Genomic DNA, 273,388 nt, shown 5'->3' with positions numbered 1-273,388 from the left:
GCTCCACTTCCTACCTGCCCCTACCGGGCGCCGGAGGCAGCGGCCGCCCCAGAAGGCCGCAGGGCCTGGGCTCGGGGCCCGGGGCCCGGCGCCCTGGGCGCGCGGCGCCGGCGCTCCGCACGCGGGCCGGGGCGCGGGCGGCATGGGCGGCGCGGCGGGCCGGCGGCGGCGGCGGCGGCGGCGGCCCGGGAGCGCGGAGGTGGCGCCGCGAGGGGGAGGGGCGCGGCGGCGGAGGAGGAGGAGCCCGGGCCGCCGCAGCCGCTGACAGCCGCCGGAGTAAACAAGCCGCGCCGCCGCGGCCCGGCCGCTGCCCCCGCCCGAGCCGGAGCCCGAGCCCAGGCCGAGCCCTGCCCTGGTCGCCGGCCGGGCCGAGGCCGCCCGCCGCGCCTCCCCGCCTCCGCGCGGTGACGCTGCTGCTGGGCGCGGGGACGGCGCCGAGCCCAGGCCCCCGCCGCCGGGCTCTCCGCTCGGCCGAGGGGCGCCCGAGCCGCCGCGGCGCTCGCCTGGAAAAGTTACCCGCCCGGGCTCCCTCGGGTAAGCAGGAGGGCGCCGGGCCCGGGGAGGCGGCGCGCCGGGGCGGCCGGGGCGGCTGGGGCGGCTGGGGCCCGGAGGGAGCTGGCCGGCCTGGGCCGCTGTGCGCGCGGAGCGGGCTCCGCGGCCCCGGCCAGGGAGGGTCGGGGCCGCCCTGACCCGGGCCCCCAGGCCCCGGCCGCCCGCCCGGCTTTCGGAACTGGCTCGGGGGCCGGCCCGAGGGTGGAGCCGCGGGGAGCAGGAAGGGCGCCGCGCAGCCCACCTGAGCGCGCCGGGCCCGGCTCGGCCCCCGGCCCCCTGCCCGTGCCGGTACTTTTCCGCTTGGGGCCGGGGCGAGCTCTCTGACCTCAGGAAGCGTCTGCGGGGGCCCCCGCTGGGGGCGGGATGGGGAGAGAATTCCAGAGGCGCCGGGTGCTCCCGCCTCCCCGCCGGCCGCCGGGGGCCGCCGCCGGCTCGCCCACTCCGCGGCCCGGGAGGGGAGGAACGAACAGCCGGGGCCGCGGGGACCGTTCCCGGCCCGGCCCCGCCGCCGCCCGCGCACCTGGGCGACGGAGACTCAGGTGCGGGTTCCGCGGGCTCCGGGAGGCCGGCTCAGGTAGGTTCCGGGGCTCCCTCCCGCCGAGGCCTGGCCCAGGCCCCTGCTGCCCCCGTGGGGTGGCTGGACTGCGGGGCCGTCCGCTTGCCAGACAGGTCCGACAGCGGTCACTGGTCAGTACCTGCTGTCCCCGAGCCCCTGGGGGTGCAGACCCTCGGCCGCGGGAGGGTGTTGGGATTCTGTGTTTGATTTGGGAAGTGTGAGGAGAACCCAGGTGCTGTGGCCTAGTGAGGGCTGGGCAGCTGCGGGCCAGGTGTGGACAACAGCATAGGAGGGTAGCCAAAGCTGGCCCCGGCTCAGAGCAGAGCAGAGCAGCCCATATTGGACTGTTGCCTATATTGGGCTTCCACATAAAATTCGATTTTCTAAAATGGATTATATGGCTTTTAAAAAAAAAAAAAAAAGTTTGTAAACCTCGGATCTAGCAGTTTTTACCACCAAGGAAACTGAGGCCCACCAAGGAAACGGAGAGAGAAAGTGACTTGCTTGAGATCACACAGCAAATGAGTCGTTGAGCAGGGACTGGAAACCAGAATTTCAAGAGAGCCTTTCAAGTTGCCTGTAACAGGCCCTGGCTTGGGGTCTCTGCTGGAAAAGAGAGACTGGTTCGGGTTTCCCAGACAGCCCCTGTCCACACCAGAGCCTCAGTGCCTGAGCACCAGCAACCCTGCCTGGGGGGTAGGCTCAGTTTGATGCTTCAGACTGGCTGTCTGTGTCAGAGGTTCCTGGGACCAGAGAAAGGGCTTTGCCTGAGACCACAGCCAGAAAGAGCACTCCCATCTCTGCCTGTGGCCACAGCCCAGAGCCGAGTCCCATGTGAGAGGGCATCACGGGAGGCTAGAAATACAGCAAGCCTCTGGGTTGAAGCTGAACTGGGACTCATAGGGTGAGTCAGAGTCTGGGATGGGGGTGGGGAGAAGCCCATTCATTCATTGTTCTCAGCGCCTGCTGTTTGGGGAGGGGGGATCTTCCCCTCATCCAGGATGCTGAGCTAGGGCTGTCTAGGGGCTTGGGGGCTCCACGGGGAGCTATAACCATCCACCCCATGGCGAGGGATGCTGTGCAGAGGGAGGCAGGCCCTTTCCTGGGAGATTGTTTGGTTGTGCCTGAAGCCTGCTTTCTTTTTGGGTGCTGCAGGGTAATTAAATAGTTGGTTAATCACCTCTAACGTCAGCCAGCTGCAGCCCCATTCACCGTGTGCTGGAAGCTGGGTCTTGGTTTGGGGGCTTCAGCAGGGCTCACGGCACTGTGGCCGGGGGCAGCTCCACTTGCCATCTGGACCCAAGAGGCAGCTCTTGCAACGGCAAGAAGGGGGAAAAGAGGCCTTGTTTCTATCTGGCTCTGCCCCCCGCCCCCCCCCCATCCTCTGTTAAACGAGGGGCTTGGGATCCCTTCACATGCTGGGGCCTATGTTAGGCCACCCCACCATTGCTAAGACTGGCTTTGTGGAACTTGGAACTCCAAGGCATCGTGGGTCTGTGGCTTCCAGGCCTGTCCTGGAGCCCCATGGACTCTGCCCGGGTTGAGGAGGGGCTGCGTTGTGAGTGCCCCCTGCCATCAGCTGTCAGGTTATTTTTGTGTAAACTGAAAATACCCTGGGAATTGTGTGTTGAGTCCCTCCCAGCCTGCAGGGTGGGACTGCAGGGGGACCAGCCAGGGAGGCCAGTTGTGGCTGAGGGTAGCCAGCCCCTGGAGAACTGAGGCTTCCCGGTGGTGAGGGTGGTGAGCGAGCCTGCCCCGCTCCCCACGGCCTGGGGGAGCTGTGGGGAGCTTCCCTTTTGACGCCTGGCAAGAGTGGCCTCCTTTGGGGCTGGGAGTGGTGGGGGCATCCGGGACCCTGTGGGCAGGCTCTCTGCTCTCTGAGCTTGGCGCTGAGACAGGATACCCCCAGCAGCCCTGCTGGGGCCTCCCCCAGCTTCTCCCCACCCCGGGGGCTTGGCTTCTGGCTAGTCAGGGGCCCTATGTGGGGACAGTTATGTGGCCCCGGGCAGAGAGGTCCCGCTGTCTGTTTGCTGAAGGAGGAAAAACAACACGCAGACTATTGATTCAGCCTCACCTTGGCGCTCCTGGCTCAGCAGCCAGTGTTTGCCCTGGCTGCCTGGGCTCGGATTACGCAAGGCTGGTGGGCGTGGAGTTCGAGGGGGCTGCTGGGGGGCCTCTGCGCCCAGGCCTGGGCAGGGCTGGGCGGCCCCAGCGTTCCCCAGGAAACAGCCTGAAAGGAGTCTGGGTCCCCGGTTTTGCTGATGGCCACCAGTCTGGAGTCTGTCCGTGGAGGGAGGTGAAGCCCCTGGGATCCCCTGTGCTCAGCCCCCAAAGCCCCATCCCTCCTATGGTCGCCCACTGTTTCTTCCCAGGGGCTGTGGGGCTTTGCAGGTAATTCTTTGTGGCTGGGTCTGCTTTGCTGAACCAAGAAACCCTGGTGAGCCGGGTAGACACCCCCCCCCCCATTCAAAAAGTTTGAAAAGCCAACATTTTATTTCTTTGTACAATGTACCTAGGTAATTTGGAAAATCTACAACGATACAAAGAAGAGAATAACAATTACTTGTAACCGTCACCATCTTGAGAGAATCATTGTTAACGTTTTTGCATGCAGCCCTTCCAGATTTTGTTTTGTGGTTCTATATAAATATACACGTATAAATAGTTATTTAAAAACAAAATGGGGTCATGTGTGCGTACTGCTTCATAACCCATCCTTTTCGCTTTGATTGTGGTGAACATTTATTCAGTTGTTGTTTCTGATTCTGAGTGACTCAAGCTTGATGCACTTCATCCCACTTCCATGTTCTTGTGTGGAGAGAGGCTGAGGAGGTGTGTGTGTGTGTGTGTGTGTGTGTGTGTGTGTGTGTGTGTGTATGGGGGGCCCGTCTGGCTGGCTGGCTCACCGACCTTGGGGGACTGGATTTTCACCCCTCTCCCCTGGGCCCCTTTTCAAGCCTAGATTGTGCCATGGGGTGGGAAGGCAGCTTTAGCACATGGCTGGGGAGGCACTGACGGTCTTCCCCTCTTCCTCCCTTGTCCCCCCTCAGGGCCGGCAGCCCTCCTCCCCTGCCCACAGCCCTGCCCTGCTCGGCCCCATGCCCCCGCCAGTCAGCCCCGGGCCACAGGCAGCAAGCAGGCACGCGGGAGCCGAGGCCCTGTGACCAGGCCAAGGAGACGGGGGCTCCGGGGTCCCGGCCACCTGTCCCCCCCATGGAGCTGAGGCCCTGGTTGCTATGGGTGGTAGCAGCAGCGGGAGCCTTGGTCCTGCTGGCGGCCGATGCCTGCGGCCAGAAGGTCTACACCAACACCTGGGCTGTGCACATTCCCGGAGGCTCAGCCGTGGCTGACAGCCTGGCACGAAAGCATGGCTTCCTCAACTTGGGCCAGGTAGGCGCCCTCACTGCCCGCTGGCCTGGGCATACGACACTGCCGGGGGTGGGGTCAGTGAGGGCAGGGGTTCAGGCACCGGGACCAGGAACTGTGGGGCTTACCTGGGTAGCAGGCGTGTTCTGGGTGGCGAGGGGGATGGGAGCGGTGGCTCGTCCTGCCCTTGGGCTTCCGACATAGGTTGTTTGGAGAGCCGGGGTATCCCAGGGAGATAGAAGAGTCCTTCTCTGTTCCTTGTACCTCCTTGCCGGGTCCTGGGCAGGCAGCAGATGCCCTACCAGCCCCTGCCGCCGTGAGCCTCCCGTGAGCAGCCGGTCGTCCACCCCCATCCGCTCCCTCCCCGGGGGACTGACAGATGGAAAGCCCAGCTCAGTCTCCCTGCTCTGTTGCAGATCTTCGGCGACTATTACCACTTCTGGCATCGAGCGGTGACAAAGCGGTCCCTGTCGCCTCACCGCCTGCGGCACAGCCGGCTGCAGAGGGAGCCTCAAGTGAGTGCGGCCCCAGCCCTGCTTGCCTGCCACCCTTCCCTTCCTGCTCTCTGGAGCCGCTCCAGTCCTCCGCCCACACCATCCCTCCCTCCCTCCCTCCCTCCCTCACAGGTACAGTGGCTGGAGCAGCAGGTGGCAAAGCGAAGGACCAAACGGGATGTGTACCAGGAGCCCACGGACCCCAAGTTTCCCCAGCAGTGGTACCTGGTACATTGCCTCCTCGGGGCCTGGGTCCTCCTCTCCCCACTGCATCCATCCAGCCCCCGAAGGGTCTCCTGGGAGGGCAAGGCTGACTTTGAAGCCTCCCCTCATTCTTCCTCCTCCTCTCTACGGAGCACTGTCTCCCTAGCGCTTCCTGCTGAGCCTGGAGGTTGCCCTTCCAGAGTTTTTTACGCTCCCATGGAGCCCAGACAGCCAGTGGCAGTGTTTCAGGAGCAGGGGGCGGGTGGAGAAAGAGGTTTTGGGGGTGGTGAAGGGATTCTTCGGGGTACCCCTAAGCTCACACGGCCAGCCGCGTCTTCTAAGTGCCGGGGTGACGGGGGTGGGTGTCCCTGCAGTCTGGCGTCACCCAGCGGGACCTGAACGTGAAGGAGGCCTGGGCTCAGGGCTACACGGGGCACGGCATTGTGGTCTCCATCCTGGACGATGGCATCGAGAAGAACCACCCAGACTTGGCAGGCAATTATGTGAGGAGGTGGGGGGGAGGCAGTGACCCCTGTTGAGGGATGTCTCGGGGCTGTCCCGCTGTGCCAGTGCGGTCAGACCGTTCCTGACGACGGCCATGTCGTCTCCAGGATCCCGGGGCCAGCTTTGATGTCAATGACCAGGACCCTGACCCCCAGCCTCGGTACACACAGATGAATGACAACCGGTAAGAAACGGCAGGTCCCTGGCCTCCGCCTCAGTTCTCCTCTCTGGCAATGAGGAGGCAGGGCCGGGCCTGGGTTAAGACACCCCCTCCGAAGAGGCTGAAGTTTCTGTTTCGCTCAAAGCCGAGGTAGCCACAGAGTGGAGAATGTGGGAGGGGACCGTGCACACAGGCAGGACGGCGCTCTTGGCCGGAGGGGTGGGCCGACCCGTCCCGTTCCTGAGGCCTCACCTGCTCTGTTGACCGCTGACATCCTGCTCTTGGCCCCTGACAGGCACGGCACACGGTGTGCGGGCGAGGTAGCCGCGGTAGCCAACAACGGCGTCTGTGGCGTAGGCGTGGCCTACAACGCCCGCATTGGAGGTGGGTGTGGGCCTTGGCCACCCTGTCCTTTGGGAGGGCCCTTCGGGTGGGACTTTCTCCACCCACTTCCCATCTGACCAGTGCCCGTTGCCTTCCGCCTGTGGATCCTTTCGGCCACGTGGCTGTTCCTTAGAGGGTTCTCGACAGCTCAGAGAGCCGAGCCGTGGGACAGGATGAATGTTTCTCGGCCGGGGCCTCCCTAAATCCTCTCCACCCCCTCTGAGTCCTTACATGGCAGGCCTTGGTCACCACACTCCTCCGGGAACCCAGAGGCTCGTTTTAAGCCAGGGTGTGTGGTCGAGGGCAGGGTGCACTCTTTTTGTTTTTTTCCCTTCCGGGTCTCGTCTAGGAGAGGCAGAGAGGCAGGTCAGGGGGTTAGGGGCTTGGGGTTTCCCAGCACCAGCCTCTGCCCTCCCCCTGCCCGTCCTGTGGGTACAGGGCTGGGGGTGCTCCAGGGGGTGCCCCTGGCAGCTAGACCCACGCAGCATCCCTCTCCCCACCCCCCTCTGCGGCCAGGGGTGCGCATGCTGGATGGCGAGGTGACGGACGCGGTGGAGGCGCGTTCGCTGGGCCTGAACCCCAACCACATCCACATCTACAGTGCCAGCTGGGGCCCCGAGGACGATGGCAAAACCGTGGATGGGCCTGCCCGCCTGGCTGAGGAGGCCTTCTTCCGGGGGGTCAGCCAGGTGAGGTGGGGAGGCCAGGCCCAGCCTCTCGGGGGCAAGCCGGGCGCTGTCTTTTCCATAGCTTTCTCCCTGTGTTTTTTGGTTCCCGTTTGTTTATTCTTGTGTCAAATTGTCATTTTTTAAAAAGTGCTTTTTAACGTTCATTTATTTTTGAGAAAGAGAGGGAGAAAATGCATGAGCAGGGGAGGGGCAGAGAGAGGGGGCGGGAAGACACAGAATCCGAAGCAGGATCCAGGCTCTGAGCAGTCAGCACAGAGCCCTATGTGGGGCTCAAACCCATGAAACATGAGATCATGACCTGAGCTGAAGATGGACGGTTAACTGACTGAGCCACCCAGGCACCCCCAATTTTAATCTTACACAAAGCGTATTTATTACAACGGTGAAGGACTAGAAGGGCAGAAAAGGGGAAAATGAGCAAAGATGACCCATCGCTCCAGCCTCTGGAATCACCGCTCCGGGCACTTTGAGTCGTAACCTGGGTCTGTTTTTCTGCACACAGGCGACATACTTGTATACGTATCTGATCCGCCAGGGATCTCCCAGGCTGCGGGACGGTGTCGGGCGTGTGCAGAGACAGGCCCTTGAGAATGAAGCCCCAGCCTCCCCAGTCTCTGGCAGCACCTTCCCACCAGGCCTCCCTCCCCCAGGGCCTGTCTCCGAGTGACCCTGGCCCGCTCTGTTCACAGGGCCGCGGGGGTCTGGGCTCCATCTTTGTCTGGGCCTCAGGGAACGGGGGCCGGGAGCATGACAGCTGCAACTGTGACGGCTACACCAACAGCATCTACACGCTGTCCATCAGCAGCGCCACGCAGCTCGGCAACGTGCCCTGGTATAGCGAGGCCTGCTCGTCCACGCTGGCCACCACCTACAGCAGCGGCAACCAGAACGAGAAGCAGATCGTGAGTCTCGCCCTGGGTGGGGACCCTGGGAAAATGCGTGCCTGCTCTGCCCCGGGGCCCGCTTTCCAGAACTTGTGCGGCCGGGTGATTGTGGCGGGGGTATCATGGAACGGGAGCTGGCGGGCTCTCTGAGACTGGGCCATGGGGCTGTCTGAAGCCCCTGAGAAGTGTAGCCTCTCCCCAAAGGTATGCGTTGCTCTTACTGGTCCCCAACCTCCAGCTCCACCCCTTGTTCCTTGGGAAAACGAGGCCCAGAAAGGGCCGGGCATTGGCCTGTTCACAGCAAGTTAGCAAGGCAGCAGCTGGGACCGTGTGTTAGTTCCCAGGGCCTGTGGGCAGAGGGAGGGCAGGCAGATGGCCCCTCTTAGTCCCTCCACCCATCACATTGTCCTCCTGGTAGGTGACCACGGACTTGCGGCAAAAGTGCACGGAGTCTCACACGGGCACCTCGGCCTCTGCCCCCTTGGCAGCCGGCATCATCGCCCTCACCCTGGAAGCCAAGTAAGTGGGTCGGGCCGAGGAGCAACCCTGTCCCCACCAGCGCCCCCTGCAGGGCAGCCCTTGGTCTGCAACTTCTCTCTGAAGAGGCTGAGCCCTGGCCTGTCCCTCCCGCCTTTGCAGTAAGAACCTCACCTGGCGGGACATGCAGCACCTGGTGGTACAGACCTCGAAGCCAGCCCACCTCAATGCTAACGATTGGGCCACCAACGGCGTGGGCCGGAAAGGTGAGGACAGGGTGGCCCAGTGCTCCAGACTGGGGGAAGGTCGGGGGAGCGCCGCCTCCCAGCTGACCCCACCTTCCCTGCCCTGCAGTGAGCCATTCGTACGGCTACGGGCTGCTGGACGCAGGTGCCATGGTGACCCTGGCCCAGAACTGGACGACCGTGGCCCCCCAGAGGAAGTGCATCATCGACATCCTCACTGAACCCAAGTGAGGGTTGGATCCTGGCTGGGAGGGGTGGGTGGGGCCCAGGGGTCACAGGGGGTGCAGACCCTCCCTGCTCTCTGCACAGGGACATCGGGAAGCGGCTGGAGGTGCGGAAGATGGTGACCGCCTGCCTGGGGGAGCCTAGCCATATCACGCGGCTGGAGCACGCACAGGCCCGCCTCACCCTGTCCTACAATCGCCGCGGCGACCTGGCCATCCACCTGGTCAGCCCCATGGGCACCCGCTCCACCCTGCTGGCTGCCAGGTGCTTGCTCCCTCCCCTGCCCAGCTTGTCCTTTCTCTCACACTCACATGCGTTCCTTCACGCGTTCACACCCTTCCTGACTTGTCACACAGTCTTAGTGGCCACCACGTTCTCAGTGGGGGCGCTGTTGGCATTTTAGGAGGCCCGGTTTTGTCCTATGGGGCTGTCCCCACATTGCAGGAATCCCTGGCTTCTACTCATTCCATGCCGGGAGTGTGCCTTCCCACTTGTAGCAAGCACCCTTGCACGTTTCCAGAATCTTCTGGTGGAGGGCATCTGGCCCACTGAGAAACAGCCCCTACGGCCCCTACAGGCATTTCCAGCCCCGTGGGGTCCGCGTGTCGTGTACGGGCCATGTGTTGTGAGTTTGGCGCCCCCTGGCTGGGTCTCCCCGGGGCCTCTGAGACAGCCGTGGGCACCCTTCTCCCCCAGGCCACACGACTACTCCGCAGATGGGTTTAATGACTGGGCCTTCATGACAACCCACTCCTGGGATGAGGACCCCTCTGGCGAGTGGGTCCTGGAGATTGAAAACACTAGCGAAGCCAACAACTACGGTATTGGGGATATTGGAGGGCTCAGGGGAGGGGGGCGAGGAGGAGAGCTGGTGGGCTCTGGGATTCCAGGTGCCGTGCTGGTGCCCCCTAACTCTTGCCTCCCCGCCAACCCTGGACTAGGGACACTGACCAAGTTCACCCTCGTGCTATACGGCACGGCCCCTGAGGGGCTGCACGCACCTCCCGAAAGCAGCGGCTGCAAGACCCTCACGTCCAGCCAGGCCTGTGTGGGTCAGTAGTGGATGCCGTCGGGGTTTGGGGGCCTGGGGCTTGGGGGGGGCAGAGGGTACCTGTCCTGAAGCCCAGCGCTAGGAGGAAAGGGGGTTTGGAGATACCCGGGTATGAGTATGGTTCCAGGGCTGGAAGCTCCCGGGGGCCCACGGTGACTGCTCGGGGCAGCCGTGTCTGCTTAGCTGACGCCCCCCTTCCGCCCCCTGCCGGCAGTGTGTGAGGAAGGCTTCTCCCTGCACCAGAAGAGCTGTGTCCAGCACTGCCCGCCAGGCTTCACCCCCCAAGTCCTCGATACACACTATAGCACCGAGAACGACGTGGAGATCATCCGGGCCAGCGTCTGTGCCCCCTGCCACGCCTCGTGTGCCACCTGCCAGGGGCTGGCCCCCACGGACTGCCTCAGCTGCCCCAGCCACGCCTCCCTGGACCCCGTGGAGCAGACCTGCTCCCGGCAGAGCCAGAGCAGCCGCGAGTCACCGGAGCAGCAGCCGCCCCGGCCACCCCCGGAGGTGGAGGCCGAGCCCCTAGCCAGGGCAGAGCTGCTGCCCTCACACCTGCCCGAGGTGGTGGCCGGCCTCAGCTGCGCCTTCATCGTGCTGGTCTTCGTCACCGTCTTCCTGGTCCTGCAGCTGCGCTCGGGCTTCAGCTTCCGGGGGGTGAAGGTGTACACCATGGACCGTGGCCTCATCTCCTACAAGGGGCTGCCCCCCGAAGCCTGGCAGGAAGAGGGCCCGTCGGACTCGGAAGAGGACGAGGGTCGGGGCGAGAGGACCGCCTTTATCAAAGACCAGAGCGCCCTTTGACGAGCGCCCACTGCCTGCCCCTTCAAGCCCATCCCCTCCTTGGGCACTTTTTAATTCACCAAAGTATTTTTTTATCGTGGGACTGGGTTTGGACCCCAGCTGGGAGGCAGGAGGGGCAGAGACTGCTTCCCGCCCTACCTTCGGGCCACCTGGCTGCCTGAGGTGGGGCCCCAGGACCAGCTGGGAGGCAGGGGAGGGCCTCACCCCACCTCCAGCACCTCTTCCGTGCGGAGGAAGAGTGGAACGTTTAGGGCAGCTTTCCAAGGTCCAGGCCCCAGTCGGAGTCCCTGCGGAGCGAAGCGGGTCAGCCCGTTCGGGCTTCCTGACCCGGGCTGCAGCTCTCATCCCTTCCCTGTTCCTCTAAAGCAATAATGGTCCCCATCCAGGCAGCAGGGAGGCTGGCCTAGGGGGTATTTGAAGGAGAAGGCCACCTCTCCAAGGGCTTTTGTATCCCCGACCCTGTCCCCCACGTCTGGTGAGCCTCTTGAGGAAGCGGTGATCAAAGGAAGGGACCAAGGAAGGCAGGTGCTTCCAGGGCGAGCATGCGTGCACGAGAGGTTGTGTCCCTGTACCCACCTCCACCACAGCTGGCTGCCCACCGAGCGTGGCTGGCCCGACCAGGCCCCCGAGCCAGCATCCTGACCACCCTACCTTCTCGGGGCCCCCTCCCCTCCCGCCAGGGCCCAAGTCCCTGTTTTCTGAGCCCGGGGGGCTGCCTGGGCTGTTGGCACTCACAGTCCCGGAGCCCCTGGGTGGGTGGTGGTGGGGGGACGGTGGCCCAGCCGGCCTCTCCCGCCTCCCACCCAATGCTGCTTTCCCCTGTGGGGATCTCAGGGGCTGTTTGAGGATATATTTTCACTTTGTGATTATTTCACTTTAGATGCTGATTTTTTTTTTTTTTTTTTTTTTTTGTATTTTTAACGGGGGTAGCAGCTGGACCACCCACCTTCCCACACCCACTGTCCACTCTGCTGTTCCCCCGGCTACCCTGGCCCCAAGGTGTGGGGGGCTGCAGCATGTTGCTGAGGAGTGAGGAGTAGTCAAGCCCCCAAGTTCTGAAGAGGCAGGTGGACAAGCCAGGTGGGCCCTAGGAAAGGGGGTCATGGTGGGAGGAGCAGGCTGTCATCCGTGTTTCAGGTGGGGCTCATTGTGCCAAGGGCTCATGGGTCACTGGTTCTCCAAGTGCCAGGGGTGGGCAGGCGGTGGCACTGAGCCCCCTCCAACACTGTGCCCTTGTGGAGAAAGCACTGACCTGTTCTGCCCCCTTAAGTCCCCCTCTTCTGACGTGCCTTTTGCACCCCTCCCATTAGGACAATCAGTCCCCTCCCATCTGGGAGCCCCCTTTTCTTTCTCTCCCCCAGCCTTTCCTGGCACCCACCCACCTGCCCAGGGGTGTCCCCTCGTCTCTCATCCCCCCACCCTTGTGGCCAGCCTGGCTAATTTTGTAAGATACTGGGTTGGTGCCCAGTGATTTTTTTTTTCTTGTAATTTAAACAGGCCCAGCGTTGTTGGTTCTATTTAATGGACACGAGATAATGTTAGAGGTTTTAAAGTGATTAAACGTGCAGACTATGCAAACCAGGCCCGGTCTCCAGCGTGGTGATGTTGTTCTTCCTAGGATCCTGAGACTGCATCTGGGATGGGGACGGAGAGTGGGGCCAGTTAGATGTCCCACGGGCCTCCTAGCTCTAGGGCCCCTTTTGGGCAGCAGTGGGCTGTGGAAGGAGGCAGCAGCTGGAGACCAGCCCCAGGGCATGGGGGGAGTGAGCCCTAAGAGGAAGACAAGCCAGCCCTTCCAGCCCCTGGGGGCCTGGTCTCCAGCAGGGAGGAGAGTTAATTCCCGTGTGGCCCCCTTGCTCAGGTTCTCACTTAGCTGTAGGGCGGAGGTCTCCGGTGGGGCCTGACTGAACCCAGATAGATTGCTTCTGCTGGCCCCTGTCGGGCTCAGGAAGCTCCATACCTGTCCACTCTCCAGCTCCAGTGGAGAAACCCCTGGCAACCTCCCCACCGCCCCCCCCCCCCCCACCCCCGCCAGGTTCCCCTCGGGACAAGACCCCTGCCCCCCTCTCTGGGCTAGGGGAGTGGTTTCACCAGGACCTGTGCACCGAAAAGGAGGCCTCTCCTCGGGGATATTTACTTGGAAATTTTATTCAAATGGAGGCTGGCGCCTGAACTCTCCTTGGGGAATCCGATGGGGTGGGGAGGCCCGGCCCAGGCCTCCCCCCTTCCCCTCTGGGCCGCCCTGGCCGCGCGCCAGGCCCCCACCGCGCACCGGCCGCTTCCCCGGGCTCCCGGGCGCTGCCCAGGCCCCGAGGGCGCCGGCAGGAGGCTCTCCGCGGCCATTCTTCCCCGGCCCCCTCCTCCCTTCCGTTTCCGCGGCCGCAGTGGCGCGCTGGGCAGGGGGGCCGGCAGGCGTCGGGGGCGCCGGCCCTCCCGCCCGCCCCTTCCCCTCGCGGGCCCGCCCCGGCCGGCCGACTGAAACCGCGGCAGGAGGAAGCCGAATCAGGAACTGGCCAGGGTCGCCCGGGCCCGGAGTCGTCCCCCTGAGGCGTCCTCGGCAGCCCCGGAGCAGCCGCCCGCGCGGTAACTCCTGCCCTGAGGCTCGGGGGGTGTTGGGCGGGTGCCGACGCGGGCGCGCGGTGGGGTGGTGGGGCAGGGCCCAGCCAGGGGTTCGGGACGGGGGACGCCGGACCGGGTGGGACCTGGCGGAGGGGCAGGGGTACCGGCAGGGCTCAGACCGTGGCTGCCTGAAGCTCCTCCACCCCCACCCCTGATGCCCCCCTCCCCCAGCTCACCGAGCCCCTGGGAAGGGCGCCGGGTAGAAGGGCCTGGGGAGGGAGGGGACCCCTGGCGCCAGGCCTTGGCCCGAGACACAGGAAGCAATGAGGGCCGGTCTCAGGCCAAGTTGCCATTTTGTACCTATGGCTGCATTTCAGCCGGAGAGCACCCCACCTCCTGTGTGTCTGCAGCTCCTCTTCCCCCAGCGGCCCCCAGCCCCTCCGCCCCACCCCTCCATCTCCAGCGGCTGCCTTACCCCGTGGTGGGCCCTCTCCTCTCTCTGTCCCCAGGACGGCACTATGGGCTTCTCTTCCGAGCTGTGCAGCCCCCAAGGCCATGGGGCAGTACAGCAGATGCAGGAGGCTGAGCTGCGGTTGCTGGAGGGCATGAGAAAGTGGATGGCCCAGCGGGTCAAGAGTGACAGGGAATATGCAGGGCTGCTGCACCACATGTCGCTGCAGGACGGCGGAGGCCGGGGCACGGGCCCCTATAGCCCCATCAGCCAGGTGGGGTTCCGTGGGACCCTAGTTCTCCTCACCCCCTTCCTGCCTTCGACGGAGAAATCCCCACGGGTGTCCCTTATGTCTGCCTGCCACCTTCCTTTCCCCGAGCCCACTGGGGAGGGTTGGAGAATCGGGCAGGCCCAGGCTTGGGAGCCATTGTCCCCTTGCTCCCTGTCTCGCCCATCCCGTGTCCTAGTCCTGGGCCGAGATCACCAGCCAGACGGAGGGCCTGAGCCGGCTGCTGAGGCAGCACGCGGAGGATCTGAACTCGGGGCCCCTGAGTAAGCTGGGCCTGCTGATCCGGGAGCGGCAGCAGCTGCGCAAGACCTACAGCGAGCAGTGGCAGCAGCTCCAGCAGGAGCTCACCAAGGTGCGTGCGTGGCCCTGAGTGTGCACCGCCCAGAGTTTGAGGCCACAAGGGCCGGTTTTGCACACAGGACGCCCTGGATTCACTGGGGAAGTGGAAGTCCCTGACCACAGGCCTACCCCAGCTTCCGTCCCTCCTCCCTGCATTTGGGCTGGCCTGCAGCAAGGCCTCTCTGTGCATTTTCTGTTACCTGACCACATGCCCGAGCAAAGGGCCGGGAGTAAGGGTGGGCCGTCCAGCCACCACCTCCCAGGCACACGGGATCTGTGACCCACCTCTTGCCCTGCGCCGGCTGGCTCTGGGGTCTGAGAGACAGCAAGGGGAATCAGGGCTAAACTGTCTGCCCTTGGCCTAGGTGGGCTCCTCCCAAGGCACCAGAGACACCACAGGGAGCAGGGTGGCCCCCTGACACAGCGGTTAAAGACCAGGGCCGCAGAGTCGGCCTGTCAGCATTTGAACCCTGGTCTGGAGGCTCCTGGTCTGGAGGCTGTGTGATTGCAGCTATTTGTGTGGGTGCTTCAGCCTCCTGATTCAGTGTGCTGGTCAGCACTGCGGTGCCACACCCCTTCCACCTGCGCCAAACCCAGCCTTACCGTGGACCCACAGCGGCCCCTGGTGGCCAGTGTCCACCTACCGTCTCCCCAGAAGCACACTGAATTCAGTAGTCGGCACATTTGCGTAGGTACTTTTACTGGAACACAGCCGTGCCCGATTGTTTGTTTTCACATTACCTATGGCTGTTACAGGGCTCTAGTGGCAGAGCTGAGTGATTTCAACAGAGACTGCTTAAAGAAAAAGGTTCATCTGGTCTTGACCTTAAGCTGTTACAGGCGGGGAAACTAAGGTTTAGAGGAAAGGGATAGAACTTACCCAGAGGATCCCAGTGCGTACATAGGGGAGCTGGGGATAAGAACTTTGGTCTTGGCCATCCGTTGTTCCTGCCACCAGGAACGTGATTTATTGGACTCGGTGCAAAATGAAAATGAAACGCGGGGCTTCTTGTGGAAAAATTAGTAAGAATTTCGAGATAGCATCAACAGAGCATCAGACCCAGCACAGGGCCCTTCTGAGGGTGGAGTTCTGTGCCGTGACTCCTCAGGCCACACGTGCCCACAGCCGGGTCCTGCCTGCCCCCAGACACCCCTCTAGGTCAAGGAGGGACAGGTGGAATCTGCCAGGCCCACCTCTCTGCCTCCCCTAGGGGCCTGTCCTTAACCCAGGTGCTCTCATCCTAATGTCAGCGGCAGAGGCTGGGCTCCAGAAGCTTCCCGGCCCCTCCCAGAGGAAGGACTTGGATGTGCTTCCTGCCTAGACTGCAGGGCCCGTACGGGGCTTCACCTCCAGCAGGAATCTCCTGTGCCCTGGGGACCTGCCACCCCACACTGGCCTCTCCTCTCTCCCCAGACCCACAACCAGGACATCGAGAAGCTGAAGAGCCAGTACCGAGCCCTGGCACGGGACAGCGCCCAGGCCCGGCGCAAGTACCAGGAGGCCAGCAAAGGTGCGCGGCTTCCCTTCCCGGAAGAGAGGGATCCCCGAGCCAGCCATGACCTATCCACAGGTGCCCAGGGAGTGGGGAGTCCCCAGGCCTCTGGGCCGTCACCCACAATCCCTCTCCTCACCCGGCAGACAAAGACCGCGACAAGGCCAAGGACAAGTACGTGCGCAGCCTGTGGAAGCTCTTTGCTCACCACAACCGCTACGTGCTGGGCGTGCGGGCCGCGCAGCTGCACCACCACCACCACCACCAGCTCATGCTCCCCGGCCTGCTTCAGTCGCTACAGGACCTGCACCAGGAGATGGCATGCATCCTGTAAGCCCACACCCCAGCCCGCCCGCCCCCTTCACAGCCCGAAAGCCCTGCCGCCAGGCCCGGAGGCAGGGTCCAGAAACGCGTCCGGTGACAGTGGCCGCGTCACCACGGGAGAGTGGGCCCTGGGCTGAGGTTTGGAGCCCGTCAGCTCGTATCCGGATGCCGTTATTCCAGGATCCCTTATTGCAAGGTTTGGTTAAATTTATGGAGCCCTGCTCTGGGCTCTGGGGTACAGCAGAGACCAACAGAGACCAAAAACGTCTGTCCTCTGGGATCATTCATGTTACTGGAGAGAGAAAAGAAAGTCACTACAATGGATAGTGTGTGGAGGCAATAAGTGCTATGGAGAAAAATAAAACAAGGAGAGGAACTTGGGGGGCTGGGAGGACGGACAGCTTTCAATAGAGTGCTTTGGAAAAGCCTCCGGTACTGGAGTGAACCAGGGGGATGTTTGGAGGAAGACCATTCCAGAAAGAGGGAAGAGCAGGTGCATAGGCCCTGAGGTGGGAGAGTTCCTGGAATCCAGGAACAGCAAGGAAGCCAGCGCATCCTAGGCAGAGTGAGGGGAGGGCAGAGCCGGACACCAGCCCGGATGGGTCCAGGGGTTGGGAGGCTACTGGGTGACACGGGGTCCAGCAGACCGTTTTGAGCACTTTGGCTCTGCTGTCTTAAGGATAGGCTTTGGGGCGCCTGAACAGGGCCAGGGCGATGAGACGGAGGCTGCTGTGGTCATGCAGACCACGGACTGTGGCCGCTGGGCCAGGGCAGTAGTGATGGAAGGGAGAAGCCCTAAGTTCCCGGGTGCACCCTGAAGGTGGACTGGAAGTGAGGTGTGAGTCGAGGGTGACTGCAGGATGACTCTTGGAAGATGGAGTTTCCGCCACCTTACGTGGACAGGGAGGGGAGAAACGGGTTCAGGAGATAAGAATAGGAGTTCGTGTTTCAACTCACGGAGTTTGGGTGTCTAAGAGATGTCGAACGAGACGTTCGAGCAGGTGGATGGCTGCGTGCGGCTAGAGCCCTGGGGAGGTCCTGGAACTAGACACGGAGATGTCGGGTCAGCGGCACGTCAACGGCCTGTGCATGTGCCGGAGCCCCAGAGCCGCAGCTGTTGGGCTGGCTGCCCAGGACAGACATGATTGTGCTCGCATTCACTGAGCGCTTCGGTATACCGCCCTCTGTGCACACGTGCTCTCGTTGGGTCACAACGCCCAGCGTCCCCAGTGTCCACATCGGGAGGCGAAGATAAGAGAGACGTTGAGTAATTTGTGTGTGGTCATTTGGCTGGTAAACGATGGAGGGAGGGGTCAACCCCAGGGCTGACTACTCTAAACCCAGTGTGGCAGGTGAGCTTTCCGGCCTCACCCAGCCTGAGGCCGCACTGACCAGCGCTCCTGTTTGGGGACAGGAAGGAAATCCTGCAGGAGTACCTGGAGATCAGCAGCCTGGTGCAGGACGAGGTGGTGACCATTCACCTGGAGATGGCTGCAGCTGTCGCCCGCATCCAGCCCGAGGCCGAGTACCAAGGCTTCCTGCGACAGTATGGGTAAGCCCCTCCTTCCTTCCGCCGGGCACCAGGGCCGCTGGCCCGTTCACTGACGGGGCACTGTCCCCCTGAAGGTCCACACCTGACGTCCCACCCTGCGTCACCTTTGATGAGTCACTTCTCGAGGAGGGAGAACCGCTGGAGCCCGGGGAGCTGCAGCTGAACGAGCTGACCGTGGAGAGCGTGCAGCACACGTGCGTGGTGGCCCGGCACCGGGCTGGGCTGGCCGGGGTGGCCAGGGGCGGACGCCGTCTCTGCGGAGCCGCAGCCAGCCTTGCTTGGCTCTGCGGGGATGCCTTCGTGGGGCACGGGGCACGGCTCTCACACGGCCCTTCCTCCGGGCACAGGCTGACCTCGGTGACGGATGAGCTGACCGTGGCCACCCAGACGGTGCTCAGCCGGCAGGAAGCGGTCGCTCAGCTGCAGCGCGAGCTCCAGAACGAGGAGCAGAACACCCACCCCCGGGAGCGGTGAGTGGGTTCGCCCACGCAGCCTCCCCACCCCCGCCTCCACCCCGCTGTCCTTGGGCTAGAGGCTGAGCCCCGCCCCCTCTCTCCCGCCTCCCACCTGGCCCCGCCCACAGGGTGCAGCTGCTGGCCAAGAAGCAGGTGTTGCAAGAGGCGCTGCAGGCGCTGCAGGTGGCGTTGTGCAGCCAGGCCAAGCTGCAGGCCCAGCGGGAGCTGCTGCAGGCCAAGCTGGAGCAGCTGGGCCCTGGCGAGCCCCCGCCCGTCCTGCTCCTGCAGGATGACCGCCACTCCACGTCGTCCTCGGTGAGCCGCCCGCCGCCATCCGCCGCCGCCAGCCACGCCTGCCCGCCCGGGGCGCGCTCCTCATGTTTGCCCTCCCCCTCCCCAAGCCCGGCCACCCGCTGACGTCTGTCCCTGGCCCCAGGAGCAGGAGCGAGAAGGGGGAAGGACACCCACCTTGGAGATCCTTAAGAGCCACATCTCAGGAATCTTCCGCCCCAAGTTCTCGGTGAGTGGAGCCTCTGCCAGTCTCCACGGGGTGGGCCGGGCGGGGCCAGGGGTCTCAGGCATGTACTTCCTAAGCCTCTTCCACCAGGGTGTTTGGGGTTAGTCGCTGGGTTGCCCTAGACAGGAGGCTCTGCCCAGAGGAGGCTGCTTTTTTTTTTTTTTTTTTTTTAACGTTATTTGTTTTTGAGAGAAAGAGAGCGTGAGGGGGAGAGGGACAGAGAGAGAGGGAGACACAGAATCGGAAGCAGCTCCGGGCTCGGAGCCGTCAGCACAGAGCCGGCCGCGGGGCTTGAACCCACAAATGGCGAGATCATGACCTGAACTAAAGTCGGATGCTCAACCGACTGAGCCACCCAGGCGCCCCAAGAGCAGGCTGCTTTTATCGGGGAGTCCCTGTCTTCCCCGAGAATCTGGGCTGCATACGTCCCCAGATCTTGCCGGCCTGCACCTCCTTCTCCTCCACCCCCCTGTGTGCTTCAGCCTTGTCTCTCCCCCCCCCCCCGCCCCCCTCCGGCTCTCCCTGCACTGGGACAAGTTGAGCAGCTGGGGCCTGGAGGAAAAGGCAGAAGCCTGCTTTGAGATCAGCCAGCGTGGGCGTCCCCTCCCGGCTCTGCCTCCAAAGTCATTTGCTTGCTTCGGGGGCTCTAATGCCAACAGGTGGTTCATGAGGATGAGGGGCATATACGAGAGAGAGACCCCCCCAACCCCCGGCTGACCCGTCTGTCCTGGCGGCCTCCCCTGACAATCTGGCTGAGTGACCCTTCCTCGTTCCTCCCCTGCCAGCTCCCTCCACCCCTGCAGCTTGTACCAGAGGTGCAGAAGCCCTTGCACGAGCAGCTGTGGTACCACGGGGCCCTCCCACGGGCAGAGGTGGCTGAGCTGTTGACACACTCTGGGGACTTTCTGGTGCGCGAGAGCCAGGGCAAGCAGGAATATGTGTTGTCGGTGCTGTGGGACGGCCAGCCCCGCCACTTCATCATCCAGTCCGCTGACGTGAGTGGGGCCTGGACTCCAGCCTTCCCTGCCTCGCTACCCCTCTCCGCCGCCCCCCCTCCCCCCCCCCCCACGCCGACCGCACCCAGTCCCTGCGAGAAGCCAGATACATAAATCCTCTAAGGAGGGGCTGCGGGCCTGTGGCGCAGCATCAGAGAGCACCTTTTCTGGCGGCCCTGCCTCCCGTCCCTCCCTCTTCTCCCAGGGCTCAGGCCCCCTCAGCAGTGGGGGCTGTTGACCCTGCCGCCCCCTCCCCCCCCGCCCCACAGAACCTCTACCGACTGGAAGGAGACGGCTTTGTGAGCATCCCCTTGCTCGTCGACCACCTCCTGCGCTCCCAGCAACCCCTCACCAAGAAGAGCGGGATTGTCCTCAACAGGGCTGTGCCCAAGGTGAGCCCGTGCCACCAGCGTCAGAGCACGAAGGGCTCCCCGGGGTCCTGTCTGCAGACACGGTGCCAAGTGATTCCGCACTCGCCAGGGGGCCAGCCGCCCTCTAGGCTTGGAATCTCAAGGCCCCTTCCGTTCCATGGGGGACACACACAGCTGACGTTCCCCTAGTCAGGGCACCCGCCTCATCTCCCGAGTCATCTGAGTGTGATCCTAATACCACCCAGCCCCCATTTTTCAGACCAACAAACTGAGGTGCCAAGAAATGAAAGACATTGTGTTGGTAGGGGATGATGTCCGGTCCCTTGCAGGGCCCAGCACGCATTCCCCTCACTGACTTCGCCCCCCCCCAACTCCTCCCTCCCCCAGGACAAGTGGGTGCTAAACCATGAGGACCTGGTGTTGGGTGAGCAGATCGGGCGGGTGAGTTGAGTGTTCTACCAGCTTCCTGTTGTCTGGTGTCTCCCTCCTCTAGCATCGCTTTCTCCTGGACCTCGGGCCAGGTCAGCCCTAAACCCTGGCCTCAGAGAACCTTTCTGTCTTCCTGCCTCAGTCTGAGTGCCAGCTTGGACCCCTGATTCTCCACCTGGCCATCGCCACACACCATCCCACAGGAAACAGAGGGAAAAGTACCTACCCTGGAAACTTCCCTGGGGGGTTGGGGGGGGTTCCTTCCACCAGAACCCTCCAACCCTCAACCCCTCCCACCACCCCCAGGCCCTTGTCTCTTCAGCTCAGGCTCTTATGTGCATGGGGAGACATACTTTGTTCATGGGGCTGTAAAATACACGCTAAGGAAAAAAGTCACTTTCTTAAAACTCAGAATGTTTTTTCAACCCAAGCGGGAAGTGATTTTTGGGTTTTCTGGGTCACTGCTAGGTGAATGTGGCAAGTCAGAGCTAACCTTCTCTGCCTGTCCCCTGTGTGCCATCTGGGTTCCCCACCCAGGCGGAGAACTCCTAGAGAGCGCGACTGAGCGGTCTTGAGCATGGGGACAGCGAGTGCAGGGTGGGTGGGGACGAGGTGAGGACAGGTCCCTGGGAGTGAGGAAGAGGAAGACTGATGGTCCAGGGAAGACTGATAGGAACTCGAGACCGTTTCAGGGGAACTTTGGCGAAGTGTTCAGTGGACGCCTGAGGGCCGACAACACTCTGGTGGCCGTGAAATCTTGTCGCGAGACACTCCCACCTGACATCAAGGCCAAGTTTCTTCAGGAAGCAAAGTAGGTGGTAAAAGAACGATCCCATAATTCCGCACGCAGTGGGTTCGTCTGGGCATGGCACGGGGTAAACTTGGACTTCGATGGGAGTGTTTAATCCTCACGCCCCCATGCAGATGGGAACCCCCCCCCCCCCCCCCCCCCCCCCGCCACACACACACACACAGTGTCCGTGACCACCCGAGGTCACATCTCCAGGTCTGCTGGCCTCAGCGGCCAAGCTCTCCAAATCCACTGCCCTCTCCCGCCCTCCCTCAGTCTCCCTGGGGCTCGGGGGCTCCCGCGGTCGGGGAAGTGAACGTGCCAGCCCCCGAGGCGGGCTCCTAAGCGGCAGTGCCCCCCAGGATCCTGAAGCAGTACAGCCACCCCAACATCGTGCGTCTCATCGGCGTCTGCACCCAGAAGCAGCCCATCTACATCGTCATGGAGCTCGTGCAGGGTGAGCCGAGGAAACTGGGGTGGACGCGCAAGGAGGGGGGCTGCCGGAGGCTCACCCACGCTTCCCCTGCCCACCGCCAGGGGGCGACTTCCTGACCTTCCTGAGGACGGAGGGAGCCCGCCTGCGGATGAAGACGCTGCTGCAGATGGTGGGCGACGCGGCCGCGGGCATGGAGTACCTGGAGAGCAAGTGCTGCATCCACAGGTGGGTGAGGGGCGCCCCCCGCCGCCCCCCCCCGCCCCCCCCCCACCCCCCGCCTGGCGCAGGCCGCACTGTCACCCTGCCGCTCCCCTCACGGCAGGCCCCTGCCCCGGGCGTGGAGTCGGCTCGTCCTCCTGGAGCAGGAGCCGCGGGGCGAGGAGCAGCTTGGTTCACGGCTGTGCCTAGAGCGGGGCCGGGCACGGGGGCAGGTGCCGCCGGGGCCCCGGCTCAGTGGCCCTGCCCTGCCTCGCCCAGGGACCTAGCTGCTCGGAACTGCCTGGTGACGGAGAAGAACGTCCTGAAGATCAGTGACTTCGGGATGTCTCGGGAGGAAGCCGATGGGATCTACGCGGCCTCAGGGGGCCTCAGACAAGTTCCGGTGAAGTGGACGGCACCCGAAGCTCTTAACTACGGTATCTGGGCCTTACTCCCTCCGGCCGGGGGCAGGGGGCCAGGCTGGAGGGGGCCTCACTCTGGCGAGCAGACGTGGCCGGCCCACCCACGCCTCGCCTCCCCACAGGCCGCTACTCCTCTGAGAGCGACGTGTGGAGCTTCGGCATCTTGCTGTGGGAGACCTTCAGCCTGGGCGCCTCCCCCTACCCCAACCTCAGCAATCAGCAGACCCGCGAGTTTGTGGAAAAGGGTAAGAAGTCCCTGCGGGATGGCAGCTCCGGAGCCACGCCCTCTTCTCCGGGCCGCGGCTGGGTTCCTCCAGGTCCCCGGGCCACCCACTGGGGCAGAGCGAGAATCACCCTGTGGCTGCCACGTGTGTGCGGGACCAGCACTGTCTAATTTACTCTTCATAACATGGGCGGGAGGGCTTAATGTGTCCCTCTTACAGACAAAAACACAGGCTTGCGGGGGCGCCTGGGTGGCTCAGTCAGTTAAGCACCTCTCAGTTTCGGCCCAGGTCATGATGTCATGGTTTCTTGGGTTCCAGCCCCGCGTTGGCTCTGCACTGACAGTGTGGAGCCTGCTGGGGATGCTGTCTCCCTTTCTCTCTCCCCCTTCCCCACTCGCACGGTCTGTCTCTCAAAATAAATGAATAAAACTTAAAAAATAAATAAATAAGTAAAAAGAAAAAAAAAGAAAACTGGCTTACAGAGGTCACACAACTGGCACACAGTGGGACTGAGGTTAGACCCTCTGTCCTTGGAGCCTTTGAAGAGTGGAAACTCAAGAACAGTGCATCTTTTTTTTTTTTTTATGTTTTTAATTTATTTTTGAGAGAGAGAGCATGAGTGGGGGAGGGACAGCGAGAGAGGGGGACAGAGGATCAGAACTGGGTTCTGCGCTCACAGCAGTGAGCCCCATGCGGGGCTCGAACTCACGAATCGTGAGATCATGATCCGAGCCAACTGAGCCTCCCAGGTGCCTCGAGAACCGTGCGTCTTAGGCCACTCCCATTGCTCAAGGTGTGTCCCCGGGGGCTGCTGGGGTCCTCACGCCTGTTCCTCGCACTCCGTGTGCTGTGCCTGTCCCCCAGGTGGCCGCCTGCCCTGCCCCGAGCTGTGCCCCGACGCTGTGTTCAGGCTCATGGAGCAGTGCTGGGCCTACGAGCCCGGGCAGCGGCCCAGCTTCAGCGCCATCTACCAGGAGCTGCAGAGCATCCGAAAGCGGCATCGGTGAGGCCGGCCCTGCTTCTCAAGCCGGCGGCCTCGACAGGCAAGATCGTACCTCCTCCCCAGTCCAGCCCACACTGCCGGATGGCTCTCGCAGTCCTGGACCGAGCCACTGGCGTCCATGCTGCGGGCATGCATGTAGTTCGCTGGGCTGTGCAGTCCCGCTCCTGCCTGGGGCTCCCTCTCCAGATGGAAATAATAAAACCACTTGTGCCCATTGAATGCTCTCGGCATTTGCGCTCCTCTGGAGGGCAGGTCTTAGGAGTAGCTGGCCTCTGCTGTGGCCGTGGGGAAGGCGGAGGACCGGCAGGGTTGACAAGGCAGAACTGACGTGGTCTGGTCGCCGCTGGATGTGAGACACGGGGAACGGGGAGAGAGATCAGGTGATGCACAGGCTTCTGGCACAGGGCAGCGTCTTGCCTGAAACAGAGTCACAGACAGAGGAGCAGAGCTGTGGAAAGAATGGGTAGTTTGGAGACGTTGCATTTGCGGGGCCTGTGGGGATGATGAAGTTTGGGGGTGATGGGGTTCATGGGGTCCGGAGCCGACGGCCAACAAGGAACTCCTGAAGATGTCTTTGGTGCAAATAGGTGATTTTATTAAAGCACAGGGACAGGACCCGTGAGCAGGAAGAGCTGCACTGGCTGGGAGGGGGTCAGGGATAGAGTAAGTCTAAGGAATTTTGGAAGCAGGTTTCCAGGGCCTTGAGGGGCTAGCTGTTGCTCGGGAAACGCCATTTATTATCATTTAATAAAACCTGAGTCCTGAGACCCTTCAGATGTATATTGGGGGCCTTAAGCTTGGAGTAGGATTGCCAACATATATCCTGGGGCGGTTGAGATAAAGGAAGTAGACTTAACAGGATCCTTGACTGAGGTTGAATGTTAAACTCACATTCTCTTTTGCCCCCAGCAAAGTGTCATCATGGAGACAGCTGAGCTTCTAGAGGGAGGTCACTCTGCCGGTTTCAAGGACTTGTCAATGGGCTGTAGGCAGTAAGGGAATTTCGTTTTTCATTTGCCTTAGTTTCCCACATCACCATGGCAAGCACTTGAGCCCCTTTCCTTTGGTCTTCGGTAGCTGGGAGTGTTTGAGGAATATCACCTACTCCACCCTCTACCTGGCGGGGGACGAGTGCCAGCCCGTATTTTGCCCTCAGCTTGCCTCATGCTCCCTCCTCAGGGATGTGGGTGTGACATAGAAGTCTAGAAGCCCAGATGGCAGCAGAGGCTGGCAACTGACGTTTGAAAGTCATCAGCTGATGTTAGGAAGGAGCTGACACTGTGATGCGTGCAGGGGAGTCAGGCAAAGTGAATTTCCCTGAAAGGAGACTGGGGTGACTGAAGAGAAAGAAAATGCTTCCCAGGGAGTTCATCTACTAAGACGACTCTACTGAGCGACGAGGTAGCAGAGCGGGAGCCCTCACCTCCTCCTCTAATGCTAGAAAGTCCCCCGTGAAATCTATAAAATCATCTGAAACTTCGTGAGCCCCGCGTCGGGCTCTGTGCTGACAGCTCGGAGCCTGGAGCCTGCTTCACATTCTGTGTCTCCCTCTCTCTCTGCCCCTCTCCTGCTCACACTCGGTCTCTGTCTCTCTCAAAAATAAACATTAAAAGAATTTTTTTTAATAATAATTAAAAAAAAAAAAAAGACAAAAAAGTACAAACTGAAAAACAGTAACCAGGAAAGATCTCTAGCACCAAAGAACAAAGCAACAAGAACTTTGAGGTAAAACGGCCAACCCTCCAGAAAGTGAGAAAGGCGTTGACCTCGGTTTTCAAAGGTGAGAAAAGCACGGTAACTTGTGTAAACCAGAGGAAGATCAAGGGAGGATGTGATTACGAAAAATACTAAGAAGTCAAACTCTATCCATGGGAAGCGGTAGAAAGCAGAACCGAGGCATTTCTGCTCCTGGGTAGGATGTGGTAGGTCTCCGCAGGCCGCTGTTCCCGTTGCAACAGCTAGAAGGAAGTGAGATGAGAATCATCACCTGTGGGAGACCGAGGCGTGGTGGAGGGAGTAAGAACCACATGAGCAAAATATCAAGGACGAAAGAGCCCCTCCAAGGGGAACTGATGATGGCGGTCGCTTTCTTCTCCGAGGGCCTCGTTGATGTGGGGCCTCTCTGAGGATCAGCATTGCCCTGAACAGGGAGACTCTACTGGGGAAAGAGGAATGAACCATTTCTGGTACTTGTAAGGACTGTGCCCTGGGTTGGGCGCTGGAAGAGCCTGGAATGCAAAGTCGGTTTTCCCCCACGGAACGTTTGCTGAGGTCTGGAGCACTTCGGGCAGCTGAGAGGGGCCTGGGGGGCTGGAAAGGCAGGCCCCACGGTCTCGCGGTGCTTAGAGGGAGGGGGGGGGCTGAAATATTAACCGCCTCCCCGCTCAAGACTGGCCAGATTGTGAGCCTGGGTGGTTTGGAAGGCTGAAGAGCTAACCTCAAAATCTCTGAAGAGAATTCAAGGGACTAGAGAGATACAGGCTGGCCAGGCTTTCAACGCCAGATCCAAGAGGACAACTCCTAAGGGACAGGGACAGCCCAGAGGAGGATTGAGTTTTACCAGAACTGTAGCTGTGCCCTAACTCTGCTCAATGCTTGATTCCATCAAGGGGACTGACTCCCCTGGGGTGGGGGAAAGAAATAACATAGTCTGAAGTCCCTACCTGTTTTTTATTTTTTTAAGGGTATGTATTTTTTATTTTATTTTTAAAAATTTGTTTAACATACATTTATTTATTTATTTATTTATTTTATTTTTTTATGTTTATTTATTTTTGAGACAGAGAGAGACAGAGCATGAACGGGGGCGGGTCAGAGAGAGAGGGAGACACAGAATCTGAAACAGGCTCCAGGCTCTGAGCTGTCAGCACAGAGCCCGACGCGGGGCTCGAACTCACAGACCATGAGATCATGACCTGAGCCGAAGTCGGACGCTTAACCGACCAAGCCACCCAGGCGCCCCTGTATTTTTCATTTTAATTCCAGTATAGGGGCACCTGGGTGGCTCAGTTGCTTGGGTATCTGATTTCGGCTCAGGTCATGATCTCATGGTTCGTGAGTTTGAGCCCCGCGTCGGGCTCTGTGCTGACAGCTTGGAGCCTGGAACCTGCTTCGGATTCTATGTCTCCCTCTTTCTCTGCCCCACCCCTGCTTGTGCTCTCTCTCTCTCTCTCAAAAATGAATAAACATTAAAAAAAATTAATTCCAGTATAGTTAACATGCAGCATTAAAGTAGTTTCAGGTGTACAATATAGTGATTCAACAATTCTATATATTACTCAGTGTTCATCAGTCTACCCTTCTTTTATACCCAACATGTAACGTACAATCAAAAAGTATGAAACATGCAAAAAAGGGGGTAGAAAATGGGACCAATAAACAGGAGAAAAAGTAAACAGTAGAAGCAGACCCACAGATGATACAGATACTGGATTTGGCAGATGAGAATTTAAAAACAACTATGATTAATATGTTAATTGGATAAAGAGGCAAATAGCCACAAATAGAAACAATTTTAGCAGGGTTGAATCTATTTAAGAGGGGCGCCCGGCTGGCTCAGTCAGTTAAGTGTCTGAATTCGGCTTAGGTCACGATCTCACAGTTTGTGAGTTTGAGCCCCAGATCAGACTCTGTACTGACAGCTCACAGCCTGGAGCCTGCTTCAGATTCTGTGTTTCCCTTTCTCTGCCCCTGCCCCACTCGTGCTCTGTGTCTCTGTCTCTCTCTCTCTCTCTCTCTCTCTCTCAACATAAACTTAAAAAAAAAAAAAAGAATTGAAGAACGGCGCCTTGGTGGCTCAGTCAGTTAAGCATGTGACTCTTGATCTCAGTTCAGGTTTGATCTCAGGGTCATGATTTCAAGCCCCAGCATTGGCCTCCATGCTTGGTGTGGAGGTGTGGAGCCTACTTTAAAAAAAAGAAAAGAATTGGGGTGCCTGGGTGGCTCGGGGTGCCTGGGTGGCTCGGTCAGTTAAGCATCTGACTCTTGGTTTTGGCTCAGGTCATCATGTCACAGTTCAGATTCTCTCTGCTTGGGATTCTCTCTCTCCCTCTCTGCCCCTCCCCTGCTCGCTCTCTGCCTCTCTCTCTCTCTCTCTCTCTCTCTCTCTCTCTTTCTGTTTCTTTCAAAATAAATAAACTCTAAAAAAAATTTTTTTAATTAAAAAAAAAGAACTCAAGGAGCAGGTAGAACCAAATACTGTCATCTCTGAGATTACATGCTCCTCGGATGGGTTTCATAGAGACTCGTAGGACTGCAGGATAAAATCACAACCATAGGGATTGGACACACCAGAAGACAGAATTCATGAACTCAAAGATAGATTAATAGAAGGTGTCTAAACTGAGATATATAAAGGAAAAAAGAATGGAGAAAACAGGCTAAGAAACATGAGATTCCAGTATATGAGTGATGGAAGTTACAGAAGGAGAGAGCGGTTAGGACCAGAATAAACTGGAAATGACCCAAATGTGTCTCTAGCAATAAAAGCAGACCACTGATGCATGTACCAACATTGATAAATCTCAAAGACCTGTTGAGTAAAGAAGGCAGATGTGAAAGGGTGCATTCTTAGGATTCCACTTTATCAAGTCCAAGAAGAGGCAAAACTAAGCTGGAGAGCAGTCAGACTCAAGCTCATGTCTGAGGGGTACTGACAAAAAGGGGCGGGAGTGTAGGGGAACAGCCCCACCCTGGTAGCCTTTACAACTTTACACATCTCCATGTAAGTTTTGTAGGTGAAACTTGAGGAGTCTGACTTGAGTCAAACTTGAGCCCGATTCCTCCTGGAGCAAGGGGACGGAAGCAGCCGGGCGAGGAACCTCCCCAGCTCCCGTGTGGGGGGCTACCATGAGGCTATTCCCTTTCCCATCTTTCTAGTTTCAGTCGAGTACAGGGCTTGCCACCGGGCCCCCTCCTCCCGTAGAGTGTAGGCCGCACAACTGCTTGGCTGGAGAAGCACCTGGATGGCTCGGTCGGTTAAGCAGTTAAGCGTCCGACTTAGGCTCAGGTCGTGATCTCACGGCTCGTGAGTTCGAGCCCCATGTCGGGCTCTGTGCTGACAGCTCGGAGGCTGGGGCCTGCTTTGGATTCTGTGTCTCCCACCGCCCCCCCATCCCTCCCCCACTCACGCCCTGTCTTTCTCTCTCTCTCAAAAATAAATAAACATTTAAAAAAAGTATTTAAAAACAACTGTTTGGCTGTAGTTTAGAGTTGGCTCCTTAGCCCAGAGTGACCTACCACCATACTGCGTGTCCCGGTGCCGTTCTGTGGAACTAGGGATATGAGAAGCTGGCACCACGCTGGTCTTTCTTTTATCGTGTGAGTAAAAAGCTGTCTGGATCCCTTGGAGCTTGTCATTTCCTTACTGTGTGAGTCTATGGAAGTGTGGGGGTCTTTGAGCCACGTGGCTGCAGTCGTGGCCCTTGTGGCCCTGCACTTACAGACTGCATGACCACTTGACCAATTTGGCACTTAATGTGGGGCTGATAAGGTCACAGTCTCTCTTTAGAGAAGAGACAGGCCTCCGTGGACTGTCAGGTCAAGTATGGGAGAAGAATTATGGTGGACCTAGGGTCCACTTCGTGCTGAGGTGTTTGGTGACACCAGAGACAAGTGGTCTTTGACCATCATCCCCGATCCCAGATAAGCTCCATTGGTGTTTAGAGTTTGAAACCAAAGAGAAAGTTCTTTGCAGAGCTGAAGAAAGCACACGGTGGTTCTTGCTCCCCCTCTTACTGTGACTACAGATGGAACACTACCGGGAATCAAGGGCAGTCACTCAGAAATGCGCCGAGATCCACTCTTACAATGAATGAGAAAGGAGGGAAATCAGAGATTTGGGCGAAGTCCAGGGAAACCATAGAAGCATGACTCATCTGACTAGCAAATGAGGGTGCTATAAGTTCCACAGGCTTATAAGGAACGGAAGTCATTTGGGTGCTTAACAACTGACCCCATGCTCCAAGCCACCCTGGCCACAACCGTTGAGGCCAAAGCTATGGATGTGGAGAAGGAAAATATAAAGATAAGTCAGGGCTTGCTGCAATGGGCCTTTACAGCTACGACAAAATGGTGGCCTATCCAAAATGAATTCCTGTCATCGGATAAGCACCCTCAGACAGTGTCAGGAGAGGCTATCCCTTCCTTTTAGTCCACTGTACCCTTGGCCTGGATTCATAATGGAGATTGTGAATGGTCAGATAACAAAAAAGTCACCCAAAGTCAGACTGAACGTTTGCGTGACTCCCACCAGGCTACAGGAGAAATGGGGTCTTCTCTCTCTGGAGATGTCTCCAGGAAACTAGTCGGCTACTGTGCAACCATTTTTCTAGAATGGAAGCCTTGGCAAAAGCCAAGAGGATGCACCTTAGGCCAAGGTAGGAGAAGGAAAGACCAGGCCATTTGGACCTGGTTATTGTGCCAGGAGGTCCCTGAAGAGGAAGGTGATAATCTTCCTGTGACAAAAAATTCTCTCTCATGATTAGGCTCTGGGATGGCCATGGGACTTAAAGATTTGGGCCAGCTTTTTTCACTGAGCCAGCTTTGGTGTTTCCTGTAGGCAGACAGGAGGAATACCAAGAAAGCCTCGACCTCCCCACTGAGGTTTTGGCTATTTGGACTAGTTTGACCCAACACTTTCAGCACTATCCCTGACCCCCATCACAGACAAACTGGACTAGGTTGGGGGCCAAGGTCCTTTCATCCGCAGGGGAGACCAGAGGCCCTATGCAGGTCAAGGTGAATTGGAGAACTGATAGCAACTAAAATCCCCAAAGCTGCCTGGCCCTCCTGGACACTGTGGCCCGGCCATTGTGATATCAGGACATTCCTGCAGGCATGGCTGAAAAGCTTACCTTCACTAGGTTTGGAAACAGCTCTACAGTTGGACGGTGGGTTGACATCGTTTTGGAGTCGGCCCTTTTGAGCCAACACACACCCAAGTGGTTGTAACTAACACTGTTGAATGTATCATGGGGGTAGAGGTTTCGGGTATGTGTGTTACTTCTCTTGATTGTAAGATATGGTCCAGGTGGGAAATGTCACACTTAGGATGGTGGTAATAGGGCAGGGACAAGTGGTCACCTCTTCTAATGTGGCCAAGTGGTTACCATGAAGCAGAGCAGAATAGGGGGATGAGGAGGGGCACTAGTAGATTTAAGGATGCTCAAGGAAATGATATCTCCTTCTAACAGCCCTACGTGGCCACTAAAAAGGGCCACTTGCTGTGGTGACTCACAGATTATTACATGTCATGGAGCTCACTGCACAGATTGAAGACCCCTGTCATGGGGTGGTGGACGTTGCTTGTTAATGCCTTTTTAGCATTCCATTACATCCGGAGGATGAAAATCATCTTGCCTTCATTGGCTGGGGTTACAGTACGCCCTAACAGCGATGCCACAGGACTACCTGAGTGCCCCTGTGGTTCACCACCAGTCCCAACTCCTGTCGGGACAGCGTTATGGCCACAGGTTGCGTGGAACGTGTGTCCCCTGTTCACAACACGTGGAAATCATAATGGTTATGTTATGTGTCAACTTGGCCCAGCCATGGTGCCCAAATACATGGTCAAACATTATTCTGGATGTTTCTATGAAGGCTTTTTTGTTTGCGGTTAACATTTAAATGGATGGACTCTGAGTAAAAGCAAATTTCCCTCCATAATGTGGGTAGACGTCATCCAATCAGCCGGAAGAGAACAAAAGACTGACCTCCCCCACGCAAGAGAGAATTCTGTAGCAGATGGCCTTTGGACTTGAACCACAACTTTGGCTCTTCCCTGGGTCTCCAGCCTGCTGGTCTACCTTTGAGATTTTTTTTTTTTTTTTTTTTTTGGACCTGCCAGCTTCCATTATCACGTGAGTTTATTTCTTTAAATAAATAAACAAACAAACAAATACACACACATCCATACATCCTGTTGGTTCTTCTTTGGAGAATCTTGACTAACTCAGGCTATCTACGGGAAAGGACCCTTTGATCATGAACAGCAGTGGAACCCACAAGCTGTTTAGAACTGTACCACCCAGGTAAGAACTATAGTCAACTGGATCCATTATCACACAGGACATGGCAGGCCATCTGTGACCCACGGCCTGGCTTATATGCCTGGACTAATATGCCTGGACTGCTAGCTACCCAGGAGAGTGACAGAACTCTGGGGCATGTATTCTGGGGCACCAAACCTGCCTGGTCATGACAGATAGACTAGATGGGTCTCCTACTTTCTGCTCAGTGGTATTGTTGGGCATTGACTGCCATAGGCAGCTTTTCCCCGGTGGGGCACAGCAATTCCCGTCTGCCCGCTAGGTGTGGGCCATACTGTTTAAGGACTCCTAAATGGGCTGTGTTGTATATTTGGGTTCTCCAAACACATCCAATTAGACAATGGTGCTGCCTTTATAGCCAAGAGCGCTCAGCGGCAGGTAACTGCCTGAGGCATTTGACAACATTCCATGCCCTGTATCACCAACAGGTGGCAGGTGCCAATGAAAGATGGAATGTACTCTTCAAGGAGAAACTGAAAAAGATAAGTGCACAACCAAAGCTCAGCTCCCGCTGGAGCACACCCTTGAGACAAGGCAGTGTGGAATCTAAATGTGACAATTCCAGGAAAGGGTTGTTCTCATTCAAATAGTGTTTATAAGCTTGAGAGGGAGAAAAGAGGTCTCAACTGGTTATAAGAGACCATATTTAGTTCCGCCGTATTCTTTCTTTTTCCCTCTCATGCCTACCTCCAGGAAACCAGACTACTGGAATCTACACTTGCGAAAAGAGCTGGGGGTGGGAGATTCTAACCAGACGACGCTTCTCCTACTGCTGTGGTTACGCCTGCGGACATTAGGCCTATACTTACCTACCAAACACTAACCAGTAGTATAAGTGGTGATGGACAATTCTATTACCCTGGGCTTCGTGCTGGCCAGTCAAGGCAACATATTCATGGTTGCCAATACCTCTTGCTGCACTTGGATTAAGGAATGAGGGAAGGTGACGTGGGGGCCCACGGGTGGCTCAGTTGGTTTAACAATTCGGCTCTTGATTTCGGCCCAGGTCGTGATCTCATGGTTCGTGGATTCAAGCCCTGCGTTAGGCTCTGGATCCACGGTGTGGAGTCTGCTTGGGATTCTCTCCCTCTCTCTCTGCCCCTCCACCCCTCAAAAATTAAATAAATTAATTTTTTAAAAAGTGGACTGATCTACTTCTCAACTTAGAAACAGAGTGGTTCTAAGGTTGATCCCCAGGGGCATCTGGGACATGGTGGTTTGGCTCCGAGTAGGGAGTCTGGCTGTGGTCTATCCCCCAAGTGAGCCTGACCATCCTACTGGGAGGCAAAGCTGGGTCGTGCTCATCGAATGTTATCAAATAGAAAGGACTTGGTCCAAACTCCCGTCAGTACAGTTAGCTCTCTGTGGAGTGGCTGTGCTCCTGAAAATAATTCTTAACTGGACACATGAAAGGCTGGGGTGGCAGGAAGCCTTGTGGTAGGGAACAGCTCTGACACAGTGTCCCAATGACTGCATAGCTCCCTATAGGCCACGAAAGTCAGGCTTGACCACAGTCCCACCCAAGTTGTGGCAGAATGCATTTGGAGTCCTCCTGCAACATGCAGCCTTCGATTCCCCCTGCAGCACGAGGACATAAGCAGCCTGGTGAGGAGCCACCCCGCCTTGTGGGGACACTGCCACAAGGCCATCTCTCGTCCCTCCTCCTAGGTGCATCCTTCAATTGGTCCCTCCCTCCATTAGGGGGCAGCTGCAGGCCACGAAAGTGTCTGCTTGGCTCCTTAGCCACAGAGAGTCCTACCACCACATGGCCTATCATCTGGTCCCTCCAGTTCCCTTTGTCCTCTGACCTGGGAAAGTGACACCATGTTGGTCTTGCTTTTGCTGCCTGTATGAGTAAAAAGCTGGGTTTGCATCCATTGGGGCTTGTGGTCTCCTTACTGGCTGAGTCTACGGAAATGTGGCAGGCCAACCTAGTGGCTTCAGTAGTAACTCTTGTGCCCCTGTTATAACGCCACCATGCTGTGCTTAGGGACTGCTTAACCTCTTGACAGAGGGGAACATTTTGGGGATGATGGGAATTTTTTTTTAATGTTTATTTTTGAGAGAGAGACAGAGACAGAGGACGAGTGGGTGAAGGGCAGAGAGAGAGAGAGACCCAGAATCTGAAACAGGCTCCAGGCTCTGAGCTGTCAGCACAGAGCCTGACCTGGGGTTCAGACCCAGAACAGCAAGATCATGACCTAGGCCAAAGTTGGATGCTTAACCGACTGAGCCACCCAGGCACCCCAGGGAATGTTTTGTCTTGATCTGGGTAGTGATTATACTAGTGTATACAATTATCAAAACTCATCCAGCTGTAGACTGAAGACTTGTGCCAGAAACTGTAAATTATACATCAATTTAAAAAAACTAAAAAAAAAAAATCATTAGAGAACAAACGAACTCTTGAAAGTTATGATTGCCAAAATGAAAAATTCAGTAGTAGGGTTGGGAGAGAAATTTCCCAGAACACAGGGCAAATCACAGAGACACAGGGAATGATGAACCTAGCCTAAGTCTAACACCTGAGAACCAGGGATTCCGGTTCCTAAATAAATCTAGAAATATGTCTGTGGTAATAAAAGAGACAGGAGTGAAAACAATGAGATGACAATGTAAATCTGGCTAATCAAACAAAAAATTGTGTAAGCAATATTCACCAGTTTGTAATTGACAGCACAATCCTTTGGGGGAGCAATAGAATGCCAAGTATCATCAGTCACATGGGTCTTTACCTTTTGCCCAGGAAACCTCACTGCTGGGACTCTGTCCTAAGACAGTTAACATAAAAAGAGAGATGTGGAATTCATGGAGCTATTCACTGCGGTAGGGGTTTTGATGCTGCAAAAGTATGAACCACCCAGACGCCAGGTGAAAGGAGAAACACCACGAAAATGATGTCTTTCTCAAGGGGTGGCAAGTACGCATAGGCATCGTGATCGCACCCACGGGCGGCAGCACCCCTTGGCCTGAGAAGCGTAACTGCATCGGATTAAGGGGACGTGGAGCAGAACAGGCGAGTCCGGAGACCGGGCTTCACCGCTCGGCGGATGAAATGGAGGAAGAATGTTTCTACTACTGCTTGGCAATGCGCTCACGCTAGTGAGATCGGGAAAAATGAAGTTACGCGCCCCTCGCGAAGGTGTCGCAGCGAGCCGAGGCCGGGCCCGGGCTGCGGCTGCGCACTGCGGCTCCGCTGCCGGCGCCCGGGGCCGGAAGCGGGGACAGCGCTGGAGGGGCCGGCCGGCGGGCGGGGCCGGCGCGGAGGAGGCGGGGCGGGGTCGGCGCAGCTGTCCCCGCCCCGCGCGCTAGTCGGCGGGAGGCGAGGGGGGCCGGCGCGGGGCGGGCGCAGCAGAGCGCGCGGGCGGCCCCGGCCCCGCGGGAGCGCGGCTAGGGCGCGCGGAGCCGGCGGCGACGGCTGGGCGGACGCCCGCCTTCGCCTGCGTCGCTGCCTCCGCGCGGGCCGCCGCCCCCGGGGATGTGAGGGGCGCAGCTCGGCCGGCGGGGCTCGGAGGCCGGCTGCGGACGGTAACGCGCCGGGCGGACCCGTGGTGGTGGAGGGGTTTCCGTCTGACCCCGGGCCGCGGCCGGGGTGGGAGGCAGGAGCGCGAGCGGCGCTTGGGCTCGGAGGCGGCCCGGGCTCCCGCACCCGGCCGTTGTCGTTGCGGTCCCCGGGGTTGGGAGGGTCGGAGGGAGGGCCGGGAGGGGGCTGGGCCGGCGGGACCCGGCGGCAGGTGCCTACCCACCCTGTGACCCAACTCCCTCCCCGCAGCTCCACCCACTCTGGCCTAGACCCAGCCTCCAAGGGCTAAAAATATTGCCCGGAGGCTCCTGTGCGGAATCAGATCGCGCTAAGTAGGGCAAACGGCGCAGAGGCGACAGAGCTCCTCGGTCCCGGGGCCGGAGCAAGTCTCCGGGGCGGCGGTTCCGCCCACGCTCGGCTCAGCACCTAGCGGCCTCCCTCCACCCAGCAGGCAAGTAGGCTTCCGCGGGCGGTGGTAGCGGGCACTGGTCTTCCGAAGTTGACCCACAGCGGGGCAGCTGTGCCCAGCCTCCCCATAGCCAGGGGACATTCGGCACCAATCACTGCTGGCTTCCCAGGGGGTGCCCCGAGTGCTGTATAAGCAAAGGCCGAAAGTTACCCACTGCAGGAATCAGAACCGGCCGGGAGAATATGCAGGGCCCTCTTTATGTTAGAAATACAAGCCACTGCTGCTGCCTTTTAAGCTCATTATGTTTTTCTTAATGAGAGAGGTGCTGTGCCAGGCACTCTTTCTGGTAAGTATCAGTCTGACCCAAGAGAGCAGGGAGAAAGGCTTCCCTGTCCGTTTCTTTAACTGGATGCCAGTTTCTTCCTCGGAAACCAGAAGCACGTGGCCAAGGAACCTGGACACTCACCTCCTTTGATTGGCTGTATCTTTCTTGTAGGCAAGCGATGCAGAAAGCTGGTTAGAATCAGGAGGTTGTGAGGTGAACTCTGGAGGCAGAGCTGGGAAGTTTGTTATCCGGTCGTGTTTTTTATGGCATTAGCCTGGGAGACAGCATCCTCTGTACCCTAGGGGCAGAGCTCCCACCAGGACCAGGCAGGACCAGCTTTACGTACTTGTGCTTTCTGTGTCTCAGCCAAGAGAGTACGATCCCAGTTGGGTCAGGATCCACGGCCGGTGTTGGGATTTGGGGCTTAGAAACTTGCTTTTTCTTTGGAGTCAGGCAAATAGGTGTTCCTTGAGAGTAACACTCAGGCACTCACTGGGGCATTTGGTGGAAAGACCAACAAAGAGATTTTGTCTGCTGGAGCTGCATATGGTGTGCCTCCTGCCAGGTGTGTGTGGAGGCCAGTATGAAGCTGAAGAAGCAGGTGACAGTGTGTGGGGCCGCTATCTTCTGTGTGGCCGTCTTCTCGCTCTACCTCATGTTGGACCGAGTGCAGCATGATCCCACCCGTCACCAGAATGGTGGGAACTTCCCCCGGGTGAGTCATGCCTGGTTGCTAATCTCTTCGTGTACCAGTCTCTGAGCTCAGGCTGAGAGTCCGTGTCAGCCCAGGACAGGAGGGTTTCTTCCCAAAAGGCAGATTTTCCAGAAGCCCAGAGATCAAAAACAGTGATGGCAGAAAGAAAGAAGGAAGGGAAAAGGCGAACTGCCGGCTTGTCCTCCCGAATTCTTGGCAGACATTGCTAATGGATTGCAGCATTCGTTCCCACTGAGCCCGGATGCAATCCTTGTCAGCACAGCGCTCCTGACAGGCCACACTGGTTGTTGAGAAGAGGCACGCAAGATGAAATCTTTGCCATCCACGAGCCAGGGAGTGGGGGCACTCCCAACCCAAGCGGATTGCAGTTCTCTGTAGTGATTTGCACATCTTTCCTCACCGGACCAGAGCCATCCAGCCCCATAGGCTCGTGGTTCCGCCTTCAGTTGGGGAGGGAAGGACCACAGGCCCTGGGTGGTGGGCCCCATGCAGAGATCCTTCCTGTGGCACAAGGAGCCGTGGGTGATTGCTTTCTGGTCTTCCGGCAGAGCCAAATTTCTGTGCTGCAGAACCGCATTGAGCAGCTGGAACAGCTGTTGGAGGAGAACCATGAGATCATCAGCCACATCAAGGACTCTGTGCTGGAGCTGACGGCCAATGCGGAGGGCCCGCCCGCCATGGTGCCCTACTACACGGCCAACGGCTCCTGGGTGGTGCCGCCAGAGCCCCGGCCCAGCTTCTTCTCTGTCTCCCCCCAAGACTGCCAGTTTGCTCTGGGGGGCCGGGGCCAGAAGCCAGAGCTGCAGGTAGGGGTCAGAGCCGGCAGGGACCTCTGGTGGCTGTGGATAGGCACTGAGCTACTCTCTGGCCTGGCAGATGCTGACCATATCGGAGGAGTTGCCGTTTGACAACGTGGATGGCGGCGTGTGGAAGCAAGGCTTCGACATCTCCTACAGCCCGCACGACTGGGACGCCGAAGACTTGCAGGTGTTCGTGGTGCCACACTCTCACAATGACCCAGGTGAGGACCCAGCAGGGCCCCGGGGGCCGGGCTGTGCAGAGAGCTTTGTGATGGCAGAGGTAAGGGAGGGGCAGAAGATGCTGGCATCCTCAGGGTATCCTGTGCTGGTGCCCTAGGCTGGATCAAGACCTTTGACAAGTACTACACTGAGCAGACCCAGCACATCCTCAACAGCATGGTGTCCAAGCTGCAGGAGGACCCCCGGCGGCGCTTCCTCTGGGCGGAAGTCTCCTTCTTTGCCAAGTGGTGGGACAACATCAACGCGCAAAAGAAAGCAGCCGTGCGAAGGCCAGTGCCCGCCGGGGAGGCATGGGAAGGCTGGCCTCTGGGCCCTGGACTGGGTGCCAGAGCAGCTGGGTGCCACACTGTGGGTGGCAGGGGGAGGCAAGGGGAAGCAGGGCAGAGGGGAGAGGGCATGGTGGAGGGGCCGAGAATGAGAAGGCAGGGACTGGTGTGATGGCCACCGGGTCACCGGTGTCGGGAGAAATCAGAGTTAGGTGCAGTTGTATGCACAAGCCAAGAGGGAGCGTGGGGCCTGGTCCGGAGAGAGGCAGGGCCGGGACGGCATGGAGGCTGTATGGAGGGAAAGGAGAGTGCCTGTTTGTTCTGTTGGTCCCGGGTGTGGGTGAGCGGGCTCAGTAAGGCCTGTGCGCACAGGTCCCCGCATCTTCTGGTTGGCGGGACTGGGCAGAGCATCCCTGCCCCACGCTGAGTGTGAGTCCTTCACTCCAGGCTGGTGGGAAACGGGCAGCTGGAGATTGTGACAGGAGGCTGGGTGATGCCGGACGAGGCCAACTCCCATTACTTTGCCCTGATTGACCAGCTCATTGAAGGACACCAATGGCTGGAGAAAAACCTCGGTGAGTCTGGGCTCAGGAAGGAGAGTCTGCCCCTGTAGCTGGACCAGGGAACAGCAGGGGCTGGGCACAGGGATCGGCAGGGGGGTGGTTCCTCTCTAGGCCGATTCCACCAGGCATGGGGTCAGTATGATGGCAGAAAAGGAGCTGGGTCCCCAGGACCTGAACCCCTCAGGACCTCTGGCTTCCGTGCCCTCTCAGGAGCAACCCCACGCTCTGGCTGGGCCGTGGACCCCTTTGGACACAGCCCCACCATTCCTTACCTGCTGCGCCGTGCCAACCTGACCAGCATGCTGATTCAGAGAGTGCACTACGCCATCAAGAAGCACTTTGCTTCCACCCACAGTCTGGAGTTCATGTGGAGACAGAACTGGGGTAAGACCAGGTAGGGTGGAGGGTCACAGGAGTAGTGCTCACTGCGGAAGGGAAGGGCAGGGTATGAGGGTAAGACCCACGTCCTTCAGAGCAGACCAGCAAGCACTTGCACAGACCGCCGGAAGTAGTGTCCTCCTTCCGGTTACATTGGGGATCAATCACATTGACCCCTGGCCTCTACAGAGCCCCCCGTCTATACTGAGGGTCTGTCCCAGGAACTGTGGGCTCCAGATCCCTCCCTGTGCCCCTTGGCCTGCCCGTCCTCTGCAGCCTTAAGTCTGGTCCAGGCCTCACCTTCTGTCAGAGCTGCACGTGGCTGGAGCAGATCCCCAGTCTCCTGGCATCTCCGTGACCCGCTCCGGAGGCTGCCTGCTGGTGGCCGACTGCCCGGTGTGTCTTCTACAGACTCGGACTCCAGCACAGACCTCTTCTGCCACATGATGCCCTTCTACAGCTACGATGTGCCCCATACCTGTGGCCCGGATCCCAAGATCTGCTGCCAGTTTGATTTCAAACGCTTGCCTGGTGGGCGCATAAACTGCCCCTGGAAGGTGCCGCCCCGGGCGATCACAGAGGCAAACGTGGCTGAGAGGTATTTGCTCCCGGCCTAGGCTGGGCCATTTTCACTCCACAGGGGAGCCAGGAGACCTGGCCTTGGTGTGGGCTCTGCTGCACGGGGGTGCTTCTGGTTGTACGTCTGTAAAATGGCAGGCGGGGGCGGTGGGGCTCAGGTGGTGAGTTCAGGTCCACAGCCGCTAAGGTGGTGGCTCCGTCACTGAGCCTCCCTGGACAGCTGGAGCAGCTCTAAGGAACCACCTTTTCCAGAATGGTTTTATTTCCCCAAATGAGTGTGTTTCCCAGTGTCCTAACAAGCTGCCAGAGCCGGTTGACCGACTCAGAAGTGAATAATTCTTAAAAAAGGTAAAGTTTCTTGTACCATGTGGTCTAATATGCCTTCGTTTACTGCAGGCATCTTGCCTTAGCTTGATTAGGCCAGGATCCCCCAGTGCTTGTGGACCATTCACAACATGTTCAGTCCTGCCCAACAGCCCCCAGCATCAGAGAAAAGCACACCTGTCCCCCTGGGGGGTTGTTAGGGACCCCTAAAGATGTCTCTGTGGCTGAAGTCCGCCCCTGCCTCTGCCCACCTTGGAAAGAACAGATTACCAGTGACCTGAACCGTGGGTTAGCTGGAACCCACTAGCCTTGAGAATATAACAAGTTGAGCTGGTTTTCATGAGGCAATACTCTGATTTCCATGATGTCCACGAGGTGAAGCATGTGACCAAAAGGGAAAGAAAGTGGTCTTTTGTTTCTGAAAGCCAGAAATCTAAATGCAGATTCCAAGCAAGAATCCAGGACTATTAAGGGGTGATTTTTCTTAAAGCAGCGGCTGTGATCAGATGCCAGCCCAGCTTTGCAGAGAGCAAGTCATGAGAGTAACTTCGTTTTCTCCTTTGAAAGGCTTACAAGGCTGATAAATTTGAGGGAAGTGGTATTCTAGGAGTCCTCTCTTGAGAACAAAGTAGGAGAGTACAAGCTGGATCAGCACAGTTAAGTAGCTTAGTGGCAGGCTGACCTACAATACCTATAACATGCCAACGACTGGGTTGGTCTAAATGGAGAAAAAGCTTTAATGATATGCTACAAGGTTTTGGTTTCCTATTGATTTTACCGGTAACTTCGATGAAAAAGAAAGTGACAAACGTGTGTATATAGTTCCTACTGTGTACCAGAAGCTAGTCTGAATTTTATTTATTTATGTTTATTTATTTATTTATTTATTTATTTATTTATTTTTGAGAGCAAGAGAGAGCACAAGTGGGGGCGGTGCATAGAGAGAGGGAGACACAGAATCCGAAACAGACTTCAGGCTCTGAGCTGTCAGCACAGAACCCGACTTAGGGCTCAAACTCACAGACCGTGAGATCATGACCTGCGCCAAAGTTGGATGCTTACCCCACTGAGCCACTCAGGCGCCCCTACCAGGTGCTGTTCTAAGTATGTGGCAAATAGTAATTTATTTAGTTCATTTTAACTTTCATAACATTATGATGGTAGGTACTGATGCTATTCTCATCTTATAAAAAACCGAGGCCTAGCAAGGTTAAGTAGCTTAACCAGGGTCACTCAGCCAGTACATGTAGAGCCGGTATAGTATGGTTCTGATTTTAGGTCTTCAGAGCTGTGCTCACTTGTGGGCAAAGTGAAGCTGGGGTGTCAGAATGAGGACCCCCCCCCGAAAGGATCAGGATCCCAAAAGATCTCAGTAGGTTGTGTGCGACGTGGGTCGAATCCAACCAGACAGGATTTATCGGATGTAAATGTAAAGTTCCATCCTTAGTCTCAGGAAAGAGAACAGGAAAGTGTCGGGATGGGGAGAAAGGCCCTTGCTGAACCTCGTGTGTGGGAAACCCGCCCGGTGGCCGAGGTCGGCACTGGTGTGACCCTGGGGCTGCCGGAGACGCCCCTGTACACGCACGCGGCACACCGGGCTGGCCGAGGTGTGTGTCCCGCCTTCTGGTTGCCGGTCGGCCCACCCCGGAGTCCCGCATCAGCGCCAGGCCCCTCACCCTGAGGGACGTGGGCAGAAGGGTGGCTGCAGAACCGCTGGTGATGCAGGGGTGGGGGGGAGGGGGAGGGGGTGCCGGGCTTGTAGAGCCTGAAGGGAGGCACAGGGGAATGCGGCACGTCTGTGGTGTGTGTGAAGGACCCCGGGGCAGGGGCGTGCTGCTGTGCACGGTGTCGGCCTGGAGTCCGGGAACTGCAGCTGAGCATAGGAAGACCCGGGCCGCCCCGCTCCCTTCCTCTGCGCCGAGCCTCTGTGTCGGGCCCGCCCCCTTCCGCCCACAGGGCAGCGCTGCTCCTGGACCAGTACCGGAAGAAGTCCCGCCTGTTCCGAAGCAACGTCCTCCTGGTGCCGCTGGGGGATGACTTTCGATATGACAAGCCCCAGGAGTGGGACGCCCAGTTCTTCAACTACCAGCGGCTCTTTGACTTTCTCAACAGCAAACCTGACCTCCATGTGCAGGTCGGGGGGGGGGGGGGGGGGGGCGGGAGGGGGGACGCTGAGCTGGGGCGGGGGGAGGCCCATGGTGCTGCAGCCTGGCCCTTTCCGAAGGCACCGCGCTCCCCGTTCCCGACTCTTGGGCAGGGTCTCCCTTTGGTGTGAGAATTCCTTGCCGGCTCCCGGGCTTGGCGTGCGGTGGGAAAGGGTGGGATGTAGCGATCCCAGGTGGGGTGCGTAAGCAGAATCCTTGCCCCTGGCACTGGGCTGCAGCACGGTGGCGGGGGAGGGGGTTGACAGGTCCCAGAAGACTCCGGAACTGATGGAAGCGGGTTTTTGGGGTTCCCCACAGGCCCAGTTTGGCACCCTCTCTGACTATTTTGACGCTCTGTACAAGAGGACAGGGGTAGAGCCGGGGGCACGGCCCCCAGGGTTTCCCGTGCTGAGCGGGGATTTCTTCTCCTATGCCGACCGAGAGGACCATTACTGGACGGGCTATTACACTTCCCGGCCCTTCTACAAGAGCTTGGACCGGGTCCTGGAAGCCCACCTGCGGTGAGACTCCCGCCTTCCGCCTTCCTGGCTGGAAGGAGTAGAATCGGCTGTGGGATTTAAGGAAGGGCTGGATTGGCTCAGAAGGCCCTGGAAAGGCTTGGAGACCAAGGCAGGCAGAGATGTGGTGGAGAGAAGGGAGTGGGGCTTGCTGAGCGAGGGCGGGCCTGGGAGTTGTGTGGGCAGGAGGCTGACCTCTGTCTCTGGGCAGGGGCGCGGAGATCCTGTACAGCCTGGCTGTAGCTCACGCGCGCCGCTCTGGACTGGCTAGCCAGTACCCGCTCTCCAACTTCGCCCTTCTGACGGAAGCTCGGCGCACCCTGGGGCTCTTCCAGCACCACGATGCCATCACCGGCACTGCAAAGGAGGCGGTCGTGGCAGACTATGGCGTCAGGTGGGGGCCCTCTCCCGCTCCCCGTCGGCTCCACACCCTTGCCCGCTGTCCCAAAGAAAGGCCGTGCTGGCGGTCAGGGGGCAGGCCTGCCGGTGAGGTGCACAGTCTGTGGCCATCTTCTCCATGGTCCCTCTCCCACCCCCTGTCCCCCGCAGGCTCCTGCGCTCCCTCGTCAGCCTGAAGCAGGTCATCATCAACGCGGCACACTATCTGGTGCTGGGGGACAAGGAGGCTTACCACTTTGACCCTGAGGCTCCCTTCCTCCAAATGGTGAGCCCCCTCCTCCATCTGCTCCGGGCGCCCTCGGGTGTGTGCGGTCCCATCCGAGAGCAGTGGTGTGAGGGTGTCGCTCTTCTTTTCCTTCCCTGCCCTGGGGTGAAGGATCTGTGCCCAGGGAAGCTGGTGGTCCACATCCGGGACAGGTAGGGGAGGAGGCAAGACTCCGAGCCAGGCCAAGGCCCGTGACGGTTCTTCCCTTGCCACTCCCTTAACTCCAGGATGACACCCGCTTAAATCACGATGCCCTGCCGGAGCGCACAGTAATCCAACTGGATTCCTCGCCCAGGTGAGCCAGACCGGGCCAGGCACAGAGGCGAAGCCAGTCTGGCTCCCGACACCATCTCATCCCCTCACCTGCCCAGATACTCTTGGCCTCTGTTTCTGCCTCCGTCGCCCAGGAAAAGCCTGCCTGGGTGAGCCTGCCTCTACCTGCAGGTACGTGGTGCTGTTCAACCCGCTGGAACAGGAGCGGTTCAGTGTGGTGTCCCTGCTGGTCAGCTCGCCCCGGGTGCGTGTCCTTTCTGAGGAGGGTCAGCCCCTGGCCGTGCAGATCAGCGCACACTGGAGCTCTGCCACTGACGTGGTCCCTGACGTCTACCAGGTAAGGTGGGGGCCCGGGAGGTGGGCCCCAGCCCTCCGTGCTCATCCTCGGCCTCTCCCCGGGGCCTCCCTCTGCCTTGTGACACCCACCTCCCGCCCTCCTGCTTGCGCCCCAGGTTGGGGACAGCCGTCTTGGGGAGAGGGGTTGCCCAGAGGACAAGCACTGTTGGCATTTGGGTCTGTCCTCGAAAGGCAGGTGAAGTTTGATAAACTATGATAATAGCGAGGATGGGGGCCGGGGTGTCGTGTTATTTCTTCATTCATCAAGTGTTTATGGAAAGTTAATGTGCGATTGCCATTTCATAGTTTCTCAAATAGCATTTGAGACTCCTAAGAGTCTGATCCGAAGCAAGTAATGTCACTTCCACCTTCAGAGGAGGGGACAGAGGCCCCAGCAGGTACAGGGATCTGCTCAGACTTTATCAGTTAGTAAGAAAGCCCCAGGACTAGAATCCCGGGCCTGCATCCAGAACTGGTGCCCGTGCTGTGGGCCGCGCTTCCTCACCCTTCCTGTGCCAGCAGGTGTCTGTGCCCATCCGCCTGCCAGCCCTTGGCCTCGGCGTGCTGCAGCTGCAGCTGGGCCTGGACGGGCACCGCACCCTGCCCTCCTCTGTGCGCATCTACCTGCACGGCCGGCAGCTGTCCGTCAGCAGACAGGACGCCTTCCCTCTACGCGTCATTGACTCTGGCACCGGTGACTTCGCCCTCAGCAACCGCTACATGCAGGTCTGGTTCTCAGGCCTTACCGGGCTCCTCAAGGTAAAGGGCCAGGGCGGGGAGCCGAGGAGGGTGTGCGTGGCGGTGGGGCGGTGCTGAGCCAACACCCGACTGACGGCGGGCCTCGGAGTGGGCCGTCTTGGCTCCGGGCTGACGGCACGGGGAAGCTGGGCTGGCTCCTTGGGGAAGTTCGTCCGTGCCCTCCCAGGGGGCAGGCCTGACATGCTGGTGTGGGGCCAGGGGTCAGGGCTGTGTTTCTTGGCAGAGCATCCGAAGGGTGGACGAGGAGCAGGAGCGGCGGGTGGACGTGGAGTTCCTCGTCTATGGCACCCGCACGTCCAAAGACAAGAGCGGAGCCTACCTCTTCCTGCCTGACGGGGAGGCCCAGGTACCCTAAACACTCAAAACCCCCACAGGCCTCGGGAGGCCCCGCCAGCGGAGGGCACGAGGAGCCACGTGACCCGAGGCGGTGAGGCGGAGGGGCACGGGCCTTCCTCCAGGACGGTGCCTGCTGCCAGGGCCCTCGCGGGGGCCGCCTCCGGGAGGTGGGGTGGCCGAGGAACGGCCACGGGGGCTTGGGCCGGCCCAGCCAGGGGTCTCTGGCGGAGGCCTGCCGGCAGAAGTACTTCCGCCGAGGTCGGGCCGGTGCCCCCAGGCTTTGCCTTCCGTGCTGCGGCTTCAGCTGCCGCCTGCTCTTTCCCCAGCCCTACGTCCCCAGGGACCCCCCCGTGCTGCGTGTCACCGAAGGCCCTTTCTTCTCAGAGGTGGTTGCGTACTACGAGCACGTTCACCAGGTGGTCCGGCTCTATAACCTGCCAGGTGAGCCCTGCCGCTCGGAAGGTCCGAGGGGAGGCGGGGGCTGCAGGGGTGTGCGCTGCTCTTCCTTCTGCTCACGGCTCACGCGTCTGTTCCCAACAGAGGTATCGTTTGCAATGGGGTCACGGTAATTCTCTGAGAGAGAAGGTCCTCCAGAAATGCGGGGCGTCGCCGGGGGTCTGGGCACGGCCTCTCCCTGCCCAGTCTCTCCGGCCTCTCCATGCTCGCCCTTTGTCTTTGTGCCCAGGGGTGGAGGGGCTGTCTCTGGACATGTCGTCCCTGGTGGACATCCGGGACTACGTCAACAAGGAGCTGGCCCTGCGCATCCACACAGACATTGACAGCCAGGGTGCCTTCTTCACGGACCTCAATGGCTTTCAGGTGATTTTCAGGGCCCCAGAGAGTGCACGCAGCAGGCACTGGGAGCGGTCTGCCCTGAGGGAGGAGGAGGAATCAGAGACGAGAGTGATCAGGGACTCCTTCAGACTGGGGACCCGTTGGTCCCACATGGTGCCCGGATGGCCGTGACCTGCTGGCCTTCCCCTCCCAGGTGCAGCCCCGGCGCTATCTGAAGAAGCTACCCCTGCAGGCCAACTTCTATCCCATGCCGGTCATGGCCTACATCCAGGACGCCCAGAACCGCCTCACCCTGCACACTGCGCAGGCCCTGGGTGTCTCCAGCCTGCACGATGGTGAGCGGGGCAGGAGCTGGTGCACAGAGTGATGGGCGGGGTGGAAGCCCATCTGTGCCCCCGGCCTCTCCCCTCAGCGGTCCCCACCCCATACCCAGTCCACATCACCTCCATGCCTGTAGAACCATTAACAGCAAGCCGTTAACTCCCGCCAGTCACACACGGGCATGGCAGGAGGGCAGGCCACTGCCATCACCCTCGCCCCTAGCGGAGGCAGCCTTGGAGGTGACACGGGGGGGAGGGGGCTGGGTGCCCCATTGGAACCCTTTAAGAAGCATCATGGTATTGAACAGTTACTCTCCTGGTCAGGGACGGGAGTAGGGACAGTTGAAAAAGTGCATATGATGTTATAACAGCAAAGAAGAAAAACATACGCTGTTTTTAAAAGAGAGAATGGCATTTTTAAGAATTCAAACAAGGGCATGAGGAGTGCTGGCCTGGGGCTGGGCACGCCGGGCCAGCTGAGGTGGCTCCTACGTCCTCCGAGTAAAGTGAACACTTTGCTCTTGGTGGCCTCTGAGGCCTTCAGATGGTTCATGTTAGGGACAGAGCCTTTATGCAGGGCTGAGCCGAGAGGCTTCGCCCGGGGGTTGGTGGCTGGGGCAGTGGAGGCCTGACCCCCTGCTGCAGGAGTGTGGCTCTGATCGCCCCGCTGTCAGGCTCTGCCACGGTTCTGTCTTCGCTGTCGACTGCTAGCTGAACCCCATGGGATTCTCTCTGCCTTTCTGGAAAATAGCGTGCTGAGAGATTATTGTTACATATGCACGGGTCCGTTTTAGGACTTTCGGATATCTTTCCAAAAAAGGATTGCTCAAGATACAAATACGTAGGAACTACAGAAGTCAGAATGTCAGGCTGGGGAGATGGTCAGGGCCATCCGAGTGGACACTCTCAAGAGATTCTTAGAAAAACAGGTGCTGGGAAAAATCCTCACCCCAACATATGTCTGCTTTGCGGCCAGCCCTTCCCCAAGCGTATTTTACGAAGAAAGCACAGGCGGTCATCTGCCATCCCTTTTCCCCAGGGTGACCACAAACGACACCTGATTGGAGCTTCTGTCTGATTTGCCATCTGCCTGTTCTCTCCGCACTCTCCTTGTGACGGACGAGGCGGCAGAGCTGGAGTCTTTCCCAGCCTAGGAGGAGGGTGGGAGGGCGCGGGTTCTAGTCCCAGCAAGCTCTGCCCCAGCTGCCTGGACCGGGGCCGCTGCAGCAAGCGCTGCTGGCTGGCAATGGCAGTTTTGTGTTCGCTGGTTTACTCTGTTCAAGTGGCCAGTGCAGCTAGCGATCGCCTCCCGAGCTCCCAGGTCTGTTCCCCCTCCTCGGGCACAGAGCGTGGGCGGTAAACTGCCAGGGCCTGCTTGCTCCCTCCGGCCTCTTTTGTTTCCTCTTCTGTGATACCGGCCCTTCGCTCGGTCCCCTTCCAGCTCCAGGCCCCCACTCCTCCTCTCCTGAGTGACTCCGCTTGAGGCTGTAGCTCCCCGGGCTTTTCCCTCGGGGCCTGTGGTTGGGATTCTTCCAAAGCCCAGTATCTGCTTGGGGCTCACGGTGAACTTCCCCAGGCCAGCTGGAGGTGATCCTGGACCGTCGGCTGATGCAGGACGACAACCGGGGTCTGGGCCAAGGGCTCAAGGACAACAAAAGAACCTGCAACCATTTCCGCCTGCTGTTGGAACGGCGAACCCTGGGCAGTGAGGTAAATTCTGGACCTCCCTCCCGGGGAGCCAGGTCAGGCTGGTCCCTTGGGCGGCAGAGCTAGAGGCGGGCGAGGGGTAGCGAGAGTAGTGCTTCTCCTGGGGTGCGGGGGGTCAGTCTGACGCTCTGCTTCTCCATCTCCGGCAGCCTGGCACCTCCCTTCTCCCACAGCGTCCTGTCGCCCATGCCCCCGAGCCATCTCCCGCCTTCCTCTGTGCCCCCTCCCCGCCGCCATGTTCTCTAACCCTCTCTGCTCCAGCCCCGTTCATCTCATGGCTTTCTTTGCCCCCACCAGCCTGGCTTTTTCTCCAAACTGGCAGCCATGTTTAGGGGCTTGATCTTTCACAGCAGCAGGAGCGATAACCGAGAGGTAAGGGCCAGCCACGGGGGGTCGGACTAGTACTGGCCAGCGGTAGCTGGACGCGGAGCCTGCGGAGGATGGAGCCTGCCACCCAGCCTCCCTGTCTGTGGCTCAGTCCTCACCCACCAAGGAGCTACTGATCACCCGCTGTGCTTTAGGGCCCGAGAGGGACGCAGACTCTGACACTGACCCTGCTCTCCAGGACTTCCCTCGGGAGTAGGGGTGGGGGGTAGGCAGAAGTAGCTTGGCTGGTACTAGTGGGAGAACGTTGTGAGCCAAGGGGATCGAGGACAGGTTCTGGGGGACATGTTGACCGGGCACAGCTGTGATGGATGGGGGTCTGATGTGAACACAAGGACTGGGGCGCCTGGATGGCTCAGTCGGTTGGGCTTCCGACTTTGGCTCAGGTCATGATCTCACGGTCTGTGAGTTTGAGCCCCGCGTCGGGCTCTGTGCTGACAGCTCGGAGCCCGGAGCCTGCTTCGGTTCTGTGTCTCCCTTTCTCTTTGTCCCTCCCCCACTCACGCTCTGTTTGTCTTTGAAAAATGAATAAACCTTTAAAAATTTTTTTTTAAAAAAAGCACAAACTAAGGCAGAGGGAGACCACGTAAACAGGGAAGAGCAGTGAGTTCACTCAGCTAGACCACAGCCGCTAGTCCAGCGTGGTAGCTTCTAGCCACATGTGGTTATTTAAGTTAATTAAAATTAAATATAGGGGCACCTGGGTAGCTCAGTGGGTGAAGGATCCTACGTGATTTCAGCTCAGGTCATGATCTCAAAATTGTTGAGTCTGAGCCCTGTGTTGGGCCCCACTCTGACAGCATGGAGCCTGCTTGGGATTCTCTCTCCGCCCCCCTCAGCTCCTCCACCGCTCACATTCTGTCTCCTTCTCAAAATAAATAGACTTAAAAGAACTAAATATAATAAGTTCAGTTCTTCAGTCATACTGGCCACATTTAAGTGCCCAGTGGCCACAAGTGGCTAGCAGCTACTCTATTAGTGCAGGTATAGCTTATTTCTATCTTTGCACAAAGTTCTAGTGGCCGTTGCTGGGCTAGCATGGGGTCAGGGTTCGGTTGGGGCAGACTAGTGGGCCCAGAACGGCTGGCTGTGGGGCCTGGACTTTATGTTGGAGGCCAGTGCAGGATCTGAGCACGGAGGGACGCTGTCGGACTCTGCCCTGAGCTTGTCCATCTAACAGTAGGAATAGGGCGGATCTCTGGGGAGCCTGGAGGCAGGTGATACTTTACAGGCTGTTCAAGCGGGAAATGTTGGTGGCTTGAACTGAGCCGCGGGAGGGAAAGGTTGGGGGTGGGTGTGAGGATACTGCCGAGATGGGGAGAGATTCTGGGCGATTGGAAGGAAGGTGGCACTAGGGACAGAAGTCCAGAGGACAGAAAAGTGGCCGCCTTGGGGGAAGTGCAGCTTAGGCCTGTGAGTGTGGCATACAGGGCAGTCACCCAAGCGGCCGCCCCCGGTCGGAACAGCTTGGGGAGCACTGGGCCCGAGGATCGGGGCTGGCACTATGGGTGTGGGGCTGGACCCGGAACCGCAGGATCACTCAGGGTACTTGCTCCGTCCGTTATGGGCACACATCTGCCTGTCACCCGTTCTCCCGCACTGAGGATCTGCGATGGGAGATGGATGGCGCTCACAGGGCGTGTGCTCATGTTAGTGTGAAAGCAGAAACCCCCGAGGTAGAGGAGACGTGTCCCTTGTAGGTTGTGGGAGATGGGGAGTGACCACACGTGGAGGGTGCTGGTGCCTTCCAGACGCTTCAGGGAAAGCTCTCTGCCCCTTCGCCCACATCTCGGCCGACCTTGCAGGTCCAGGATGGCCGCACTACCAGCTACCCATCCCTCCTCAGCCACCTGACCTCCACGTACCTGAATACCCCGGTGCTTGCCCTGCCCGTAGCCAAGAGGCAGCTCCCGGGCCCCGGTCTGCGCTCATTTCATCCCCTGGCCTCCTCCCTGCCCTGCGATTTCCACCTGCTTAACCTGCGGACGCTGCAGGCCGAGGTGAGTACCCCGCCCCGCTCTGTACCTCCAGGACCGGATTGCGGCCTTTCCTCACCCACACTCCTCCTGGTCCTGGTCCCGGTGCTGCCTCGAGGGCAGTGCTGTTGCACCCGCGAGCGCTGAGCAGCACCCGCCCCCACCACCCTTTATGTGTCCGTCACCCAGGACGATGCCCTGCCCTCGGCAGAAACCGCACTCATCTTACACCGCAAGGGTTTCGACTGCGGCCTTGAGGCCAAGAACTTGGGCTTCAACTGCACCACGAGCCAAGGCAAGGTGAGAGGGGCCTGGTACAAGTAGGAACACGGTGCACCGGGGCACAGCAGGCATGGGGCTTGGGAGACTGCGGTGAGGTGGGCAGCGGAGAGAAAAGGGAGCAGCCGTTGATGAGTGATTTCAAAGCAACTGAGGCCTGGCTAGGGCACGTTCTGTACAAGGCATGTGCTCCGTGAGTAGGGGCCACGGCCAGATGCAGTGGAAAACATCAGATATAAAAATCCAGGGGCGCCTGGGTGGCTCAGTCGGTTGAGCATCCGACTTCGGCTCAGGTCACGATCTCGCAGTTCGTGAGTTCGAGCCCCACGTCGGGCTCTGTGCTGACAGCTCAGAGCCTGGAGCCTGTTTCGGATTCTGTGTCTCCCTTTCTCTCTGAACCTCCCCCGTTCATGCTCTCTGTCTCTCTCTGTCTCAAAAATCAATAAAGGTTAAAAAAGTAAAAAAAAAAAAAAAAATCCAAAGCCGTGATGCTGCGACTCTGAAAGCTCTGGTCATGGTTCAGGCAGGCGCTGACAGGTGCCCCGTGTGCCACAGCCCATGCTGGGCACTGGCGATTCCGGAGTGGACCTAACACAGTCCCTGTCTTCAAGGAGTTCGCTGCTCAGTGCAGTGGTTCCTACCCTGAGGTCTGTGGATGGGCTTTGGGGTTGAGCAGAGCCAGCCCCTGGCCCGAACACAAGCTCTCGTGCACAGCTGGGCACCATGTTGCCCAGAGGGGCCAGAGCCTCTGTGAGGTTCTTAAAGAGGCAGCAAGTCATACAGAGAAAAGAGCTGTGTCATATAACGTGTGAACACCCAGCACAGCCCTGTGCCATCTTTTCTCTCCACAGGTGGCCCTGGGGAGCCTTTTCCACGGCCTGGATGTGGGTTTCCTGCAGCCAACCTCCTTGACGTTACTGTACCCTCTGGCCTCCCCCTCCAACAGCACTGACATCTATTTGGAGCCCATGGAGATTGCCACCTTCCGCCTCCGCTTGGGCTAGCACTTCCCGTGGCCTGAAGAGAAAGTTCATCCACAGAGACTGCCTCTTACATAAGGTCGTGTTGGACAAGCCAGATGGGTATCCTGTCCCGGTCTACCTCTCAGAACTGTGGCAGACTGGGCCCTGCCCTCATTTTCTGTTTCTCGTTGCTTCTGTGTTCGGTGGCAACCCCAAACCCGGTGTTGGGTAGACAGGGCAGATGGTAGTGAGATCTTGGCCAGAGGGTCCTTGGTCAGAGTGGGCGGTGCCAGCCTCTGCTTTGGGTTGTGAGCGGCACCCATTGGGCACAGGCTCAAGCACCCACCTTTCTCCCAAAATGGGATGGAGGAGAAGCAGGGTCAGGAAAGATAGGGGAGGCTGAGTGGGTAGGAGCCCAGCGCCAGGGTCACTGGAGGTGGGAGCTGGTTCTGGGTGGGGGGGTCCTCTGGTTACATAGGGACTGGATGTCCTGATGTGAGCGGGAACTGAGTGATGGCTGGGAGGAGGGGGTGGGGACCCAGAGTTAGCAGAGTGGAGGAAGAGGAATCTCCACTTTCTGTGATGACTCCACTGGGAGGACGCCACACCTCGGCTAGCGGCTGTGGTGCGGCAGGAAGAGACCATGCGTCCCTAGAGACCATGTCATGGCTAGAGGTCATAGCACACTTCAGGTACCAAAACCCCCATCTGGCCCCGGGCGCCTGGTCCGTGTGTTGATGTATGAGATGGTGGCAGGGACGTGGGGGCGTCTTCCGTCCTCGCTGACGCCTCTTCTGTTCCTGTACTCTGTACACCACTGTCCTCGAGCCCCTTCCCACCCTGGGGGCATCTGGTCTGGCGTACTTCCTTTCCCTGGAAGGAAAATGAAGCCTCCAGTCCACCTCCCCTCCCCATGAGCGTGAGCAGTTTGAGAAGGCTTTCTGCTCCGTCCCTACGGTCAGGCCATGGAGCTTCAGCTGTGGTACATGCTTCTACAGAGGGATTTGGATCCTGGCACAGGGACTAGGGTTATGTAGAGTGAATTAGGAGGCAGTATGTCTGTTCAGCAGCCTTCATTCAGCTTCGATTAATAGAGCAAAGGTTTTGACGGTCTCTATAGATGCCGAAGCAATATTTGGTAAAGTTTAAAATCTATCCCTTGTTAAAAATCTTAGTAACTTAAGACTGCAAAGCAACTCCTAATCTAGATTAAAAATCTCTATCAGAAACCAGCAGTTAATGACATTCGAAAGAGTCAGACACCACAGGCATTCCGATAAAAGAAATTAGCCAAGGACATACTATTATTTAGCAGGTTCCTGGCACCATAATCCCCACAGTAGAGCAGGCGAAGGAGAGGAAGTTACTACCGTCATTATTTGGAGACAACAGAATGGCAACCTATAAAATCTACGAGAATCAGCTGGAGACCTAAGACCATTCTGTAAGTGGACGTAAGTGATAGACATCATGCTCCTGTAAGGATTTCGGCTCTCTCCAAATCAGCCCATACATTCAGTGTGTTCCAGTGTGATTGAATACTTTTGGAATTTTGATGAGTTCTAAAGTTCATTTGGAAGAGTAAATACATGAGAGTACTAACAAATTCTGAATGGTGGTGAGTTGGGGGGGGGGTGCGCCGAGGGGAGGAAAGGGCACATGTCCCGTGGCATTGCCCCAGGGACTCTCAGGCAACCACACATGGTCCGTGTGACCCGGTGTGGGATCGGAAAGACAGACTGATGGAACCAAAGTCAGAGTCCAGAAGCAGACCCAGGTAGATGGGAATTTAGTGGGATAAAAGGATTATCTGAAGTGGGAAAAAGATGGATTGCTCTAAATAGTACTTGAAGTCACTGGCTATCAAAGTAAGAGATCTGTAGCTCACAGTTTCCACCGATATTAGTCCCAGAGAAAGGAACAAAAAAATTAAACTACAAAATTACTGAAGAAAATACAGGGTATTATTATACCTCTGGGGTGGAGAGCTGTTCTAAACATAACACAAAACCTGCAAGATGTAATAAGGGAAAAGATTAAACAGATTTTATTACCAAAAAATATTGAAAGTTTTATGTATGACGGAAAACATCAAGGTTAAAATACAAATGACAACCTGGGAGAAGATGTTTGCAACACCTCAAAAACCGGTGAGTTAATCATTTTGGGTGAAAGCTTGCTTTGGGGTCCTCAGAGAAGGTCCCCTGGGCCTGCTGGGCCCCTACCTGAATATCAAGAGTCCTTCCAGATCATCCAGGGCTGTTGGCAGCTTCAGGCCAGGGCACACAGAATCCTTTCTGTATCACTATGGAAGAAATAAGATTATTGATGTGAGGTGCTCAGCAGAGTGTCTGATGCATAGAGGAGCTCAATAAATGGGAGCTATGATCTTACTAGTAAAGGATGCTAAACAGTTATAGCAGGTGTCAATTACTCGTATAAGATGGCTTATAATCACATGATAAGGGAGACTGTGTGCCTCCTAGGAAATGAGCAAAATAAAGGCTGTTTATCTTTGGATATCTTAGATGTACCATGAAATCATTTATCTGCCAGGAACAATGTTTAATGCTACACACTGGCCTTTTAAAACGACCTAGCGTTCAAGGTATGGTCCGGGATCACCAGAAGTACTTGTTTCAAGTCCGGCTTTTTGGCCTCTCCTCACTAGGGCTGCTCCTTCAGCCTGGACGTAGGACTGAGGGCCTGTGGAGCAGAGACTAAGACTCGCTAAGACAGATCTGTAACAGGAACAAGAAACAAACGTTCCTGTAGAACGTCGAAGAACGTAGAAGGAAAAAGCCGATTCCTGGGCACAATCTACTGAAGTAATTTCTGGGATGGCAGTCAAAGGATCTACTTTTTTAACAAGCTTCCAGGTGATTCTTTTGCACACATAATTTAGAAATGGGCCTGTGATTTTAAGGCACGCAGCCACCCTTTACCACCACGTGCTGGCACTGAGGCCTCAGTTCTGAGGGTTGTAATCATCATTAGAATCCGGATGTGACACAGAAGCAACTCAACCACCGGAAATAGCATTCTGTTCCTCCCGGGAACCCTCCATGCACTTAGAACTTAAAATACAAAGTTCTAGCCCATTTCCACGAAGAGAGGACTGTATGCCCAGTTGGAACCATGGAAGGGAGACTGGAACTAAGAACCCAGTCCTCCCATGCAGGTTGAGGCAGGCGCAGGTGGTGCTCTGATTCAGCTTGCCTAGGAGGTGGGCACAGAGAGAGAAACCTGTAGAAAGAGCGACCTCTCTAACCTCCGAGTTCACCTGCCTACCCCACGGTCACCGAGGTCAGCTAACTGCACTCATGTGCTCGCAGAGGGGGGAAATCCCAGTCTGGGTAGCAGGACGGAAGCTTACCATCCAAAATAGAGCACCCTGAAAAACATGTTTGTTTTTCACTGGCAAAAATACGTACAAATAACAAATACCTCAAGGGCGAGAACAGGCAATGGAGGAGGAGACCAGATCCTTCAAACCAATTTTACATAAAGTCCGCGGGAAATAATTCAGATCTTAACAGTTACCCGGCCCAAGTGCGTCTGCGAAGAGTCTCTGTCCATTATGGGGCCTGACCTTGCACCTTCCTAACTGAGAGTAAACCTGATCTGAAAGTCCACTCTGGGCACAGGAAACGCTAGGGGTTGGAGATGAAGGCTTCCCAGCGTTTGGAATGTGACAGAGTTGAAGATTGAAAACACAGCACCGAGTATGGAAGCCTCGAGAAGCTCTCTCAGTGGAGGAGGAAACAGTGACAGTCCCTGTCAGCCTGCCTGGGGACTTGCACTCAAACCGGAGGAGTGAGTGCACCTACATCTGCCTCCTCAACTCCTAGTGCCTACGAATGGCAAGTGAGATATTTACAATGCCAAAGCATAGAGTAAAATGAGAGGAACTCTCCTTTGACCAAGAATGGAGAGAACAGCTACAGGCCTGAGCAGACGGGAAGCTCGCAGCTCGAGACAAAGCCCAGCAAAGGGCAGCAGCACTGGCGCAGACAGGGCACCAAGACTAACCCAGGAAGGCCAGAACCAGGCTGAGCAAAGAGCAGAGGAAAGCAAAGCAGAGGCTGCCAGCGAAACATGACAAAATAGAAGCGACCCCAAACAATGCTTTATGGAAATAGTCTACGTATGGGATAAACACTGGATTCTGTGCAAGTGGTATGGAGACTTTTGTGGATTTGGAAAACAGAACTAAGGAATCTACTTGACCACACCACAGAGATAAAAGGAAAACCTAAAAGAGAGGTTAAGAAAGATGGCAGATAGGGGCGCCTGGGTGGCTCAGTTGGTAAGCGTCTGACTTCAGCTCAGGTCATGATCTCACGGTTCGTGAGTTTGAGCCCCGCATCAGGCTCTGTGCTGCCAGCTCAGAGCCTGGAGCCTGCTTCAGATCCTCTGTCTCCCTCTCTCTGTGCCTCCCCCATTCTCTCTCTCTCTCAAAAACAAATTAAAAAAAAAAAAGAGAAATATGGCAGATAGATTTAGAAGCATTACCATAATGTTTAGTAGCTCTTTTAGGAGAGACTAGTGAATAGGGAAGAGGAAGCCTTCAAAAGGAAAGTGGAGGCACTCTTCAGAAACGAAGAAAGACAGGTGTGCATCCTTGTGGTGAAAGTACTCCCCAAGTTCCAAGAAAGGTACATTAAAAAAAAAAAATCCTCACCTACGTATATTGCAAATAAATCCCTAAAAATCAACCAGATTTTTAGGAAAGAAACTCCATAAGGAAAGACTATCAGATGACAGCAGACAGTTAGCAACAGTGAACAGGGTACCTGAAGACCAGGAAATAGTACATTCACACTTAGAGAACATAACCACTAACTCTGGATTTGGTATTAGCTACACTGTCATTCAGAGTGAGGGGGAAATGACATTTCAGACATCCAAAGGCTGAGAGTTTACAGTGTGCAAAACTTCAGTGGAAGAAAAAAGGTGTACTTGGGGAGAAAAAAATCCAGGGTGCATCAACCAAGGTGGGGTATACCTAATAAGCACTGGCTATAAATTATAATATAGCTTAAAAAGAACCAGAATGAGAATTCTAGATAGCAATAATGTTAAGTGTTATTCCAGGGGTCCTTGTTCAGAAGAAATATAAGCACACCTCAAGATTCACACGCACAAAGGAATTTTTGAGGATGAGGATGTTCACTGGAGCATTACATGGTGTAGTGAAAAGCTGAAAACAAAACTTAATTGTCTATCAGAAAGGGGAATGCATAAATAGAATACTGTCCATTCATATGGCGAAATTCTATAAAGTAGTTCAAAGGAATGAGCTAAACACTTATGAGCATCAACATGATACATCTCATGAGCACTGCTAAAGGAAAAGAAAGTTACAGGGGTGCCTGGCTGGCTTAGTTGGCAGAGCATGCGACTCTGGGTCTCGGGATTGTGAGTTCGAGCCCAGCGCTGGGTACAGGGATTGCTTAAAAAAAAAAAAAAAGGTTTACAGAGTGATATATACTTAAGATAAAATACTCCGAGTACTGTAAGGACAGTCTTTTCAACAAATGGTGTTGGAAAAATTGGATAGCCACATACCAAAGAATGAAGTTGGAAGCTTATCTTACACCATATACAAAAATTAAAATGGATCAAAGGCCCAAATGTAACAGCTAAAACTATAAAACTCTTAGAAGAAAATAGGAGGAAATCTTGAGGAATCTGGCAGTGATTTCTTAGGACACCAAAAGCACAGGCAATAATCCTTCCGGAAAAGATTCACACCACTCTAGATGCCATTAAGAACATGCAAGGTTCACGGGAAGAAAGCAAAATATCAACATTAACAGGATTCCAACTGGGAAATACTGATGCCAAACTCTTGGATGACTTTGAGAGGGTCAAGACTTCCGTGGAGGAAGTCACTGCAGACGCGGTGGAAACAACAGCAAAAGAACTAGGATCAGAAGTGGAGCCTGAAGATGGGCCTGAGTCGTCACTGCAATCTCAGGATCAAACGTGACTGGGCGAGGAGGAGTTGTTTCCTGTGGATAAGCAAAGAAAGTGGTTTCTTGAGATGGAATTTACTAGTGCGATGCCGTGACGACTGTTGAAATGACAACAAAGGATTGGCAATATTACTTAAATCTGGGTTGACTCCCATTTTAAAAGTACTAGTGTGGGTAAAATGCTATCACACAGCATTGTCCTCTACAGAGAAATCATTAGCAGGGTCAGTCAGTGCGGCAAACTTCACTGTCTTATTTTAAGAAACTGCCGCAGCCACCCCACCTTCAGCAACCAACACCCTGGTCAGCAGCCATCAAGACAGATACTTCACCAGCAAAAAGATTATGACTCACTGAGGGCTCAGATGATGGTTAGCATTTTTTTTTGGCAATAAAGTATTTTAAAATTAAGGTACATATACTATTTTCTTAGAGACCTAATGCTGTTGCACACTTAATATGCTGCAGTATAATGTAAACCTAACTTGTATATGCACTGGGAAACCAGAAAGTACATTTGACTCGCTTTATTGTGATATTCTCTTTATTGTCGTGGTCTGCAACAGAACCCACGATGTCTTCAAGGTATGCCCGTAATCTCAAATGGCTCAGGGGAAAAAGTTCCTTATTCTGTACTTCGAACTTTGAAGTTTCTGGTTGTTTAAAAATACATATTTAACAGATTAAAAAAACAGATACCTACTACATCGGCTCAAATCAAACATCTAGGGAGGCCTTGGACTCATCATCCATCCAGCCCCACTAGCCACTTCAGACCTGATCTTTACCATGTCCAGTAGTTGGAGCTGATCTCAGTGTGGTCACTTTTGTCTGGTTAAAAAGTCCGGGGGCAGAGACGGGGGGGGGGGGGGGGGGGGGGGGGGGGGGGCGGGCAGGGCCCAGTAGGGGGCGTCTGGCTGGCTCAGTCAGCAGAGCAAGACTCTTGATTTTGGCATGGTGAGTTCCAGCCCCATGTTGGGTGTAGGGATTACTTAAAAATAAATAAGTAAATAAACTTAAAAAAAAAATTTAAAGTCCCAGTAGTGTGGCAAAAAGAGAGGGGATTGTGGTCTTCTGTTACTGTCTCTCTATTTGATCGTTCACAAGTCTTCTCACCTCCCTGAGCCTTGCACTTTGTCTCTGTGAAAGGAGAACAGTATCCCTACCCTTCACTGTCTCATGTGGTTATTATAAAGAACAGATGAAGTAACACAAGTTAAAAGGTGTTTTTGTAAAACAGCAAGCACCTTGTGACAATTTACCCCTGCATTCAGTAGGGTGATTTTTATTGTCCTGAAGCCTTAATTTTAGGTCACTTAAAAACTGTAGATTTATTACATATGTGTGTGTGTATATGTGTGTGTGTGTGTGTGTGTGTGTGTGTGTATAAAGTTTAAGGGAATAAAATTTTTAAAAATCCTGTAATCCTACCCCCCCAAACTAATTTATTAAAAAACTAAAACCAAAATTCTCCAAAACATACCACACCCCAGTCTGCCTTAAGAGGATTACATTGAACTCTGCTGATCTGTTTACTTGGGATGGTCCTGAAACTCGATTCCTTTATACTTTTTAAAAAAATGTTTATTAAAAAAAATTTTTTTTAAACATTTATTTTTGAGACAGAGAGAGACAGAGCATGAACGGGGGAGGGGCAGAGAGAGAGGGAGACACAGAATGGGAAGCAGGCTTCAGGCTCTGAGCCATCAACCCAGAGCCGGACGCGGGGCTCGAACTCACTGACCGCGAGATCGTGACCTGAGCTGAAGTCGGACGCTCAACCGACTGAGCCACCCAGGCGCCCCTAAAAAAATTTTTTTAATATTTATTTTTGAGAGAGACAGAGTGAGAGCAGGGGAGGGGCAGAGAGAGGGAGACACAGAATCCGAGTCAGGCTCCAGGCTCTGAGCTGTCGAACTCGGGGCTCGAACTCAAAAACCGTGAGATCATGACCTGAGCGGAAGTGGGAAGCTCAACTGACTGCGCCACCAGGCGCCCCAATAAACTCCTTTCCTTTTAAAGGCCACCTTGTTGCCCTTCACCATTGTCCCCCCCACAGACACTGCGATGGGCGTTCGTTGGGTACGTAACCATCGTGGTCTAGCACGAAATGGCCTTTGACCTAACAACGATTTCCTCACCTCCCAGGCGTACCCTTTCCGAGGGGCCAATAAGCCCCAGCTGCTCAGCAGTGACCAAAAACCCTTCACCGGAAGACCTCTGCCCGCGGCGCCATGAAGCGGCCCGCCCCCTATCCTAAACTCCGCCCACCCCAGGGCTCCCGGGCTGGGCCGCCCCGACCACTTCCGGAGGTGCCCGGAAGTCCATGTCACTTAGCAACCCAAGGCACTGGCAGAAGGCTAGCGCTGAGACCTGGGATGGGCTGCGGTCTGGGACCCGCAGTCCCCCACCGGTCCTGTCATATCGCTTCTGGGGTCTCTCCAGGGCTCAGCAAGAGCAGCCAGTAAGCAGGTGGCATTCCTTTCCAAAACGTCAGTCATCCCGTCCCGTTTTCTTAAGGAGGACGACGACTACCATTTTTTGAGCGCCTATGTGTCAGGCTCCATCTGAGACGTCACATAATCTAACCCTAATAATGACACAGCCTGTCTCACTGTTAAGGAAACCAGGCTCAGAGGGGTTGAGGCGCTCAACCTGAGGAACCTTTCCCCGGGGGACACACAATTGGAACCCTGCCATGCTGAATCCCGCATCCCAGTTCCCCATTCAGGAGGTTGGGGAAGGAGCAGCAAGAACTTAAAACTTTACCCAAAATGTTTTATTTTCCATAATGACTTATGCGTGTTTATATAAGCCCAAGTCCCGGGGGGGGGGGGGGAAGGGGGCAGGGTTTTGGCCCATGCAAAATAGCAAAGAGACCCAAGGAGAAGGGGCAGTAAATGCGTTAGAAATGGATGAGCTGCATCTGATTTCCTCAATCCAGGGCTCAGCTTAGTTGGCAGGAAACATTGAGAGATATCTGGGCTGAATAAATCAGGGAGTGAGATCCAGAGGCACCAAAAGGTTGGAATATGATTCCTTTCTGGCCGGAGGAGGCTGAAGTCTGGGCCACCTGGTAGCTGCAAGCACTGCTCAGAGTGTCAGCCCCCGCTCCTTAAACAACTGCTTTAGAGCCTCTTCCAGCTGTCGGTTTGTTCCCTGAAGCCCCTTCACCACTTGCGCTGCCCACTCGAAGTATTCCTGGACTCGATGTTCAGACCATCCTGCATGAGAACGGACAGAAAACTGCTCATAGGACATCCAGGACAGTATTGGATTTTGCCCACTTCCTGGAGGGCATGGTGCACGGCCATGAGATGAGTGCCTGATGGGATCTGTCCAGAGCACTTGCCCTGGGCCCAGTTACTGTTATTTCTACTGTGTGAAAGGAGACCAGAGTGGTCTAGTATTAGCTTGGGGAGTCAACAAGAAAGCCCAGGCTCTTTTCTTTCCATGGGAACTGACCAACCTGTGCCTGGGGAAGGTGGGCGTCCCTCCCTTTCCCCTCAGGGCAGGTGGGGGGAGCGTACCCTCTGGGGTGCAGCGATTCAGGTCCCTCAGATTGTACAGCTTGTCTGCCAGCTTCACCAGTTTAGCCCCGGGACTGCTGTGGGGAGCCTGCTCCACCTGCAGCCGCTTCCTCTCCAGCTTGGGCAGAGTCTTGTCATCTGTTACCTCCTCCACCAGGCGCCGCACTTGTGCCCCGAAGTGCAGCTCCACCTCATCCAGGGTGGTGTCTGTGTCCTCCACTGTGTCATGGAGCAGCGCTGCCTGGGGACAGGCTTCCACTTAGCCCTGCGGCTCCAGCCAAGGGGTGCTCAGGGCTGAATGGGGCCCCTGATCCCCACCCTAGCTCCTAGTGGAGGAACGACGAGAGTTACCTGTAACACCACAATGTCAGTGACTCCCGCCTCATGGGTCAGGATCCGAGCCACACCTGACGGGGCAAAGCAGGAAGTCAGAACCGAGGGAGTCCCAGGCTGCGTGTTGTGGATTCTGTAGAGCCAGATGTGGCTTCTCACTAGCCAGATGACCTTGGGCAAGTCCTTTACTCTCTTTGGGTGTCAACTGTGCAGAGGAACGGTGATGCCTACCGCTCCGGGTTGTTGTGAGGCTTAAACACGAAAGGTGCCTGGCACAAAGCCTGGTACAGAGCAGGTGCTCAATGAGGTGTAGGCCCTCCGCGTTCCCGTCCCGGTCCCCACCCCCTAGACGCCGCTGCGGCTGCTCCCGAGGCGGTGCGCCCACCGATAGGGTGGTTGATGTAGGGTGTCCCTTCGGGGTCCTTCCGCCGCTGCAGTCGGTGCTTGCGAGCTGCGAAGTCGGCAGCCTCCACTAGCTGCGTGGCCTCGGAGCCCATCGCCGGGGTGGGGCAGGCGACTGAGGTCCCCAGAGCCCCTGGAGCCCGGGACGGAGCGTTCACAGCGCCCCCTGGCGCCTCGGAGGCCGGGGGGGGGGCGGTTCTGGCTCACTGGTTCTCTGCAGCTGATAACCCTGGCGGAGAGAGTAAGGGAGTTTGGGAGCTGCCCTCAGCATCGCAGCCCCTGGCGCAGGCGCTCTCCGGAAGGTGCAGGAAGAACATGGCGGGGCTCCCTGGGAGGCCACAGTCTCGGGGGAGGAGGAAGACAAACAAGAAATAAGACAGTGTCCTCACAGTGTGCCACATCCAGGGCTGGAAGACATAGGGGGCTATGGTACCTTGGAGGAAGGGCGTTCACCTAGCCTCTGGGGTCAAAGACAGCCTCTCCCAGGAGGATCCTCTCCTCCCATGAAAAGACAACCTTCAATCTGTCAATGCTCTGAAAATTCTCAAAGTGGTCCCAAAGTGGTTTTCCCTGCAGGGACGGGACTGGTTGCTATGGGCATGGGAGCCTCACCTTTGGGCCCGATCTTCTGGAAATTGGAGCCTACACTAGAAGCCTGCGCAGTAGACTCACAGGCGGCAGTGATGTTTCTGCAGGAACTGTCTTCTTTGTTCTCAGGTGCCTGGACAAAATGTTTGCATTTCTTTCTTGTGCCATAAGTGTTCCTGCTTCAGTCCCCAGGCACCTGCTGTGGGCCCCTCGGGTGATAACTGTTGTCTTGCTGTTCTGGGAGCGTGGCATTGTCAGGCCTCAGTAGGCCCTAGGATAACACTTAACACTGCTGGCTGGTGGCCATCAGCCTCCTAGAGAAATCCCCTGTCACAGCAGATGGTATCTATGAGGTTTAAGGGGCAAGAGAGACCCGGAGACCCTGGAAGAGCTTCTCCTGTGCACTGGGACTGGCTAGTTGTGAGGTACAGTTCTCCAATCAGACTGGTAGCTTTTGTGCCTTTGGCTGGTAGCTGGGGCAGATGAGGGCTCAAGGGAAAAGTTAATGGAAGGACTTGCCCTTGTTTTTCAGCTAGTCTTGGTGGTTGTCATGATGCAGAAGTTAGGGAGGAAAGCTCCAGAGCTGTCACTGAGGTCCCTGGGGCCTGAAATGGAACGATCAGAATTCCCAAGGCTTCCACAACAGCCTGGGAGGTGAGAGTGCGTAGACAGAAACGCTTGTCTGTTCGTCAGGCTCATGGCTCAGCTTCTCTCTCATGTTTGCTTCTGCCTTCTGGTCTTCTGAGGCTTTCCCCCTTCAGCCCAGAAAACCTTAGGCAGCTTGGAGACACAGTCCCCATGTTTTCCATCAGAAGATAGAAACTCAGTCCCTTTCATCTCTCTCTAGAGGTTGGTGACAGAGAAGCTTCAGGTTTGTATTAATGGTGCCCAGGGGCCTTGTGGTTTTGATTTTTATTTCCTTACTGTCTGCAGCCATGGCTTAGAAAGAGAGATGTCGGGGTTCCCACCGCCAGGACCGAGGTGGAGGTGACCGCGCATGGGCTTTCAGAGGAGGCTGGGCCTTTTGCTCACAGCCCTCAGCGCGGGGCTACTGTTGCTTTTCAGCTGGGTGACGCTTGCTCAGCCCATCTCTCTTTCAGGTACAGCGCTCTCCTCTCCCCTCTGCGCGTGCCCCTCTTCAGATCCCCTATCATTTCAGCAGGGGACGGGCTGCTCTGGGGAGCTTGCGGGGAGAAAGGAATCTGCGCTTTTGAGAACGGTCCTTTTCACTCTCCAGGGGGGTCGAAGTGGGGTGTGGGCAGACCATTCTTGCCCGTCTCCAGCCCCCTTGCTCCTCCCTTCAGCACTGGCCCACCGCCCCCACTTGTGCCAGACTAGCTGGGATGCTGATGGCCGCCACTACCCCGGTTTTTTCTGTCCTCGGCTGTCGGATACCCCGGAGGAAGCTTACTGCTGTCACCTGCAGGCTGCAGGGGGCTCCTGCTGCACCCGGGCTGAATTTGAGGCCTTGTACCAGGTCAACCTGTCCGCCCTTCCGCCCCCACCCCTCCTCAGGTGAGAACACCAGCCCCAGAGCCACTGGGATCCAGACAGGGTGTTCCAGCATCCGGGGCTCTGTTTTTAAATTCTGGGGCGGAAGGCTTAGTACAGACTAGTGGAGGGGCCGCCTTCGAACAGAAAATCGCGTGAATGCATGATTACAAACAGTTTTGTGGAGGAAGTTCAGGAGGCTGTGTAAGCGGGTAACAGGGAGCCACTGCATGCATAGAGGGGCTGGGGCGGGGTGGGACAGGTGTCTAGACTAAGAGGATTTTGTAGTCCGAGGATTACACCCGTTATGGGTGGGGTTTTCAATCCTGAATCCGTCCATGAATGGTTTCACGGCACCTGCGAGCCCTCTGAATTTCTAGTTAGGAATTCTATATTTATCTGGGGAGAGGGGTGTCCCGAGCTTTCTCCGGACTCTAAGGGGCTCAGTAACCCAAAGGCTGCAGCAGTGAGCGCGCGGCTGGGGCCAGCACCTTGATACTCTCGCCTCTCCCACAGGGGCCGGGGTCCGCTCCTAGCGCTGGGCCTCTATACCCTGCTGCTCGTGGCCCTGATGACCGCCGACCTCGTGCACTTCTGCCGCAGTCGGGCAGGGGGTCGGCGCCCAGGCAGCCTCGGGCCTCCCTCTGGGTCCTCTGCCGCGCGCCCCCTGCGGATCTCGGCTGGAACACACTAGGCGCGCCCACGGCTACTCTGCGCCGCGGACCCGAGCCCCGCCCCCTCGCCCGGCGCGCTCTCGCGTTGGCCCCGCCCCTTCCCTGCACCCGCTCTGACGCAGGACCGGGGCGGGGCGGCCGACTTCAGATTCCGGAGCCTGATCCCACCCCGCCCCAGAGACTGCGCTTGCGCGCGCCTTGGACTCTGGCTCCGCGATGACTGTGAGTGGTCCAGGCTCCCCCGAGCCCCGGCCGGCTGCCCCCGGGGTGCGTACCCGTCCCGCCCGCGCCATGGCTACTTCCCACCTGTTCTGACCGTTCCCGACCCTCCTTCTCCCCAAGTCTTGGCCCTCCATGGGATTTGCCCCTGACCCCCAGTCTCCTCTCTCCCAGCTAGCTCCCCGGCCCTGGCTGGAGCCCACCCCCAGTGTTTCCACCCATTCCCTCCACAGGCCAGCTCAGTGGAGCAGCTGCGGAAGGAGGGCAACGAGTTGTTCAAATGCGGGGACTACGAGGGCGCCCTGACGGCCTACACTCAGGCCCTGGGTCTGGGTGCGACGCCTCAGGACCAGGCGATCCTGCACCGAAACCGGGCCGCCTGCCACCTGAAGCTGGTGAGGGAGCCCACTGCCCTTCCTCTGCCCTGCCACGGCCCGGTTTCCCCGTCTCGCTGCTGCTTGGGCCCCGGTTGGGCATTCACCTTCCCAGGCCACCTACACTGGTCTGATGTCTCTTGGGCCTCCGGGTGGTGGTGAATCGAGTGGCTCTAGGGAACTACCCTGCTGCCCCGCTAGTGCTGGGAAAGGGAGATGACCAGCCTCTCAAGCCCCTGAACCTCTTCTTGCAGGAAGATTACGACAAAGCCGAAACCGAAGCATCCAAAGGTAGGGGACTGTGGGCGGTGGTGTGGAGCTGTGGGGCTTCTCCTGGGGGGCAGGGATTCTGGGACCACTGCATGTTCACATTCTCCTTTTCCTTTGGCCCCTGAAACACCTCTGCTTTCTTTCTTTCCCACTTCCTTGGGCATTTCCTTTTCTGCAGCTACCCTCACCTTTTCTGAGGCTGGATTACTGAGTCCCACATCTGTCCCCCCACCTTCCTCTGGCCCTCGAGATCTTTCCCCTACCGCTCTTGCCTGGAGATTGGTGGCCTCATGGGTGCTGACGGAGCTCCCGTTTGTACTCAGCCATTGAAAAGGACGGAGGGGATGTCAAAGCACTTTACCGGCGCAGCCAAGCCCTAGAGAAGTTGGGCCGTCTTGACCAGGCTGTCCTTGACCTGCAGAGATGTGTGAGCCTGGAGCCCAAGAACAAAGTTTTCCAGGAGGCCCTGAGAAACATCGGGGGCCAGATTCAGGAGAAGGTATGTAAATGACATGGGGTGGAGGAGAGAGAGGTGGTAGAGGGACATTGGCCAATGGATCTGGGCAAAGGGTGTAAACACAGAGAGGAGATACTGATGGCAGATGAGCTTATGGAATGAGGCTCAGTCTTGCTAGTATTTAGGGAAAAGCAAACAAATAACAGCAACGTGCCGTTTTTTGGTTGTCTCTTTGGCAAGCTTTTTCTTCCTAATGTTTATATATTTTTGAGAGAGAGAGAGCGCAAGCGAGCGGAGGAAGGGCAGAGAGAGAGCGAGACCCAGAATCTGAAGCAGGCTCTAGGCTCTGAGCTGTCAGCACAGAGCCCGAGGCACGGCTCGAAGTCATGAACCGTGAGATCATGACCTGAGCTGGAGTCAGACGCTTAACCAACTGAACCACCCGGGCGCTCGTTTGGCAAACTTTTTAAGCTTTTACACTCTGCTAGAATTAGGGAGGCAGACACTTAAGTGGTGGGCTTGCTCACCCACTGCTGGAGTTGGTATAAATTGGTACATCTCCTTAGCATATGTCTTAAAATTTTAAATGAGCATATCTGTAATTTAGTATGTTTACTTCTTGTTGCCTTCCCTAGAGAAGCCTTGCGCATGTACACAAGCAGGCGTGTGTATGTTTATTTCAGACTTGTTTGTAGTAATGAAAAATCAAATTGGAGCTTTGTCTTACCACCGGCAATAGGGGAATGGCTAAATAAACTGGGTGCTGCCCTTACTATAGACTCCTATGCCGTCGTCACCAAGAATAGGTAGATCCACGTGTATAGAGGTGGAAAGAGGCTACTTGTTAAATGAGAAAGCAAAGTGGGCTGTAACACACACTGTATGATATCGTTTATGTTAAAACACTACCCCACATACACCCTCAAAATGATACCATGTTTTTTCCGTGGGTCCGTTTGGGTGTGTAAATATGAAGAAAAATCTTTTTAAAAATAGACGTCAGAATGATAACAGCATGACTCCTTGGTAAAGGAGTAGATTGATGTTTTGTTTGAGAGAGTGCGCTCATGCGAGTGGGGGAGGGGCAGAGGGAGTCGGAGTGAGAATCTTAAGCAGGCTCTGTCCACGCTGAGTGTGGAGCCCAAGGTGGGGCTCGATCTCACAGCTGTGAGATCATGATCTGTGTCGAAATCGAGTCGGACCCTTAAGCGACTGAGCCAGTCAGTTCCCCCCTCCCTCCTGATGGGGTTTTTCAAAGGAGATTTTGCTTCATCCATTACCTTTATGATCTAGGAACAGACATTGTTTGTATAGTACATATGTTTAAAAGTTACCTTAGGAGAAAAAATATCTGAAGACCATCTTGAACAATGTCCAAGCTTGAATTAATCAGATAACGTGATGTTACAGTGCTGGCACAGTGAAAGCAGGAAATACCATGGCAGTCACCTTACTGAAAGCTTGAGACCTGGGAAGGCACATCGTTATGTCTCCATGCCAGCTCTGTGTGGTCAGCAGGAGCTGCCTAGGGCCCTGTGTTGAGAAGGATTAGGAAGCAGATGGCCCGGGGCTAGCAGAATGTGCCATGACAGATTTGTCCGTCTGCCCTGAATGCAAAGGGGGAAGCCGGGAGTGGTGCACGGGCTAGGTATGTGCCCCTGTCCGTAACCCTGGGTGGGGGGAGGGCCTAGGATGGTCTTCATCAGATTATTTTATTATTTCATTTATTATTTTTGAGACAGTGAGCAGGGAAGGAGCAGAAAGAGAGAGGGAGACAGAGGATCTGAAGTGGGCTCTGCGCTGACAGCAGAGAGCCCCATGCGGGACTCGAACTCACGAACCTTGAGATCATGACCTGGGCTGAAGCCCGATGCTTAACTGCCTGAGCCATTCAGGTGCCCCGATTTCTGACAAGTTTTTTAAATAATCTGATTGAGGGGCACCTGGGTGGCTCAGTCGATTAAACGTCGGGCTTCAGCCCAGGTCATGATCTCACGGTTGGTGAGTGTGAGCCCCGCATCGGGCTCTCTGCTGTCAGTGCAGAGCCCGCTTCAGATCCTCTGTCTCCCTCTCTCTCTGCCCCTCACCTGCACCCTCTTTCTCTCAAAAATAAATAAACATGAAAAAAAAAAAAAGAAAGAAGATGTCAGAGGAGAGTTCTGGAGCCACAGGGAGCATTAGCAACTACCTCCTGATCTCCTGGCTCCCTTGCAGCAGGCGTCAATGCCGAGTTCTGTGTCGTGGGCAGAGCACCCGTGCTGCCACAGCACAGAGGGTAGCAGTGGGAATGGGTTGCCTCATGGCCAACAGGATGCCCGCCCTTCTGAATGGCACTGCCTTCAGCATTGGCGCCACCTGTCCTGCCCAAGCGGAAGCCGCTCAGAGAGGAAAACAGCCTCGGGAAGTTTGGGTGAAGCTGCCAGGCGAGTCTCTTCCTGCCCAAGGTAGCTTGGTGCCCGCCCTAAACCCAAATGTCCTAGCTGTGCCTCCCGGAGACCGGAGCCAGGCCGTGGGAGGAGCCGAAGAGAACAAATAGGGAATGTGATGTCTCTGGCTAAAACAGTGATTTCTTCCATGCCTTGTTGGTTTGTCGTAGGTGCGGTACATGTCCTCGACGGACGCCAAAGTGGAACAGATGTTTCAGATACTCTTGGACCCCCAAGAGAAAGGCACCGAGAAAAAGCAGAAGGTATATCCATGTCTGGACTGAGTGAGTGGGGGCTGAACTCCCACTGGAGCTGCCCCTCCGTGTGTGCTGATGTTGGCCCAGAAGCTGCTGCTGTGCTCCCGAGCAGCCGAGCTCCCAGAGCCTGAGCGACAGCTTACAGGGCCTGGGGCCTGAGTGTGAGCCACGGAGAGGGAACCTGTGTTCACTGAGCGCCTTGTTGCCAGGGGCTAGGGCCGTGGAGGTGACTGAGGCGGGCTCTGCCAGGGACTCAGGATTCCGTTTATTCTAACCATCAATCCCGAGAGCAAGCTCTTCCTTCTACTTACAGAGGAGGAAACTGCAGTTCAGAGAGGTTCAGTTTATGGCCAAGGTCACTCAGGTGCTGAGTGGAAGCAGTGAGGTCCAGAGCTCAGGGTCTCTGCTTGCCCTGGCCTGTGCTGCATGTAGTGTCCACATTGTGGCGCACTTCCTTTGACACAGGCTTCCCAGAACCTGGTGGTGCTGGCCCGGGAGGATGCCGGGGCTGAGAAGATCTTCCGGAGCAATGGGGTTCAGCTCTTACAACGCCTGCTGGACACGGGTGAGGCCGACCTCATGCTGGCGGCTCTGCGCACGCTGGTCGGCATTTGCTCCGAGCACCAGTCTCGGGTAGGTGGGGCGGAGGGGCGGGGTTGCTATCTCAGTCAATCTGTCTGTCCCTCCCTCCACCCACCCAGCCACCCACCCCTCATCGTATTCCCAGAAGAACTGAAGGCAGAGTTCAAGGAGACCTGTAACAAGAGAGGAAAAATTAAAATAGCTCGAAAAAGCCCAATGTGATTTGGGATGAGCTGGGGCCTGTTAAAGACCAAAAGCAGCCCACCGGTACCCCAAGCCCTTGCTTTTGGTGGGCTTAAAGTGTGCGGCGGGCTCAGAGATGCCTGGCCCCAGACTCACGCACCGTCCACACAGTGAGAGAAGCTTGGTACCAGGAGAAGGGTCCCTGTCCTTCCCTAACCATCAAACTGGCATTTCCCCTGCGGGGCATCCTCCAGCGAATGATGTGGTCGGTGATGTTACCCACAGCATCTGGACCATCGAGACAGTGACCACATATGCGGGGCTTGACCCTGAACGGATTCTCAGCATAGACGGGGCACATCCAGTACAGACAATTTCACAAGAACAGTCCTACCCCGATGAAGTCTGCGCCCTCGCTCTTGCCTGAGCAGGCTGGACCCAGGGGACAGGGACTCGAGCCTTGGTTCCTTCCAGAGGCACCCGTGATTCCTAGATCAGGGATGGAGCTGTGGGACATTCTGTGAAAGATGTTTGGGCCAAGCTCAGGTTGTATTTCTGGGTCTCCCAAGACTAGGAATGGTGAAACCATGCGAATTGCATCTACCTCCTTCTGCCTTCCTGCCTGTGCCAGTGTGAATATCCAGCTTAGAAATGGGGTAGAGAGACCTTGCAGTCTCTTCCATGCATGTCCATATGCCCAGAGTGTAGACAGAGCCTCACACTTGGCATTGGAAAGGAACTAGGTGTCCCTGGAACTGAGTCCCGGAGCTTGTCCAGACTTATGTGACTCCTTGCTAGGGAAACACGAACCAAAGCAGCTGTTCTTGGGGCCACAGTGTTCCTTGTCTCCTCTCACTGGAGCCGAGGAGAGGAGAGGTAGTGGTGGATGCCTCTGGAATGCTTTCTTTAGGAAGCCTTTCCAGCAGAATAATCCTGGCATTACCCCTGGTCACACCCTCAGGCCCACTTTGATTCCACTTGGAGCTGGTCCTTCCACCCGGATGTTTTCTCCCCCTCTGGCCACACTCACAACTCACACTTAGGGGTCTCTGTAGCTGCCCTTCACCAACTGGAGGCTCTGTCCCTCTCTGTCCCACACAGACAGTGGCAACCCTGAGCGTGCTGGGAACTCGGCGGGTAGTCTCCATCCTGGGCGTGGAAAACCAGGCCGTGTCCCTGGCTGCCTGCCACCTGCTGCAGGTTATATTTGATGCCCTCAAGGAAGGCGTCAAGAAAGGCTTCAGAGGCAAAGAAGGCGCCATCATTGTGGGTGAGTACAATCAGGTCCGCGGTCCTTTGGGTGTTGCGATCGTGGAGGGGAAGGGGCTCAGCCAAACAAGCCAGCTCTTTGCAGCTGCAGGTTGTTGAGGAATGTGGCTTGGGGACAGTATTTGACTCTAGGTTCTAAGCCAGGGTACCTGCAGGGAAGGCTGGAGCCCAGGCCAGAGCCCAGGATGCAGGTCTCCCTTTTCTGTGTCTCCCTGGCCTACAGGGGAAGTTCAGGGGCCGGACAGGGCTGGGCCACTGTGGAGCCCACGAATGTCTTTTCATTGCCAGATCCTGCCCGGGAGCTGAAGATCCTTATCAGTAACCTCTTGGAACTACTGACTGAGGTGGGGGTCTCTGGTCAAGGTCGGGACAACGCTCTGACCCTCCTGATTAAAACAGTGCCCCGGAAGTCTCTTAAGGACCCCAACAACAGCCTCACCCTCTGGGTCATTGACCAAGGTTGGTGATCAGTTTTAAAGAAGGACAAGGTTACTGAGCGTATGTGTTACATCTTGCTTGGGTGACTGGGCCGAGTTATCCCCAGTGGGGACTGTTCCCTGCCATATGTCTGCACTGAAGTGTACCCTGTGGCTGCATCGTATCCTTAGAGAACTCAGACCCTTCAGCCGTGAGCATGTGCACATGCTTGTACATCGAGCAGGCATTGCACACAGGTTAAGGGGGAGGCTGGACCAGCTTTCTGTGTTTGAAGTTTTTTCAGTGAGTGTAAATTACTTCTATACTCAGAGAAAAAATGCTTAGAAGTTTACTATATAAATTCATACTTCTCATACTTCTCAGGGCGCCTGGCTGTCTCAGTCGGTGGAACACACCAACTCTTGATCTTGGGGTCATGAGTTTGAGCCTTGCATTGGGCAGAGAGAGTACTTTAAAAGAGTATTACATACGTACACACGTACACGCATATATTCATTAACTAATTCGTACTTCTCTTTTCCCTTAAAACGTAAGTGAGGAAGGTTTGGCAAAGTCCCTGCATGAATACATTTATCGGGGACTCATCCTTCAGTGTCCCAGTCATGGTGTGAGCCATGGGTGTTATTTTCCCCTTCAGTTTTACAGACCAGGAGCCTCAGAGTCCCCAGAACATTTGGCCCCATGGGTAGGGCCACCATGCAGTCCTCACTTCTTTAGTTTTATGTATTTATTTTTTAATGTTTCTTTTTGAGAGAGGGAAAGGAGAGACAGAGCATGAGTGGGGGAGGGGCAGAGAGAAAGGGAGACACAGAATCCAAAGCAGCCTCCAGGTTCTGAGCTGTCAGCACAGAGCCTGATGCGGGACTCGAACTCACGAACCTGAGAGATCATGCCCTGAGCTGAAGTCAGATGTGTAACTGACTGAGCCACCCAGGTGCCCCCATGCGGTCCTCACTTCTGAGTTCCTTCCCCGACCCCAGAGCCGCCTCCATAGGCAGTGGTGGTTAGCTGGCCATGCTCTCTGAGCCTGCTTTGCGTGTGGCTGTCCACGCCCTATGCCCTTGTCCCTGAGAGGTCCCTCTTCTCCGTGCCTCTCCCAGGGAGCATCCTCCCTTTGCCGCTAGGGGTTGGAACTAGCATTCTGCTGCCTAAATAGTGTGTCTTTTCAGGCCTGAAAAAGATTCTGGAGGTGGGGGGCTCTGTGCAGGACCCTCCTGGGGAACTCATGGTGACGGCGAACAGCCGCATGAGCGCCTCCGTCCTCCTCAGCAAGCTTTTCGATGACCTGAAGTGTGATGCTGAGAGGGAGAATTTCCACCGACTCTGCGAAAACTACATCAAGTAAGGGAATTGGCCCCTTGTCTCATTGCCGGGGGCTCCGACAGGAGTCCTGACCCCTCAGGGAAGGGTGGCAGGGAAAGGTTTTCAGCAGGGAGAGCAGCCTGGGGGAGGCCTAGCCGGGGACAGGGACACTTCTTTTCCCACAGTGGCCTCCCCGGGGACGTTCTATGGTCCGTTCTACGATGCAGCAATGTCCTCGAGCACTCCCTGTGCTTCCTGAGCACTTGCTGTGTATCCGTTCCCACACGGCGGTGCAGCGTGACAGTCGTCCTACCCTTAAGGAGGCGACAGGTGGGGCTGAAGACACATCGTAAACTAAGCAGAACAATTTCAGGTCTTGATGAGTACAGGAAAGGCAATGGACGGTGGTGTGAGCGAGAGTAACCTATGTCAGGCATATAATCGGGGGAGGCCTGAAAGCCCAGAGAGAGAAAATGGACAGCTGGCCTCCTGGGGAACGTCCTAGTCTTCCCATTGGTGGCTTTTCTTGCTGTTCCCGCCCAAGTAGTGCAGATGCCTGGCCGGTGGACGGGAAGAGGGGGAAGGAGGGTCCCGTTATGTCAGCTTTGGTGTGACAGCTGTCACCCTGTGCCCCTCAGGAGCTGGTTTGAGGGCCAAGGGCTGGCCGGGAAGCTGCGGGCCATCCAGACGGTGTCCTGCCTCCTGCAGGGCCCATGCGAAGCCGGCAACCGGGCCCTGGAGCTGAGTGGCGTCATGGAGAGCGTGATCGCTCTGTGTGCCTCTGAGCAGGAGGAAGAGCAGCTGGTAGCCGTGGAGGCCCTCATCCACGCGGCCGGCAAGGCCAAGCGGGCCTCGTTCATCACTGCCAACGGCGTCTCGCTGCTGAAGGACCTGTATAAGCGCAGCGAGAAGGACAGCATCCGGATCCGGGCGCTGGTGGTGAGACGTGCCGGCCTGGGCTGGGCACACGGGTGGGTGGGCAGGCGGGGGGTATTGGGTGGCCCGTATCTCAGGGTGCGGCTCCGGCACATGCTGGTGAAAATATGGGATGTGCGGGGCCTCGTCGAGGCCGGAGGCATGAGCCCTGGCTCCTTCTACCACGCGGCTCATGGGCTCATGGTCCAGTCGGGGAGATGAGCCTCGTCCTGAGAGGACTCACGCTGCCCCCTGGAGGTGGTACGAGAAGCTCCAGGAGGAGATGGTGGAGGAGGAAGAGGACCGCCGGGCCAGGCTAGTCAGAGGGGCCATGCGGAAAGGCGGGGCCTGCAGGCGGCCCCAGGTGCTGGTGGCTTGAGCACTAGATGGCCTCCATGCAGCTTGGGAAAGCCAGTCCTCCTCCTTGGGGAGGCCTGAAAACCCAGAGAGAGAAAATGAGCTTAGTCTAGGACTTCTCCATCCCGGGAGGATGTTGCCTTGGCCGAGGCACCTGTCTTCTCGCCACACGTGTCGTAGCTCCACCTGCAAAGAGCTCTTTGTCTGACATGGAAATGCAAAGAGCAAGTCCAGGTGTAGATCTGGAGGGGCTGGGATCCAGGCCTGCGCAGGGGACGATACACCAGTCTCTCCAGATGTGTGTCACGTGGCCACCCCAGTAGCTGATTTGCTGCCGGTGCTGCAGGCGGTAGCCTGGGGTGGATGTGCATGGCCTCCAGAGGGCCGGGCAGAATGTCAGGGAGAGAGCCGGGCTCAGAGGAGCCCAGCTCTGCCTCCATCCCCGGATACCGACAGCTGGTTCTCGCCGCCTCCTCCAGGGGCTGTGCAAGCTCGGCTCGGCTGGAGGGACGGACTTCAGCATGAAGCAGTTTGCCGAAGGCTCTACTCTCAAACTCGCCAAGCAGTGTCGAAAGTGAGTTATTTGGTGTTGCCATGGCTCCCCACCTTCGAGAGAAAGGTCTGGGTGGAGGGTGGGACCTCCTCATGACCCTGCTCTCCTCCAGGCAGACCCTCCCGGATCCTGCCACGTGAACTGCTTCGTGCGTGGAGGGGGTGCACAAGCCTGTGGCTTTGCCCGCTCGGTCTTGGCGGCCCCTTCCCCCAGCCCTTCTGATGGTCATCCGCCGCCCCACATGTCCCTAGGTGGCTGTGCAATGACCAGATCGATGCAGGCACCCGGCGCTGGGCAGTGGAGGGCCTGGCCTACCTCACCTTCGATGCCGATGTGAAGGAAGAGTTTGTGGAAGATGAGGCCGCCCTGAAGGCTCTGTTCCAGCTCAGCAGGGTAGCTCGTGGCTTCCTGTAGTCCTCTGGGAACAGCGTCTAGGATTAGAACTTACCGAGCTCTTTTGGCAGGCCTCGGCCAAAGGCTCTTGTGGCCTCAGATGGGTGGGGAGGGCTGGCAGCCCGCGTGGGTGCTCCGTGGCGTAGACCTGCTGGGCTGCACCCGCAGCGTCAGACAGGATGGAAGGTCTCTTTGGAGGAGTTCGGGGGGTCGGGTGTGTGAGCTCCCAAAGTCTGGGGCCAGCTTGGGCCTGGGAGGTTCCCACGTTCATCCCGGTGCCCGAGCGGTCCTGCTGGGGGTAGATTCGGTGGCCTGGGCAGCATTTGTCCCATGCTCCTTTGCCCCGGGATGGCCGGCTGACCGCCCCTCTGCTGCCGGCAGTCCGAGGAGAGGTCGGTGCTCTTTGCGGTGGCCTCGGCACTGGTGAACTGCACCAATAGCTACGACTATGAGGAGCCGGACCCCAAGATGGTGGAGCTGGCCAAGTACGCCAAGCAGCATGTTCCGGAGCAGCACCCCAAGGTGAGGGAGCCTGAGAGGCTTTGGGGGCCTCTGTGCCTTTGGGACCAGTTGACCTGGGGCATCCACAGCAGCTTAAACTTCCGTGTGAGCAAGTTTCTTTCCCTTTGTACTCCTGTTCATCAGTTTGTGCTGTACGGAGGGTCCCCCTTTTCCTGTCCAGCCAGCCAAGGCTCTTCTGCTAATAAGCTGCCTCCCCATCCAGGACAAAGCAGGTTTCGTGAGGGCTCGGGTGAAGAAGCTGCTGGCGGCGGGCGTGGTGTCGGCCATGACGTGCATGGTGAAAACCGAGAGCCCTGTGCTGACCAATTCCTGCCGAGAGCTGCTCTCCAGGTGAGGTCGCCTCGGCGCAGCCAGAAGCCTCGAGACGGTCCGTGTAACTGCAGAGGAGCAGGTCCCCGGGGCTGTGGGCCTCTGGGAGTGAGGGGCCACCGTGTAGCTTCCTGCCTTCGCTGAGTCCAGACGGTGCGGTGTGAGCCAGAGCCCCGGCCCCCGCCCACCTTCACCCTCTCCCCGCAGGGTCTTCCTGGCTTTGGTGGACGATGTAGAAGACCGCGGCACTGTGGTTGCTCAGGGAGGGGGCAAGGTAAGCTTGCACGCTCCTTCCTGGTGGTCTGTAAAACGTGAGTCAGCGGCCACCACACTGGAGACGAGGCCGGAAGGCATTACGAATGACCGGCAGGAACATCCTCCTGCCGAGTGAGTGATGCCGACGAGGGCAGGTTTGTGCCCATTCAGGTCCCAAGTTCTCCTCCTCTCCCTCGTGTCACTGACCTGCATGGTCTGGGGCCCAGCACAAGCCGTGGCTGGCCCTTAATAGGTGTTTCCCGAAGTGTTTGGGCAGCTTAAGGGGATGCCTGGGAGACATGAAGAGATCTGAGCAATGTGGTCAAGCCCGGGGGAGGAGAGAGGCGAGCACCCAGTCAGGGCTCAGGGCCTGGTGGTTTGGGCCTGACCTGCTAGGACACATCTCGGACACTCATGGGCTTGTCCCCACAGGCTCTGCTCCCACTGGCCCTGGAAGGCACTGATGTGGGGCAGACAAAGGCTGCCCAGGCTCTTGCCAAGCTCACCATCACCTCCAACCCAGAGATGACTTTTCCTGGAGAGCGGGTATGTGTCCTGCTGCCCCAGCCCTGGCCTCTCCTTCACCTCTCACTGGGTCCTGGTGGCCTCCGACCTGGGCTGTGGCTCCTCCTTGGGACTGACAGGACGTGGCAGCTTTGCTGAGCCCTGGTGTGGGGAGGGTGGCCTTCTGAGGGCGGGCTCTGCCCCTCAGGGCAGTGGGGGCGGGGCGAGTGGCCCTGACAGGTGGATGTATCACAGATCTACGAGGTGGTCCGGCCTCTCGTCTCCCTGTTGCACCTCAACTGCTCAGGCTTGCAGAACTTCGAGGCACTCATGGCTCTGACCAACCTGGCGGGGATCAGTGAGAGGCTCCGGTAAGGTCCCTCGGGACGGGGGGCCTGGGCAGGGAGGGCATTTACCCCAGGACTGCACTTGACAGCGTGAAGAGCACTCTTGGGTCATTGCTTTATTTGAGCCTCGTGGTGACCTCTGTGTATTATGTAGCTGGGGAGACAGGCCAGTTTTGACTAGGCCAGCGTTCCACGAGTGGGCAAGGCATTGGGCAGCGACAGTGCGAGCTCTAGAGTCAGACTGCCCGGGTTTATTAAATCCTGACTTCACTGGTTACCGGTGTGCAACCTCAACCTCAAATGAGTGCTGCTCTGTGCCTCCGTTTTCCTTCTGGGAATGGGATGGTTCTAGTACCCATAGGTACTACAGGGGTAGTAGGAAGGAGAGGTAAATGAGAAAACGCAGGCAAAAGCACTTAGTACACAGAACGTGGCTCCCAGCAACGTGCCCAGTCAACATGTGTCAGCTGTTACTACTAATTGTGATATTGGCCCCGTTATCCACTACTCAGCCTTGGTCTCTTCTTGTGCAAAACAGTTATAATCATACCTGCACCTACACCATAGGGCTGTGGTGAGGACTAAGAAAGATAGTCCAAGTTCGGGGTCAGGGTAGGTGCTTAAATGTTAGCTGTTAGCATCACCATCACCAGCCCCCTGGTCTCCTAACTCCTACTGTAGAGCATTTTCCACGGTCCCATGCTGTCCCCCAGGCCTGCTTAAGAAGCTGGAAAGCAGTGCCATTCATACCTCGTGCAGGAGGGTCTTTGGATACCCCCTGGGAAATCCTTGGCCTGGGGCTCGATTGTGTGGGGACGCTGGGGTGGGGGAGGTGGATGCGGAGGCTCACCTTTCCACCCTTGGCCCTACAGGCAGAAGATCCTGAAGGAGAAGGCCGTGCCCATGATTGAGGGCTATATGTTCGAGGAGCACGAGATGATCCGCCGGGCAGCCACGGAGTGCATGTGTAATTTGGCTATGAGCAAGGAGGTGAGGGCTGGTCCGGGTGGTCCTGATGGGCAGGCATGCAGAAGTACCTGTGTCCCGCCAGGCTTTGCCCCAGCCGACTCCGTCCCCTCCCCTCTTCTGACTGCAGGTGCAGGACCTGTTTGAAGCCAAGGGCAACGACCGGCTGAAGCTGCTGGTGCTGTATAGCGGGGAGGACGACGAGCTGCTGCGGCGGGCAGCTGCTGGGGGCCTGGCCATGCTCACCTCCATGCGGCCCTCCCTCTGCAGCCGCATCCCCCAAGTGGTCAGTGCCTCGGTGCGGGAGGGAAGGTGGGCAGGAACTCCCTGCATGCTGGCGGTTGGTGGGGTGTGGGGGGGATCCCAGGGCACGCAGATGTGCTTCTGCCAGGGTTGAGCCTGTGGCTCGGTGGTGGCACTGCCCTGTTTCCCGCAGACCACGCACTGGCTGGAGATCCTGCAGGCCTTGCTTCTAAGCTCCAACCAGGAGCTGCAGCACCGGGGTGCCGTGGTGGCCCTGAACATGGTGGAGGCCTCGAAAGACATAGCCAGCAGCCTGATGGAGAGCGAAGTGCTGGAGATCCTGTCGGTGCTGGCTAAGGGCAAGGAAAGCCCCGTCACTCGGGCTGCCGCAGCTTGCCTGGCAAAAGCGGTGGAATACGGGCTTATCAAACCCAACCAGGATGGAGAATGAGGGGCTGCCTCATGCACACGTCACCTGTTGCAGCAGAGGAGTGAGGACATACGCAGCTTGGGCTGGTGGGGGCTGGGATGCTGCACACTGGCTTGTCTGTAGCTGCCCTTTGACGTCCTCTGCTAAGTCAGGGACCACCTTCAGTCACAGCCCTGCTCTGCCAGCACTGCCTCCAGCCTCACGCAGCAGAGCCCTTTTCCTGTACTACTGTAGACAGCTGGGAATGGGGAAGGTGCATCCTAACCCAGCCTGTGGGTTCCCGGCATTGGGAAAGGGCGCGTCAAGCAGCCTCACCAGCTGGGAGCAACTCCCGAGCCTGCTAGCGGGACTGCCTCGACCCTCTAAGTATAGGAAGTGAAATGTGTGCCCTGTCCCGAGGCAGGGAGGGCTGGCTGTGAGCCAGGCCTGGTTGAGTCTACAGCGGAGCTACACAGCACAGCCCCCTGGACGGAGGGAATCCAATGGCTTCTCCACCCTGGAGCCTGCTGAGTTGCTTTTTAATTCTGCTCGAGGGTCAAGGGGTAAACCTAGGAAGCTAATAAAAATCTGTTCCGTCGCTTGGGAATAAATGGGTTTGGACTCCTAGATGCTGCCCCTTCAATATTTTTGTCTTTGTATTGAGACTTCCCAGTGGCCTCCACTCGGGCCTTGCTCTGGATTTGGGGTGGGTGTGTCCTCGGGGCATGCTCTTCCCTCCTGGAAAAAACCCTTAGCTGAAACAGGTGAGGGCAAGAGCTCCCTGACCTGCCGGGGCGGGCAGTCCGCGAGAAGCCTGCTTCCGTTCTGGGAGCCCAGACTGAGGCTCATTGGTTCATACAGATGAGTGACAGGTCCCGAGCCAATGGAAGGTTAAGCTCGCCGAGGCTCCCGCCTAGTACGGCTGCTTCCTGTCGGGCATCGGTTCCGCGCGTGTGGGTGAGCTGCCGCGGTCCCGGAGTGAGGGGAATGACAGGGAGCACGTGTCTCCGCAGTGGCTCCTCGCCAGCCCTTCGACTTGGATTCTGACCCGAGTTCCGCGGCCCCGCGCGTGGCTGCGTAGGGCGGGGCCGTCCGACCCGACCTTTGCCTCGGGCCCGCGCCCACCGGAGGTTACCTCGTTCACACTGAGGGCGCAGCGGCCCAGCGCAAGCCCCGGGGCCGGCTTGACGGAACTCGAGCTGGACAGACCGCAGCGCTGACCGCGGCCGGCGAGGTGAGCGCCGCCCCGAACGGGACGTCACCTTCATCGCCGGCGATTGGCCGGGGGAGGCTGCGGCAGCCAATGGGCGCCTCGCTCGGGGCGCGGCTCTTCAAACCTTTCCTCCGCGGCGGCTGTCAGCCGGGTCCTTCCAGGGCCTGGCAAGCCGTTCCTGGACGGCTGCCCTGCTCCCCCGCTTTTAATTTTCCTCCCTCTAGAGTGCTGGTCGGAAGGAGCTGCCCGAGAGGATGGAGGGCATAGGGTCAGGAACGAGGTCAGAGACTCCCTTGGGTTGGGACTACACGGAAGGGATTAGGAGCCCAGGTCCGGGTCAAGGAGGTTTGGTTGCAGGAGGGACCCAGTAGCTGACTTACAACGCTTGAAAATGTGAAATTCTCATCAGGCCGAGCATGCTGTACGGAAGAAGCGGCGTTGCTTTTGTAACCACTGAACTGTGGCTTTGTCTCCCCTTTATGTGTGAGCTCCTCGGGGACAGACAGCTGTCTTATCGGCCCCGTGTAGAACGAATAAATGACTAGGTGAGGTCCGGTTGAAATTATTGTTACATAGGTCCCTGGAAAACCAGTACCACTGGTCTTTTTTAAATCCACTCTAAGTACTGGATTTAATAAACCAATACTTCCCTTGTGCCTATCGTGATATGTGCCAGTACTTAAACCCGTTTTTCCATCTGTTCCACGCAGACGGGGTAGGTACAGACAGCGCCCTTTCCTACCCCTTGCTTTTGTAAAACGGAAGAAACGGAATCGGACTCAGAGAGCTTAATTGGCCAAGGACACAGACACGGCCACCTGCAGAGGCAAACGTGTGAACCCTGGAGCTGGTTGTAACCTGCACAGGGCACTGTCTCCCAAGCGCTCCGCTTTGCGCTGGTGGGAGGAGCACAGTGTGGTTGTAAAGGCTACTTTCTCTGGGAGTCTCCTCTGTCAAATGGGAATTCTGGTTCCCAAGATTACACGGGATAACGTGCCTGACACTGGGAATTTGGAGCTGGAGGTGCTCAGATCCTAGGCCAACGTCTAAGGGAGAGGCCACTTAAATACCTGGTGCCCACTCTGGGCGACGCCGAGCTTGCTTGAGTCCAAGGGAGGACAGGGAAAGTGCCTCCATTCTCGGCAGCCCCTGAATCTGGTAGGATTCCTAACCCTGTCCCGCCGCCCACCCCATTCAGGTGGCGGCCAGCAGAGGGCGCCGCCCGGGCATGGCCGAGGAGCGCCGAGGATCCTGGTTCGGCTTCGGTTTCTGCGGCTTCGGGCAGGCGCTGGGCTCCGGGCGCGGGCGCCAGGTGCACAGCCCCGAGCCGCTGCAGACCCCGGGCGAGGGCGAGGGCGCGGACGTCTGCCGCGTGAGCGCGAGCTGGAGCTACACCGCCTTCGTGACCCGTGAGCGTCCCCCCCACCGCGCTCCCCCATCCGGTCACGACCCCGGGTGAGTGGCCTACCCGCTCCCCAGCCCCCTCTCCGTCCCCACAGGTGGAGGCCGGCTGGAGCTGTCGGGCTCCGCGGGCTGCGCGGCGGGCGGCTGCAGGGACGCGTGGGCCTCGGAGGCGCTCCTCGTGGTGCTGCGCGCCGGGCCGGGACGCGGGTCCGGGACGGAGCTGCAGGCCTGGGCGCCGGGTTCGGCGCTGAGCGGAGAGCCCCTGTGGGCCCACACCGTGGGGCCGGAGGCCGAGGGGGAAGACGCACCGGGCGGTGAGCCCCAGGCCGGGGCCCTGCCCCTGTTGCCCTGCGGGCGGGCCTACGTGAGTCCGCGGCCGCCCTTCTACAGCCCTCTGGCCCCCGAGCTGCGGGCGCGCCGGCTGGAGCTGGGCGCCGAGCACGCGTTGCTGCTGGACGAGGCGGGCCAGGTGTTCTCCTGGGGCCAGGGCCGGTGAGTGGGGGGCGTGGCCAGGTGTGGCCCGTGGGCCTCTTGCGGGGGCGGGGGCAGATAAACGTGGCTCCGCGTGGGAGGTGACCGTGTGGGGGCAAGCCGAGTGTGATTGCGGTAAGGAAGGGGAGACCTGACCGGGGTCTCCCTTGCTCAGGCATGGACAGCTGGGCCACGGGACTCTGGAGGCCGAGCTGGAGCCGAGGCCGCTGGAGGCGCTGCAGGGCGTGCCCATGGCTGAGGTGGCTGCAGGGGGCTGGCACTCCGTGTGTGTGAGTGGTAAGTGACCTAGCGCCTCTCCGGACAAACTCCGGGGCTCCAAGGCTCCAAACCTTTCTTCTTTTCCGGTGTGGGTGGGTAGCCTAGCCGGGCCTCCTTCCAAGTTCATCCTGCGTTAATCAGCTCAGTCATTCGGGACTCCTACATGCCTTTCGAATTCAGCCCCTCTCGGGCACCTGGGTGGCTCGGTCCGTTAAGCATCTGACTCTTGATATCGGCTCACGTCATGATCTCAGGGTTTGTGAGATGGTGCCCGGCGTCTGGCTCTGTACTGACAGCGTGGAACCTGCTTGGGATTCTCTGTCTCACTCTCTCCCCCACCCCCGTACAGGAGTGCATGCTCAAGCACTCTCTCCCAGAAATAAAGAAAACACTAAAAAAAAATTGAGCCCCTCTGCCACAGCCATTACCCACTCACACCGGTACTGTTGCAGTTGTTTCTACCTCCTGTTGGCCTCCCACCTCTCCCATCCCTCCGCCTCCAGGCAGGGCTGCCTTCCTAAAACACCGCAAGGGTGCGTGAAGGGGTGAGGGGTCAGCTGAGCCAAGGAGAATGGAGAAGAGAGGCTCAGTGAGTCAGGTGGCCATGACGTGTGGCCCACAGGGGACGCTCAGGTGCCCACGGCGAGGATGAGGGTGGGGAGGGTGAGCCTAGAGTGAGGACCCTCGCTTCGGATTGTAAGTTCGCCGCCCTGGCAGGGCCCCGGCTGCAGCTGATTCCTGGGGTGTTGGGTGGGGCTGGGAGCAGATCTAGTCAAGGGTCTGCATCTGGGGCTCTGGCTGCCACTTACGTCTCCGGGGGTCGGGGGCAGCTGTAACAACAACTTATGCCTGCACCTCCGCCCCCCGTAGTCTCATGTAATGGCCCTGGGTTGGCAGCCAGACCTGAAAACTGCTGGGCCAGAGGGAAGAGAAGAGAGCAGCTGGATGGGAAGTCTCACACTTAGGGGTCGGAAGGAGCTGGGAGCCTTGTTTCCTGGAGTGTTTGGAGCACAGGTGCTTCAGAGCAGACATCCTTTTGCCCCCTGTGACCTTGGGCAGGGCACTTAACCCGTCCATGCCGCGTGTCTTCTCGTAAATAAAACGGGATGTGGTCATGTGACCCTCTGTAGGGCTGTCACGAGGAGTGAGTGATTATATGTGAAAAGTGCTTGAAACACTGGCATAGATCGAACGCTTGATAAAAGTGAGCTACAGTCGTTAGTGGGTTTCTACAGGAGGGCCATTGCTCCAGCCAACAAACTGTGGTGTTGTGGGAGATGGGGAGGTGAGAGCTTCCAGAAAACGCCTTCAACGGTACCTGGGAGGGGGGAGGGCGGATTAACAAAGGGATGTTAACAAAGGGCTCAGTGGGTTTGAAAGGGAAATGTTGGGAACTTCCAAGGGCACATTTCTGAAATGTGTGTTGTGGGACGTTCCGTGAAAGGGAAGTTTGTGCAAAATGACCTCCAAAGAAGTTGTGGACCAAAGAAAAGGCCTAGTCCAGCTTGACGAGAAAGTTTACTTCCGGACGTGTGTGGTGGGCAGCTGCAAGTCGGCTGCGACCTCACCTCCCACCCCAGCCCTCGAGGCTGGGGAGTCCACGCCGGGGGACCACCTGGAGGAGACTGAGAATAGTTAAGTGTCAGATTCCTTTCCAGAGCAGATCCAAAGACCTTACGCCCCAAGGCTGTTCTTAAGGGCTCTTGTGTGCGTGATCTAAAAAAGAATGTATCAAGGGGCTGTGCTCAAGAAGGCTTCAGGCCACAGGCCTGTTGTCATGGCAGGTTTGTCCAAGATGGTGTTAGTCCAGGGGCACCTAGGGGGCTCAGTCAAGCGTTTGGCTCAGGTCATGATCTTATGGTTCGTGGGAGGGAGCCCCGCGTTGGGCTCTGCACTGACAATGCGGAGCCTGTTTGGGATTCTCTCTCCCCCTCTCCTTGCCCCTCCCCCACTCGTCTCACTCTAAATAGATAAAAAGAAATAAAAAAGAAAGAAATAAAAGACCAGGAAACTGCTGGGGGCTGAGGGAGGCTCTGCCCTGTGCTAACTTGGGCAGGGCAGGCATTTGTTGTCCCCAAGGAGCTAGAGGGTACGAGGGAGTTTGGATGGATTCAGGGGTCCTTGGAGGTTGTGGGGGGTTTACAGTCTATTTGATGGGTCCCCTTTATCTCTTTTTCAGAGACTGGCGATATTTATATCTGGGGCTGGAACGAATCCGGACAGCTGGCCCTGCCCAGCAGGAGCCTGGCAGAAGTTGGCAAGACCGCTGCAGGGGAAGGTGAGCGTCAGTTCTATGTGTGTTTCTGTCAGTCCCAACTCCTGGCCACGTGCTGGCCTGAGACCCCACGGTGCTCAGAAGGGACACATGACAACGTGGGACCCCAGGCCCCGCTGCAGGACCCTTGGCCCCTAGGGACGGGAGAGTGGTGAGGCTGGTGCGTCAACACCACACTCCCTGCGGACCTGTCGGGCCCAGCACGTCCCGGGAGTGCGGGGGGTGGACAGAAGGTGCTCCGTGGCGCTTTTGTGCCAGAGGAGCTAACGTGTGGGTAAGGGGTAGGTCCGTGCTCCCTGTGAACCGCCATTATCCTCATCACGCTCCCTGCTTCCCTGAAGCCAGTGGACTGAAGGAAGACGGTTGTGACGTGAGGACAGCCGAGGGTGAGAGTGGAGGCCTGGCCCCCTTCATAGCCATCCAGCCCTTCCCCGCTTTACTGGATCTCCCCCCGGGCACAGATGCAGTCAAGGCCAGCTGTGGATCCCGGCACACAGCGGTGGTGACCAGTGAGTGGGGCTGGGCGGGCTGGGTCACAATGGAGCAGGAAGTCCCTCTTCCCGGTCCCACACCCGCTCCGGGAAAGAGTGTGATCACCTTAAACACTGCTATTTTCAGGGTCTTTGACGAGTGCTGAGTAGCTGCCTCACTTCAGTGACTGCGGCCCCAGCCCCCGCGGGGTGTCAGCAGTAGGTCCCCAGCCGGCAGGCCCCGAAGGTCCCCCCTCCTAGAGGGAGGCTAGTTTTGGCCTCCTTTGTCTGAGAGCAGGGCCTGCCCAGTCCAGCCTCTGAGACTCCTGAACTCGGTAGCTGTGAGATGTAGCCCCTCAGCTGGCAGAAAGGAAGGTAGACTGGTTCAGCCTGCGTCCTTTACCACCCCGAGTGCCATCACACAGTCGTTAGAGAGTATGTTTTGCTGTTCCCAGCAGAGCTCGTGACACATACAAGGTGCTGGCTGGGGGTTGTGGTGGGCCGTGTAGACAAATCCCTTGTGACAGCCCCTTCCTGTCTTTCTGGTTGTAGGAACGGGGGAGCTCTACACCTGGGGCTGGGGTAAGTAAGGGCTTGCTCGGGTGATGCTTGAGCCAGTGGGAGGGGAAGGGACTGGGAAGGAGAGGGCGGGAGACGACAGCCATGCAGCCGTGAGGAAGCAGGGGCCTCAGCCTGACCACTGGGGAGTCAGGGACTGAACTGTGTATCCCCTTGTCCAGAACCGGCCCAAGCACACCAAAGCTCAGAGACCAGACAGGAGAAAGAGACGCTGTTAGTACTTCCCATTTATCTTTCTGAAAAGTTGTCTTAAGGGAATAGTTGGGCAGCATTGATGACCCGTCTGTTGGTCTGCACCGGGCAGAAAAAAAGGTTCCAACGGAAATCTCTGCTCCGAGTATCTGAGGCGAAGAGCAGGCCATCCGGAAGAGCATCTTGCCCGGAATGGCTGGTGGCAGCTGCCCCCTTGGGGGCCTGGGGGTTCGCCTGGCCCTGAGGACTCTGTGGCCTGGTCTCCTGATCTCCCAGAGCAGACCCCAGCGGAGTGGAGGATTAGACCCAGCACTTTGGTGCATGGACTGAATTTCCTTCCTGGAGGGGGGCAGCCCCAAGGTCGAGCGGCGAGGATGGCCAAGGGGCTCGTTTCACTTTAGGTAAATACGGACAGCTTGGCCACAAGGACACGAGCAGCTTGGATCGGCCCCGCCGAGTGGAGTATTTCGTAGACAAGCGGCTCCAGGTAAGGGCTGTGAGCTGTGGGCCCTGGAACACCTACGTGTATGCTGTGGAGAAAGCGGAGGGCTGACGGCTCCAGATAAGGGCATAAAAGAAACGTACAGTAAATTCTACAGTTAACATCTGTGAGACTCCCACCCCCGGCAAGGAAGCCAGATGCCTGCACCCGCCCCTCCCGCCTCACCTTAGGGCCGCGCCTTCCACTTTGTCCTCATGTTAGAAACACCTGGGAGCTTTGGAAGGGAAGCCCAAGGCCAGCAGTGCAGACGCTGTGGGATCAGACCCTCCACGTGGGGAGCCTAGGCTGGGGTGGATTTTAAAGCTCCCCCACCTGACCCAAGGTGACTGAATGTAGGGTGGAGATTGGGAACCACTGGGGGTCATCTTTTGTTACTCCCTCCCCTATTCTCTCTTAGAATTGTATCACCTTTGCGCGTGTCCTTATATGATAGTTTGTCTGCTTTTGAACTTTATGTAAATGGAACCATTCTGCGTATGTTCCTTTGTGTTTTGTTTTTTCATCGAACACGGTATGATCCATCCATGTGGTGTCCTGTGTGTAGTTCGTTCATTTTTATTGTTATGCGGGCTTCCATCATGTGAAGCCAACACAGGGCTTGAACAAACCTTGAGATCATGACCTGAGCCAAAATCAAGAGTCAGACACTTCACTGAGCCACCCAGGTGCCCCAAAACTTTTTACCTATTGAACAACGATTCCCTACTCTCCCCTGGAAACTACCATTACACCTTCTGTCTTTCTGATTCCGACTAGTCTAAGTACCTCATATAAATGGGATCTTATATGTTTTTTTGTCACTAGCTTCTATCACTTAGTATAATGTCCTCAAGGTTCATCCATGTTTATAGCATATTGCAGGATTTCCTTTTTAGGCCAGAAGAATATTCCATCTCATGTACATACCACGTTTTGTTTATCCACTCCTCAGTTGATGGTCGCAGGGTTGCTTCTGTGTTTCAGCTGTTATGGATAATGCTGCTATGAACATAGGTGTACAAATAGTTCTTTGGGACTCTGTTTCCGATTCTTTTGGGTGAATACTCAGAAGTGGAATTTCGGGGTCATATGGTAATTCTCTTTTTAATTTTTTGATAAGCCTACATACTGCTTCCCACAGAGGCTATAGCATTTCTTTAACTTTTTTTAAAGATTTTATATATTTTAATATTTTGAAAGAGAACAAGCTGGAGAGGGGCTGAGAGAGAGAGAAAGGGAGAGAGAGAATCCCAAGTAGGCTCCATGCTGTCAGTGCAGAGCCAGACCCGGGGCTTGAACGCAGGAACCGTGAGATCATGACTTGAGCTGAAACCAGGAGTCGGATGGGCACCCAGGTGCCCTTAAGGTTTTATATATTAAAGGGGCGCCTGGGTGGCGCAGTCGGTTAAGCATCCGACTTCAGCCAGGTCATGATCTCGCGGTCCGTGGGTTCGAGCCCTGCGTCGGGCTCTGGGCTGATGGCTCAGGGCCTGGAGCCTGTTTCCGATTCTGTGTCTCCCTCTCTCTCTGCCCCTCCCCCGTTCATGCTCTGTCTCTCTCTGTCCCAAAAATAAATAAACGTTGAAAAAAAAAATTTTTTTTTAATTTTTAATATTTTTTTATATATTAAAAAAATTTTTTTATAAAAAATTTTATATATTAAAAAATTTTTTAATGTTTATTTTTGAGAGAGAGCATGAATGGGGGAGGGGCAAGGATAGGGGGACAGAGGATTGAAGCAGGCTCTGTGCTGACAGTAGCAAGCCCAAAGTGGGACTCGAACTCATGAACCATGAGATCATGACCTGAGCCGAAGTCAGACCCTCAACTGACTGAGCCGCCCAGGTGCCCCAAGATTTTATATATTTTTTAGGGTAATCTCCACTCCCAACGTGGGGCTTGAGCTCACAATCTTGAGACCAAGGGTCGCGCCCTCCGCTGAGTGAGCCAGGAGCCCGGTATCATTTTTAGTTCCTGCAGCAGTGCACGAGCTTCCGATTTTTCCACCTCCTTGCCCGACACTTGTTTTCTGTTGTCCTTGATAATCACCATCCTAATAATGGTGTAAGGTGCGATCTCCTTCTGATACTGATTTGCATTTCCCTAATGATTAGCGATGTGGAGCATCTCATGTGCTTATTGGCCATTCATGTATCTTTGGAAAAAGGTCTATTCAGGTCCTTTGGACATTTTGAATTGCACTATTTGATTTTTGTTGAGTTTTAGGAGTTCCCTATGTATTGTGGATATTGATTCCCCATCAGATATGTGATTTGGAAATATTTTCTCCTGAGGGTTGCTGTTTTACTCTTGTGCATAGGGTCTGGTGATGTAAAAAAAAAAAAAAAAAAAGTTTTAATTTTCATGAAGTCCGACTTGTTTTTCTTTTGTTGCCTGTGCTTTTGGTGTCCTATTAAAGAAATCATCGCCAAATTCAATGTCCTGAAGCTTTTTTCCTGTGTTTTCGTCCAAGAGTTTTATTGTTTTAGGAGCTGCATTTAGGTCCTTTCTTCATGTTGAGTTAATTTACAGGTCTGGTATTAGGTAAGGATCCAACTTCGTTCTTTTGCACGTGATTGTCCAGTTTTCCCGGCACCATTTGTTGAAAAGACTGTTCTTTTCCTATGGGCTGGTCTTGGCACCCTTGTCAAAAATCACTTGCAAGGGTTCACTTCCGGGCTCTCTGTTCTGTTCCATCGATCTCTATATCTGTCTTGATGCCAGGGCCACACCGTTGTGATGGCTGTAGCTTTGTGTAGTAGCTTTTGAAATCAGGAAGTATGTCCTCCACTTTTGTTTTTCTATTTCAAGAATGTTTTGGGGGTGGGGTGCCTGGGTGGCTCAGTCGGGTAAGCATCTGAGGATTCTTGATTTCAGCTCGGGTCATGATCTCGTGGTTTGTGGGTTTGAGTCCTGCGTTGGGCTCTGCACTGACAGCGTGGAGCCTATTTGGGATTCATATTTTCTCTCTCGCTTGCTCTCAAAATAAATTTTTCTAATTTTTTTTTTTTTCCAACGTTTATTTATTTTTGGGACAGAGAGAGACAGAGCATGAACGGGCGAGGGGCAGAGAGAGAGGGAGACACAGAATCGGAAACAGGCTCCAGGCTCTGAGCCATCAGCCCAGAGCCCGACGCGGGGCTCGAACTCACGGACCGCGAGATCGTGACCTGGCTGAAGTCGGACGCTTAACCGACTGCGCCACCCAGGCGCCCCTCAAAATAAATTTTTAAAAAGGCGGGGGGAGTGCCTGGGTGGCTCAGTCAGTTAAACGTCTGACACTTGGTTTCAGCTCAGATCATGATCTCATGGGCTATTTGCTGACGGTGCGGAGCCTGTGTGGGATTTTGTCTCTCCTCTCTCTCTGTCCCTCCCTTGCTTGTGCCCCCCTCTCCCAAAATAAACTTTGAAATGTTTGGGGAGCACCTGGGTGGCTCAGTTGGTTGAGCATCCAACTCTTGATTTTGGCTCAGGTTATGGTCCCAGGGTCATGGGATGGAGTTCTGGGTCAGGCTCTTAAAAAAAAAAAAAAAAAAGGAGGAAAAAAGAATTTTTTTACTATTCAGGGTCCCTTCAGGAATGCATGTGAATATTAGGATGGGTTTTTTGTTTTGTTTTTTTGTCTTTTAAAGTTTATTGGGGCCCCTGGGTGGCTCAGTCAGTTAAGCATCTGACTTCGGCCCAGGTCATGATCTCATGGTCCGTGAGTTCGAGCCCCGCGTCAGGCTCTGTGCTGACAGCTCAGAGCCTGGAGCCTGCTTCGGGTTCTGTGTCTCCTTCTCTCTCTACCCCTCCCCTGTTCATGCTCTGTCTCTGTCTCAAAAGTAAATAAATGCTAAAAAATAAAATAAAGCTTATGTATTTATTTTGAGAGACAGAGTGCACGTGTATGCACAAGCAGGGGAGGGACTGAGAGAAGGAGGGAGAATCCCAAGCAGGCTCCACACTGTCAGCACAGAGCCAGATGCAGGGCTTGAACTCATGAACTGTCAGATCATGATCTGAGCTGCAATGCAGAGTCGGTTGCTCAACTGAGCCACCCAGGCACCTTGGGTTTTCCTATTTCTGCAAAAATGTCACTGGGATTTTGATAGGGATTGTATTGAATCTGTAGATCACTTTTGGTAGTATTGACATGTTTGCGATATTAAATCTTTCCATGAGCATGGGCTGTATCTCCGTGTATATATGTCTTTTTAAATTATTTTCAGCAGTGTTTTGTAGTTTTCATCGTACAGGTGTTTTACCTCCTACATATTTTATTCTTTCTGATTTTATTGTAAATGGAATTGTTTTTAAAATTTCCTTTTAAGATTGTTCATTGTTTGGGTATAGAAATGCACTTGATTTTTGTGTACAGCTTTGGTATCCTGTTACTCTGCTAAATTCATTTACTCTGATAGTTTTGTGGATTCTAGGGTTTTCTATATAAGATCATATTATCTGCAAACAGATAGTTTTGCTTCTTTTTTTCCAATTTGGATGCCTTTTATTTCTTTTATTGCCTAATGACTCTGACTAGAACCTCCAGTACTGTGTTAAATAGCAGTGGTGAGAGTGGGCATCCTTGCCTTATTCCTGATCTTAAAGGAAAAACTTTGTCTTTGACCATTTATTCTGTTTGCTGTGGGTTTCTCATATGCAGCTTTTATTACGAGGAGATAGTTTCCTTCTTTTCCCTATTTTATTGGGTGCTTTTATCATGAAAGGGTGTCAGATTATGTCAAATGCTCTTCATTGATTGAGATGATCATGTGTTTTTTTTCTTCATTTTGTTCACGTGGTGTAATCATCCATCGTCCTTGCATTCCAGGAATAAATCCTACTTCGTCTTGGTGTGTAATCCTTTTTAAATGCTGCTGAATTCTGTTTCCTTGTGTTTTGCTGAGGATTTTTGTGTCAATGTTTAAAAGGGATATTGGTGTGTAGTTTTCTTATAATGCCTTTAGCTTTGGTGTCACAGTTATGCTGGCTTCATAGAATGAGTTGGGTAGTGTTCTCCCCGCCCCCACTTCATTTTTTTTTTTTTAAATGTTTGAGAAGCATTGGTATTAGTTCATCAAATGTTTGGTGAAATTTACCAGTGAAGCCTTCAGGTCCTGGGCTTCTCTTTGTTGGGTGAGATTTGATTACTGATTTAATGTCCTTACTAGTTATATGTCTATTCAGATTGTCTATTGCTTTGTAATTTAGTCTCAGTACGTTTTGTGTTTCTAGGAATTTGTCCATTTCATGGAGGTTATCCAACTCGTTAGCATACAATTTTTCATAGTATACTCTTCAAATCGTGTTCATTTCTGTAGAATCAGTAATAATGTCCCCACTTTCATTTCTGATTTTAATAATTTGAGTCTTCTCTCTTTTTTTCCTTAGTCCATCTAGCTCAAAGTTTGTCAATATTATTTATGTTTTCAGAGAACCAACTTTTGGTTTTGTTTTTCCTTATTGGTTTCCTTTATGTGTGGTGTATTCTTTACTGTTTTCTTCCCTCTGTGAGCTTTTGCTTTAGTTTTTTTTTTTATCCTAGTTTAAAGTTAGGTTGTTGACTTCAGATCTTTATTGTTTTTAAATGTGAGCATTTATAGCTAGAAATTTCCCCCTTGACACCACGCTTGCTGCATCCGTGAGTTTCAACTCTTGTGCTTTCATTTTCATTTGTCTCTGTTTTCTAGTTTGCCCTGTGATTGCCTCTTTGATCCACTGGTTGCTTAAAATGTATGGTTCAATTTCCACAATATTGTGCATTTTCAGTTTTGTTATTGGTTTCTAACTTCACCCTGTTGTGGTCAGAGAAGATACTGTATATGGTATCTTTATTTTTCTTAAGTTTTGAATTCGAGGATAGCATACGGTGGTATGTTAGTTGCAGGTGTACAATATAGTGATTGGGCACTTCCATACGGCACCTGGTGCCCATCGTGATAAGCTCACTCCTTAATGCCGCTGCCTATTTCGCCCATTCCCCCAATCCACGTCTCCTCTGTTAACCATCAGTTCTCTATAGTTTAAAGTCTGTTTTTGGTTTGTCTTTTGTTTTTTTTCCTTCCTTAGCTTGTTTCTTAAATTCCACATGAGTGAAATCATATGGTATTTGTCTTTCGCCGCCTGACTTCACGTCCCATTCTATCCTCTAGCTCCATCCATGTTGTTGCAAACGGCAAGAGCTCATTCTTTTTCATGGCAGAATAATATTCCACTGTGTATGTACACCACATCTTCTGTCTCCATTCATCTGGGTTTTTTTTAATTAAAAAATTTTTTTTAATGCTTATTTCTGAGAGAGAGACAGAGACAGAGGGCAAGTGCGGGAGCGGGGAGAGAGGGAGGGGGACACAGAATCGGGAGCAGGCTCCAGGCTCCGAGCTGTCAGCACAGAGCCCGACGCCGGGCTCGAACCCACAAACCGTGAGGTCATGACCTGAGCCGAAGTCGGACGCTCAACCGACTGAGCCACCCAGGCATCCCATCTGTTTGTTGATGGACATGTGGGCTGTTTCCATAATTTGGCTATTGTACATAATGCTGCAGTCAACTTAGGGGTGCATGTATCCCTTTGAATCAAGTAGTGTTTTTGTATTTTGGGGGTAAATAGCCAGTAGTGTGATTTCTGGATTGTAGGGTAGTGATTTTTTTTTTTAACTTTTTGGGGACCCCCATACTGTTTTCCAGAGTGGCTGCCCCAGTTTGCATTCCCACCCACTGTGCACAAGGGTTGGTTCCTTTTTCTCCACATCCTCGCCAACACCTGTTGTTTCTTGTGTTGTTGATTTTAGCCGTTCTGACAGGTGTGAGGTGACCTCTCCCTTGTGGTTTTGATTTGCATTTCCCTGATGATGAATCGTGTTGAGCGTCTTTTCATGTGTCTGCTGGCCACATGCATGTCTTCTTTGGAGGTAGGCTGCCTTCTAGTTTTCTTGATTGTTTCCTTCACTGCACAGAAGGTTTTTTATTTTGATGTAGTCCTGATAGCTTATTTTTACTTCTGCTTTTATTTCCCTTGGCTCAGGAGACCTATCTAGAAAAATGCTGCTACAGCTGATGTCAGAGAAGTTATTGCCTGTGCGCTCTTCTCAGGTTTTTTAAGGGTTTAGGTCTCACATTTAATCCATTAATCCAATCTTTAATCCATTTTTTAAGTTTTTATTTACTAAGAATTTTTTTTTTAAAGCCTGTTTTTGAGAGGGAGAGACAGAGCACGAGCAGGGGAGGGGCAGAGAGAGGGAGACACAGAATCTGAAACAGGCTCCAGGCTGAGCTGTCATCACAGAGCCTGACGCGGGGCTCCAACCCACAAACCACAAGATCATGACCTGTGCCAAAGTCGGATGCTTAACTGACTGAGCCACCCAGGTGTCCTGAGTTTATTTTTGTGTATGGTGTAAGAAAGTGGTCCAGTTTCATTCTTTTGCATGTGGTTTCCAGTTTTCCCAACACCATTTGTTGACGAGACTTTTTCTTGTTGCACATTCTTTCCTGCTTTGTCAAGGATTAACAGAGCATGTAATTATAGGTTTATTTCTGGGTTTTCTATTCCATTCCACTGATCTATGTGTCTATTTTTTTGTGCCAGTACCATACTGCTTTGATTACTACAGATTTGTAATATAACTTGAAGTCTGTAATTGTGATGCCTCCTGTTGTGATGGCTTTGGCTATTCTGGGTCTTGCGTGGTTCCATGCCAATTTTAGGATTGTTTATGTTCCGGTTCTGTGAAAAATGCTGTTGGTATTTTGATAGGGATTGCTCCGTATGAGGCCTTTGAGACTTAATTTGTGGCCTAACGTATGGTCTGTTGTGGAAAATGTCCCATGTGGACCTGAGAAGAATGTGCGTGTTGCTCTTGGGCGGAGTGTTGTGCACGTGTCTGTTAGGTCTATTGGTTTACTATGTCGTGTGAATCCTGTTTCCTTCCTTTGGTCTGGTCTGTCCGTTATTCTGAGTGGGGTACTGAAGTTTCCACCTGTTACTGTACAACCGTTTCTCCCTTCAGTTCTGTCAGTTTTTGCCTCCTATATTTTGATGGTCTGTCATTAAGTGCATTTTTTTACATATTTTCTTGTTGTATGGAGCCTTTTATTAATAATGTCCTTTGTTGACTCCTGTAACGTTTTTTTAATGTTTAGTCTGGAAAGACCGTGAGCGGGGGAGGGGCAGAGAGAAAAGGAGACAGAGGATCCAAAGCAGGCTCTGCACTGCCGGCAGACAGCCGGACGCAGGGATCGAACTCACAAACCGTGAGCTCATGACCTGATCTAAAGTCGGATGCTTAACAGACTGAGTCACCCAGGCTTCCCCTTTTTTATTTAAAGTGTATTTTGTCGGGGCCCCTGGTGGCTCAGTTGGTTAAGCGTCCAGCTTCGGCTCAGGTCACGATCTCATTGTTTGTGAGTTTGAGCCCGCGTCGGGCTCTGTGCTGGCAGCTCAGAGCCTGGAGCCTGCTTCGATTCTATGTCTCCCTTTCTCTCTGCCCCTCCCCCACTCACGTTCTCTCACTCTCTCAAAAATAATTAAACATTTTTTAAAAAGTAAAATAAGTGCATTCATCTCCCAGATCGTGTAGAAAACGAGATTGGGGGTTATAAACCAAAGGTACAGGAATACTAGCTTTTACGTTAGTTTTCTTTTTTCTTTTTTAATGTTTGTTTATTTTTTGAGACAGAGACAAGAGCACAAGCTGGGGAGGGACAGAGAGAGAGGGAGACACAGAATCTGAAACAGGCTCCAGGCTCTAAGCTGTCAGCACAGAGCCAAACATGGGGCTCGAACTCACAGACTACGAGATCATGACCTGAGCTGAAGTCGGACACTCAACCGACTGAGCCACCCAGGTGCCCCTAATTTTCTTTAAATGAATTAGTCTCTTAAATTACACAGACAACAAAAAGTACAATTGCAAGCCAGACGCTACAGTAATACGAATTTTTGTCATTGCCTATGTTTACCTTTACTGAGATCTTCGTTTGTTTATATGGCTTCAAGTTACCTAATGTTAAAGACGATGCCTTGTAGGTGATGATTCGCTTCTTTCTCTCTTGCTGCTTTTAAGTTTCGCTCTTTGTGTTTTGAAAATGTGACTGTGATGTGTCTTAGCATGGGTCTTTGAATTCATCTTACTTGGAGTTCATTGAGCTTTCTGATTGTTGATGTTTTTCTTCAAATTTGGGAAGTTTTCAGGCATTATTTCTTCAAATGTTCTTTTTGTCCCTTCCTCTCTTCTCTTTCCGGGACGCCTGTGACCTGCGCCTTGGTCCCTGTGTTGATGTCCCGTAGGTCTCTGAGGCTCTGGTCACCGTTGCCTAGTCATTTTGTTTTCTCCCCCTTCCTCAGCCTCGGTCATTGCCATCGTCGTCGTGTCTTCAATACCTGACTCTTGGCCCTGCCTGCTCAGGTCTGCCTTTGAATCTCTCTAGTGAAGTTTTCATTCGAGTTACTGTGCTTCTCAGCTGCAGAGATTCTTCTTGGTTTCTTTTTAGGTTTTCTGTCTCCTTAATATTTCCATTTCTCTTCACACTTTGACTTTCTCCACATCTTCCTTTAGCTCTTTAAGCACATTTAGATCATTGTTTTACTTACCTATTTATTTTAAAATGTTTATTTTTGAGAGCGACAGCCCAAGCTGGGGAGGGGCAGAGCGAGAGAGAAAGAGGATCCGAAGCGGGCTGTGTGCTAACAGCAAAGAGCTCGATGCAGGGCTCAAACTCACGAACCATGGGATCGTGACGTGAGCGGAAGTCGGACACTCAACCGACTGAGCCCCCCCCAGGTGTCCCTACTTTTTCCTTCGAATGATAGGCCATATTTACCTATTTCTTGGTATACCTTGTGACTTTTTGTTGAACACTGGACATGTGAATCCAGTTGTGTGGTAACTCTGGGAATTGGGTTCTCCCACTTCCCCAGGGTTTGCTGTGTTTTGTTACTGCTTTTGCTTTATTGTAAGCTGTCTCTGTAGTGAGGATCCCCTAAGGTGTAGACTTTGTCTTCTTATGTCTTTTCTAAACCTTTCCTTGAGCATGCGCAGCGACTTTCTAATTTTTCCCATATATGCGGATATTTGTGAATGTGCTAGTCTTTTAATGTGTGGCTCCTGAAAGGGGAAAAGTGAAAAACGAAGAGGGAACAAAAGGGCACCGGCCCTTTGAATCACCTGGAAGTCACCTGAACTGGAGTGGGGACAGGCTGGCACTCTGAGGGGAGGTACCACAATAACGGCTGCCTGCCTCTCTGCCCCTCTGCGATCAGAAGCGGCGACCAGAACACGGACCCCTAGTGTTCCGAGGACGGGTGCCTCTCACCCACCCTGACTGCTGTACGTTGCGTGCCGCCGCATCAGGGGGTGGGGAGCCGCTACTGTGCAAAGCGCCGAAACCGCCCAGAACCGGTCAGTTTTGACCCTCCAAGCCTTCCCCTGGAAGTTGCAAGCCTTCGGCAAACCCGCCTTCCGAAACTGGCGCCTCGGTGTGGAGCCGGGGGCTTTCCTGCCTCTTCCCGGAATCCTCCCTGATGGGTCATGTACGTTTCTGATTTGGGGTCAGAAACCTCGTGTGCGCGGGCACAAGTTCATCTGCGCAATACTCGGGAGCCCTGGGCGGCCGAGGCGTCTCAGCCAGCGGGTCCGGTTCGTCGCGGCCCAGACACCAGGTGGACAGGTGGCCGAGGCCGCGTTTCCCCACGTGCTGGCGATGTCGGGCGGCGTCCGTTTCATCTGCCGTTTGGAGTTGTTCTGTCTTCAAGTGGCTGTTGAAGTTTTCCTGCCCTTCTGAAGTTTTCTGTATTTTTCGTAGTGACTTGTTTTCCTCGTAAATGTTAGCCGCAAGTCCCTTAATAGTTACGGGTTCAAAGTGTCTTCCGCCGCCGTTTTCTCAAGCTCCGGTATCTTTTGACGTTAGCCATTTGTTTTAAACATTTATGTGGTTCTACTCTGTGCCAGGCAATGCTCAGGGTGCTTTACAAATACCTTATTTTGATGAACATGAGTTCTTAATGTGCTCAACTTCATCAGCATTTCCTTTGATGTTAATTTGTGTGTATGTAGGTGATTTAAGAAAATTTTCTGACTGTGGGGGAGGCCTTTAAGATACTTTTTTTCTTCTTGTGGTAAAATATACTTACAGATGGTTAAGTGGTAAATTTTATGTTAAGTGTATAATTCAGTGGTATTAAATACGTTCACATTGTTGTCCAACGAGCACCATCCACCTCCAGGGCTTTTTTAAACTCTCTACACAAATTCTATCCCCATTAAACACGAACTCCTGGTACCTGCCCCCCACCCCCACCTCCCCGCAACCATCATTCTACTTTCTGCCTCCTTTGTATCCTCTTTCCGATGGCTGGCCCTTATCCCCACATCCAGGGACGTGCGATGCCAGCATTGTCCTCTACCTAAGTTCTGTATGTGTTTGGGTCTATTTCTAGACTTTCTGATCTGTACCCCATTGCACCACAGAAGCTTTGTGTAGGATATTTTGTTCTGATAGGGCTTGTACCCTTCCCCCTCCTGTAGTCCAGCTGTTTCTTAAGTTTTGGAAGTTCTTTATATAGTCTGGATACACGTCCTTTATCAGATACATGATTTGCAAATACTTGCTCCTAGTTGGCGGTTTGTCTCTTTGGTCTGTAAGTATCTCATGCAAAGCAAGTCTAAAAGTTCAAGTCCAACTTACCAATTTTTTTTCTTTTATGGATCATGTTTTTGATGTCCTAACTAAGAACTTTGCCTGGCCAAATACCATGAGTGTTTTTTCTTCTTCGAAAAGTAGATTTTGTGTTTTGATCTTTGGGGGTTAATTTTTGCCTCAAGAGGAGTGAGTGAGGCATAGCTATAGCTCCCTTTGTCATGATGTATTCTTTTATGTTTTTGGATTCAATTTGCTAATATTAAGGATTTTTGTATCTGTTCACAAAGGATATTAGTCTGTGGTTTGTTTCGTGTTTCTGTGGTTTTGGTACCAGAGTCATTCTCATAAAATGAATGAAAAGTGGTAGGTCTACTGTTTTCTGGAAGAAATTGCATAGAATTGGTGTTCCATCTAATTTAAATGTTTAGTAGAATCCACCAATAATGCTGTCTAGGCCTAGAGTTTTCATTTTCAGGGTTTTAATGATGGGTTAAATTTCTTTGATTGCTATAGGACTATTCCGATTCTTCCTTTTGGGGTGAGTTTGGTAATTTGTGTCTTTCAAGGAATTTATCTGCTTAAGTTGTCAAAATTTCTATGCAGAGAGTTTGTAACTGTCACTCATGATCCCTTTCAGGTTTGTGGAGACTATAGTGATAGCCCTTGGGGTGGCTGGGTGGCTCAGTCGGTCAAGCATCTGACCTCGGCTCGGGTCATGATCTCATGGTTTGTGGGTTCAAGCCCCACATCGGGCTCTGTGCTGACAGGTCAGAGCCTGGAGCCTGCTTTGGATTCTGTGTCTCCCTCTCTCTCTGCTCCTCCCCTGCTCATGTTCTGTCTTTCTCTCAAAAATAAACATTAAAAAATTTACAGTGATAGTCCTACTTTCATTCCTGATATTAATCTGTTATTTCCTTTCTTTCCTTATCACTTTTTTTTTTTTCAACGTTTATTTATTTTTGGGACAGAGAGAGACAGAGCATGAACGGGGGAGGGGCAGAGAGAGAGGGAGACACAGAATCGGAAACAGGCTCCAGGCTCTGAGCCATCAGCCCAGAGCCCGACGCGGGGCTCGAACTCACGGACCGCGAGATCGTGACCTGGCTGAAGTCGGACGCTTAACCGACTGCGCCACCCAGGCGCCCCTCTTTCCTTATCACTAAAAGTTTACTTTTTTTTTTTTTTTTTTTAAGAATCCAATTTTTTATTTATTTCCTCTATATTGCTTTATGCTCTTAGGTTTTTTTTTTTTTTTTTCAACGTTTATTTATTTTTTGGGGACAGAGAGAGACAGAGCATGAACAGGGGAGGGGCAGAGAGAGAGGGAGACACAGAATCGGAAACAGGCTCCAGGCTCTGAGCCATCAGCCCAGAGCCTGACACGGGGCTCGAACTCCCGGACCGCGAGATCGTGACCTGGCTGAAGTCGGACGCTTAACCGACTGCGCCACCCAGGCGCCCCTACTCCCCCTTCCTGCTCTTATGTTTATTTACTTCCTTTCTCCTTTTCAGGTTATTTTGTTGTTTTTAGTTTCTTAACATAGAAACTCATTGCATTGAGACTTTTCTTCTAAGATAAGCATTTAATACTGTAACATTTCCTCTAGTGCTTTAGCTGCATCTCAAATGTTGATATGTAGTATTTTTTTTTTTTTCAGTTTACAATGTCTGCAAATTTCCTTTGAAAATTCCTTTCCTTTCTGTATCATTTAGATGTGTTATCTAATTGCCAAGCATTGGGGCATTTTCTGAGAGTTTGTTATAGTTAAGTTTAATGGAATTAAATTTTTCTTAAGATTTTTAAAATTCATTTTGAAAGAGGGAGCTTGGGGGGGGTGGGGGGCAAGAGGGAAAGAGAGAATCCCAAACAGGTTCCACACTGTCGAACAGTGAGATCATGACCTGAGCCAAAACCAATAGTTGGATGCTTAACCGACTGAGCCACCCAGGTGCCCGCATCATTTAAAGTTTTTAAAAACTTAAGGTTTATGCCCCAGACTATGGTCTATTTTCATGACTGTTCCATATGCACTTTGCAAAAGAACGTTTCTGCTGTTGCTGGATGTTGTTCTACAACTGGGTCCAACCGGTTATTGGTGGGAATCGTTTTCTCTATAGCCTTGACTATTTTTTATCCAGTTCTATCATTACTGAGAAAAGTGAAGTCTAATGGCAGATTTGTCCATTTTTCCCTTTCAGTTCTATCAGTTTTGCTTTGTTATATCTCAAAGCCATTTTAGGTGTATAAACACTTAGAATTGGGACGTCACTGAAAATGGTGTAGGGAACTCCAAGGCTCTGCCTTTCCACAAAAGCAGCTAATGACCTGGTGGTGGAAACCGTCAGAATCTACTTTTGCAGAACTCTAGAAATCTAGTCAAAAACTTCCCATGACCCGGGGAAGAAAGAAGCGGATGCTTTGCGGTGAGTGTGCTAGGACATTTCCAGTTGCCTGCCTACTACACCGCACGTGGGGGGCCGTAAGGAGGACAAGAGCTCACGGTTTTGGTGCATGCTCTTAGCACCAGCGGGAGGAATATAGTCCTTCTCAAAGCTTCGGGACTGTGGGCTTCAACACATCTGGCACTTGCCTGAAAGACCAACCTAAGGGCTGGCCTTTGTTTTGCCAGACTCTGTTCCCAAGGCTGGGTGGCTCTGGCCAAAAGTGTTCCCTGGCCCTGGAATTGGCTGCAGCAACTTGGACAAGGGACGATTGTTGGGACAAGCAACAGACCTGTAAGAAGACTGGAAAGAAAAAGTTGGGAAAGGAGATATTTAGGGAAAGGCCTTTCCGAGCTCCCACAGGCATAATGACAAACTGGGGAAATGTAGCCCATGCCCAGTGCTGATGTACTCCAGGAAAGGCCTGACAAATCACTCAGCTCTCACTCTGGCTCATCTTCAGGCTCCACACAAGCAGAAGTGGAGGCTGAGGGGCGCCTGGGTGCTTCAGTCGGTTGAGCGTCTGTTGATTTGGTTCAGGTCATGAACCCAGGATTGTGGGATGGGGCCCCGTGTTGGGCTCTATGCTGAGAGTGGAGCCTGCTTAGGATTCTCCTTCCCCAAACTCTGCCCCTTTCTTTCACTCTCTCTAAAAAAAAAAAAAAAAAAAAAAAAAAAAGTAGAGGCTGAAACAGAGTGTGAATAGCCTGGCTGAGCCATGAAGGAATGGTCCACAAAGCAGAGCCAATTGATAAAGAGGGTATTTTTTCCTCTTTTTTTTTTCTTTTAAATTAAGTTTATTTCTAGTAATCTCTACACCCAACAAGGGGCTCGAACTCAGGACTCCAAGATCAAGTGTTGCATATGCCAACTGAGCCAGGTGCCCCTTATTTTTCTTTTAATAAGTGAGTTTAGCAAGGTTTCAGAATATAAGAGCAATATACAGAAATCAACTGTGTTCCTACAGGCAGGCAATAACCAGAAATTGTAAGTTAAAAATTTCACAGTGGCATCAAGAAATATGAACTACTTAGGGATAAATCTGACAAAGATGTGAAAGATCTGGATATATGACCTATAAAATACTGCTGAGAGAAGAGCTAAATAAATGGGTAGGTCACTTCTCCCTAAATTGATCAATAGATTCAATAACGCTAGATTCTTTTGTAGAAACTGACAAGCTAATGCTGAAATTCATCTGAAAAAGCAAAGGACCTGGAGCAGCCAAAGTAACTTTTACAGGTATAAAATTGGAAAGCTAACACTATCTAATTTCAAGAATTAGTATAAATCTACAGTAATCGAGACCATGTCGTATGGCCATTAAGACAAATGGATCAATGGAACAGAAACTCAAGGCAACTGATTTTTGACAAAGGTACAAAAGCAATACGGTGGAGAAAGGGACAGCCTTTTCAACTAATGTTGCTCGAAACTGGATATCTATATGCGAAGAAAAGGAACTGAAAGTCCTAGCTGGAGCCATATACATGGGTACACACAGAGCCAAAATGGATCACAGACATAAACACAAAACCTGAGATTTTAAACTTCTAGAAAACCTTTACCTCTTGGGTTAGGTAATGGTTTCTTAGAACAACAAAAACACAATCCAAAGAAAAACGGAATTCATCAAACTTAAACCTCTGCTCTTCAAAGACACTGTTAAAAGACTGGAAAGAGAAGCCACAGACTGAGAGAGAATCTTTGCAAAACGGGACCAACAGACTTGTATCCAAAGCATACACGCATGCCTCATTTTATCACACTTCGCAGATACTGTGTTTGTTACAGCTTGAAGGTTTGTGGCAACCTGCATCCATCAAGTCTCTCAGCGCCATTTTTCCAACACAGTTTGCTCACTTCTGGTCTCTGTGTCCTATTTTGGTAATTCCCTCAATATTTCATACTTGGTGATCTGTGATGAGTGATTATGACTTACAGCTCATGATGGCTATTAGCTATTTTAGCAATAAAGTATTTTTTAATTAAGGTAAGTACTTTTTTTTTTCCTTAGAACTAATGCTATTGCACACTTAAGGTTTCACTATCCTGTAGTAGTTTTTTAACTTCTGCATGCTCTGGGAAACGAAAAAAATTCATTTGACTTGGTTTATTGTGGTGGTCTAGAACCAAACCTGCATTATCTGAGGCATGCTTGGATAGAGAACTCTCAAAACTCAACCCAGTTTTTAAAATGGGCAAAAACCGCGAATAGGTACTTGCCCAAACAAGGTAAGGATGACGAAATAAGCACGTGAAAAGATGCTTGACATCATTAGGGTAGAGCAAATTAAAACTACAATGAGATATTGCCTCCTATCTCCTAAAATGGCTAAAATTATAAAAACAATACCAAGTAGTAGAGAAGAGGTAGAGGAACTGAAACCTTCATCTGTTACTGGTGAGAACATAGAATAGTTCAACCACTTTGGAAGACAAACGTAGAGCTACCATTCATCTGACCTAGCTGTTCCACTCCTTGGTATTTACCCCCCAAAAAGTACAGCTCCATACAAAGACTTGTACGTGAACGTTCACAGCAGCTTTATTTTTAATAGCCCTAAACTGGAAACAAGCCAAATGTGAATAAACATAAAAAGTGAATAAACTGTGGTCTCCCCATACCACGGAATAGGACTCAACCATAAAAAGGAAAGAAATATGGACACAACAATATGGATGAAATTCAAAATCAAAGTCAAAAGAGCCAGCCCCATGCATAGGGGCACTTGTACCCCAATGTTTATAGCAGCACTCTCAACAATAGCCAAATTATGGAAAGAGCCTAAATGTCCATCAACTGATGAATGGATAAAGAAATTGTGGTTTCTATACACAGTGGAGTACTACGTGGCAATGAGAAAGAATGAAATATGGCCCTTTGTAGCAACACGGATGGAACTGCAGAGTGTGATGCTAAGTGAAATAAGCCATACGGAGAAAGACAGATACCATATGGTTTCACTCTTATGTGGATCCTGAGAAACTTAACAGAAACCCAAGGGGGAGGGGAAGGGGAAAAAAAAAAAAAAAAGAGGTTAGAGTGGGAGAGAGCCAAAGCATAAGAGACTGTTAAAAACTGAGAACAAAGTGAGGGTTGATGGGGGGGTGGGAGGGAGGGGTGGCTGGGTGATGGGTATTGAGGAGGGCACCTTTTGGGATGAGCACTGGGTGTTGTATGGAAACCAATTTGACAATAAACTTCATATATTGAAAAAAAAAAAACCCCAAAAAGAATATATACTGCAGGATTCTACTTAGCTAAAACTCTAGAAAATGCAAACTCCTCCACAGTGACACAAAGCAGATAAATGGTTGGTAGGGGTGGGGAGGGGAAAACTGTTAAGGGGCAGGAGGAAATTTTGGGGGTAATGGTTATGTTCAGAAACTGGATTGTGGTGATGGTTTCACAAGTGTGTGAAACTGTGTCAAAATTTATCCAAGTGTACACCGTAAATGGGCATTTATTTTCTAATAAAAATAAAGGCTGTTAAAAAACCAAAAGCCAGGCCTATAAAAGATGTCCTGTTAGGGACAGAGAGCAGTGCAAATGGAAATTTACATATCAGGAATTGGACTTTTTCTCAAGAAATATTTAGAAATAAATGCACAGAACATAAAACCATACTCCCAACAAAAAAATCTTATATTTTCTTTTTAGTCTTTTCTGTTTTCCACAGACCAAAGCAACCAAAAAGTGATTTGGCCGGGGAGAAAAAAAACAATATATCTTTTTGAAAGGTAAGTATACACATTTTAATTTATTTTTAAGAATATATTTATATTTTAAAAACAGGACATGTATACGTCTAAGCAGCATGGCGGACACAGACCAAATCCATGCTGGTGAGTTTTGAGAACCATTGAACGTGCTGACAGAGGCAGACAAGGTAAGAATAAATAGTGCTTTGGGGAGAGCAGTAGTGATCAGTAGGGTAGGTAAAGACGTGGACGCTGGAGCAGAAACAACTCCCCAATACTGATTTGTGCCAAGTTCCAGATCTCCACAACAGAAATGGCCCAACCCATCCAAACAGCCTCCCAACTCGGCAACTGCCGGGGTAGATGAACTCGGACCTAGCGGGCAGAGGGATGGGGGGACTCAACCCAGAGGAAAACTGCAGAAACAGAGTTCAGACAGGCATGTGTTCACACACACGTCCCCACAAAGGGCATTGCACAATAACAGAACTGTACACAGTTTAACAAAGGAGCTCCCAGCCTCCCTGTCACCTCTTTGGCAGTAGGTCAGGCCATCTCCACTTCTGACACACACACATCCTCAGCAGGAGGAAGGCTGTCCTGTGTGGCGGAGACAGATCTTTAGGTGAGAGCAAGGCTACTGTAGCCAGAGCGTTAACTCAGCGTCCCTCAACAAAGAAGATGTTAATTACTAGTGACAGCCTACGAGCCAATATTGCTTCAGGTCCCTACCCCAAGGACCGGCACACTCCTTTTCCCACACCGTGGTGAAATACGACACGCCCTTGCTCGTGCTTCAGCAAGCAGAATTACGGGGTAGAGAAAAATTAGGTTCCGTATGCTAAAATTTGCACTTACTGCTATGAACTAAGTTTTAATGTATTTCTTGGGTCAAAACAAAATCAAGTCTTTGAAGACCCACTAAGCCTATGATGGACTTTGCTCTGTGACACTCATTCACTTCTGTAAGTTAGGCCCGTGGTAGTGGAACCTGTCCAGATTCTCAAGCACACCTAAACTCAAGAAAAATGAAAGCCACATAGATAATTAGATCTAGTCTAGGCACAGGAAGCCACAGCTGGCTGACCGCTCAGGGGCTCTCAGGACTGGATGTTGGTCGAATTGAGGATTCGAGAAGTAGCATCAGATTTGGAAGCCTTTGAAAGTTCTCGCTGTTGAAAAATAAATAATGTAAGTGGCAGTACTGTCCCTCCTCTGCATGCCCCGCCCTTGTAAGCATGGGTAAATGTCAGCACAAGGTCCCCTGAGGGCTGTTTCTCTGAGACAGAGGTCCCTCTCCAGCACAGGTTGTTAGGAACACAAGATGAGAGGCTCTGAGCCCCGTTCTATTAGTCAGAGATTAAGCGTGTGCACACGTATGCCCGGGACCTCGTCCTTAGCCAGTTCGTTCTGTTACCACCTCACAGAATAGCAGTCCCTCAAGTTTCACAAAGTACTCTATTGAGTTGTCAAGCTAGGCAGGCAACAACCTTTGGTCTTTTGAGCCCTGAATAAAGCAAGGGGCCAGACCTTTATCTACCAATCCCTGGGGCTGAGGGCCTTGTAACCTGCTGGTGATATGATCTCATGCTGGAGCACATGGAAAAGAAGATAAAGCACGAATACCACTGAGCAAGAGGTTAGTAAAGGTTAGTCTACCGGCTTTGGTGCCGCCTGGTGGAGTCTGTTACCAGCCAAAGCAGCCAAAACCAGATTAGAGATAAGCAGGGTACATTTAAGCCCCACGGGCACGATACGGGGCTTGGCTAAACAAGCAAGGAAGAGAAAGTTGGACCCTCTGTCCAGCAATCAGCTAGCCAGAGCAACGTACACTTCTATATATAAAACCATACCAATCATTTAATTTGAAACAAGGGCCATAATATGAAACTGTTTCAATGCTCAAAACAAGCTCTTGCCTTGGGCAACTGCCCCGTTCTGTCACTGCAGCCGTAAGAGCGGGCACCATGGCTTTAATGCCGTATCCCCTCACCCACGGTGAGGAATAGCCTCGCTTCCCAGCAGGAAGATACGGAGGGCAGAGAGAACGCACACTGGTAAGTAAAGGGCACTGCAGTTAAGTGTTAGTGAACACGGAGTAGGTTACTAGGAACTAAAGAGCATCTGGAAAAATCTCCCAATGCCACATATATGCTTTAGCAGCTTAATGAGGTAGAAACAGGCAGAGGCAAGGAAATGAACACTGGCTAGCTCACAGAAGACAGAAAGTTGGCAATTCAGCCCTAAGGGGTTAGTAAGTCATATACTCCAGGAAACAATCAGCACACAGGCCAAGAACCTCATGATGGGCAGCACACAGCTGGGGCTCCCCTCCCCACGTGATGGGGCCTCTATTCTTTCCGGCACATTGGAGGCCTCTGATGTCACAACTGGGGAGGGTGAAGGTCTTCTGTTGTGAAAGACAGGATTAAAAAAAAAAAAAACTTTGCCTGACTTTAGGTAGGGCTGAGAATCCAATTCAAGTCTGAACAAGTTTTCTTGTTAATCAGCAGATTAGTCTCTTGGGACTGAAGTCAGATATCCTTGAGGTCCGCATTAGGACTTCTGCTCCTTTGTCAAAAAAAGGTTCTGTGGTAGTACAGCTGAGATTATTGGTTAGTGTAGCCCCGTGCCCAGACGGGAATTAAGCCAGCAGATGTGACAGGTGAGTATGGAAAGCGGACATGGGACATGCAGGGGTTGCCATACAGACCTGAAGCCCGACAGTGGAGCTGTCAGAGAGGGACGGATCCTTCTAAGAACAAAGAATTAAGACAATTACCAAGAACTCCACCAAGAGAGCACCAGGGCCGTGATCAGAGGGTCACCTCCTGCAGCCAGGGAATGGTATTTCTGAAGCAGAAGGATCCAGGCTAAACGTCTAGTTGCTGCTGCCAACTTCCTTCTTGTATGCTCCTTAAACCAGCCCGCCCCATGCCATGGTCAAGGCAGGAAAGGGATTCTCAGCCTCCAAAGAACTGTCCTCACGGCCTGGGTGCCCTTGGGAAGATACCCACTCTGCCCCAACTGTGTGCTCCCCAGAGACTGGCAGATATTAGAAAAGGTGAATTACCGCAAACTCAGAATAGGTGCTGGCAACAGAATTAATGCTGAAGTTGCGCTGGAGGGGGGCCGAGGCAGGGTACCCACCACTCAGGATGCTGCCGTTGAGCTCCAGGTTCTCCTTGTTGGTTCCATGCCTGCCAGCACGGGGCGTTTTTTTCCCCGAACAAGTGGAAGTGACGACCGGCTGCAGAGAAGGGAAAGAGAGAGATCCGCGCACCATCCTCATAGTGACCACACACACACACACACACACGCGCGCAAATGGCTAAAGGCTGATACCGTCTTTGTTATTCATGGGCCTATAATCCTCTACTTGTGGTTTCAAAAAATACATGAATTCTTAATGACTTGCAAAATACCTATCTTGAGCATAGTCTGTAGAATACTTGGAAGACACACTTAGCACAGATTCCCCACCTCTCCTGATGTGAGAGTACTCGATTCTGTCTAGTGATCCAGTGTCACTGGGCTTGAACCCCCACACAGGGACCTCACTCAGCAGCAGCTGAAGACCAGGCTTTGCACTGAACCTAGTTACATCCCGGTGATTCCCATGATACTACCGGGGTTCAGAATGACCGCTGGGTGTATTTTGTTGTTGTTGGTTTCTTTTTTTGGCAGATAAGCTGGCTTACTCACAGCATCTCACTGAAAACCGAATCCAGGGTTCTCAGAAACTCGAACGACTAGGTGGGGCCCCTGGGTAAATGGGCTGGAGGTGTGCTGGGGATGTCCCTTGTACACGGAGCATACATACTAACCTTGCTGCCAGAAGGTGGAAGTCGAGACACAGGGGAGCGGTAGATGGTCCCCCCAAAGACAGGCCGAATGCTGCTGTTGGCCGTAGCGTTGGACATGGTGGTAGTGTTCAGCTAAGGGGAAGAACAGAGATTATGGAGGTGGGGTAACATGTCTGGCAGCCCATCCCTACACTATAGAGAAAGGAGTATGGGAAATAGTCTAAGAAAGATGGGTTTACATGGTTAAGAGCTTTGAGGAAAATTGTGACAAGTGTTGAAAGTACTTCTATCCGGACTGCACTATAAAATGGTAGCCATTTTGTTTGTAATTCTATCATATTTAGGTATTTACCCGAGAGAAATGAAAGCAGATATCCCTACCAAGACCTATACATATATAGAGAGCAGCTTTATCTGTAATAGCCAAAACACTGCCTACAAGCCAAGTGTCCATCCACAGGCAAACGGATAAGCAAATTGTGCAATGGAATACTGCTCGGTACTAAAAAGGAGTGGCCTATTTTTAACAACATAGATGAATCTCAAAAAACCTATGCTAAACGAGAGAAGCCAAACCAAAAGAAGAATACATACTGTATAATTGTATTTGTATAAAATGTTAAGAGGGGCGCCTGGGTGGCTCATTTGGTTAAGCGTCCGACTTTAGCTCAGGTCATGATCCCACAGTTTGTGAGTTTAAGCCCCGCATCGGGCTCTGTGCTGATGACTCAGAGCCTGGAACCTGCTTCAGATTCTGTGTCTCATTCTCTCTCTGCCCCTCTCCCACTTGTAATGTGTCTCTCTTTGTCTCTCAAAAATAAATAAATGTAAAGAAAAAAATTTTTAAACGTTAGAAATGCAAACTGGGGGCGCCTGGGTGGCTCAGTTGGTTGAACATCTGACTCTTGATTTCAGCTCAGGTCATGATCTCATGGTTTGTGGGTTCGAGCCCCATGTCCAGCTCTGCTCTGACAGTGTGGAGCCTGCTTGGAATTCTCTCTCCCTCTCTCTCTGCCCCTACTTGTGCTTTCTCTCTTAAAAAAATTTTTTTTTAAAATAAAGTGAACAAACAAAACCATAAAACACTTTTCGTTCATCAACAAAACACCATAAAGAGTAAAAACACAAACTACACAAGACACAAATGCTGCCGGTAGACATGGCAAAGGTTCAATTTCCATTAGTTAAGGAGGGAGATACAAACTAAAATCATGAGACAGAACTTCATACCCTCAGATGGACAAAGTATGAAAGTATCACCTGTTAACAAGGATCAGAGTTTGACACTTAGGCACTGGCAGCACAGATCATTAATCAGTGCAACTAGGGCTTCAGAAATGTCTGATTAGAGGAAACTTTCAGATTTTATTTTTAAGCAATCTTTATACCCAGTATGGGCCTGAAACTCACAACCTGGAGATCCAGAGCTGCTCTACCAGCCGGGCGCCCCTGACTTCACTCTCGAGAGCAAGGGCCTCTCGCTTCTCTTTTATGCTCAGCATGTAGCACAGAGGTCTGCAAACTTTTAATTAAAACAGATCTTTCTATAATTGATTTTTAGTGTTCTAGGTTTTTAAAAGCTTATCACATTTTTTTTAAGTTTATTTTGAGAGAGAGCGCTCTTGTGCACATGCATGCCAGGGAGGAGCAGAGAGAGACAATCCTAAGCAGGCTCTGCCCTGTCAGCGTGGAGCCCCATGTGGGGCTTAGACTCCTGAGCTATGAGATCATGACCTGAGCCGAAAGTGAGAGTCGAATGTTTAACCAACTGAGCCACCCAGGTGCCCCATCACATGATTTTCATAATAAAAAAACTACCTATTATGGGGTGCCTGACTGGCTTAGTAGAGTGTGTGACTTATCCCAGGGTTATGAGTTTGAGCCCCACGTTGGATGTAGAGATTACTTAAAAATAAAATCTTTATAATATCTAATATTGGGGCACCTAGGTGGCTCAGTCAGTTAAGCATCCAACTCTTGGTTTCAGCTCAGGTTATGGTCTCATGTTTTTGTGAGTTAGAGCTCATCAGACTTGGGATTTTCTGTCTCCTCTCTCTGCTCCCCCAACCCCGTGTCACTTGCACTGTCTCCGTCTCCCTAAAAACGGAAAGTGGGGCGTCTGGGTGGCTCAGTCGGTCAAGCATTGGAATTTGGCTTGGGTCATGATCTCACGGTTACTGAGTTTGAGCACTGCATCAGGCTCTGTGCTGACAGCTCAGAGCCTGGAGCATATTTTGGATTCTGTGTCTCCTTCTCTCTCTCTGCCCCTCTCCCACTCATGCTGTCTCTTTCTCAAAAATAAACATTAAAAAAATTTTTTTTAATCAAAAATAAAGTAAAATCTATCAACAATAGGGAACTAGTTTAATAAATGATGGTATGTCAAGAGAATAGAATATACAGCTAATAACGAGCATGTATTTGAAGAAAGTTTGATACTATGAAAAAAGAACCACAACCAATACCAACTAGGGGAAAGGCAGAAATCCAAATCATATGTGACCTCTATTTTGTAAAAATACATTATTTAAAAATGAGGAAAAACAGGGGCACCTGGGTGGCTCAGTTAAGTGTCTGACTTCAGCTCAGGTCATGATCTCATGGTATGTGAGTCGGGCTCTGATCTTACCGCTCAGAGCTTGGAGCCTGCTTCAGATTCTGTGTCTCCCTCTCTCTCTGCCCCTCCCCTGCTCGTGCTCTCTCTTAAAAATAAGTAAACATTTTAAAAAATTAAAAAGCAGAAAAAACAAATACTCTCAATAGTTCTCTTGGAGTTACACTACAGGTGATTTTTTTTTTTTTTTTTTTTTAAACTCCCTGCAACGCAGGGTTCCATTCACAGCCCTGAGATCAAGAGTTGCACATTCTAACTGAGCCAGCCAGGTGCCCCTGCAGGTGCTTTTTAAAAGATCTATTGGTTATAAATATGAGCTGAGGAAAGAGAAAGGAAATACTGCTCTATTTCATTTATCAAAGGAAAAGTTAAACTATCCCATTTACTAAACATGAAAGGCTCTCACAGAATATCATTGTCACTTGTTGGAATTCTAGGATGAACCTCTGAAGGTCTTCATCATTATGGAATGGTGACAGTTATGGTCTCCCAAGATTAATCCAAGACCTCAACCACAGGCACACATCGAAGCCAGGTCCTTGACTGTCATTATCAAGTTATTACTTGGGATTAAGTACTGCCTTCTGGTCACACTTTCAGATGGACTCAACCTGGAAGGTCCCCAAAGCCCTTTCCCATCTACAGGGCAGAAGGCGAAAGGTGGCCAAGAGCCCCAGCCTCAACAACCCCTCACAAACGGTGGTTCACAAAGCCTCACGTTCACCTTGCGCACTTTGCCCGGTGTGTTGGGTACCAGTCCTCGCCGCTTGCTGGGGGTTCGGGGAGCACTGCCATAGAGCATCTCTGTCTCTGTCTGCTTCTTATTCTTTAGTTGCTGTATGAAAGTTGGAAGGAACAGTGAAAACGCCCAGGAAAGGAACAGGTCTGGGATGGGGCAGAAGCTGGGCCAGATATCTAGAGCCAAGTGCCTGAACCCAGAGCTCAAAGAGGTGCGGTGGGCTAGCCCTTCAGCCAACCCAGATCCCTGGAAGAGACCCTGGGCTACTCACATTACCATCGTCCTCTTGCCCACACTGTGCTCACTTACTCTCTCTTGCTTGGCTCGCTCCTTCTCCATTCGATGCATCTCCCATTGTTCTGTCACATACTCCATGAATTTCTGCCCATTCACCACAAATGCCTGCGAATGCTCCTGTTCCCACATTTCAATCCGTGCCTTCAGCTCCTCTTCCAGCTGAGACCATAAAGAAAGAAATGTTAATCACTTCAAATCCTTGGTATGAAGCCCGAATGAAAGTATTCTCCCAAAGGAAGACTCCTGCCCCAGAGCACGTAAGCCTAATTTCAGGTAGCTGGACTCACGTGGGCCCAGGTCAGAGTGACCAGGAAGCAAATCCTAGGGACGATTTATTCGTAACACACATGAAGGTGGGAAACTGCAAGAACCCAGAGTCTAACTGGGTTTTGGTGCTTAAAGCTGGAGGCACTGGGGGGACGAGCAACATTAAATGAACAATGTACATTATGGGGCGCCTGGGTGGCTCAGTCGGTTGAGCATCCCACTTAGGCTCAGGTCATGATCTCGCAGTTCATGAGTTCAAGCCCCGCGTCCGGCTCTGTGCTGACAGCTCGGAGCCTAGAGCCTGCTTCAGATTCTGTCGCTCTTCCTCTCTCTGCCCCTTCCCTGCTCGTGCTCTGTCTCTCTCTCTCAAAAATGAATAAACGTTAAAAAAATATATATATTAAAAAAAAAAACACGATGTATATTAAGAGCACCCCAATCTGGGTCCCGATCTAGAATCTACCTCTTATAGGCTATGAAAAGTTACCTAAGTTCTCAGGGCCTCAGTCTCCTGATGCATAAAAATGGAAATGAATAAAATAGAACTACCCTACGACCCAGCGATTACACTACTAGGTATATATCCAAGGGATACAGGTGTGCTGTTTCAAAGGGGCACGTGCACCCCCATGTTTATAGCAGCACTATCAACAATGGCCAAAGTATGGAAAGAGCCCAAATGTCCATCAATGGATGAATGGCTAAAGAAGATGTGGTCTATATATACAACGGAGTATTACTCGGCAATCGAAAAGAATGAAATCTTGCCATATGCAACAATGTGGATGGAACTAGAAAGTATTATGCTAAGTGAACTTAGAGAAAGACAAATGACTTCATGCATGTGGAATTTAAGATACAAAACAGATGAACAGATGAAGCAAAAATAATATAAAAACAGGGAGGGGGGCAAAACATAAGACACTCTTAAATACGGAGAACTGAGGGTTGCTGGAGGGGCCGTGGGTGAGAGGATGGGCTAAATGGGGAAGGGGCATTAAGGAAGACACTTGTTGGGATGAGCACTGGGTGTTATACACATAGAGGATGGATCACTGGAATCAACTCCTGAAATCATTACTGCACTACATGCTAACTAACTTAGATGTAAATTTAAAATGAATTAATTAAGGGGCACCTGGGTGGCTCAGTCAGTTAAGTGTCCCACTTCAGCTCAGGTCATGATCTCATGGTTTGTGAGTTCAAGCCCCACATTGGGCTCTGTGCTGACAGCTCAGAGCCTGGAGCCTGTTTCGGATTCTGTGTCTCCCTCTCTCTCTGCCCCTCCCCTGCTCTGTCTCTCTCTCTCAAAAATAAATAAATGTTAAAAAAAATTTTTTTAATAAATTAATAAAAATTAAAAAAAAATTTTAATGGAAATGACTAAATGGAAAATACTTTGGAATAGTATCTGGCACTTAATTCAATAAACACTATTACTATTAAAATAGAGAACAGTAACAAAGCCCACAGCACTTTCTCAAAAGTTTATCTTTTGTTATAGGCTGAATTGTATCCTCCCAAAATTCATATTTAAGTCCTAACCCCCACCCCCCAATACCTCAGAATGTGACTTTTTTTTTTTTCCCCACAAACAGGTAATGAAGTTAAATGATAAATGACGTCATTAGGGTCAATGTGACTGGTAGCTTTGTAAGAGAAAAATCGGGACATAGATACATACAGAAGGAAGACCATGGAAAAATATAGGGAGGAAGAAAGTCATCCTCAAGTCAAGGATAGAGGCCTACGAAGAAACCTACCCTACTGATACTTTGATCTCACACTTATAGCCTCCAGAATTGTGAAAAAATAAATGTGTTGTTTAAGCCAGCCAGTCTGTGGTACTTTGCTACACCGGCCCTAGAAAGCTATTAAGCCTTGATATTCAGTCAGGAGGAAGGCTCGGTATGTACTTATCCTGGCCCAAGCTTTAGAAGAGAAGACGGTTCTGGGGCAAGATGTTTCAAAGCCAAGGATATACAAAAAGTAAGGTGTTTTGTAGCCAAGCAACAAAAACTCTCAGTGGCAATATTACCTTAGGGAGTATTTTTTGAAGTTTGGCTCGTTGTTTTTCTTCTTTTAGAAGATTTCCTCCGCGGTTTGTAAATCGACTTGGATCTGAAGCTTTTCTCTGTGAAAAATAGATTTTAATTAGAGTAAGCCCTGAGATGGTCAGACCAGTTACTTCTGCTAAGACTCCTTGCTTTTGTAAACTGATCCATACTAAGGAGACTACATACTAAGGAGAGTTCTGCATTCCATCCACTGCAGCAGAGACAAATGATGGTGTTCCAAGGCAAGGGGAGTGGGGTGTGAGCTCCGTGGGCATATGCGAGGTCATCCACTGGGGTGCAGGAAGACTATGGTTTGGTTCCTTTCTAATCTAAGAGTGAGGTAAGCTTTAATATGGAGTGCACAATGTCACTGGCTCCCTTACTTGGTCCAGATGTCAGACATGACTTGTCACCTACAGGGAATGAGGTATTTGGAGGGACAAGGGAGAGATCTACACTCGGAGGGTTGGTGGTGACAACCCTGTGTACCCACTCAGCTCTGGCATACTAATGATGCAGGTTAAATGTGCCCAGTTAAGAGGTTCATAATCTGGTTTTTATGAAATTAACACTCACAAAATGGGCAAGTTAAAATGTAAAGTGTTAGGCTTCTTACTCTTTTAAAAAATTTTTTTTCAATGTTTATTCTTGAGAAAGAGGAGAGAGATTGTGAACAGGGGAGGGGCAGAGAGAGAGAGGGAGACAGAGAATCCCAAGCTGGCTCTGCACTGTCAGGACAGAGCCAGATGCAGGGCTCGATCTCACCAAGTATGAGATCATGACCTGAGCTGAAACCAAGAGTCAGACACTTAACTAAGCCACCCACCCAGGCGCCCCCATTTCTGGTTTTTGTTCCTCTATCATGCATATATTATATCAGAACAGTAATCTAAATGTGTAATTTGTAAGTGTAAATTAGGTTTATACACTCAACAGTAGGAGCAGATCATCAGAAAAGTTTAGAAACAATCTTGACAATCTGGGGGCTGAGCTTGTAAAGAAATCCTATCTCCTTTCCAGACCCCTTGATTGATGACTGTCTATTAAACACTAACTAAAGGGACAGTAATCAGTTTCTCATCTCCTTAAATACCAGCACATCAACAAGACTTGCTTAATACTCTTCTTTCTTGCATTCAACCAGAAGTTAAGGAGTAACCGAGAACTAGGACGTCTGTTCTGAAACAGCTGTAAGACCTCATGTATCTCTCTCTCCACGTGTGAGTCCTAGTTTCCCACCTATAAACCTGAAGGAGTTGAACTCGGGATTCTCTTAGGACCCCTTTGAGCTCTGAGAAGGACTCTCCTTGTGCCCTACATGTCTTGTGTGGCTCACCCAGTCCCAGTCCCGAGCTCTGAAATGCTTTGAGTGCCCAGTCTACCGGAAGAAAAGGAATTCAGACTAAACAAATGTGCCCTGATACCCAGGCAAACTTTCTAAGAAGACAGCAAAAGTTGGACTGGTAGTGAATATTAACTGCCTGCCCCAACATCCACTCTCTCCCTCCTACTAGTACTGAGAACCTGAATCTATCTGTGGCAGCAGGTGCCCCAGGCACGCCAGTGCTGGTGTGGGGAGCTTAATATTGGAAAGAGCCCTTAGAGGGGCTGAAGGGGCAATGCTTGAAGTGCAACGGTGGGGGCTCTAGAGCCACTTCGGACCACCCTTTAGTGGTCGGGGTAAGGTCCACCCCTTAGTGGTCGGGGAGCCGTGGGCTGGAGAAGCCTGGGACACCACTGAGTGTGGAACAGCCATACCTGCTCTGAATACTCTACCTCTAGACTTCCTTCATGCAAGAAATTCCTACCTTACTTAAGGCATTAATTTTGTTCTTCCACGTTCCTGCATATAAGCTTCACAAGTACAGATAGGTTAGCAGTAACTCAGACTTACTGATAAAGACAAGGTTTTAGAAGCCTGGTAAAGGGCAAAGGAGAGTGGACTCTGACTGTCCAGGGCAGGCCTTCTTAACACTTGATCGCACTCTAGGGAAACAGAAGCTAGGGCGGTACCTCAAAATCCAAAAAAAGCCTCCAGCTTTCTTCCCACTTCTGGACACCTTCAAAGAGTTCTTTGTGAACCTCATAGTAGTTCCTTAACCGCACGATCTCGGCATCATGGAGCTGAAGCAGATTTTCTGTGTAGTCCTCTGCAAGATACAAGCCCAGGAGATGAAAAACTTCTAGTGTTTAGTAACCCTCATCCTCATCCTCCTAGAATGGAAATCAATTTTTCTTCCATAGAGTAAAAGTGATACGTGAATAAGCATATATCGTGGATAATAAAAGCCAGCTTTGTCACATGATCAGTCTGGGAGGAGAGGAGGGGCTAAGGGATTAGGGTGCAGGCCACAGCGATGAAGATTCTCAAAACTCTAGGTCATCTCTTGCCTTGTCCTTGGTTTCCTTCATATTCTTCCTTTGCATCCTGCCCACAATTTCTAAAACCACTGCTGAATTTAGTACAGTCTCGTCTGTCACACTAGAATTCTGCTGAGCTCTTGGGGACAGGCTCTGTGGGCTCAAATGTGGGCTCTGCTGCCTATGTGCTGCCTCTGGGTTAAGGTGCTGAGCATTTATGTGCTTCTGTGTGCTCATCTCTTGACATGAGGACTAAGTGAGATAATATCATTAAGGGTTTGACACTGCACCTGGCCCAGAGTAAGCACCTGACAGACTTGAGCCTCACAACCACAGGCTACAGTGATATACTGCTTCAGAAATCGAGAGACCCCTTACTTCCTAGTAGCATTTGCAAATGTCTGTTTATTCAGGAATGGCAACTGATGCTAAATGGCTTGAAAGGGGAGCCGTATCTGTTGGGTAGAGGAAACACTTCCCAGCAAACGTCTGCCCTCATAAAGACAAGTGAGCAGGCCACACGAAGACCACCACTTTTGTACGGACCAGTATAGTAAGGGGCAAAAGCCTGTCTCTGCTCCTGGCTGTAGAAACACTGGTCCCAGTACTGAGCCAGCTCCACTCGAATCGCCTCAATCACTTTCTTCATGTTCTGCTTCTTCAGTTCCTCCAACCGATCCACTTCCAATTGCAGCTGAAACAAGGAGCTTTGGTAAAGGAGCTTGCCACACATTCATTTTCCCCCAGGAATCCAAAAGCTCCCATGCCCCTCTCCCTTTTAAATAAAATTGTAACACAAAGCAACAGAGGTAAATCAATACTCTTTGCAACAATGAGCTCATGGGAGCCAGAAATCTAAGAAAGGCACACAAAAGGACAGAAGATGAGCAGCTATCACCACCCTCGTCTGATGCTTGTCTTTTTTTTTTTTAAGTCATTTTTTTTAAATGTTTATTTATTTTTGACAAAGAGAGAGAGAGTCAGAGCATGAGCAGGGGAGGGGCAAAGAGAGAGGGAGACACAGAATCAAAGGGTCTAGGCTCTGAGCTGTCAGCACAGAGCCCGACGTGGGGCTAGAATTCACGGACCATGAGATCATGACCCGAGCCGAAGTTGGACGCTTAACTGACTGAACCACCCAGGCGTCCCTTGTCTTTTTAAAAAATAAAATTTTTTTTAAACGTTTATTTATTTTTGAGAGAGAGAGCGCGCGCGCGCGCAAATGGTGGAGGGGCAAAGAGCGAGGGAGACACAGAATCCGAAGCAGGCTCCAGGCTCTGAGCTGTCCGCACAGAGCCCGACGAGGGGCTCAAGCCCACTAACTGTGAGATTGTGACCTGAGCTGAAGCTGGACGCTTAATCAACTGAGCCACCCAGACACCCCTGATGCTTGTCTTTAAAAACAGGCTCGCTTGAGGCAGAAAGCTGGTAAGGACAACAGACCTGACATTTGTAGAGACTGCTGACCTAGCACCCATTGGATTTCTTACCGCTTTCCTGACCTTGGCCTTTGACCCACTCATAACCGTGGCCACAGCTTCTCTCTCTTCTGCAGGTATTTGTAACCTGTCCCAGAGCTCTCGGATTTGAGCCCGCAGACCCTCACACACTGCTTCATTTTGTGACTTTCGCATTTCCAGCTGTGGGGAGGAGAGCTGACAGTTAGGGCAAAGACAGAACAAAGAAGCCCAGCCCGCTGCCTTCCCACAAAGAAATGTCTGGACTCACAAGAAGTACTCTGACTAGATTGAGAAGTGTATTTTTGTGATTCTGAACACAAACTGTATGGCTGTCATTATGGTAGGATCTCAAACACCAAGAACCAAGAATCAAATTTTTAACTTAAAAAATTAAACACTAAGCTAATTCACAGACGGATAGTATCTCATTCAAAATTTCAATTTCACATTCTTTGAGCTACATATAAATTTTTTGCTTAGAAAGTGCAAATCAAAGATGTTCATATCATTTGCTATCTTTATCCTTCCCCTTTTTACTTATATGGGCTTCTTATTTAAGACTGAAGGAAGAAACTGTCAGCTTTTTCAAACTGCTGGACACGATGGAGTAGTGAGTGGCCATTACCTGCCGTAGCAACTTTTGTAGTGTTGCGATATTCTCCAGAGACAAACAAAAGGCATCTTCATCTTCACACACCACATCTCTTTCAAAGCTTGTGTCTGGGGTGTGATCTAATTCTTCCATACACAGTATGATCTGTCTCTTTATGTTGACGAACTCGTCACGTCTAGAGGCCTATAAAATAAAATGATTACGAGCCCCTCCAGGAAAGTCAAACCGACCTTTAGGAAGTATGAGTGCAAACAGTATACCTTTGTCTCCCTCAAAGTGGCCACGTGCTGTCTGAACTGGCTCAGCTCCTCTAGGCTGGGAACGGACGAGCTGTCCACGTCATAGTGGGGCAGGCAAAGAATTTCACACAGTTCTTGATCTTGTTCCTGAAGTAGTTTCAGTTCCTGTTTTCTCTCCTTTTTCTGTTTTCGCATCAGTTCTACCTGAGTGCGCAAATCCTTTTCTAGTTGCAAGATGGTCGTCTCTCCTTCCTCCTGCAAGAGACGATGTGCCATTGTTACAAGGTTTCAAGTGGATTTATTCACACGAAGAGAAGGACAATGGAAGAAAACTAGAGTGACAAACATTTTTTTTTAATGTATTTATTTTCGAGAGAGAGCACGTGAGCAGGGGAGGGGCACAGAGAGAGGGAGACAGAGGATCCGAAGCAGGCTCCACACTGATGTCAGTAAGCCCCGATGTCAAGGCTTAAACTCATGAACTGTGAGATCATGACCTGAGCTGAAGCCGGATGCTTAACCTACTAAGCCTTCCAGGCACCCCTAGGATGACAGACTTTTAGTTAAACTTAACAGTACATCAACTCACAGCCAACAAAATATGGCACGAGGAGGGTCCCCCTAAGGAAGGTCTCTAGTAAAGGAAACGTACCAGGGCACTTTGGCAAGAGGTGAAAGTGGTTGGAAAGCTTGTTTTGAGTTAGCTATGGGGTAGTCTATTTAGCTCATAACTTGATGCTCATCCTAAAAAGCCTACAAACATCACTTAACCAATACAAATCGATAGTCCTTGCTTTACTCCAACAGATAAACAGGTGGCGGGGGGTAGGGGGGAGTGGCAGTTACAGGTCTTAAAAATTTATAGAATTTTATTCCACACTGGTGAACTAATAAAAACTGTCATGTAATTTAAGGGAGATATATATTTATCACTGTATATCTAACTTCTCACCCGATTTCACATTGAAAGTTAAAAAAAAAGACTAAAGAAACTATTTGTTCAAAATCAATGATATATATGCCATTTCTGTAGATTCCAAAAAACTACACTGATATCACGATCTGATTGCTCTTGGCTGCCAGGTATGAATTATCATTAACCCCTTAAAGGCGGTCTCCCTCCTAGCCTGATTCCATCTAGGTACCCACGTAGTTCTTCCTGTAGCAGAGAGGGACCCAAGAATCTTACTGGCACCACATCATAGCCATCCTGTGCTGGCCCTGCACTCACATCTATTCTAATTACCTTGCCAAGCTCCACAGTGGTTTTCACTTTTATGATCCCAACACTACTTATACGGGATCTAACCAGGGACATGTTTTGGAGTCCTGTTATTCATTCCATCCTTGCTGGTGTCCTCATTCAAGCTCTGCCTTGTGCTGGACCACAAAACAGCAACCTGTCAGCGTGGTACAGAGATAATCATGCTCTGAATTTGACTATGCTCTCCTGACACTCCAGCTTTTGAGACATTTCTTCCCAAGTAGCCATTTTGGCTGGTTCACTGGTGTGCAGCTACTGGGTATAAAAAACCACAAAGGCAGGTTTTTTGGTAACTTTCCCTTGTATCACTAGTCCCTTTTGCTTCCTAGGTAGTGCTTTTAATTTTTTTTCAAAGAAAGAATAGCATGGTACCATCTGTACTTAGCTCTTCCTTAGAATTAAAAAAGAAAAAGTACATTATACATTATTTATATATATTAATATCATTATATATTAATAATATAATAATATACATAATATGTATATATATTATACACACACCCCACAAATATAGGGCTTGTTTTTGATCAAAGCATTGCACCACTTATTAGCTAGTATCTCTCAACAGGGCAACTCTTCACATAAGTGAAAGGTACTTTGGTGAAACTAAATAACTAGGTGACAAATTCTCCCCGCTTTCATGGCCAGGATTTCACAAGGAAACCTTCCACCTGTAGCCCCAAGTCAGAGTTCCTTCCTAATCTCAGACCCCAGCAGGATCCCCTGAGACTCTGCCATGTACCTGAAATGGCTCGACATGTAACTCGCTGCACAGGGTATTCAGCTCTTTTTGACAGATGGATATGCTTTTGATGAGCCTTTCCTTCAGGCTCTCCTCTTCAGCAATCATCATATCCAGGAGGTCCTACAAAAGAGAATACAGTCCCATAAAAGTCTGAGGCCAATGGGGGAAAAAACCCCAAACCAACAAACGACACCAAAACCTTCATAATTTCAAATTCTTAAGAAAGGACTTAAATACAAAGAAAACCAGGAAGAGCCTGTGACATCTTCGTGTCACTTCTGTAGCTATGTCAGATGAGACACCAATATCCTTACCCCTGAACCGCCATAAAGAGACCAGTACTACCCAACTCACCTTGATATGCTTCTTTACAACCTCCGTTCTTTGTAACCGCTGGTCCTCTGGAATCCCAATTAATTCCCATATTTCCCGAAGGTGATTCAGAGCTTTCTGGAGACATACTATTGACTCCTCCGCCAGCACCTCACTGAAAAGCAAAAGAGAAGCCAGTAACATGAGCCACTGCCTCCAGACTAAAATAAAAATTTACTGAAACTAAATATACTAGTTTCTCAGTGGCCTGAAGGCTAAAACAAATTGAAAACAAGCATTCAGCTTAACCACTCTTCTCCCCAAAACACAACACTGGCAAAGCAAAATTCAGTATTGCCTTACTCTGGAAGTTCAATCTTCTGAATAATAGAATGTGGACTTTCATCAACAATTCTACCCATGGCAGTACAATACAGAATTATAAAAGAAAAACCAGACAGGAGCGCCTGGCTGGCTTAGTAGAGCATGCGATTCTGGATATCAGGATTGTGAATTCGAGCCCCACGTTGGGTGTAGAGATTACTTAAAAAAAAAAAAAAAAGTAGGGGTGCCTGGTGGCTCAGTCGGTTGGGTGACCAACCAGCTCAGGTCATGATCTCACAGCTCATGAGTTCGAGCCCCGTGTCGGGCTCTGTGCTGATAGCTCAGAGCCTGGAGCCTGCTCCAGATTCTGTGTCTCCCTCTCTCTGCCCCTCCCCAACTCACACTCTGTCTCTCTCTCTCTCAAAAATAAATAAACATTAAAAGAAAAAAGTAAAGATAAACCAGACAAAATAAAATCCCACCAACACAAGAGCTTGCTTGGTGAGAAGATCCTATAAAACAGGTGGCAATTTATCACACTAATTTCTTGTTCTTAAATTACAACTACTGACTTACAGAATGGCTAAAATTACAAAAGATAAACATCATGTTTTGGTGAGGAGGCACCTGGGTGGCTCAGTTGGTTAAGCGCCTGACTCTTGATTTCAGCTCAGGTCATGACCTCGTGGTTCCTGGGATCGAGCCCAGGGTCGGGCTCTGCACTGACAGTGTGGAGCCTGTGTGGGATTCTCTCTCCCTCTCTCTCTGCCCCTCTCCAGCTCATGCGTGCACACACGCTCTCTCTCAAAATAAACAAACATCAAACACGAAAGTGATGGTGAGGATATAGAAAAGCCAGAACTTTCATAAAGTTGGAGTATAAACCGGTACAACCACTTTAAAACTGTGGGCAGCACCTATTAAACCTGAACATAGCAGTTCCACTTTTACATGCAGGTCCAGCAGAAACGCACACATATGCACTCAAGGCAAGAACAGGAATGATCAGAGCAGCACTCCTCATAATAGCCTAAGAGTAGAAACAACCCAGATGTCCATCAACATAATAAACAGTACATTCCTATCATGGAATATTACAACAATGAATACACAACATGGATAAATCTCAGAAACATTATGAGAAACTATGCTAAACGAAAGAGGTCAAATGCAAAAAGACTACGTACTATATGATTCCATTTTATGAAGTTCTAGAAAAGCAAAACTATGGTGAAAGAAAGCACATTAATTGCCTGGGATCAGGGCAAGGGATCAACTGCAAAAGAGCACAAGGAGATTTTTTCAGGGTGATGGAGTGGTCCTAGATCTCAACGGTGATTACCTAACTGTATACAATGACCACAATTCGAACTGTACATGTAAAATGAGTCAGTTTTACTGTATGTAAGTTATACCTCAAACCTAAAAGAAAAAAAAAGGAAGTAAAACAAACTACTGTGGAAAAACAAACAAAAGTTGGAGAAGAAAAGGAAAAACAGTCTTGAGTGAAAAAAGCCAGACAAGAAAGCATATATCACTATGTGATTCCATTTATATAAACTTCAAAAAACAGGCAAAACTAAGGTGTACTTTCAGAAGGCAGGACAGTGGTCCATTATCCTGGGAGGTGGTGACTGGGACGGGGTACAAGGAACACTGGTTACCTACATGTGTGCTGACTTTGTGAAAATCCATTGAGTCTGCATTTGAGTTTATGTACGTTTCTGTATGTTATTCTTCAATTACAAAAAGCTCATTTAAAAATTTCATTGTTTATCTGAAATACGAATTTAACTGGGTACCCTGCATTTTATCTTAAAAAAAAAAAAAGTTTACTTTAAAAATGATAACCAGGGGTGCTTGAGTGGCTCAGTCGGTTGGGCATCCGGACTTTGGTTCAGGTCATGATCTCGTGGCTTATGGGTCGGAGCCCCACACTGGGCTCTGTGCTGACACCACAGAGCCTGCTTGGGATTCTCTCTCTCCCTCTCTCTCTGCCCCTCCAGTGCATGCACCCTCTCTCAAAAATAACATTCAAAGAACAGAGAAATTTTCTCTCCTTTCTTAGATACAAATGGATAACAAAGACATTGCTCTGGCACCAGAGAAACTAGAATCTGGATGTGCTTTGCCACCAGTCAGCAGTGAGGCCCAGAACAAGTCACTTAAACTGAGGGTGTGCCATCTACAAATGATGGGGCTAGGGGCTCTCACTGGCCCCCTTTGTGCCTCAGGGTATTCAGTGGCTCTTATGAATCACCAGGCTAGATCTCCAAGAATAGCAGTTTCTCCATAGGCTTCAATATTTTCTAGGGTTCTACTCGGACAGTTCAGAGCCTGGAGCCTGCTTCCAGCAGAGAGAGCCCGTCTCCCCTTCTCTCTGGCCCTCTCTGGCTCATGCTCTGTCTGCCTCTCTCTCTCTCAAATATAAATAAACATTAAAAAAGATTTTTTTTAATACATAAATAAAATAAAGGTTGCCTGTCCTGGGTGAAGAGAAGTTTTGGCACAAACACCAGTTGCCTATACCAGATGGCCAGTATCAATACCCAGATAATGAATAGCATTCCGAGAATTTATTGTAGGGCGCCTGGGTGGCTTAGTAGGTTAATGTCCAACTCCTGATTTCGGCTCAGGTCATGATCTCAGTTTGTGAGACTGAGACCTGCACTGGGCTCTGCTCTGACAGCATAGAGTCTGCTTGGGATTTCTCTCTCCCTCTCTCTGCCCCTCCCCTGCACATGTTCTCTCTCTCTCTCTCAAAATAAATAAAGATTAAAAAATATTATTCATATCCATTCATTTTAGAAACGCTAACATGTAGGGACCCCTGGGTGATTGAGTCAGTTAAGTTTCTGACTCTTGATTTCAGTTCAGGTCTTGATCTCAGGGTTGTGAGTTCAAGCCCATGCTGGGCATGGAGTCTACAAGGAAGACAGGAAGGAAGGAAGGAAGGAAGGAAGGAAGGAAGGAAGGAAGGAAGGGAGGGAGGGAGGGAGGGAGGGAGGGGAAGGGAAGAAAGAAAAAAAGAAAGAAGAAAGGTTAATATGTAATTAAGGCATTTATTTCATCTCAATTAACTAAAGTTAATTATTTTAATCTCAATTAACTAAAGTTCAACTACAGAGTTTTCCCAAATAATCCCTTTGCACTCCAATCTTAAGATAAAAGAATGCATAAACCAAAAACCTAATTTTCACATTTTATTAAAAATAACGTACATGGGAATGCAGGCTGGTGCAGCCACTCTGGAAAACAGTATGGAGGTTCCTCAAAAAACTAAAAATGGAACTACCCTACGACCCAGCAATGGCACTACTAGGCATTTATCCACGGGATACAGGTGTGCTGTTTCGAAGGGACACACACATCCCCATGTTTTTAGCAGCACTATCGACAATAGCCAAAGTATGGAAAGAGCCCAAATGTCCATCGATGGCTGAATGGATAAAGAAGATGTGGCATATATATACAATGGAGTATTACTCGGCAATCAAAAAGAAAGAAATCTTGCCATTTTCAACTACGTGGATGGAACTGGAGGGTATTATGCTAAGTGAAATTAGTCAAAGACAAAAATCATACGACTTCACTCATATGATGACTTTGAGACAAAACAGATGAACATAAGGGAAGGGAAACAAAAATAATATAAAAACAGGGAGAGGAACAAAACAGAAGAGACTCATAAATATGGGGAACAAACTGAGGGTTACTGGAGGGGTGGTGGGAAGGGGGATGGGCTAAATGGGGAAGGGGCACTAAGGAATCTACTCCTGAAATCATTGTTGCACTATATGCTAACTAATTTGGATGTAAATTTTATTTATTTTTTTTTTTTTTTAATTTTTTTTTTCAACGTTTATTTATTTTTGGGACAGAGAGAGACAGAGCATGAACGGGCGAGGGGCAGAGAGAGAGGGAGACACAGAATCGGAAACAGGCTCCAGGCTCTGAGCCATCAGCCCAGAGCCCGACGCGGGGCTCGAACTCACGGACCATGAGATCGTGACCTGGTTGAAGTCGGACGCTTAACCGACTGCGCCACCCAGGCACCCCTGGATGTAAATTTTAAAAAATAAAAAGTAAAATTAAACTAAATAAATAAATAGAAGCGTAAAATATAAAAAAAAATAATACTAACCTACAAGATCTGGGGTACCTGGGTGGCTCAGTCAGTTGAGTGCTGACTCTTGATTTCAGCTCAGGTCATGATCCCAGGGTTGTGGGATCAAGCCCCATGTCGGGCTCCACACTGAGCGTGAAGCTTGCTTAAGATTCTCTCTCTGGGGCGCCTGGGTGGCTCAGTCAGTTGGACGTCCGACTTCGGCTCAGGTCACGATCTTCCGGTTTGTGGGTTTGAGCCCCGCGTGGGGCTCTGCGCTGACAGCGCAGAGCCTGGCGCCAGTTTCGGATTCTGTGTCTCCCTCTCTCTCTGTCCCTCCCCTGATCTCTCTCTCTCAAAAACAAAGCATTTAGAAAAAGAAAAAGATTCTCTCTCTGTCCCTCTCCCTCACTTACACTCGCTCTCTCAAATTAAAAAAAAAAAAAAAAATGATCTACAAGATCCAATCTGTGGTCAATATTCAATTTGAACGTAAAACCCTGGTGTTGAGCCAGACCAGCATGGGGCACTGCTCTGAGTGAGGCTTACTACTTCAGAGAATGCTCTCCAGTCTCTTCCAGGCTGCCTGGCCCACTCCACTCTAGCCAATCTCCACAGGACAGCTAGGTTCTTGTGAAAACAAAATCCAGTCAGGCCTCTGCTTAACTGCTCCCTTCAAATTTTCCCATTGCCCTCAGGAAACAGTTCAACCACTTTCAAAGGAAAGGCTTTCTAAAACCTTTCTCCAGGTTTGTCTCTTAATCTCTCCTACCCCTCATTCCCTAAGACTCCAGCCAAGGGGACTTCCGGAACATTCCATAGATGTGTCGCTCCTCACTCGACCATGTGTAGCTTTCAGTTGTTGATGGTGCCATGCTTCTGCCCATTACCTTCCACCTGCCATCACCTTCTTCGGACAGCTGTGGATTCCTCACGGTCATTTCTACCCACCCACCCCCCCCGCACCCCGTAGACCATAGACTCAAGGACAAGGACTGCCACATCTTATCATCTTCATTTTACCAGGCCCGAATGCACAGCAATTATTCAATAAATGTAATATGAATGGCCTTCAGTTCCTGCCAAAGGTTCATTACGCCTCTAACGTCTAGTTACAATTCAGAGGAGATTTATAAGCAGGGCTGCCTAGCTCTGTAAAACATCCAGAAGGTAAAGCGATCATTTTTCTGAACGATAAAAATCTAGCACAACAGGAAAAGAATCTGAATAGACATTTCTCCAAAGAAAGATACACAGACCAATAAGCACGTGAAAGCAGACTCAACAGCACCAGCCACTAGTGCAATGCAAACCCAAACCACAGAGACACCTTCACAGGCACCAAGATGTCTGTAGTAAAAGACAATAGCAAGTGTTGACAGGGAAGTGGAGAAACCAGAAGCCTCATACACTGCTGGTGGGAATGTAAAATGGTGCCGCCTCCTTGGAAAACAGTCTCACAGTTTCTCAGTTAAACACAGAGTTACCATATAACCCAGCAATTCCATTCCTGGGTATTTACCCAAGAGAAATGAAAACATGTCCACACAAAACTCGTATGCAAATGTTTACAGCAGCATTTTTACAATAGCTGAAAAGTACAGACAACTCAAAATGGCCACCAACTAATGAATAGGTAAATGTGATTTACCCATCCAGTGGAATATTATTTGACAATAAACCTTGAAAACATGATGCCAAGGAAAGAAGCCAGTCACAAATGACAAAGTATCATATGATTCCAAATAGGCCAGTCTACAGAGATAGAAGCAGATTAGTAGTTCTGTGGGGCTGGAGAGTAGGCAGGGAGGGTGGGAAAGGGGAGTGACTGCTAATGGGTATGGGCTTTCTGAAAGGAGGCTGAATATGTTCTAAAACTGACTGTGGTGGTAAGTGCAGCACTCTGAATATACTAACACCTGTTAAATTGTATGCTACACAAAGGTAAGAAATTGTTTAAAAGACCATTTGAGATCTTTTCCAGTCCAGTGACTTAGGTTCAAGAGACTGGAAAAACCAGACCTTTTTACAACCTTTTGCGTCTTTGGGATGTATTCTTGTACGTATCCTCAGCTTTTCAGTGATGTGCTAGAAGAAAAAAATCTCAAATTTCCACCTTTTAGGAAGTTACCTGAATCTATTTACAGGCAGTATATAATTGCACCAAGAGAATTATATTCACAGTGAATGTGCTAAGGCATCTTATGATCATACTTTTTTGAAACGTCCAGTTATTCATTCAAATATACTACTTGAATGTTTATTATATACAAGGTGCATCCTAAGTACTGAGGATTCAGCACTGAACAAAACTGACATCCCTGCCATTTTGAAGTTTACATTCTAACAACAACAACAACAACAAAAACTGATAAGCGAATCTCACATTAAATGGTAGTAAGTGGTGTGGAGAGAAATGAAGCAGAGAAAAGGGACAAGGACTACTGAAGGTGTAGGAAAGGGGAAGTGCGGTTTTAAAGAGATTGGCCGGGAAAGACCTCCCTGAGAAGGTGATCTCAGCAAAGACCTAAAGGTGGTAAGGAGTCAAGCCACAGGACATGTGGGGGAAGAGAGACCTGGGTGGGGGAACAACAGATGCCCATGTCTGAGGCAGGACAGTGCCTGGGGTTCCAAAACAATCAAGGACTCTGGTGTGACTGGAGTAGAGTACAACAGGACTCCAGAGGCTTTTAGTCTAAAATACAGAATATTGGAGAATTCTGAATAGAAGATACGGCATCCAGCCTTGTGGCTCCTTGTCTTGTGTTGACAATAAGCTTCAGGAGGCCAAGGCAGAAGCCGGGAGACCAGGCAAAAGATAATGGTGGTGACTTGGACCCGGGTGGTGACAGCAGAGGTGGGGAGGAGTGAGATTATGGCTGGTTTTTGAAAGTAAAGCTAATCTTAGGAATGAAAGAAAGGGTTGTCAGAGTGACAGAACAATCAGCATGAGTGCTCTGAAGAGTGGAACACTTTTTTTTTTTTTTTTTAAGTTTATTTAGTTTGAGAGAGACAGAGACAGTGTGAGACAGGGGCAGAGGGAGAGGGAGACAGAGAATCTCAAGCAGGCTCTGCACTCTCAGTGCTCGAACGTGGGCTCGAACCCATGAAACCATGAGATCATGACCAGAGCCAAAACCTAGAGTGGAACACTTAACTATCTGAGCCACCCAGGCTCCCCAAGAGTGGAACATTTTTTCATTCCTTGAAACTTACACTCGTGTGAGAACAGTTCTCCAAGTAGAAGATTTGTAATTCCAAACACGCATCTTCCAACAGGCCCAATATTGTTAAAGTAATCAACCCCGAGGGATGGTTAACAATTACAATTGTGTCCATACTGCTTTTAGTTGGCGGCCCTAACCTCGCCAGAGGTTAGCAGTCCATGTAGTGTAGATATTGGTTTTGGTTTAAATTGGATTTGCGATCTACAAAGTTCATGTCACTTAATTTTGTGAAAGTAAGGTGGCTAAATTAATTAGTAAACAGCTAAGTTTTTCAATTAAGTCACAACCCCTCCCCCCCCAAAAAAGCCTTCAGATGATTGCCAAAATTTTTAAAATACCAGCTTTATTGAGATTATTTTTATTCTTTTTTAAGTTTATTATTTATTTATTTGAGAGAGAAAGAATCCCAAACAGGCTCGGCACTGACAGCACAGAGCCGGACGCGGGGATCCATGTCACTAACAGTGAGATCACGACCTGAGTGTAAATCAAGAGTCTCACATTTAACAGAGCCACAAAGACGCCCTTATTGAGGTTACTTTTAAAGCCCTGCCTGTTTTTCCAGTGGTACCATTCTTTGTACTAAATTCCCATTCTGTGGAAGGCAAGCATTTGAAAAAGAACGATGGGATTAGTAATTATGGAAGGAAAAGCCTCCTACAGCCACAAAGCAGCCAGTCTGACCAATAACTGCAGACTAGCCATGAATCATCACTGCCTCACCCACTGCTTACAGAAAGTAAGGTCAACGTTTTTATTACTCTTAACACAAAACCTGTGCCCTGGTTTTATTCTTATTTTAGAACAAATTTGGCATCTCTGCCCTTTTGGAGGTTACAGTCTAATAGCAAAAGAAAAGTGATAAACCAGCACAGCATACATTAAATGGCAGTAAGTGCTATGGAGAGAAATCAGGCGGAGAAATGGGGATAAGAGAACACGGACACTCACCGTCCTGTCGCAAGTCACAAGGCTGGTGAGTAGCAGTGTGGTGAGTCTGGTCCCAGCACTGCATGAGTTGTTAAAACCACCGGAAAAGAATTCCTTAATGGAGTTTCTTTCCGGAAAAGAATTCCTTAATGGAGTTCCTTCCTTCCTTCCTTCCTTCCTTCCTCCCTTTCTTTCCTTAACGCTTATTTGGGGGAGAGAGAGAGAGAGACAGCACGAGCAGGGGAGGGGCAGAGAGAGGGGGAGACACAGAATCCGAGGCAGGCTCCAGGTTCCAAGCTGTCAGCACAGAGCCGGACGCGGGGTTCGAAACCGTGAACCGTGGATGACCTGAGCCCAAGTCCAACGCTTAACCGACTGAGCCACCCAGGCGCCCCCTTAAAGGAGTTTAAGTTGCAAGGAGACCCGGCTACTTTCCAATTCAAGTAAAATGTTAGCACTGCAGCTCCGACGCCGCGGAAGCCAAGGAGAAATGAGAACGGGCCGGCCTTATTTAAAGAGAACCGAGAAACCGGCCCACAGAAGAGCCGGGACTTGGAACGAGCCGCCGGGCCGAGCGGCAGCACCTGAAACGCGGCGGGCGGGGCTCGCGGACACCCGGCGCGTCGGGGCCTCGGGAGCGCGCGGCCCCGGCCGGTGAGCTTCGGGCCCGGCCTCAGCCCCGCCGGCGCCCTCGGGCCGGGCGCCAGCTCTGCGCTCCGCGGCCCTGCCGGCCGCGCCCGGGCCTCCCCCGGCGCGGGCTAACGTGACACCCGCGCCCGGGCCGAGGGTCGTCTCGGGGACCCCGCACCGGCCCGCACCCGGGACGGGTGTCGCTCCCTCCCGCGTCCCCCGGACTCCCCCGCAGCCCGCACCTTCTCCTCATGGCGGACGCTCCAAGCAGCCGGGCGTCGAGGCCCCAGACCTCCACGCAGGGCCGAGCGCAGCAACCTCCCGCAAGCACCGGCGGCCTTGCTCCGGGTCGCGGCTCCGCGAGCCGTTAGGCCGCCGCGGAATTTCAAACCGAGCCCGGAGGCGGAGCGGCTCCACGATTGGCGCCCTGACCCGACGCTCCTCGAGAAGCCCCGCCCCTGGCGGCGCGCCGCGACCGCGCACTGGGTCCCCCGCGCCCGGGGGCTGGCGGCGGGGGCTGCAGGGCTGGTCTGGGCGGGGGAGGCGCTCGCCCGCCGGCTTGGGTTGGGGTCTGTGTCTGCGCGTGCGGCGGGTCTCGCAGGTGCGCGGCTTCCTCTCTCAGCTTCGCGGTGGCCGGGAGTCCGGTCCCCCCCACGCAGCCCCGCCCCGGCCAGCCGCCGAGTCCCGGCCCCACCCCGTCCAGGCGCAGTTTGGATTCGAAGTGCGCGCCGCCGCCCGGAGGCCGCCGGGAAGGGGCGAGAACCGCCGGGGGACGGGAGCGCGTTCCGCGTTTTAACTCGTTTCCCAGCGCGTCCAGAAGGCGAGCCTGGAGGTGATCTTTGGTGGCGGCCTTCCCCACGTCTGGGAGCCGTGCCCTGCAGCGGAAGGGGAGGAACGCTGCACCCGTCTCACAGGCCGGCACCTTTCTAGACGGTGGTCCCATTTAATCTCCACGACCGCCCCGTTTGGTATTATCGCATCACCATTTCACGCAGGAGAGAACGGTCTCTGAAAGCTTGAGGGGCTTGTCCAGGTCACGTAATTGGCACACAAATGGAGATCGCCTGGGCGTGGTTCTTTCAAATAACAGGGGTTATATGGTTGTATAAAAATGTTTAAACTCAAAAGTCGGAGTGCCTGGGTGGTTCAATGGGTTAAGCATTGGACTCTTGATTTTGGCTCAGGTTGTGATCTCAGTTGAGAGTTGGAGCCCCACCTTGGGCTCTGTGCTGGCAGGGCAGGGCCTGCTTGGGATTCTTTCTCCCTCTCTCTCACCCTCCCTTGCTCTGTGTGTGTATCTCTCTCTCAAATAAACCAAAAAAACCCTGAAAATGGACAGTAAAGCACTTTTGTAACCCTTTTCTCGCTGAACATATGATACATCTGTAAATGCTAATACATAGCTTGGTTTTCAGTGATTCACAGTTGCATGATATTATGGCTGGAAAGTTCTCATAATTCAACTGTTTTGCTAACAACGGTTATTTATTTATTTATTTATTTATTTATTTATTTATTTTTAATTTTTTTTTTTAACGTTTATTTATTTTTGAGACAGAGAGAGACACAGCATGAGAGGGGAGAGGCAGAGAGAGAGGGAGACACAGAATCGGAAGCAGGCTCCAGGCTCTGAGCCATCAGCCCAGAGCCCGACGCGGGGCTCGAACTCGCAGACCGCGAGATGGTGACCTGAGCTGAAGTCGGACGCTTAACCGACTTAGCCACCCAGGCGCCCCAACAACGGTTATTTAGATTGTAATTTTTACAAATAAATGTCTTCATACATAAATCTTTGCATCTTGCTTTATTTTCTTACAGTTGATTCATAGAAGAGGAGCTACTGAATACTCCCCTTCCCATGATGGCAGTCTCCCCAGAAGCATACCTTCCTCTCACCCTCCACAGCTCCTACTGTCCTTTTAAATCTCTGCTAATTTCACAGGCAGAGAGTGTCAATTCCTCGTTTGATCCGCACTTGCTGGATTACAGATGAAAGTGCACATTGTGCCTGTGTCTATTGGCCATCCATAACTTTGATGACTCCTTTTCATTTGCTTTTCCATTAAGAAAAAAGTAATGGATGCTTGTTTGCTTCGTGTGCAGGATCATGTATCTCTCACTTTCAGAATTTAATTGGTGCTTTCAACATCCTTTAACTTGTCAGCAGCACACCAGACATTCACATGGTTCATGGAGCGAACCGCAGACAAATTTAAAATTTTTTTTAATGTTTATTTTTGAGAGAGAGTGACAAAGCGTGAGCAGGAAAGGGGCAGAGAGAGAGGGAAACACAGAATCTGAAGCAGGCTCCAGGCTCTGAGCTGTCAGCAAAGAGCCTGATGTGGGGCTCAAACCCATGAACTGTGAGATCATGACCTGAGCTGAAATCAGCTGCTTAACTGACTGAGCCAGCCAGGCACCCTGACACCACATTTTTAAAAAAGTGTATTTATTTATTTTTGAGAGAGTGTGCATGAGTGGGGGAGAGGCAGAGAGAGGGCAACAGGAGACAGAGAATCCCAAGTAGGCTCCTGGCTGCCAGCACCGAGCCCAATGCTGGGCTTGATTTCACCAACAGTGAGATCTCATGACCTGAGCCAAAATCAAGGGTCGGATGCTTAACCCACTGAGCAAACCCAGGTGTCCCTAGATACCACTTTTTAAATTTACTTGCACTCTCTGTTGATTAACTTGAAACTTATTCCGAAAGCTTCAAAAATTTGTGATCTTCAGACACGTTCCCGGGGCCAGCATTGTAAGTACCCAGAGATAAGGAAATGTTGCTATCATGTCCTTTACTCTGTAATTCTGAAGCCAACAAAGTCATAGGACCGTTGGAAGATAACCAGAGTATATACCCACGTGTAAAACACCATGTAATTTGTGTTTAAATAGGACCCTTTTACAGGATCATGTATTTCTGTTGGACAGCATTGTTCTAGAACAATTATGTTCCAGAACGTAAGTGTGGTGCCGCTGTCTTTTCCCTTGGCCATACATTGTCCTACCACCACATATTCTTTATACAAACAGCCCTGCCGCGGTGTCTTTGATCTTGTACACTAGCTTGACACGGCCCTGTAAAAATTCTAGCTGGATACCTGAGGTATGCATTTTCCTTGGAATATGCGCTGACACAGCATTCTGTGTTTTGAATAGTTTTGATGATCCAACAACACAGATTTGGATCTTTCTTCCAAGATCTTTCTTCCACAGTGGCAGCACTGTGAATTGGGGGACAAATAGGAAGCAGAGCAACTGGAATGGACAGTCTTGCAAAAACCCAGGCAAAAAATATTAAGTATCTCTGCCATGGGGACAGCTAGGAAAAGATGAGTCACAAGCGTTTAGAAATAATGGAGGGGCACCTGGTGGCTCAATCCATTAAGTGTCTGACTTCGGCTCAGGTCATGATCTCATGGTTTGTGAATTCCAGCCTCGCGTCAGGCTCTATGCTGACAGCTCAGCACCTGGAGCCTGCTTCTGATTCTATGTCTCCCTCTCTCTGTGTCCCTCCCCTGCTCACACACTCTCTCAAAAATAAATAAACGTTAAAACAAATTTTTTTCAAGAAATAATCGGTAGTGGGACCAGCTGAATGTGGGGGATAAAAGAAAGCATCTGAGGTCTAGGATAAAATTTGTTGCATGAACAAAACTTGGGTAGACAATGAGGATGTCAATTACAGGATTACAGGAAAAGGAGCAGATGTAGGGATTCAAAGTGAGGACAGGTTCACACTCATAGTGAACATGTTGAGTTGAAAGTGCCTATGGAAGCAGGGAGTTGGAAATACTAATGTCAAGTTCAGCAGCAAGATGAAAGCTTGAGATCTGGAAGTGGATGACAACTAAGGATGGAGAGGGGATAGGCAGAGAGATGTAATCCAAGAAGACAGAAGGACAATCTAGGAGACCACAGGAGGACAACAAAAGAGCATCATGGAAGTTGAACGGGAGAAAGGAAAGGCAGTTATCAGTGAGGTTAAGTTAGAGGAGGACCGAAGAGAGGCTCACAGATGTGGTTACAGCTCACAATTTTTAAATGCTGAGCCTGGCTGGCTCAGTCGGTTAAGTGCCTGACTCTTGATTTCGGTTCAGGTCATGATCTCAACATGAGATCAAGCCCCGCATCAGGCTCTGCACTAACAGCAGGGAGCCTGCTTGAGATTCTCTCTCTCCCCTTCTCTCTCCCCTGCTCACAAGTGTGTGCTCTCTCTCTCTCAAAATAAATAAATAAACCTTAAAAAAAAAAAAAGATCAAGGGAGAGAAAGGCCACTAAAATCATCAATTGGGGAGCACTGCTGACCTTTTTAGAAGCACTGTTTGCCAATGCCTGAAACTGCTCTAACAGGACATAAGCTTTCATTCTGTAATAAAAGACAAATGCTTGAAAGTGAAGTGCCTTCTTAGGTTAAAACAGTAATGGACACATTTTTTCTAAAAGGATAATGAATCACAAGAAGTGCCTAGCTGGCTCAGTTGGTGGAGCACGCAACTCTTGATCTTGGGGTCATGAGTCTGAGCCCTGCGTTGGATGAAGTTTTACGGAAGGAAGGAAGGAAGGAAGGAAGGAAGGAAGGAAGGAAGGAAGGAAGGAAGGAAGGGAGGGAGGGAGGGACAAGAAAGAGAGAGAAAAGTGAGAAAGAAAGAGAAAGAAAGAAAGAAAGAAAGAAAGAAAGAAAGAAAGAAAGAAAGAAAAAGAAAGGAAGGAAGGAAGGAAGGAAGGAAGGAAGGAAGATGGAGAGAGGAGGGAAGGAGGAAAAAGGAAGAAAAAATAATGAATTATAGATTTTTAGAATTGGAGGGGTGCTTACTGATCACCTATCTAATCCATCCCCCTCATTTTAGGGTTGGGAAAACTCTGGTACAGGGTGAGTTTCGGGGAGCACCAGACCGGCCCCAGAGCTCCTGCACAGTCCAGGCCACAGAACACACGAACCCCCAGTGGAAGGCGCCCCTGTACTCCACTGAGCAGACAGAAGTGCATGGCAAGGACTAAACATGACATCTGAGAGCAGAGGTTTTATTTACAATGATACTCAAACAGGATTTAGCAAAAGGTACCTGTTCCTCCCCCTCTTTTCAGCACAAGCTGCACTTCATCGACAAAAAAGAAATTTCCTGGGGGCAGGAAGTGAACGCTCTGCTCAAGTAACTTTCTGCTAAAGCCCACACAAGTTCCGCGCTCCCCAGCTCTGAGTAGGGTGGTTGGTGGACACTACATTAGCAGCTGGGATCAATTCCTGCATCCCCTCGGGAACGTGTCCAGGGAAGACGTCGACAGCGGCAGGGAGAACGTCAGGCTTTCACTTCACTCATGGCTTCCATGAGGCGAGCACTGTTTGTGACTGCCGTGGTCAGAAAAATGAACCTGTACCCTATGGAGTCAAAAGCACCGGCGTCCGTGACTAAGAGCAGGTCGCGGGCCCCCAGCACCAGCCACGTGAAGCCCTCGGGTCCACGGTCCCGGCTGGATCAGACACAGACGCATCCGCGCCCCGGTCCCGCACACGACGACTTGCAGCACTCGGTGGAAAGGGCGCCCTGCTATCCGGCCCACAGCCAGACTGGCGAGCGGTGCCGGGGCCAGTCGAGGAGGCTTCCTGAGCACTGCCCCTTGTCCCCCACATCCCACCTTCTGCTCCCTCTTGCCTTTCTCTCTGCCCAGGAAGCGGAGGGCTGAGATCTCAGAGAACGTGCAGCCACCCAGGAACACCACCAAGATGAGGCGCAAGGACTCGCTGGAAGCCTTGTCTTCCTTGGTCATGTCTGCGAAGACCAGAGCAGACACTCGCGTGTGGCGCGGTGCCCGCCCCCACCCGCTGCCGGCGCCCGCCCCGCCCGCACGGTCAATGCCACGCACCTGTGAACGCCAACTCGCTGCAGTTGAGCAGCCTCAGCACCTCGTCTAGACCCTGCCAGCTCCGCCGCTCCAGCACCTGGGGGGGAGGGGGAGGGGGCACAGGCGCCGCTTTCAAGTCCGAGACAGTATCAGGCCTGGGAAAGGAGGGAGGCGGCAGGCGACCTTCGCCTTTCTTGTTAGTTACCGGGGCAGCTAACAGTCGGGACAGGCCAGGCGGCCAGAGAAAGCAGAGCGCGGAGTATGAACGGGAGCGGGTCGCCTGTCCTCACCTGCTCAATGACTCGGCAGCTGAGGGGCACGTAAGCGCCACTGAAGACATATGCCATGTCCCGCGGCACTTTCAGGTCATACTCGCCATCCACGCGTGGGATCTAAGGGGTAAAGGGGACTATGTGAGGCGTGTGATCCCTCCAGCCCTTTATGCAGTCAGGGAAAAGTAGCATATCCCCCAAAACAGTTCTTATTTCAACTAAAGGGAAAACCGGCAAAATCCCTATTTAAAAAAAGGAAAAAGACTCCATAACCAAAGATTAAAGCTTTTGTTCAGTATCCACTGATTCCCTTGAATGAGTTCCCCACGTTCCCTGTGAAGGGCTGGAAAGAAAGATGCCCCTTTGCTGATTTCTTGGTGACATGGGACAGGTCTGTCACTGACGTGGCACTCAGCCTATCCTCTGGCATTGGCGGGTGCTTGTTACATGTTCATCAAGTAAATGAATCTTTGTGTCTTGCCTCGGTACTTTTTAATTTTTTCAATGTTTATTTTTGAGATAAAGAGAAACACACACAGAGTGGGAGCAGGCGAAGGGCAGAGAGCGAGAGAGGGAGACACAGAATCTGAAGCAGGCTCCGGGCTCTGAGCTGTCAGTACACAGCCCGACCCGGGGCTCGAACTCACGAACGGTGAGATCGTGACCTGAGCCGAAGTCGGACGCTTAACCGACCGAGCCACCCCAGTGCCCTGTGCCTTGCTTGTCTCATTATTAAATTAAGCTCATGCTGTAACGCTACTGAACAGAAGGATCTTTGTAAGAACAAAACAACAGAGAGGTCTGTGTGAATTCAAAGCACTCCACAAAGGACTGGACCCACGGCTGCCCCGTCTGTCCCGATCCTACGTACCAAATTCAGCTTCTTACTGATGGCACGAAAATTGCTCCTCTTGGCCAGAGAACTGAAGGCATCAGTAATCTTCCCTGGGAAGGAAATCTGTGCTGGATTTCATTTAAGGTCTACAGGGTCATGACATCGCCACAGGTGAAAGCACTCAGGAAATGACAAACGGCGGGACCGCTCACGTCTCAAGACTCTCCTCAAAGCCATTCACCCAGAATTCCCTAGACCCGATCAAGACACCACCACCCTTCTCCCCAGCACGGTCTCCCGCCTCCTACAGGGTGCCAACTATCTACTAAGCGCAACCCGCGGGGTGAACCTCGCTTACTGGCTAAGTGTGTGGGCCCTGGAGTCAAACTGACCTGGGCTCAAATCTGACTTACTGAGGGATGTTGAACAAGTCACATAACCTCTCTAAGCCTGTTGCCTTATCTATAAAATGGAGATTATGAACTTACTTTGTGAGGATTGACAAACTGTTACCTAAAGGTCTTAGTACTCAGTAAGCGGACAATACGTGGAGCCTGCTCGCGGCGGAAGCAGCGGTAATGACAGTGAGAGTGAAGAATCCTGTTCTCCTTCCCCAGCTCATTCTCTCCCTCCCGGGGTGCTCTGCCTGTTGTGAGAAGAGGGGACTCGGGCCAAGGAAGGGGCTACCCGTGCCCTGTGCTCACCCGCAGCCTTGTCCGTCACCAGCTTGCTCACTTTACTCTCCACGGCCGTGAGGGCGTCCCCAGGGGCCTGCTCCGTCAGGAGCCCCGCTCGCCGCAGATTGGAGAAGGTTAGCAGGTGCTCGGGGCCATAGCTCTGAAGGAAATGCAATTCAGCCACTTACTGCGCGCCCGCCACACCGTATCACATTGGGTGATATGGAGGTGAGGGACAGAAGGGTCATGTATTCTGTGCCCTGAAGAAATAACCAAACAGCAAACAAAAAAGAAAAAAAAAAAAAGCACGGAACTGAGAGAGAACAGAGAAGGCCAGTGATGTAAGGGTGGTGGGAAGGGCTTCACAGATGAGGTAAGACTGGAGAAAGACCTAGAAGGAAAGCTGTATCAACGCCTTCCAAGGCGCTGAAGTGAGGGAGAGTCCCAGGGGTGAGAACTCAGCTCTATGGCTCCAGTTCTCCCAGCACTGGCCATCCACCAAGAGAACCGAGAGTGGGAGAGACAAGGGCGTGGGAGGGTCTCCACGTGCTGAAAGGTGACCGTCCTGAGACGCTCTAAGAGGGAGGCAGACGGGGAACAAAATGGGGACACAGACAGGAAAGGGGCCATTTCTTCTGTGTCTTTTAGGAACGTCCCATGACCTCCCTCCACCGAGTTCCCCCGAGTGCATTCTCCTGGCCTTACCTGCAGATACTGTGTTTTCAGAGATCGGTAATCCTTGGGAATCAAACCTGGTAAGGAAGAGGAGACAGGCTCCTGCAAACACCAGCTGAAGTGTCCTAAAATCTACAGTCAGACCACCCACCCACCCACCCACCCATCCTCTTGCTGCCAAAAAAACCCTTAATCAGGAGGAAAGGAATCGGTAAATGTTAACCTTGCATCCTATCCAGTCGATTCTAAACTGACTCTTAAATTTAAGCTTGCTCAGTGAGAGACAGAGCCTGGATCTGAGAGTTCCAAGGCAGAGTCCTGCCTGAGCCGCCAGGGCGCAGAGGGAGGGACGCGGGGAGGCGGGCTGCTCCCAGCGGGGGTGGCGGACGGATGCGGCAGGAGGGAGGGGGCTCCTGCGCTACTGCGAATCACTTTACCGCTACCGCTACCGAGGAATAGGACAGATGTTCAGATGAAGTCCAAAAGTGCAGCCTGCCATGCTTTCCTCCAGGGAGGTAGGGAGAATGGGCTTGCGACTCTGATAGTCAAAGGAGATGTAGAATAAGCCGACCACTCCTCGGGGCGGAAAGCAGCCTTGAAGACTAGTCCCCACCTGGACGGCTTCCGCCGTACACACGAGTTGCCGTAAAGGGTGAAGGGAGTGGAAGGTGCCTCCGGCCGCGGATGAGTAAGTCACGGGGAAGAATGGCACAGCACAGGGAATAGTCAATGGCACTGTAACAGCGCTGTATGGTGACAGGCGGTAGCTGCCCTTGTGGGGAGCCCAGCGTCCCGCGCACGGTGCCGCACACCTGAAACTAACGTGACATCGTGTGCCAACTATAATTCCCGCTGAAAAAAAAGCAGGTGAAAAGGCTGCATAAGCAGGTTAAAAGGTCTGCCACAAAAGGTCGCAGGATCTGAGCTTTTGGAAATGTTTGTGCAATTCCAAAAGGCTGTCCCCTTTTCCTGGACTGTATCTTCATTAGGAAACTTCGTTGAAGGCAGGAGGCCAGATGGAATAAATGCCACTCTGCGCTAAGCCTCTGCGGTCCTACGATGTGACGGGGCCTGTGGTGGGGACTTGGCTGTGGTCCTGCTTAGGGTCAGGATGATAAATTAGGACGTGGGGTGTCTCACTCAGAACAAAAACTGCTTTATTTTATGGGGGAAAGAATCCAAATTACTGGGAAACGTTCTGTCTGCTAGGACATTCGTCTCCGTCCTTCAAAATGATTTCTGCCATCCCTAAGGTACAGTTTTTGCAATCTGGCGTCTTCGGTTCCAGGGGCTCACCATTCTCAGTGATGGACAAAAGGCACATGAGGCGAAGGCTTTCTATAGGCGACACCTACACGGGAAGAAAGAGTCAAAGACAGTTCAAGTTTCAGGACATACGTTCTCTCCCTTCCTCCCGCTGGAGGCCAACCCCACCGCGAAACACCGTTCCCGGAACCCCGGCCACCTGCTCACCTGCCGGTCTATGTGTTCTTCAATGTAGCTGGTGCTCTCCCGGATGTTGAAGCCCTCCAGCAGCGCTGTGAGTAAACACAGGGGAGCCTATTACGGGGCTGGGGTGGGGGGAAGGTAGTTGGGGGGGGGTTGCCACCTGTGCTGACAGGTGTCTATCTCCCCATCTTTCTCCATCCTTGGGGTGGGTTAAGGACCCCCAGGACTTCTAGCAGGGAGCAGCACTCCCCACAGCCAGCATCGGCCGAAAGGAGCCAGAAGGCATCTCTGCCGGGTGGGACGGGGCTGGGAGCAAGGGAAGCCTTAGCAGGGGCAGGAGCCCAGCAGGACCGCCGCAGCTACCGTGCTCGGTCTTGATGAGCTCCTGGAAGTCCTGTTTGGTCTTCTTCTTCATGATGGATTCACAGGCCCCGATATCTACAGATAGGACAAAAAGCGAGCTGACGTACTCCTGGTTCTAAAAGGATGTGCCTTTATGTCCAGAAGAATAAAAACTTCTTACTGGCCATGTTGGAGACAGTTATGTGATTACGTGAGAGAGTGCGTATAAATTAGTTAGAATGATACCTGGCGCTTCAACTATGTAATAAAATTATCTAACGCTGTAATCGTTACTGCCGTTAAACCTATAGAAGTATACAAAACAAACGAACAAACAAACAAACAAAACTTCTTAAGGCAAAATGCAGAAGCCCCTCTTCCCATGTCAGACCAAGCAAGATCACTGTGTGCTGGGTGAACAGAGAGCTCCTCTCTTGGGAGAGATCTCTGAGGCATCCCTTCGCCCTCCCCTCATGAAACCTACGGACGCTCAGCAGGCGGTGCTCCTGTTTCAGTCCCTTGAGCTCCTGGGACACGAAGTTCTTCATCTGCTTGATGTCCATGCCTCTCCGGCGCTGGCGGAAGATCCCCTAACGTCAGCCTCAGCCTCCCGGCCCTCAGACACGAGCAGCCACCCCTCTCCCCCGGATCCCCCCGATGCAAGAGAAAAGACAGGGGGCTGTCGTCGTATCAGAAGGGAGCCGAAGGGCAGCAGCCTTGGGAGGCCACTGGGGAAACAGAACAGAGGACCCCGGCCCAGAGCCTCACGTCATACTGAGCCTGTAAGTTCCGGGCCTTCTGGCTCAAAAACCCAAAGACGTTGGAGAAGTGTTCATTACGAATCTCATTAAACACCTGCAAGGGGAACAAGACGGCAACGACTTACCAGAGAGACACCTAACCGGCGCCTCCTCCCTGAGCAGCGTGATGAGCGCACGAGAGCAGCGCCCAGCTGTTCTAGCAAAATCACGGAGAAAGCTGAGCTGATCTTCTAAGTGTGTGTCAAATAGCAGCTCCGCGCTCGGGGTGTGCTCGCTCCCGGTGGGGAATCCATCTCCCACAGGCTCAGCCTCCCCTCCCAGAGCCGGGGCCCACGCCCCGGGCAAGCCCACAGCCAGCACCCATCCCCTCACCTTGTCCTCGGCATTGAGTAGCACCTTTAAGCTCCTGTCAGAGGATGTGACTTCTGGGCCAAAATCGACACTCCCTTTGAGAGCAGAGGGAGCAGCTATGAGGACCTCCGCTGAGGCCTTCTTTCTCCTACCCTTTCCTGAACTGCCATTAAAAGTCCCTGAACTATCTGGAAGCTAGCAGTGGGCTCTGAGTCTGGGGCTCTCCCACCAGCCCTGCCCCACGCAAGAGGCCCCGGCCGCCAAGCACCACCTCCATCTTGCCGGGACGCCGCTCACCACACTTGATGCGGAACGTGTCATCCACCAGGCCCTCGTAAACCACCTGGGAGCAAAGTGCCGTCACAAAGTCCACGTCTGAAATGAGATCCCCACCCATGAGGGTCCTCCCGGACCTATACGTCTACCCAGTTCACTCCGCGTCAGCTCCCGTGCCTCCAGAGGGCCCAAGCGCCACGCTCCCCATCAACGATGGCATTCACAGCCCCAACCTGAGGATCCCATCTGGGCCGCCACGTTCGCCATATCCTCACGTCTCCGAGGGTCCAAAGACAACGGGAGTGCTGAGTATAACGTACCTCTGTCCAGTAGGAAGATGTGTCCAATTTCTGGCCTTCGGCCCTTGGTTTCGCCATCCTCCTCCTGTTCCAGTATCCTCCACAATTCATACGACATCTGCCAGGGACCAGGAAATTCCCAGTCTTGTGTCCAGGTCCCTGTGACAGCCCGCACCTACTGAAGCCCTCTTTTCCACATGACACCTCTATTTGACCCCAGGAGGGAAACTAATTGTTAACAATATGAACTCTTGCACCCGCACCTGTTCCCACCCCTTGCCCCTCCCCATGCCCATAGAGGCGTGTCCTTGGCCCCAAGGAAGACATGTAGGAGTGTTACCCCCGAGGCCCTGGCCCTGGCCTTTCCGTTAGCCACACAAGTCCTCCTCTCTGAGGACCTATTCCAGAACAAGAAAAGCAAGCTAAAGAATATACCTCTTATCACACATGCCCATGGGCAGTCCTTGGTGGGTAGAGAATGGGTGGAATGGGGGCTATCGGGACAAGATTGCTGCCAGTGCCCACCTTGGCACATCTGCCAATTCCGTAGCAGTTAGGGAAGGGTCCGTACAGAGTGCTGAGGAGGTGTAAGGCCTGCGCCACGGTGTTGATCCAACGCTGATCTCCCTCCTGCAGGGGCCATATGGGCCACAAAGATATGGGCCAAGCCAGCAGACCCATCTGGAGAGGGGCTAGGGCAGGAAGGCAGGGTGTGGGGACTGCTTGAAAGCTTTCATTCTGATTGGCCCCAGAGCAAGGCCTGCGGACATCAACCAGTAGCATTTGATCTAGAAACCAGTATCTCGAGTTAGGGGAAGGTTCCATCAGTATTTCCGGCTCACTGTAGCCCACTGGACTCCATGTTTGTCCCCACCTGTCAATGCCAAGACCCAAGGACCCTGCACTTACCAGGAAGTAGTCCCTGAAAAATTCTGGGAGCTCCATGCTCAACAGATCCACATCAAGAGGTAGCAAAGAAAAGGCCCATTCGTCACAGCTCACATCTGCGGGTACAGACGGCGTGAGTCTCCCTGCCGAAGGCACGGGGCTCCGCGCTGAGAAGGTCGGTCCCCACAGTCATGCCGAAATATCGGAGCACCTGCCACATGCCCAGCATGACACGAAGCACGGGACACCCAAAGATAAGTTTAAGACAGAGTCTGTGCCCTGAAGGAGTTCACGGTCTGATAACAAAAGGAGACCCGTACACCACAGCCACACCACATGGTAAGGGGTGTGTGTGCGTGAGGGCGCCAACAAAAGTGCTGAGGAAACATCATTCCCTAGTGGACAAACACTGACAGGAAGGCACACAGGCGCAGGCACTGGGGGTACTGTGGTGAACGGAATGGACACACTCCCCATCTTCCGCGAGAGAACCTCAATCTAGTGGAAACGCACCAGACACATCTCATCACGGCTGTGCCCCACGGAGCTAGAAGAGGAATCCAGGAGCACAAATGTTCAGGGATCGAACCTCAACTATAGAGAGCATGGAAGAGTATAGGGGTGCCAGGGCAGAGGGAAGACAAGCGAGATTTAAGCTTAGAATTTGAGTAAAATTTGGGTATGGAAAAAAAAAAAGCTGAGGGTGGAAAATATTCTCGGCAACGGGAACAGCATGTGTGAAGTGCCCAAGGCAGGAGGAAAGGAGGGAGCAGCACACGGTGAGGGGGAGGGGGGAGGAGGGGAGCAACCACAGGAGGCCAAGGAGGCCCCCGGGTCCCGGCACAGGCGGAGTTGGGAGTTCCAGCCAGGAGCACGGGGAGCACTGTGCCGGATGCAGAGGCAATCAGAACGGAGGGTGTGCTCTCCCTGTGAGAAGGAGTCTCGGAAGATAGGAACGGCGGCACCTGGCATCCCCTTCGGCCCTCCCTTTAGGGCCCTCTCTGGCCCCCCCTCGTCAGGAGCCTCCCCTCCTCCCAGGCCCACAGGCAGACACAGGGAGCCAGCGATCATTCCCTTCTTCGTGCTCCCCGTTTCCACTCACAGTGGCCTTCTCTCACCTCCATAGACTCCCTCTTCCTCCAGCACCATCTCACACGCGTGAAACTGAAAGACAAGAGGGAATGGCTGGTGACCGCCGCCTTCTCTGTGCTTCTGTCTCTGGAGCTCCACTGTCGCTGCTGAGAACAATACCTACTGAACCCAGCACCCACAAGGGAACGTGGACTCGGACGGCCAGGGAGGACCACTGGGACCGTCTAGCCCAGGGCTTTGTTTCCCTCCCATCCCCTTTATTTATGTATTCAGTCCAGTGCTCCTCTCTCCCCGGGAAACTGGAAAACTGCACAAAGGAGAAGGTATTTCAGCTGTCACCGAAGGGTGAGTCCCAAAGACAGACGTGCGAGGGAGGGCACGACCGCGCCTCGGAGGAAAGGGGTGGTGGCATGGAGAGGCTGGTCAGCGCATGTCCAGGGGACCCCTGGAGTCACTGAGAGGGGTCTGGGGATCCAGCCCGGGAGTCAACGGCACAGGGTGTTTAAAGTAAGTGGTGTGTGCGAGAGAAGAGAACATGGAGGGGCACGAGAGCTACAGGGAGGATTCTAGGGAACACTGAAATTAAAAGGGCGCACCGTGCGAGACCTGGAGAGAAGACAAGGGTGGCATGGAGGGGGGAGCAGGGGACGCAGCACCTCTAAAGGCAGGACGGTCAGAGTCTCAGGAAGAATGGGCAACAGTGTCAATGCTGGAGACATTAGGACGCGCGTGAACCAGGCATCACTGGATTTGACGACAGAGCCCTGGGAGGACTCAGCTTAAAGACTGAGGTGGGCGTGAGAGTGTGGGAGCAGCGGCGGCAAGACCTCTTCACAGAAGTGTGGCCACAACAGGAGGCAGAGCCCCCGACAGGGAGAAGACACGAAGCAGGGAGGATCATCTAGAAGACACAGACACGGGGGCGCCTGGGGGGGGCTCAGTCGGTGAAGCGTCCGACTTCGGCTAAGGTCGTGATCTGGCGGTCCGTGGGTTCGAGCCCCACGTCGGGCCCTGTGCTGACAGCTCGGAGCCTGGAGCCGGCTTCAGATTCTGTGTCTCCCTCTCTCTCTGCCCCTCCCCTGCTTGCACTTTGTCTCTCTCTCAAAAATAAATAAACACTAAAAAAAAGTAGAGGAAAAAAAAAAAAGAAAAAGTGGCAGACATGGTTGAAGACAGAAGAGAAAGGTCTACCTAACAAAGCAAGAGGGTAGAGAAGGAGCATGGATGTAGGGCTAAGAACACAGGTGAACCAGCTGATCAGGGAGGGGAAGAGGCCAGAGTCACTTCCTCCTTTGAGACCAGTGGGAAGAAGGCAAAATAATTAGAGGCAATGAGGAGAACAGTGAAGCATATCATCTGATACAGACGATGGTACCAATGTACATTAAGCATTTTACACGTGCTAGGCATTGTCCTTAGCGTTTTATAAGGATTACCTCTCACAATCCTAGACTGACTCTACAAGATGTGGAAGATTAATGCTACGTGTTCCTTATTTTACTTTACACAGAAAAATCCTATTCATCCCTCACTTATTTCTTTTTCTTTTTAAAAAAAATGCTTATTTATTTTGAGAGAGAGCAGGGGAGGGACAGAGAGAGAAGAGAGAGTCCCAAGCAGGCTGCACAACGTCAGTGCAGAGCCCGACGTGGGGCTCGAACTCACTTACTGCAAGACCATGACCTGAGCCGAAACCAAGAATTGGATGCCTAACCGACGGAGCCACCCAGGTGTCCCTTTCTTTCTTTTCTTTTTTTTTTTAAAGTAGGCTCTGGGGCACCTGGGTGGCTCAGTTGGTTAAACGACTGACTTCGGCTCAAGTCATGATCTTGAAGCAGTTACTGAGTTTGAGCCCCGCGTGGGGCCCTGTGCTGATAGCTCAGAGCTTGGAGCCTACTTTGGATTCTGTGTCTCCTTTTCTCTCTGCCCCTCCCCCATTCTCGCCCTCTCTCTCTCTCTCTCTCTCTCAAAAATAAACATTAGAAAAAAATTTTTAAGAAAAATAAAAAATAAAGGAGGCTCTACACCCAATGTGGGGCTTGAACTCACAACCCCGAGATCAAGAGTCATGTGCTCTATGGATTGAGACAGCCAGGTGCCCCATCCCTCACTCATTTCTGTCAGTAAAACTGAAACTGTAGGCCTACTTTTAGGGCTGAGAGTTCCAGAGCCCAGATCGACAACTGCCAATCTTCATAATTAAGAAGAGGAGTCTCGGGAAGAGAGAGAGATAACCTCTTTGCTATGGCTACTGAGAAAGAGGTGGTTCAGTGACAGAAAATTCGGTCAAAGAATCTGATTAGTTAGGATGTGAGATGGAGAAGATTCACTGAAATACCGATTTTGTTTTCCTGTGTAAGAGGGAGGCTTGTAGGATTATTTGAAACTATTACCAACTTGTTCTATCCCATTTAAACAAATCTGTCCTTGGAAGTACACTTTGAAAAAAGGGGTTTTGTAAGACTCCAAAAACTGGAATTTACTGCCACAGCTCCTTTAATGACATTAAAAAGTAACCTGTAACTCCGAACAGTTATCATAGTCAATAATTTCTTGCCCTGGTAATGATGTTATACTTGAAATATCTGTATTTCTAAACAGAATAAACAGCCGTTAAGACTCTTCTACAAATTTGCAAATGATCTTCAATGGAAGATCATTGACTCTTTCTTCTTCTTCCTTTCACATAAGAAAACAATATAAGCCTGTGATTTCACAACAAAAGTTGAAAGCCATTTAAATCAAGTGAGGTAACTACTTGCCATTTGCAACGACACGGATGGATCTAAAAAGTGTAACGCTAAGAGAAATAAGTCGGTCAAAGAAAGACAAATACCATATGACTTCAATCATATGTGGAATTTTTTATGTTTATTTATTTATTTTTGAGAGAGAGAGAGAGAGAGCATGCAGGATGGGGCAGACAGAGACAGAGAGAGAGAATCCCAAGCAGGCTCCACACTGTCAGTGCAGAGCCCGATGTGGGGCTCAATCTCACAACCAGGGGATCAAGACCTGAGCTGAAATCAAGAGTCGGACGCTTACCCGACTGAGCCACCCAGGCGCCCGTCACTTCTGGAATTTAACGAGCGAATGCGCAAAGGGAAAACAAAAGAGAGACAGACATGAACCGAGAAACACTCTTAACTACAGACAACATGCTGACGGTCATCAGATGGAGGTGCGTGGAGAGACGGGGGAAACAGGTGATGGGGAGTAAGGAGGGCGCTTGCGATGAGCACAGGGTGATGTATGGAACTGGTGACTCACTGCCTTACACACCTAAAACTAATTACGCTGTATGTTAACTATACCGAAATTAAAATAACAAAACGTGAAAATGCTCAGCCCTGTTATAAAAAAGAGAGGTAAGTATTACTATCAACTCCATCTCATAGATGAGAAAACTGGGACACAGAGCACTGAGGAACCCCATCCAAGATCACACAGTTAATCAGAGCTAAGCAAGGATTCACAGCCACTTTGGCTTTATTAGTCTTAGCTACCGCTTCCATTTTCTCTAGTTTTTTGGGGAAAATTGAAAAAGAATAAACCCCTGTCCTTTCAACCTTAATTTCCATCTGCTCTACATGCGACATGCACTATTTGGTACAGCTTTATAGGCCTAAGGCAGGCAGTGCAAAGACCTGGTACATCATTCCTTCTCATCAGTAAGACGGAGGATGTACCCGTGATGCACCTTGCTGACGTGGCGGTGAGAGCGGAGTTGGATGGACTCAGGAAACGGAGGAGCCACGGCAGGTCACCAAACACTACAAGTACTGAGCTAAAAAGGATGGAAGAGACCTAGCCTGGTCGTGCTAACTCCTGTGGGACCGTGGGCCTTACTTCCCTCTGCTGCTCAAAGCTGGGGTGGAGTTCAATGGTCTCTAAGGTTCCTTTCTCGTGTAAGAAAAGGCTTTTCCAAAGTATATCGGTATAGTTCTAGTAACCCGGAGGCAGCTGGCCACATGCCTTGGATGAGCATGACGGGGGGCGCGTGGGGGGGGGGGTAATGATTTATTGTATTTATTATTAAAGGGATAGAAAAAGAAAGTCACTGAAACCATAATACACTGCACCTTACAGTACAGAAATTTGTGTGAGAAGGGATACACAGCAGGTTCTACTTCACAAGAAGTCTACGTAGAGGCCACCTCTCACAATTCCACAGTCCTTAACTGGGGCAGTTTGATGACAGACCCTCCGCTAAACGGTAAGGACCATGTCAATGACAAGACCAGGACGGGTATTTTGTTCAGTCACATAGTTTGCTTCGCAGGAGATACGGCTATTGGGCCCCGGCCCCTTCCCAGCCTTCCATCTTGATCTACCTTCTCCTATTCCCACCAGCACCCAGACTCACCTTCTGAGGGCTGAAGATCACTTTGTATTTCCGAGTTCGGCCAGCCAACTTGTCAGCATTGACGAGACCTACAGACACAAGGAACGCAATCCAGAAAGCCATGGGCCATTTGTTAGACTAGAAGCAAGGAAGCGGATATCCTCTACAAGTGATATGGCCAACTCGAAACATCTTTTCTTTTTAAAGTGGGTTTTTTTTTTTTAAGCTTATTTATTTAAACAGAGACAGAGAGAGACAGAGCAAGTGGGGGAGGGGCAAAAAGAGAGAGAGGGAGAGAGAATCCCAAGCAGGCCAAAGCCCACTGTCAGCCCAAAGCCTGACATGGGGCTCGAACCCATGGAACACATGATCACCACCTGAGCTAAACAGACGCTTAACCGAATGCGCCACCCAGGAGCCCCTCGAACTATCTTTTCTTTTAAAAGGTCCTCACGGCCCAAGCCCTTAACCTTGGCCACTCCTTCCCAGGTCTTAGTTACACGCAGCACCATGGCATACTCACTGGCAACATATCGCATGTTCTTGATGCGCGGTCTGACCAAGAAGCACAACCTGCGGGAGAGAAAGGGAAAAGAACCGAAAGCCGCAGTGAAGGAAAGTCATGGAGGCGGTGATGGCAGCTTGGGAGAAACTGAAACGTGAACTCTCTCACCATCTGCTCGTCTTGCCGGGCCTACCGTTCTCAGCCGAGCCAAAGCTCGGCCAGGCTCCCCTGGCCTACAGAAGACTCCCTTCCGTACAACAGCTACACCGGCACTCGGGGTGGGGGTGGGGGGCGCCAGGGGCTCCTGCTCTCCCATAGTTTACAATCTACTGGGCAAAATGAGATGCACGTATGTATGGAGTATATTAATAATCAAGTCTTAAAAATAAAACAAGAAAGTATACAAGATAGTGTTTTTCAAATTGGGGTATTTTCCTCTAAAGGAGGATAAATGTTACTTACGACAGAAAAACAAACAAAATAAAAACATAGGCCAGACAACAGGCTGTATGTGACCGAGTGCCAGGTGAACAGGACAGATACTAAATACCAGGGAAATGCGGAGGAGGAGAAAAGCCCCCAGGAGTGGAAGGGCGACCCAGAGCTTCATGGAGCAGGTGGCACCGGCTCTGAAGGCTGGGTGCTTTTTGCAGGAGCAGTGAGGGCAGGAGAGAACTGCACGCAGTGAATGGAGTGGCCCGGGGCATGGGGCAAAGGCATAGCTGGGTGGCGTGTGTGTGTGTGTGTGTGTGTGTGTGTGTGTGTGTGTGTGCGCGTCAAGTAGAGGCTTGAGGGGACAAGTGACAGACGAGGCTGGAAAGGCAGCATGAGCCGTGCTGCAGACAGCCTTGGTATCTGTGATGGTCAATCTGGACTTCACTCGGTAAGTAAGGGGAGCCTTGGAGGTTCCTGTGAGGAGCGTAGTGGAAATATTTTTGGACGATTAATCAGTCTGGTTTAGCGACGGCAGACTGGATTAGAGAGAGACGAGAACAAGGGAGGGAGAAAGTGCCGAAAGGGAGACCAGTTACGAGGCCACGGCATGACCTAGGCGTGAGTTGGTAGAAGTGAAGGGAGATGAACCAGAGCGCAAACATGGCGCCAGGCTCCAGCCAAGGCCGGACCTGGGGCAGACGTGCGGGGCCCTCCTCCAGCCTGGGGCCCGGACGGACTCTCCCAGACACTCACTGTTCACTGGAGCTGACGGCTGGCTTGTTCTCCACCTTGTACAGCTTGTCTACTTCATGTTGCTACAGAGAGAAGCCAACAAGGCCAAGGATGTAAGTGCTTGAAACCCAAAGCATGACACAAAGGGGACTACAGTAAGGGCTCCTGTTCGTGGTACTTTCTAGGAATCAAACTGCCTCCCTGACAACCATCCCACCGAACTTTCCTCACGCTGGCAACAGAAAAAAATAACAAAAAACCAAGACCAAACAATTCAAAAACAATCCAAACAATAGCATCGATCCCCCTTCATCCACCTGATTCAGCTACTCTGCATTTACTAGTAGGGTAGTCACTCTTTGGTAATTTGTACTGCTCATCAAAAGCAAAACTGCTTAATGAGGAAAGAGGGGCCAGAGTCCACTGGGAAGAGGGGCAGGTACCTTCAAGATGGAGACATTGGCGATACGATCCAAAGGGCTCATGAGATCTGCCTCAATGAACAAGTCTTTTTTCCCCGGGAGCTGAAGGACACAGTATCTTGGGTCACTCACAGGTCCCACACGCTCCCTCAGCTGAGAGCCTGTCCAGCCATCCACTTAATAAAAGCACAGACCGAGTTGGGAGTGTGGGGGGCATCATATCATCTACTCCAGCACCTTATTCATTGTCTATATCCACACTGGACATTTCTTTATATATTCACCCCGTCTGTCTTCTCATTTCCTGTACCAGTAGAAAATTATTTCACCTTCTTTCCAAGGTTAAGGCCTGTCACTCAACACATATATATATATATAAATATATACATTTATTAAGCACATGCCATTGCTTGATTCTTCACTACGGACTCATTGGAGACAGTGTTGAACAAAACAGATGTCCTCAAGGACCTTCTAATCTAGTGGGGAACATGGACATTAAACAAATAAATAAGCATATAACCCATTACCACTATAGCAACAACATTATTTTCCAAGTAAGACAAGATAAAAATCTCAAGCTCAGCTTTGCTTCTCTCTCCACCTTCACGATCAGTAGATCTTTGAGTCTTCTTCCGTCCCGACTGAAAATCCATCACTTCCCTTCATTCCCACTGTCACTAATTTTGCCTCATCAATGGTCTCCCAGCTAGCGTTTCTCTTGTTGCCCATGTACCCCACTCCACACATGGCTATGAGCCATCTTCAAGCATTGCTTCACGCAGTTAAGTGGGGAAAGAAAATCTTCAGTGGGTCCTAAAGCCTACTGCATAATTTCTGATTGCTCTCTTCCCTGTAAATGCCTTGTCCTTCCCTGATTCCTCAACTTTGCTCCTACCAACCAGTCTATCTGCCTGGAACACGGCCCTCCATTTCCAAGGAGAATATGCTTATTCCTCACAATGCTAGAATCCTTGAAACTCCCGACCACTCCAACTAGAAATGGCTGCTTGTTCTGAATGCTTCTGACACTCTAGCTGTCACCCGTTTACCGCGTGATATCACCTATGTGGTTAATTTGCGCTTCACAGGGCTCCTACTAGAGTAAATCCCTAACGACAAAGATGTCTTAACCATCTCTCCATCCCCGGTGATGCGGGGCACGACTGGTCTCCCTTGCCTCTACGAAAAACGAGTGACTTTCATGAACTGTCCGTCAGGTCCCAAGCAGCTCTTACTGCCCTCTGGTTTTCCTCCCTAAATGCTTCATTTTTTGGACCTGCTATAGAAACTCCAAGGACAATACCAAGGGCCTGGACCCAGACCAAGGGGACTCCGCAAGAAAGAACAACGCGCGCAGCGAGCGCTAAACTGTTGATGCGGAAAAGGCCCCAGGCGTGGCGGGCACTGACCTGCTCCAGCAGATAGATGAGCTGGTCTCGGGCCAGTCTCTTGAGCATGGAGAAGTCAGGTAGCTCTGGGGCGTCCAGCCGATGGGGAAAAGCCATGGCAGCGAAAACCGGAGCCGCAGGGTGGAAGGGGGACGCCCTCCGCTCGGAGAAAGTCGGCAGCAGCCCAGGCTAAGCGCAGGGCGGCGCTCCTTCGGGCTTGGGCACCGTTCGAAAGAGCCCCCCGAAGGGGCTCTCGCTCCTGCACTGGAATGAATGGCCACCTGTCGGTCAGACAGCCGCAGCGTCGGAGGACACTCGTCCAGATCAGCAGCCCCGGGACGGACCCGCCCCTCCCCGGTCCACTCCCCCCGTCCCACGATTCCGGTCTACACCCGCAGGTTTCTTTCGCGGCGTGCGGGAAGAACCCCGCCTCCTGCCAGAGAGCGAAGCGACTTCCTAGACCTCCCGGAAGTCCCGTGCGCTCGACCAGCGCTTAGCGTATCGGGAAGGGGACGGCGTCCTGGAAGGGACAGTTGAAAACGCGGGAGCAACAGGCCAACGTTCCAGTCTCCTACCTGGCCAGAGGGGAGGGTTCCTGTCATAAAAGGATGACATCTTAAACTAATTTTTAAGGGTACACCCAATTCTCCCAGTTCGCGCAAGCGAGGGTTGGACACTTGCTAGATTTTGAGAACTTCGTAAAATGGGCGAGGCCGACTCGGAGTCCGGAGGGCACTGATCTCTGGGGATCTTGGCTGTCAGTCAAATCTATTCCACAAACTTGGCTGCCAACTGGGAGCGCTGTGGCTTCCCAACTGCAGGAGGCAAGACGCGGAGAGATGGGATGCGACGGAGAAAACAAGGGGAACGCGTTAGGATCCAATGGAAGCTAAGTCCCGCCCCCTGTGACCTTTGGCTACTGGAGTTTGGATAAATATCCTTCTTGGGAAAACGGATAAATAAGCTGTGGCATATTCATACAATAAAAATAACGGAATAAATGAAAGAACCCAGATACAGGGTGGCATCTGTATGATGCCATTAATATACAGTTCTAGAACAGGATAACATAATCAGTGGTGGAAAATTTTTCAGACAAGTGATTGGCTTTGGGGTAAGAATTGCCTGGGAAGAGAAATTAGGGAATTTTCAGGGGTGATAGTAATCATCCATATCCGCCTTGTTTTTTTGTTTTGTTTTGTTTTTAAGCCATTGTAATGGACGGATCCGCTGAGAATACCTGCACTCACTAATCAATCATAACATCACATCCTCATCTCGTGGTGAGATACGTAGAAGTACAAAGCATCACTCAGTACCAAAAATTGAATTTGATCAAGTCTCAAGATCCAACTACCAGTTGATAGGAAATATAGAGAGTAGTAGGGACATGATAATAGACATCATAGGAATAAAATGAACTATATCCAAAACACAGGAAATACGTAAGGTAAATAACCCATAAAACAGTGAAGGGAATAAAGTGGAAGAAACCACTTTAGAATATGATACTCCCGGGACATAACCACATCATGCAGTGTTGCAAAATGTGGACCTTGTCTGGATCCTAATCCCAAGAAATCAAACGTGGAAGTCATTTATGAAACAGTAAGAGAATATTATCGGGATGTTAGCTGATATTGAATACTAAAACTTTTAAGGTATAGTAATGGCTTATGTGTCTATGTTAAAAAGGAGTCCTAATCTCTTTGAAATACATATTAAAGTACTTACAGATGAAATAATATGAAGTCTAGGATTTGCTTTAAAATAAGCCAGGGGGACCTGTGGGGCAAATAATGAAAGAAGATTGGCCATATGTTAAATGTGAAACTGAGCAATGGGTACACAGGGGTTCACTGCATTACAATATTATCCCTACTTTCATATGCTTGAAAAATCCTCTAATACAAGATTAAACAAAAAGCAAACAAGAAGCTTTTCTGCTCACACTGGGCTTCAAGAGCTCATCCAGTATTTTGTACTGAGCTTTTCCTACTCCCCCACCCCTCAGGAGATTGAATCTCAGCTGCAGAGAGGTGGAAACTGCCCTGAGCAGATTAGTGACACATATACCCTCCGGGTCGCAGGGACTTAAGTCCCTTCTGTTTGTAGTTTGCTAGCCTCTTGAGCTTGGCCCCAAGGTTGCAGAGAGTTTCCATTCCACCCACAGCCGCCTTCTCTCCAACTTGGGCAGAGCCTTGTCAGCTGTTGCTTCCTCCACCTGACCCTGCACCTGTGCCCCCAAAGTGCAACTCCACCTCGTACGTTGTGATGTCAATGGCTTTCATCGTGTCATGGAATGGGACTCCCTGGGGAGAGGGCACTATAGAGTCCTATGGCCCCAGCCCAGTGGAACAGACTGGGTGAATCCCACCTCCCCCTTTCCAGCTTGGGTTGGGCGCAGGGTGCGCAGTTTCCCCAAACACTGCAGTGCTGGTGAGTTAGGATGTGAGACATGCTGACAGAATAAAGCAGGAACCGATCAACTTGGAGAAAGCTTAGGTCTTGTTGTTGGCTGAGGTCCGGATGAGTAGGCTGGCAGAGGTAAAAGGCAGGGCTTTCTGCCATTGTGGACTGGCTGATCAGTGAGGTTTTCCAACCATTTCTTCATTCACTCAACCAATGTTGAAATCTATGTTAGGAGCTGAAAACTACAGCAATGAACACAGACGGGTCTCGTGCTCCCATGGGATCTACATTCTTTTTTTTTTTTTAATTTTTTTTTTCAACGTTTTTATTTATTTTTGGGACAGAGAGAGACAGAGCATGAACGGGGGAGGGGCAGAGAGAGAGGGAGACACAGAATCGGAAACAGGCTCCAGGCTCTGAGCCATCAGCCCAGAGCCCGACGCGGGGCTCGAACTCACGGACCGCGAGATCGTGACCTGGCTGAAGTCGGACGCTTAACCGACTGCGCCACCCAGGCGCCCCGGGATCTACATTCTAATGGAGGCAAAGTATGTGACGACAGACAATACAGTGGCAATCCATTTCAAATGGCAGGGAATATTAAACATGGTGATAGAATGTGAACATGGTGATAGAATGTGAAGGGAGTTGCTTTAGACTGGGTAATCAGGGAAAGCCTAAGAAAGTAACATTTGAGGGGGGCCCGGATGGCTCAGTCAGCTATGCGTCCAACTTCGGCTAGGGTCATGACCTCATGCATCGGGCTCTGTGCTAACAGAACCTGCTTCAGATTCTGTCTCCCTCTCTTTCCCAATCTCTCTCCCCCCACCCTCTCTCTCTCACACACACAATTAAAAATATGTATTTAAAAAAAAAGTAACATTTGATCTGAGACCTGAATGACACGGAACTGGCCATGTGAAAATCTGGAGACAAAGAACTAGTAAGGACAAAACCTTAGATTGGCATTTTTAAGAATGGAAAAAAGATTTAAGCTTGGTAAGTAACAGGATGGTAGGGAATGAGGTAAATGACAAACTTATCAAAGTTTTTAACAACAGCTTCTAATTTTCCGTAGCCAACTGGGGAAAGGGCATGGTCAAATGGTTTACAGGAGTTAAAAATGCCCGGGGCACCTGGGTGGCTCAGTCAGTTAAGCGTCTGACTTTGGCTCAGGTCATGATCTCGCAGTTTGTGAGTTTGAGCCCCGTGTTGGGCTCTGTGCTGACAGCTCGGAGCCCGGAGCCTGCTTCAGATTCTGTCTCCCTCTTTCTCTGCCCCTCCCCCACTCATGCACTGTCTCCCCCAAATAAGTATTTTTTTAAATGCCAGTTTAATCAGATAGCATCTTCCAAGGCGCCTGGGTGTCTTAGTCAGTTGAACACCCAACTCTTGATTTTGGTTCAGGTCATGATCCCAGTATCATAGGATAAAGCCCTGCATTGAGCAGAGTGCTTGAGCTTGGAGCTTGCTTGGGATTCTACCTCTCTCCTTTGCTCGCTCTCTAAAACAAAAAATGTATTTAAAAACTAGCATCTTCTCGAGCGCCTGGGTGGCTCAGTCGGTTGAGCGTCTGACTTCAGCTCAGGTCATGATCTCATGGTTGGTGAGTTCGAGCCCCACGTCGGGCTCCGTGCTGACAGCTCAGAGCCTGGAGCCTCTTCAGATTCTGTCTCCCTCTCTCTCTGCCCCTCCCCAACTCATGCTCTGTCTCCGTCTCAGAAATAAATGAACATTATAAAAAAAAATTTTTTTTAAAGTAGCATCTTCTACCTCTTAAAACTAAAAAGTTCTAGTTACCTTATGTTTTAATCATAAAAGTACTGAGGGGCGCCTGGGCATCATGATCTCACGGTTGGTGAGTTCGAGCCCCACAGGGCTGTACTGACAGCTCAGAGCCTGGAGCCTGTTTGAATTCTGACTCCCTTTCTCTGCTCCTCCCCCTCGCTCGCGCTCTCTCTCTCGCACTTTCTCTCTCAAAAATAAACATTAAAAAGATTTTTTTAGTGTATTAATAGGCTAGTGACAGAGCAGTGATAATAGGACCTTATTTGCCCACTGCTGTATTACCAGAAACTGGATTCTCTTTGATTGGCAGGTGATAGGGCCTTGCTATTTATACTGAACAAATTCCCAAGTTAACAGTAATCAATGATACTGTAATGGCTATTAATGACATTTGAAATAGCAAGGAGATTCACGAACACACTCAATGACAGGTTTGGAAAATCAATTATTTTCATTAAGCACCCTGCACTTAAACTCTGAAAAACCAGTTTTTGCCAGGAAGTTGTTAAAATGAGGCATGGCTGAAAACTGTCATTGGGCTCTTCTGTTGCGTGCACGTGTCTCACTGAATTTTCTACTGATAACCACGCTGGTTATAATGAAAGGTCTCTAGGGGCGCTTGGGTGGCGCAGTCGGTTAAGCGTCCAACTTCAGCCAGGTCACGATCTCGCGGTCCATGAGTTCGAGCCCCGCGTCAGGCTCTGGGCTGATGGCTCGGAGCCTGGAGCCTGTTTCTGATTCTGTGTCTCCCTCTCTCTCTGCCCCTCCCCCGTTCATGCTCTGTCTCTCTCTGTCCCAAAAATAAATAAAAACGTTGAAAAAAAAATTAAAAAAAAAAAAAAGAAAGGTCTCTAAAAGATTTGGGAAATTAACAGAAATTATGCCAGGCAGGAATGGATTCCTGGAATTTTAGAAGCCCTGAACTAAAGGTCAGACCTGGGTTCAAGCCTGTGCTACTGCTCAGCAGCAGCCATGTGGCCTCGAGCATATCTGAAAATGAGACTGTCCCCTAATTTTTGAAAGGGGCTGATCATCTGCTCTCGCCCCCATCACAGCTCCATCGCAAAAATCTGATGACAACAGTGAAGATGCTATTGAAGCTTCTGAAAGTAGCTAGAGATGCTGCCGGAGGCCCGAAAGCCTTCGCCTTTTTTTTTTTTTTCATGGATCAAACCCCCCATACCCTAATCTCCTTCAGAGCCCCACCAACAGAAGGAAAGAGGAGCTCCTTTAGACCAGGTGATGCAGCGAAGGTTATGATGTCCTAATTCTTAGCTGTCAACATCAATTACTAAGCAGGGTGATCTACACAGTGTCCTTTGTTGGGAACTCCTCTGGCCCCATCTCTCTCCTATGTTTAATGACAAAGGACCTCTGGTCTCTTCGAACCCTCACTCTTCCCACCCCAGAGAGCACCAATCAACACAAACTGCTACATTTTATTTTCTTTTGCACGTAATGAAAACATTCCACTGATAAAGCAGTTCCAGAACTATTAGTGTTCATTAATCAAGAAGTAAATGAGATCAGAAGGCAAACTTTTCATTTTTTCCCAAACATATACTGCAAATTTCACAGAAAAGTTCTAACAACGCATGCAACACGGGCTGGTTTCAACATACAGAGAGCCCAAGCAAAAATGGGGAGTACTGAAGATCCACACGGGTCAGATCAGGAGCAGAGCTCCAGGACACCGGAGTCTACCCAGCCAGTCATTAACCCTGCCCTGCCATACACACTGGCCCTGTGAAGTTCACTGCCCTCTTGTCAGATTCATATCTGAGCAGTTGTTTCCTCCCATGGTCCAGGCTCATCATTTCCTCCCATCCCACACACAATGTGGGATGATCCACACACAAAAGTCCAGGCAGCTCCAAACCTACTCTCCCAGCTGCGTTTCAGGTGGCATCTCCACAAACCAGGCTCCGGCTCAAATTCTGTACAAGAAGTTCCCGTTACTGTCAAAGAACTCTCGCCCCCTCTGGACTACTTTGCTGCTGAAGTTCTGGTCACCTGGGTCCTGCGCCTTCAACTCTTCCAGCTTCTTGGCAGTTGGCAATCCATCACCGTCAGCTCGTCTAGAACCCGCACGATCGCTGGTGGAGCACTTCTGCAGCTCTTGCCCGTGACCTAGATCTGCAACAGGCACAGAGCGCTCCCGCTGCGGATCCTGGATTCCTTTATCCCCTCCCTTCTGTCTCCTTGGTGTACTGTGAGTGTTCGATTCTATCACTTTCAAAGCTGTGCTGTGACCCCAGCCTTTGAATGAGGTTTCATCTGCTGGCATCAACGAAAAGCCTGATCCAGAGTGGCTCGCGGAGAGCGGCTTCAAGGAATCCTGAGAACCTGGGAGCTGCCTGAACGAGAGGGCAAGCCCGGGTTTCTTAAGGACTTTTTGATCCTGCTTCAGTTTCTGCTCCAATGTGGGTACGAACTTGCTCTTTAAAACCCTCCGGATCACATGAGTGCTGACACCAAAGCCTTCGGCTAATCTGGGAACTGACCAGGACTCTGCAAATTCTTTACGCAAATATCTATGGGAAAAAGAAGCAGGTTTTCAAGTTGTGAAAAAGTCTGCTATCAGAGTACCTAACTGACAATACTAGTTATATTTGTGTGAAAAGAAGAGGGCTTGGAAAAAGCGTGAACACAGTCTCTATCTTGTGCCACCAAATGGCTATGTTCCGTTACCATACACCGACAGCAACACCCAACCACTCTTAGGTCACTTTTATTTCACAAAAACTAAACTCCTCCCAATGTGTACCAGGCCCCAGTTAGATCCTGGGGATGCACGAATACTGTCCTTCCTTTCAGAGTACATACAATCTGGTGGTGGAGACAGATATATTAACATACAACACTACTGTGGTAAGGCATAGCAGAGAATGCTGTGAGAGCACCCAGAAGACCCAGGAACAGGCTATCACAACATTTGCCGGGTGGCTCAGGAATTGCTTCAGAAGTCCCTCTAAAAGGCCTAAAAGGATGAAGAGGAGTAAGGATGAAGCTGGCAGAAAGAAGAGAAAGAAGAGATCAAAGGTATTTTTTTTTTTTAATTTTTTTTAACATTTATTTATTTTTGAGACAGAGAGAGACAGAGCATGAATGGGGGAGGGTCAGAGAGAGAGGGAGACACAGAATCGGAAACAGGCTCCAGGCTCTGAGCCATCAGCCCAGAGCCCGACGCGGGGCTCGAACTCACGGACCGCGAGATCGTGACCTGGCTGAAGCCGGACGTTCAACCGACTGAGCCACCCAGGCGCCCCGGTATTTTTTTTTTTTAAACGTTTCTTTTTGAGAGAGAAAGGCAGACAGAGCACGAGCAGGGAACGAGTGGGGAAGGGGCAGAGAGAGAGGGAGACACAGAATCCAAAGCAGGCTCCACACTCTGAGCTGTCAGCACAGAGCCTGGCACAGGGCTTGAACTCATGAACCATGAAATCATGACCTGAGCTGAAATCAGACGCTTAACCGACTGAGCCACCCAGGTGCCCCCTCAAAGGTATTTTTTTTTTTAAGTCTTATTTATTTAAGTAACCTCTACACCCAATGTGCGGCTTGAACTCACAAACCCTGAAATCAAGAGTCGTACTCTTTTCTGACCAAGCCAGCCAGGCGCCCCTCAAAGGTATTGATGGTAGGGAGAGCAGCACGTAAAATGCAAAACAGCACATCACCATTGTTGGCAACAGCTCAACTCGTCTAACAGTGAGGGCAGAAGCAAGATGATGTCACGCTTCCAACTCTGAAGTTTATCCCCAAATCAACAGTGAATCAAGGGAGGTTTTTTTTTTTTTAAGTGGGTATATTCAAAAATAGCAGAAGGCGGGGGCACCCGGGTGGCTCAGTCGGTTAAGCGTCCGACTCCTGATTTCAGTTCAGGTCATGATCTCGTGGTTCATGGGTTCGAGCCCCATGGCAGGCTCTGTGCTGACAGTGCGGAGCCTACTTGGGATTCTCTCTGTCCCTGACTCTGCCCCTCCCCCGCTTACGCACATGTTCTCTCAAAAATAAATAAATGAACGTTAAAAACAAAAAAGAATTAAAAAAAACAGCAAAAGAATTGCCATTCAGGACATCCAAGCTATGGCAAACCACAAGCAGATCCAGGAAGGAGTTTAAGCAATGGAATGCCATGAGCAGCTTTTCCTTTTTTAAGCTCAATCTAGGGGGGTAGTTTTCAGTGGCAACACTAGAAATGGAAGGATCAGCCAAGAGGCTTTCATGGTAATCTCGGCAGTCTGAGCTGAGGCAGCCGCAATGAAAGCAGAGAAGGAAGAGAGTTGAGGAATATTTTAGGAAGGCCAAACGGAAGAACTTGGTAAGGACTAAATAACTGGAGGTAGAAGTAGGCAGAGATTCCAGATTTCAGTTTGAGTGTTTGGTGGGAACCTTCAGGGGTACGGGGAAAACAGGAACAAAGTGAAATTGCCAGGGGACAACAATAAATTCTCTCTTGTTGAGTTTGCGATTATGTTCAGTTTGAAGAACCTACGTGACACTCAAACAGAGATGGGCTAGCGCACAGTTGAAGATGTACAAGTCAAAAGATAAACACAGACGGGAGACGACAGACTTGGAAGTCACAAGCCAAGACCAATGGTGGCCGAAGCCACGCGAGTGGCTGGCTTTAGGCAGGGAAATATGGGGAGATAAAATGACCAAGGACACAACTCTAAGGGTACCCCAGGAAGGAAACTGAGAAAAGGTGTCCTAGAAAGAGAAGTGACTAGTACCGTGGTCAAGGGAAGAAAGAATCTCAAGACAGCAGAGTACAGGGTCACACGCTGCAAAAAACGTTAGGGAGGCTAGAGACTGGAATGGCAGGAATGCCTAGCACTGAGGAAGTCACTGATAAGATTAATGGACAACAGTTTCATTGTTGTAACAAGACAACAAAGGGTAGGCAGCCAAAGAACAAACGGGTGAGGGAGAACCTTAAGTTGACAGTAGGTCTCTGGGGAATTAGATACATCTAAGACTTAGTGCACACAGAGGATGGGTCCTAGACAAATGAAGGGCTACCACTTCCCCTGGGATGTAAATAAGGGTATTAACATCGAGCAAGGAAAATAAGGAGGAAGGCTAAGAAGCTTTAAAGGGCTCTAGGGGTGCCCGGGTGGCTCACTCGATTAGGCACCCGACTTCACCTCAGGTACGATCTGAGTTCGAGCCCCACATCGGGCTGGCTCTCTGCTGTCAGCACAGATCCTCTGTTGCCCGCCACCTCCCCCTTCAAGCTCTCTCTCTCAAAAATAAAGAAACATTTAAAGAGCTCTTAATTAATGGCCAATTAAAAGGACGTTTATTAGCCACAGAAGGGGAGGTGACAGGAAGATGTGGAAGAGCAGTTGTTCCAGAAAGGAAAGGAAGTGGACATGAGAGAAGTACTACAGGCTCACAAAATCTCCTTGCTCTATAGAATCCCCTTCATTCTAAGCGTCTGTTTCAGAGTCACTCTGATGGGAATGGGAAATGCCACACAACTTACAGAAGGCAACTTAGCAATATTCATCAAAAGGCAAATCCATGTGTCCTTCCACGCAGCAACTCTACTTCTGGAAATGTACACAACAAATACACGTGGAAGGTATGTGGAACGAGGTGTACATGAAGTTACTCATCAGAGTACTATCTGTGATAGCAAGTGAATGCAAACAACCGAAACACACTTCATAAAAGACTGGTTAACTGAATTATGATTTGCTGGGGCGCCTGGATGCCTCGGCCGGTAGGGCATGCAACTCTTGATCTCAGAGTCCCGAGTGTGAGCCCTACGTTGGGCAGAAAGATTACTTAAAATTAAAAACAAAAATTACGATTTACTATTACTTCTTCAAAAAGGAGCTTTGTCTTCTGAAGAGGAAAGATCTATGAAATATGTGAAAAGGGGCACCTGGCTGGCTGGGCCAATGGATCATGAGACTCTTAAGCTCTGGGTTGTGAGTTCAAGTGCCGTGTTGAGTGTAAAAATTATGTGAAAATAATATCTTAAAAAAAAAAAACAAACCAAAAACTATATGAAAAAAGAAACGTGTAGAACAGTATTTACAGTATTCTACTGTTTGTGCTTAAGAAAATAAAAGTAGGGGCACCTGGGTGGCTCAGTTGGTTAGGCGACCGACTTTGGCTCAGGTCGTGATCTCATGGTTTGTGAGTTCGAGCCCCATGTTGGGCTCTGTGCTGACAGCTCAGAGCCTGGAGCCTGCTTCGGATTCTGTGTCTCCCCCTCTCTCTGGCCCCTCCCCTGCTCACTCTCTGTGCCTCTCTGTCTCTCAATAATAAATAAACGTTAAAAAAAAAATTTTTTTTTAAACATGCAAAAAAAAAAAAAAGGAAAGAAAAGTTAATCTACATTCATAGTCGCTTGTATTTGCTTAAGGAAACCTGAAAAAAGGCACAAAAATTCATTAAAAATAGTCTCACTGAAGACTGGGAGGGATTAAAACTTCTCAATGTGTACAAATAATGTTCTAATTTTGAACTATATGCCACGCATTGTTATTTAAAACAAACTTAAAACTTAAAAAGGGATCTAAGATTTTAATGATATGGGTTTGCTCTTCCGAAAAACGTACATAACCTTGTAAGTCCCCATCCCTGACATTAGCTTAAGAACGTCATGACAACTATTTTGAAGTTAAAGGCTGTGAGGTCTACAGCTTACTATTCTAAAATTTCAGCAAAAACGAACCGTGTCCTCATGTTAAAAACTACTAAATTTAGATGACGGGCTTATGCAAATTCATCTATTCTATCCTTTTCATTTAGAAAACTTAAAATGATAAAAAGTAAACTATTACAGTGATTCTCACCGGATCTGCTCCATGGCTTCCCACGTCAGGGTCCTGGGCGGGGCACCCGGCGCCTCCATTTGTCTCCGAATTTTCTGGAATCGGGCGGCTTTTTTCTGCTGTTTCAGGGTGCTGGGGGAGAGAACCAATGGCAGAAGCCAAGCGTGGGAGCAAAACGGGTGGCTGAAGAGCCTCGCGCTAAATCACAGGCCCAGCCCTCTTCTCTTTGTTTGCAAGGGAAACCAGGCCACGTCTGTAACCTCCCCAGATAATCCCTAAAACAGCCCGTAGCATGCCGAACTTTCTAAACGGGTGATGAAACACGTCACTGGTGAAGAAACCTGCCGTCCCAAAGGAGCCGCACACCTGCCCCTGCGCCCCCTAACAACGGGTGAGAAACAAGGGCTGCGGCGGATGCGGCGCTACAACGCCCGGCTCCAAGGGGGCGCGAAGCCCTGCTTCAGGCTGAGGGCCCGGGAAGCAGCCGGTACCTCTCCACCTCCTGCAGCTCCCGCTCCTCCGGCTCCCAGTCGGAATCGGGGTCTGGCTCCCGGCCGAGCGTGCCCGGGTCTACCATCCCCCGGGTCGCGAAACCACAGCGAGCCACGGCAGCACGAACACGCAAGCCCAGCAAAAGGTTCAGAGCCACCGCCATGTCGACAAAAACAGCCCGGGACGGTCTGACAGGGGCAGAGAGACCGGAAGTCTGGGGGCGGGGCCGGAAGTGGAAGGGCGCGGCGAAAGCCAGGATGGTCGTGCGTGGTTTCCGCTTCCGGCTGAGGGTGCGTTAGTTGGGATTGAACCTGCTTGCGGTTCACCCTTCCGGACAGAACAGTGGCGAGCGTTTACCCTGGAACGCAAGGGCCGGAATGAGCTGGAGAACGCTCCTGGAAAACGCATAAACTTTAATAAAAAGTCGGAGTCATTTGCCAAGAGCCACCCCTCCGCCCCAATGGCTTCCCAGGCCGGCCTGTCTCCGCCACGGCAGGGGGAAGGGCCTCTCCTTGGCGGTCGTCCGATGGCGACTGCCCCGTGCCTTGGGCACTCGGCTCCTCTGGGAAGGGGGCCCCTTGTCGCCAGGATGACCTCCAGCCCCGGGCTGCACCCAGCGTTCAGACCCATCTCCTAGCGATAAATCCAGGCTAAGGTTTGAAGGGCGGAGATGCCGGCCCTGGCTCCTCTTCATCTTTTGAGTCTTTACGGATCTGGAAATAGTCTTAGGGTATTGAGGAATTCTTGATATCTTTGTGTTTTGCCTTGTTCAAGCAGGGTTCCTGGCCAGGACTTTTCAAACTGAAGCCTGGTGGCAGTCTTTCATTTAGCGAAGATTGAAGGCCCTCTGCGCCTTCGGAAACTTGAGGGGGTTCTCCAGGAGAGGTGGAGTGCTGGGCTTCCGTCCTGCATTTACCGGTGGCGGCTGATGTCAAGGAGTGGAGTGGTATGCTGCATCAGGGGCGTAGAGGCAGGGCAGAGAGCGAGATCCTGGGCCTTGGGTGCACTGTGTTCGGTGTCTACCACCGAGGGCAAGGTGCAGTGAGTCCATGAGCTACTTGCCACTCTTTCCGGTTGCAGAAGATAGCCCTGCTTTGGGGTTAAAGAAGATGGCACTGATCCTGCCAGGGCTCTGTTTATGGCTTCTAGCCTTCTGCCCGCTTGGCCTTCTGCAGTGGAAACATGGGTCCCCCTGAGTTGGTATTCACAGGAGATTCACTCCCTCTTTACCAACTGTCACCCAATTACCAACACAGAAGAATGGCATCCCTCGCTTCCCTCCAGCATCTTTGCCACACTGTATTGTAATTGTTTACTTGTCTGTTTCCCTGTTGTGTTTGTTGAGTGCTAGGACTGTACTGCCATTTGTCCCAGGGTCCAGTATGTAGGAGGAGGTAATGGGTCCACTACCCATCCCATTCCCACACTGGTGGAAGTGCCCTGTGGTGTTTTGGGACTGTCCCAGCTGTAATGGTTGCCAGTGGGGATTTACACAAGCCAGAGTGACCAGAGCTAGTTTTGCGTACTTACGGCTACTGAGCCTGACTCTGGCACTGGGAAAACAGTGCCTTCCCGATGCTTTCATTGACAACGAAGAGGGGCCGATGGCTGCTCGATCTCCAATCCAGTTGAAGTTCTTGGGCTGTAGATGGCACCAGGAATGATGTGGAATTGCAGCATTCATGCTTGGCTGTGGCCCTAAGATCCTGGGGATCAATTCGTGGGGCCGAACTGGATGCAGGAAGTGAGGAGGGCCCTGCTCTTTGGTGGCCCCTCTCGGGAGGACCAGTGGGACCAGACTCACAGATTGCAGTTCTTGACTGCCCAGCCCGTCCTGGTGAAATCTAGGCTAGAGGAGAAGAGCAGCCCCTTACCACACTTCTTGTGAGGCTGGATGGACTGGAGGAAGAAAACAGGTAACCGAAACGTCTCTTCTAGGCCGTGGCCGCTATTTAACCAATTACTCCTTGGGGGCTCAGCAAAAACAAGACCCAACAGGCTTGACACCTGCCCAGGGAACAGTGAACGCGGCAGCTGTTCTCTTTGGCCCAAGTCTGTTTGCTTATCTCCCGTTAGAGCCACGGCACTGGCAGGGCTAGAGAGAGATTACACAGGAGCCACTGAGGGTGGTGGCCTTCTTATTCGTCAGGCATGAGTTTGGGGTTATTGCAAGGCTGGAATAAAGAGAACACATCTCTCGCGAGTAGGTCAGGAGCTGCACTTTGCCGGATGTCATTACTAAACACCAGGGAGCGTGGGAGCAAATGCAAAAGCAACCAAGAGACCCCTTCCCAGCGCCCAGCAGGAGCTGCTCTCCCAGGCTCCGTGCCTGCCAGACACCATCACGTTAGCCTTCTGGGCCGCGGCCACCCCTGTGTGCCGGTGCAGCCCTTGTTCCCTGGTTCTGCGAGATGCTGCGCAGGGACCCTCACCCGATACTCGTGAAGACTTCTGTGGCCCCGGTGGCTGGGGTGCAGCATGTGGCTGAGTTGCTCTATGATACCGAGGCTTTGGATGAGATTCTCCCTTTGTAGCAGGGCCTTCATCCGCTCCAGCTCCTCCTCTTCCACGATTTCTTGAGGATGCATGGTATCCACGTGTACGGGGAGCAGCTGCGAGGTACATGAGGGCTGAACGCAAGATCTCCGAGAGCGAGTCCCAAACCATCGACGACGATGGCTGCGGGACTCCTGCCTGCTCTGCCTCTGCATTCCCTGACCCTAGTGGAAGGTCCCCTTTGCTGTCCGTTCTCTTCCCCCCCCCCACCCCAGCCCCCGTTCCGCGAGGTCAGATCCAACGTATTCATTAGGAACTCCTCTCCCTCTCCCTCCCTTCTCTAGACCCAACCTATTTCCTGTTGAAAGGCAGGAGCTACCAAAACCCGGGCACCTCTTTCTCCTGGTTCCGGTTCCTGTAAGCCAAGTGGGCGGGAAGTCCCCGGAGCCCGGCCCTGCATCGGCTCTTCTCTCTCGCTGATTCACCCTGGTTCTGGTCCCGGTCCCGGCTCTCCTTCCGCCTCTTACTTCCTGAGGTCTCCTGCTGTTCCTGCTTAAGGCGGATCTCTTCCAGTTGCTGTCTGACAAGACACAGCAGCTTCAGACACTGGAGAGATTATGTCGGGGGGAAGCAGGGTGAGGGGAAGTGGGGATGGGGAAGTGGGAAATCAGATCTGTCTGGGAGGCAGACAAGAGAAGAATGAGGGGGGGAAATGGGAAACCTCCTATATGGAGTTACTGAGTCCGAAAGAATTTATGACTCCATTCCTCTTGGCTCAAGTGTCTGGCTTCCTCTCTACCCTGCTGGCGAGCAGTTCAGCTTCAGGATATGCCCCCGCCCCCCAAGTGGACAGAGGACAAGGCAAGGCAAAGTACCTGGCACACTCCTCTCTAGCCTTGGAAGCAGCAGTCTCCTGGAAGAGGGAGCCGTTGTGCTTGAAGAAGGGTGCGTACTTGTCCGTGTTAGGCCCAGGATAGATCCGCCGGTACCCCCCGAGGTGGGAGTCCTCATGGCGCTCCTGGTCCAGTATCGCTGCGTGCGACAGTTCAGTTTGTTCTCGCCTAGGGAAACCAAGCTCCAGAGTGAGTCGGGAGGGCTCTGAGAATGTTCAGTGGGGAAAAGAAGGCCGGCCAAGGCTTTGAGAACCTTCTGCTAGCTTCACGGCCTTTCTGGCCTCTGCCCATGTAGCGAGGGCTGCGAAGGCCCTCTGGCCAATCCCGCTTGTGTGTAGCCACGGAAATCTGGGCTTGACTTCCAGAAATCTGGTTTTCATCTTAAGTGCAAGCTAGCACTCCAAGTTCTCACAGTCTTTTAGGTTTCTGATCATAGAGTAATCTATGTTAATTACAGAAAAATGTAGAAGAGCAAAAAGAAGATAAAACCTCCCATAATCTTACTGTGCAGTTAGCATATTGCTCATGAGCATGGACTCAGGGGCGGGACCCCCGAGTCTGAATCCTGGCTTTGCCACCGACTACCTTCCTTTCTGGTTTCTGACAAAAATAGGATCATACAACCTTGCTAAATGGCTTCCTAGTAGTCACGTGGTTCTGTGATTGTACTTTCATTTATGAAGTCCAGTAGTTGTGAACCCTTTTCCCCACTGAAAGACATCACTCATGATATAATAGGCACATGTGCAGCCCCACTGTGGGAAGAGCCAGCGTATTTCCAGTAACAGTCCTGCTTCCCCTCCATTCACACATGAGAGTGCCTACTATGTGCCAGGCCCTCAGGATATCCCAGCAAACCAAATACACACGGGCCTGCATATCACAACCCAGGTGGGGAAGAGCACTGTAATAGGAATGCTTCCAATTCCACTCCATTTGTATGTGTTACTAACATTAATTTAGTATCGGCAGCAAATCACCGTGTTGGTAACCCATCTTATAATTAAAACAACAGTGGGTGAAAGATGCTGATTTAAATAACCTCTTATTGTTGCATGACTAGACTGTTTTCTGTTTCATTATTATGACCTGTCTAGAGGACCTTTGTTAAAAACAAAAACAAGGGGCCCCTGGGTGGTTCAGCTGGTCGAGCGCCTGACTTCCACGCAGGTCGTGATCTCGTGGTTCGTGGGTTAGAGTCACATCCTTGCTGACAGCAGCGAGCCCGCTTCGGATCCTCTGTCTCCCTCCGCCCCCCCCCCCCCGTCTGCCCCTTCCCCTCTCACCCTCTGTCTCTCTCGCTCTCAGAAATAAACATTAAAAAACAAAACCAAAAACAAACGGCCAATCAAACAGCAAAGAGCTTCTTATGAGCTAATAGAAAATAGCTCTAAGCTGTGTTGCTACACGTAGTAGAGAGAGTGTGAAGGTTACACTACTGTCTAGGTAGGTAAAGGGAGAAAAACATCTGTATAAGTTATTTCTACAGGTATATATTATACACACACCTATGTATGTGTGCGTGCATTAACTGCTAAAGCATACACATGGCATAGGTTGGCTCCTCGGGGGGAAACTGAGTAGCCGGAGAACAGGAAGGGATTCTTCACAGGATCTTTTGAATTTCCAGCATACTATCTGTGATACATAAATGCGTCATCTGTGCCAAAAAACCCACAGTTGTGCTTCACAGCTAATCCTTACCCCCAGACTCTCTTCGCCACCTACAGGAGCACTTTTCCCGTCAGGAAAGTAATGACAAAGAAGACAGACACGTGGCCCACCTGGCTTCTCGTGGCTGCTGGTGGCACTGGAAAAGCCGCTCCTTGACTCGCCGCTTGTCCTCCTCTATCACCTTCCTTTTGTCACAGCCCCGGAGGTTGACAAGTGTCATGGCATCACAGAGAAGTGCGTCCTTCACTTCGCGATCAAGGCGGGAGTCAGTGGTGAAGCTCGGGGAGTGGTTTACCTGCCAGGAGGAGTCATCATCCCACCCTTCCTACACTGCCTGAGCACGTGTGGCCTCGGGCAGGCCGGACTGGACAGTCCAGGCAAGATGTCCCCCTCCAGAGGCCTCGGCCGAGGAGGCTGGATGTTCTGACTTCCAAGGCCACGGGACCCCGCCACAGAGATCCCTCCGGTACACAGGCTGCTGAGAGCAAACCAGACAGCCTGCCTCTACAGATACAGTGTCCCTAAAGACAAAAAGATTCCATGGGGGAACACTTGGGATCCAACTCCTGGATCCCTATGGTGGAGGCCAGAGATCACTAGGCTTGGACTCAGCAGGTCAAGAGTGTAGACGCCTGCTGCCTTCTGCCATTCCTACCCACCCCAGGGCCGCCATGTCCCCCATTCTCTGTTGCACCACCTGACTGCACTCCTAGCCCAGGCGTCCTGCTCAGGGAGGCCTCAGGCCACGGGTTTTGCAAAGCCCAGAAGATCATCCTCACCTCCAGCAGCCAGGGTTTCAGCTTGTGGTCCAGCAAGATGTCAAAACCAAGGATCTCAAAACAGGCACATGTACCTCCGCTCAGATAGTGGGGGAAACAGGTGCGGTAGTTGTGGCGAAGAACAGAATGGGCTGAGATGATGGTTTTGACGATGATGTCCTCGATGTGCCCCCACAGCTCTCGGGGGTCGTAGCCGTGTTCTCGCAGCCAGGCATTGAGCGTCGACAGCTTCCTGTGAGGCCCAGTGCTCAGAGGAGGACCAGTTTCTACACCACTGGGGCCAGGCCGAGGGCAAGAGGCTCCCTATGGCTAACCCTAATTCTGTGCCTAGATTCCTGACACTTCAAAGGGCTCCTGGCAGCTTGGAGCCCGGGTTGGTCCTCAGGGTGGGGGCAGGGCTGCATTTAGAGGTCAAGCACAGGACAGGGGTCTGTGAAGGTGGTTTTCCTGAGCGATCGGCCTCCCAAGAGCCAGCTCAGTTTCAGGGGCTGCTGAGACTATAAGGCTAAGGCACAACCAGAGCCGGGAGTACCTTTTACTGCCCGCAGCGTCGTCTCGGACAAAGTTCTCGTTGTGTTTGTTGATGGCATAGTTGGTCAGATGCATGCAGACATCATCCTGGGAAGAGAGCGGCCCCGCGGCGCTCAGACTGCTTCCCCGAAGCACTCCTCTCCAGCCCTTCCTTGCCTTTTCTACGACCTTCCCCTCCCCGGGACAAGGGCTCCTCGGTGGCCCTCTTCACCTAAGAACTGTCCTGTGAGCTCATAGGGAAGGGCGTGGGCCGGCATCCTCCAGGGAGGACCTTTCAGCGGTCACCACCCACCTAATGCTCTCCTCCCAGCCACGGGGTTAGGGTGCTCGCTGGTTCCATTGCTTGTTCATGGGTGACGACAACAAGCCTTTCTACCTGGTCCGCACAGAACCTCAGCACTCAGGAGAAGAGGGCGCCGCCCTGTTCCCCCCCCCCCCCCAGGGCCACCGTCTGGCCCCTTACCAGGTTGCTGTTGTTGGGCTCCGCGTAGGGCATCGTGGCGAAGCGGGCCAGGCCCTCCTCGTACATGAAAATCCGAAGAGGGTCGCAGGATGTGATGAGGACATAGATTCGCATATCGAACTTGAAGCCGTCAATGAGGAAGGGCTGAAAGCACGCAAACCCGCCGGGGAAGAATACTTCTGAAGCGCTCATTCTATACCACACGCTGTTTGAAGTGTTTCGGATGCACAACCGGTTTGATTGTCGTAATAACCATATACAGCATAAAGTAGTTACTGTTATTTTTCCCATTCAACAAATGATGACATTGAGTCACGGAAAGGGTAAGAAATTGCCCAAGATTTGGGGCACCTGGGTGGCTCAGTCCTTTAAGCGACTGACTCCTGGTTTGGGCTCAGGTCATGATCTCGCGGTTTGTGAGTTCGAGCCCCAAATCGGCTCTGCACTGGGGGCAGAGAGCCTGCTTGGGACCTCTGTCTCTGTCTCTGTCTCTCTCTCTGCTCCTCCCCCACTCATGCTCACTCTCTCTCTCCCTCTCCCTCAAAATAAGTAAACTTAAAAAAAAAAAAAAAAAAAAAAAAGGGGCGCCTGGATGGCTCAGTCCATTGAGCATCCAACTTCAGCTCAGGTCGTGATTCCATGGTTCATGGGTTCGAGCCCCGCATCTAGCTCTGTGCAGTTGGCTCGGAGCCTGGAGCCTGCTTCAGATTCTGTGTCTCCCTCTCTGCCCCCGCCCCTCGCGCTCTGTCTCTCTCTGTCTCTCTCTCAAAAATAAACAAACATTAAAGACATTAAAAAAAAAAAAATTGTCCAAGATCACATATGTAAGAAGTGGAAAAACTCAGATTCAGACCGAGGCAGGCTGGCTCTGAACCATGGCTCTGATAAGAGGAAATAGGAAGTAGGAGCCGAAGCCTGGCTTCCCTCTCTGGCAGTGGGAGAGATGAGGCCGGGGCAGGGCCCTGGCGGTCCGGAGGCGCCCTTCACCTTGGAGATGTACTGCTGGCAGATCATGTGCTCTCCTGGCTTGATCTCCCGGGGACTTCGGGTGATGAAGATGCCGCGTCCCTGACAGCCGCTGTCCGGCTTGCAGATGTAAGTGCGGGTTTTTCGCTGACGACCGTAGGATTGGAAGTCCCCGTAGCTGTGTGCAGAGGGGGGCTGGTCAGAAGGTTTCTGCGCGTGGCAGCTGTCCCAGGGCCCCGGTGGGGTTCTGCTCTCCTGTCCGTGCTCTTCCTGGAGCGTCAGTCTCCCACCTACTTTTCTGTGACCAGCTGAAACCTTCTAGGTGACAAGGCCAGCGTCTGGAGGGAAGTGAGATGGCGAAACCTTTCCTCCCCCAGCACATCAGCCCCGGGGGCCGGGCTCACTCACTCTGCAGGGAGGCACCAGGTGCGGGGGAAGATGTTGTACTCCGTGGGATAGAGTTTCTGCATGCGGTTGAGGTTCCGAGCCAGCAGATCTTTGCGGCAGATTTCCGTCATGCCAGGGAAGTGGTTGATTTTCTGTAACAGAGCCAGGTGGTGACCTACCCCCACGAGCAGAGTAAGTGGCAGCCCCTGGGGTCTGGGGCACACCAGGAGGACTGGGAAGGTCAAGGCAGAAGTCACAGAGGAGGAAAACACTATACCTAATACCCTAAGGGAGAAAAGGAAGGTTCCCTAAGGCAGGTGAGAACCTCCTCCTTGGCCTCTCCCAAAACACATGTCCACACTGAGGTCGGGAGACGAGGGGCAGTGAGAAGGACTCGCCAGGACTTCGGGTCTTCTAGCCACCTTCTAACATGCCCCAGGCCACCAGCAACTAGTCCTGTAAGGATAACTGGGGCATGGGAGCATAAGCCAACAAGAAACCATTTTCCAAGAGAGAAAAGGAAATCGAGAATGAGTCCCAGGGAGCGCTGGGTCATGGCGCCCCAGGGTATGACGTTTCCAGGGTGACCCGCTGGAACCCCGGTGCTGGGAGGCAGAATCTCCCATAGGTTCTGGGCTCTCTCACTGGCTTTACCACACCCTAGCTGCATGAACTTAGTACTTCTGAGCCTTGGTGTCCTCTTAACAAGAGAGTATCTGCCACTCGGTGTTCTTTTTGAGGATTTAATTGCGGTAAGAACATAAAAGCAGATAACACAGGGTCTGACGTACAGTAAGCCCTCAATGAACGCTGTTAACTGTGCCTGTTTTACAGCCGCCACCTGCATGTCCCTTTTTTTTTTTAATATTTATTTTTAAGAGAGAGACAGAGACGAGTGGGGTGGGGGTGCAAAGAGAGAGGGGGAGAATCTGAAGTAGGCTCCAGGCTCTGAGCTGTCGGCACAGAGCCCGACGCGGGGTTTGAACTCAGGGACCACGAGATCATGACCTGAGCCTAAGTCGGACGCTTCACCGACTGAGTCACCCAGGCACCCCCCCTTTTTTTTTTTAATGTTTATTTATTTATTTTGAGAGAGAAAGAGAGTGAGAATGGGGAGGGGCAGAGAGAGAGAGAGCAAGAGAGAGAATCCCAAGCACAGAGCCCAACACGGGGCTCCACCCCACGAACGAGGAGATCACGACCTGGGCCAAAATCAAGAGTTGGATGCTCAAGTGACTGAGCCACCCGGACGCCCCATGCCGACTCTCAATGGATGCGGATGCGGGACTGAGCTGTTTAGAAGCCGGCTCACTCAGCTGCCCCTGCGGTTAGTGCTGAAGTTCCCCTCAGGTGGGCTCACCGGCCCTGGAGGGGTTCAGCTGGGCACAGATGCTTCCAGGCGAGCAGTGCCCAGCATATACCTCCTTCCTATGATAGAAGCTCCAGGAACCCAAGAGGGTTTTTCCAGTAGAGCAGAAGCCCCTAGCCGCGGCCTTTCCTGCTCTGCCCAGAGGGACAACTACAAAGGGTGTGGCGTTGGGCGCCTGAGCAGAAGGGCGGGAGTAACCATTCAGGGCCGCAGCCCCTTGGGGCTCTTGGGTCAGGAGATTGTACCTGAAACCTCTTCATGTCCATGACTCGTTCAAGTGAGACAGAGCAGTCCGTCCAGTACACAGTCCACTCTTCATCCTCCCCCACCTCCTTTAGGCCACACATTTGAGCTGCCCGACGCACTGTGGAGAGACGGAGGTCAGCGGGGCAGCCTGGCCACTGGCAGTGAGTCTCGGGAGGGCAGCTGGCTCGGGTAACTTGACCAGAGAGTGGACTGGAGATGAGGTGGTTCTTACCTCCACTCCGCAGTTTAATTACCATGTGACAATTCCAAGTTCATGAAGCTGTCAAGGCCCTTCCAAAATCTGTGACGGAGAAAACTAGAGCCTGGCTCTCTACTCCCGTCAACCCTCTCTCTCAGTTAGGATGGTTTCTGACGTGCAGAGCTGACCCTCTCCCCGTAGGGGTCACATCTCACACTGTGGGTGGCCCCTTGCATAGATGACGGTGGAGATAAGAGGAGATGGAGAGACGGCTGACCCAGCTGGTGATTTTTTTCTTTTAATTCCCCCCCCCCACCCCCAGAATCTTCCTTGGAAAAAAACTCTATTAGCCTGTTCTCATCTCAACTCTGGTAAAATCTGGGAAGGGTGGGGGCAATGGTGACTTCCGGTCACTTTTTTTTCTTGTTAGCTAACTGTGGAGATTCCCACCCTAACCCCAAGACGAACTGGAACAGAGATGTCTCAGCTGCTAGTAGCCCAGCCCAGGTTGTAGGCCAGCCTAACGAGATCCAGGGGCTGGGAGCCCGACGGGGGGGACCATTCCCAGAGTCAAAGCTGCAGGTGCCCTCTTATGCGCAGTGTTGTGAGTGAGTGAACCGGGTGCTTACCGCTCTCATACTTGCAGTTGGTCAGGTTCATGGCCAGGGGTCTGGAATGAAGGAACAGGAGAAATCAGGCAGAGTGGGATGAAGGACAGACCCTGGGCTGCCAGGCACCCAGAGGAAGAGACACCCAACACATCTACAGTGCAGTTCGTTTTCTCTAAAAGCCACGGAAGACCAGGATGATAGAGACATGCTAAGTCTGCAAACCAAGCCAGCTCAAATGGTTCTGGATTTTGTGTTTTTCTCGTTCCAGAAGGTTAATGATGTTCCTGTATCCCCTGTCCTCTTTCGCAGATTAAAGGGAAGACCCCGACTGCTGAAGGGAGGCCGGGGGTGACTCTCTTCTGGAGCCAGGCAGGTGGCGGGGGTGGAGGGGGGTGTCGTCCAGGGACCCGTTACCTGTGTTTCCGCCTTCTCTTTCTCCTTCTAACTTCTAAGTCATCTGAGTCAGTTGGGGCTATGATTTTCTTTGGAATTTTCTTGGCTACAACAGATAAGGGAACTCCATCCCCAAATTCCTTATAGTCAGCTTTTGGAAGTTCCTGCTGAGAAGAGTTAGAAGGGATGGTAGCTTCCTCTTTAACACACTCCTCCCCAGAGTCCTCTTCTTCAACGTAGTCTTCCTCTGATTCACTGGTCTTACAGGTATCTGGCTCCATCCTCTTAGATTCTGAGGGGAGGGGGTGAGAGTGAAATATATGTCAGAACTTCCTTCCTCCAGGCCGTGCAGGAGTCACAAAAAGCCCCTTCGTGTTATAAGGGAACTTTGCTGCCCCTTCAGAACAGGACAATCCCAGTGCAGAATGCGATGTGTTCCTAGTAGGTAATGGAGGCTTGGGGTGGGGGTGGGGATGGGGGAAATGCCCGTGAGATGTTGGATTCCCCGACAAGCCCTGATCGTCCAAGATCACTACTCCATACAACACATTGGGTTGCAAATAGAAGCTGGACAGAGCTGGCAGGGATCATGACCATGGCTTTTTTATTTCTGGGAAGGGGGATGGCTGGGCCCTGGAGCGGACCTTCAATTTTAAAATAGAGCTAAAAACCAAAGGTCCCCTAAGCCGGCCCTTTCCCTGTTCCGTGACTCGGTTTCTCCGTGTGTACACACTGGGGCCAGGCCCTCGATGGCTAAGTCCCCTTGGGCTCTGACGGCGGAGCGGGAGCCCCTGGCGGACACCGCCCACCCGGGGTTTCGAGGACAGCGGAGGGGCTGCCGGGTCCACCCCTAGCTGCCCGAGGCTGGACTCAGCTGGTCGCTCATGTCAGCCCTTCGCGCGACACCTGCTCCTTCCCGGGCGTCGCTGGGCCTCCGGGACCGCCTCCTTGCTCCACAGGACTGGCAGCCTCCGCCGATCGCGAGGGGGAGCCCGCTCCCCTCCCACCCCGGGGTTCGCTCCTAGCTGGGAGATCCCGGCGGCGGCGGCGGCGCCTCCTGGAGCTAGCCGGCGGCCGCCGCCGCCGTCGCCATGGACACGGGAGCGGTCCCCATTGGAGCGGCGTTCTGGGGGCGGGGCCTTCCCGGGAACCACACCCATTTGGGCGCCCGCCGAGGCCATCTTGCTCCCCCGCGCTGAAAGCCTGTCGCCGGCGCTGGCGGGGGAGGTGCGGGCCGCCTGCGGCCTCGGGGGGCCCGGCCTCCGCGACCGCCGACGGGGCGCATCGGCTGGGACGTGGAGTCCTTCCGCTTTCGCGCCGATTCACGCGCGCCTCACCCCAGGCTATCTCGAGCCCGCGGGCCGAGCCCGGAGCTTGGTTTAACTCTGTGCTCGGGAAAAGTACCTGCTGGCCTTCCCTGAGCTTTAGTAAGCGTGTGTCGCGCCGTCCCCGCCCTCCGGAGGGGCGGCCGTGCTTAGTGCCCACCCTGGCGGGCTGAGCCAGCTCCGCCCAGTGACAGAACGGCCTCCTCCTCGTAGCGCTCCTTCACTGCTCTTCCTGGCGTCCTCACGCTGACTTCTGCTCGCCACCCCCACCGAACCCAGTCCAACTTGTCACTGTAAGGCTGTCCCGTGTGCCTAAATCTGGGGGACACTTCAGTCTCCTTCCCTTAGAGAGACGTGGATATTTTCTGAATGACACATTTCTTGCTGTTCCTTCAGCACAGAATATTCTATTACTCCCTTCTTGAAATGATTTGGAGGCTCTTGACTTCCAGGACTATCATTTTTTCTCATTCTTTCCAAATATTTAGCGTTCCAGGCACTATTCTAGGACTTGAACGTGTCTTGCCTGAATTGCCACCAGGCAGCACTTTTTTTCTTTTCTTTCTTTCTTTCTTTTTTTTTTTTTTTTTTGAGAAAGCATCAGAGGAGGGACAGAGAAAGGGAGACACAAATCCCAAACGGCTTCTCACTGCCAGTGCAGAGCCCCACGCGGGGCTCAAACTCATGAACTGAGATCATGACCTGAGGGGGAGATCAAGAATCCATGCTCAACGGACTGACCAACCACGCAGCAACCTCTTAATCGGACTCCCAATTGTTCTCCCCCCCCCCCCCCCGCCCCGCATCCATCCGTTCAGCTTAAGTATTCTTGCTAAAATGCAAATTTGTTACTCCCCAGTTTAAAACTCTTCAAGGTTTCCCATTAGATCAAATCCCCAACCCCTTCATTACACAGGTCATCAAAAAGCAAGCAGAGATGGAAGTCCTGGGCTGGACCATCCCTTCCTATCTATGGTGTGCACAAAGCCCAGGGCGGAGTACAAAGTGGCCCCTAAGTGTTCCACACTTAAGCTGAGAAAAAGTTTCTAAGTCCCTTCCCTGACAATTCATGAACTCCATAAAACAGCCGAGAAGTACCGCCATAAAGAAACCTATTTGACTTTCTCCCCCCTTCTCAAGGAAAAACTTGGTTTGGCCTGAGAAGGCATTCCTCTGAACAGCTGTCCTGGGGGAAAACCCTGGTATTTGGGCGCATCACCTGGGACACAAAATCCACTCTGCGCTAACGGTCATCTGTACTTCCTTCAGACTGGGCAAGCAAAGCAAGGTGGCGCTCTTGGAGTTTGCACAGGCAAAGTTTTGCAGAAAGAAGCACAAGCTAAAATTACGGCAAGGTGCTAAAAAGAGGAAGCCGACCCAAATTCTATAGGAATTTAAATGTTAAACATGTAATATTTAAATTTAAATGTTAAACGGTTCTTTCACAAAATTAAAAATATATATATTTATTTATTTAGAGACAGTGAGTGAGCAGGGGAGAGGCAGAGAGAGAGGGGGGACAGAGGACCCGAAAGGTGCTCTGTGCTGACAACAGACAGCCTGATGTGTGGCTCAAACTCACGAACTGTGAGGTCATGACCTGAGCTGAAGTCAGATGCTTAACCAACTGGGCCACCCAGGCGCCCCTAAAAAAATTTTTTTTAATGTTTATTTATTTTTGAGAGAGAGAGAGAAAGAGAATGAGCAGGGGAGGGAGAGTGGGAGACACAAAACCTGAAGCAGGGTCTAGGCTCCCAGCTGTCAGCACATAGCTCTACGCGGGGCTCGAACTCATGAACTGCGAGATCATGACTTGAGCTGAAGTCAGACGCTTAACTGAGCCCCCTTGGCGCCCCTAAACTGTTCTTCTTACGAACTTTTACTTGTACATATTCTGCCTTATCTCGATGAGACTTTATAACATCTTTTGGGATATAAAACACCTAAAGTTCTACGTAAAAGCTTCATACAGGCCTGAACAGAGGAAGCCAACTATCCAGGGACGTGAACCTCAGCTCAGCGCCTGTCAACTGTTAAGGACGACACCATTAAGGGAGCAGCTGCCTACAGAGGCAGTCACAAGGGCACTACCCGGGCTTCTGGCACCTGACCGCCCGTGCTACAGTCCCCACTCCAGTACTGGAGAGCTATCTGGCCTTGGGCAAGTTGCAAAACCTATCAGCCTCCAGCTCCTCATCTGTTAAGTGTTAAATGGCGGTACTCAAGTTGTGAGGACAACTTACGATGTAGATGAGGAATATTCAACTCAGGGCTGAGGGCTGGAGGAAAATTCAAGGGTGGCCTGGGAGGGGAAGGTGCTGTAAGCAGGGCCGAACAGATGGGAGGGATGAAGAAATGATAACCAGTGGGGGGTGGACGACGGGAGAATAAGCAGAGAGGCGAGAGCAGAGGAAACGGGGGCACAGTGCCAGAGGCACATGAACTATCACTCTGCCAAGACGTGACCGGAAGGGAAAAGTCCAGATACAAAGTCAGGAGTACGGAACTCTTGCACATACTCCCTTCTCAGTGACAGGTTTGACATCCCTGAGGCTTGTCCAAGATGGAAGGTGAGAAGCAGATACATGCACGAAGGCTCATTTGTTCGATCTATTCTAACGTTTCTTCTTTTTAAAGAGGCCACTTGTCAATTCTTTACCCGTCCCCTTAGGCTGAGACAGGTAAGAAGGCAGTCACAGAAATGCCCAAACGACCCCTGTGGACCCTGTGGACGGCTTTCTGGAAAGGGAGTTAGACCGGGTAGAAAATAAATACTTCCGGAAGGATTACTGCTCGTCCTGGGCTATCAAGGCCACTAGCGCTGCCTGGACCTCTTCTGCCTGGGCGGGGGGCAGCAGACAGTCTTGAATGAGGGCCAGAGCAGCCGCCTCTGTCAGACTGCTGAAATCCTGGGACGTCTTGACAGGGAGGTGCCCGGCCAGCTCACAGAGGGCAACATTGAACGCCTCGCCTTCCTTTACCCCAAAACTGGACTTCCGGGCCCACAGAATCACTCGGACCCCCGTGAGAGCCGAGGAGGGTGATGTCTTTCCAGGTGGGGCCCCCCGGGTCACAAACAAATTATGGGCGATCTCGCGGTCAGTCAGATAGTCGGTGGCCCGACATACCCTGCCTATCAAGGCTTCCAAGTCAGGCCCCGGCCCGCTAGTGTAAAAGAGGAAGCCGGGCGCTGGGACGGCCTGGAGGAGGTGCAGATGCCCCCCGGGGTCCAGGGGCTCGCTTGGTGCTCCCTCCACAGGCAGTCTGTGGGCCAGGTAATACCCGTGCAGGTGGAGGTGGTTCACTGAGGCCAAGCCACCCAGGCTGTTGAAGCCGACACGGAAGCCTGGGTGTGAGCTCAGCAGCACAGCCTCGACCCCGGCCCGCAGCGCACCGGGCAGCAGGCGCTGGGGAAGCCCACGGGTGGGCTCGGGCACCAGCAGCACGTGGCCCCACTCCAAGGGGCTGACATTGATCATTACGAGGATGTCCTCTTGCTGGAGAGCGCCTGGCAGATCGGGCTCCCGGAGCAGACGGAAGAGGACTTCTCCTGGCCGGATCTTGTTGAAGTTAAACAGTGCAGGGTCAAACGCCTGCTTCACACTACTGATGCTCTGGGGGCGCCTCCTCTGCGCACCTCGCTCCACGTTCAGCTGAGCCACAAAACCCACGGCACCGGGGAGGGTTTGGGTCTGCAGCTCCCCCAGGCGGTAGCGGAACAGCCCCAGCTCCACCCGCTGCTTCCAGGCGGAGCAGAGCACAGAGTCGAAGCGAGACGGTGGTACGGCGTCCTCCGGGAGGCCGGGCGCATCCCTCGGCCACTGAATCCCTTCCAGCACCAGCTCCTCCTGCCCGTAGACAAAGTCAGGAATGCCATGCCCTTCCCAGTCCTTACTGTTTGGAGGCAGCAAATAGGAAGTCTCGTGTGAATCGTGTGGACCAGCCATGGGGCTGACCTGTAACAGTCATAAGAGGTGAAAGATACGTGATGCTAACCCATCTCCAGAGATTGTATTTTTATTTTCAAAGAAATTTCACTTTTTGTTCTGATTACAAAACTAATAGATGCCTTTGGGAAAAGATGTCGAAAACACGAAATCACTCATGATTCCATCGCCTACACGTTAGCATTCATTTTTGCTGCATTAAAATATGCATGTTCTTTTCTAAAAGTTACGTATATTGAATAAACTTTCTCCCTCCCCCCCCTTTCTTTATGTTTCTTTTGTTTTTTATTTTTGAGAGAGAGAGACAGAGTGTGAGTAAGGGAGGGGCCGAGAGAGAGACAGACACAGAACCCGAAGCAGGCTCCAGGCTCTGAGCACAGAGCCTGACGTGGGGCTCTAACTCACAAACTGCGAGATCATGACCTGACCCCATGTAGGAGGCTTAACCAACTGAGCCACCCAGGTGGCAGTCACAAGGCACAACCTGGGCTCTCTTTCTCTCTTTCAAGTCCCAATGTGGGAGTTGGACTCATGACCCTGAGATCAAGAGTCAGATGTTAACTGACTCAGCCACCCAAGCGTCTTGTCAACTTTCTTGAGTAGAGAAGCAAACAGAGCTAAAATACAACACTTGATTCCAACACCTGGGGGGAAAAAAATCACCATTTACATTCAGCCTTATTTTCATATATAGATGAACTTCGATTTTTAACCAATCTTAATTATACATATAGGTTGTTGCTAATTTCATACCTGTTGCAACGAACATCCTGTGTATCTGTTTCCAGACATGTTTTTATTTTCCTTTAAGATAAAATCACAATAAACTACTGGGTCAGCGTAGGCCCGTGCATGGCTCAGGCTTTTGATACATTATCAAAGGGCCCTAGAGAAAATTGAAACAGCATTCTTTTGTATAAGAATGGCCAAGGTTTCAAAGCTGACCACTCCTTTTACAAGAACAGCCTTTCCACTGTTCAGTAGTGATTCCAAATGGCCACGTAGAGAGCCATTTGGGTGTGGACGTGCGTAAGCACCAGGGTTGATTCTTCAAGGGGGAAATGCATGGTTGTCTCCCATCTCCCACGCGGCCCTTGGAGCCCTGTGGACCCAGGTGTCTGGGAGAAGGAGGGCCTGCTGTTGGCTCAGACAGGACCTCACAAGGAGGCTTACCTCAGTAGAGTTGCTTCAGCTCAAGTTTGGGCTTCCTCAGCTCTTCCGGTCCAGAAACTTCATATTAATGAAACAGAAAGGAAACATTAAAAAACATACAAAATCACATACCAAAGGTCTAGTTCAGGGGCGCCAGGGTGGCTCAGTCAGGTGTCTGACTCCTGATTGCGGCTCAGGTCATGATCTCACAGTTCAAGGGCTCTGAGCTGATGCAGAGAACCTGCTTGGGATTCTCTCTCTGCCCTTCTGCTCACAGATGCACACGTGCACTCTCTCTCTCTCTCTCAAAATAAATAAATAAACTTAAAAAAAAGGTCAAGCTTAATAGGTCTAGAATTTCAATTTTGTAGATGAGAAAATTGAAATCTACCCCAGAAACCAAGAGCACACTTTACACACTGTATGTTAGCCAATTTGACAATTAAAAAAAAAAAAAGAAATGGTTAAGATGGTAAATCTTATGCTGTTACCACAATAACGTCTTTTTTTTTTTTTTTAAGTTGATTACTTTGAGAGAGAAACATAGCAGAGCCTGAAATGAGGCTAGAACCCATGAACCGTGAGATCATGACCTGAGGTGAAATTAAGAGTCAGAAGGTTAACCAACTGAGCCACCCAGGCCTCCCACCACAATAACAAATCTTTTTTTTTAAATTTTTTAAAACAATTTCCATTAAAATTTTTTTCTTTAATGTTTATTTATTTGAGAGGAGAGAGAGAGAGAGAGCAAGAGATAGAGAGAGCGCATGAGCAGGGGAGGGGCAGAGAGAGAGAGGGAGACACAATCTGAAGCAGGCTCCAGGCTCTGACCTGTCAGCACAGAGCCCGATGAGGGGTTCAAACTCATGGACCACAAGATCATGAGCTGAGCCGAAGTCGGACACTCAACCGACTGAGCCACCCAGGCGCCCCCGTTTTAATTTATTTTTGAAAGAGAGAATGAGTGGGGGAGGGGCAGAGAGAGAGGGGGACAAAGGACCCTAAATGGGCCTCCAATTCACGAACCATGAGATCACGACCTGAGCCCAAGTCAAACACCACCCAGGTGCCCCTGGAGCATGTGATTCTTGATCCTGGGGTTGTAAGTTTGAGCCCCACATTGAGTGTAGAGATTACAACTCAAAGTAGAGGCTCAAACAGACATTTGTGCACCTGTGTTCATAGCAGCATTTTTCACAGCAGCCAAAGGCAGAAACCACCCAAGTGTCCGTTGACAGATGAAAGGCTAAACAAAATGTGGTACATTCACACAGTGGAGGATTATTGAGTCTTACAAAGGAAGGAAATGCTGGCACACGTCACAACATGGATGAACCTGGAGGACGTCATGTTCAGTGAAATAAGCCAGGAATAAAAGGATGAACACTACCATATGATCCCATCTATATTAAGTACTGAGAGCAGTCAAATTCAGAGAGACAGAAAGTAGAATGGTGGCTGTCAGGGGCCGGGAGAGGGAAGAGGGAGTTTTTTGTTGTTTAATGGTACAGAGTTTCACTGTTGCAAGATGAAAAGAATCAATAATGTGGTATATTTAACACTACCGTACGATACACTTAGAAACAGTTAAGACATCGGGGCACCTGTGGGGCTCAGTCGGTTGAGTGTCTGACTTTGGCTCAGGTCATGATCTCAGGGTTCATGGGTTAGAGCCCCGCATCAGGCTCTGTGCTGACAGCTCAGAGCCTAGAGTCTGCTTCGGATCCTGTCTCCCTCTCTCTCTGCCCCTCCCTTGCTTGCACTCTGTCTCTCTCTCTCAAAAATAGAAATTAAAAAAAAAAACAAAAAACATTAAAAAAAGTCAAGATGTGAAATTTTATGCATATTTTGCCACAATTAAAAATAATTTTAAGTGAGTCTCAGAAGAGATTTAAGAAATCCAACACTTTGCTATTTATTTGAGCTATACTTAAGACTATTTGCTTACTCTCTCCTTCATTCATTTATTCAGGGTCAACGGCCACCTCACACCCACTCCCGATATTCTGGGGGCACCTCTTCCACGCACCTCCTCCATGTTCAGCTGAGCCACAAAATCCAACTATTTAAAGTAACCACTACAGGGGCACCTGAGCGGCTCAGCTGGTTAAGTGTCCAACTCTTGATCTCAGCTCAGGTCTTGATCTCAGGGTCCTGAGTTCAAGCCCAGTGTTGGGCTGCACGCTGGGCATGAAGCCTACCTAAAAAAAAAAAAGTAACTGCTACATATGAGGCAATGAGGACATAGGAGCAAATAAGGTAAAAAGGGTCCCTATTGTCATAGAATTTATATCCTGTGGTAGAGTCAGACAACAAGCAAAATGAACACGGTGATAGTATTCTGTGGGAAATAAACATGATACAAGAGATGGTAACCAAAAGGTGGGATCAGGGCATCGGACTTCAATAATAGGGCAGGGCTCAGCTCTTTGAGGTGACAGCAGAGTGAAGACACGCAGAATGAGAAAAACCCTGCAATGAAGAGTCGAGGAAAGTGTATTCTAGGAAAGGAAATAGCAAGTCCAAGGTCCTGAGTCAGGCAGGTGCTTGGTCTATTCAAGAGCAGAAAGGAAGCCACTATTAACTAGAACATGGCCAACAGGTGGTGGTGGTGGTGGTGGAATGAGGCTGGAGAGGAAGGCAGGGGCCAGATTAGCTGTAGGGCCTTATGCATCATGGTCAGGAGCTTGGGTTTTATTCTAAATGGAAAAAGAAATCCCTGGGAGGTTCTAGGCAGAAGGACCATCTGATACTTTATAAACCTTTTTCCCAAATGCTGTGGGGGAAGTGGATGCAGGGGAGCAAAGCGGAAGGGGACCATTCGGGAGGCGACTCTGACGGCCAGGTGGGCAAAGAGGCAGACTGGCTGGCACAGGTGGCAACAGATGGAGAGGAGCAGGGGACGTGGGCCCTGCCTGCAGGGCCCAACCAACAGGGCCCGCGGACAGGCTGGCTAGGGGCACTGAGGCACGGGGAAGACGTAGGAGGGACCTAGCTTCAGGGACAAGGTACACTGCAGTGGCATTTACAGAGCTGGTGGAGCTGATGGTGGGGTGGGGGTTGGGCACAGGCTGATTAGAAAACAGGAGGACTGAAGAGGAGGAGCCCAGGAGGAACCTGGGCATCCGAGACATGGTGTAGACAGCTGACAGTCAAACCTGGAGGTCAAGGGTAAGGTGTGGGCGAGATACAAATTCGGAATAACATGTAAAGCCAGGGGCTAGGACAAAGGACCCACGGCTAAGATGACACCAGAGGGCTAAAAATACAAGTAAAGATATACTGATCAGTTGAATCAATAGAAAATGCATTTGGTCATATTTATACTAAAGTGAACCAGTAGGCAAAAAGCATTATGGACGAATAAAGAAGAATAATTTAGAGTGATCAATTAGTAGTGAGCGTGTGACAGGATCAAACCTTTATAGGAAAACCAGGAGAAAGGGGACACCGGTTGCACGTCTATCTTGCGCCAGGCACGTTCTAAGTTTTCTCTAGTGACCTGGATGAGTCTGTGAGGTGGGTATCATCCTAGGACAAAGGTGAGAGATTAGGTTTTACAGGCTGACGAGGTGCTTGAATTCCAGCCCTAGCATTCACTAGGAATGTGACCTTGAGCCCTGAGAATGAAGTCCATTTCCTCACCACGGGCTCTGGGCTCTCAAACCTTAGCTGTGCCTCTCTCTTTCACACCTCTCTCTGCTCTTCACTCTTACTGGACTTGTTCCTGCTCAGGGACTTGGTGTCTTCTGTGCTTCCTGCCTACAACACACTTTTCCCAGATTTTCTTCACATGGCTGGCTTTTTCAGGTCTCAGGTCAAATGTCACTGCCTCAGAGAAAGCTTGTGTGGCCATCCTATCTAATGTCCCAAGGGAAATAGGAAGAAAGAAATAGTATTATAAGCAGGGAAATAAATGTCCTGGAAAACAACCACAACAACAACAACAAAAAAATGGAATTCAAATCCATGAGTTAGTAGTTATGAACATAACTTTAAAATTAAAAAAATTTTTTTTTTTAATTTAGAGACAGAGCATGAGCAGGGTAGGGACAGAGACAGAGGGAAACACAGAATCTGACGCAGGCTCCAGGCTCCGAGCTGTCAGCACGGAGCCCGACGTGGGGCCGGAACGCACGGACTGTGAGATCATGACCTGAGCTGAAGTCGGATGCCCAACCGACTGAGCCACCCAGGCGCCCCTGAAAATAACTTAAAAAAAAAAAAAAAAGATTCAACTAAGGGAGCCTGGTGGTTCAGCTCAGGTCATGATCCCAAGGTCATGAGATCCAGCCCTGCATCGGTCTCCGTGCTGGGTGTGGAGCTTAAGATTGTCTCTTTCTTGGGGCGCCTGGGTGGCTCAGTCAGTTAAGCATCTGACTTGGGCTCAGGTCATGATCTCACGGTTTGTGAGTTCAAGCCCCATGTCGGGCTCTGTGCTGACAGCTCAGAGCCTGGAGCCTGCTTCGGATTCTGTGTCTCCCTCTCCCTCTGCCCCTCCCCCACTTGTGCTCTCTCTTTCTCTCAAAAATAAATAAAACATATAAAAAAATTGTTTAAAAAAAGATTCTTTCTCTCTCATAAATAAGTAAATAAATAAAATAATTTCACAGGAAACACTAGAAGCTACTTTTTTAAAAATTTATATTTTGAGAGAGACAGAGAGAGAGAGAGAGAGCACGTATGCATGTGCAAGCAGGGGAAGGGCAGAGAGACAGGGGGACGAGGATCCAAACTGGGTTCCTCACTGACAGGCTGATGGTAGCAAGCCCAATGTGGGGCTTGCACTCACGAACCACGAGATCATGAGCTGAGCCAAGAAGTCGGACTTTCAACCGAGCCACCCAGGCGCCCCTAGAAGCTATTGTTAAAAGCATTATCAGCAACTCAGGTTTTACACTGTTTCAAGAGTTGATCAGGCAAGGCAGGACGGTATGCTGACCAGGCTCAGAACGCCTATTTAATAACTTACAATGAGAAACGTGCCAAACGGCACAAAATGTTCATATTGGCTAATCAGTATAGTCCCTCCTCTATATAAAAATGTACCAGGAAGCAACATTATAATCAGAAGGCTGTTCAAAGAAGGGCTTAGCACCAAGTGAGGTGGCTGGGAGATCTACGTCACTGATGGTCACCACGGCACAGGGCCTATTTCCACATCTTCACTGTGAAGAGGTAGTCTCACCATGAAGTCCAGGGACTGGCCTTGGCTGGCCAGTGCTCCCTCCCCTCAGTCTAGTACAGGAGACACTATGACAGCTTCCTGTTTCCTGTCTATCCTTTTACTACCCAAAGATGAATCCTTTTTTTTTTTTAATTTTTTTCAACGTTTATTCATTTTTGAGATAGAGAGAGAGAGAGAGAGAGAGAGAGAGAGAGAAAGAGAGAGAGTCAGAGCATGAGTGGGAGAGGGGCAGAGATGGAGGGAGACACAGAATCCGAAGAGCACTCCAGGTTCTGAGCTGTCAGCACAGAGCCCAACGCAGGGCTCGAACTCACAGACTGCGAGAGCATGACCTGAATTGAAGTCGGACGCTTAATGGACTGAGCCACCTAGGTGCCCGAAAAATCCTTTCTTGCACAGGAAGAGCCAGCCTACTGTCAGGATGATCAGGTTGGGACTGGGCTACACTCCACTCACCTCGACTGGTTTTGGTGTTCTCACTGCTCTGCAGCCCCCGCTCCTTGGAAGAGAACATTTCCACAACGGTGGGACTCACATGCTGATATAGTGAGTGTTACTAAAGTCACTCTCAGATAGATGAAGGCCTTATTCAGTGCTGGGGAAGTCACTCAGCAACATTTACTCAACAACTGCAACCTGTCAGATCCTGTAGATCGCAATTCTCCTAGCTCTTCACGGGGCTTACAGACAAGTAAGCCAAGTCAACATAAACTGCACTGGGGATTCTGTAAGTATAAGATTCCTAACCTAGTCTAGGGAAGCAGGAAAGGCTTCCCTGAGGCTAAGATGGAAGAGGAACTGAGAGCCCAGAAAAGCCAAGAGAAAGGGACAGAGGCTGAAGTCAGATTTCAGAGGGTCCTAGACTGGTTTTTAATCATTAGTTTTAAGCTGAAATCAACATGATCAGGCTTAGACTTCACAAAGATCAGCAAGCACAATAAATCAGGAGAGTCAAGAACGAATTCCAACAAGTGTGTCAATTATACCTCAATAAAGCTGAAAACGCCCACCTCCTCCTCTCAGGAACCTGTAATCCTCACCTTCTGGACTAGTGTAGGTTCGTTCATGCATGCATGCATCCAATTCGTTGAAGCTTTCCACCTGCCAAGCGTTTTCCTAGAGATTGAGAGGGGACAAGAGCAAACAGGTCACCCTCGGTCCTTACCGCCTCTGGAAGCGACGTGGGTCAGAAGAGAGCACGTCGGCTGGAGTAAGCAGTATGGCCATGGAGAGCCGTGAAAAGAGACTTAGACTGGGGTGACCTCTTTCAAAATGGAGCTTAGACAAGTCACGGACCCCCCCCCCCCGCACCGGATCTGTTCTCCCCATTTGTAAAATGGGAACCTACCCTGCAGGGCCCTTGTGAAAATCGAAGATCACTAAGCACGGCTCCCGGCACTCTGCGTACAGCCTCAGTGGGCCGCAAGGTTCTGTGATTTCTGGAGGTGGCATGCGGGCTGCAACACGTGCGGCGAGGGCACAGTGGTACGAGCTGAATGAAAAAGCCCTCGCCGAGCGGATGCTTGGCCGGCAGCCTTCGGCCACGTAGCGATTCTCGAGGCTTCCCGGATATCCAGGCACCAGGTACTTCCCTGATGCCCCTACCGGACCGCGCCCAAAGCCTCCGCCATCACCGACTGCAGTCGAACCGGACGCAACGCGACACTCGCCGCAAGCTCCTATCCCAGCCATGGCGAGGCAGTGGCGTGTCGAACGCATGCTCAGTCTGCACGCCCGCGCGCGGCGGGCCCCGCCCCGTCCGCTTCAGAGGCGGGGCCGTGCGGGCTGGGCTCCGCCCCCGGAGCGTCCGGCCCCGTTCCGGGCCCCGCCTCCAGCTAGCTGCGGACCTCCCGAAGCGGGCCCGCTGAACCCAGCCGGGAGCGCCTGGGCTCTTTAAGGAGGGGGCGGGCCCGGGGGCGGTGGCCCCAGGAGCGGTTGCCGCGGGAACGGGGCGGTGACGCGGCCCGAGGGCGGAAGTGAAAAAGTTGCCGGCGCCCCGAGACGAGTTGGCGGAGTTCTGCGTGCGGCGCGGCGATGGGGGGCTCGGGCAGTCGCCTGTCCAAGGAGCTGCTGGCCGAGTACCAGGTGCGCGGGACGCCGGTCCCCGGGGAGTTTGCGCGCGGGCCTGCGCTGCGGAGCGGGGTCCCGGGGCTGGGTCCCGGGGCGGGCGGTAGGGCGGGCGCGGCCTCCGGGAGGCCCGCTGAACCCCTCCCGTTTTGCTTTCCAGGACTTGACGTTCCTGACCAAGCAGGAGATCCTCCTGTAAGTGCCGTCTCGAACCTCAGCTCCCGGATCTTCTAGAGGCGACTTCGGGGGGCTCTGTTTAACAAAGGGTCCCCCAGGGGGAGGGACGGGGCCCGCGGCCGAGCAGGTGCCCGCGCCCCGGCCGCGAGCCCTCCCCGCCGGCTCGGGGGGCCTCGATGCGCACCGCAGAGCCACCTCGAAGCCTCCGCCCGGGCTGGGCACTCCGGGGCCTGCGCTCCCTGGCTCCTGCGTTATCGAACTTCCTGCCCCAGCCCGGCGGGGGCTCGGCGGACTTCGCCTACCGGGAGCCCGGCCCCTCGTAACTTGACCTGAATATATACAGTAACCGTTAACGCTTACTGAGCACTCGTCGTGCGCCAGCAACTGTGCGAAGTGCTTGCCTATATTGCCTAATTCAATCCTTAGGAGGGAGGTGCGGGGACAATGAATCAGGTTTCCGAAAAGTTTGTTTACTTGACTAAGAGTACGCTCCAAGTGAGAGGATTTGAATTCGGGCTGGAAACCCCTTCCAAGCCGTGTGCCAGCTTTTTGTGGTGAAGGCGCTTGAGTGAGGCGATTCCTTGGCTTCTCTTGGCAAAAATAATCCCAGTGGGAAGGAGCTGGGGGCGGAGGAAGAGATCGTTTAGGTAGCTGCTAAAATGGAAGGCTTTGAGGAGCTGGAGATCCCTGGAGTGAAATGAAAGTGAGGTTTCGACTTTACTCTTTTCTTACTGTTTTTCAGGGCCAACTGCTGGCTCCTTCTGCACCCTCTCCATCCCTCTGGGAGCTCTAGAGCCAGTCCCAGTACAGTGCCTGGCACACAGTAGGCCCTCAGTAAATACCCATTGCATGAATGGACTCCCAGCCTGTAGTCTTGTGACATATCTCCCTTTGGCTTATGCCTGATGGCTGAGAAGCTCTGTGTATGTGGCTTAGCTTGTCACCTGGTTTATAATGGGTAGCAAGGCAAGGAGTGGGGATGTGATACACACAGGAAGGTTTGCCAACAGGTTCCTCTCCTTCTGCCAGAGCCCACAGGCGGTTTTGTGAGCTGCTTCCTCAGGAGCACCGGAGCACGGAGGAGTCACTGCACACACGAGTGTCCTTGGAGCAGATCCTCAGCCTTCCAGAGCTCAAGGTGCCAGTCCCCCACCCTGCCTCTGCTATTCATCTTGAGATCATGTGGTCACTAGTCCCCCATTCTGGTCTTTCCTCCATTTAGTCCCAATTTCCTGGGGACAAGGGCTTTATCAAAATCACCCAGTAGAATTAACTGGAATGGTGTTTTTCAAACTGGGATTCTTGGACATATTATTGGAGAGTCAAGTAAGTTTTGTCCTTTATTATATTTTTTAATTTTATTATTTTTTAATGTTTATTCATTTTTGAGAGAGAGACAGATAGAGTATGAGCGGGGCAGGGGGGTGGGGGTGGGGTGCAGAGAGAGAGCAAGTCACAGAATCCAAAGCAGGCTCCAGCCTCTGAGCTGTCAGCACAGAACCTGATGCGGGGCTCGAACCCATGGACTGTGAGATCATGACCTGGGCCGAAGTTGGCCGCTTAACCAACTCAGCCACCCAGGCACCCCTAAGTTTTGTCCTTTAAAAGGAGTTGAGGGGCGCCTGGGTGGCTCAGTTGGTTTAGCGTCCCCTCTTGATTTTGGCTCAGGTCATCTCACAATTTGTGAGTTCAAGCCCTGCATCGGGCTCTGTCCTGACAGTGCAGAGCCTGCTTGGGATTCTCTCTCTCTCTCCCTCTCTCTCTCTGTCCCTCCCCTGTTCTAGTTTTGTCTGTCTGTCTCTCTCTCTCAAAATAAATAAGCCTAAAAATAATAATAAATAAATAAAAGGAGTTAAGTTACTGTATTAAGGTTTGAGAAGCTCTATTCCAGAGGCCAAATGCCTCTCCACAGGGTTGCTGTGAAAATTTTTAGGCAAAGGGCCTGGCCTGGTGCCTATAACACAGTGAGTGTTCAAGTAAACGTGTTTTATAGTAACCAGCCCATCTTGTTCTCTGCTTAGGATGCTTTCATCTTCCTTCTCTGCCCCTAGGCCTGCTGTTGGGTCAAACTGACTCGGTTACAGCCGTCCCTGTCCCTTCCTCAGTCAGTTGGCTCTCCCACCCTCCATGCTGGTCCCAAAACACTGAGCATGCTCTCCCGTGAGCCCAAGCTCATGGTACCGTGACCTGCTCCCTCCAGTTCCTGGCAGGATTTGAGGAGTGTGTGACCTGGGCTACATCCCATGGTGTTCACAGAAGGCTCTCTTGCCTAGGCCAACCCCTTCAAGGAGCGAATCTGCAGAGTCTTCTCCACATCGCCAGCGAGGGACAGCCTGAGCTTCGAGGACTTCCTGGACCTCCTCAGTGTGTTCAGTGACACAGCGACTCCAGACCTCAAGTCCCACTATGCCTTCCGCATCTTCGGTGAGGGCCAGGAGCAGCCTGGCATGGCCTGACACGGCCTGCTCCCACATGGTCCTGGTGGTGGTGTTCCTGCCCGGGAGCCGGGGGTCTCTGTGGAGCCTTGGAACTCACACTGACCACATTCTTTCTGGCTTCCTGCGTCTGTCCATAGACTTCGATGATGATGGAACCCTGAACCGAGAAGACCTGAGCCAGCTCGTGAACTGCCTCACGGGCCCGGGCGAGGACACGCAGCTTAGTGCTTCAGAGATGAAACAACTCATTGACAACGTGAGTAGCCGGGCCGGGCCGGGCCAGGGAACGGGAGGGGAGGGCTAGGACTTGGCCTGAAGCTGTCCTTTCCCAGATCCTGGAAGAGTCCGACATCGATCGGGATGGCACCATCAACCTCTCAGAGTTCCAGCACGTCATCTCCCGCTCACCAGACTTTGCCAGGTATGAGGGTCATGGTCCCCCTGCGTTCTGGTTACCCCTGGGTCCCCGCCTGCTGCAGCTGGGCCTGGGATGTTGGGATGGGAGGTGGCAGCCGGGCTGAGAAGGCCCCAGTTCCTCTCAGCATCTCAGGGCAGCTCTTCCAAAGGGGACAGACAGACGTGGGTCAGCCCATTCCAAAGGGTCTTAGGGAAGATGTGGGTAAGTTTGGGGTTAGTGTCTCCCCCTCCTCTTCCAGCAGAAAACCCGAGCCACTTTTCTCTTGTTCAGCTCCTTTAAGATTGTCCTGTGACAGGAGCCACAGCCATGTGTCCCAGCAAGCACCCTGCCCAAGAGCCTTTCCACTGCTGAGCTGTGGCTGAGGTCATGCCTGTGTTGCCAGGGCCGGCTGAGCTGGCCTAGCCCAGAGCTGGCACTGTGCAGTCCTGCTCCAGGCAGGGGAAGGCCCTCCATGGCGGGGCCTCTCCTGTCACTGTCATCGCTCTATTTGTGTTCTACTAATCTATAATAAAGGTGTAGATGTTTTGACCCTTTGTGTGATACTAGAAACACAGGTATGGGACAGGACTGGACTTCCAGGAACCTTTGGTCATACTGGGAACAACAGGATTTAAAGGGCCAGTGGGGGGGGTGGGGGAGGCTGGGTGGCTCAGTCGGTTGAGCTTTCGACTTCAGCTCAGGTCATGATCTCGCATTTCGTGGGTTCAAGCCCCACATCGGGCTCTCGCATTTCGTGGGTTCAGGCCCCACATCGGGCTCTGTGCAGAGCCTGGAGCCTGCTTCAGATTTTGTCTCCCTCTCTCTCTGCCCCTCCTCTGCTCACTCTCTCTCAAAAATAAACAGACATGAAAAAAAAGTTTTTTAAAGGGGCAAGAGGAAGTGAGACTGTAGCTCACCTGGCCCACCCTCCACTGAGGGTGTGAGTATAAAGGGTAGCAGGACAGATGGAACCCCGCTATATCCTCATGGTGGTGGTGGTGGTTTCATGAATTTCTACACGTGTGAGAATTTACACAGCTGTGTGCCAAAAGAAAAAAAAAACATCAGTTTTACTGTATGATCGTTCAAAAAATAAAATTTTGGGGCACCTGGGTGGCTCCATCGGTTAAGCGTCCGACTTCGGCTCAGGTCATGATCTCACAGTTCACGAGTTCCAGCCCTGCATCGGGCTCTGCGCTGGCAGCTCGGAGCCTGGAGCCTGCTTCGTATTCTGCGATTCTCTCTCTGCCCTTCCCCCACTCGCACTCTTTCTCTCTCAAAAATAAAATGTTAAAAAAAATTTTTTTACACACAAAAAAAAAAAATCGTAAAAAAATTTTGAAAACTAAGAAAATGACAAAACCCCTGATCCCCTGTGCTGTCACCCTGAATGGACTGGGGAAGGTGCAGAGTAAAGGGGCTGAGGGAAAGCAAATGAGTTCCTTGCCCCCAACCCATCAGGGCATTATACTTCCCACCTTAAGGACCATACTCCACTGAGAGATGGAGTTAGCCAGGCCAGGCGGTTCTGGCCCACTAGCCCCTGGAACGAGGAGGTTCAGAACCTTTCAGAACTCAGAGAACTAGACCAACCTCAAAAAATAACAGTCCTTTGGGGTGCCTGGGTGGAGTGTCCCGACTCTCCATTTTGGCTCAGGTTATGATCTTGCAGTTCGTGAGTTCGAGCCCTGCATCAGGCTCTGCACTGACAGGGCAGAACCTGCTTAGGATTCTCTCTCTGTCCCTCTCCTTCTTGTGTGCATGTGTGCATGCTCTCTCTCTCCCTCCCTCTCAAAATAAACAAACATTTAAAAAAAAAAAAAAAGTAGGATCCCCTGGGTGGCTCAGGTCATGAGCCAGGTCATGATCTCACCGTTCATGAGTTTGAGCCCGAGTCGGGCTCTGTGCTGACAGCTCAGAGCCTGGAGCCTGTTTTGGATTCTGTGTCTCCCTCTCTCTCTGCCCCTCCCCCCTCACACTCTGTCTCTCTCAAAAAATAAATAAACATTAAAAAAAAAAAATTTTTAAGTCACAGTCCTTTAAGAGGAAAGGCCATGATTGTTTCTATTCTTTAGATTTTATTTAAAAAAAGAAAAAAAAAGTAAAGTGCATCTCATTAAAAAAAAATATAAAACCCACATAAACTCAGGGCCCCTGTGTTGGGCAGTGTCCATATACCTTAGAATGGGGCAGGCAAGGTACAGGGGATGGACTCTGGGGAGGACTAGGTTTAGGGGGGAGTCTGGGGTAGACGTGGGGAAAAGGGACACAGGTTTGCAGGCTGGGGTGGAGGAAGGCAGGCTTCCGAGAGAAAGGCGTCCATCGTCACAAACTCTCTCCCGGGCTCGCGCTGCCCCCTCTCACACGTGGCCACAGCCTGATACAGGCTGGAAAGGTCCAGCAGGTGAGCCGGAGCCCAGGGCCTTGGGAGGGCTGCGGGGGCGGTGTGGCACCCCCGCCTCCCCCTGGTCCCTGAGGTGATGGGATGATGGCTGTAATGGGCCGGCCAGCCGTCGAGGCAGGACGCACGGAGCCCGAGCCGGTCCTTGCCTCGGCAGAGACCAGGGGCAGCCGGTGGCGGCAGGCTAAGGCAGAGAAGGTGGAAGAGGCCGGCCGGTGGGGGTGCCCAGCTCTGTCTCAGACAACCACTTTGGGCGAATTCCCACGCCTCCGAGGCTGAGGCTGCGGGAGGGGCTGCGTGCGCGCCTGGGGCTCCGGGCTGTCTCCTCCTCACTCCTGTTTCACATTTTCCGTTGTTTAAACAAAGGGCTCAGTTTACACAGGGAGCGCTCTTCTGTCCATCGAGACAGGCCCCCATCTTCAGCTGGGACCTCCGGGGCCGCGGCTGTGGGTCGGAGGGGGCCTCGCTACGTGGCCCGCTCCATCGCTCCCGAGGGTCGGGCGCCACAGTTGTGTTCCGCGAGAAGCGGAGGCCCGGCTGACCCCCTCTTAGCACTCACGGCCTCTGAAGCCAAGGTGGACTCCTCTAGAAGTCAGCTGTCACACCACGGAGTCCCGGATCTCAGAGCCCAGGCGGACCCGGGGCCTGGGGCACACCGGGGACACCTCCACAAAGCTGTCCTGGATGCTGAGCGGCCTCTTCTCGGACTCCGTGAAGACGCGGGGCCCTGGGGGGCTGTCTGACAGGGCCTGGTAGCCTCGGTGGTCGAGAGGGGTGCTAGGGGGGCCTACGCCGTTAAGCGGCCGGGTCTCGGGTGGCAGCACCGTAGGGCGGGTCTTGGGGTGCACACTGGCACACTCCCCCTGCTTCAGGAAGACTTTCATGCCGCCCCGGTGCCGGTAGAGGAAGAATAAAATCAGGAGCACCACAGCGAACACGAAGAGCGCGCACATCACCAGGAACTCGGTCCAGTAGGACTTGTCCGCACCCCAGCTGGCCTTGCCGCCGGCCGGCGCGCTCACCCGCGACGTGCTGATGACGACGGGCACGCCGCCGCTCCGGTCTGCTCGGTCCGCGATCAGGTCCTCTGCTACCTTTGGGCAGTAATTGGCCACCAGCTGCCAGAAGCCCTCCTCCAGCGACCAGCACTGGAACACCCCCAGTTCCTGCTGGCTGCCCACCAGCAGCAGGTCCCCAGTAGGCAACACGCGGCAGGAGGCCGAGGCGTTGACAGGGGCCCCGTCGTGGAGCCAGAGCCGGGTGGCCAGGTTGGAGAGGAGGGGGCAGGCCAACGTGTTCACCGTGTTGGGCTGAAACTGGACCCGCTCACACGGCTTCTCGCCTACAGACAGAAGACGCACGGGGTGAGAGGGGGCCCGGCATCCACGGTGGCCCCGAGCTCACCCGCCTCTCCCTGGACTGTGATCCTTGTACCATGATGGAAAACTCGGGGGACTCTGAGTCTGGGACGTGGACAGAAGGAAGGGCACTTATATCCACCGTCGCCTGCAGAAGGCTTCTCAGCGGACTTGGCCCCCACCTCTCCAGCTCGGACAGGGCAGTTTACCTGTTAGTACAGGAGCCGGAAGCCGGGCTGAGGACGTGTTGCAGAGGCCCCTGGCGTTCTCCCCCTCAATGTCCTGGATCCACGGCCTGGGGACCAAGAGACAGTCTGGGATAAGCCAGGAAACCACTGTGAGCCTGCATTGACCCTCCCCGCACCCCCCCCCCCCCCCCCCCCGCCCTCCTCAGTGCAGCCAGGCCGTCACGTGGCCCTGCAGACCCAGGCCTGGCCAAGGGCCTAGGGGGGCTCAGGGACCACCAGGACCAAAGCAGGAGTAAAAAGGCAGCTTCCCCATGCTGATTCCCCACCTGCAGGTTCTGAGCCAGCACCTCCTCTGTTTATACATTATCTATTCTAAATACAAGTTACCGTCACACTCCCCTGAATTACAAAAGCAGTATGAGCTTTTAGAAAACATCTGGAAGGACAGCTGGATCTATATGCATGGGTCCGTCTGTCTTAATGCACATGCACTGACTTTAATAAAACGTAATAAAAAATAAAAGTCATCCTTTTTTCTAATCTGTTATAAAAGTTTTTAATGGTTTCATTTATTTTTGAGAGACAGATAGAGACAGAGCATGAGTGGGGGAGGGGCAGAGGGAGAGGGAGACACAGACTCTGAAGCAGGCTCCAGGGTCTGAGCTGTCAGCACAGAGCCCGACACGGAGCTTGAACTCGCAAACCTTGAAATCATGACCTGAGCCGAAGTTGGACGCTTAACCGACTGAGCCACCCAGAAGCCCCTTAAAAGTCATTCTTGATACACTCAGAAAACCTAAAAACTCAACCAAGTACAAAGGCTGAAAACACTACGGAAGCCACACACAACCCACCATCTGGTAACCGTGATGGGGAGTATTTGTGGTGCATCCTTCCAGGTGGACATATGTGTACTCGTATGTGATTCTCTGAAATATAAAATCGGCACCAGGTCTCCATGTGTGTGAAGCAAGGTCACTACAAGGGGGACGGATTCCATCTTTATTTAAAATACATGTAGGGGCACCTGGGTGGCTCAGTCAGTTAAGAACCAGACTTTGGCTCAGGTCATGATCTCAGGTTCGTGGGTTCGAGTCCCACGTCGGGGTCTGTGCTGACAGCTCGGAGTCCGGAGCCTGCTTCGGATTCTGTGTCTCCCTCTCTCTCTGCCCCTCCCTCACTCATGCTCTGTCTCTGTCTCTCTCAAAGATAAACATTAAAACATCAAAAAATAATAAAATAAAATACATGTATTTTGGAGCACCTGGGTGACTCGGTTGGTTGGGTGTCCGACTGCGGCTCAGGTCATGATCTCACAGTTTGTTGAGGTTGAGCCCCACGTTGGGCTCTGTGCTGACAGCTCGGAGTCTGGGGCCTGCTTCGGATTCTAGCTTCCTCTCTCTCTCTCTGCCCCTCCCCCACTAGCGCTCTCTCTCGCCCTCGCTCTCTCTCTCCCCCTTGCTCTTAAAAAAACATTAAAAAAATTAAAATAAATAAAACACATGTATTTGTATTTTACATATATAGAGAAAAGTCTGGGAGGCTATATTTCCATCAAAATCTCACTGGGATTCTCTCTAGGTGGTGGGATTAGCGACAGTTTTTATTTTGTTTACGCTTCTCTCCACTTTTTAGGTTTTCCGTATGAACATTTTACAACCTTCGTTCTCTTGAAAGCCATTTTTAATGGGTTTTGTTAACGGATTGTTGCGTAGCCCTTATTTTTTGTTAAAGAAAAATTTGCACGCTAATTTTTCATTGCTGTGACACTTCACACTACCGAATGGGTAAGGCAAACATAATTTCTTGCCTAAGCCAGAACCCTTTTGAGAGTCAGAAGGGTAATGTTTAAAAAAAAAGAAAAAAAAAAAGGAGGGCCTGTGGAAGGTGCTCTGAGGCCAAGGGCACAGGATGGACAAGTGGGACAATGGGAAGGGCCTGCAGAAGCTCTCACCTGGAGGCCGCCTCAGGTTGGTAGAGGCTGACGTGTCTGCAGCTGGAACCGCTCCAAGCACAGTAGGGGTCCCGGGCGAGGACACAGTCCCCACAGCTCTGGTACAGGCTGCAGTTGGCCACAGGCACCTGGACTACGCCTGAGTGGGAGGCAGCGTAGAGCAGTCCCTGCACAGACACGGGGCGGGGGGTGAGAGGCGGGCACGGGCGGCCGGGGCCGCCTCGCACAGCTGCACCTGGCTCGCGTGCCCACCAGAGCCACTCCCCAGGGGGCCTCCTCTTCCGCCCCCGGGCACCCCACTTTCCGTTGGCTCATGCCACGAGACTGGAACTTTCCATCCTGCAGGCGCCAGGGAGAAGCTGGCTGGGGCCCGCTTATCGGTAACGAGGGGCACCCGGGCGTGCTCCCCGGGCTCCTCCTCCAGCTCACCCTGCTGGCGTCCAGCAGCAGGTTCTGCACGGGCTGTCCTGGCGAGAAGATCTGGAGCTCCTCGACGATGTGCACCCTGGGGCCCACGCCCACCGCCTTGTGCAGCCGGCCATCGCCTGGAACACGGACAGCGCTCAGGCCCACAGCCCCACGGCCGCGTCCCCCGAGCCCGAGCCCGCCCCGCCGCGGGCACTTACTGGTGCCCAGGAAGAGCACGTCGTAGGTGTGGTGCAGGCCGGACACGCGGTGCACGGCCACGCGCTGGTAGCGGGCACGGGGCTGCAGCAGCAGCAGGCGGCTGCGGACCTGCCCGTCCATCAGGAAGTGGTCCTTGAGGAAGTTCAGCACACGGTCTGGGAGTTGCAGGGACGAGCTGATCTTCCTCTCCCGGGCACTGTCGGTGATGCACTGAAGGAGAAGGCGGCGGCGTGAGGCCGGTGCCGCTTAGAGCAGCCAGCAGGGCGGGAACCGCGTGGCCACCGCCAGGATTGCCAGGCCCTGCCCCCGCGGTGGACGGCAGGGCCACCCGCCCGCCCCGCAGACGCCACTGCACGTCACCCGCGGTGCTGCAGGGAGCCAGCACACCGATCGGGAGGCCCCGGGGCGAAGCCTGGGTGTGGGGCACCCAGGGGCCCTGGCCGGCAGGGTTCCCCTCCCTGCCCAGGCCCCTCGCCCTCCCCCAGGCCTCAGGAAGCATGCCACGCTTCTGCTGCTTCAGCAACCTTTCACCAGTGCCGGAAGGAAGCCTAGGCTAACCAGGGTCTCCTAGTGCGGGGGGCATGAAGGTGCCCTCCCAGGGCCCCAGGTGCCCACGATGGTGACAGCTCGGGGACACCCTCCCTTGGCTCTGCTTCCTCCTCTAGCTTTCCTATTCCCTCACGGTACTTCCTGAATCACCTCCCTTATGAACCCCCGGCACTCAAATCCCTGTTTCAAGGTCCAATGGCAATAGGCTGCCATTATGGGCAGCCTATTAAGCTGGATGGAAAGAAGGACGATATCCCCACGGCCGGGCTGCTCGTCACTCAACAGCTAGAGGAGGAACTCACAGCTGGGCAGGGGAGAGACGCGGGTGCAGGGACAATGACAGAAGCGTGCACTAAGTGTCCCGATGGGCACACACCTGCTCACTCTAGATAGGGCTACGGCATTCCAGCATCCGTAGCCACGTGTAACCCAGTAAGACAAGCAGGCCTGGCTCTTGTCCCCACGTTCAAGAAAACAGGCTCAGAGAAGCCCAAGGAGCCCAGCACGGTGTGGGGACCTTTGTCATCCGCACCCCACCCGGGTGCAGAGAGCAGCACTTACCGCTCCGGGACGGGGTGTGGGCACTGGGTGGGTCACAGTGTACCACTGCTGTGTCTCCCGGTTCACCTCCTTGTACAGGCCGTTGAAGGCCTTCTGCACGTCTTTCATGGTGAAGACACAGAGGGCGGAGCCCTCCGTGGTCCCCCTGTGCCTACCGTGGAAATGGCTGGATTAACCCAGGAGCCCCGGGGCTCCGCATGAGGCCGGCTTAGCCCCAAGGCCGGCTTTGGGCCCCAGTCCCGTCACCCCCCAGCCGTCCCATCTCTGGTTAGGTCCCCGGGGGCCGTACCACTGGGATGTGAAGACCCCATAGAAGAGGGTGTCCTGCCAGTCCTGGGGGCTGGGGCTCAGCGTGAAGACGTCCTGCAGCACATTGAACGGGAAGCCGTCGTCGGGCCGTGAGCAGAGCAGCTGGGCCTTGAGGAAGGACGTCCAGCGTTGCTGCAGGACCCGCTCGCCGCCCTCGTCACCCTGGGGGAAGGGGAGAGACACTGGGCTCAGCCTGGGCGGGGGCTGGGAGGCAGGGGGAGCCTGATGCCCCTTACGGCCCCTCCCCAGTGGTAGTGGTAGCTGACCCAGACCCTGGGAAGGGCAAGCCACGGCTGGGGCCGAGTTCCATTTATTTATTTATTTATTTATTTTTTTTTAATTTTTTTTTTTCAACGTTTATTTATTTTTGGGACAGAGAGAGAGACAGAGCATGAAGGGGCGAGGGGCAGAGAGAGAGGGAGACACAGAATCGGAAACAGGCTCCAGGCTCTGAGCCATCAGCCCAGAGCCCGACGCGGGGCTCGAACTCACAGACCGCGGGGCTCGAACTCACAGACCGCGAGATCGTGACCTGGCTGAAGTCGGACGCTTAACCGACTGCGCCACCCAGGCGCCCCCCGAGTTCCATTTAAAAGCAAGAAGCGGGGCGCCCAGGGGACTCGGTCGGTTGAGCGTCCGACTTTGGCTCAGGTCGTGATCCTGAGGTTCGTGAGTTTGAGCAACGCACAGGGGCTCTGCGCTGACAAGTGCGGAGCCTGCTTGGGATTCTCCCTCTCTCCCTCCCCCACTTGTGCTATCTCTCTGTCTCAAAATAAATAAAGAAACTTTAAATATACAAAATAAATAAATAAAATCAAGAGGACTTGACGGTAATGTCCAGGAGGCCGGCCAAGTAAAGGACAGTTCCCTCACTGTGGAACAGCCAGAAACAGAGAGGGGTCTGCCTACACGCAGGGAAAGAGGTCATGATTCCCAGCAAACACCTAAATACCCGCATTACAGTAGAACTCTTGCTTTGTAAGCGGTGTTTTAATAACGCAAATATGTACATATTTATGCATATACAAAAAAAGATTCCCGGGGCGCCTGGGTGGCGCAGTCGGTTAAGCGTCCGACTTCAGCCAGGTCACGATCTCGCGGTCCGTGAGTTCGAGCCCCGCGTCAGGCTCTGGGCTGATGGCTCAGAGCCTGGAGCCTGTTTCCGATTCTGTGTCTCCCTCTCTCTCTGCCCCTCCCCCGTTCATGCTCTGTCTCTCTCTGTCCCAAAAATAAATAAACGTTAAAAAAAAAAAAAAAAAAAAAAAGATTCCCAAGGGGCGTTCTAAAACGTTAACAGTGTGGTCACTTGTGGTGAGGCAGCAGGGTTCTAACGCTAACCCGGTCCACATCTAGTTGTTGCGTACCACGCTCCTGAGAGCTTTCTGTGGATGGGTTTTACCCACGCAACATCACTGAACAGACGAGGATGCTGACCGAGAGGGCACGGGACTTGCCCAAGGTCACAGGACCCAGTGGGGTTTGAACCGAGGCAGCCTGGTTTGAGACTATGCTCTGGATCGCGATGGTCCGCTGCCTCTTGACCTTGTAAGTGACTGTTGTGCACGCTTTTCTGTATTTCCACATTTTCTTAAGTAGGAAAAAAAACATTAAGAGCTATTCTCATTTAAAAGGAGAGAGAGGAAAGCAGTTAGCCAAGCTGTTCCTCCTGGAGGACAGGAGATGCCATCTCCTGGCGTTTTCTGATCCTGTACCCGAGGAGCCTTTGGGGTCTCCGGGGCGGCCCGTCCCTCACCTTGCAGATGCGGGCGATGCGGGACACGATGGTGTTCTCGAAAAACTCAAACTCCTGGCCAGTCTCGCTGAAGAAGAAGTAGATCTTGTCATCGTCCCCTTGCAAACTGCCCAGGCTCTCGGGAACGTAGGCTGAGGCCACAAACGCTGGGTCTGGGGGCCGACGGGGAGCACGGAGTCAGCCCGGGCATCCCGGACAGGCGGGAGAGTGTTCTCGGCCCTGCAGGGAGAGCGCGCCCTTCCCTGGGCTCCGGGGACTGCCCACCGGGTGCATGGGGAGGACTTCACCTTGGAGCCAGTTGAGGGAGCTCTCGGTCTTGGTCGGGCGGAGGCTCTGGCTCCGGGAGATGGCCGGGTCATTGCCTTGGAAGCTGCTGACTGTTCCAGTGTACAGCTCACCGTCTGCCAAGAGAACGTTCCCATGGGAATGGCCCCCCGGCACGGCCCCTTCCGCCTGCTCAGGGCCCGGAGTGACCCCAGCACTGCCCACCGCGCCCGAGGTGGACAGGGAAGAGAGCGGCAACTGGGAACAGCCAAAGCAAGGGCAGCCAAGGGTCGCCCCGTGCCCCCTGGGAATCAGCATGGCGTGAACCCACCAGCTCAGGCCTGGGGGCCACCTCCCCCCCCCCCCCCGCTCCGCACATGGAGCCTCAGCGAGCCCATCATCCGGCCACTCTGCCCCCAACACTCACCAACCACCAGGGCCGTAGACTTGAAATTGGGGTCAAAGGGACATCGGCCCTTGCCATCTTCCAGGAGGACGTTCCCCGCCTCGTCCTGTGCCAGAGTGAAGTTCTCCACACTCTGCAGGGAAGCAGACAGGAGAGCTCAGGGGCTCACCAAGGAGCCCGCGGCCCTGGAGGGAAAGGAGGGAGGTGTGCCCCAGAAGGCAGCTCTGTGGGGGGAGAGGTGGGAGGCAGACCACCCTCATCTCTGCACCGGGGGCACAGTGCTGGCACCGCCTGGCAGTGGCCCTGTGTGGTGGGCCCTACCGGCCCCAGGGGCCACAGAGGAGACTAGACGGGACTCGAAGGGGCAGCAATGCGATTCACACCCGGGCATGTCTGACTCCCGTGCTGCAACCCGCTGCCTCAAAGTGCCGCCCTCCGCCACAGGCGGGTGAAAAGCAGAAACGCAAGAGTGTGTGCGAGGCGGGGTGCACGAGGTGGGCTCCGGAGCTGAGTGAGGGCAGGGGACGGCTAGAGGAAGCAAGGGGGGTGTCCTGGGTCAGCCAGGGTGTTCACAGGCACCCCTCCTTCCCCCTGCAGGCCAACCCGGCCACCAGATGTGGGGCGGGGCCTCAGGGCTCTCAGAGCCCACTGTTCCCTAGAAGCTTGGCCCTGGGTCCTGCCCTTGACCAGGGATCGGTGCTGGAGAACGGCTCCTGGCGCGGAGGGGGACACTCACGATGTAGGTGCACACGGGGCTGAAGGCTGCTGTGCCGCAGGTGAACAGGTGGCTGCTGTTGAGCGGAAGGAGGATCTTGACGTAGTTTTGACAGTCGCGCTGGGGGAGGAGGGAGGAGGTCGTCAGGCCCAAGCATGCCACCAGGGGGCACCGCCAGGCCCTCACCACCAGTTGGTGGGGGCGGGGGCGTGGTGGGTAAAGCCTCTGCTCTCGGGTGCTCCTCAAATCCCAGAGCAAAATAGAACCCAGCAGCCTCCCAGGGCAGGGTAGACTGAGGACCACGGGCAGTGTGCACTGGAGGGGAACCCAGGGGCTCCACTAGATCTGTGTTCCGGAAACTTCTCTCCAGCCTGAGAGTGAAGGCACAGGATCCCTCCCTCTTGCGCTGTCTCGGCCCCTGAGGGTCTTCTTTGGAACCTCGGGGAAAACCTCTGGTCCTCCCCACCACCTCGTGAGGAAGCCACAGCCCAGAGCAGGACCCTGGACCCCAGACTGATGGATTGCCTCTGTAAGGGTGTCTGACGGGTGTCTCCGACCAAGCATCCTGTCGTTCCCCCAAAACTTCCTCCTCTCAGACCTCTCCCCCTCAGCTGTTCAGGCTCCAAAGCTCACGGCCGTCAGCCCCCACTCATCCCTCACACCTCCCATTTCCCCACCAGGAGGAAATCCTGGTGGGTCCATCTTCAAAATACATCCAAAATTTGACCACTGTTCACTCCCTTTACTGGTACCACCCCGGTCTGGTCTCCCTCCCTCTGCCCCTGCCCCAAGGAGACCACTCTCCACCATGGCAGCCAGAGGGACTCTTCCCTTTTTTTTTTTTTTTTTTTTAAAGTTTATTTACTTTGAGAGAGAGGGAGAGAGAGCAGGGGAGGGGCACAGGAAGGGAGAGAGAGTCCCAAGCAGCCTCTGCACTGACCACGTGGAGCGTGACACGGGGTTCGGTCCCATGAACCGTGAGATGGTGACCGGAGCCGAAACCAAGAGTCGGACGCTTAACCAACTGAGCCGCTCAGGTGCCCCCAGAGCAACCCTTTCAAAACAGATGCCACCATGTCACTCCCCTGCCCAGCCCTTTGGTGGCTCCCCAAACACCTCGCTCAGAGCAAGTCCAGTCCTGCCCCTTCTCCAGGAATCCCACAGCTAACTCCCTCAGCACTGTCCAGTCCTGATGCAAATGTCCCTTTCTTAATGAGCTGTGGCCTGACTACCTGTTCAAGCGGCTCACTTTTGCCTGTTGTTCTTTCTTCTTTTTCACTGTTACATTGCCAGCGTCTAAAACTACTTGGGCACAGGGGCGCCTGGGTGGTGCAGTCTGTTAAACGTCCGACTCTTGATTTCGGCTCAGGTTGTGATCTCAGCTCGTGAGTTCGAGTCCCACATCAGGCTCTGTGCTGACAGCACGGGACCTGATTCTGATTCCCTCTCTTTCCCTCTCTCTCTCTGCCACTCCCCCGCTCATGCTCATTCTCTCTCGAAATAAATAAATAAATTTAAAAAAGAAAAAAAGGGGGGGCCACCGGGGTGGCTCAGTCGGCTGAGCATCCGACTTGGGCCCAGGTCATGATCTTGTCATTCTCCAGTTTGAGCCCCGCGTGGGGCTCTGTGCTGACCGCTCAGAGCCTGGAGCCTGCTTCGGATTCTGTGTCTCTCTCTCCTTCTCCCTCAAAAATAAAAATAAACATTAAAAAAACTTTTTTTTTGAACAAAAAAAAAGTACTCGGGCATGGACCAAGTGCTTAATAAGTAAATGTTTGTCAAATAAAAGAAGTCACGGGCAGTCAGGACTTGAACTTGTGGTCTGAACTCCACTCTGGTGCTCTCTCCCCTTCACCTCAGCCACCCTCTGCTGCACGCAGGGTAGGGAGGTCTCTGGGAATAGTGGGGAACCCTCCAGGAGAACGCCCAGGCTGGACCAGACCCCATACGCAGTGGTCTGGCCAAAACCCCACCAGGATCTGTCAGCTCTGCTCCATCACGCCACCTGTGGGGGGACAGGACTCCCACCCCACCCAATCGTTGCTCTTGCTGGAAGCTGACATTTATTTGGCACTGAGTAGGTGCCAGGTGCCTCGTATGTATCAGCTAGCTGAATCCTCACAGCAAGACCTGAGATAGGTAGGCATCACTAGCCCCACTTTACAGGTGGAGACACTAAGGCTCAGAGAGGCAAATCTCCTCATTCAAGGTCACGGAGATAACAAGGACAGGGCCAAACCCAGGTGCGGCCACTTCGGAGGCCGACGCTCTTTCTATCGCAGCGGCTCCCACATCCTCCCTCCGTGCCGGGTCCAGGGCACCTCTCCAGCCTTCCTTCAGCCCAGGTGGCCTCCAGGCACAAGCTCACCTGTGGGTCCTTGCCCTTGAAGCTGCACTGCTGTTTCCTGTCTGCATCTGCGCTCCACAGCAGCTGCAGGAAGAAAGAAGGGGAGTGTGGGAGGGGGAATGGAGGATGTACGTGCCCAGCACCACCACCACCCCCCCCCCACCCGTCTGCATCGTCTTCACACCCAGAGGGTCAGTTTTTCTGTTTTCCCCTCTGCCATCCTCTGCCCAGCCTGGCCAGCCCCCGGCATCATCTCACCTCCTGGTACTCCCCGCCTGGCAGGAAGCTGGAACTACTGTTGAGAGCAAAGAGAGCCTCTCGGGCACCCACGTACAGAGTCCTGCCATCCCTGCTCAGCAGAAGGGCCGTGTAGTTGGAAATGTTTTCAGCTTCAAATCTGAGGAATGGCCGCTTTTCAGAGCCTGGGAGAGGAAGACAGACATAAACCTGGGGGCCACACCTCCCACGAGAAACCTCTTCTGCCAACCTCTAGGACGGGCCGATCTGAAGGTGAGTGAGCAAGGCAGCGCACGGCAAGGGGCTGGGGACAGGGGGTCAGGCTTAAGGGGGAACGCCATTCCTGGACTCTCCAACGTTATATAAGAAACAAAGGCACGGAGATGAATGTAAAAGAACATTTATCATGGCACTGTCCCTATGAATGAAAAGTTGGAAACAACCTAAGTGTCCAACCACAGGGGATTAGATGAAAACATATCACTATTAATACTCCACTCAATGGAGTATTACGTAGCTGGGAAAAAATGATGTCGTGTTAGAAACACCAGGAAAACAAGCAAACAGAAGCATACAAGAAAGTCATGGTCAGATAGGAAGCAAACGAAGATAGAGCACGTAACAGAACAAAAGAGAGGGAAGGAAGTTGAACACCCGCCTTTGAGTGGCATCACACCCAAGGAGAAGGATCTACAGGGCACAGCCCACCCCTACCCCTGCAGCGAACCTGCCCCCTGCCCCTGCAGTGAGCCTCATTTAAAATGGCAGAGGGATGCAAACATGGGGCACCGGTCTCTACCTCTTTGCTCCCACTCAGTCACTCGTGGAAGATTCGGGATTTTAAATAGAATGTAAATTGTCACTGACCCTGACCTCGGGAACTTGAGTGAACAATAGACACACGGTGATGCTGGCTGCCAGGGGAGTTAAGGGAAAAGTGGAGTCTCTATCTTCTTCTGAGAGCGAAGAGGGCCGCAAGATAATGCCAGTGGTTAATGCAACAAGAAACCGAGGCTCAAGTATAAAATTTTTCGGGGCACCTGGGTGGCTCAGTCGGTGGAGTGTCTGACTTTGGCTCAGGTCATGATCTCGTGGCTTGTGAGTTCAAGCCCCCACGTGGGGGCTCTGTGCAGACAGCTCCAGAGCCTGGAGCCTGCTTCGGATTCTGTCTCTGTCTCTCTCTGCCCCTCCCCCACTCATGCACTGTCTGTCCGTCTCTCAAATATAAAAAACAGTAAACAATTTTTTAATATAAAATTTTTCTTTAGGTTTATTTCATTACTTTTTTAGTAACCTCTACCCCCGATGTGGGGCTCGAACTCACGGCCCTGAGATCAAGGGCCGACTGAGCCAGCCGGACACCCCGAAGTATGAGATTTTAAATTACAGAAGTAACCCAATACGGTGGTAGAAAAACAGAGGAGGTGAAGGGTAATGGGATAGAGAAGGCCTTATTTTTCTCAGCAGCCAATCAGTAAATTAGACAAGCCAAGAAATAGTGGTGTAAGGCACTTCACCACGTGGAGGAAACCACTGTATTAACAAAAGGTCTAAATGACGAAAAGGTGTCCCTTTCCCCAGGCCTGGGGCTGGGGAGGACAGAGGCATTTGCTGCTTTTCACGGTAAGTACGTCCCATACTTAAAAACAAATTATGTGCACATGTCCTGGATATAAACTTTAACTCTTTTTCATCGTTATAAAGTATGCAACACAAGGAAAGATTCTAATGATCTCCCACCAAGGGAAGATGAAGGTTATAGAATAGTATGCCTAGTTAGATCCCTTTTTTTTGTGTGTGTGGGAAAAATATAAACAGAAAAAAAAAAAAAATCCAGAAGGATGAACCACACAGGGTGCTGAAAACTGGTATCCCTGGTGGGAGTATAGGTGATTTTCTTTTCCTTTTTCCTTCTCATTTTTTGGATTCTACAACAAGCCGGTTCCTCTTGTGTAATGGGAAAGAAATAGAAGAAAAAGAAAGAAACACGCATACCTATCCAACCAGGGTACCGTTTGTGCTTCGAGTGACTCATGGATTTGAAGAGAAATTATTCTAAAAATTCTAAGCAGCTGATAAGAAAAGAAGAACAGGCAGAACTCAGCCACCCTGCCCAAGCTCAGGTGTCTCCTAACTGGCCAGTCGGTTATGACCACGCACGCAAATATCGTCTCGTGAAGCTGAGTAAGCAAAAAATGCAACATGCCAACAAAGCAGTTGTGAAGATGGCTTCACGTGCTTTCACGTGGTGAGTGTTTTTACATACCCCCGGCCTGGCTCCACAAAGGGCAAGAAAATAAAGAAAAGGACACAGTGAAACAGAAACACTCAAATCAGGAGTAGGGAGAACACACACATCTGAAGAAAACATCTAAGCCAGAAAGTAAGGGCATAGTCACATAAGCAGGTCCTGAGAGATCTTCACAACAGCTACTAGGGATGGGGTGCCCATTTAAGGCTGAGCCTCCTGGTGGCCAGGGAGAAAAGGGAAATGAAGTTACCTTGTTCTCACTATCCAAGAGGAGGTACACATAGCAGCCTTTCTGGAGAAACTAAGCTTTCTGCCTCACCACTAATGCTAAAGGAAACCCTCAGGTGGGACGTTCCAGCAAAGCTCATGGGACATGGGATGGATAGCAGCCCGCCAGCAAACGGGATGACGGAGTTCCCAAGGCTGCTCCTCACAATGGCTCCTGGTGAGGGAAGGTGATGACACAAGGTGGCCAGTGCAGGAACGTGTGTGGCTCTGCAGCTAGGAGTCTTGTCATACAGCAGAGTCTAAACTGGGGCGGCACTGGGAATTCATGGGGTAAGTCCTGCCTCACGTCTGGTGTCCAAACTCTGGCACTGAGACCGCAGGACAGCTATGGTCCGGAGAGGTCAGGGCCTCTCTTTGAACTCTTAAGTCCAGAATCGCCTGAGACTCTAGGTTTTTTGCCTCAAACGCCCAACTCCTCATCACTTACCAGCACTCTACACACTGGGAGACCCAAAGAAAGTTTCTAGTCCTAATCCCCCAGTTCTCCCAACCATGAAATTTCCAAACGCAACAGGGTCCAATCATGCGGCTTGTATTGTGCGGTGATGAGCCTTTAGGAGCCTGACATTTCCACGCTCTGCTCCTAGGAAGTCACGCCGGTAAAGGGACCCCTCCCACTGGCCAGCAGAGGCCTGCTCCCACTCCCAGGAGGGTGCAAAGTCGCCCAGGTCTGACCTCCAGGTCCAGACCTGCCCCAGAGGTGCTGCCGCCACTGACCTGGGATGGCCTGAGAACGTGCATTTACGAATTGACTCCCAAAGACCATGAAGGATACCACGTAGGTCCCCTGTCAGGCGGCGTAGGCGGCCTGACCTTTAGCGGTCCCCTACGTTTCATGGGGATAACAAAGAAAATACAACCCCCAGCGGTCTCACGAGGAGTCAGAGAGTCGAGGGCAAACATCTTCCACGTCCCCTTCATGGTTTTCTGAAAGCAAGGGCTGGCTCAAATTTGCCAACGCTTATCTGCCCTCCCAGGAGGCTCGTTTCCCGCGGGCGGGGCCTGGAAGTCTAGGCAGGAGGCTGTACTTGGAATCCATCCAGAAACAGAGACACCAAAGGTCAGAGATAAGGTTGCCGTCCAGGTGGCAGCTCGGCCCCGCTCCGGCCTGGAAGGGAGAGGAAATCTGCCAAGGGTCACGTAGACAGAGCGCAGCCAGGTTGGAAGGACAGCCAGGGCGCCAGCTGCTCGAGGATCCGCCGGGCTGCACCTCCAGTCATGTGGGGAACACGGTCATGGAAATGGCAGACAGAAAATGCCTTGACATGTGGGTGAGGGGCCCCCTATACTATCCATTCCCCTTCTGGGCATTCTCCTCCTTCGTCCCCCGCCCTGAGCCTCTCACACTCAAAGCCATGGCGTCCTGAAGGCCTTGCTTTCTGACGACCTCCCACTTGCCCTGTGGACTTCGCCAGGGCTAGTCAGTGGGGCTGCCTCCCCAGCTGGGAGCCTCGACGAGACAGAGATGAAGAGGACAGACTCAGGGGCGCCTGGGTGTCTCAGTCAGTTAAGCGCCCAACTACGGCTCAGGTCATGATCTCACGGTTTGTGGTTTTAAGCCCCACGTCAGGCCCTGTACTTCCAGCTCGGAGCCTGGAGTCTGCTTCCGCTTCTGGGTCTCCCTGTCTCTGCCCCTCCCCTGCTTGTGCTCTTTCTCTCTTGAAAATAAAACGCTGGGGGGCCGGTTATATTATGAAGGCCAGATTCTTGCCACAAATAGTGTAGTTTTAGCTACAGACTAAAGTCTGCTCTAGTATTAGTAAGGGATATTATTTTAATTTAGGAAAAAAAAATTAAAAAGAGAAAAATAAATAAATAAAACATTTCTGGGGCTCCTGGGCGGCTCAGTCAGTTGAGCGTCCGACTTCGGCTCAGGTCACGATCTCATGGTTCACGGGTTCGAGCCCCATGTCGGGCTCTGTGCTGACAGCTCAGAGCCTGGAGCCTCCTTCGGATTCTGTGTCTCCCTCTCTCTCTGCCCCTCCCCTGCTCACACTCTGTCGCTCTCAAAAATAAAGAAAAACTTTTTTTTTTAATTGAAAAAAGAAAAAAAAAAAGTACAGACTCAGGACTCAGAGACCTGGGTGCCAATACTGCCCCTGTCACATAGGAGCCACCTGCCACCAGGACAAGCCACTTAACATCTTGGAGCCTCACTTTCCTTATCTGGAAAATGGGGATAATAACCCCTTTCCTCATAGGGTTGTTATGAAAAGAAAGGAGACCGTGTGTGTAAATAACAGACATAATAACCCACGTCTACTGAGAGCTTTACTCAGAACAGCCCTGCACACGTTAGCTGAGTGTTGGCACGGCGTCTGGCACGCGATCAACACCTGAGTGGGTCAAAACCAGAATCCAAAAGCCCTGCAGGAAAATCCAGCCCAGCAAGAGCTGCCAGAGGAGCAGGGCTGTTTGGAAGAGTTGGGCCTCCCTCGTCCTCGAGGGTAAAAACAACTCACATGGGGTGGTTTCTAACCTAGGTCTGTCGCAGTCACTTGGGGGTCTCACCAGGGACCAAGGGCTCTGTAACCGGACCGGTGTATGTGTTGCATGCATGAGCTGGTTCCCGCCTAGGTGCCTGGGGTCACCTCCAGAGTCACCGCACAGACGTCTGTCTGTGTGGGCCCTGCCTGGGCTTGCCTGTGTGCATGTGTGTGTGCGTGTGTCTGCACACCCGACCACAAGGCTTGTCTGTGCTTGTGTGTTCGCTCCGGGCTGCTTTTGGTGTAGAGGTGACTGGCAGGGTGTTTGTGTTCTCCTTTCCCTGGAAGCCTTAACCATACCTCAGGGTCAGCCTTAGCTTCCAGGCTGTTCTCTGTGTGGCAAAGAGAGCGTCCCGTGTGCTCTCCTCGGCTGCCTGTGCTGCTCAGACATCTTCTGCGTCCTCTACCCAGCGGGCTAGTCCAGGACGTAGAAAGCTGGGCTGCCTGAGGCTGTGGCCGGTCTCCCCGGACAGGGTGAAACCTCTCCATCCACCCCGGGCAGGCCCGAGCTGGTGGCTTCTCCAGGACTCCGGGAAGGTAGGATGCTGGAGAGGGCACGCTGGACGGGGCCTGAGGGAACTACCTGCAGGGTCCCCGCTCCCCTACCCCTGGGGCTCTCAGCAGGAAGTGATGCTGGAACGACTCAGCCCCCAGCCTCAGCTAGAGTTTCTTCCCTTCCCTGTGACTCAGCCGGAAGCCTGGAGCTCTCTGAGGTGAGACGGGAACAGGGTTCGGCCCCGTCCCCACCTCCCCACCCAGTCCAGCCAGCGAGCTGCAGCAAGGCCATGACTCAGAGCACCACCCTGTCTTTCTCTCCATGGTGGCTCCTGGCACCACAGCTGACGCTGACCTGGCCCTAACATCCTGCCCTCCACAGGCCCCGGCAGGATCAGGCCAGGGGACACCAGCTTCTCTGTGGAGTCAAGAGCCGGGAAGGCGCCCCCCCCCCCCCCCGCCCCAGTGCAGGGAGGTGGCTGGCTGCCCCTCAGCTCGAGTCACAAAGTCCCCAGAAAGGGGTCCGGGCTCCGGGCAAGTCTCCGAGGGCCTCCTAAGAGGCTCTGCTGGAGCATCTCCTCCCCAAGACGTCACACTGGACCCTTGGACCCGGTTCCAGTTGTACCCGCGGGGGCACCACCCCTAGGGCGGGAGCGCTGACTCTGCAGCAAACTGGGGCACGTCCAACGCCCTGGATGCACATCCTCCCTCCCTCCCTCCACACCGCCCGGTGCTGTGCCAGGGCTGCCTGATGGACTGGAAATGGAGGGCCCAACCGCTGTCACCAGGCCAGTGCCAGGGCAGAGTCCCCAACCAGGGAAGGATTACTCTCAGCAGGGGAAGAGGTATTGTGTGCCAAAAGCTCTCCTCATGCTGAGGAACTAAGAAAGAGGTAAGAAGTCAAGGGAACCCAGCCTAGAAGCATCCCATGTCCCTGGGGCAGGCACTTAGGGAAGCCCACTTCCCAGATGTCCACTGCTGTGGCTTCAAGCGAGTAAGCCAAGAGCTCCTGCCAGAATCACCAGGTGGCCCCTAGCCCCTCACAGTCGACCCCCCCCCCCCCCGCCGCACCCCCCTTGGACCCATCTAGCCACCAGAGCCCTCACCCAGGACCTGTCTGAGCTGCCATCACCTGGGGAGCTTGACCTCCGCCAGGACCAAGGTCAGCTCCTCCAGGCCTGGGCTCAGGGACCGGCTCTTCTGGAACACCCCTCTCTCCTGACTGCTCCAGGGTCCGCCTTCCTCCTTCTGAAGAAGCTGGGACCACCAGGTACAGACAGCCTCAATCTCCCACTGCCGCCCCATCTCCTCAGAGGCCATGTCCTGTGTCATCAGCCTCTCTGCCTCTCAGAAAGCAGATTTTTTTCCTTCAATATCCCTCCTAAAAATTTTTGTGCCTCCCTCCTCCCTGTCGCGGCCAAACTCCTGAAGGGAAGAGCTACCCAGTGCTCACCTCCCACTCACCCCTTGACTGGGAGCCAGGCCTCAACCAGCTCCACGCTCGCCAGGGCCCAGTCATCACCTCACTGCCAAACCTCAGACACTGAGGGGGCACGGCCTCGGCAGCCCCCTGGCCTCACGGAGGTCCCCTGTTCCCCTGGTGTCAGCCACACCGGCCTCAAGGGTCACTTCCTGTCTCCCTCACACTCCTTCTGGGTATCCAAGAGCTAATTTCCTGGAGCACCTACTAGGCATTTCAGACGGATCAGTGCATGAGATCCTGGCAAGGCTGTTGTGACGTCGGTCTCACCACCTGTGGCTTTCAGATGAGGGTTACAAGTGATGTGACTGGCCCGCGGTCAGCCGGTCACAAAGAGTGTGGAGCTGGGATTTGAACCTGGGCTAGCAGCTCTAGTGTTTGTGTTCTTAACCTCCCTTCAGCCCCTCCAGGGTTTCCTCTTGAATGTTCCTGTTCCCTGGGGTCTGCCCTTGGCCTCTAGGTCACACAACCACACCCATCGCTTCAACAACCCGGACGCTGGCAACCCCCAAATCTCTCCACCCAGGGCAGATCTTCTTCCAACACGCCAGAGCCTGCTGTGTGGGAGCCCCGCCGTGGGCACCGTCCACCACTGCCCCCTTCCAGACGCACACTTGGGCCTGGCGTCTTGTATCTCTGTGGGCATCACTCACTCAGGGGAAACCCGGGCAGGTTCCTTCCTCCCTCTCCCATGGACATCTGATCCATAATCGAATCCTGCCCATTTTGACTCCTCAATATTTTCCAAATCTATCCCCCTTATGATCCTTGCTCCCATGGTCCTGGACCAGGCCACCACCCTTTCCCACCCAGGACACAGCAGCCCAGCCTCCATGCTGCAGCCAGAGGTCTCTCTGGGAACTGTCACTGTCCTGTATAAAACCCTCAGCTGTGCCCCACTGTCCAAGCCCCTAATCACCAGCCCTCACCACGTCTCCTTCCCCTGCTGCAACTCAAGGTCCTGTGTCTCCTCTCTCAGCCAGCCCCACCGCCTGGAATGTCCTTCCTTCTCACCAACTCCTTCTCTTCCTGCGAGACTCAGCCGGGTTTCACCTCCTCTGGGAGGCCTTCCCGAATCCCCCGCTGGGCGAGGGCCCCTTCTCTGTGCCCATCATTTCCTCTTCCCACCTCTCAAGGCTCCACCGGTCACATCGTTTGCTGATGGGCTTTCTGTGCCGGTCTCCTCCACCAAGTTGAGAGCTTCCTGAGGCTCAGGACGGTCTTAGTCATATTTGTATCATCTGTCCAGGCAGGTAAGGCCCAAGCTGTTCAATGAACATGCGACTGAACAAATGACTGACAGAATGCTAAGATCCGATTCAGGGTACTCTGGTCCAGGGAAAGGCCCTAGATTCAAAGAGGGCAGCCTAGAGGTCCTGAAGCCTCTCGCTCACAGGAGTGCTGTCTGCGAAGCACTTGCCCCTGCTCTGCCCCCTCCCCAAAGCACTGACCACTCAGTCCTGCAAGCTCAGGGCCCGGACAGAAGTGTGGCGGCTGAAAAGTGCCACAGGGAAACAAGAGAGAGGTCACAAGGGCTGCATAGGGAGCCTCGATGCCCACGTGGGAGCTCTGACTTTCATCACTGACCAGCTGTGCAATCCGAACAGGGACCCGCCGTCTCTGACAGGGAGCCCTCACCGCGGCTGCTGCAAAGACCACATAAATGCAGCACGTAGAAGTGCCGAGCCCTGCTCCCAGGTTAGGGGGTCACAGTCAGGACTGACCCTACCCGTGCCCCCAGCTCTTCCTACCGTCTTCCTTCCTCCCCACCCCTGCTCTGACTAAACACCCAGCACTCTGGCCACCTCAGACGCCCACTGATGCAGGAAAGAGGGGACGAGGGCAGGTGGGGCTGCAGCCGCCTGGAGGCAGGAGTCCCTCTGACCAGGTGGCTCCAGCTCAGCCCCGGGTGCATTTCGCTAACTGGAATGCAGGCCCAGCCTTGCCAGATCTTCAGAAGAGCTGGAAAATTGGATTTTTACTTAAAATGTCCTGAGCTTTAAAGATCAGCACTAATTAAAATTTCCTACAACACTTGGAGGCCAAAGAAAATCTATCTCCAGGCTGGCTCTGGCCTGCTGCCCCCCGCCCCCCACCAGTTTCCAAACCTGTGTCTCAGATGTTTGCCCCCCCCCCCCCCCATCTCCTGCACACAACATTCCTGGCCAGGTGTGCTAAGCAGGCTGTACTTACTTGCAACTGTGGCCACGCCATCAGGGGCTCAGCCCGGCCCCTTGCTCCCATCCAGGGAGTGACCTCAATATATCTCTTTACCAGATGGAAATACATAACCTATCAATTATTCCAGGGCTGAGCCTGGGCCATTTTGCTGCTTTTGTACACTTCACAACTGAAATACGAGGTGCTGTTCTAATGGAGAGAATGTGGTTCTCGAGTCAGAGAGCTGTGGCCCAAGGCTTGACCCCAAACCTTTCTAGATGCGTGACCCTGACGATGTGAGTTGGCTTCTCCAGGCCTCAATCCCCTCATACGTGCGAGATGGAACATTACCACCTCCAGAGCCCGGCACACAGCGGGTGCTCCGTCCTGGGAGCGTTCCTCAGTGGATGAACAAGGCAGGCCAGGAAAGAGGGGGGCTCATTTGGCCCCTGTTCAAGAGTTATGATAACATGAGGGGTTTCTGTCTACCACCCCCACTGAAAAGCCCTCACCACGGGCCGCCAACCTCTCCGGACCCTACTAAATGTCAAAATGGTCTTTTCAGAGGACCCATGAGTCAGACCGGAGAGATCCCATGGAGAACAGGTCAGATTCCAGGGGGGCAGAGCCACATGCCTTGGACAAAATACTTCACCTCTCGGAACCTCAGCTGTCTTATGTTATAAATAGGGATAACATCACCTATTGTGTAGGTGACACAAGAGGACTAAAAGCCCGGTGCCCACAGTAGCTCTATACTTATTACCCTCCACGTTCCTCTAGGCACTAAACTCTGCAGCATACACACGAGGACGCCAGCTGTGCCACCGGAGGGTGGGGGGTGGTCCTGCCCCATACTGTGGACATGGTCACATAGGAGTGGCAGCTAGAAGATGACCAGGGAGACTGCACAGGGCTAGGCAGAGAAAACGCTTGCCTGTGGCTTTGAGAATGGCCGGAGATGGAGCGGAGCCTTTACGGGACCTCGGGCGTCTGTCCCAAGACAGCTACCACAGTGTAAGCCACGCTCCATCCTGGACAGAGGGGGGCCCGGCCGGGAGGACAGAATGCAAGGAGGAGGGGTGGGGAGGGCTGGGGAGGGTCCGGAAGAAGCTCCTCTACCCACCAACCCCAGGGAGGGCCCCATCAGAGGCCTCTCGGCCAATCCTGAGATCCTGGGCACCCATGGCGGTGTGGGGGTCGGGCCACGGCCTCTAAGAAGGGGACAAAGGAAAAGAGTGATTGACAACCTAACCCGAGTCCAGCCTTTTCTCCAGGCTCTGCGTCATCCTGCCTCCCTTGTGTGGAGGATGAACGTGCAGGTGTCTCCAGATGTGCCCCCAAAGTTGTGCAAGCTTAGAGTTTTGCTGGGCTGGCATACAGGCATTGCAACACTCTGCTGAATGTGGGTTATGCACAGGGCAGTGTGGAAGCGGTGAGGGGCAGGGGGCAGGGAAAGGTGCGGTCCGGCCCCAGGCAGGGGAGGTGCTTGGGGCAAAGAAGAATTTCAAAGAGCTGAACCAAGACACTTGAAAAGTGCACCCAATTCAGCAGGAACCCCCCGGCCCCACACCAGAGGGTAGGATCTGCACTATCCCATCCCCTGGCGAGGATCTGCGTGTAGGCCGAGCGCGGGGTCAACCAAATTGATGCAAATAACCTCACCAAGCAAGGCAGGCAGGGAATTTCCACCAGAGAAGAGAGGCCGCTACCTTCTTACCGGGGACACAGCACGTGCCAGGCATGGTGCCAAACGCTTTCCACACGTTATTTCACGGAATCCTCCCAGAGCCCCGTGAGGAGGGTCCTGCCGTTACTCCCAGCCTGCCCCAGGTGGTGCAGTGAGGAGCCAGGCCAGGCTTCGAGGCCGGGCTATTAGCGCCCATAGTTGCAGCTCTTTCCACTTGGCTCTGAAGGGCCATGAACACGCCAGGCCACAGGCCACAGCTGAAGACAAACGCTCATCAAGGAGGGAGACCGGTAACCGGCTGGCAGGACTCTGATAGCAGCCTGCACCGGGGGGTCCGCTCCAGGGTCAGAGGGCAAATGACTGATCTGCGCCAATGCCCAGTTCCTCAGCTCAATGGCGTTTTGTTGAGCGCCGTCTGCAGGCCTGTGGCTTTATTTATTTCCAATCTGGTTTGGAAACACTGTGTCCAGAGCTTTCCAGACAGGCACTTCTGGGGCAGGAGGAAATTAATAACTCCTTTTAATTGCCCAAAGAAGGGAACTCAGTAAGACTCGTGTGAGCCAAAGGAGAAGGTTTGCTTTGTTCCTTTCCACATGGCCAGGCTGCACTGGCCTTGCAGCTCACACACTGGGGCCATCATTTCCACTCAGCATCTCTCCTCTTCCGAGCCTTCGGTCTTGGAACTCCAAACCGCAGTTTCCAGCGCAAGAGAACCAAAATTCCACACCCTCCTCTGAAGCATTCCTTCCACAGAGACAAGTAACTTCCTCTTAAGGCCTCTCTGCTCGTCCAGCTGGCCCTGGAGCCCCCGGTCCTCCTCCCCCTCCTGACCACTGGATGAGACCACAAATGGGGGATCCCCTCCTTGACAGTCCCAGGAATCCGCTGTAGATCAACCGTAATGAGGGTTCCGTCATCAACTGGATGCTCCACTTCTGGAGATTTTGTTCCAAACCATAGACATAGCCCACTGTCTCTAGGCATCTGGGCCCTCGGGAGCGTGGGTGGGAATTCAGCAGGAGAGGGCAGGTAGCAGGGGAAGGGGGTGCGGTCTCTGCTTCCATGCCTGTCTCCCGGTTCCGTGCAGGAGTCCCCATGGTCACCATGGGCCTACCCAGGACAGGCACACCGCCAGGAACATCTAACAAGCCCCGGGGGATGAGGCAGGAAACTGCCTACGGCCATGCTCAGAGGGGGAGTCCGTTCAGTCACCGGGCCATTCCTCTCTGGGGCTTCCATCCCGGGTCGGGTATCAGGGGCCAGGAGGACGTCTAGGGAGGCCAGCGCTCCGAGCTGTGGTGCACATCGGTGAAGTGTGGATGTGTGCTCACAAATTCAGGTGTAGAGGTGCTGCTAACCTATTCCAGGGCTTTGGAGGGGGGCTAGAAAAAGAGGTCCCCTCGGGCAGACCCAGCCTCAAGAACACAGCAGGACGTCTTTTTCTCTAGGATCCGCAGCTTGGAGAGCAGAGTATCGACTGCATATCTAGGCCCTCTGAACTTCTCACGGGGGCACCTTTGTGCGGTGCGTCTGCGCCAGTCCTAACAGGTGAACCTGCGTCTCAGTCCCCTGGGAGTTCGGACTTTAACATACGGGTGTGGGGGGGGGGGAAGGTGGGTGACACAGACATTCCAGACCGGAGCACCGAGTGACCTGCGTAGGGGGTGCTGGTATGTGACAGGAGCCTGGCAACAGTCAGATTTGTGGAAGTGGCTCAGGGCTGGGAGCTACGTGGGTAACAACCACCAAGTGTTCTAGCTGCTCTTCAGACGCAGATTCTCTCGGTTCCCACTCAGAGCTCACCGATCCTGCCTCTTAGTTATCCTCTGAGCGGTCCCCGTCCAGTTCCAGAGCTGGACACCAGACCTGCTGCAGTTGATATGACTCTGTGAGCTAGCTCAGGGCCATAAGCGGAGTCCATCAGAGTATTTGTTCTAAGGGTAAAGGCAATTGGGGCCATAACCCAAAGTGGCAAGGCCGTAGGCCTGGGTCCGGATACACCTGTTTATCCTCACTTAACGAGACAGAGCACCCAAGGGACTGTGGTCAAACTAACAAACCAGCGCCGCCCCCACCGCAGGCAGTCACCTGCCTCTGTGCAGCGTGTACAAGAATGAAACCTGTGCTTAACACTTGACAATAACAACGACTAACACTTACTGAGCGGTTTCTATGTACCAAGCCCTGTCCTGAGGACTTTTCAAACATAAACGTATTTAAACCTCACGACTGTGAGGTACGTGCTTTATTATTATCCCATTTTAAAGATGAGGAAATCAAGGCCCAGAAAGGTTCAGTAGCTTGCTCAAGGTCATATGGTTACTAAATGGCCGAGAAGAATTTGAACCCAAGCTATCTCCTGGATACCATCTTGCAACGTTTCAGACAGGGTTACTGAAGGCCAGGAGACCCTGACTTAACCTAAGTGCTGACTCTGGTACTCTTCCCTTTTGTACACAGAATGTTTTCAGGGGTGGGGATGCCGTAAAGAGAAGAAAGTCTGGTACGCTTCCAATCTGTAACCTCTGATTTACATGCCTTTTATTCAAATTCTTCCAATGTGACAACAAGTTAAAGGGCTTAGAGAAACAACATTTACTGAGCCCCTATAAACCTTGTGCCCACAGAACTCACCTAGTATTATGAAATCTCCAAGATAACCTTGCAAGGTACCTACGACTGTGCCCATTTTGCAGATGACATAACCCGAGCACAGGAATAAGGGAATTATTTGGCCAATAGTAGAAATGAACTTAGAATCCAGGTCCCTCTGATTTCAAAGAGGAGTTGGAGAAGCATAGCCAAGGGGGTAAGAGGGAACAGCCATGGCTGGAAAGGGAGGGGGCCACTGACGCAGGCGTGAGCACCAGGTGTGAGACCCCACCAATGAGGATGGTACTCCCAGAGCACTCCAAGGAGGAGTCTCTCCCTGGATTTGGGTATCTCAGAGCTGACCCCATCCCTGGGGTCGCTCCCAGGCCCCCGGAAGGGTTCCCACCCTATTGGGGGCCGGGACTGCGCGGGTAGGCCAGGGTGAAAGGCTGGGAGTGGGGAAGGGACTCCCGTCCCGCCGCAGCTCAGGAGTCCTGCTGCGACTTGCTGGGAATACCAGAACCCCAGTGTTTATGGGGCGGCAAGTACGGCCCCCTCCACCCCGCGACGCCCTCGGGGGCGGCCCAGCGGCTGGCTCTGGTCAGCATCAAAGACAAGCAGATGGGCAGGCGGACCAGCGGGTAGCCAGCACCGGGCGAGGGGGGGGCGGGGAGCGAAAGGGTTGGCGGGGGGGGGGGGGGGGCGACACCGCCGAAAAGGGCGCCCTACCAAGGGGCGAGCTGGGACAACAGAGCTGGAGAAAGACCCCCTCCCCGCCCACCAAAAGGGAAGAAAGGGGCCCGCGGCCCCACAGCTGCCCTCTCTGCTCTCTCCCTCCCCGCAGCGCTCAGAAAGGAGGAGGGGTCGTAATGGACCCCAAGCCTCCGACAGGCCCCCTCCTCCCTCCCTCCTTTGTCACGGCAGCCTCCGCACGGGCACCTCCCGGCCGCCTCCCCTCCCTCCGACCCCAGCCCGCGCCCCCGTGGGGTAGCCCCAGCGCTCACCCAGCGGCAGGCTGATCCGAGGGACGAGCGCCCGAGTCGGCGGCGGCGGCGGCAGCAGCAGCAGCAGCAGAAGCAGCAGCGGCGGCCAGGGCGGCAGCGCTCTCCGCTGGGCGGGCGGTCGGCTCCCCCGGCCCATCGCGGCGCTCCGGACAGCGGGGAGCAACGGCGTCCTCGGGGCTCCGGCTCAGGTGGCTCGACTTGACTCGCGGGTGGCGGCCCCGCCCCGCCGTAGACTGCCCGGGTCTCTCGACCTGGGCGGGGAGCTGCGGTCACGTGGGCCGCCAGCCCCCTCCCCCCCCACCCGGCCCCCCCCCGGACGGAGCCAGCCCCCGAGCGGAGGGAGGGGCCGAAGGAGGAAGTCGGGCGCCCGGCCCGGCCTCTCCCGCTCCGCTCCCGGCCCAACCCGCCCCGCCTCCCTCCTCCCACCTCTCACCTCCCACCTCCCCGTTCCCTCCTCCCTCCCGGCGCGGGAGGCCCGAGCGGCGGCCGCGTGCTGCTCCCTGCTCTGTGCGCCCCGAGAGCTTGCTCCGCGCGCGTGCGCGCGCGGAGCAGAGCGGACCCCTCGGTCCCACCCGGCCCCCGCCCCGCGGGCCCTGCCGCCGCCGCCCCACCCCCTTCCGGCTTTTCCACGACCCCCTGAGCGCGTGGGGCTGGGAAAACGCGTGGGTCTCTCCCTGGGCGCCTCCCGAGGGTCGAGCCTTGGTCTCTCCTCACCCCCCACCCCCGCGCTAGTGCTCCTAGCACCCACTTGCCCGTGACCAAAGGAATCGGCCGAGCTCGTGCTGATGACCAGGCTGGTTGCTTCCGAGTCTAATTTCTGCACCGGTCAACCCACCTGGGGTCTAGGCAGGGCGGTCACTACAGGCTCAGCGCCCGCTCTGGGCACCCTGCGCGGCCATCCACGCCTAGGATTCTGCCCACACGAAGCCGCATCTCGGATGGGGGGGGGGGGGGGGCGAGGCAAGATTAGCCTAAGGGGGGTAACGGGGTATAAGGTAGTGCCAGGGGCGTCTGAGCTCTTCCACAGCCCGCCCGTTGCCTGGGAGGGGAAAAGACTCCCTCAGACTGGAGTGGAATCCTACAGGCACCCACTTGGAAGAGGCAAGGTCCACCCACCCGCAATCCTCCTGGCTCCTAACATCCTCAGGGATGGAGCTTAGTTCTGCCAGGACCAGGGCTGTCAAGCTGCAGACTGGACCTCCCAGTGGGTCCTGGAATCAATTTAAGGGGTCCCTATTAGCATCAAAAAAGAAGCGGATGGGGCACCTAGGTGGCTCAGCTTTAATTTCTGACTCTTGATCTCAGCTCAGGTTTAGATCTCAGGGTCCTGAGTTCCAGCCCTCTTTTGGGCTCCAGCGGGGGGAAGGGGGGTGAAGAAAAGCAAATATGGAAATGCAATGATGAGGGAAGGGATAAGAAGGTGTGGGGAAACGTGTTTCACCTTTTCCTAAATGTGCACAGGATCACAGTAAAATGGAATTCTTCCTGTACTTCAGGTCAAAGGGAGTTTGAAAACCTCCGCCAGGCTGGTCATTTCCAGGGCAGTGGTGCAGGTTTCTCCAGGAATTAGCTGGAAAGTTCCTCTTCACCCCCCGCCAAAACTAGCTTCCTCAGAGCCACCAGCTTTTGCTCTCAGCCCACCCCCAGGGCTCACCGCACCCTCTCCCACAGGGTGGCTGTCAGGAGATGGGCACAGTACTCACACAGCACCAGGTCTCCTCTCAAAGGCAGCCCTTCCTCATGCTCCGTGATTTCTGTACCTCCCATCATCCCGACACCCTTCTGTGGACATGGTCCAGGCTAACAGCACCCCTTTATAAAGGGGCTTCCAGCACTGGACACAGAATTCCACACGGGGCGTGGACAGCACCTACCACTCGGGGCTCTAGCATTGCCCAAGCCTTGGACACTTCACCTCTATTAATGGTGTCCGTCTGTCTGTAGCCAGTTATGTTATGTCCAAGCTTCTATCTGCAGCCACGACCTCTGTCCTGAACTCCAGATGGCCTCAACGTGTCTACGGGGCTGTCTTGTCTGACAGGCATCTCATATCCAGCATGTCCTACACTAAGCTCCTGACCTCTCCCCTCCCCCTCCCCAAACGGGCCCCTCCTGTATGAGCTTTCTCCATCTCATTTAAATTTTTTTATATTTATTTTTGAGAGACAGAGACAGAGCACAAGTGGGGAAAGGGTAGAGAGAGAGGGAGACATAGAATCCCAAGCAGGCTCCAGGCTCTGAGCCATCAGCAAAGAGCCCAACGCAGGGCTCGAACTCACGAACCATAAAATCATGACCTGAGCTGAAGTCGGACGCTCAGCCGACTGAGCCACCCAGGCACCCCTCTCCATCTCATTTAAAGGAACTCCATCTTCAAGCTGCTCAGGTTAAAAACCTTAAACTACTTTCTTTCCTCTGGTTCCTCACACTTGACCCCCTAGCAAGTCCATAATCTGACCATTTACCACCTCCCCAGGGGGTGGGGGGGTTGCAGTCAGCACCCTCTTTCTCTTGGATACTCTGAGGTCCTCCTAATGGCTGCCTCTGCTTCCACCCTGGTTCCCCTGCAACCTGTTCTCAACTCAGCAACGAGAGTGAGTCTTTCGAAACCACAGTCAGGTCATGGCACTCCTCTGCTCGACACCCTCCAGTGAGTCCCCGTCTCGCTCAGACGAAAAGCCCAAGACTTAACAGTGGTCTCCAAGGCCGTGTGTCATCCTCACCCCCACCTCTCCACCATCTACGCCAGGCCCGCCCCCAGGCCAAGCACTCAGGGTAGGACCTTGGCCCTGGCTACTCCCTCTGCCTGGAACACTCTTCCCCCAGACAGCCAGTGACTGAGTCCCTTGCTTCCTTCACATCTTTGTTCAAAGATCACCTTCTTGGAAGAATCTGAACTTCTCCCCAGATTCCCTTGACCCTGAGATTTTTTTTTCCAAAGCGCTGATCACTCTTGTTTAGTGTTGCCTCATTGTCTGGAATCCTCAGCTGCCCCCACTCCCCAGCACCAAGAATGTTGCCTGAGGAAGGCAGCGGTTTTGCTTATTGAGCTAGTAATTAACTAACACGGCCCAAGCAGTGCCGCGCATATGGGAGACCCTCAGTAAGTCATGTGGCTACATGAATGAATGAATGAATATGACCTAAGAGTCACAGAATACTGCTGGCTCATGTCAACGAACCACCAGAGCTACTTTTTTGATATCAACTTTGCTCTAGTAAAGAGTTCCCCCCAAACCTCAAATTACGCAATTTAACATTTTCAACCTAAGCACAGGACTTCATATGGATCTCCTTTAATTGTTTAAAAAAATTTTTTTAAGGTTTATTTATTTTTGAGAGAGAGAGAGAGAGAGAGACAAGAGTGTGAACAGGGCAGGGGCAGAGAGAAAGGGGGAGACACGGAATCTGAAGCAGGCTCCAGGCTCCGAGCCGTCAGCACAGAGCCCGACGTGGGGCTCAAACTCACGAACCGGGAGATCATGACCTGAGCTGAAGTTGGATGCTTAACCGACTGAGTCACCCAGGCGCCTCTCCTTTAATTTTTTTTTAAAGTTTGTTTATTTATTTATTTAGAGAGAGAGCACGAGCAGGGGAGGGACCGAGAGAGAAGGAGAGAGAAAGAGAATCCCAAGCAGTCTCTACACTGTTGGCGCAGAGCCTGATGGAGGGCTCGAACTCAGGAAGTGCAAGATCACGACCTGAGCCAGACGCTGAGCCAGACGACCGAGCCACCCAGGCGACCCACATTGATCTCTTTGAATCTACTGGTTCTGGTCCAGATTTCTTCCTATTGAGGTCATCTTGAGCATTAATTCTGTTATCACACATTTGGCTTCTCTTTTCAGTTCGGAATCATCTGTAAATTTGATAATAACTTCTTAGCCTTTATTCAAGTCATTGATAAAAAATATTGGGTGTCGTGATGCCTGGCTGGCTCATTTGGTGGAACATGAGGTTCTTGATCTTGGGGTTGTAAGTTCAACCCCCATGCTGGGTGTAGACATTACTTAAAAATAAAATCTTAAAAAAATATGTTGGGTGAGCAATCCTAGCACCCAGCTCCTGGTTCCTAAATAACACTCATTTATAAAAGGTACCGGGACTCCTTGGGGAAATGAATGGGAAAGTACAAGGGACATTTCGTTGGGCTAGAAAGCAAGGAAGTTATTAAAGATTAATGGGATAGCGTCAAAAAAACTTTGACCCCGCTTGATGACTAAACTTGAGATAATCTGAAAATCAAAAAGCATACTGAAGTAATGGGTTCTAATGCATCAAAAGAAAACAATCCATTAGTCCACAATGAAACTGAGGAAAACACACAGAGAGAAAAAGAAAGGAAGCTTGTCTTTACAAAGGAATGTTAGCTGATGAAGAAGAATAGACTTCAGAAAAATCTTGATTCAAGCGAAGGTAATCAATGGATGCTAAGCCATCGGGTGGAAGATTGTTAGGAAACCGCGGGTTAACAAGGTCTCAAAGTCTGTCGTAACAGCGACTTTACTAATTACGGAAGGGAAATCGGATCTCTGAGGGACAGCACTGGCTGCCACCATCCTAACCAAGCGGTCTAAAGTAGCATCACCAGTAAGGCGACTAGCTGACACAGTTTCCCCCCCAGCATGATGCGGTAAGACATGCAAAACATTAGCAGTCCTCGGAGCACATCGGTCAATGCTGATACACTGATGATACATCCAGCATCTACATTCTAGGTTGGACTCTTCCAAAAGGTCAGTCTGGGGACACCTGGGGGGCTCAGTTGGTTGAGCTTCCGACTTTGGCTCAGGTCATGATCCCATGGTTCATGAGTTCCAGCCCTGCGGCTGTCAGTTAGTTCAGTGCCTGCTTCAGATCCTCTGTCCCCTTCTCTCTCTGCCCCTCCCCCGCTCATGCTCGCTCACACACACGCACTCTCTCTCTCTCAAAAATAAACCTTAAAAAATTTTTTTAGGGGCACCTAGGTGGCTCAGTCGGTTAAGCGTCCAACTTCGGCTCAGGTCATGATCTCATGGTTCGTGGGTTCGAGCCCCGCGTCGGACTCTGTGCTGACAGCTCAGAGCCTGAAGCCTGCTTCAGATCCTCTTTCCCCCCTCTCTCTGCCCCTCCCTTGCTTGTGCTCTGTCTCTCTCAAAATAAACTTAAAAAGGTTTTGGGGCGCCTGGGTGGCGCAGTTGGTTAAGCGTCCGACTTCAGCCAGGTCACGATCTCGCGGTCCGTGAGTTCGAGCCCCGCGTCAGGGTCTGGGCTGATGGCTTGGAGCCTGGAGCCTGTTTCCGATTCTGTGTCTCCCTCTCTCTCTGCCCCTCCCCCGTTCATGCTCTGTCTCTCTCTGTCCCCCCCCAAAAAAAATAAACGTTGAAAAAAAAATAAAAAAAATAAAAAAAAAATAAACTTAAAAAGGTTTTAAAAATAACGTCAATCTGGTGAAAGACAAAAAAGACAAGGGGACTATTTTAGATAAAGAAACTAACAAGACATGGGAATGCAAACTGGTGCAGCCCCTCTGGAAAACAGTATGGAGGTTCCTCAAAAAATGAAAAATAGAACTATTCTATGACCCAGCAATTGCACTACTAGGAATTTATCCAAAGGATAAAAAAATGCTGATTCAAAGGGGTACATGCACCCCAATGTTTATAGCAGTGCTATCAACAATAGCCCAAGAGGGGCGCCTGGGTGGCTCAGTCAGTTAAGCATCCAACTTCGGCCCAGGTCACGATCTCGCAGTCCGTGAGTTCGAGCCCTGCGTCGGGCTCTGGGCTGATGGCTCAGAGCCTGGAGCCTGCTTCTGATTCCATCTCCCTCTCTCTCTGCCCCTCCCCCATTCATGCTCTGTCTCTCTGTCTCAAAAATAAATAAACGTTAAAACAAAAAATTAAAAACAAAAACAAACAAAAAAACAGCAATAGCCCAAGTATGGAAAGAGCCCAAATGTCCAACAACTGATGAACGGATAAAGACGTGGTATATATACAATGGAACACTACTCGGTGATGAAAAAGAATGAGATCCTGCCATTTGCAACAACATGGATGGAACTGGAGGATATAATGCTAAGTGAAATTAGTCAGTTCAGAGAAAGACAAAAATCACTCATGTGAGGACTTTAAGAGACAAAACAGATGAACATAAGGGAAGGGAAGCAAAAGTAATATACAAACAGGGAGGGGGACAAAACAGAAGAGACTCATAAATACGAAGAACAAACTGAGGGTTACTGGAGGGGTCCTGGGAGGGGGGGATGGGCTAAATGGGGAAGGGGCACTAAGGAATCTACTCCTGAAATCACTGTTGTACTTTAGGCTCACTAATTTGGATGTAAATTAAGACAAATAAAAAATTAAATAATAATAAAAAAAAAGAAACTAACAAGGCATGATAATCACATGAAATATGTGAAACTGATGGGATCTTGAAAGAGAAAAACAGAACGCCAAACAGAATCGGGAAAATGTTACAAAGCACCGTGTGTCAGATATTATGGCACTAGTGGTCACTTTCTTAGGGATGATAAAGGCATTGTGGTTTCAGGAGAATATTATCATCCTCCAGAAAGGCCTGCTGAGGTTTTGTAGAGGTAAAGTGTCATGATGTCTGCAACCTACTTTCACATGATTCAGCAAAAATAAGTGTGCTGTGTGTGTATGGGTGGGTGTTAGAAACGGTGTGGCTGCAACTGTCACAAAGTTTTAACCATTAATATAGAAAAGTTACAGGTGTGGGGCGCCTGGGCGGCTCAGTCAGTCAAGCATCTGACTCTTGATTTCAGCTCAGGTCATGATCTCACAGTTTGGGAGGTCGAGCCCCATGTCAGACTTTGTGCTGACAGTGCAGAGCTTGTTTGGGATTCTCTCTCTCCCTCTCTCTCTGTCCTTCCCCCCGGAGTGCTCCCACACATGCTCGCTCTCTCACTCTCTCTCTCAAAATAAATAAATTAAAAGAAAAGAAAAGAAAAGAAAGGTTACAGGTGTTTGTGTATTAGTGTTTTGGAAGTTTTGGGGGTGGGTGGGAACTGGGTAAGATGGGGCCAAAAGCAGAGCCCAGCGCCACTACAAACCTCTATCAGGGTGAAACTGATCAACATCCTTTGAGGGCTGAACAAAGAGCTGTGTCCTAAGTGCCCTCCTTAGCCCCCACTTCTCCGTAGTATCCACAAGAGTATTATGAAAAAAAATTGCAAGAAATCTTGTTGACATCAAGGTACCAACTACCTTGGCGCAGCATTTCCTTCTACCGTCTGCCTACCATTCTAACCCAGAACGGGGCCTGGGCAGCGGCACGTGCTCAGTTGGTATTTGTTGAGTGCCCAAATCCCCGTGTCAACTAGCTCCCCAATGGCAGCAAGGCTGGTTTGCCCTAGTGTCTTGGCAACACAAGGGTTGTCTGCCTGTTCTGCTCATCCCCGAGGAGAGGAGGCAGGGGCTAACGAGGCCTCGCCGGGTGGTTAATTATGCCCTGCTCACGGCTGCCGAAATGCTTCAAGTACGTCTTATGCCAACTGGGTGGCAAGCCTCTTGGGGAGAGTGACCAGTCTTGTCTTTGGAACCCCCACCGCCTAGCACGGCGCTCTGGTAGGGCTGACAAAATGAGGGGCCCAACTTTGGCCCGGAGATGTGTCCTCCAATCCACACCCCACCCTCGGCTCTCGTGGGCTTCCCTGTCTTCCGTCAGCGTGCTAATTTGTTCTCCCCAGGCTGGAAAAAAACAGGAGGACGATGGACTGAGAAAAACCTCATTTGAGCTGACTTCCTGTGGGCTCAAGAGTGGTTCCCAAGCCAACGCTGTGTCTCCTGCTCCCCTATGCCACTCTTGGACGTAGGCAAGTCTTTCTCGGCCAGTACATCAGTGTTTATAAAGAGCTCAGGGGCGGCTTGGAAAGACAGCATAAAAAGAGAGAAGAGAAAAGCAATGCTTCTGTGTAGGCCCCCCCCACCCCTGCCCACTGCCAGCAAGATGAAGTTGTCAAGCCTGGACCTCTCTTTCCCCATCCACACTCACACAGCCCTGGCCCTTCCTCTTCCCATCCTGACCCTGGTCCCTTCTCTCTGCTTCTGTGTTTCTCCCACCCTCTCAATCTCTCCCTTTCTCGCCCACTCTCTAGCACACAGACACACACACACATACACGAGAAGGACAAAAATGCACAAATGAAAGGTAAACTGTGCATGGGAATACACACAAAGGGGCCAAACAAAACTCCTCTATGGTGAGAGATGTTCGGACAAGGGGGCACGTGCCTAGTATAGGCAGACGAGGAAACTTTAGGGATGACCCAAATATTCTCTGTCTCAAGCTGGGTGCCGGTATCCTAAGTGTGTACAAATGTTAAAATGTTTTGAGTTGTACACTTAAGATGTGTGTGTTTTCCTGTATGTAAGTTCATATCTTACACCTGTTCTCATGGGGGAAAAAATCACAAAGAGGCCAAAAGGTTAAACAAAACAACTGGGGGGGGGGGGGGCACCTGGGTGGCTCAGTCGGGTTAAGCGTCCAACGCTTGATTCTGGCTTAGGTCATCATCTCACAGTCATGAGATCAAGCCCTGAGCTGGGCTCCACACTGGGCATAGAGCCTGCTTAAGAGTGAGTCTCTCTCTCTCTCTCTCTCTCTCTCTCTCTCTCTCCCCCTCTCTCAGAAAAACCCCAAGTCACCTGTAGGATCAAGTGGGGGAAGAACAAAGTGAGAAGAGCGACAGAAGAGGGAGAAAATGAAGAGAAATAAGAAAGGCTACAAGAGAAGGAGGAAATAAAGGGAAGCCCGGGTAAAAACACAAAGCGAACGAACCCAGGTGCCCACCGCCTCTCTAACCCGCTCAGCACAGAGGGAAACGGCAGGGGCCGCAGGCACAGGGCAAGCGCTGGCAGTGGGGTGGTCAGCCCAGGGCACAGCCGGCTTCCCCAGCAATCACTGTTCATTAATCATCTACCGGTACGGCGCCTGCGCAGGTGCAGGCGGTCCATGACCTCGGGCACCGACGTCTCCCGCCGGGGCCCCCACCCCCGCCCCCACCGCGGCCAGGCCCGCCTGCTCTCATTCCCACCCAGGGCAACCTTGCTTTCCAGCTCCCACAATTCTACCCCGGGAGTCACTGCTTTGTTTGCTGGCCACGGGGAGGGGCCTCCCGCCAAGCCCAGTGGAGCCTGAACCCAGAGGTCCCATCCGCCCCTCCCGGAGCGGCACCGCGCTCCGCCCCGTCCTGGGTTCCGCTGGCAGGCCGCCCGGCCAGGCCTCACAGCCACGCACTGGCTGCGGCCCAGCTCCCCGGGGCCTTGGCCCCCCGCCACCAGCCCCTCGTAGCCCTGGGCCCTCCTCTCGTGCCAACCTGCAGCTGCAGCTTCCCCTCCCCCCACCCCTGCCGGGGCTGGGCACCTCCCCGGGGGCTGGGCAGCGGTTCAGCTGCGGCATCAATACGTTTGGATGAGGAAGCGACACCAGCCGGCACACCCTGCGTGTGCTTTCAAATCTGCCAACGACTCCAGCTCCTGGGGGCTGGGAGCGTCCTCCGGGGGCCGCAGCCCCTGCGGCTGAGGCCACTCACAGGGTGGGCGCCAACACTGCCTTCGGATCCCCTAGGCAGCCTTTAACCAGAGTCTGGCAAAAAATGCCGGTGGGCCCGTGGCCGTTCCCCGCTCTAGTCGGACCCCTCCACCGGTGCCTGGGTCTCTCTGGCTCCGGTTAAGTGCTAGAACCCAGTGGCCAAGCACGCCAGCTCTTCTGTCCCAAGGAGAATCTCGGCCCCACCCGTTACCCTGTGGGCTGTGGGCACGGCCACACCCCACGCCGACGTCTCTGCACCTCGGCTTCCTCCTCTGTGAGACGGGAGCACTAATAGAACCTCAGGGGGCTCGGCGGGAGAGCGAGCACACGGAGTGACCGGCAGTGCGGCACTCGGTGAATAATCTGCGAACACAGCCAGGCCTCTTATGGGGGCAGCTCGCCTCGCTCTACCTGAAAGTTGGCACGACCTCGGTCACTTTTAACCACCTTATGTGCCCAGGCCCGAGGACCCCCTTTCTGGCCTCTCCCATGGGGCTCAGCTGCCTCCTGCAAGCCCAGAGCCGAGGCTGCACCTCTCGAAGGGGGAAGGAACTGGCCCGCCCAGCCCAGGCCCCGGCCGCGCCGGCTGTGGCAAAAAGCCTGCCACCCGCTCCGGTGCCAGCCCCGCTGGGGCCTGTTGGGGCCTGAGTCGGCCACTCCCTGGGAGGGGATCCCCTGCCTCACAGGGCTGTGGTGCAACCAGCAGGGCTCAACCTGTCCCAGTCCTGACACGGTAGAACATGAAGTTGCCACTGTCGCTGCCCTGCCCCAGACAAGTTCAGGAGGGGCTGTGTGCCTGTGCCTGCGGGCCTGCTCACACAGGGGGCCCGGAGGGCCTGGGGGACGCTTGGTACCTGCCACCCGGAAGGGGCACAGGGACCCTCCTTCTCTGAAACCACTGTGGCCACTCATAGGTGGGAGGTAGATGTTCTAAAGATCTAGGGAAGTCTGGTTTCCAGTTTGACTCGTCAGGCCTGGGGCCCCTCCCTTCCCCAGATCCCAAGAAGTCAGGAATCCATTTCCCCATTTGCAACCAAGTTCTTCCTCCTTGAATCCCACTCTGGGCTCCAGACTCCTGGCCACCGGCCCACGAAGGGAGAGAACGGCCCGGGCCAGCGCCCTTCCTCCACCCCAGGGAACTAACCTCCTTTCCAGAAGCCTAAGGCTCTCCCTTCCCAAAGATGAGGGGTTCTTTGACCCCTGTGGTCTCCCGGTCGCCTCAGGTCACCCAGTTATCCCCCAGAGAGACGACCTTGCTCTTGGTTCCCGTGCTTCCTGCAGGGTGGACCGAGGCAGGCAAGCCCACCAGGGTGATGCGGGATGGACCCGTGGCTTCCACGGATTACCTGCAGTTCCAAAGGCCGAACCATTGCCCTGCTTTGCCCGGGGGGAGGGAGGTGGACCCACCCACCACACCCTAAAGCAGTGGTGTCAGGAGACAGCATCACAGAAAGCAAAGATCCGCGCTTGGACAGTTATCTTGCATACCAGTCACCCGGCCCATGACCCCGGCAAAACCACTGATGCATTGTGAGTAAGCCCTGGGCTGGAGTACGCTATGAGGCTCCCAGGGGGCCCAGCTTGTCCCAAGCAGAGGAGGGCTTCTGAGGGCCCTGGGCCTGGGGCCTGGACCACCCAGCTGCGTAGGCATTGCCCCAGCTCCCCCAGCTGTGCTTTCCACAGGGACCCCATAAACCCCCTGAATGAGAACAAGACCCACCTTGATCTTCCCAGGAGCTTGTTCTATAAGTGTTGCCTTAGTTCTTTCATTACAGCCTATGAGCAGCAGAGCGGGGGGCCCCTTAACCCCAAGGGTGGGCTTCAGGGAGCTGAGAACCCCAACAATGAAACGCTGTTTCTGGTGAGAGGGATCAGAGCTTTCCTCTGATTTTAAAAAGATCGCTATTCCCTTGGGGCACCTGTGTGGCTCAGCTGGTTGAGCCTCCGACTCTTGATTTTGACTCAGGTCATGATCCCAGGGTCGTGGGATCGAGCTCGGTGCTGGGCTCTGCCCAGAGCATGGAGCCTGCTTAAGGTTCTCTCTCTCTCTCTGTCCCTATCCCCTGCTTATATTCTCTCTCTCTAAAATAAAACAAAATATAATAATAAAAAAATCCCCCTCCCCGCACACAAAAAAGAACCATTTCCACGAGATGTGCTAATCTGCAGACACAGGGACCTTCCAAAACCAGCCTTTATCAGGTAAGAAGAAATTATATCTCATTTTGAAGTAGTTTTATAACCTTGACACGAATTGTTTGGCAAACTATTCCCACGTGAAGCCAAGTTCTACCTATAGTTAGAATTGCAACCAGGGTTTTGTCTCAAGGTACAGCCATTCTCCTCTTGATAATATAAGCCACTGTCCCTTTCCCTTCCTCCTCTCTCCCTCTTCCCTTCCCTCCTTCTTTCGTTCACTCAACAAAGTATTTCTTGCGCACGTGCTACTTGTCAGCGCTGACGACACTGAAGGAAACTGACATGGTTGCTGCCTTCATATTGCTTACAGTTTACCAGGATCCCTTAAACTGTTCTTTCCAGAGAATACCCATCCTGGTCCACATTTGTCCAGACACTTTCACTCACTCCTTCCTTTGTCTCCCAACAAAGGTATCAGCCAGGGCCCCCTTGGCAGAGCCCCAGAAGTGCTCCCAGGAGGCGCAGGCTAGACTCCTGGATATTTTCAGCTGATTTCCGGAGCTGCCCCTCTGGGCTCGGGCTGCACTGTGCTCACTTTTCCAAAAAGGCACTCACTGTGCTGTGGTGAAACGCTCACCGGCACATTGCATCCCTCTCTCGCCACCTCTTCTACAAGCTTTTTGAATGTAGGGGCCAGGCCTGCCTAACTCAGGTTTTTAATCTCGAGCCCCAGCGCAGAGCTCAGAAGAGCGGGTACCCAGTAAATGTTTAATAAATGAACAAATGAGTTTTCTGCTCTAGCTGACTGCCTCGAATCACTTCCAAATGATTCATTCAAGTGTTCCTTCCTGGATCTCTTTTCCCACCCTCCTCTCAGGCTTTTCAAAGGAAAAAGCACCTCACTGATGTGGGAAGTCTTACTTCCCTGCTTTAGGGCAGCCAAAGGGTTTCTTCCTCATCTGTCTGAACAGATTTGTTGGCTTCAAAAGACATGGTATTTTGGAGAGCTGCTGAATGCTTGGCTCCTGGAGGTTTATTTCAGGCAATCATGTCAGATATCGCATTAAAACAAGAGCCCAAGGCACAGGACCTACATGCATGAGGTGGAGAGCAGCTGTTTCCACTCTCCCCGAGGCTCCAGCCTCCGTGGTCCATGTTTGGATCACCTGTCAACAAAAGCTTGAGCCCTGGGTTGCAAAGACCCATATCCCAGATTTCCCCGAGCTTCGGTAAAATAACCACCAAAGGCGACAACCACGGGCCTGCAAGTCAGGATACTGGGTTCAAACGGTGACCTTCCCAACCCACTGTCATCCGGGGAAGTAGTTTAACTTCTCTGGGTCCAGTTTCTTTTATGAAAATGAGAAGATGGAATCAGATGGATTCCTAAACCTCTTCCAGTTCTAAAGCATCAACGGGGATGGGGGGCGCCTGGCTGGCTCAGTCGGTGGAGCATGTGACTCCTGATCTCAGGGTCATGAGTTGCAGCCCCATGTTGGGTATAGACATTACTTAAATAAATAAAACGTAAAAACATAAAAATAAAAAAAAATAAAGCACCAATCGGAAACATAACTTTTTTTGAATCACGAGCTTCACCGCTCTTGTGGCATTGGACGCTTACAAGAATCCTGTGACTCAGAAATCAAATTACCTACTCACATTCGTGTTAGAAAACGTGAGCAGTGGGCTCACGACCCTCCCCAGGTGATCCAGAGCTCCTGGGTCTTTTTGCCAGACCAGAATGACGGCACAGTGGCCACCAGAGCCGCCTCATTTCCAGGATCCCAACCAACCGTCTTTCCTTCCTAACCCCCACATCCACGTGTCACTCAGAAACAGCCATGACAAAAACCCTAACTCAAAGGCCCCACGACTTCCATTCTGAGGAGGGACCCGGGCTTTTTCCAAATCCCAAACGACTTCCCTCCCGCCAGCGCGCCTGCCTCTCTTTCCATTCCAGATTTGGGAGCAGGGAGCAGGGGAGCAGGAGTAAGACACCGATTAAAAAGCCTCCGCGCAAAGGCCCCGGGTGGCCATGGGAACGAGGGCCCAGCCTCCGGCGCTGCCATGGCAACGCGCTCCCCCAGTGGCCGGCGCCAGTGCCCATCAGAGCGTGCAGGTGGCGCCCTCTCGGGAGAGGGGCCCGGCGGGAAGCGGGGGCGGCGGCGGCCTCTCGGTCTCGCCCGGGCCCGCCCCCTCCCGGGCCCGCGGCTCCCCGCCGCCCCGCCCCCTGCGTCTACCTGCGAGGGTCACGGCCCCCGCGCGACCACCGCCCACGGCAGGGCCACCTCTGTGCCGCGGCTCCTCTTCCCGAATCGCCCTCGGGCTCGCCCCTCCTGCCCGGCCGGGCCGACGCACTGCCCGCGGACGCGGAGTGACCCCCCCCCCCAACACCTCCGTCCCGCGCGGCGTCCCCGGAAATGCGGGGCCGCGGCCAAGCCCCGCCCCGCCCCGCCCCTGTTTATGGGAACTGTCCGGAGGCGCCCTCGGGGGATCGCCCGCTGCCCAGCGGGGCCCTGCCACTGCCACGCGCCCCAGGGCGGGGGCGGTCACTCTAGACTCGCCGCTGTACCCGTCTCCCCCGGTCGGGATGCCTCTACTTACAGCTCGTCAGCCCAAGGAGGCCGCGGGGGCTTCGGGGGCCGCGGAATTGCGCCCTCCCTGACCTTGGGAAGCCAGGCCTCGCTTGTCCTGGGCCCCGCCGGGGACGGGCTCACTAGCTAAACCGACGGGCGGGAGTTGGGGTCCTAGATCTACTACCAGCTAACTGGCTGTGTTACCTCGGACGGGATCCTTAGCCTCTCTGAGTGGGCATCAGTACCGTAGAGACCTCACAGGGTTGTGGTGAGAAGTGCATTTATGTAGGCACACACCTGGCGCATGGTCAGCTCTCAATAATGGCCGTATTGTTTCCAACGAGAGGCAAGTGAGAGCCCAGCGCAGAGCCACCCTCCACGAAACCACCCACGTCTCTGCCCGCGGTAAATACTGCTCGCAGCGTCCCTTGACCTGCCTTGGGCCACGCTATGAAAGGGAAACGAAAAGAAACGAGATCTGCAGGAGGGGTGAGAGATACGGTTATAAATATCCAGCATTTATCAAGTGACCTTGGCTCGTCCCTCTCCAGCCCTTGCATCCTGGCTGTCCTGTCTTCCAGGAAAGCAACAGCAGTTCTCAGGGCGGTTCCTGAAATAACCAGTTCTGGGAGTGTAAGTGGCTGAGCCGGCCAGAGCCGGCTGGTCAAGGGGATGGGGAAACAGGAAGACAAGTGCCAGCCTTTCCCCCTTCAGGTGAGGCCAGGCCAGGCCTAAGTGCCTGCGCACTGCTCCTCTGACCTCTTCCCTTGTCTTCCCTCAAAGGGACGGCCGGACTCCCGCCGACAGTGCTCCCCCCCATAAAAAGATAGAGTGGTTATTTTGTTGTCTGTCTACAAAAGTGAACACATATTTACTGCGAAAATGATGGAAAACAGAAACACAATGAAAAATACCCATAATTTCACCTGCCCGGAGACCACCAGGGTTAATATTTTCTGAAGTTTTTTTTTTTTTTTTTTTTTTTTTAAGTTTTAGAGTGAGAGTGTAAGTAGGGGAGAGGGGCAGAGGGAGACAGAGAGGGAATCCCAAGCAGGCTTGCCGATCAGCCCTGCGGAGCCAGACCCGGGGTTCAATCCCATGCCCTTGGGATCATGACCTGAACCGGAATCAAGAGTTGGTCGCTCAATCAACTGAGCCACCCAGGCTCAGATTTAATTTCTATGTAATAAAGATTTAATTTGTATGTAATAAAGTGCACAAATCTTAAGTCTACTGGTGTTCATATTTTGGTGACTGTCCTAGCTCTTTTCTATGCATAGTTTACATTTAAAACTTTTAGTAAAAGGATTATTCCGTGCATACTCTTCTGTGATTTCTCCTAGGATGACAGTATATCACACTTTTCTCTAACATTAAAAAAAAAAATCCTTGCATATTTTTATTTATTTTTTAAATGTTTATTTTTGAAGGAGAGAGACAGAGTGTGAGTGGGGGAGGGGCAGAGAGAGAGGGAGACACAGAATCTGAAGCAGGCTCCAGGCTCCGAGCTGTCTGGGCACAGAGCCCGATGCGGACTCGAACCCTCGAACCGGGAAATCATGACCTGAGCCGAAGTGGGACGCTTAACCGACTGAGCCACCCAGGCGCCCCGACATAGCTTTATTTTCAATGTATTCTATCCTGTGAATGTAGCATACATTTTTAACCAGGTCTACTACTGGGTATCTATCTCCTTTCCAATTTGTTCATTTTGGTAAGTAATGTGCTATGAGCATCCTTGTCAATAAACCTCTATATACTTCCTCAATAATTTCCTTTTGTCTTGTATTCTTCCTTCCTCCTCATAGTCTCCACCTAGTAGTAAAACGTGCTGCATTTATAGCGAAGGTAGCGCAGTTCATTTGTGCAAGACCTTAAACCGTGTTCATTAGTCTTATGAGCGCTGCCTTCCCAACAAGCTGGGGGGCGGGGCAGGAGGAGGTGCTAAAATCCCACCACCGGCACCAAGAGCACTTTGCATCCTGCTGAGCCAGGGCCGCGCGGAGGGGAGGAGTTCCTGGAGTCTAGGCCTCCCCCATGGGGCCTCAGAGCCCCAGAGGGCTTAGGCAACGGTGACCCATTTGGTCCCCAGACCAGCCCTGAGCCCTCAGGAAAGGGATGCTCCCCACCACCTCCCCTCCCTTCCTTTTCTGTCTCTACCATCCCTTCTAACTTCCTCTCCCTCCTCCCTTTTCTGCCCCTTCTCCCCATCCCCCTTCCCCGCCTCCTCATCTCCAATCTTCTTCCAGCCTTCTAATGAAAAAAAGGGAAAAATCTTTAATGCATTGAGAAAAGACCTTATCTTTAATGTTAGTGATCCGCCTGCCCCGCTCCCACTCCCTTTCCTGGCTGTGGGACCTCAGGTGCAGAAAGCCCTGAGTTAATCACCTCGGTTCCCAGCACAAGGTCCCCATTGGTCAGCACATGGTCCCTTGATTAATGTAGCTGTTCATTTCCTTTTATCCGCTGCACTCCTCCTCCCCCTCCCTCCCCTCCCCACCCCGCAGGCTACTAAGGTGTTTAATATACATGCCTTTGTTCCTATGCATTCTTGCAAAATGTATTGTAGAATGGTATGCATATGCTTTTTAAGAAACTTTCGTATTTTGAAATGATCATAGACTCACAGAAAGTGACAAAAGTAGTACACAGGGTCCTGTGAACACTTCCCCCAACTTCCCCCGATGGTGATGTTATACAGCTGTAGTATACAAGATCCAAACCAAAGAAACTGACATCCATATAATACTGTTAAATAGATGACAGACCTTACCATTCAGTTCTCACCAACTATTATAATGATCTTATTTGTGTGTGTGTGCGTACGTGTGCATAGTTTTACACTATTCGGCCCCATGAATGCCTTTGTGTAGTCACCACCACAGTCAAGATACAGAACTGTTCCAGCACCACAGAGGATCTCCTTTCATAGCACACCCTTCACAGTCACATGCCCTCCCCCACTTGGTCCCTGAGCCCTGGCAACCACTAATCTCTCCACCACCTGTATAGTTTTGTCATTTCAAGAATGTTATATAAATGAAACCTTTTAAGAATGGCTTTTCTTACCAACCATAATGCCCTCACAATACATTCAGGTTGTTTTATATATGGATAGTTCTTTCCTTTTTCTTGCTGAGTAGTAGTCCATGGCATGGGTATTCCAGGGTGCAACTATCCACCCCCCCCCCCCGAAGGATAGTTGGGTTGCTTCCAGTTTGGGGCTATTACAAATAAAGCTGATTTGAACGTTCACGTACAGGTTTTGTATGAACACTTCATTTCTTTGGGATATATGCTCCAAGGCTGCCACTGTCTTGTGGTAAGTATGTTTAGTTTTATAAAAAATTACCACGTTATTTTCCAGAGTGGCTGTACCATGTTACATTCCCATCAGGAATGTATAGAGGTTCCAGTTTTTCGACATCCTTGCCAGCATTTGGTGTTATCACTGTTTTATTTTTCAGCCATTTTAATGGGTGCATGGTGACAGCTCGTTGTGGTTTTAATTTACATTTTCCCGATGGCTGATGATGTTGAATGCCTTTTCATTACTAATTTGCTATCCATATCTCTGCTTTGGTGAAATGTCTATTCATGTCTTTGGCTCACTTCCACTTGGATTGTTTTGCATTTTTAATTTACATAAATGACATTTTGTTATATACCTCATTCAGTTTCTTAGTTTTTTTATTTCTCAGACCCATCCATGCTGCTGTGGGTACATCTAATCGACTGCTCCTAGCTGCTGCAGGGTACCCCAAAGTATCCATCCACCTTTTATCTGTGTATGTCCCCAGGAATGGACACCCAAATTGTCTAAAACTCCCCAACCCTGAAAATAACTCTACAGTGAATGTCTTCTTACTTCTCTACCTTACAAGAATTTCTTTGACATCATTCATAGGGTATGACTTGCTCTGGGGTCACAGGCCACCCTCTCCACAAGCTCACCAGCTGAGGACCCCTGAGACCATACAGTATGTCCTCATTTGTGTGGGACTGCTTCTACTCAGCATAATATTTTCGAGAGGTCCAGGGTTGTATCAGTAATTCATTCTTTTATATCATTAAGTAGTATTTATTGTATGAATACTAGTTTGTTTCATCTATTGATGAGTATTTGGGTTGTTTCTTAGTTTAGGAGGTATGGGCTCCTATGACTAACATTGCTAACAACTGTTTTAATTTGTATTTCTTTTTTTTTAATGTTTATTTACTTGCTTGTTTATTTTTAACATTTATTTGTTTTTTGAGAGAGAGATAGAGAGCACAAGCAAGGGAGGACAGAGAGAGGGGGACAGAGGATCTGAAGCAGGCTCTGTACTGACAGCAGGAAAGCCTAACACAGGAGTTGAACTCACAAACCTTTAGATCACAGCCTGAGCCAAAGTCAGACGCTTAACCGACTGAGCCACCCAGGCGGCCCTGTGTTTCTTGGATTTCTAATACATCTTAACATCTTCTATGTGTATTGCCTTTTATATTTCTCCTTGTGTAAATCACCTATTTACATCTTTGTTTTCCCCCATTTGAGTCCCATCTTTTTCTTATTGACTTGCAGAAGTTTGTGGCATATTCTGAATCTAGACATTAGTCCCTTGTCAGCTTTACAGATTTTATTATTTTTTTTTAATTTTTTTCCACATTTTTTAAATTTATTTTTGGGACAGAGAGAGACAGAGCATGAACGGGGGAGGGGCAGAGAGAGAGGGAGACACAGAATCGGAAACAGGCTCCAGGCTCCGAGCCATCAGCCCAGAGCCCCACGCGGGTCTCGAACTCACGGATCGCGAGATCGTGACCTGGCTGAAGTCAGACGCTTAACCGACTGCGCCACCCAGGCGCCCCTACAGATTTTATTTTTAAGTAATCTCTAACCCCCACATGGGGCTCGAACCCACAACCCCAAGTTCAAGAGTTGCATCTCTACTGACTGAGCCAGTCAGGCGCCCCCTCTGGTCAGCTTTAGATGTCACAAACATATTCTCCCAAACTTGCCACCTGTTAACCATGTCAGTGTATCCATCATCGGGCAGAAATCTTTAATTGGGATTAATCGAACTGATCCATCTTTTCTCTTTGCAGTTTCTGCTTTTGAAATTTCAAGAAGTTCATTCCTGCCCCAAGGTCACAAACATATTCTTCAACATTTTACATTGTTAACTTCAGAGTTTTCTGGACACATTTAGGTTTTTAATCCATATGAGGTCCGCTTTGTTCATGTGATGCTAGGTTTGGAATTCAGTTTTATTTTTTTCTGCCAAGGGAACCACGTTTCCCAAAGCTAGAGTCCCGTGGGCCTCAAACTTGAGCCTCTATCAAAATCAGGAGAAAGCTTGTTGAAGCACAGATTGCTGGGCCCCACCCAGCTGATTCAGTAGACCTGGGGTGGGACCTGAAAATCTGCATATCTAATAAGTTCCCAGGTAATGAGGTGACGCCACTGGTGGAGGCAGAGGAAGCACACTTGGAGAACAACTGCCCTCGACAAAAAACCTTGAACCTCATGGATTTTGTTCTCCAGCTCACTGGCATCCCCATAGTGGCCTACTTCTTGACTATGTTCCGTCCTGCACTCCTCCCCTACCTTCCCCAGGTCTCCCCGGACGTGGGACTCCATTCACACATGTTACGACCACATCCCCGTGCTCCTCCTGAACCACACTCTTCCAACCTCTGGCAAAAGCCTTAAGGTTGGCTGCCTCCTTAAGATTGGCCGCTCCCTTGTAGTCGCTGGACACTTCGGCACATGGCTCCCCATCCTTGTTTCCAACTAAAGCCCTGTCTCTGTCTTGGGTGACTTCGGCGTCCACATGGAAGATACGTCCTACGTCTGGTTTCTCAGGTCTCCAGGGACCTCCCCCACCTCACCCCGACACCACCTCCCTTTTACCATCAATAACAGCTCCATCACCAAGATCCCAAAGCCAGGCATCTCTCTCCCTGGCCACAATCTCTGTTCCTTCCAACTTTCTGCTTCAACACGCTCCCTCTCACCTTTTTGGGACCTCACCAGCATCTCTGCCTTCTCCCGACCCATTAGCCTTTCCCTTTTTCCATTCCCTCCCTACCCAACTTAGATTCACCATTGCAACAACCTTCCCCAAGCTCCCTCGCTGCCATATTTTCACTGCTGGGCCAAAGCCCTGCATCGGCTGTGGACCCTACCTTCCTGCTACCTCTTCCTGAGCGGTAGCCAGGAGCTTCATTCACAGGGGAGCCTCCGCTGCCAGTCCAGGGGCAAGTGCACGCTGCCCGCTGTCCTACTGGGTTCTCTGCTCACTTCTCTGTGCCGCCGTCTACAACGACACCTCTCCCTCCTCCCCCTGCTTCCAACGTGCAAAACAGAAGTCAGCAGAGGGGGTCTCCCTTATCTCTTTCCTATTTGCAGAGAGCAAGACCCAGACCACTTTCACGAAGAGGGTGATGGTCTTGGGACAGAGAGCACGCCAAAACCAGGTTACGAAAACTGCAGCTATTTTAAATGTTCAGGCACAACAGTCAGTGCTTTTCAACACGACCACGCAAATCCAATGGCTATAGGTACAGATACACTCGACCGTAATATGCAAGGTCTAAAGCTGAGGCCCTTCCTGAATGGGAAAACCAGCTGAAGGGCCCTCCTGGACACTGGGTAGGCTCCCTCTTCCTCCAACCTTCTTCAGGACTTTCTATCCTGGCCTTTACCCCACCACTGCGGAGGAGCCCTACCTTGGCTGCACTTTGCCATCATTGGAAAGCTGGCTACACCTGCAGTCTGCCTATCTATCTATCTGCCTACATATCATCTATTATCTATCTGCCTATCTATCTATCTATCTATCTATCTATCTATCTATCTATCTTTCTATCTTTCTATTTATAACCTTTCTTTCTTTCTTTCTTTCTTTCTTTCTTTCTTTCTTTCTTTCTTTCTTTTTCTTTCATCTATCTATCTATCTATCTATCTATGTGTTTGTCTATCTATCTATATTTCTATTATCTATCTATCTAAAGTAAGCTTTACGGCCAACATAAGAGCTTAAACTCAAGACCCCAAGATCAAGAGTCATATGCTTTACCCACTGAGCCAGCCAGGCACCCCACCTGCAGACCATTTAAATATGACTCCTTGGGGGCAGGTCCACATCAGTCTTGTCTCAAGCTCCTGGGTGACCTCAGCTGACAGCTGAGATTGACAAGCTGCCCTATAGGAAATGCTCCTCCTCCCGGCACCCCCTCCCCTGTTCTTTGTGTCCCACGCCCACTCTCTCCACTGGTTTGTTCCTAAAAGCTTTTCAGTATGCCCAAATCTCTCCCATTTAAAAAAATAAATACACACACACACACACACACACACACACAAATACTCCCTGACTTCCACATTGCGCTGTGAGCCCCTTCCCACCCCAGGGCTCTTACCTAGAAGGTTCTCTTCTGGTCTCCAGCTGGACCTAGACTGGTAACTCCTCGTTCAACCCTTAGCACTGCTTTAGTGTGTGCACAGATCATGTGGGAGAATTCGTGTTAAAACGCGGGTTTAGGTACTGCAGGTCTGGGGTGGGAAGGCTCTTCATTGTGCTCAACTTCAAGTGGCAAAGCTTTGACCCCTGCTCACATCCTCTCCTCCGGAAAAGCTCCCCAGACCTCCCTAAATAAAATCTGCCCATCAGATGGGATTAAATCCGCTCCCCCCCCCCGCCCCCCTCCCCCGTCCCGCTCTGCTGATCTGTTTCTCCCAGCACTTATCTGCTGTGTTTGGCAATTGTGCTTGGCACTGTTTGTTCACAGTCTACTCCCCCATGAAACAAGCATGGGGCATACCGATCTGGGTGTGCCGGTGTCACCAGAGCCTCATACAGTGCCTGGCACATGGCGGCCCCCCTACAAACCTCTGTAGGATGAGGAAGGAATACATTAGCCAGTCATAGGGGGGACAGAACCGGAGTGCCTGGGTGTCTCAGTCGGTTAAGCGTCCGACTTTGGCTCAGGTCATGATCTCACGGTTCGTGCGTTCAAGCCCCACGTCGGGCTCTGTGCAAACGGCTCAGGCCTCTCTCTCTGCCCTTCCCCCCCACCCTCAAAAATAAATAAACGTTAAAAAAATTCTTTTTAATTAAAAAAAAAGTGCAGAACTGCTCCTGTTCTCACGTGGGGCGTGGGGGCCTCCAGGGGGCCTTTTGCCCTGAGCTTGTGGGGCTGCCTGTTCCCCCTTTCAACACCTCTCCTCTCCCTGGGCCTCTTGTCCCCGAGACCAGGAACTGAGAAAATGGGCCACATGTCTACGTCTCCAGGGGTGATCTGCCCATTACTGACCCCCCAAAAGGAAAACAGGTGCAACAAATCCTTCCAGTTCCTTGAAGACGGATCTGTTTCTCTGTTGTCGTTCAGTGCCGTGTTCAAAGGGTTAAGGCATTTACAGAAAGGGAGGGACCTCCCTCTGGCCCTCCCTGACAACTCTTGAGATGCTCTGCAAAAGGTCAGATGTTTCCAGCATCTCAACAGACAGCCTGTGTCTGTTTAAAGGGAAGACAACGAGTTCCCGGCCCTCCGCCAGCCTTCGCGGGCAGTTCTTGCCCGGTTCTGCAAGGCAGCCGGCCAGAAAGCCCTTCCTCCCCCTCGAGATGGCCATGGGCAGACCAGAGTTCTCCAAACTCCGGCCTGGAGTCCCGCCAGCCTGCCGAAGGCTGGCATCCGACCAACAGGGCACACACACCAACTGCTTGGGCCTGTGATGCATCAGGCATGATGGGGGCAGGGAGGCAGTTTCCTGTGGACATTGAATATTTTCGGGGAGAAGGACTGTATTCTAACCCTGTCATTTAGCGATGAGGCTCGGGCAGTGGTGGCTGTCATGTAGTATAGAAGATCCTGGACCAGGAATCAGAAAACCTGTGTTCAGGGGAGCCTGGCTGGCTCCGTCCGTGGAGGATGCGACTCTTGATCTCGGGGTCAGGAGTTCAAGCCCCCACAATGGGTGTAGAGATTGCTTAAAAATACTTTATGGGCGCCTGGATGGCTCAGTTGGTTAAGCATCCAACTCAGTTTTGGCTCAGGTCATAATCTCACGGTTTGTGGGTTCAAGCCCTGTATTTGGCTCCAAGTAGGGCATGAAACCTACTTAAAAAGAAAGAGAGAGAGGGAGGGGAGGGATGAAGGAAGGAAGGAAGGAAGGAAGGAAGGAAGAGGAAGGAAGGAAGGAAGGAAGGAAGGAAGGAAGGAAGGAAGGAAGGAAGGAAGGGAGGAAGGAAGGAAATCTGTGTTCAAAATCCCAATCCAGTTCTGGGACCATGAGCTGTGGGCTCTTGGACACAGAGTGGGTCCTTTCTATGTATCTGTGTCCATTAGTAAAAAGTGGGTACAAATACCCTCTCACTCCTGATAGCTTGCTAAAGGTCCCACACAACACAACAAAGGTTTCCTGACTCCTGGCCACCGGTCCCAGGTCCCTCTAGAGTTGAGCAGATTACTTTGAGCATTGATAGAAAAGAAAAAGTAGCTAAAGACACATCTAAATAACCTTTGGCTTTTGTTACTTAATCATATTCTTTTGTAGAAAAATTAGCATACAAAAAATTCATATCTCCATTCCCTAGAGTTAATAACTACTACTCATATTCTGGCATTTGTTTGTTCATATTTTCAATGTATAGAGTATATACTTTCAGGCTTTTTTCAACAACAAGATCATAGAATATATAGACTTTTAGATACGCATCGCTCTTTTCTATACAACATTTCATTGGACAATTTACAGCATTTTTTGTCTGGACATAGTGAGACAAACAAAGCATTCTATGATTTGTTTAATCCCCTCTCGCTAGACATGTAGGCTGTTTTTAATTTTTCGTCATGAGCAACAAAATTCTACCTTTATTCACTTGTTTTATTTTCTCAAGATAAATTCGTCTCAGTGGACAGTGGAATCAAAAGGTCTATTTTTTTTTTTTTTCTTTAAGTCATCTCCACCCCTGGGACGCCTGGGTGGCTCAGTTGGTTAAGTGTCTGACTCTTGATTTGGGCTCAGGTCATGATTTCACGGTTTGTGGATTTGAGCCCTGAGTCAGGCTCTGCTGACAGTGCAAAGCCTGCTGGAAATTCTCTCTCCCTCTCTCTCTCTCTCTCTCTGCCCCTCCCCCCAATAAATAAATAAACTTAAAAAAAAAGTAATCTCTACCCCCAGTGTGGGGCTTGAACTCAAGACCCCCAACATCATGAGCCCCATGCACCTCCAACTGAGCTGGCCAGGTGCCCCTGAAAGATCTATATATTTTTATTTTTTTAATGTTTATTTATTTTTGAAAGAGAGACAGAGCATGAGCAGGGGAGGAGCAGAGATAGAGGGAGGCACAGAATCCAAAGCAGGCTCCAGGCTCTGAGCTGTCAGCACAGAGCCTGATGGGGCTCCAACCCACGAACCGTGAGATCATGACTGCGCTGAAGTCAGATGCTTCACTGACTGAGCCACCCAGGTGCCCCAAGATTTTCTTTTTTCTTTCTTTGAAAAGATTTTTTTTTATGCTTTTATTTTTAGAGAGAGAGACAGAGTGCAAACAGGGGAGGGGCAGAGAGAGAGGGAGACACAGAATCCAAAGCAGGCTCCAGGCTCTGAGCTGTCAGCACAGAACCTGACGTGGGGCTCAGACTCACAGACCACGAGATTGTGATCTGAGCCAAAGTCGGACGCTTAACCCACTGAGCCACCAGGCACCCCTATTTTTAAGGCTTCTGATGCATGCTGCCAGATTGTCCTCTAGAAATGTCACGATTGCTGCATCTTAAAACAACATATTTATATATGAAGACTGCTCCTTTCACTAGAAAACTGTTCTCTTTAGGGGGCCTGGGTGGCTCAGTCAGTTAAGCATCCGACTTCAGCTCAGGTCATGATCTCACGGTTCATGGGTTCGAGTCCCACGTCAGGCTCTGTGCTGACAGCTCAGAGCCTGGAGCCTGCTTCGGATTCTGTGTCTCCTTTTCTCTCTGCACCTCCCTCGCTCACGCTCTGTCTCTCTCTCTCTCTCTCTCTCTCAAAAATAAATAAACATAAGTTTAAAAAATTTAAAAAAAGAAAAGAAAAGAAAACCGTTCTCTTTAACAGGACACTCAGCTCGGAAAGACAGGGTAGAAAGGAGCAGAGCCCAGATCAGTTGACGCAGGGCGGCTGTTTTGCACCTGACCCACGGCTCTCTCACTGGCAGCCTCTGCCCGTCTGTAAAGATGCCCCCCCCCCCTCAGTCTGCATTCCCCAGAGTTAATAACTACTACTCATATCCACAGCTGGGGCTGTGGATACAAGAGAACCTCCAGATACCGCCCTAGAAAACTCTGATGGAGGGATAAGTGCTTTTTTTTTTTCCATATTGATTTGTGCATATTGATATCTCCAGTCTTCTAAACAACCACCCTGCAGCACTCCTTAGTGCTTCGTTAGACATGACTACTTTTGTAAGCCATCGCTTATTAAGGGTTTGATTCACACTAGGGCATTTCATTGCTACATTCATCCAGGAAGCAGGTGCTAATGAGAAACCTGAGTTTTGGGTGGATCGAGCATCTTATCTCAGGGAACACAGCAGGTAGATAGCTTACTTAGGATTCAAACCTAGGTCTGTCTGACTGCAGAATCTGGGTTATATTTTGAAATTACTGCAAAACTACTCTGTGTATCAGTGTGAACAAGGCCTGGAAGGGTGCAGTCGGTTTGCCATGGGCGGTAGACGTCACCAGGGCTCACGGACTCCCCCAGCTCTCTTCTCTTCCGAGTATACTTCCGAGGATCATACTTCCTCCGGAAGTTAGGTGGCCATGTGACTTGCTTTGGCCAATGAAATGTGAGGAAGGGTGACATGTGCCCCTTCTGGGGGAGGCATTGGAGAACCCGTGTGTGGTTCTTAGGCTTTCTTCCCCTGCAGTGGTGAACCCTGAAGTCTCACATGGGGACAGTGACATCATACAATGACAGTGGGGCTCTGATGACTACAAAGAGACGAGCCTTTGAGAGCCTTGCTGGGAATGAAGCGTGGGCAAGAAATAAGTCTTTGTTATTTTAAGTCACTGAGATGTTCAGAGGTATTTGTTACTAGAGCATAACCTGGCCTGTCCTGATGGATGCGGGTCCTGATGGGGGCTTTTCAGGTCTTTGTCTAAATTTTTCTGGAGGTTTTATCTTTTTACAATGGGAAGATATCCATTTTTTTAAAATGAGTCATAACACGGGGCGCCTGGGCGGCTCAGTCGGTGAAGCGTCTGACTTCAGCTCAGGTCATGATCTGTGAGTTCGAGCCCCGCTTAGGCTCTGCACTGACAGTTCCGAGCCTGGAGCCTGCTTTGGATTCCGTGTCTCCCTCTCTCTCTGCCCCTCCCCCGCTCATGCTCTTTCTCTCTCTGTCTCAAAAATAAATAAAAACATTAAAAATTTTTTTTAAAAAAGTCATAATACAGGTTCACACAAACAAGAACATCATGTACACATGGCTGTGCCTTAAAACTGACCATTTTCTTTTTCTTAAATTATTTTTTAAAGAATGTTTAATTTTATTTTTTTATTTGAAGGGATAATATGAATGTTTTGATAATATTTTTATATCTATGCAGAACCATAAACAATTTTTCTGGTTTATAATATTTAATTTTGTCCTACCGTATATGACATTTCATTTTTGTGAAATGACTATGTATTTCTTTAAAAACACTTGTGAGGGGTGCCTGGGCGGCTCAGTCGGTTGAGCATCCGACTTTGGCTCAGGTTCTGATCTCACCGTTCATGAGTTCGAGCCCATCGGACTTGCTGCTGTTGGTGTGGAGCCCGCTTTGGATGCTCTGTCCTCTCTCTGCTCCTCTTCTGCTTGGGCTCTCTCAAAGATAAATAAAAACATTAAAAAAAAAAAAAGAATGTCTAATTTTACTTTTAAGTAATCTCTAATCTCCCCACCCAACATGAGGGTCAAACTCACAATCCCGAGATCAAGAGTCGCATGCTCTCCTGAGCCAGCCAGACACCCCCAAAATGACCATTTTCTATGTCACTTTACATAATCTACTTCACTCTTTTTAGTACCTCCATAGTATTCTGTTCTCTGGATACAGACCACTAACGCCAGACATGTGGGTTAATTCTGATTATTCACAAAATACCTGCCTTAGGGGGCACTTGGGTGGCTCAGTCAGTTGAGTGTCCAACTCTTGCTTTCGGCCCAGGTCACGATCCCAGGGTGGTGGGATAGGAGCCCCCCCCTCGGGCTCCACACTGAGCATGGAGCCTGCTTAGGATTCTTTCTCTCTCCTGCTCTGCCCCTCCCACCCCCCAAGTAAATAAATGGACTTAAAAAATATACGCTCTAAGCTACAGCTAGACTGTTGCAACATTTATGGGAAAGGAAGTACTAATATTTATTTTTCTTTTTTCGGTTCGTCTCTGGCCGTGCAGAGCCTGAGCTCAGCACCCAAGGGGCCCGTGCACACCCCCCGGGGGTGAGTGAATAAGCCGGGCGCGCCTGCACCCGCACCCTCGCCAGGACACGCGGCAGGGGACGCGGCCGGCCGGGGCGGTGTGTGTGCACGCGTGAAGGCTGGGATGGGGCCCCCGGAAGAGCAGGGCAGGGAAGCATGTATGCACCACACTCAACGGGGGCGAGATGACCCTGACTCATAGGTCCAGGCGTGGAAGGTAACGGCCGGGAAACTCCGAGGCTTTGAATGAGTTCTGACTCACTGACGTCTCACTTCTCGGTTCTCCTCCAGCGTCTCGCTGCACAGTCTCCGGGAAGGGCTTGTGACGTTAATCACTGGGATCCTGAGAAAGAGGAGCGCTGCCCAGAGAGAGGGGGCCGAGGGGATGATAATGATGGGCCTCATTCATAGAAGAAGTCCAATCAGCCCTTGTTACGTTACTATTTTGAACGCCCCCCCACCCCCCCCCCCCCCCCAGCGGCTGACTCCGATTGTACCTGCGGGACGTCCCCCTGAGTGATCCGACTGAAAACACCGATCACGCACTTCATAAGCACTCTTCCCCTTCCTTTATTTCCATTCCTTTTCAAGATGAAAATGACTCTATTTATTTCTTTTTCTGATTATAAAGGAAATGCTTGCTCATTATAAAAAAAAAAAAAAATTCAGACAGTTCCAAAAAGCATAAAGAAGAGACTGAAAGATCACTCAGAAGGCCATCCCCAGGGACGCCACTATTGGCATTCTTCTTTTTTTTTTTAAGTTTATTTATTTATTTTGAGAGAGACAGAGACAATGTGAGTGGGGGAGGGGCAGAGACAGAAGGAGGCAGAGACTCCCGGGCAGGCTCTGCACCCTCAGCGCGGAGGAACCCGATGTGGGGCTCGAACCCACGAAGCCGTGAGATCATGACCCGAGCCGAAACCAAGGGTCAGATGCTTAACCGCCTGAACCACCCAGGCGCCCCATGTCCCCGCTGGCATTCTGAAGCACATCCTTCCAGACGGTGCCTAGGTGTCCCTGCACACCCATGCAGGCTTATCTTTGCCAAGTTCCCAGTCAGTATGGATCTCTGCTGTCCTTTGAGGGGTTTCCATGCACGCCATCACATGGGCACAGCTGGGAGCCTCGCCTCCCTCTCCGGCTGCAGGATCCAGCGGAAAGCCAGGGCAAGACCTCATAAGCCCTTAATGAGCTTAATAAAGGCACCTAAAGATGCCATTATGATTTTAACAATTTAGACCATGAAGAGCTCCACCCCCCAGGCAGCTGGAAGTGAATCCACACACAGATGCGCGTGGTGAGCCGGGCCGTCGGGTTGGAGTCCGACCGGAGGGTTCTGCAGCGGAGTTCTAGACCCGCCTTCGCCACTTTCCTGGCGGCTGGGTCCCTTCGCCTCCAAGCCTCACCTGCCGCCGAATATCCGTGAACCTGAGAGGGCAGAATGCTAGGTACTAAGTACTCTGTGCTATTTAGAGGTCCTGCTCTAATTCCAAGGCCCGAGAGCAGAAGAGAAAGTGGGATGTCCCAGCCATGGAAGAGAGCAAGCGTTTTAGAGTTTCCCTGGCTGAGACCTAAAGGTAACACCTGCATCAACAGAGTCCTAGAACAACCCAGAGCCTACGAGAATCTCGGAGATTAGAGTGCTACCACCCCACACCCCAACGCAGTGAGTCTGAATATATGCACATCTGTAACATGACCCAGTGGAACAATGGGTTTGAGCTGTGAGATGAGGTACTAACGAGGCAGTGCATTTATTTGAAAGTGCTTTGGGAATCTGAAGTGCGTTCATACCCGCAAAGCTGCCTCCACAGAAGTGCGGATGGGAACAGACACCAAGACATTCATCCTAAGGCGGGTCTCACGGTTGGTGACAGCTACAGGGAGTACCCGACTGTCCAGTGCTAGGCCCAGCTCTGGAGACGGTGGAAGGAAAGACAGAGAGGCCCTCCCTTCAGGGGGCGTAGATTCCAGCGAAGAGGCAGACGAGAAAAAGGGAGATAGGGGCGCCCGGGTGGCTCAGTCAGGGTTAAGAACCCAGCTTGGGCTCAGGTCATGATCTCGCGGCCCATGAGTTCGAGCCCTGCGTTGGGCTCCTCTGCTGTCAGCACGGAGCCTGCTTCGGATCCTCTGTCTCCCTTTCTCTGCCCCTCCCCTGCTTGTGCACACACGCTCTCTCTCTCAAAAATAAAACAAACATTAAAAAAATTAAAAAAAAAAAAGGAGGCCATTTGCAACTACGTGGATGGAACTGGAGGGTATTGTGCTAAGTGAAATTAGTCAGTCAGAGAAAGACAAATATCATAGGACTTCACTCATATGAGGACTTTAAGAGACAAAACAGATGAACATAAGGGAAGGGAAGCAAAAATTATATAAAAACAGGGAGGGGGACAAAACATAAGAGATTTTTAAATACAGAGAACAAACAGAGGGTTACTGGAGGGGTTGTGGGAGGGGGGATGGGCTAAATGGGTAAAGGGGCACCAAGGAATCTACTTCTGAAATCATTGTTGCACTATATGCTAACTAACTTGGATGTAAATTTAAAAAATAAGTTAAAGAAAATACAAAAAAAAGAGAAGGGAGATAAATCAGAACAAGAAACTTTGAGAAGGGCGCTTGGGTGGCTCAGTCAGTTGAGCGTCTCACTTTGGCTCAGGTCATGGTCTCACGGTTCATGGGCTCGAGCCCCGCATCAGGCTCTGTGCTGACAGCTCAGAGCCTGCAGCCTGCTTCAGATTCTGTGTCTCCCTCTCTCTCTGCCCCTCTCTCATCGTGTGCTCTCTCTCTCTCTCTCTCTCTCAAATAAATAAACATTAAAAAAAGAAAAAAGAAATTCTGAGGGACGGAGGTGAGTCCTCTGAGGGTTAGAAAACAGGATGAGGTTGAAAGTGAGGGACAAGGCAGGGGCTGGTTCAGAGGGTGACAAAGAAGGCCTCTCTAAGGAGGTAACATCTAAGGGCTCAAACCTGAGCGACAAGGACAGCCACATGGACACCTGGAGCACACTGTGTTCCGGGGCAACAGGACAGCAAGTGCAAAAGCCCTGAGGCAGGAATAAACTCCCGGTCAAGGACCTTTCTTTAAGGTCCCGCACAGGGAGGGGGGTGGGCAGCCCGGGGTTGCGGTAGGGGTGAAGCAGAGGGAGACAGGCCCCAGTTTGTGTTATACTAGGATCACCCGCCACCGGGTCTGAAGCTCCATCTCCTACAGGCAGTGTTGGGGGCCCCAGGGAATTGTTAGGGCTTGCAAAGGCTTTCTCCATGAACCGGCACAACCTTCTGAACATTCTTGCCAGGAAAACCGAGAGGCAGAGAGAAAGACAGGTTGCCTCGGGTTGCGGCTCCATTCTTGGGCTGGCATTCAAGCCCCAGGCTCTACCCCTAGGGCCACCCCACCTAAGGAGGATGGGAGGGGGGCTCACTGAAACCACAGAGCTGGAGGGAGGGCCTGGTGTCTCAAGGCTTCCTGCTTCAGCCAGCCAAACTCCAAGGCTGGGCTCTAAAAAGGAAGTGCTTTGCCCAGCTGGGCCCCGTCCTGCATCACCAGGCCTGGCCCTCAGCCCTCGGCTGGCAGGGCAGCGGCAGGGGCAGGGGCAGGGGGGAGGGGTCAGCTCCCGGAGCCCAGCCAGCCAAGAGCAACCTGATCGAGCAGGAAACAGGCCTTGAGCCAGACAAAGCTTCAGCCGAGCACCTGGAGCCTTTGTTCCCTTTATTCCTGTCGCAGACTTTCCCAGGCACCTGCGGCTGGGCCTCAGGAGCACCTGGGCCCGGAGGGGGCTCCCACGGGATCTGGTTCTCCCGCCACAGGGAGTGGTCCGACTCGTGATCCTGAGGGAGGTCTTGCAGTGCAATAACAAAAACAGTGAGAATAGAGTCCACCTACAGAGCTCTTACTGCAGGCCAGGTGTCATTTTTCTTACCCACCCCCCCACCAACACCATGAGGTACGTACTGTCATCACCCCCATTTTACAGATTCGGCAATGGAGGCACAACAGAGACCAAAGCCACAAGTGTAAGGAAGTGAAAATAGTAGAGGGACGCTGGGGTGGCTCAGTCAGCTGAGCGTCCGGCTTCAGCTCAGGTCATGATCTCACGGCTTGTGAGTTGGAGCCCTGAGTCGGGCTCTGCGCTGACAGCTCGGAGCCCGGAGCCCGTTTCGGATTCCGTGTCTCTGTCTCTCTCTGCCCCTCCCCCGCTCACACTCTGTCTCCCTCTCTCTCTCAAATATAAATAAACACTAAAAAAAAAAAAAAAAAAAAAAATAGTAGGGACTTGGAATCAACAAATCCCAGGGCTCACTGGCCTCTATGACCTTGGGCAAGGCATTTACACTTTAGCAAGCCTGTCACCTGCTGTGTAGATGAAATGATCGGAGGCAGGCAAAGCCGCTGGTGCATGCTTCCTAATCCAGACGCGTCTTTCTGTCTTCCCTACTTCCTATAGCTCCGTGACCTGGGCGTGTACTTCTGAGCCTCAGTTTCCTCATCAGAGAAACTAGGTGAATAGTGTTACCTAAGAGGACTGTTGAAAGCCTGAAGCGCCTCTGGCAGGAACGCCTGATTTTTCAAAACAGCCACACTCCTGGGACCGTCCGAGGAAGACGCCATCGTCCAAAACTTCCCTCTTGCTCTCTACCGAAATAAACAACAACAAAACACAAACAGAAAAACCAGCCTTAGAGCCATTCCCCCTGCGAAACAAAAAGCCAATATTACGCTGCTGGGCTCAGAAGATTTTCTCAGGAAGAAATCCAGAAGCCATAATTCTCTCTAGATCCACACCCTGAACAGACGGCCTCACCCACAGCAGCCGGGACAAGAAGGACAGTTGTAGGTTCATGCAAAGTGCAGGGGAGATCCACCCGAGATTCCACCACCCAGACACACACACACACACACACACACACACACACACACACACACACACACACCTTCCTTTCCTATAAATCAGCCTGTATTCATCAAGTTCTTGTCTTCAGCAAGGGCACCATGGGCATATACCGTCCTTGTCCTCAATAACAGGGAATAATCACAAAACGTATGTGCAGCCACTGTCATAAACACACATCAGGGTGGTGGCCCCAGCTCTTCTGAGTGGCCACGTCTGTTTCTCTCATCCACATTTTGGGGCTCAGCTGTTCCTTCTCTCGTCCAACTCTGCCATTCAGGTACGAGCTGCCGATTATTCTACGTGTCTGCCTCTGGCCACGGTGGTTGGTGCAAGAAAAAGGCATGAGATCCAGAAAAACCAAGCCCTATTGGGGCACCTGGGTGGCTCAGTCGGTTGGGCGTCCGACTTCGGCCCAGGTCATGATCTCGCGGTCCGTGGGTTCGAGCCCCGCGTCGGGCTCTGTGCTGACGGCTCAGAGCCTGGAGCCTGTTTCAGATTCTGTGTCTCTGTCTTTCTCTGACCCTCCCCTGTCCATGGTCTCTCTCTGTCTCAAAAATAAATAAATGTTAAAAAAAAATTAAAAAAAGAAAACACCAAAAAAACCCAAGCCCTATTGAAGTTTTTGTCAGGATTTTAAAATCGGAGCTGGAGGGGTGCCTGGGTGGCTCAGTGAGTTGAGCCTCCAACTTTGGCTCTGGTCATGATCTCACGGTTAGTGAGTTCAAGCCCTGGGTCAGGCTCTGCGCTGACAGTGCGGAGCCCAGAGCCCGGAAACTGCTTCGGATTCTGTGTCTCCCTCTCTCTCTGCCCCTCCCCCGCTCACACTCTGTCTCAAAAATGAACAAACATTAACAAAAGAAATAAAATAAAATAAAATAAAATAAAATAAAATAAAATAAAATAAATAAAAAAATAAAATAAAATAAAATAAAATAAAATAAAATAAAATAAAATAGGAGCCAGGGAGGAAAATCCTATTCCTCTTGGACTGGCGAGCTCAAAGGATGTGAATCTGGGCTAGCTGACAGTCATTTTTTGGGTGGAGAAAGCCAGTTTGCAGAATCAGGGATAAAGACATCAAAGAGAGAAGCCATGATGAGCGGCAGGGCGTCCTGACATAATCCCAGGTTCCTGTTGTCCCTGAAGCAGGCTCAACCCTTCCTGCCTATCCCCTGATGGTGTGGTTCAATGAGCCAATAAATTCCTTTCTGGCCCTTCCAGCTCGAGAGCCCTGCCTAATCCAACCAGCAAGCATCCAGTGGTAATAAACACAACAGTTCAGTAGGACAGATGTCACAGGCGGGACTTGACGATGTGCCAAGTGAAAGTTTTGGGCAATCATAGCTGTCAAATCAGGGGTGCCTGGCTAGCTCGGTTGGTGGAGTGTGGGACTCTTGATTTTGGCTCAGGTCACAGTTTTGCAGCTTGTGGGACGGAGCCCTGAGTCTTCTTGTCGTGGAGCCTGCTTGGGATCTTCTCTCTCCCTCTCTCTCTGCCCCTCCCCTGCTTGTGCTCTCTCTTTCTCTCTCTCTCTCAAAATAAATAAACGTAAAAAAATAATAAAATGGGGCGCCTGGGTGGCTCAGTCGGTTAGGTGTCTGACTTTGGCTCAGGTCATGATCTCGTGGTTCATGGATTGGAGCCCCTCATCAGGCTCTGTGCTGACGGCTCAGAGCCTGGAGCCTGTTTCAGTTTCTGTGTCCTCCTCTCTCTCTGCCCCTCCCCTGCTCGTGCACATGTATTCTCTCTCTCTCTCTCTCTCAAAATAAATAAATAAACTTAAAAAAATAAAATCTTTTAAAAAAAGCTGTGACGTCACACAAGATCGCCTCATTCCTTCAAGTGAATACATACTTACTGAGACCCCACTAGTGCCAGGCATAGTATTAGGCGCTGGGGATATAACCGTATATGGGGCCGACTAGATCCTTTTCCTCACTCTGGAGTAATCAGAGGGGGCTTCCTGGAGCTGGTGAGGCTCCAGGGCCTCACTGAGGCACGGTGAAACCTGGACGGGCTGAGAAGGGCAGGGAGAAAAGCGTGAGTAAAGCCACGGAGGCGTAAGACTAGCGGCTACAGCGGGCGCTCACCAGTGTTGGGTGCGTGGATGGGAGAGGGACGGAAGTCCCCCGGGGGAGGAGCGGGTCACCGGGCAGGAGAAGAGCTCCTCCCAGAGAAGGTAATGCTGAGGAAGGGAGACCAGACCAGACCAGGGCGGACCTCGCCGCAAAGCATGGACTTCGCCCGGGTCGCACCACACGATGCCCCCCACCCCCACCCCCGCGTCTCCGTTGTGGTTGCCACACCCACGCTCTCCGTGGCCTCGCCGGTGGGACTCTGCCCAGCGGCCCATCCAGCACCACAGCCACCCGAGGTCATGCCCCAGACACCACCGCCTTCCTGGCTCCTGGGCGAAGCCGCCAGCACAGCACTCCCGCCCAGCCTGTAATTTAACATGACCTCCTCCCGGCCTGGCCGCTCCCGGCCTTCTGCACCCCAGACATACCCGCTGCAGGAAATGCCCAAGTGGGAGAAGAGGCCTGGTGCCCACCTGGATCCCCGGGCCCGGGCTTCGCGGAGGGGGCTGCGGGCCATGTGACAGTGCGGGGCGGGCTGCGGTCGCCACGGTTGGCTTTGCAGCCGAGGACCGGGGAGACCACGCCCCCTGGTGGCCAGGAGCCACCCCGCACCTTGGTCTTCCCGCGACCTCTGCAGTTTGCGCCCTCCCTTCAAAGTCGGTGTTTTTCGTTGTTTCCTTTCAAGAAATACCTTTCTGAAAAGCTGACAACCCGAATAAATCCTTTAAGTTGGACGGGTCGCCATGTCAAGGAATCTCATAGTAAGAAGCTGTCTTAGATTTTTACTGGATTGTCTGGAAAAAAGCTGCTTTAGATTTCGCCAAGCCATAGCAAAATGTTCTGATTCTAATTTCTTGTGCACTGATCTGCTATGGCAGGGTGATGTGATGGCTGGCAATTGTCGTTCCCCCTATCGGCCAGGTCTGTGAAGAATCTTCCCAGGTGCATGTGTCCCATGAGGCTATGGGACATGCCTCCCAATTTTTTTTTGTAATTCTGACAGCCCTCTTGGGGCAAATAGATGCCTGGTCTGTTCTTAACAAAGAGCCCCTCTCTACATGTTCCTCGGCTCTGACCCTCAGCTTTTCCCTCCACAGTGTTGGTTCACAGTGGGGGTGAACCTCGGACCGTCCGTAATGGCAACTTACTTACAAGCATTTTTGTCTGTGTTGTGCAATGCCCCGTAGTAGGTCCTAGTTCTTATTGGTGGTGGTGGTGGTGGTGTGGTTTGTGGAGGAGGGGGATGGTGATTCACAAAAACTAGAAGACAGACCTTGGTCTCAGGGGCCTGTATCCAGCGTAGACATAACATACACACATGACACAACCTGCAAACAATCACAAATGAACAGCAGGGGACAAACTAAATATACGTGTGCTGAGAGCAGTGATCAGAGTGCATATGACACTGGTGGCGGGACACTTGCTGGAAATACGGCTCTAGGGGAGTCTGGACGATTGCCACGCCCACAGACTGAGCCCTTCTGGGGGCTAGAAGGATGCCAAGGAAGAGGCCAGCATCTACCCAACTTTGGAGATACAGCCATCACGCCCCCAAGGCATGGTGGCGCTCTTGGCACCTGCTTTCTGTTCTGTCCTTGCGGAAGACCCTGCATTCCCACCCACCTCCCTGCTCCTGTCCGGCTGCCACATGATCACACAGGAACCCCACCAGGGATCACACTGGCCCACTTACCCACCTCTTACTGCCCCTAGCTGTGGGCATCAGAATGTCCGTTGGCAGTATGACCTCAATGAGGTTTTCTTGCTTATGCCTTTGTTCTGGCCTTGACTCCACCTTAGAAGGGAACAAACCAAGTCCTTTGGATCCCCAGGGCCATGAAGGCTCCCATCCTCAGAAGCCAGGTATCCTGGCTCTCGCCTGCCTGACACCTGGGCAGAATTGGTGCAGGCCTACACATGTATAGGGCTTCACGAGTGGCTACCATCTACTCTGAATATCCTGGAAGTTTGTCCCAGTCATTGGTGTTCAGTACAGAGGGCATGGATTTTGAAATGCAGCATATGAAGCGGTGTAGCCCGAGGGCACGAGCCATCCGTCTTTAACCGCATCTCAGACTAGGAAGGTCATTAGTGAGGAATGTTGGATGGGAGGATGAAGGGGTTCCACTGGGCCTGTCCATTCTTCACGAGCAATTTTTCAAAAGACAAACAGAATCCTAATTTCTTCACTTGCCACACAATTTGGGAACACTCAGGAACCAGGAGGTTGCCCCGTGAATAAGAAATGCAAATAAAGGCAATCCAAGAAACCAAATAGCAAGCTAGGACATCGGGTCAAGCAAGACCAAGGCAGCCCTCTCACCACCTTGAGGTCTAACTCCTTAGGGCATTCCCTACAATTTGGATTCCAACAGGACTTTCAACCACTCAAGATGCGGCCCCCTCTCATGACCACACGGGTTAGATATTACCTTGGGCAGTTACCCACCCACTGATTTGGGAATAGGCTCACGGCTCATTCTCTGGGAGGAATTCTTCTGTCAGCAATGAGCTCAGCTTTTGGATCCGTACCTGCTTGGGTTTGGCTAGTCACTGGGTGACCCAATGAGATTCCATGATCTGGCTTCTGGCCAGAATACCTTTGCTCCTGGGCTTCAGGTGGGAGGCGGGGGCATCATTCGGGATATCGTGGGTTCTGGGTAACAAAAACTCTCCTCAAATGGGCTTAATCAGTGAGGACATTGATTGTGTCACTTACCAGGAAGTCCCACAGGAGGCTGGGCCCCAGGTCAGTTGATGTGGCATCTTGGTGAGGACATGAAGACCCTAGTTCATGCGTTCCTTTATCCACTCTTTCGCCACCACAGGAGATCGTGCTATTTTGCCCTTCACGCAGGAGAATGCCTGTTTCCCCACAGCCTTATGAACAGAATGTGTTGTCAAACATTTGGATTTTTGCCAATCTGATAGGTAAAAAGGTAGTATCATGGTGTTATTTCGATTCTAATTGCTCTTATGAGTGAAGTTGGGCATTTTTTCATATGCTTGAGGGTTACTGTTTCCTCTCTCCGTGAACGGTGTCTTCACCTACTTTGCTCACTTTTCATCTGGGCTGTAGGTAGGTTCCTTCTATCTCTCTGCTCCGGCCAGAACCAAGATGGCAGCAGTGGTTCCAGACACCAGAGGCTTGCTTCCTGGGTGTAGCTAACCTAGTCCCACTTCCCAACCCAACGTCCTCTTCATTTCCTGTTTCTTCTATAGACAAGAAGAGCCAAAAACTCACCTTCCCAGTCTGCCTTGCAGCTAGAAGTGGCCAGGTGACAGTCCTGTCCCAATGAGATGAAAGTGAAAGAAAGCCAGGGCATTTCTGGGAAATCGTTGATTAGAAAAGGGACAGGTTTCAGTCCCTGACAAAGTTCCTTTCTTCCCAGGCCTCAACATGGACATAATGGCTGGAGTGGCAGCCTTTTTTTTTTTTTTTTCAACGTTTATTTATTTTTGGGACAGAGAGAGACAGAGCATGAATGGGGGAGGGGCAGAGAGAGAGGGAGACACAGAATCGGAAACAGGCTCCAGGCTCCGAGCCATCAGCCCAGAGCCTGATGCGGGGCTCGAACTCACGGATCGCGAGATGGTGACCCGGCTGAAGTCGGACGCTTAACCGACTGCGCCACCCAGGCGCCCCTGGAGTGGCAGCCTTTTAAACGCCATTAATGAAAGAAAAAGAGAATCACAGAGATGTTGATCCTAATATTATTTGAGACACCAATGCCAGGAACCACCTACCTCCAGACTTTTATACTGAGCTCGTTAAATATCTTCACTCTTAAACCGTTATTTGTCAGTGTGTGTGTGTGTGTGTGTGTGTGTGTGTGCGCACGCACGTGCGTGTGTGTATGGGGGGTGGTTCCATTACTTGCTGATAAAAACATTTCTAACTGATATACTATGGCTTTCTCTTAGGAGGGAGAAAACTTCCCAGTCCTCCCTGGACTTCTCAGGATATTTGTCAGACTGGGTCATATGCCTTTGCCTGCACCAACTGCCCTCAAGGGGAACAGAATTCCCCTCAGGCCAATGGGCTGACTCTTGAGGTATGGGGGTCAACTTTCCCTGAGACAAATGGATGCAAGGAAGAAAAGTGCTCGGTGTAGGGGGGAGATGTGGTACTTGTAGAAAGGAAGAGGTGAGGGGCGCCTGAGTGGCTCTGTTGGTTGAGCATCTGACTCTTGAATTAGGCTCAGGTCATGATCCCAGGGATTGAGCCCCACATCGGGCTCCACACTGTGCATGAAACCTGCTTAAGAGCCCCTCTCCCCCACTTGCACTCTCTCTATATATAACATTTTAACATTTTATTTATTTTTTTTTTAATTTTTTTTTTCAACATTTATTTATTTTTGGGACAAAGAGAGACAGAGCATGAACGGGGGAGGGGCAGAGAGAGAGGGAGACACAGAATCGGAAACGGGCTCCAGGCTCTGAGCCATCAGCCCAGAGCCTGACGCGGGGCTCGAACTCACGGACCGCGAGATCGTGACCTGGCTGAAGTCGGACGCTTAACCGACTGCGCCACCCAGGCGCCCCTCTATATATAACATTTTAAAAGGTGGGGGGGGGGCGCCTGGGTGGTTCAGTCGGTTGAGCGTCCAACTCTGGGTTTTGGCTCAGGTCAGGATCTCACAAATCGTGAGTCCCAGCCCTGTGTAGGGCTCCACGCTAACAGTGCGGATCCTGCTTGGGAGTCTCTGTCTCCCTCTGTCTCTTCCTCTCCCCTGCTCACACTCTATCTCTCTGTCTCAAAAATAAATAAATAAACATTAAAAAAATAATGAAACAATAAAATAAACTAATAACAAAATAAGATAAAGAAAGGAAGAGGTGAGAAATGGCTGCTGGGGAGACAGCCGGCAGGGAGCCCCGCAGTGACTGAGTGCCCTACCTGTGGGCCAACAAGGTCATCAAAACCACTAATGGACGGTGACAAGAGCTACTCCTCTCTCGATCGGGTCCAAGGAATAGGTTTTTTCCCTTTAAGATAGAAATAAACTTGCTTTAATGAATGAATAGATGACACTAGAGTATCAACTCCATGAGGGCAGGCGTATATTTTTCTTGCTTTCCACTTCATCCCTAATCCTTAGTGATTGATAAGGAACCTTGAACAGGACAGAGACTTTCCACACAGACCTACAGACCTGCCTCCCGTTTGACACTGATCCCCTGGTTTTGTGGTCACGATAACTCAGTCTGCTACCATCTGACCTAACTGTGCTAACGGCTGCTCCATATTTCCCCATCTCGACTCCAGGGTCACAGCCGACCCTCATCTGGAGCTGGTGAACCCATTCTGATTCCCAGGAGTCATCACTTTCTTTCCAGGGCCTCCATATCCCCCCCCCCCCCCACGCCTTTATCCTTGTTCAGCTCTCTGGCCCAATGTCTGAAGTCTCCACGTCCTTCCCCTTCAAAAAAACGAGAATGGCCTTTTGACCCTCGTCCACCTTCCAGCTTGTTTCCACCGCAAGTTTCCAAAGACCACAGGCAGTGACTCAGCATCTACTTCTCAGCAGCTGGGATATAATTAGTCCAGACCAAAGGACTTTATTTTAAGTAGCCAGGAGCTCATTTGCACACTCGCAAGCCACCTTGCACGGGCTCAGAGCTGGCTTCTCCCTGTCACGCGTGCACTCTTCTCTGCCACGTCCGAGAGGCACAGGGCCAGCGACCCGGAGCGCTTCCGTCTTCCCCTGTGGCCCCCGCCAGCGTCCCTCCCTCAGCTCCTGTGGCAGCTGGCTCCCTCTTTCTTTCCTCCTCTGGCTCTGAAAGGAGCTCAAGGTTCCTTTTGATCGTCCCCTTTGGCAGTGTTCTATTACAGTTCTTTATTTCCCCTGTTCTAAAAAGTAATATAAGCTCATTAGAGAAAACGTAGAAAATCCAACTAAGTAAGAAGATGAAGTGAGAAAAATAACTTTCTGCCCCATTGCCTACGCTCAAGCCTGGTTAACGTGTCAGAAGCCACTCTGACGGATCTCGTTTACTTAAAAGCGCCTCCTTTTTAGAATTTCCTAACACAACTAAGGGTGCGAGAAGAGAGCAAAGGAAGAGAGAAACGGAGAACTGCAAAAACAACCATAAAACAAGTAACAAAATGGCATTAAATACATCACTATAGAATTTCCTCTTATTTAAAAAAAAATTTTTTTTTTTAATTTTTTTTTTTTTTCAACGTTTATTTATTTTTGGGACAGAGAGAGACAGAGCATGAACGGGGGAGGAGCAGAGAGAGAGGGAGACACAGAATCGGAAACAGGCTCCAGGCTCCGAGCCATCAGCCCAGAGCCTGACGCGGGGCTCGAACTCACGGACCGCGAGATCGTGACCTGGCTGAAGTCGGACGCTTAACCGACTGCGCCACCCAGGCGCCCCTAAAAAAATTTTTTTTAATGTCTATTTATTTTTGAGAGAGAGACAGAGTGCAAGTGGGGGAGGGGCAGAGAGAGGGGGAGACACAGAATCGGAAGTCAGCACACAGCTGTCAGCACAGAGCCCGACGCGGGGCTCGAACTCACGGACCGCGAGATCGTGACCTGAGCCGAAGTCGGACGCTTAACCGACTAAGCCTACCAGGCGTCCCTAGAATTTCCTCTTAAATCTGAGCTCTAATTGGTCACATTTTGTGGAGCCTTCAAGAAAACAACTGAGTCAGTGCGAAGGTGCACAAGGACTTAATTCACAGCACAAGAGGTGTGCTCCCTAGGAAGCCAGCATGAACAGGTAGAGGGGTGTGGGGACAAGGACGTTCCCGGAAGCAGCTTGTGCAAGCACAGAAAAGGTTTGAATAGACATGACCCTATTATTATGAAACTTCATTACAGGTGTTCTTTGGGGAGGAGGCAATGGAACTGCGGAAAGAGAGGAAAGTTTTCACTTTTTTTTTTTTACTGTACACACTTAGAGAAAGAGAATGATTTTTACAGAGATTCTTTCATTAATTTCTCCATTTCTGAAGTTTCTACATTTTCTACAGGAAATGTGTTATTAAAAATTTTTTAACGTTTATTTATTTTTGAGAGAAAGAGAGAGACAGAGCATGAACAGCAGAGGGGCAGAGAGAGAGGGAGACACAGAATCCGAGGCAGACTCCAGGCTCTGAGCCATCAGCACAGAGCCCGACGCGGGGCTTGAACCCACAAACTGCGAGATCGTGACCTGAGCTCAAGTCGGTCACTCAACAGCCTGAGCCACCCAGGTGCCCCTTGTGTGTTACTTTTATAATCACAAAAATGTTAACATATGTGTTATGGGATAAACTGTGTGCCCCCAAAATTCATATGTTGAAATTCTAACCCCCAATACCTCAATGTGACTGTATTTGGAGACGGGGTTTTTAAAGAGGTGATTCGATTAACCTGAGGACGTTAGGGTCTGTGCTAATCCAGTATGTCTGATGTCCTTATAAGAGGAGATTAGGACACACAGACACCCAGAAAGAAGACAACCATGTGCAAGCTAAGAAGGACCCTGTGGACACCTTGATCTTGGACTTCCGGAGCCCAGAACTGTAAGGAAATAAATGCCTGCTGTTTAAACCACCCAATCTACAGTTCTTTGTTAGGCAGCCTGGCACACTAAAACACCATGTAATTAAAAAGACACAGGCAAGCAGATACAAGCTCTTGGTGTTTCAAGTTTTCACACTGAAACTTTTTGCTGGCCACGAGAAACCCAGGGGTTCGGGAAGGAATTTGTAACCCCCCTCCCCTGCTCTTTGCAGCTAGAACTTGAGCGCCAGCCTGTGGGGCAGGGGGTGAGCAGAGGATACGAGCCAAGGCCAGGCCTCTGCCCTAAGCTGCCGCCAGCCACCGCTTACACGAGGGAAGAACGAGGGGAGGGGTCAGAAGGGGTGGTTCTTGGCCAGAAACGTCTGCAAGGGAGCAGACAGTGCAGTGTCCAATCGGGTGGCCATGCGGGCCCAGCACGTGCTCTAGGTGGGTCCCTGGCCCTTTTGCAAACGGAATGAAAATAAGCAACCTCTCCCTGCAAAGATGCACACGCATAGATTTTGCACGCTCCTTCGGGGCTTTGTGTCCTCGCCACTCCCAACATTTGTGGACCCTAAATTAAAAACCTCCGCTCCAGTTGCAAACGTAAAAAGTTAATTTACGGGACTGTGTCGGTAGGACTCTTGCAGGGCAAACACGACGCCCCCAGTAAGAGAGAAGACCGGACGGAAGGTAAAAGCACAGTCAGATATAACCTGGGAAGAAGCCAGGAACCTGCACAAACATTTCCACGAAGCAGAAGGGTGAAGACTCCACGGGGCAATAAGTGGGACTTTGCTGAGAGCAGAGGCCAGACGGAGGAGCTGAAGCATCTCGTTGGGGCGACTGGGTGGCTCAGTCGGTTGGGCACCTGACTCTTGGTTTAGGCTCGGGTGGTGACCTCAGGGTTTGAGTTCAAGCCCCTCATCGGGCTCTGTGCTGACAGTGCTGAGGCTGCTTGGGATTCTCTCTCTCTCTTCCTCTATCCCTCCTGTGCTCTCTTCTCTCTCTCCAGATAGATAAATAAACTTAAAAAAAAAAAAACAAACCTTGTTGCATAATCGTGCCCAGGAGGGTCAGCCCCAACCAATTGGTGTGGCCTCAGAACTGTTTCTTCCTGAGCAGAGGCTCATCAGAGGGCAGAAAGATAGGTGGAACCGAGTGTTGGGTGCAGATGAACTTGGCCCGTATGACAAGAAAGTGAACATATGAACCTAAAGCACCAGGGTTTAGGGGGACCCGTTCAGGGACTCTTCTCTGCAGTTGGGGTCAGGCTTGGGGGTATTTGCCCGCTCTCTCCTACACTCTGGGTTTTTTTTTTTTTAATGTTTATTTATTTATTGAGAGAGAGAGAGAAGGAGCAGGGAAGGGGCAGAGAGAGAGGGAGACACAGAATCGGAAGCAGGCTCCAGGCTCCGAGCTGTCAGCACAGAGCCGACATGGGGCTGGAACTCACGAACCGCGAGATCGTGACCTGAGCCAAAGTCAGACGCTCAACCGACTGAGCCACCCAGGCGCCCCTCTCCTACACTCTTTGAACACCAGACAATAAAGTGGCAGAGAATGAAAACTTCTTGGCTGTACATTGAATTACTGGAAACAATAATTTGCAAGAATGGTCATTGCAGGGCTATTTATAATAGCGAAACATTGTCCTTGCATTGAGACTGCTGAAATGAATTACGATGTGTTGTTTCAGAGACTATAGACGCTCCGGGCTGGCTCAGCCGGTAAAGCATACAACTCTTGATCTCAGGGTTGTGAGTTCAAGCCTCACGTTGGGCATAGAGTCTACTTAAAAAAAATAAATAAATAAAATAAGATGCTGGTTGTAGAAGATGGTGCAAACACCTCTTTCCCCTCCCAGTTCGAGCTTTGGGGTCATTGTTCCTTTGAACTCTTCAAAGTGGACCTCACCTTGAGTGTGGGATGCAGGTAGCCGTGCCCAGCCCTTCCTGGCACTCACTGAAGTATGAGATGGCCACCCAGTTTTCACTCCACGTGGGTTCAAATCCCAGCGGGACCATCTACCGGGCAAGTTCTTTTTAGCTTCTCTTACCTTCAGTTTCTCTTGTGTCAAACAGAGGTTAGCTATAGCAGGTGGAATTTTTCAAGGGAGCGGAGCCCTATAGTGGTGGCAGCATGGAGTGGTGGTTAGGAGACCAGATTCCGGACCCACGCTTGGCTGCGCTCGGTGATTCAGACCCCAGCTCAGACGTTTTCTTTCCGTGTTTAATTTTTCTCATCTGTAAAATGGGGATAACAAAAGCATGGTTATGGGGTGCCCGGGGCGGGGGGGCTCAGTCGGCTAGGCGTCTGACTCTTGATTTCAGCTCGGGTCATGATCTTACAGTTTGTGGGTTTGAGTCCCGTGTTGTGCTGACCCTGCTTGGGATTCTCTCTCTCTCTCTCTCTCTCTCTCTGCCCCTCCCCTGCTGAAGCATGGGCAAACAAGCTCTCTCTCTCTCTCTCTCTCTCAAAATAAACATTAAAAAAAACCCAAAAGCATATTGAATTAATATATCTAAAGTGCTTATATTTACCTTATTTTTTAAATTTTTATTCGAATTCTAGTTAACATACAGTGCAACATTGTTTTCAGTCCTTTTTCTTCAATGTTTATATTTGAGGGAGAGAGAGAGAACGAGTGGAGGAGGGGAAGAGAGAGGGGGACAGAAGATCGGAAGCGGGTTCTGTGCTGACGGCAGAGAGCCCGATGCGGGGCTGGAACTCACAGACCGTGAGATCATGACCTGAGCTGAAGTCGGACGCTCAACTGACTGAACCACCCAGGCTCCCCTAAAGTGCTTACATTTAGAATTAATGTGTCTAAACTACTCTAATAGAATTGCCATCAGGCACATGTACCTAGAGTGCATCTGAAATGTGGCTCATCCAAACTGAGGTGTGCATTAAGTGTAAATTCACGGCAGATTGTGAAGTCTTAATATGGAAGGAGAATGTAAAGTATCTCACCAATAATTATATGGGTTACATGTTGAAATAAAAATTTGCATCTGTTAGGTTAAATAGAATATATTTTATAATTAAGTTCACTACATATGTATATTTTTTACTTAATAGGTTTTTATTTTATTTATTTTGCGACAGAAAATCCCAAGCAGGCTCTGCACTGTCAGCACAGAGCCCGACGCGGGGCTTGAACTCACGAACCCCGAGATCATGACCTGAACCGAAGTCAAAAGTCAGACGCTCAACCGACTGAGCCACCCAGGTGGCCCTATTTTTTTTTTTTTTTACTTTTTAAAATGCAGGAGTTACTCATTTCTCCCTGGACTATCTCCCATGTTACATTAGGTATACATGTAATGCACTTGTGTTTGTTGGTATCTTATTTCCTTCTTCTTTCTCTTCTCCTCCTCCTCCTCCTCCCCCTCCTCCCCCTCCATCGTTAATTTGGGAGACAGCATACACGAGTGTGTGTGTGGGGGAGCAGAGAGAGAGAGAGAGAGAGAGAGAGAGAGAGAGAGAGAGACAGGATCTCAAGCCGATTCCATGCTCGGTGCTTAGCACGGAGCCTGAGGTGGGGCTGAATCCCACCACTCTGGGATCATGACCTGAGCCGAAATCAAGAGTCGGCCACTCGGCCAACTGAGCACCCAGGCACCATTCTGTTTGTTAATATCTGTATTTTAATAAATATTCTGTATTTTAATAAGCAAATAAAATACAGCGCAGCTCCTAGAATATTCACAATTATGTATGTGGCTGGCACTGTCGTGTTTACTAGAGGGTGCTGGCATGTAGGAAGAGTAACTAACTACTATCAGCATCGAGTGCCTGGCACACGGGAAGTGCTTATCTGGTGGCAGTTTTTGTCCCGAAGGCTCCTGGCTGTGCCCTCTCTGGGCTCTGCACGCAGATCTATGCCTAGAAAGCATCGTCTGTTTCCCCGCCTGCCTTGTCATTCTTATTCAACCACAGTAAGAGCTCCTGGCCTTGCCTTTCATCTTCCCCAGCTCCGAGGCCTCCCTAGACGCATCACACACATGTGCACCTACGTGTACACGCACGCGTGCGCACACACACACACAGGGTTTCTGTGCAGAGGCAAAGTTTCTCAACATCCAGTCCTCCAACCCCTCCTGTCTCCTGGTGGCTCTGGACCCCAAGCACCTCCGTTCCACTGAGGTCACCATACCTCGGCTTGGCGAGCGGTCCTTGCTGTCATCCTCCGTTTTCTCCTCGGGCCCGCACATCTGAGGCTTGAGACGGAGTGGCTCGGGAAGGGGCTGTCGGCAGGCTGCCAAGAGGCTGCCCAAAGCGGCCTTTACTCTGACAAATTCACTCCTGGGACCCCGGGGTGTAGCCTCAGCCTGGCAGCTGGTGGAGAGGAGCTCTGAGTCTCAGCTGCGGGCTTGGACTCCTCAATTTCTCAGGAGACCAGCGTATACAGCAGATGGCATGTTTTCCATGCATTTAGCAGGGTGAGAACAGTTTTGTTTAGGAAAACATCTTGATGAGCCACTTTGGTCGAGGAAGGGGAGGGCGGTGCCCGGGACATGGTTGAAGGGACGTGGTTAAATAAATACATGAGGGACTCAACGGCTTTACCAGCGTCATAACGGGAGCTTAGGGAAAAGGGACCCCAAGGAGAGAGAAGACAGGGAAGGTCAGAGAAATGAAATGAAGTGGGTGGGGGCACAAAACAAGATGGCAGGAGCCACAGCCTGGCATGAATTCCAGTGAGAAATTTCCAGTGGCAGGGACACCGAAGGACAGATGGACTTCCTTATTTGTTTATTTTTCAGCAGGCTCCACACCCAGTGTGGAGACTGAGCTCAGGACGCTGAGCTCAAGAGTCACATGCTTATCGACCGAGCCAGCTGGGAATCCCCAAAGGATTTTTTTTGTTTGTTTAATTGTGGTAGGGGTACCTGGGTGGCTCAATCGGTTAAGCATCCGGCTCTTAGTTTCCACTCAGGTCGTGATCTCATGGTTCATAGGTTCGAGCCCCAAGTTGGCTGGGGATTCTCTCTCTCTCTCTATCCCTCCCCTACTCAGGCTCTCTCTCTCTCCCTCTCCTAAATAAACTTCAAAAAATTGTGGTAAAATACACATAACAAAATTTACCATCTTAATCATTTCTAGGTGTGTGCTTCGGGGACCTTAGGTACATTCTCCTTATTGTGCATCCATTACCACCATCCTTCTCTAGAACTTTCTTCATCTCCCAAATTGAAACTCTGTATGCATTAAACACTAACTGCTCATTTTCTACCCCCCCCCCCCCAGCTGCTGACAACTACCATTCTACTTTCTGTCTCTATGAATTTGACAACTCTGGGCACGTCATGTAAGTGGAATCATACGGTATTTGTCCCTTAGTATCTGGTTCATTTCACCTAGCATAATGTCCTGAAGGTTCACCTATATTGTAGCAGATGCCCACGTTGCCTTCCTTTTTGAGGCTGAATAATATTCCATCGTATGTTTATACCGCCTTCTGTGTATCCGTTCATCCGTTGGTAGACACTGGATGCTTCCACCTTTCGGCTATTGGGAACAATGCTACTGTGAACAGCGTCCGAACATCTCTTTGAAACCCTGCTTCAACTCCTTTAGGTATTCAGCCGAAAGTGCAACTGCTCAACCATATGATAATTCACCGTTTTACATTCCCACCAACAGGACACGAAGACTCTAGTTTCTGTATATCCTTGCCAACATTTGTTATTTTCTGTTTTTTGTCTTCCTCTTTTTTTTTTTTTTGGTAACTTTCTTTTTTAAGTTTACTTACTTTGAGAGAGAGAAAGAGAGAGAGAAAGAGCAAGTGTGAGCAGGGGCAGGGGAGGGGCAGAGAGAGAGAGAATGAGAGAGAATCCCAAGAAGTCACCGTCAGCGCAGAGCCCGACGTGGGACTTGAACTCATGAACCTTGAGATCATGACCTGAGCTGAAATCAAGAGCTGGACGATTAACCGACTGAGCCCCCCCCAGGCGCCCCTGTCTTCTTCTAATTGTAGCCACTCTAATGACTGTGAAGTGCTATCTCACGGTGGCATTTCCCCAGGGACTACTTACGTTGATCAACTTTTTCTTTGCTTATTAGCCACTTAGAGATCATTTTTAAAGGGTGAAGGGGAGCGGGAGGTACAGGCTTCCACTTACAGGATGAGCTGGTCACGGGAGGGAAGATACAGCACAGGGAATACTGTCGGTGGTATTGTAGCAGTGCTGTGTGGGGACGGGTGACAGCTACACTTGTGGTGAGCACGACATCATGTACGGAGCCACTGAATCACTATGTCGTACACCTGAAACTAATGTAATATTGTTACGTTGTGTGTCTATACTTCAATTTCAACAAGGAACAAAAATCGTCTTTGGAGAACTGTCTATTCAAGTCCTTTGCCCATTTTTTAACCGGTTGTTTGTTGTCCCACTGTTGAATTGTAGAAGTTATTTCTGTTCCCTGGTTATTAACCCCATATCAGATCTCTGATCTCTAGATATTTTATTCCATTCTGTGAGGTGCCTTTTCATTCTGTTAATTGTTTCCTTTAGTGCACAGATTTTAATTGTGATGTAATCTGATTTATCTATTTCTCCTTTTGTGTCCTGTCATGTCCAAGAAATCACTACCAAATCCAATGTCATGAACCTTCTCTGCTATGTTTGTTTTACGAGTTTTATAGTAGTTTTGGGTGCCTGGGTGGCTCAGTTGGTTAAGTGTCTAACTTTGGCTCCAGTCATGATCTCAGGGTTCGTGGGTTCAAGCCCCGCATTGGGCTCTGTGCTGACAGCTCAGAGCCTGGAGCCTGCTTTGGATTCTGTGTCTCCCTCTCTCTGCCCCACTCTTGCTTGCACTCTGTCTCTCTCTCTCTCTCAAAAAGTAAATACACATTAAAATAAAAAAAAAAGAGTTTTATAGTTTTACTTCTCATGTTTAGGTCTTTGATCCATTTTGAGTTAATTTATGTATATGGTGTGAGGTAAGGGTCCAACTTCATTCTTTTGCATGTGGATATCCAGTTTTCCCAACACCATTTGTTGAAAATCCTGTCCTTTCCCCATTGCATGGTCTTGGCACTCTTGTTGAAGATCATTTGACCACACACACAAGGGGTTATTTGTAGGCTTTCTATTCTAATCCATCGGCCTACATGTCTGTCTTTATGCCAGTAACACATTGTTTTGATTACTATAGCTTTGTAGTAACTTTTGAAATCAGGAAGTGTGAGACTCCAACTTTGTTCTTTGTCAAGATTATTTTGGCTATTCAGTATCCTTTGAGATTTCATATGAATTTTAGGATGGGTTTTTCTTTTCTTTACTTTTTTAAAAGTGTTTTTATTTATTTTGAGAGAGAGAGCATGAGCAGGAAAGGGACAGAAAGAGGGAGAGAAAGAACCATTCTCACGAATGCTGAGCCAAAATCAAGAGTCAGATGCTTACCAACATCAGCTCAGGTCATGATCTCCTGATTCATGAGTCCGAGCCCTCCAAAGTGGGCTCCATCATGGAGCCCACTTTGGATCCTCCGTCCCCCTCTCTCTCTGCCCCTCCCCTGCTCTTAAGCATGCACATGTGTGTGCTCTCTCTCTCTCAAAAATAAATATTTATTTATTATTATTATTTTTTAATGCTTACTTATTTTTGAGAGAGAGGGAGACAGAGCGTGAGCAGGGGAGGGGCAGAGAGAGAGGTTGACACAGAATCCGAAAGAGGCTCCAGGCTCTGAGCTGTCAACACAGAACAGCTGTGAGCTGTTCGACGTGGGGCTCGAACCCATGAACTGTGAGACCATGACCTGAACTGAAGTTGTACACTTAACCAACTGAGCCACCCAGGTGCCCCCAAAATAAATAAACATTAAAAAAAAAAAAAGTCAGACACTTAACCAACTTAACCACCCAGGCAGCCCTTTTATTTACTTTTTCTTAAATATTTTTTTTAAGTAAACTTTATACCCATTGTAGGGCTCAAACTTACAACCCTGAGATCAAGAGTCACATGCTCTACTAACTGAGCCAGCCAGGTGCCCCCCAGGATGAGTTTTTTTCTTTCTTTCTTTTTTTAATGTTTATTTATTTTGAGAGAGAGAGAGAGCAAGAGTGAGCTCATGCGCCAGCGGGGGAGGGGGGGAGGGAGAGAGAGAAAGAGAGAGAGAGAGAGAGAGAGAGAGAGAGAGAATTCCAAGCAGGTTCCATGCTGTCAGCACAGAGCCCAATGTGGGCCTCAGGCTCAAGCTCATGAACCGTGAGATCATGACCTGAGCCAAAATCAAGAGTTGGATGCTTAACCAACTGAGGGGCCCAGGCACCCGCACTACAGGACTTTTAGGCCAGGGTCTGTTAGGTTCCATTTCGAACGGGTTGTACTGGTACCACTAGGTGTACTCCTTTATTGCCCCAAGCTGTATCTTGCGTGAGGAGGGATCTCAAACTTGAGACTCACGCCGAATCTAGGATGGCACACAGTGAAAGGAGGAGAAGGGACCTGGACGCGAGAGGCAGGGTCTTAGGGGGTCAGGGGCGCATGGCTCTGGCCAGAGGTACTGGAAAACAAGGCCTCCTGAACCCTGGGAACAGCAAGGAGGAAGCTGGGAGTCCCACTGCCCGTGGGACAGGAGTGGGAGGAGATTCTATTTAGATCTCAAAAGGCCAGGGCCACCCCAGCTGGCCTTGCCACATGGGCCCGGGGCCCAGGGAGGAAGGCAGGGCAGCGTGGATCTTGGCAAGAGGCCACATGAGGCTGCGTACCCGGGTGAGTCTGGCTGCAGTTGGGTGAGGTACACCCGCCCCCATGCCCCTCCCTGAGCAGACACTGCCACCTTCTGGCTCTTTGTTGACCCACTGCCCCACCCCATCTCAAGAAGAGCTTTCTCCTGAACAAGAAACAAAAGATGGAACGAGGTTGCCTTCACCTGCTAACAATCCTTTTCTCCTGGGGCCGCACCCAGGTCACCTGCGTTAGAGTCTGGCTGGTCTCAAGCGTCATCCCTTGGTCTCTTCCCATCGGTGGCTTAACACAATCCTCACTACCTCTCCACAGATGGTTTATCTGCCTTAATTTTCAGTTGATTAGGGGCAGGGCCTCACTGTGGGGGGCTGGGAGGCATCCGGGTCACAACACTGCTGAGGCCCTTCTCCATTGTTTCTCTGTTGGATGGTGGGTTGTTTTTGCTAGAAATCCCCAGCACCTCCCAACTATTGTTCCTTCCTAGGCAGGCTTGCTGGGATCCCCGTGACCAGTTAACCAGGCTCTGGAGTTTGTCAAGGTGTTTTTCTCCCTCCCCTTCTACAGTTCGTTACCTCCCTCTCTCTCTCTCTCTCTCTCTTACCTCAACTGTGGGCTCTTTCCTCCTGCCCCTCCCCCTCCCTGGGAATTTCTATGACTTGGCCCAAAGCCCTTTGTTTTGATGTCTCAAATTCAGTGCTAAAGCTCAAACTCTCCACCAGGAGGCACTGTCGGGAGACCCAGCTCTGGATCTGCCGGCTTCCCATTCCCTGGTCCCAGACAGGGAAGTGAACGTGGGTCACCGTATTGATTGGTTTCTTGCCTTAGACAGGACCCCAGGGGGCTACAGAGTTATTGTCCTGGCCTTGTCCCGAGGAAGGCCCTTAGTTCCCTCAGATTCAGCAAGAGATGGGGGGATAGGGAGTGGGGAGTGGTGGAGGGGCTCATCCCTCACAGGCCCCCACCTCCTCCCCTTTCCCTGGGCTTGAAGACCCTCTTAACCATTCCATACCTCCTTCCGCCCTGCACCCCTTCCTCACAGGGCGGACCTATTCACTGGGCACCTCCAAGGTTCCCACAGAGATCAGCCTTCTGGATGCCCAGGACTTAACAGCCTGAGGAGGAAGGACACCACAGAAAGGCGCAGAGAGGACTCACCTTTCTTTCCACTCCACGTGTGGCTGTCAGCTATTCTGGAAACAAGAGTGCTCATTCCTGAGGTCCCTATGGGTTGCTAGGGCATCTTGAGGTTGTCTCTATTCCATGGGTTTTGATGTGGTTTGAAGTGTTGGGGTTCGGAGCCAATGGCCAAGAAAGAATTCTTGAGGGGCCCCGGGGTGGCTCAGTGGGTGTGAAGTTTTGGGGTGATGGTGGGGTTCGAAGCTGCGCTGTGCCATTGGCGGCCACGCTGTGCCACACTGTGGCTTGCCTTGCGGAGAAGGCCACGAAAAATCCATTGTTTTTAATCCATGGAAAACACTGGAGAAGTTTTACAAAATTACCCAATTCTGCAGTTGAGGGCAAGGACAGAAAACAGTAAAGCTAGAAATCCATCATGATCTAAGCAACTTTCCAACACATGTAGTCCTTACAGCCACCTTCCTAGGAAAGGGTCCCCAGTTGAGTTTTTTATTTATTTTTTATTTTTTTCAATGTTTATTTATTTTTGGGACAGAGAGAGACAGAGCATGAACGGGGGAGGGGCAGAGAGAGAGGGAGACACAGAATCGGAAACAGGCTCCAGGCTCCGAGCCATCAGCCCAGAGCCTGACGCGGGGCTCGAACTCACGGACCGCGAGATCGTGACCTGGCTGAAGTCGGCCGCTTAACCGACTGCGCCACCCAGGCGCCCCAGCCCAGTTGAGTTTTAATTCAATCTGGTACTGGTCTTGGGCGGCTCTGAGCGGCCACAAGTGGCTAGACCAGAGATGTGGAGGGGATCGTGGTAGACGAATCAGGAGGAAACCTCACAAGTCTGTCTTTCTTTCTTTCTTTCTTTCTTTCTTTCTTTCTTTTCTTTCTTTCTTTCTTTCTTTCTTTCTTTCTTTCTTTCTTTCTTTCTTTTCTTCCTTCCTTCCTTCCTTCCTTCCTTCCTTCCTTCCTTCCTTTCCTTCTTTCTTTCAAATGTTTATTTATTTTTGAGGGAGGGACAGAGCACAAGCAGGGGAGGGACAGAGAGAGAGGGAGACACAGAACCCCAAGCAGGCGCCGCATGGGGCTTGAACCCATGAACTGCGAGGCCATGACCTGAGCCCAAGTGTGACCCCTAACCGAGCCAGCCACCCGGGCGCCCCTCACACGGGAGTCAGATTTGGGAGCCGTGCCGCTACCAGGCCCAAGACAGACAGCTTGGTATAAGGACAGAACAAAGAGAGGGCATCATGTTTCTGGGTCCTATTACCGGTCTGGCCGGGGTCCTAACTTCCAGCCAAAAGGCAGGCTTTCTCCTCCCCAGAAGAGGAGCCACGGGCTAGAGGACTGCAGCCTGAGCGATAGACATGAAAGTGTTCCTGTAAGACCATACTTCTCAGAAGGCCCCTGAAATGAGAGTTAAGGAAGAAAAGAGAAAGCACTCACCAAGTTTGCACCGAAGCTCAGAGTCCAGATGAAAAGACTCATCGCCTCACGTTGGGGTGCCAAAAATGATGAGTTTTTTGGGGGGTGATGGGGGTTTGGAGCGGACGGCCACGAAAGAATTCTTGGTGCAGAAAAAGTGAGTTTATGAAAGCACGGGGACAGGACCCGTGGGCAGAAAGAGCTGCTCTGGGGCTGTGAGGAGTGACTGGTTATACACTTGGGAGGTGGGGGAAGTAAAGGCAAGAAGTTTCCAAAGAGATTTTCATATATTGAAGAGGACTCCCAGGATCCTGGAGGCCCAGCTATTGTCAAGCTAAGGTTGTTTTTCCCTCTAGCGAAGCATTAACCTGGACAGTAGGGACAGTAGGGACGTTCTACTCTGCCTGACTCAAGTAGTTGTTAATGGGCGGCAGGTTATAAGGAAATTGAATCTTATCTGCCACTTCCTTCTGCCTCTGTTTCCCACATCAGGTTAAGCATCCGACTCTTGATTTTGGCTCAGGTCATGGTTGTCACGGTCATGAGATCGAGCCCCAAGTTGGGCTCTATGCTGGGCGTGAAGTCTGCTTGGGATTCTCTCTCTCCCTCTCTCTCTGACCCTGCTCCGCTCACCTTCACACACTCTCTCTCAAGGAAGGAAGGAAGGAAGGAAGGAAGGAAGGAAGGAAGGAAGGAAGGAAGGAAGAAAAAGTTCTTGAGATGTTTACGGGGCAAAAAGGTAGGTGTTTCGTTTTGTTTTGAGAGAGAGCACATGCACAAGCAGGGGAGAGGCAGACAGAGAAGGAGAGAATCCCAAGGAGACGCAGGGCTCAATCTCAGGAACAGAAAGTTGAGATCATGATCTGAGCCAGATACTTAATGGACTGAGGCACCCAGCCGCCCACGCCCCAAGGCGATTTTATTGTAGCACAGGGACAGGACCCTGGGCACAAAGAGCTGCCCTGGGGCTGTGAAGAGACACTGGTTATCCACTTTGGAGTTGCGGAGGCAAGACAAAGAACAAAAGGTTCCACATGTTAAGAAAACAAAGAGGATCCTGGAGGCCTAGCTCTGGTCCAGCTGAGGCGGTTTTTCCCTCCGGCCAAGCATTAACATTAAGACAGCTGGCAGTTCCCGGAGGAAAATCCTACTCTGCCTGCCTCAAGTATTTGTCAATGGGCTGCAGGTTGTAAAGAAATTTAATTTTATCTACATTTCCTTCTGCCTTTGTTCCCTACATCCTCTACGTTGGTTTGATCTGGGAAGACTCCTCCTCCTCCTTCTTTTAATGTTTATTTTTGAGAGTGAGAGAGAAAGAGAGCAGGCATGCACAAGGGTGGGGGAGGGGCAGAGAGAGGGGGACCTAGGACCTAGGACTCTGCGCTGACAGCAGAGAGCCCGATGTGGGGCTCGAACTCACGAACCATGAGATCATGACCTGAACCGAAATTGGACACTTAGCTGATAACCAACTGAGCCACGCAGGCACCCCAGTGACCTGGGGCTCCTGAAGCTGTCCAGACGCGTGGGGCCCAGCGACGCAAGGAGGGACTGGCCCTTTAGTTCCCAAAGTGCTCTGGGGGGTGAGCGCGGGTGATGCCGGGAGGCTTATGCGAGGGAGGCTCTGTAGGACACGGGAGGACACCGCCCTTCCCTGATGACTGTCCTTCATCCAGGACCAGGTTCTGCCGACACACCCTCCACCTCCGCCTGCCGCTCTTTCTGGAAGTTTGTGCAAGCCATTCTCCAGATACCACCATACTGCTCTTTTCATAGTTAGCCTCACGGAAAAGCCCTTGAGGACCTCCTACAGATCCCGGAGTAATGGTGTCTTTACCTGGTCTTCGAGGCCCAGCGTGAACCCTGCCCATTCCACTGGGGGCACCACGTCTCCGTTTCCTCTGGCTTCACTGCACTCCAGGTGCACTGATCTTCCCGGGCCGGGCGCATCCCAAGCCTGTCTCAGCCTCTGAGGCCTGTGCGCTGCTGTTCCTTCGGCTCAGAACGCTCTTCACACGGATCTCCCCGTGGCTGGTCGCTCGTCCACTTTTCCTGACAACCCCCGTCTAGAGCACTCTCCTTTCACTTGTGCTCTATCCCCTCATCCTAGTTTTTTTCTTTCAAGTTTATTGATTTATTACAATTTTTAAATATTTATTTATTTTTGAGAGAGAGAGAGAGAGCACGAGCGGGGGAGAGGCAGAGAAAGAGGGAGACACAGAATCCAAAGCAGGCTCCAGGCTCTGAGCCGTCAGCACACAGCCAGATGCGGGGCTCGAACTCACGAACCGTGAGATCATGACCTGAGCCTGAAATCA

At 52.3% G+C, this 273,388-nt stretch overlaps 14 protein-coding genes and 3 long non-coding RNA genes across 52 annotated transcripts in view; 8 read left to right on the top strand and 9 right to left on the bottom strand.

The window, feature by feature from the left end:
• FURIN (furin, paired basic amino acid cleaving enzyme) overlaps nt 1-12,177 on the top strand; it is a 12,515-nt gene extending 338 nt beyond the window's left edge. The window contains exons 1-16 of one of the 2 annotated variants that reach the window (XM_086711623.1): nt 257-534; nt 4,159-4,498; nt 4,891-4,989; nt 5,101-5,196; nt 5,547-5,675; nt 5,784-5,860; nt 6,132-6,220; nt 6,737-6,909; nt 7,599-7,811; nt 8,212-8,312; nt 8,433-8,536; nt 8,625-8,742; nt 8,825-9,004; nt 9,437-9,561; nt 9,682-9,792; nt 10,006-12,177. In XM_086711623.1, coding sequence (XP_086567749.1) covers nt 4,322-4,498; nt 4,891-4,989; nt 5,101-5,196; nt 5,547-5,675; nt 5,784-5,860; nt 6,132-6,220; nt 6,737-6,909; nt 7,599-7,811; nt 8,212-8,312; nt 8,433-8,536; nt 8,625-8,742; nt 8,825-9,004; nt 9,437-9,561; nt 9,682-9,792; nt 10,006-10,595 — 2,382 coding nt within the window. In that variant the 5' untranslated portion in view covers nt 257-534; nt 4,159-4,321 and the 3' untranslated portion in view covers nt 10,596-12,177. Of the gene's footprint in view, nt 1-256; nt 535-4,158; nt 4,499-4,890; nt 4,990-5,100; nt 5,197-5,546; nt 5,676-5,783; nt 5,861-6,131; nt 6,221-6,736; nt 6,910-7,598; nt 7,812-8,211; nt 8,313-8,432; nt 8,537-8,624; nt 8,743-8,824; nt 9,005-9,436; nt 9,562-9,681; nt 9,793-10,005 lie in introns of those variants that run through there. The other variant, XM_086711622.1, reaches the window with a different exon arrangement.
• Nucleotides 12,178-13,672: 1,495 nt separating this feature from the next.
• FES (FES proto-oncogene, tyrosine kinase) lies at nt 13,673-23,661 on the top strand. 2 transcript variants are annotated; one of them, XM_086711624.1, is made up of 18 exons: nt 13,673-13,879; nt 14,073-14,246; nt 15,648-15,744; nt 15,873-16,056; nt 17,465-17,602; nt 17,677-17,796; nt 17,950-18,072; nt 18,186-18,372; nt 18,494-18,577; nt 19,360-19,569; nt 19,839-19,961; nt 20,328-20,381; nt 21,062-21,180; nt 21,522-21,616; nt 21,697-21,820; nt 22,073-22,230; nt 22,338-22,460; nt 23,304-23,661. In XM_086711624.1, exons 1-18 carry the CDS (start codon nt 13,673-13,675, stop codon nt 23,444-23,446), a joined length of 2,463 nt encoding a protein of 820 aa, XP_086567750.1. In that variant the 3' UTR covers nt 23,447-23,661. The 2 variants fall into 2 exon arrangements, with proteins under 2 accessions (XP_086567750.1, XP_086567751.1); XM_086711625.1 differs by lacking the exon at nt 19,839-19,961.
• Nucleotides 23,662-34,811: 11,150 nt separating this feature from the next.
• MAN2A2 (mannosidase alpha class 2A member 2) lies at nt 34,812-53,585 on the top strand. Of its 7 annotated transcripts, none has more exons than XM_086711565.1 (25): nt 34,862-35,018; nt 35,263-35,464; nt 36,313-36,462; nt 37,011-37,268; nt 37,339-37,483; nt 37,600-37,771; nt 38,216-38,343; nt 38,542-38,715; nt 39,121-39,307; nt 41,569-41,746; nt 42,075-42,277; nt 42,486-42,668; nt 42,824-42,938; nt 43,166-43,233; nt 43,383-43,548; nt 44,070-44,306; nt 44,530-44,652; nt 44,969-45,083; nt 45,328-45,461; nt 45,631-45,772; nt 47,334-47,467; nt 47,762-47,836; nt 49,654-49,848; nt 50,014-50,124; nt 50,955-53,585. In XM_086711565.1, exons 3-25 carry the CDS (start codon nt 36,331-36,333, stop codon nt 51,105-51,107), a joined length of 3,528 nt encoding a protein of 1,175 aa, XP_086567691.1. In that variant the 5' UTR covers nt 34,862-35,018; nt 35,263-35,464; nt 36,313-36,330; the 3' UTR covers nt 51,108-53,585. The 7 variants fall into 7 exon arrangements, with proteins under 7 accessions (XP_086567695.1, XP_086567694.1, XP_086567691.1 ...); XM_086711563.1 differs by having other exon boundaries at nt 44,067-44,306; XM_086711564.1 differs by having other exon boundaries at nt 34,919-35,018; nt 35,283-35,464; nt 44,067-44,306.
• A 6,218-nt stretch (nt 53,586-59,803) lies between these two features.
• HDDC3 (HD domain containing 3) lies at nt 59,804-61,451 on the bottom strand. Its single transcript, XM_025918986.2, has 4 exons — nt 61,295-61,451; nt 60,928-60,983; nt 60,577-60,817; nt 59,804-60,270 (listed from the first exon to the last, which is right to left on the bottom strand). Exons 1-4 carry the CDS (start codon nt 61,404-61,406, stop codon nt 60,140-60,142), a joined length of 540 nt encoding a protein of 179 aa, XP_025774771.1. The 5' UTR covers nt 61,407-61,451; the 3' UTR covers nt 59,804-60,139.
• A 992-nt stretch (nt 61,452-62,443) lies between these two features.
• Nucleotides 62,444-64,090, top strand: LOC147580467 (protein shisa-like-1). Its single transcript, XM_086711616.1, has 4 exons — nt 62,444-62,553; nt 62,833-62,999; nt 63,204-63,414; nt 63,907-64,090. Exons 2-4 carry the CDS (start codon nt 62,897-62,899, stop codon nt 64,082-64,084), a joined length of 492 nt encoding a protein of 163 aa, XP_086567742.1. The 5' UTR covers nt 62,444-62,553; nt 62,833-62,896; the 3' UTR covers nt 64,085-64,090.
• Nucleotides 64,091-64,169: 79 nt separating this feature from the next.
• Nucleotides 64,170-78,241, top strand: UNC45A (unc-45 myosin chaperone A). 2 transcript variants are annotated; one of them, XM_086711572.1, is made up of 20 exons: nt 64,170-64,286; nt 64,517-64,678; nt 64,912-64,948; nt 65,251-65,426; nt 67,981-68,073; nt 68,533-68,700; nt 69,934-70,102; nt 70,390-70,560; nt 71,709-71,880; nt 72,480-72,780; nt 73,593-73,687; nt 73,918-74,059; nt 74,441-74,581; nt 74,784-74,911; nt 75,098-75,164; nt 75,578-75,691; nt 75,905-76,020; nt 76,869-76,986; nt 77,093-77,248; nt 77,399-78,241. In XM_086711572.1, exons 1-20 carry the CDS (start codon nt 64,281-64,283, stop codon nt 77,654-77,656), a joined length of 2,790 nt encoding a protein of 929 aa, XP_086567698.1. In that variant the 5' UTR covers nt 64,170-64,280; the 3' UTR covers nt 77,657-78,241. The 2 variants fall into 2 exon arrangements, with proteins under 2 accessions (XP_086567698.1, XP_086567696.1); XM_086711570.1 differs by having other exon boundaries at nt 64,209-64,331.
• Nucleotides 71,029-76,942, bottom strand: LOC147580466 (uncharacterized). The gene is made up of 2 exons (XR_015252945.1): nt 76,847-76,942; nt 71,029-75,435 (listed from the first exon to the last, which is right to left on the bottom strand). It is a non-coding gene; the product is annotated as an uncharacterized LOC147580466 (long non-coding RNA).
• A 100-nt stretch (nt 78,242-78,341) lies between the features above and the next one.
• RCCD1 (RCC1 domain containing 1) lies at nt 78,342-112,303 on the top strand. 7 transcript variants are annotated; one of them, XM_086711601.1, is made up of 11 exons: nt 78,717-78,848; nt 80,026-80,236; nt 80,327-80,723; nt 80,878-80,999; nt 83,161-83,259; nt 83,598-83,642; nt 83,718-83,765; nt 84,279-84,308; nt 84,899-84,984; nt 102,707-102,786; nt 109,605-112,303. In XM_086711601.1, exons 2-11 carry the CDS (start codon nt 80,056-80,058, stop codon nt 109,615-109,617), a joined length of 1,101 nt encoding a protein of 366 aa, XP_086567727.1. In that variant the 5' UTR covers nt 78,717-78,848; nt 80,026-80,055; the 3' UTR covers nt 109,618-112,303. The 7 variants fall into 7 exon arrangements, 6 of the variants coding, with proteins under 6 accessions (XP_086567726.1, XP_086567724.1, XP_086567730.1 ...); XR_015252936.1 differs by having other exon boundaries at nt 78,342-78,848; nt 83,598-83,765; nt 102,707-106,503; XM_086711600.1 differs by lacking the exon at nt 102,707-102,786 and adding an exon at nt 102,842-102,935 and having other exon boundaries at nt 78,342-78,848; nt 83,598-83,765.
• On the bottom strand, nt 102,777-129,181 carry PRC1 (protein regulator of cytokinesis 1). 8 transcript variants are annotated; one of them, XM_086711582.1, is made up of 15 exons: nt 128,980-129,181; nt 119,564-119,696; nt 119,207-119,329; nt 117,222-117,455; nt 116,974-117,144; nt 116,379-116,528; nt 115,435-115,582; nt 114,541-114,677; nt 112,509-112,604; nt 110,216-110,362; nt 109,892-110,002; nt 106,575-106,685; nt 105,821-105,997; nt 105,461-105,499; nt 102,777-103,919 (listed from the first exon to the last, which is right to left on the bottom strand). In XM_086711582.1, exons 1-15 carry the CDS (start codon nt 128,988-128,990, stop codon nt 103,848-103,850), a joined length of 1,860 nt encoding a protein of 619 aa, XP_086567708.1. In that variant the 5' UTR covers nt 128,991-129,181; the 3' UTR covers nt 102,777-103,847. The 8 variants fall into 8 exon arrangements, with proteins under 8 accessions (XP_086567708.1, XP_086567706.1, XP_086567709.1 ...); XM_086711580.1 differs by having other exon boundaries at nt 105,461-105,502; nt 128,980-129,180; XM_086711583.1 differs by having other exon boundaries at nt 102,777-103,347; nt 105,461-105,502; nt 128,980-129,180.
• A 4,566-nt stretch (nt 129,182-133,747) lies between these two features.
• Nucleotides 133,748-151,666, bottom strand: VPS33B (VPS33B late endosome and lysosome associated). Of its 5 annotated transcripts, XM_086711589.1 has the most exons (24): nt 150,722-151,666; nt 150,351-150,593; nt 148,960-149,040; nt 148,538-148,599; nt 147,368-147,417; nt 146,866-146,933; nt 142,526-142,571; nt 141,429-141,523; nt 141,045-141,149; nt 140,541-140,637; nt 140,242-140,319; nt 139,966-140,039; nt 139,601-139,687; nt 139,317-139,407; nt 138,854-138,928; nt 138,515-138,579; nt 138,338-138,392; nt 137,072-137,118; nt 136,394-136,526; nt 135,726-135,799; nt 134,873-134,974; nt 134,604-134,679; nt 134,393-134,509; nt 133,748-134,118 (listed from the first exon to the last, which is right to left on the bottom strand). In XM_086711589.1, the coding sequence occupies exons 2-24, from the start codon at nt 150,444-150,446 to the stop codon at nt 134,039-134,041; spliced, it is 1,854 nt and encodes a 617-aa protein (XP_086567715.1). In that variant the 5' UTR covers nt 150,447-150,593; nt 150,722-151,666; the 3' UTR covers nt 133,748-134,038. The 5 variants fall into 5 exon arrangements, with proteins under 5 accessions (XP_086567715.1, XP_086567718.1, XP_086567719.1 ...); XM_086711592.1 differs by lacking the exon at nt 150,722-151,666 and having other exon boundaries at nt 148,960-149,242; nt 150,351-150,691; XM_086711593.1 differs by lacking the exon at nt 150,722-151,666 and having other exon boundaries at nt 148,960-149,114; nt 150,351-150,691.
• Nucleotides 151,667-155,954: 4,288 nt separating this feature from the next.
• On the bottom strand, nt 155,955-161,993 carry NGRN (neugrin, neurite outgrowth associated). Its single transcript, XM_025918632.2, has 3 exons — nt 161,818-161,993; nt 161,348-161,458; nt 155,955-157,063 (listed from the first exon to the last, which is right to left on the bottom strand). The coding sequence occupies exons 1-3, from the start codon at nt 161,979-161,981 to the stop codon at nt 156,460-156,462; spliced, it is 879 nt and encodes a 292-aa protein (XP_025774417.2). The 5' UTR covers nt 161,982-161,993; the 3' UTR covers nt 155,955-156,459.
• Nucleotides 161,994-162,067: 74 nt separating this feature from the next.
• On the bottom strand, nt 162,068-173,868 carry TTLL13 (tubulin tyrosine ligase like 13). Of its 5 annotated transcripts, none has more exons than XM_086711576.1 (15): nt 173,701-173,866; nt 172,847-173,117; nt 172,451-172,491; nt 171,622-171,740; nt 170,029-170,159; nt 169,642-169,798; nt 168,655-168,798; nt 168,193-168,278; nt 167,661-167,892; nt 166,992-167,176; nt 165,190-165,375; nt 164,708-164,894; nt 164,251-164,430; nt 163,349-163,667; nt 162,731-162,987 (listed from the first exon to the last, which is right to left on the bottom strand). In XM_086711576.1, the coding sequence occupies exons 2-15, from the start codon at nt 173,104-173,106 to the stop codon at nt 162,731-162,733; spliced, it is 2,484 nt and encodes an 827-aa protein (XP_086567702.1). In that variant the 5' UTR covers nt 173,107-173,117; nt 173,701-173,866. The 5 variants fall into 5 exon arrangements, with proteins under 5 accessions (XP_086567704.1, XP_086567702.1, XP_086567701.1 ...); XM_086711575.1 differs by having other exon boundaries at nt 173,732-173,866; XM_086711577.1 differs by having other exon boundaries at nt 163,349-163,460; nt 173,732-173,864.
• On the top strand, nt 173,293-175,834 carry LOC147580465 (uncharacterized). Its single transcript, XR_015252943.1, has 2 exons — nt 173,293-174,443; nt 175,067-175,834. It is a non-coding gene; the product is annotated as an uncharacterized LOC147580465 (long non-coding RNA).
• A 912-nt stretch (nt 175,835-176,746) lies between these two features.
• Nucleotides 176,747-186,154, bottom strand: GDPGP1 (GDP-D-glucose phosphorylase 1). The gene is made up of 6 exons (XM_025919996.2): nt 185,786-186,154; nt 185,424-185,553; nt 182,670-183,110; nt 179,271-179,327; nt 178,851-178,901; nt 176,747-178,106 (listed from the first exon to the last, which is right to left on the bottom strand). The coding sequence occupies exons 5-6, from the start codon at nt 178,887-178,889 to the stop codon at nt 176,937-176,939; spliced, it is 1,209 nt and encodes a 402-aa protein (XP_025775781.1). The 5' UTR covers nt 178,890-178,901; nt 179,271-179,327; nt 182,670-183,110; nt 185,424-185,553; nt 185,786-186,154; the 3' UTR covers nt 176,747-176,936.
• A 130-nt stretch (nt 186,155-186,284) lies between these two features.
• On the top strand, nt 186,285-190,065 carry CIB1 (calcium and integrin binding 1). Its single transcript, XM_086711613.1, has 7 exons — nt 186,285-186,522; nt 186,665-186,699; nt 187,711-187,819; nt 188,955-189,105; nt 189,257-189,375; nt 189,452-189,540; nt 189,808-190,065. The coding sequence occupies exons 1-7, from the start codon at nt 186,472-186,474 to the stop codon at nt 189,827-189,829; spliced, it is 576 nt and encodes a 191-aa protein (XP_086567739.1). The 5' UTR covers nt 186,285-186,471; the 3' UTR covers nt 189,830-190,065.
• A 1,509-nt stretch (nt 190,066-191,574) lies between these two features.
• SEMA4B (semaphorin 4B) lies at nt 191,575-231,693 on the bottom strand. Of its 2 annotated transcripts, none has more exons than XM_086711573.1 (15): nt 231,557-231,693; nt 217,632-217,882; nt 203,207-203,370; nt 202,970-203,032; nt 200,623-200,721; nt 199,908-200,019; nt 199,504-199,617; nt 199,217-199,368; nt 197,444-197,625; nt 197,155-197,305; nt 196,044-196,254; nt 195,847-195,962; nt 195,418-195,584; nt 193,485-193,570; nt 191,575-193,259 (listed from the first exon to the last, which is right to left on the bottom strand). In XM_086711573.1, exons 2-15 carry the CDS (start codon nt 217,765-217,767, stop codon nt 192,517-192,519), a joined length of 2,496 nt encoding a protein of 831 aa, XP_086567699.1. In that variant the 5' UTR covers nt 217,768-217,882; nt 231,557-231,693; the 3' UTR covers nt 191,575-192,516. The 2 variants fall into 2 exon arrangements, with proteins under 2 accessions (XP_086567699.1, XP_086567700.1); XM_086711574.1 differs by lacking the exon at nt 231,557-231,693 and adding an exon at nt 218,467-219,728.
• Nucleotides 231,694-244,483: 12,790 nt separating this feature from the next.
• Nucleotides 244,484-265,034, bottom strand: LOC147580464 (uncharacterized). 5 transcript variants are annotated; one of them, XR_015252932.1, is made up of 5 exons: nt 263,975-265,034; nt 261,872-262,058; nt 252,085-252,243; nt 245,824-249,967; nt 244,484-245,685 (listed from the first exon to the last, which is right to left on the bottom strand). It is a non-coding gene; the product is annotated as an uncharacterized LOC147580464 (long non-coding RNA). The 5 variants fall into 5 exon arrangements; XR_015252931.1 differs by lacking the exons at nt 261,872-262,058; nt 263,975-265,034 and adding an exon at nt 252,733-254,660; XR_015252935.1 differs by lacking the exons at nt 261,872-262,058; nt 263,975-265,034 and adding an exon at nt 252,733-254,660 and having other exon boundaries at nt 244,484-245,669.
• Between the last annotated feature and the right edge of the window lie 8,354 nt (nt 265,035-273,388).

The sequence above is a fragment of the Puma concolor genome, chromosome B3 (assembly GCF_028749965.1).
Source record: "Puma concolor isolate L17-30 chromosome B3, mPumCon1.1.hap2, whole genome shotgun sequence".
NCBI lineage: Eukaryota > Metazoa > Chordata > Mammalia > Carnivora > Felidae > Puma > Puma concolor.
Note: the sequence above shows the minus strand (reverse complement) of the source record. Positions and strands in the feature narration are given on the sequence as shown.

Coding starts and splice junctions, on each gene's coding strand:
- FES (XM_086711624.1), top strand. CDS start 13,673: ATGGGCTTCTCTTCCGAGCTGTGCAGCCCCCAAGGCCATGGGGCAGTA. Junction 13,880..14,072: donor CCTATAGCCCCATCAGCCAG/GTGGGGTTCCGT, acceptor CCCGTGTCCTAG/TCCTGGGCCGAGATCACCAG. Junction 21,617..21,696: donor CGTCATGGAGCTCGTGCAGG/GTGAGCCGAGGA, acceptor GCCCACCGCCAG/GGGGCGACTTCCTGACCTTC.
- MAN2A2 (XM_086711568.1), top strand. CDS start 36,331: ATGAAGCTGAAGAAGCAGGTGACAGTGTGTGGGGCCGCTATCTTCTGT. Junction 37,269..37,338: donor GCCAGAAGCCAGAGCTGCAG/GTAGGGGTCAGA, acceptor CTGGCCTGGCAG/ATGCTGACCATATCGGAGGA. Junction 49,849..50,013: donor TGCGGACGCTGCAGGCCGAG/GTGAGTACCCCG, acceptor TCCGTCACCCAG/GACGATGCCCTGCCCTCGGC.
- HDDC3 (XM_025918986.2), bottom strand. CDS start 61,406: ATGGGCTCCGAGGCCACGCAGCTAGTGGAGGCTGCCGACTTCGCAGCT. Junction 60,984..61,294: donor CTACATCAACCACCCTATCG/GTGGGCGCACCG, acceptor TTGCCCCGTCAG/GTGTGGCTCGGATCCTGACC. Junction 60,271..60,576: donor GAATCGCTGCACCCCAGAGG/GTACGCTCCCCC, acceptor GTTCTCATGCAG/GATGGTCTGAACATCGAGTC.
- LOC147580467 (XM_086711616.1), top strand. CDS start 62,897: ATGGGCTTTCAGAGGAGGCTGGGCCTTTTGCTCACAGCCCTCAGCGCG. Junction 63,000..63,203: donor TCAGCCCATCTCTCTTTCAG/GTACAGCGCTCT, acceptor TCCTCCCTTCAG/CACTGGCCCACCGCCCCCAC. Junction 63,415..63,906: donor CCGCCCCCACCCCTCCTCAG/GTGAGAACACCA, acceptor CCTCTCCCACAG/GGGCCGGGGTCCGCTCCTAG.
- UNC45A (XM_086711570.1), top strand. CDS start 64,281: ATGACTGTGAGTGGTCCAGGCTCCCCCGAGCCCCGGCCGGCTGCCCCC. Junction 72,781..73,592: donor TCCGGATCCGGGCGCTGGTG/GTGAGACGTGCC, acceptor CGCCTCCTCCAG/GGGCTGTGCAAGCTCGGCTC. Junction 76,987..77,092: donor ATTTGGCTATGAGCAAGGAG/GTGAGGGCTGGT, acceptor TTCTGACTGCAG/GTGCAGGACCTGTTTGAAGC.
- RCCD1 (XM_086711598.1), top strand. CDS start 80,056: ATGGCCGAGGAGCGCCGAGGATCCTGGTTCGGCTTCGGTTTCTGCGGC. Junction 83,766..84,278: donor GCACACAGCGGTGGTGACCA/GTGAGTGGGGCT, acceptor TTCTGGTTGTAG/GAACGGGGGAGCTCTACACC. Junction 84,985..102,706: donor TCGTAGACAAGCGGCTCCAG/GTAAGGGCTGTG, acceptor TTTTCTTTTTAG/TCTTTTCTGTTTTCCACAGA.
- PRC1 (XM_086711580.1), bottom strand. Junction 119,330..119,563: donor TTGTAAAGAAGCATATCAAG/GTGAGTTGGGTA, acceptor TCTCTTTTGTAG/GACCTCCTGGATATGATGAT. Junction 114,678..115,434: donor TTTTGCCCCTTACTATACTG/GTCCGTACAAAA, acceptor TGTATCTTGCAG/AGGACTACACAGAAAATCTG.
- VPS33B (XM_086711589.1), bottom strand. CDS start 150,446: ATGGCTTTTCCCCATCGGCTGGACGCCCCAGAGCTACCTGACTTCTCC. Junction 134,680..134,872: donor GCTGCCGAGTCATTGAGCAG/GTGAGGACAGGC, acceptor CCTCCCCCCCAG/GTGCTGGAGCGGCGGAGCTG. Junction 134,510..134,603: donor CAGCGAGTTGGCGTTCACAG/GTGCGTGGCATT, acceptor TGGTCTTCGCAG/ACATGACCAAGGAAGACAAG.
- NGRN (XM_025918632.2), bottom strand. CDS start 161,981: ATGGCGGTGGCTCTGAACCTTTTGCTGGGCTTGCGTGTTCGTGCTGCC. Junction 161,459..161,817: donor GAGCTGCAGGAGGTGGAGAG/GTACCGGCTGCT, acceptor TCTCTCCCCCAG/CACCCTGAAACAGCAGAAAA. Junction 157,064..161,347: donor GAAGCCATGGAGCAGATCCG/GTGAGAATCACT, acceptor TTTTTCCCATAG/ATATTTGCGTAAAGAATTTG.
- TTLL13 (XM_086711576.1), bottom strand. CDS start 173,106: ATGGAGCCAGATACCTGTAAGACCAGTGAATCAGAGGAAGACTACGTT. Junction 172,492..172,846: donor AAGAGAAGGCGGAAACACAG/GTAACGGGTCCC, acceptor CCTTCATTCCAG/ACCCCTGGCCATGAACCTGA. Junction 168,799..169,641: donor GCCAGCAGTACATCTCCAAG/GTGAAGGGCGCC, acceptor GCGTGCTTTCAG/CCCTTCCTCATTGACGGCTT.
- GDPGP1 (XM_025919996.2), bottom strand. CDS start 178,889: ATGTCTGGAAACAGATACACAGGATGTTCGTTGCAACAG. Junction 178,107..178,850: donor CAGGATGTTCGTTGCAACAG/GTATGAAATTAG, acceptor TGACTGTTACAG/GTCAGCCCCATGGCTGGTCC.
- CIB1 (XM_086711613.1), top strand. CDS start 186,472: ATGGGGGGCTCGGGCAGTCGCCTGTCCAAGGAGCTGCTGGCCGAGTAC. Junction 186,700..187,710: donor ACCAAGCAGGAGATCCTCCT/GTAAGTGCCGTC, acceptor TCCTTCTGCCAG/AGCCCACAGGCGGTTTTGTG. Junction 189,106..189,256: donor CTATGCCTTCCGCATCTTCG/GTGAGGGCCAGG, acceptor GTCTGTCCATAG/ACTTCGATGATGATGGAACC.
- SEMA4B (XM_086711573.1), bottom strand. CDS start 217,767: ATGGGCCGGGGGAGCCGACCGCCCGCCCAGCGGAGAGCGCTGCCGCCC. Junction 197,306..197,443: donor GGGGTCTTCACATCCCAGTG/GTACGGCCCCCG, acceptor TTTCCACGGTAG/GCACAGGGGGACCACGGAGG. Junction 193,260..193,484: donor TCCGGCTCCTGTACTAACAG/GTAAACTGCCCT, acceptor TTCTGTCTGTAG/GCGAGAAGCCGTGTGAGCGG.